At 45.1% G+C, this 266,267-nt stretch overlaps 8 protein-coding genes, 1 long non-coding RNA gene and 1 pseudogene across 19 annotated transcripts; 1 reads left to right on the top strand and 9 right to left on the bottom strand.

The window, feature by feature from the left end:
- Positions 1–430: 430 nt before the first annotated feature.
- Positions 431–23,900, bottom strand: tbc1d16 (TBC1 domain family, member 16). Of its 3 annotated transcripts, none has more exons than XM_023792018.2 (12): positions 23,759–23,900; positions 20,183–20,389; positions 17,876–18,308; positions 10,810–11,001; positions 9,107–9,254; positions 8,127–8,291; positions 7,430–7,578; positions 5,731–5,865; positions 5,092–5,278; positions 3,874–4,053; positions 3,475–3,621; positions 431–2,430 (listed from the first exon to the last, which is right to left on the bottom strand). In XM_023792018.2, the coding sequence occupies exons 2-12, from the start codon at positions 20,355–20,357 to the stop codon at positions 2,164–2,166; spliced, it is 2,178 nt and encodes a 725-aa protein (XP_023647786.1). In that variant the 5' UTR covers positions 20,358–20,389; positions 23,759–23,900; the 3' UTR covers positions 431–2,163. The 3 variants fall into 3 exon arrangements, with proteins under 3 accessions (XP_023647786.1, XP_023647785.1, XP_023647784.1); XM_023792017.2 differs by having other exon boundaries at positions 23,707–23,884; XM_023792016.2 differs by lacking the exon at positions 23,759–23,900 and adding an exon at positions 23,554–23,751.
- A 677-nt stretch (positions 23,901–24,577) lies between these two features.
- Positions 24,578–42,615, bottom strand: card14 (caspase recruitment domain family, member 14). Of its 2 annotated transcripts, none has more exons than XM_023791753.2 (21): positions 42,500–42,615; positions 39,979–40,225; positions 39,581–39,718; positions 37,669–37,994; positions 37,435–37,590; positions 36,466–36,585; positions 36,127–36,252; positions 35,492–35,644; positions 35,268–35,390; positions 34,982–35,085; positions 34,495–34,562; positions 33,617–33,671; positions 33,247–33,460; positions 31,818–31,944; positions 31,328–31,562; positions 30,729–30,792; positions 30,490–30,613; positions 29,510–29,674; positions 28,336–28,454; positions 27,622–27,737; positions 24,578–25,840 (listed from the first exon to the last, which is right to left on the bottom strand). In XM_023791753.2, the coding sequence occupies exons 2-21, from the start codon at positions 40,187–40,189 to the stop codon at positions 25,642–25,644; spliced, it is 2,943 nt and encodes a 980-aa protein (XP_023647521.2). In that variant the 5' UTR covers positions 40,190–40,225; positions 42,500–42,615; the 3' UTR covers positions 24,578–25,641. The 2 variants fall into 2 exon arrangements, with proteins under 2 accessions (XP_023647521.2, XP_023647520.2); XM_023791752.2 differs by having other exon boundaries at positions 42,318–42,563.
- A 3,187-nt stretch (positions 42,616–45,802) lies between these two features.
- Positions 45,803–82,492, bottom strand: ccdc40 (coiled-coil domain 40 molecular ruler complex subunit). 5 transcript variants are annotated; one of them, XM_072712158.1, is made up of 21 exons: positions 82,074–82,463; positions 67,638–67,719; positions 57,028–57,203; positions 56,447–56,584; positions 56,187–56,301; positions 55,565–55,701; positions 55,372–55,455; positions 54,223–54,442; positions 52,823–52,980; positions 52,586–52,708; positions 52,340–52,461; positions 51,978–52,221; positions 51,562–51,744; positions 51,113–51,358; positions 50,367–50,580; positions 50,015–50,184; positions 49,845–49,936; positions 48,898–49,018; positions 47,790–47,978; positions 46,942–47,100; positions 45,803–46,777 (listed from the first exon to the last, which is right to left on the bottom strand). In XM_072712158.1, exons 3-21 carry the CDS (start codon positions 57,046–57,048, stop codon positions 46,526–46,528), a joined length of 2,988 nt encoding a protein of 995 aa, XP_072568259.1. In that variant the 5' UTR covers positions 57,049–57,203; positions 67,638–67,719; positions 82,074–82,463; the 3' UTR covers positions 45,803–46,525. The 5 variants fall into 5 exon arrangements, with proteins under 5 accessions (XP_072568259.1, XP_072568257.1, XP_072568256.1 ...); XM_072712156.1 differs by lacking the exons at positions 45,803–46,777; positions 46,942–47,100; positions 47,790–47,978; ... (14 more) ...; positions 56,447–56,584; positions 57,028–57,203 and adding exons at positions 61,158–67,091; positions 77,297–77,380; positions 82,473–82,487 and having other exon boundaries at positions 82,074–82,142; XM_072712155.1 differs by lacking the exons at positions 45,803–46,777; positions 46,942–47,100; positions 47,790–47,978; ... (14 more) ...; positions 56,447–56,584; positions 57,028–57,203 and adding exons at positions 61,158–67,091; positions 77,297–77,380; positions 77,477–77,515.
- A 7,207-nt stretch (positions 82,493–89,699) lies between these two features.
- Positions 89,700–97,459, top strand: LOC140590854 (uncharacterized). The gene is made up of 2 exons (XR_011991711.1): positions 89,700–89,804; positions 90,094–97,459. It is a non-coding gene; the product is annotated as an uncharacterized lncRNA (long non-coding RNA).
- An 81-nt stretch (positions 97,460–97,540) lies between these two features.
- Positions 97,541–107,680, bottom strand: LOC111844914 (sterile alpha motif domain-containing protein 9-like). Its single transcript, XM_072712159.1, has 3 exons — positions 107,142–107,680; positions 103,269–103,350; positions 97,541–102,717 (listed from the first exon to the last, which is right to left on the bottom strand). The coding sequence occupies exons 2-3, from the start codon at positions 103,270–103,272 to the stop codon at positions 98,162–98,164; spliced, it is 4,560 nt and encodes a 1,519-aa protein (XP_072568260.1). The 5' UTR covers positions 103,273–103,350; positions 107,142–107,680; the 3' UTR covers positions 97,541–98,161.
- A 9,048-nt stretch (positions 107,681–116,728) lies between these two features.
- On the bottom strand, positions 116,729–121,183 carry LOC111848384 (sterile alpha motif domain-containing protein 9-like; annotated as a pseudogene).
- Positions 121,184–122,163: 980 nt separating this feature from the next.
- On the bottom strand, positions 122,164–125,655 carry LOC111848379 (sterile alpha motif domain-containing protein 9-like). Its single transcript, XM_023820310.2, has one exon. The coding sequence runs from the start codon at positions 125,188–125,190 to the stop codon at positions 122,164–122,166; it is 3,027 nt and encodes a 1,008-aa protein (XP_023676078.2). The 5' UTR covers positions 125,191–125,655.
- A 17,710-nt stretch (positions 125,656–143,365) lies between these two features.
- ern1 (endoplasmic reticulum to nucleus signaling 1) lies at positions 143,366–164,886 on the bottom strand. 2 transcript variants are annotated; one of them, XM_023820068.2, is made up of 22 exons: positions 164,606–164,886; positions 160,131–160,251; positions 157,619–157,652; positions 157,310–157,382; positions 156,940–157,012; positions 154,679–154,801; positions 154,269–154,370; positions 153,903–154,164; positions 152,391–152,469; positions 151,761–151,926; positions 151,526–151,641; positions 148,940–149,125; positions 148,497–148,755; positions 148,148–148,238; positions 147,726–147,915; positions 147,366–147,465; positions 146,776–146,975; positions 146,525–146,672; positions 146,115–146,242; positions 145,879–146,002; positions 145,629–145,696; positions 143,366–145,416 (listed from the first exon to the last, which is right to left on the bottom strand). In XM_023820068.2, the coding sequence occupies exons 1-22, from the start codon at positions 164,672–164,674 to the stop codon at positions 145,183–145,185; spliced, it is 2,946 nt and encodes a 981-aa protein (XP_023675836.1). In that variant the 5' UTR covers positions 164,675–164,886; the 3' UTR covers positions 143,366–145,182. The 2 variants fall into 2 exon arrangements, with proteins under 2 accessions (XP_023675836.1, XP_023675828.1); XM_023820060.2 differs by having other exon boundaries at positions 153,903–154,167.
- Positions 164,887–168,066: 3,180 nt separating this feature from the next.
- On the bottom strand, positions 168,067–209,949 carry LOC111848080 (testis-expressed protein 2). Of its 3 annotated transcripts, none has more exons than XM_023819837.2 (14): positions 209,599–209,949; positions 209,291–209,441; positions 207,617–207,704; positions 192,448–194,065; positions 185,592–185,792; positions 184,558–184,912; positions 182,285–182,499; positions 181,766–181,909; positions 181,087–181,186; positions 175,657–175,783; positions 173,511–173,627; positions 173,034–173,243; positions 171,943–172,063; positions 168,067–170,853 (listed from the first exon to the last, which is right to left on the bottom strand). In XM_023819837.2, exons 4-14 carry the CDS (start codon positions 194,038–194,040, stop codon positions 170,689–170,691), a joined length of 3,348 nt encoding a protein of 1,115 aa, XP_023675605.2. In that variant the 5' UTR covers positions 194,041–194,065; positions 207,617–207,704; positions 209,291–209,441; positions 209,599–209,949; the 3' UTR covers positions 168,067–170,688. The 3 variants fall into 3 exon arrangements, with proteins under 3 accessions (XP_023675605.2, XP_023675587.2, XP_023675596.2); XM_023819819.2 differs by having other exon boundaries at positions 173,511–173,633; positions 209,599–209,947; XM_023819828.2 differs by lacking the exon at positions 209,599–209,949 and having other exon boundaries at positions 173,511–173,633; positions 209,291–209,541.
- A 1,406-nt stretch (positions 209,950–211,355) lies between these two features.
- LOC111847905 (myeloid-associated differentiation marker-like) lies at positions 211,356–214,865 on the bottom strand. The gene has a single exon (XM_023819511.2). The coding sequence runs from the start codon at positions 214,496–214,498 to the stop codon at positions 213,632–213,634; it is 867 nt and encodes a 288-aa protein (XP_023675279.1). The 5' UTR covers positions 214,499–214,865; the 3' UTR covers positions 211,356–213,631.
- Positions 214,866–266,267: the final 51,402 nt, after the last annotated feature.

Raw genomic sequence — 266,267 nt, forward strand, 5'->3', positions numbered from 1 at the left:
GCTCTGATCAGAGAGGGAGATGCTCTCTGTTCATTATATCATGCATGCTTTCATCAACCAGAAGACAATTCAGATAGCATTCCGAGCCAAACTGCACACCCTAGCTTAGTATGCCATCTCCTACCAGCAAAAAAAACATGATCAGGCCTGAAGATGTCGCCTGGTATCAAAACCTGTCAAAACCATTTTTGAAGTGGAGGGTGGGACGGGACAGCGAGACGACCCCAGCGAAAGACTTCCGTGTGGACCTCAGGTATAAATGGCAGGAGCCATGGATCTCTCTCACTCACACTCACATTCACACACTCACTCACACACACACACATCAGTATTAATCCCGATTTTAGGTCAGAGCTGACCTTCATGTCCAGACCCCAATTTCACACAACCTAAGGATTTTTATCCTTCTCAATGGGCTTCACTACCCCCCCCCCCCCCCCCCCAACTCTGTCTGCCAGCCTCCCGTGTGTTTCAGGTAATCTTCCTGAGCAGGCGTCTCGCTAATGGGTAAAGATGGTCTTTTCAGTAATAGATGTCATTTGGGGAGATGGCACATTAAGGGAAAGGGGCTTCCAGTTACTATTGTTACATCTTAACAGCAATTTGTAGCTATACACCCCTGGAGTGGCACTCAAATGCACCCCAGAGACTCTGGTTTGTAAGCCCTGGCTTCTAACCTGCCCCCACCACCAACCACGAGGCACCCCACCTCGCCACGCCGGCTACGCTCACGGAAACCCAACTCCACCACTCTTTTTTTTTTTTTTTTATTGCTGAAGACGGATTAGATGGGAACTCGGACTGACATTTCCATATAGATTTTCACTCATCCGTTCGCTGGCAATAACAGAGCTGCTGTTTATGGGATGCGCTGGAAACGTTAATTCACAGACAAAAAAAAATAATAATATACCAAGCTAATGGGGAGTAAATACAACCAAATGAAACGAAACAAGGCAGTAAATTAAACTGCTCACAGCTGTTGACCTGATAACATGCCAGTGCACTGGCAGCTGGGGTGGTGACTCTTTCCCAGTGTGCCTCTCATTACAGTGGGAGTGGGGGGGGGGGGGTAAACCAGTTTTCGTTTCCCAGTCTCCCTCACGTGAAGTGACTACGGCATATTCAATAATACTGAACATCATTGAGGTTACCTGACACGTTCCTCAGCCCGCCTGTTAAGATCCACGAAGCTCCGATTTCATATTTAAAGATCCAACTGCTTAAAGAGAAGATGGGACTTTAAATTTGTGGATCTTAATTGTTGGGGTGAGGAATGTGTCGGTACCTAAATGATGTATACGAGTGATCTAAAGATATTTCCTATCCAGTCAACATTAAGGAACAATAACTGCCATCACAGGACCAAGGTGGGAGGAAAAAAAAGCCCCCCCCCCATCAGTGTAGATAAGAGAGCCCTTTATGAGATGAAATTTGATAAGGAGGAAGAAGGAACAACTCTGGTGTTGCACCGTTAGCTCAGAGGGTTTCAGGCTTTTGCTGTTGAACAAGTTGGCTTTCCTTCAGAATTTTTTATTGGAAGAGAACAAAAATCAAACCAAAACTGTCATTTCCCATGCAGATTTTAAAAAAAAACAAATCACACAAAAAAGGTCAGTGAAAGGTGAGAATACTGCCACTCCGATCGCCGTGACCTTTGGGGGAAATGGGGGACCACATGTGTGAGGAGTCCGGCATGGTTATGTAATGCACTTTTTTGAAATGCACACTAACCGGCTAAGAGCTTAGGGCCGGCGTGTGGACCTCTCCTCTCAGCATCTCAGCAACACCATCAGAGCTGCTCTGCTGGATCGGGGGGGGGGGGGCAGTGAAGATTGTCGAAGGCTTTCTCACAACAACATCCTGCAGCAGCCAGCCTCCTCCACAGCTGGACTGGGGCACCGAGTCAGACTGCCGGCCGATGTTCCCAAAACAGTGGATTTTAATAAAGTAGCACCTTGTATCCTAACAAGGTCAAAAAATAATAAAAAAAAAATGATCATGCTGAATGTATGGGGAAGGAGGGGGGTAAAGGGGTGGGGTTAAGCAGGAGGAGAAAATGCCAATGTCCCCCTCCCCCTGTCCCCCCCCCCGTAGCAGAAGCACCGAGGCCTTGTTTTGCTGTCCCCTGGTCTGGTCCCAAGCACTTCCCGCTAACCACACTCAGGGCTGTTTGCGGAAGCTGAAGATCTCCCTTGTCTTGGAGCCCCTCTTGCCCTCAGGGGTTGGCGGGGGCTGCGGCGAGGGCGGGGGCTGCGGCGTGGCCGTGCCTCCGTACGGGCAGCTCTGCGAGTCGGGGTGCTCGCCGGAACACTCCACTGCTGGGATGTAGCGACTGTCCCACATGCCCGGGCCGCACAGCCTGCACAGGTCATGCAGGCTGCAAGGGATTCTGGGAAGGAGGCGGAATTGGTAAAGCAGGCTCCGAGCCTAAGAAACAGGGCGAAATAGGCATAAACACAAAGAGCTCATTAAGAAAAGAAAAAAACATAATAATGTTATTAGTCCATGAAAATCCCCAAACAAACTTAAACTTAAATATATAAGACAGAACTCGCTCTGCTGAGGCCAAATGTTAGCTGACCCCATTATAATAAATCTTTTGGAAAGAGTGGAGCAGAGAAAGAGCAAAGTCCCATTACCATCAATCACAAAGATAATTAACACTTTAAAACTGAAGGGTCTAGAGAAAAAAAAGAGGCAGACAACTGAACAAATGTGCCCGTTTATAACGAGCCTTGTTACCACTTACAATGGAGTGCTTTTGTGTTTTAATACAGAGCAGCTATCCATCTACCTGCTCTTAATTTGGAAATCAAGCCAGGATCCTTATGACTGAGGGATGTTCTAAAAATAACCCCAGGAGACAATGTCACATTTCTGGGGTGGTTCTGACCCCGGATTCTAGAGTGAAACTGTGCCAGTCCTCTGCATCTGCTCTGGGATCTTTTTTGCTTTTTTGTTTTTTAAATAAATAAAAATATTACATTAACGTGGCAATTCCAAATAAAAATTAAAAATAGGACTGAAGCTGTGTATAAATGGGAGTGAAAGAAGAAAAACTGAGAAAACCATTTAAAAAAGACACACACACACACACACACACACCCGTACTCATGTCTGTGGGGACCGTCCATTCCTTTCTATGGCCATAACCTTATAATAATCCCAACAATGACAACCAACCCAGCCCTAACCTTAACCATAAGTAACCAAACAAAATCGTTGGCATTTTTAGTTTTTTCATTGCAGTCACAGATTTTTATGAAACTGAGTTTCCCCTTGTGGGGACTGAAAAAAAAATGGTCCCCACAACGTCAGTATAACAGGTTTTTAATCACATTGTGTACACAGTGTAATGCATCTCAAAGTGCTACAAAATAAAAACGCCATAATAAAATGACATAAAACCCCTATTAAGCAATGCACAGATTAAAAGCCATAAGCTCTGCTAAAACTTCCCTGACCCCTGACCTTCCGCAGCACAAGTTCCCCATTCATGTGCATGGAGAGGTTACTGAAGTGCAGGAGCATCTGGTCCGTGGCCAGCTGCTGCTCGACGACGTCATCGCCGTAGAGCACGATGATGGCAACGCACAGGAACAGGTGGAAATAGTCTGTCTGCGAGAGACGGGAAGGAGGAGGGCAAAAAACAAACAAAAATAAAAACCATCGTCTGATTCACACTTAACCATTGGTAAGGAAATATGCAAACAGGACCCTGACCTGCCGGTCCCCCGAGGACTTAAAAAACAAAAACAAAATACAAATATGTACTTCGGCACTGAACACAGACACCTCCTACACATGTACGCAGAGATGCAGTTCCGTGCAGACCTACGCAGTTACACCCATGAAGATGGGGGCCCCCACCTGGTAGTGTGCCCAGCAGGCCTCCCACATGCGCAGCGCCTCGACGTCGGGGAACTCCCGCTTGAAACACAGCAGCATCCAACGGTGGCAGAAAAGCAGCTGCAGGCCGTCCTCACCCAGCTGCATCAAGTGCTGGTGGAAGCGCGGCAGCATCAGTCGCAGCAGCTCGCGCAGGTACATCTGCGGGTAGCGGGCGCATTGTCAGCGCTACACGCCGTCAACGCGACGTGCCCTTAACATTACACACTGCCAACACTACGGGCCGTCAGTGCCACGAGCCATCAACGCTACAAGCCGTGAATCGGGGCTGCGGAATATCACATCAGGATTATATGCTGCACACACGAGGCATCAGCAAGGCTTTAGATGACGGGAGTAAACGTTTGCCCGGATGCCGGCTTTTTTGGTATTACTGTATATGGATGCAATCAGATTAGTAGTGCACCTGAGATATTAACGAGAGGCGTATTGTGACACCCAAAAGTTAGCACTCGGTATAAATTCAGTACATCTTTATGCTTACTGAATTCGGTTTTGCAAATTATGGAAGCCATTTATAAGCAGTGAAGGGGTGGTGAAGAAAGCGACAGCTCAGCAGCCAACATCTTTAAAAGGGGGAGATATTGTGGATAAACAAGATTAAGACTTTGGCGGTGAGGCAGTACTTTGACAACTTAAAGTCCGACACGTTGATGTTATATAACGATTATATTGCGATGCGATATCATGCAGTCCTACCGTCAATGCAACGGACGGTACAAGTCATCAACGCTATACAGGCCATCAACGCTACAAACTGGCAGTGCAAGAAGCCACTTATGCTACAAGCCGCTAATGCTACAGGCCGTCGGTTCTACAGTCAGTTCTACAGGCCCTCAAAGCAACAGACCGTCAATGGTACAGAGTGTCAACGCTACAATCCGACAATGCAACAGACTATTAGCTCTACACGCCATTAATATAAGGCACCCTGAATGTTACAGATCATCAACACTATGTAGACCATCTACAGACCATCAATGCTAAAAGCCATCGATGTAACAGACTGTCAACACAAAAGACTATCAACACTACACGCCATGAACTCTACATACTGTCTTTTCTTTTTTATGACCCTCTTTTCGGCACCCTCTACACCAGCTGCCCGCCCTCCTGTCCTCGCTAGCGATGCCCAAATGAAGCTCCATTTGGCTGCCACTAGTCCCCACTGGGCCTCACCAGCTGCCGCTCCATGTCCTCGTCACGGGGTGAGCTGATGAAGATGGTGTTCTCCATGAGGCCCACGAAGCACCAGAAGGTGTCGCTCTCGTCCTGCACCTCCGTTAGCAATGGGGCCACCAGATCCGACATGCCCTGGCAGTAACCCATCTCTGGGTTGAACACGGCGTAGTTGAGCAGGATGCGTCTGCGGGAGGCCATCAGAAACAAAGGACTGAGAACAACACAGAAGAACAACATGGAATATATGCAAAGAAACAGCCCAGCTAATGAGCTGATGATTGGAAGGTCTGTCGGGCCTCCAAACCCAGTGATCCAGGAGTGTGTTTATCAACAGCAGCAAGGCACTGAGACCGCCCATTCTACATCGTAACGGCCGCCCATTCTACATCGTAACGACCGCCCATTCTACATCGTAACGACCGCCCATTCTACATCGTAACGGCCGCCCATTCTACATCGTAACGGCCGCCCATTCTACATCGTAACGGCCGCCCGACCGCCCATTCTACATCGTAACGACTGGCCATTCTACATCGTAACGACCGCCCATTCTACATCGTAACGACTGGCCATTCTACATCGTAACGATGCTAATTCACATTACAACGTTTGGGTGAAAGACGCCCGGTTGCCGACCTCATGCTCTCCACATTGGGGTTGTTCTCGCCCCTGAAGAAAAGGTTGCTGCGGTCGGTCCGCACCACATCCTTGTCCACAGTGAACTGGACCTTCCGCCAGAACTCGCTGTGCTCCTCTGGGCTCATGGACAACCTGCGATTTGTGGTGGAGGAAGTTGTCGTGGAGGCAGGGAGATGGAGGATTTAGGTGGCGGGTGGTGTTAGAGGTGGAGGGATGAGGAGGATGGGGGGGGGATACGAGGGGGAGGAAAGGAGATGAAATGGGGGAAATAAAAGGGAGGGAGGGGGGGTGTTGAGAAGATAAGACGAAGCAAGCACATGAGAAAATCTTCCGGATGGTCTGAACCGCGCTGGAATGATGCAGATCAAAGGCTCCGGCTGCCGGCTGACAGGACAGAAAGCGAGCGGAGACGCCAATCCGGCAAGCACAACTTAATTACCAGCACCGATCCAACCTCCCACTCTGGCACCCAGAGCGCCAGACTGATGCAACCCCACGCAACCACTCCCTGGGATCGAGAGCCTGCACGTGTGTCCTCCACCACCCAGTCATGCACTCCTGGGAGGAGCTGGCTTTTTGAGGTCCCTACTGGCAATTTAAAGGACGCCAACAGGGGGCCTACAGAGATGGTTAAGGGACTCGCCCTCTACAGTCCACACAGGGTACAGCCCTGAATATCGCTTGCTGATTATCAGCTGACCACACTGATCTTTCTCCAGGGGGGGTGAGGAATGACAATCTGCCAGTCAACCTCCCGCCGTTAATGGCACGGTGCCAGGTCATTTACGGACCGGGTCAGCGCACGTCAGCGCAGTGACGCTCGGGCTCGGCTTAGGTGACTTTCCCCTCTGACGTCAGGGGGAGATAAGACGCTTGTGACAGAAGCAGTCAGACAGCATGCCAGCTGCGTTTGACGGTGACAGTGTTTGGTCAGACAGCCAAGACATTTACTGCCACTTCACTGCAGCTTATTAAACCAGCACAGTCACTATCTGCTGCCTCACTGAGTCACCTAACCCGAATAACAGTGTTTCAATTTGCGTGGGCAGTGCTTCGTGCCGACAACAAGTCAGTAAATACAAACTGAATGTCAGATCTGATACAAAACCTTCAAAAACCTTGTAAGCTAACATTAAATTAAAGCACCCAGTGTCACCTAATCAGTATGACCTCAAGAAGGATATTACAGATGTATAGACTGGTTTATTTGTAACTTCTATCTACTATTCCCCCCCCCCTTAAGGTGATCACATGCTGCTACACGGTGCAAAAACTCATACCACAGCATTTTCGCTCATTCCAAAAAACATTTTCATGTCTCATGCGGAATCAGGCAGCGTAAATAGGCAAGGGCGACAATTTATGCAGGTGAAGAAATTAGAACGGCCTTTTTTGGGGTGTGGAATGAGAACGTGAACAGAACTGAGTGAGTGATTCAGTGAAATGCAAGTAAAGAACATTTAAAAGCAACTGAAAAACAAGGAAGCCAGCAAAAATAACATCTCGGCCATCATAAGGTCAAAACAAACCAGCCGCCTCCTCAGGGAACAGCTGCAGGGTAGGGTAGGCGGGAGAGAAACCCCCACCCACGCGTGTGAAGGTTTGATGAATGGTGGAGGTAATGAGCCGGGCCATAAGCGACCCACCACGAGGGCCTGGTGGGCTGGGGTGAGGGGGGGGCACGAGCAGAACTCACCTCCTCTGCTGGATCTCCTGGTACTCCCTGCGTTTCTGCAGCCTCCAGGCCTCGCGCTCCTCCGAGGAGGAGTCACAGGTATAGTAGCGGAGCAGGAAGGGCCACACCTCCCCACGGATGGCTGGGTCGATCCCCCCGAAGAAGATGGCCTGTCGGGGCGAGTCGGCAGGGTCGTTTTTGGAAGGACACACAGAGGTCCCCTTTGGTATGTGATCGATAGTGTGCCGCGGCGGATTTTATTAGTCCAAGAAAAAACTAAAAACGGTGCAAAGCTAATTTTTTATCCCCACCTATCCAAAACATAATCATACTCAACCCAGAACCCAGTTTAGGAATCACAGGACTGACAGGGGGGTACTCTGGACGGGAAATCAGTTCATTGCGGGATGTACGCTCACACACAGACACCCACACACACTAGGGGTAATTCAGAGACACTTCACCTATCCATACATGGAGGGGGAAAGCACGAGTTCCCTTTTTAGGGAGGACACCCACACAAACATGGAGAGAACATGCAAATTCTGACTGGCGCAGGATTCAAGCACGTAAGCGTGGAGGTGCAAGGCCACAGTGTGCCCCACTGTAAAAATACATCTGAGGGCCATACGTTCTCATTGACGTCGGGTGAATTAAGGATGAGAGGCATATGAAGCACAGACATGCGCCCCCTGGTGGTCCCCCGTTGCCAGCTCACCTTGCGCAGCTTGTACTCCTCCTCCACCTGCCCGCTGTGGTTCAGGTGCCGCAGCCAGGTGGCGACGTCGAGCCGGCGGTACAGACGCTCCTCGGGGTGCGTCTCGGAGGAGGGCAGCGTGGGCCGCCGGATGGAGAACTGCATGCAGGACTTCTCGTCCGACACCTGGGCGGCGAGGAAGCGGGTCAGTACCGGCACGCCATTATCGGCACTGCAGCTGCCTCCGGGAGGAGCGGCTCGTTAATAAAGGGCTGCCTGGCAAAGTGCTGATTGAAAGTATAATTTCCTGAGACGGATTCCCCGACATATTAAATCCTGGGTGTGGGAGGGATATCAGAGAGGCTGCAGACAGGCAGGATACAGAATCAGGGCTCTCTCTCTCTCTCTCTCTCTCTCTCTCTCTCTTTCTCTGTCTCTCTCTATCACACACACACACACACACACACACACACACACACAAACACACACACGCAATATAATCTAATTCTCTCTCCACTGCATTTATTTGTTTTCAGGCTTTAATATTGCAGCTCTGCCCCCTGTCCCCCAAACCACAAACAAATACAAACAGCCAGCTTAATAAATATTCATAATGCCGTGCTTTCGAAGCCGGCGCCCAGAACGTGGCCCCGCGGGTGAAAACACCAGCAAGCGTGAATGTCGATGGCACTCAGTTCCCAGGTAGCACAGACCGGTAAATAACGAGCGAATGGCGTGACCCTGAGCAGCCCACCCAACTCGGAAGACTGCTTTTAATGATGACATCATCTGCAGCCAATCAAGCAGCACAGGGTGATAATACACTCCAACCCCAGACAGGTAGAGGGTTCTGGTAGGAGGGTTTACAGCCATTCACCTTACATTAAGTGGTAGGGTGGGCGTGGCCACAGAAAGGGGGCGGGGTCACCAGCAGCATTAACGTGATTGGGGCTCGGGTGTAAGAAGACCGAATCGTGAGCATAAGAACCTGGCCACCTCACCTGCTCCTTGGCCTGAGTCTCACGGCAGCATTTCCACTGCTGGAAGACCTCGGCCAGCTTGTCCAGGCCCGCGTGGTGAAAATGAAGGATCTTGTATTGGCTCTCCCGGCTGGCGATGACCAGCTGGCCACTGGTGCAAGCCTCGTCGCTGCAATGACACCGTAAAGGTCGAAGGTCTTCCCAGGACAGCATTAATCCCCCATCATTAGATCATACTACCACGTATTCAATTGTGCACCCTGCTGATGTCACAGAGTGACATTTCTGCTACCCATTTGTACAGCAGGTTAACGGAGATGAAGTCTACGTGATGTGAATATCTGTCAATCAATCTGTACAATCAGTACATTCAGAGACATCAAATGTTTAAAAAGAATTATTTCACTTGAATAATGGAATGAATCAGATTAATGTGGCAAAAAAAAACATCTTTCCTTTTACATTTTTCACATTCTAATATATAGGTCAAGTCGAGGTTGGGCTGCGACTGGAACAGAGCGAGGGGGAATCCAGGCCCCCATGATAATCAGCTCTGAACATTCATGATGGGGCAAGAGACTGGGAGTTGTATGGGGGGGGGGGGGGCACGAGTCATTCTACCTTAAAGGTTTAAGATATGCAGAATCTTAAGCACATGTGAGGATGGAGCTTTTTGTTTAAGCTAAACGTTAGCACTGTACGGTAAAACCTTTGACATGCAGTTTTTAATCACTTCCTACTGCAGAACACTGAAAACCGAAAATGGATAGATGAGTTTGCGTGGAATCCGAAGGGGGTTATTTTTTTTTTTTTATGTGGACAAGCATAAACGCGGCCAGAGCCCCAGGATGAGGGCAGGATGGGAAGATTCAAAAACGCAGCTGGAACTGTGCGGCAACGGATCAACGAAAACCCAGAGCTGTTCCAAAGCGAGAGATTACTTATATATAAACACACCACGCAAAATAAAATGAATCACCCTTTTTCTCCCGTTAATTCTCCAGGCTCATACTGTACTGAGTCGCTACAACTGAGAGTCAGGGGAAATCAGTATGGCGGAGTGTTGATGGTACTCCTGACGATACTCCCAGTGTGTCACAGTGCTACACAGCAACACCATGCGCAGAGTCAGCTGGGACGGGGAGTGCGCTCATTTTTATGTTAATGGTCTGCATTTTAATGGTTAGGTGATTTCAGTACAGAACCAGAGAAAGCCAGAAAACAGATCTGGACCCCCCTCCCCCCAAAAAAGATCACTTTGACTTCTGCATGTGTCTGTAGGACTACCTCGTAACAAAGGCATGTCTGGCGGACTGGGTCGCAGAGTAATTATTTTCAGTCGTGCACTAGTGAGGACGCCCTATTTGAAAATTAAATGGACTAAATGAAGATAGACAAGGAAAAAATGAATAATTTGGTCACAGAGTCCAAGTCGGGTGCGTTTCTGACAATGGAACAATTACAGGCGATTCAGCTGCAATCAAAACTAGCCTACATGTAATTAACGGTTAAAGGCAGGCACTGAGGACTGCCAAAGAGAGATTTGCATATATTATGAACCCATCACATATGCATGGAATTCCAAAATGATATGCTGTATATAGGCAGACTATGAATTAAAGTGTTTTCATTCAGAGGCTGAATGTGGCAGAGGAGCAAAACATGTAAGCAGTCAAGAGAAACTGCAGGATGTGCATTTAAAGAGCACGGCGTTTGGGTCCAACCTGAAGAAGAGCCGCAGTGACCTCATGTGACCCAGGTCAACTCGGAACACCCCACACAGCTGCTCCAGAGCAAGCACCTTCTGCTGCTCCTCCCACCGAACCCCCTGTGATTGGCTGGTCTCAGAGGGGGCGTGGCTGTCAAGACTGGAGGCGGAGCTAGCTGAATGGGTCATGGATTCATCACACATCTCCCTGGAATAAAAGGTGGGGGGGGGGGAGTAAAAACATCACTTCCTGTCAATCTGCTACATTTCAGCTCAGAAAACCCTTCAGTCTTAAGTTGACTTTTAGAGCTTTGATATTAATAAATCTCCATTTTACAGGGATACCAACTGCTGAAAGACAGCTATGATCCTTCATTATACTTTCGGTTCACAATCAGCAAAGCTAGATAAAGCACTACATGCCTTCTTCACTCACCGGTATCTGCCTACTATCTACAGAAAGTGGTGGGTTATGGGACAGTTAAGGGATGGGTGGGACTACAAAATGACGCATCCAAATGGGTCAAAGTGTGGCATGCTATGTTAGGAAGGCTATGAACGAAAGCAGAATCTCCAGAAGTTAATGAAACTACCTCTGAACTGAACTTCCAAGGTCATTTGCTGTATATGTAAAGTATTACATAGTATGCATATTTGCTCTGCTACATTGCACAGAACCTTGGCATGATGGCTGAGAGGGCAGCACTGTTGGGTTGGAATCTGGCCCCCAGTGCTGTGTGAGGAGCGTGCACGTGCCCCCCAGTGCTGTGTGAGGAGCGTGCACGTGCCCCCAGTGCTGTGTGAGGAGCGTGCACGTGCCCCCAGTGCTGTGTGAGGAGCGTGCACGTGCCCCCAGTGCTGTGTGAGGAGCGTGCACGTGCCCCCAGTGCTGTGTGAGGAGCGTGCACGTGCCCCCAGTGCTGTGTGAGGAGCGTGCACGTGCCCCCCAGTGCTGTGTGAGGAGCGTGCACGTGCCCCCAGTGCTGTGTGAGGAGCGTGCACGTGCCCCCAGTGCTGTGTGAGGAGCGTGCACGTGCCCCCAGTGCTGTGTGAGGAGCGTGCACGTGCCCCCCAGTGCTGTGTGAGGAGCGTGCACGTGCCCCCAGTGCTGTGTGAGGAGCGTGCACGTGCCCCCAGTGCTGCATGTTCTCCTTGTCTTATGTGTCTTACCTCCTGCAGTCCATATTCATGGAGTTAGCCTAACTGTTCCCTGTATATGTTCCCTGTAACGGACTGAAAGCCCATCCAAGGTGTCCCTCCGCTGCCTTGGCTAAGGCTCCAGGTATCCCTTAACAGGATAAGTGGTTAGAAGATGGGTTTTCTTTTTTTCTTTTTTTTTGAGTTGGGGGGGGGGGCTGACTTCTGAAATTTTTCCTCTAAATGAACAATACAGAGAGTGCACTGTTCATTGACCTCTGTCAATGTTCAGACCTGCACCTATGATTTATGATATGATTTATTTAGATTTAGAAATACGGGTCCTTCCCTATCCAGTCCCAACATCTAATCTTGATCATTTCCATTCAAGCAGAGCCTTCGCCTATCAGACACATCCTGATTAAGATGCCACCATATCTCAGGTGTGATTTGGACTGATAAGCAGATGGAGCATTTTGATGAGCCTTTACGGTAACTCCTCACGCCTATCGGCTGGCAGATCTCCAGCTGCCCGCTTCTTCCTACTCCTGTGATGGAAGTCTGGCAGACTCTAATCAAATTGTCTGACGTTTAATTCCTCCTGACATCCGATTTGGCTCGGCTGGTCTCTCGCCGTCTCCCGGTGTTGCCGTGACGCTGTGGGCGGGTAACCCGAGCAGAGCCGTCTTTAGTGTTTCGTGGCCTCCAGAACAGATGTAGGAAGCGGGAGTCTGGCCTCTACTTGCTGCACAGCCTTGGTGGGTTTCCAGACAAATAGCAATCTCCAGTTACACCTTCTGGCATCAAAGGACACTCCGCTCTCTGCGCTACCAAATACTAAGCAGTGCTTTAGGTATTTCCAGCTCTCACTGGCACAAAAGGAACTGGCCTCCAGTACAAAACTGAGCACGAAAATGAGTCACAAAGTCATCGTGAGAGCCTCTATTTCTTCGGGCTCTGCCACTGCGGTCGAGGTAAACGGAAGCATCCGGTGAAAGGGCAGGAGTGAACGGTAGAAGGGAGCTGGGCAGGTGAAGCGAACGTGGTCACATAAAACGTCACACACTCTCGGGTCTCTGAGCCCCTTGGCGCCAGTGGCTGAGATTTGCGCTGACGCCGCAGTCAGAGGGAACCTGCGACGGCCGCCCAGGGACCGGATTTGAAGCCCCAGCAACAACGTGACATGGAGCAGCAACATAACATGGGGCTACGTCAGCTTAATTTCATGGGGGGGGGGAGGGGTGCTGTGGCGCAAGCCTCTCTGTGTTGCCAGTAGGCAGACTCCGATTTCCCATCACCACCTGCAGCTCAGTCACTTGATTGCCTGACAAACACACTGCTCTGTGAGGGGTCCCCCCCCCCCCCCGGCCGCTCCTCGCTTTCCATAGTTCCCCTCTTGCCACACCCCACCACCAATGTGACCCCAACTACACTTTCCCCACGCCGTCACCTTTGCACGACCTTCAGCACGAACGCCTCTCGTGTGAACCAGCACAGCTCACTGTGGCTTTTTGCTAGGAGGCATGGAATCGCATTAAGAAGAAAGCCAAAGTCCGTGACATTATAAACATCCGAACGACACTAAAAAGCTCTTACATCGGCTGCCTGAGAAGCAGACTGAGTCTGATTACCCACCATAAAATACACCTCCAGACATTCCTGCCCCAATGGTTCAGAACAGGATTCCCATTATTTTAATATGCAATTATGAAGATTATTTTCCTGAGTTTATCAAAAAAAAAAAAAAATGTCACAGGGTAAAAGACCTAGTATCAGCAACCCTGAGCGACCCAGAAGGTTCCGGTTTAAACAAGCAAAGACATCGTGTTTCTCAGCTGGAGCTTCCTGTTCTGCTTGTTAAAACTCCAGAGGGTCACCTGAGTCAGGCACTCAAGATGCGAGCGGCTCCAAAGACTGACAGACAGGCCTCATTTGTGTGGGGGCCTGGCTGGGGAATCCAGGCAGCCTCGGTCGTCTACAAAAAAAGCCTGACTCAAAAATGAGTGGCCACCTTTTTCTATTTTTATATATAATTTTCAAAATAAATGGTTGCCTCATAACAAAGCAGCAATGAATTTATAGACTGAGGTCTTTTGTATTTATGTATTTTGAACAGACATCATTAAAATGTACTTTTTCATTTGTACTTGTATGTATGACCTTTAATGTTTGAGCTTTTTTCTTAATCTTTTTTTTGTGCCACTTTGGGTTTGTATTGTATTTCTCCCGTCTTCAGCCAGAGAGGGAGTTAGGAAGGTGAATTATAGGGTTACTTTTGTTTTATTTGGGTTAGTTCATGTCTCCAGACAGTCACCAGCTTTTTGTTTGTTATTTTGGCAACTACATCAGCCGTAGACATACAAGGGTCATAACTGGAGATACGTGCAAGAGTAACAGACTGTAATATCTTATAAAAAAAAAAAAACACAGAGATTTGTGGTAAAAAAAGGCAGTGGTCATATCCACTGGGCTACCGTGACCCCCCCCCCCCCCCCCGATCTGCTGGCAGAAGTTAATTCTTATTGAAAACAAAATGTAAAAACAAAATCTTGACAAAACTGAGTGTTCGCGTTTGGACTTTCTACAGCGATGTTACGGTTATCAGAAGACAGTTACCATTAGCAGCTAACCAGTAACTGCTAACAAATTAGCGTTACTTTGGGCAGTTGTTTGTTCCATGCTTCTCCAGCACCCCCTAAGTAGAACGAGGCAGACAGCTTGGAGTGACAGGGAGATTGTGTGTGTGTGTGTGTGTGTGTGTGTGTGTGTGAGTGAGAGAGAGAGAGAGAGAGAGAGAGAGAGACAGACAGAGATTCACACGTCACATGCTTCTGGCATGAAAAAGAGCCATTTTATTTTTCCTAATCCTTGAACTGAGCTCTGATTTGGTGAAAAATTCAGTTTGAGGGAAAAAAAGAAAAACAAAACAAGACTGATAAAAATACCAGGTGGAGTGGTGGGGAGAGAGAGAGAGAGAGAGAGAGAGAGAGAGAGAGATACCCTCATAGACTGAGATAGAGACAGAGGCGGAGACTGTCTCTTGTGGCCAAAGTGCTCATTCCATCCCACCCCCTCCGCTCCCCCCCATAAGCCGCCTGCTCCTCAAAAGCTGGAGCTTGGCTGCACTTGAAGCCCAGGAGTGACACAGTTTTTAATGGAGTCTGAGAAAGCACAAATCACCCAAGTTGTTTCCCGGCAACTAGTGGGGATCCTGTGGGCGAGCTCAGCCAAAACGGCACCTCTGAGAGACGCGATTCGCTGACAGTCATCAGAAACAGGCCAGTCAATAAGCACAATGAGACGGGCAGGGGAGGATATCGATTGTGCCTTCTCGTTCTGCACAGACACCAGAAACGCTTGTGACCTCCCCCAAGCTGCCACACACACCTTTGTCCATCCTGTGCGAATTTCCAGCTGAACCCTTTCCAAAAATAAGAAAAGCAAAACCCTTGTTTCCAGCACCATTTTTTTTTTTTTTTTTTACACGGGCTTGTTCTTTCTCCATCCCTTCCACCATGTTGTTTCTGAACCACTCCCACTCGTTGTTATCTTGTTCTCTTTGTCTCCCTCCAGTGGCCATATGTACTCACTGCACATGCACAGGAAAAATCGCTGATCTACGAGCACACAGCTGTGGCTTCAAGTCACCTACAGCTTGTCATTCCTTATCGACAGCAAAATTCCTCATACTATAATTTTTTCATCTGTTCAACGATGACAATACAGGACTGAATCAAACTGACTTCAAAAAACCAAACTCAAATTCACTAACCCAGTCCTTCGAGAGCAGTGCTTCCAGTCCATGTTTTTGCCCCCTCCCAGCTCCTGGTGTGGACTGTCTGGCTGGGGGCTGGGAGGAAGCAAAAACATGGATCATCTGTGGATCCCCAAGGACTGGATTGAGAAACGCTGCTCTAGACACAAACACTGGCATTTGTACCCGACTTGAATAATTCAAGTCTTCCGCGTGCACTGTTGTGAAACACGTCAGACGCCAGACAAAGGTCTTATTAATGTTTTTCATGCATCAATATATGCAGAGTGCAAATAGTCCCATTTGTGACCATTCAGCTTCCTTAAACGAACAGCCATGTGCTGGAGAGCAGCTTCTCAAAGCTGTAAATTTTAATTCCTGTGATTAAACTGTACGAAACTGGGAAGAGTGATGTAAGATTTCACCCTGAGACACGCTTCCCTGCATACCTGGAGGTGGGGCTCAAATTACATTTCGGTTCTACATCACCAACAAAAATGGAAACCGATGCCTCAAGATTTTAAATATACAGGAGCCACTGACTGTCTTTGTTCCCCTTAACAGTTGTTGCATGTTAACTCCTTAAGTGATACCAGGACAATCACCTGGGTAAAAAAAAGGGGGGGGGGTGGAAAAGCCATTACGATTTTGCTTTGGCTGATAGCCAAATTAATTCCTGGCAGAGCTGCTGGGGACACCAGATACGGGTCTGATGAGGCATTTACCATCGACAGGTACGTAGAAGAACCCGACCTGGGGCCCACTTCCAAAAAGCACAGTTGCTAGCAATGTTAACAACGTTAGCATCTTACATAGTTGGAACAACGCTACTGAATAGATCCAACTATGTAAGTTGCTAATGGAAGGTTTTGGGAAACGTAGCCCAGGGCAAGCAAAATGCAGCAAAAAGAGCCGCTTAACTCGCTGCCGAGATGCCGGTAGCCATGCTTGGCTGAACGCCATGACTGGAATTTAGAAGACACATATGAAAGCTTTTTCATCTTCTGTCGATTTACAGGGTCTTGAGTTCCTGGCTGTCTATTCCTCAAACACTCTCTCACGGCTTGGGTCACCCTCTCCGCAAAAACACCAAAACGCCTGAACGAGAATCCACTGTGCATTGCTTCTATTTCACCTCAGGCAGAAGAGCAAAGCTGAATGATCGGATGCCTTAACAGGATTAATCATAACATGATTGCTCAGAAACCTTTGTGAAGGATTTAAGCGACACTCCCATCTCAGAGATTAAGGTTTTACCTTCGCTCGGCCCAAACTACAGCCAGCTGTTTTCCCAACAAGAGCGAGAATAAACACATTAAAAGGACACAAAGCCTTTCACATCACAATAATTATCTCTGGTCTAAATGACCTATTAGCTCCGTTTCCAATGAAGCAACATCAGCTCATTAACAGCAATTAGAAGCATGACAATTACTTTATGGCTTCATTAGCATTTGGGAACGCGGCTTTGTTTGACAGATCGTCGTAAAGGACGATCCATCGCATGCATCCCTGTACTTCCTGAATACAGGCGTTCTGTGTGGTGCTTACTCTGTAATATGACACTTTCCGTTAATGTCTTTCGCTCAGAGCGGTGAAACTGTGTTTGACTGAAGCTGTTTCAATACACACCGTCTCTGTGAATGAGCGCACAGTTAGTGCACCCAGCACACAATGATTTTAAACTCAAACCAGTATTAAAAGAATATGGAGCAGTGACGAAAAATTGTTGTTTTTAATTCACACAAAAAAAAAACCCTAAAAACTAAAGATAAACAAATTCCAAAAGTGCTGTGTATTTTCCATCAAATGCTGCTAAACTCAACCCCGGTTAATTCGATCCAAGTTGGTCTAGGGGTCACCCTATACTAGTCCTAATCAAGCTATGGGCCCAGAAACACATAATTCAAGTTTCTCAGGACAAAAGCTTCTGCCAGATAAATAAGTAAACACAGAGCTATTGAATTACAAAAGCATGCTGGCCATGTCTAATGCTCCCCCTGGTGGCCATCTGCAAGAGCAGCATCTGCCAGCATCAGCTTCAAGTCATGCCAACCACATACTGGTATACAGTAGCATAAAATATCATTCCCCCAGAGCACAATGCAACACACAAAATGGCAAGAGGTTTCCACGGTATAAAAGTGTCCCGGCCCCATCCGGCCCCATCCGGAGTCATGCTCCTTCCTACCGGTTCTCGTTGTCCAGGAATACAGAGCTGCTGCTCTCGCCGAGGGCCTCGCTGATGGGCGACAGGCAGAAGGGTGAGGAGAAGGTGTCGGAGTCGGATCCCAGGGTGCTGTCGCGGCTGACCTCGTCCGCGGACAGGTCGCAGGAGCCCTCGTCGCCCTCCTCCAGCAGCTGCGGCGGCTCGGCGCCCTGCCCCTCCAGGGTCTGCCCGTCCTCTGCACCATCCTCATCCTCGTCCTCCCCGGAAGTGGGTGGGGGCCGGGAGCGTGCACGGCGAGGCCGGCGCCGGGGGTTCCGCCGCACGGGCGAGCTCTCGGGGGTGATGTAGCGCAGCGCCTCCTCGTCCTGCCGCTGGATGCGGGAGTTGGGCACCCAGGTGAGGATCAGGGTGGTGCCCAGCTCTTCATCCTTCTCCATGTGCACACAAAGGTAACCTGGGGGAAAGGGAGGGTGAAATGAAGCAGAGCAAGGCTACTAGTGTCAGACTGGGGAGGGGGATGCTGGGTAGGCATGGGGCAAACAACTGCCCGAAGTATCACTAATCCATTAGCGACCACAGGTTAGCTGCTAACGCTAACTGTCCTTCAGTAACCTTAACGTTGCTGTGGAGGGTCAGTGTTCGTCTTACAATGACCGTCCCACTGCAGACACTTCGCTTTGTCAAGATTTTGTTTTCAATAAGAATTAAGTTCCGGCAGTAGATCTGTGGGCAGCACAGCGGCCCAGTGGATGTCAGCACTGCCTCACACCAGAGTTGGGGGCCTGAATGGTGTCTCCTCTCTGCACGTGTGGAGTTTGCATGTCCTCCAGTGTCACACAGGACACCCACTACAGTCCATAAACATGTAGTCAGGTGAACTGACATTGAGTATAAGTGTGGGCCCTGTGATGGACTGGCATCCCATCCAGGATATTTCTCTGCATTGGGCCCGATGCTGCCTGGGACAAACTCCAGCACGCCTCCCCCTAGTCTGTACAGCTAGAAAGGGAACAGGTCTTTTTTTTTAAAGAGGCATTTTTCTTAGCTATTTTGACAGGCAGCCTTCAGCTGTAGTTTTTGATTCAGGAGTTCCTTTTTAGTCCGATTACAATCATTCGATATTCTTTGTTTAACTCTGAATGCTACATTACCGAGCAGGATATTATGATTCAGCTACTATCTTAAAAGGTGAGCAGTGTAAAAAGGAGAGTTTTACATGAACCACATCATGAAGTTACTGGTTAAGAACTGAAAATTAAAGCCCATTCATCCATTTTCTATACCCGTTTGTCCTATGCGGGGTTGTGGGGGTCCTATCCTGAATGCTATGGGCACAAGGCAGGGACCAACCCATCACAGGGCACACTCACCATTCAGTCACACACCATACAGTCACTCACCATTCAGTCACACACCATACAGTCACACACCATTCAATCACACACCATACAGTCACTCACCATACAGTCACTCACCATACAGTCACTCACCATTCAGTCACACCTCAATCAGTCACACACCATTCAGTCACACACCATACAGTCACACACCATTCAGTCACACACCATACAGTCACTCACCAATCAGTCACACACCATACAGTCACTCACCATACAGTCACACACCATACAGTCACACACCATACAGTCACACACCATACAGTCACACACCATACAGTCAAACACCATACAGTCACTCACCATACAGTCACTCACCATACAGTCACTCACCATACAGTCACACACCATTCAGTCACACACCATTCAGTCACACACCATACAGTCACACACCATACAGTCACTCACCATACAGTCACTCACCATACAGTCACTCACCATACAGTCACTCACCATACAGTCACACACCATACAGTCACACACCATTCAGTCACACACCATTCAATCCTATTAGCCTCAGCATGTCTTTGGACTGTGGGGGCAAACCGGAGTACCCGGAGGAAACCCCACGATGACACGGGGAGAACATGCAAACTCCACACATGCAGAGCAGGACTCGAGACTCGAAGCCTGGACTCCAAAGGCCATGGGTGTAAATTATGGGGGGGTTGGAGGGTCGCAATCCCCCCAATAATCAGAACAAGCCAATACAATCCCGAGGATCCCCATGGGTGGAGACCTCGACGCTCCGAATGCTCATCCCAAAGTTACGCCCTTGTGCGAGGCAGTAGTGCCACCAATGGAGCCACCGTGCTGCTCGAAAATCAGGACAGACCGCCGTTATACGGGACGCAGTATTTGACAACCACCTAAATGTTTCCGAGCTCAAGACAGCGTGTTTAACCCATGTGGCCCAAAACCTCTCCCCTACCTGGATGGTGCTCAGGCAAGCCCGGCAGCGGCTCGCTGGGGTGCACGCACACGTTGTTCTTGGAGAAGATGATCTCCCCATCGAGCAGCCCCCTGGAGCCTCCTGTGCCGGAGCTGAAGGTCAGGAGGTCGGAGGCCTTTGAGGAGGCGCGTCGCAGCAGCCGGCCCAGAGACATCTCCCCCAGCGCCCGGACGCTGTGCCCATTCTCTGGGGGGGGGGAGACACACGATCAGCTTCTCCCATCCCAGCTGCAAGGGCTCTTACAGGACATCCACAGAGCATGTGCTGATTTTACGCTATTCCCCAGCGCACTGTTCCGTTACCCTGACGCACTGGAGCATCCTGCCTTTTTATTAACTATATATAGAGTGTGACATCTGTGCTGGCTTTTGTAAAACAGAAAAAAGCACACAGACACTGTCCAGAAGAGGTTTCACAGCCTGGAGGAGTAGGATGCAATATGCCCCATGGAATGGGCTAGATTGTCTTTATTTATGCTGCATTTTGTAGTCGGGGGGGACGGGGCCCAGTTGGCTGGGAAAGGCAGAGCCTGAGGTATTTATGAGGAGTGTCACTATACGCTCCAACCGAGTGGCACCAAGACCAGGAGCCGCTCCACCCTCAGCAAACAGCACACGGGGAAGCAGCCGCACGGATCCGTCCTCACTACCGGCTCCTGTGTCGACATCCAACTTTCCCTGTCGTCAGACCTCAGCAGCAAGTGTCTAACTTTCACTACCACCCACCACCCCCTCAGCAAATCCCAAAAACTCTGCATTCCTTAACTTCATCATAAAGAAGCTCTTCCCTGCTTCTTGAACAGAGAAAGCTCCACCACTTCCTTCCTTTGGAATTTGACTGGAAGCCCCGTTTCGAAGACGGACACGAGGAGCCCCAAGGTGCTTCAGCACGGGGGGTTTCCCCACATCACACCAGCACTTATGCACTAAGGACTGCATTCTTGTAATTACATAACTGAAGAGGCGCACATGGTTTTCATGTCGCTGAACTGGGCCAGATCAGGTTGCAAATAAGCCATTCTGTGTCATGGACGGAGGATGTGGCCATGACTGAAGTACGGAGAGTTTGTAGGAAACAGTCCTTTGGGGGGCTAACTCGGGACCATGACCAGTAATCCCAGTGCAGTAAAGCTGGCAGGAAGGATCTCCCAAAAACCAAAAAGCAAGTTCTACTGGAAACCACGCCAGCGCAAACAGACGGTTCCACACAGATCCTCAGCAGAAAGATCCTGAACATGGGAAGATCCTGTTTTGACTAAAGAAAATGCTACTAAAAATATAACTCAATTGAAATTCTTTTGCACAGGACTGTCAACAAAGGACAAATGGACACAAAGGGGAGATTTGGGGGGTAGGATTGTGACTTAAAAAAAAAAACCTCAAACTGCTGACAGCAACTCAGGGTGCCCTATACAGCAGCTCTCATGCCCCCCAATCATCTTGAAACAAGTCAGATGAATGGAAGCACAAAGACAAATCACATTTAATATATCGTTAAATCAGCTCTGCCTTAGAGCTATTACTGCAATTATTTGAGGGAAAAAAGCTGTTGTATGCTCATGTATACCTTCATAATCACATGCTGACATTATTTAGCAGTTTACTAAATGTCTGTTAGTCGTTTTCTCTGCTCCCAGTCACACCGAGACCGTGTGATATGCTGACATGTACGGCTGAAACACAGCTGGCTATTTTCGCCGCCCCAAACTTCTTTCGTTTGCTGAAATCGCAAGACGAAGACGGGCGCATTACAGGAAATGCCAGGGCGTCGGAGGCCAACAGACCAAATCCCAGGAAGTCTGACACAACCCTGATCATTGCTTAAGTCAGGGCTCTGCATTCTCACATTTCCACATTAAATAATATTCATTAATATAACAACAACAACAAACCATTATCCCCATAAAGGAATCTGAAATGTTTCAATATGGAACTCAGAGGTAATTTTACAGTTGCTTAGGAAATTAGCTACATAAACAAGAACAACAATAGCGTTGATAAATAAGCAAATATAAAGCAAACCTATGGAACTGAACAAAGGACAAACGAACAAAGTCAAATGATCTGTAATGACAGCTGAAATTAATAAACATACATAAGCCGCTATCAAATGCCATGATGTACCCTAGAGATTACCCAGGAAAATGACTGTCCAAGGTGAAACAACTTTACACCAGGAAATGTGTGCTTTAGATGATAGACATTTTTGTTTGCAGGGCTACTGAATGATTGGCCTAAATACTACTCACTGACCAGGACAAAAAAAAAAATGACCGATTGCATGATCACGCAGTTGTCTCGTTTTAAGCGTTCAACCAAAGTGACTTGCAGTTTTACCAGGTTTTACATAAAGCAAGTCAGGCTGGATTCGATTCTCAAGGATACAACAGTGGCTTCCTGCGGGAGGCTGTAAATTCTAGGTCACAAACGAGTGTCCTTCACCTTCTAACTATCTACTGCCCTAGGAGTCTAACTGTCTGTACCAGTACTGCAGCTACAGCCAACAAGATATAAAATTACAGTGTTGAATTAAGTTTTTTTCCTGGTTAGTCTATTCTTCTTGTCGCCTCGCAATGGCTGTTTGGATGTGTTACCCGAATGCACATCATTCTTCAAATTAATGCATGCAGCACATCATATCACCAGTTTATATAGCTCCACTTATGTAAGCAACAACACGTTCCTACAGGACAAAAAAATGTACTATAGCGAATACTCAAATAATGATAAAACAATATGTGCTTAGAGCCCTAGGAATTCCGCGACAGATATTGAATATGATATTCCACCAATCCACAAAAAACATTCCTCCGTTTCATTAACTGCACTCACCCAAGGTCTAACGGGTTGACTACGAAAATTAGAAAGACTACAGCACAGATCCCGGCCCGTTACCCCAGACAAGGAGCAGATTAAGTTTCTCATGCAGTGATGTTTCAGTAGGTGGCTAATCGGGGTATCAGTAACGCGCTGCCGTGACAGGGGAAGAGGAAACCGCCGATCATCCCAGCAGGCAACTACTGGCGATCAAGCCGATCTGCAAAGGACACAACCATCCGTTTGATGTTAAAACACCCAAAGATACACTATAGCCTTTACCTATTTATCCCGCTAAGCCGCGCTCATTCAAACTGTCATTTTCCCCTTCGTTTCCACGTCCATATTAACTTCTATAAACATAATTTAAATAATGATTCACTAGCAGTACGCAGACTTTTTAAATGCTATTATAGGTTCACGAATCCCTGTCCGCATAAACATGTTTTTTTTTCTATACACCTGTGCAAGAATGAACAGCAGGCAACCGCCTAAGCACATATACAAATAAAAGGCATACGAATTTAATCTCACCCTCTATGCTGCCCGCGACTATGGTCAGAGGCACTCATCCATCTTTAGCGGGAATCAGAGACCTGAATGTCAAAGTGGCTCGTAGTGTTTCTTTGTTAATAGTAATAATAATAATAATTACTATTATTAAACCGTAGCCGTACGTGTGTTTACCCGAGAGTCCCGCTACAACACGTTGCGGCGTCTCGCCTTTAGCCCCACCCACCAGGCCGCTGCTTCCGGGATGAAGGTCCGCTTCTCCGGCCGCCGGACGAGCGCCGGATCGACGCGGAACGAGCGGAAAGCAGGGGCCGCAGGCGTCCCGCCCGGCAGCGATCTGCGGTCTCTGGCGAGGGCGTGATTCGGGCACCGCTTCTGCGCTTAGCGTGGAGACAGATCAAGGACCAGTCTTTGTGATCTAGATTCTTTTTTTTTGTCACTTGGCTGATCCTTTCACACAGTTGAGTTGGGCGTTGTTATTTTAATAATTATTTTACTAATCAATAAAATTAAGCTTAAATGTTGAAGCTGCTTGCCAATTTAAGTCATCAAAAGAGTAATTCTTCCGAACATCTCCAGATTCCGCAATTTAATGTATTTGCAACCTATATAGTTTTACACAAAGTTAATAACATTTTAAATAGGTGCGCAATCTGTTACATTTCAGATTTCAGCCATTAAATTTAAGCCGGGAGCAATAAACTCGCATTTAGAAACGCTATATGGAATTGGATTACTTCATTAAATTGTGTTCAAAGAGTGTCTATTTGGTAATTCAAGTAGTTGTGACCACAAACCAAATAGCGTTTAAGTATAATTTAAATGATTTTCGCTTTATATCATAATAGTTGCTGCATACATTTAATAAATTATTCAGGGTCATATATTTAATAATGTTTGGCAGCTCGTGGAAACATAATAATACATAAATACATACATACATACAATAAAAAGAATATTTGTTGGGTAATACAAAAATAACAATATTCCTAGTCAGTACAGGGCATAGTGAGTATGACAGTAGATACACATTTATTTACAAGAGTTCTTACATTTTTAAGTACGATTTATTGTTTGAAAGTGCAAACAACTGCAGATACCACAGCACTTACATATGTGGTTTGAAAAGAGCTATACTGCTGTCTGTTGCTTCCCTGTTTATGTAAAATCTCAAAAATATTGTTCATCCTGTTTCTATGTTCAACTGCACATTAATATATAGGCACAAAGCAATAGGATTTCTAATTAATTTTAAATAGAACATTAATTTGATTCATGATATAAACCCTTGAACTTTAATAGCTGATGTGCTTTAGATTGTTCCGGCGATTTGGGAGGAGTCCAAAACAGGATCAAGGCAAAATGGCGACCGGGACAGTCCGGGTGCTGGCGTACACTCATTCCAAAAATAGCACAAGGCTTATTACACCTGAACTTGGTATTAAAACACGTTCCGTTTTTGTGTGCCCCCAAATACCTTAGAATTTAAAGCTTTATGAAAGCTTTTGTTAAACATTGTTCTTTTAAACTATAACCTGACTGTGTCCATCAAACCTGCTTAACCTAAGAACCTTACAGGTTTACGTTTAGCTGGGAAAAACCCAGCAAAGGAAACTTAAGAAGTAAAAAAAAAAAAAGAGTCCAAGACACACACACACACAAACACACACACGCACACAACACACACACACAAGTATAAATAGTACAACACAATACTGAAATGTTTACTGATAAATGTGCTCAGTAAACAGTCATATAAAAGGGGTTCCTTCATACCAGTTCCTGATTAACCTGATTAAAGTTGTCACCAGCAGTTGTAATGTAAAGATATGCTGGTGTGTTCTATTAATCTGTTCTTTTTTGTTCGTTTTTTTACTCTGGCGTGCATTTCTCCAGCCCCAGGCAGGGGTGACCCCAGATACCTGCACCCGACATCGAGGCGGTACAAAGAAGACTTTCCAGCATTAAATAGAGAGCTAAGGTTCTGGGAGAGGGAGGTCTGGGTGTCTCTCCTGAAGCTGCTACTCCCGCGACCCGAATCCCGGAAATGCGGCAGATGGATGGATGGATGGGTCTGGGCAGGCTTCCCTCTGCCACCCTGATCTCCCTTCACAGTAGGTCCTGCTCGACCCACACGATCTTGTGCTGCTCCTCCTGGATGACGGCGCGCAGAGCGGTCAGCAGGTTGGAGGTGCCACTCCAGCTGTCTGGGGCCACGGTGCGGTACAGGCAGGGCAGCTTGTCCAGGAGGGTCTCCTCGCTGCGGCAGCATTCCAGCAGCTGCTCCTCAGTCATGCCCAGCTTGCTCCTGCACACACACAGGAGAATCCGGTTGAGCGTCGCCAGGCGGGCCTCACCTGACTGTACATCTGGCACCGTTTCGCTTCCCTTTGACTCCGTTTGGGGGTTTTTGCCAGAAGATGGCTCAAAATTGTTATGAAATTTGAAATGAATTATGGCGCTCTGCCCTTGGGAGTTTCCCATTGGCTTGCTCTCGAGATATACTTCAAAGCTACTGATAAACAATGTTAGGCCACAGTTTACATACAGGTTACAATATTATAGCTGCTTTTAAAAGATAAGTTCAGCTCAGTGACAAAATACACTAAGCTATCAGAATATTTATAACGTACTGAATGCTCTACGTTGTTTCATTGCATAGCGTAATGTTATTTTGGGGCAACACTGTAGCTCGTGGAGTTGCATCGCAGCTTCTCACTGTCAGGGATGCGAGTTTGATTGCCGTCCCTGGCTTTGTGTGCATAGTGCATCCTCTGCCGCATGCCCTGCGATAACCTTCAGGCTCATCCTAACACTGCCTTTGCATTAGCAGTTAAGGAAAACGGAAGCATGAATTTGAACTAGCTAGGATGGCTATCATCTGGATAAATAGTATGACTGGTGAGTGTCTTTGTACCATATGATCGTAAGGTCACCGGTTCGAGTCCTGGCCTCGGCAGAACACTCACATATCCGTGGGCCCTTGAGCAAGGTCCTTAACCCCCAGCTCCAGGGGAGGTACACGCTGGCTGACCCTGCGCTGTGACCCCCAAGCTATGGAGAGCATGATGGGGTAGACCAGTGCTCGTCACTGAGTTTTAGACGAGGGCCACGCTTACCAGTATGGGGAGCGGTTCAAGGCCACCATGCACTTTTTTAAAAGTTATCTTGATATTACTTCACTTGGTTATTAGTGAACTAGTACATGACTGGGAACGTTGTATTGCGTCTAGATTAAAATAAATAAATGAATAATATATAAAATTATATATATATATATAATATACAATGAAGCCCACTGGGGTAAGACAAAGAAAAGAATTCCAGTGTACTTGTACTCATGCGAATGGCAAATAAAGGATTTATCGTTTAATATTAATTGCCGGATCTCAGTGGATATCAGTGGTCCTTAACTATAATGGGGAAAGTCTACTAAGCAACTGTAAGCAGTACATGACAATGAGCCCCTTTTATCATTTTTCATTTTAGCTGAGATGGCGAGTGGCAGCAAAGGTGCCTCATTCAGACTCCTAAAGTTCACACAAAGACAAATGGTACAAATCACAGCAGAGACATGGGTTGTTTGTCAACACGCATACTTGGCCGCACTTGTGTTCTCATGCACCCGTTTGACGTCACCTTCCATTGCTGAAGACCAGTTCCAATACTCAAGAACAGAAGTACAGAGGATGGTAAAAATTCCCAGATGTCATTCTCGCCCAGCCCCAAATTCCTACGATGCATCGGTTGCATCCTCGCCGAACTAGACCAATCCCATGATTCACTGTGCCCCAAGTTCGGTCTTGGGAATCAAGTTAACAAGACTGGTCTTGCGAAGTGCACAAGTACGGTCAGAGTTGGGTAATTCAGGTCCAGAGAGTAAAAGTCCAGACCAAGATTTTGTTTCAACCAACCAGTTGAGCATAAAGAGTCACAGTCATAGAGTATTCAACTGTTTGGTTGAAACAAAATCCCGGTCTGGACTTTTACTCTCTGGACCTGAATTACCCAACTCTGAGTACAATCTTCGCGTATTGAGAAACACCCACGGTCTCCTTGAAGTCCCATACCGACAACCTCAGGCAGTACCTGAGTTTTCGGATGCTGCGCCCAGACAGGGCGATGAAGATGATGATGGGGAAGATCTCAGATCTGTGCAGGCGCCTGACACAGTCGAGTCCCAGGGGCAGCACGCAGTGGAGGCCCTGTGAGGACGGCACACACATGGGGCTCTGGTTAGTGCAGCTGGGGTCTAGGTCACGGGGACTGGGTGTGGGAGGGTGTCAGCAGAACAGCAGGCACCTCAAACCGGCAATGGAGGAAATGAGACTCTGAATCACATGAGGATGGCATTATTGTGCACTGCCAGTAAGTGTGCGGTTTGACCCAGTTCCCATTAGTTACTAGTCAGTTAAACAGAGCAGGGACTGACCACTCACAGTAACATCAATAAGAGCAACGAGGAACAATGAGCAGCCGGGAACAGGAGCTGATTAGAGCACTCTATATCAGCCAGACCTCAAATCATGACTAATAAAGCAGACATACCCCCAAGTGAAAAAAAAACTACAGAAAGGAAAAATATCACTACAAGGTTCTCTTTGAAGTTCCCCACAGGCAAGAAAGTCTCGCTTCCTTCTTTTCTCAGCATTTCCTATAGTCAGTGTCTTTTCCTTTTACGTTGACAACTCACGCACACGTGCACTGGAGCTCTGAAAAGCAGAAACAGGTTTGTATCCTGTGGCTCCCAGAAGCCAGGCATCCTCAATCGAGCGCCGCGTAACGCCTTCCAGGCCCACGCACCTGCTTGATCACTTTCTCGACACTCTGCAGGGTGTAGCAGTCGGAGGCCCCCCGCTCACAGTCTTCCAGGATCTCCGACTTCTGCATCCGTGTGGCGCATTCGCTGGCGCTCAGACGTTCTGCAGGCGAGGGGAGATTGTTGAGAGTCGGCGACCGGGAGGAGAGATGGAGGACGCTGATCAAAAACTTCCATACTGTACAATACTGACACATCGGTAGTGGTCAAATACGGAGGATGTAGCTTAAAGTTAAACAATTTAAAACAATTCAAGGGAAACTCATTAAACATATTAGCTTGTAACAGATCGTCAAACACCTTTCAGCTCCAAAAACTAGGTAATGCATATTCTTACTAGGTAATGCATATTCTTAGTTCCAGTACAGAGTGGTGCACATTGTCAGCATCAATACAAGGGAACCGCTGCATTTGAAAACAAGTGAAAGTACAGTCTAATGTTTCATTACAGCCTGCATGACAAGTGAGGACAGGGCCAAGAATTCTTCAGTGCACACCGCTCCATGTAAATGATTGCAGAATTATTTATTGCCTTAAAGTTGCCCACCAGGGGGCTCTCTTACATGTGACACTGATTACAGTACAATGACACCTGCCCAGATGATTGGAACTTTAATGCGTGCTCTGCAGTTGTGATCTGAACTAGTAAACAGAACGACATCAAAGCAATAAGAGAAATTCATTTCTTATCTGGATACTTTTGACGGCTGTTCTATGACATTCTTTCTCTTATTTAATTATTATAAAATACTTGACAGAAACATTGTTTTCTGGTACATCCTTATATTCTGCCCTTAATGAACACTGGTGCTGTTATCTCAGAATGAATAATATCAACATCAAACTGCTGCTGACAGATATTAAAGAGTATATTTCAATTGTCTACAAACTGAAACATAGCCTATGATAGTTTCTCCCCCAGATCACACTGATCTGTTCCTCTATCAGATTTCAAATGAAATTTGAAAAACCGCTGGAAGGACAATTAAACCCCATCCCTATTTTGTAATTCGACCGATCAGACGTATGTGGAGAGATCATTTACACAAATGACGTCACTGTATGAAAATGCTCAGCTTCGTGCTATTTCGCTGATGCTCTGATACACGTGAATGCCTGCTAGCTTCAGGCAGCAGTACGTGACACCATCCTCCTTACCTGGTTTGCATAACTGGAAGCCCCGGAGCTCCCCCAGTTTGTTGTTCAGGAGGACGCCAAACACCGAGGGGAGGAGGAGGACAGGCCGAGAGGCCGGTGGGTGGTGAGGAGTGACGAGAGTGTAGGGCATGAGCGCAATGCAGCCCCGGGAAGTCACGCCGTCCCCTGTAGGGTCACACATGAGAACCGGCTGTTAACGCTTCACGTCTACGGCGCACTTAATAAGGGTTCCCCAGTTCCGGTTCTAGAAGGCCCAAATCCAACACAGTCCACAGATTTCTTCTGCTCAAACACACGTACTAAGCCTGGTAAGTAGCCGATTATGATGGGTTTGGGCAGGGAAACCTGCAAACTGTGTTTTATTGTGTCCCTCTAGGATCAGAATTGGGGAACCTGGACTAAATGCTCAGCTGCTATACAAAGCTTCAGGCTTCTGTTTTCAAGTCAAATAAACACGGCCGGTACCAGCATGTGCCCTGTAGCATTTTATGAAATAATTAAGCAAAAGTAGGAAGTAATTAATTTAAAACATGTAGTTATCTTATTCAAATAAATCAATACCAATGACTTCTGAAAGGTTAGGGTGGAAATTACAGTTGCTTTATTTACCAGAGCCTTTTATCTACATACAGTTGAGACCTTGGAGCATTTGGGGGTTAAGGGTCTTGCTCAAAGGGCCCAATGGTGAAATTATGGGATTTGAACCAGTGACCTTCCGATCACAGGCAGTGTCCAAATATGCTGAGTCACACCCCCCCCCACATGTACTATATCCAAAATGTATCCAGCTGCTGTATTTTTCTTTCTTCTCCTGGTTTTACGCGGTTTTAATTCCTGCAGGATTCATTCCTACTGGACTGTGTTGACATCATGGTGCTGGCTTGTTCTGCTTTAGTTACGCACTCCTTTATGCACGTTAATAGACAGTCATCATCAACATTTCTTAGATCACCGTGACGACCGGTATCGGTAACACCCACCTGTCCCCTCAGCCCCCTCCGAGTTATCCTCCTCTACAGACACCCATAGTGGGTTTCGCCCCAGCCGGCCCGTGCTGACGATCCGTACCGACTTCTGATTCGCCTGACCATTGCAGGGGTCCACCTAGCAGGGGGGGGGGGGGCACAGGGGAGCGGGGAATAATTAGAGAGCACATCTCCATGGCATCAGTGAATGTTGTGTTTCGGTAATAACTCGCATTAGTGTCATCGCTTCTTACCCTCCGCAGTGACGTCTGCTGCAAGGTCATGTCCTCGATCGCCCTTATCAGCAGGCGCTGAGCTCTAGAGTTAACGACAGATTTAATTCACTGTCTATATTTACACCTCACAATCCCCAACTGCTACATACAACAGGGTAAAACTGAGCCAGAGTTACTCGTTAACTTCAAACATTGGCATACTGGGGTATTCTTCACTAAACTATGGTCAACAAGAGTGCATAATGCCATAAAATGCAAGGCAAACCTGGAGCAGACAGAATGAGCTCTCAGTGTACATCCATAATAACATGCATAGTGGTCACCAACACGTTGAGTGTGAGCTAACAATAGCCCGCAGGCAACCAAGCAATAGCCCGCAGGCAACCAAGCAATAGCCCGCAGGCAACCAAGCAATAGCCCGCAGGCAACCAAGCAGTAGCCCGCATAACACTTACAAAAATCAAATAAATTTTACAGTTGTCAACCCTCCCTCCAGGTTGATAACTTTGATCACTGCTATATACTGGTATAGCGACTAAGGGTGCCCCTTCTGGAGACTTTGTGAACTGCAGACGATCCAGTGTGGAGAGACGCTGGGACGTTGGCAGCAGCCTCACCGGTAGTAGTTGGGCAGGGTGCCGCTCTCCAGGTCCTTCAGGTTGCATGGCTGCACGTGACTGGCCTTCCAGGACCCATCCGCGCTGTGGGTGTCGGTCACGTGCAGGATGTCGTTGCAGCGGATGGCCAGCGTGTACCCGGCTCCGCGCAGCAGGCCCATGTTGATGCGCACGTAAAAGGAGTCTCCTGAGGTCACCTCGCCACTCTGAAGCTGGACCAGCAGCTTCTCATAAGCTGGAAGCATGCAGTGTCAGAGCACACAGAGTTAAACTTCTACCCTCACTGCGTAAATGCAGCTTCTCAGGTATGCGGCCTGACTTGAATGAATGGTTAACTATGAATTCCTATCGTATCCCGTAACATAACAGCAAAATTAAAATAATTAACTGTTGGCAGCAATACATCATTGTACTAGTGACAGCATCACCAAACCATCACTCCCTACTACCCAACCCCCAAGCAAAATAACACAAGAGGTTTGTGACTCACTGTCCTGATTGTACCGAATTGAGAGGTGGAAGAAGCCACGGACTTGACCCAGTGCCCACAGCGCTTCCTCCAGAGTAGAATCCTCCAAAACCATGCGTAATGAGTGTCGCCCCTGATCGTACTGCATCTGCAGAGGAGCGAGATGAAGGTTTCACTTTTTTCCCCGTTTAGCACACCGATTGTCATCATCTTCAAAATTCAATAGACCAATGTCAACAGTCCACCCATCTCCTAGATGCCAGCAACTAATCCCAATCCTACGGGACTTTTGTAAGCGGATGAAGAATACAGTACTTAGTCCTCAGTCCTAAATGTCATTTATAGAAACATGATTTCTCTTGCGAGTCTCTGATACAACTTCCTATTGCTACCTTTGACTGCGACTGTAACTGGCTGATGCATTTCTCAAAATACGCTGCAATATCCAAGACAGCAGGTATTGCAATGCTTTCTGCCACAAATGCCTGAGTACTCTGCTGGCTTTCAGCCTGCTGCTGGTCCCTGATCTGCTGCTGGATCCAGGTTCACAGTGTAGCTCCCTGCTATTATAAGCACAACATATTCTACGTACGGAGGGACCGGTGGAGCAACCGGGACTGCCAATCATAGTCTACAAGACACGTTGCTAAGCAGCCCTTTGTTTATGTCATACAGTGGTTTTCAAAACATGCTGCCAAGCAGCTTTTTGTTTATTAAATTAAACAATGTATACAACATACATGAAATACCAAGCAGCTTTTTGTTTAGAAATTGGAGTAGTCTAGAAAACACAGTGCCAAGCAGCTGTTTGTTTAGTGAATGAAACAGTCTACAAAACACGGTGCCAAGCAGCTTTTTATTTAGCAAATGAAACAGTCTAGAAAACACAGTGCCAAGCAGCTGTTTGTTTAGTGAATGAAACAGTCTACAAAATGCAGTGCCAAGCAGCTTTTTATTCAGTAAATGAAACAGTCTAGAAAACAAAGTGTCAAGCAGCTGTTTGTTTAGTGAATGAAGCAGTCTACAAAACACGGTGCCAAGGCTCTTTTTGTTCAGTAAATGAGTCTACGAAACAGTGCCAAGCAGCTGTTTGTTTAATGAATGAAACAGTCTACAAAACAGTAAATGAGTCTATGACACACAGTGCCAGTTTTGTTAAGAACATAAGAAAATAAAAAATTTACAAACGAGAGGAGGCCATTAGGCCCATAAAGCTCGTTTGGGGAGAACTTAACTAATAGCTCAGAGTTGTTAAAATCTTATCTAGCTCCGACATAAAGGGACCCAGGTTTTTAGCTTGCACTGCATGAACATGTTCAGAAAATGAGTCTACTGGAGGAGAAGGACTGCCTGGCCCCAAGCAACTTTGTTTATTACGCAAATGGTGTAGTCTACAAAACACAGTTTTATCTGTTTTGTTTGTGATGGTTCTAAACAGCATTATCCTTACTTCCATGATCTGGGCCCCAGGCCTGAGACCCACATTCTGGGCTGGGGATCCCTCTTTGACCTCATGTATGAACACCCCTGTCTTGTTTCCACCAACCACCCGCAACTGACTGAGCAGATCCTCCCCCTGGAAGGAGATGGTCAGGCCATAGCCGGGGGTGCCGAGGCGCAGTGCCTTAGGCCGGGAACGAACCAGGAACGGTGGGGCTGGTTGCCTGTACCCAAAAAAAATGCACATAAGGAACAGGAAAAATATATTCATAAATGGGCTTTATACTGAGCAGTTGGCTTTTGGGGAGGGGGGTGAGGGAATGAGGCTTTCAAATACACAGAGAAAAGCATAGCAAAGCTGAGATGGAGGAAGGTCTCACCGGGTGGTGTTACTCTGGAGAGAAGACAAAGATGGAGGTGCTGCCTCTTCATCCACTGTAACATACAAGATAGATAGAGGTGGACTTAAAGGGGCCCTATTATGCTTTTCCGGCCTTTTCCTTTCCTTTAGTGTGTTATATAGTTGTATGTGCATGTCAATGGTCTGCAAAGGCCCAAAGTACATGCAAAGGGAATAACTATCACCACAAAAACCACTCTTCTCTAATCTGCCTGAAATGACTCGTCGGAATTCCAGGCCTTACTTCTGGGACGTGGTGAGGTCACCTCGTAACACAATCCTTATTGGCCAACCTACTTGCAAGGATCTGTCTGCAGACTGCAAGACAGGGGCAGAACGCAGGAATGTTTCTAACGCAGAACGTTTCTAACTATTGAAAAAAATCAGGGGCTAGTTTATCTGAGGCTTGACGTTTTTTCTTTTTGAAGGAAGGAAGGAAGGCATCATAAAATATTCGGGGCTATAGCCCTTAGCAACCGGACCTAATGACGCTCCTGGCATAACGTGTAGGAAAAACTCACCAATTGGGAAACTGACCAATCAGAGCACACTGGGCTCATCAGGGGTGGGGCTTAAAGCTCTAACAGAGCACTTCATAGTTATAAACAGAGTGAATAGAGATGTACAGTATGAGAAAAATAATATGTTTTTGGAAAACTGAAACATGTAAATCTATTTTAGAAGACACCAAAAAATAAAATGATGAACAGTGAAAATTAGCATAATAGGGCCCCTTTAAAAACCATACTGATGTTCATGGTCAGCACACACAAAAACACACAAAGACGAATGCGCCTTTGTGAGCAGGATGATTGCAGTCGGGGATCAAATGCAAAAAATGCTAGCAGAGCCCATTACCTTTATGGATGATCTCAAAGTCGTTATCTGGCTCTGAGACAGATGGGCGCGAGTCCCACATCCTGAAACTGTGACAGACAGACACAGAAACGGATAGTGGGCTCTTTAACACAGCAAGGCACAGCACGGCACTGTTCTCATTTCAGGCTCGCTCTCAGTCCAGTTCTCCCCTTTCTCGCATTTCTAGCCAGCAGCTCTGAAAGAACCGGAAAAGCTGGCTCCGGCGCCACTCGAGCACGACGCAGAAGGGCTACTCCTGTCTACTGCAGCTCTGCCTACCTCCTAAAGAGGAACCTCTGCCAGGCGTAGGAAGGAGAAAGGGAATTCAACCACATGATCTCCACCATAAGTGCTACACACTGGGAAGTCTTACTGAAGTCCTTGGCCCCGCCCCTACTACATGAATTTGGCTCCAATTACCGTAGCTTATCTCCAGCTTGATTTTGTGACAAACCACCACCACCCCCCCCCCCACCCACCCACTCACCTGTTGCTACAGCGGTTCTCGTCAAGTTGCCGCCTGCGCAGCGACTCCAGGCTGGGCGGCTCGGCGGACTCAGAGCGAAAGCTGCAGAAGCTCTTGATGCTCTCCTGTTGGTACGAGAGAAACAGCGTCGCTGACCAAGGGGCGAGGGGCTATCAGATCTGAGAGCCGCGACCCCGAAATCGAGGACGGCGTCCGATGCCGACGTTGAGGTTGCTCAGGGAAATGAAGGCCGGTGGCCACTTTAGTAAACAAAGACCGCAGACAAGAGAAGAGCGCTAAAACTGACCGTGCTTCTCATGCTTTGAGGACAAATGGCGTTCATCCTGCACAGGGCGGGCCGTGGACGAGGACTGAGCAAAGTCTCCTCAATGCTGCAGGAAAAGCTGGAATCCCAGCTGAACTTTCGGGGCTGCGCACACACACACACACGCACACACACACACACTTTAATTAAACACCATCTCTATCCAGCGAATGCAGGACGGCTGCTCTAAGAGGCCAATGCCTCACCCTCTGCTTCTTCTGCTCCTCCTCTCTCTGGCAGCTCTGGGCGCGCAGGGTGAAGAGCTTCTCCTGGAGCTCCACCAGCTGCCCCCGAAGGGTGTCCTTCTCTGCCAGGTTGCGGGCAATTTGGGCCTGAGCCTCGTCCCTCAACAGGTACGCCTGGGTTGGGGGTAATACAGCGAATATGAAGACCTTCCTTAAACATACTGAAATATATTATCCCACCCCCCCCAACGCCATTCAGTATATTTCTTTGTGAACAGTAAGCTAACCCTACTGCATGCTTTGAGACAGTAATCAATAAATTAGGGAGTGGGAGTGTCTATTATGAAGGTTAGAGGGTCACATGTGGGTCATGACCCTGTGCATGTATTCAGAAGGTCGCTGGTTCAAATCCCATAATCAGCCAAGTGATTTCAGCACTGGGCACCACATACTGCCCCAGGGACTGTCTGATCCTGCTTTCTTAACCCTGAGTTGTTTTGAATAAATGTGAAAGATGTACTGAAGTCCATGTCAAAATCTCTTGACTTAGTGACCATTAATTGAGCCAGATGTTTAAGTTTATGCCTGAGCACCTTCCTCAAAGGTACAAGAGCGGATTCCCTGCTGAAACCTTCCCGCTCCTCGGCCTGACAGACCTGGTCTCTCTCCTCCTGCAGCTCATCCAGCTGGCTCTGTATCACCGTGCTCTTCTGCTGGTACATCTCGCAGTCCAGAGACAGCTTTTTCACCTGCAAGGCCAGGCAGTCCTTCTCCTCCATGAGCTGCAAGTACACAGTGCGTGAGCACATGTGGCGTTTTAATCGGGCAAATCAGGAACACTGGTGAAACAAGCTCAAACTGGAAATGTTTTCCCACATTTTCATAGCATTTTATTAGGAGTATTATTTAGTGGCCGCATATGTAATGAGTCACAGACACTAATTGAGGGGACGTGTCCAAATATGCTGGCGACACGGGCGTGACAGTGCTGTCACCTGGTCCCTCTCCTGGACCAGCCTCTCGTGCTCCTCCTTCTCATGGTGCAGGAGCTCCACCAGCTTGGTGCGCCCGTCTCGCTCCTCCTCCAGGTCTTGTGCCAAGATGTCTTCCCGCGCCTGCATCCGAAGACAGACAGAAGTCTAATCGTGGGCCCAAACAGAGCATGCGTTGGTGTAGCTTCCGCCTTACGCACGCACGCACACACACACACACACGCAAAATGAACATCAAAATAAATTGTTCCGCATCAAGTATTTTTATTACACTGTCTAATATCCTGGTTTCCATTCACGTGAGACACTATCATTTCTTCTCAGAATCAGTATTTATGGTCCGAAATTCAATGGCGTAGGCAAACATGACTGAAAGAGATAACTGCAGCCTTGTCTTGGTTTAATGTTGATTCGTTTCCTGGCAGTTATGGGCAATAATTTCGAATATGAGTCAGTCAGAACTACACACTAAAGTACAAATATTTTACATACAAAATATGCGACTGAGTGAATTTAAAACGATAGGTTGCTTTTTGTGAGGTCAATTGATTTGAATACTTTTAAAATCAGGTATTTTTAGTTTTACTTCACCATTATTTTACTGGATGACATTTACTTTTACTTCAGTGACATTTCTGTGTTGTATCTATACTTAAATAAAAAAAATTAAGTACTTTTTTCACCACTGCTCCGCATGCACACTGGGGGCAGGAACTGAACCCGAGGAACACTGGCCTGAGCTGAAAGCTGATTGGCCCACAGAATGCCCCTCCCCTGTCACTTACTAATTCGAAACACATCGTTGGCTAATGCTAAGGTTGGCCCCTCTGTATGAATTATGGGCCCTCTTATGCCCCCACCCCACCTTAAAGAATCCTAGAATCACATCTGAGCCCACAATCCCGAAAGCCTAAACCGAGCCTCTGCACCAGCCAGACAGCAAACTCCCGACGGAGGTGACAGCAGGCTCACCGGATTGAACTTCTCGGCCTCCAGCAGCCGCTGCCGTAGGAAGCCATTCTCCTCCCGCAGCTGCAGCATCTCGTTGGCATTGTTTCTCTTCAGGGATTTCTGGTGGAAGTCCGTCTCAGTTTGGGCTTTGAGCAGCTGAAACTGCAGCTCGTACATCTAACGGAGTGGAGGGGGTGAGTTATTCGCACTGCATCATGACACTGCCACACTGCCTGCGGATGAATCTCGTCTGACCTGCAGCTGGAGGTCCCGGCAGTGGATGTTGACGGTGGAGTTCTCCTGGATGGCGACGGTGTAGCGCGCATACAGGTCGCACTTCTCGTCCTTAAGCTTGAGCAGGTCCAGCTGCAGGCTGGCCATGTGGCTGCGCAGGCGTGCGTGTTCCTCCTGCAGCTGCTGCTGCTCCTCGGCCCGCCGCTGCGCCTGGGCAAGCTCGGCCCGTAGCTCGGCGCCGCGCTTTGCCAGCGAGTTGACCTCGGCACGCGCCTCCTGCAGTTCACGCTGCATGCTAGTCACTGCGCGCACCAGGTACTCTGTCAGCTCCGAGTTCTTTATCAGGCCTATGGGGGGGCGGATAGGTGTTCACTCAGTGTATCAGTGCATGCGTGTGAGTTTTATGTGCTTTGTCTACACTGACTGCTCATCATTGCACAATGTATAGCTCCCATTTGCACTTGTATCATTGCATCTTGTCATATTTCCTAGCACAATCATTCTGTGTACTTCCTGTCTGCACCTTACTGTACTTCCTGTCTACACCTTACTGTACTTCCTGTCTACACCTTACTGTACTTCCTGTCTGCACCTTACTGTACTTCCTGTCTGGACCTTATTCTACGGCGCACCTCATGTATACAGTGGTACCTCAGTTCTCGAACTCATTAGAACTCGAATTTCTTAAAAGTCGAACCAACCAGTTTGAAAAAAAAAATACCTAGAGCTCAATCTGAATCTCAGAAGTCAAACCGTGAACGCTGACCGAAGATAACTTTTATGCACGGGGAAATGAGTAACGCGGCACGTCTCTCAGCGGAAACAAAGGGTAACGCTTCAGTCTCAGCCTCACATTAGCTGTGATAGCATCCTGCATGTTTACACAAGCTGAATACATATATTTAGACAGTAAAAATACATTTAGACAATGATAGACAGTAACAGTAATTATTATTATGTAATAAAATACATTTAAAAATAAAGATTTCATTATTTCAATATTAATAATAAACCATTAATACGTTTAATTATAATAATATTGTTGTGCCGAGCGGGGACGAAACGGAAACAAAGGCGCAGACGTAAGGGTATTGGGGAGTACGGGGTTTAATTACAGGTAAGGCAGGCAAAACGCAGATGGACAATACAATGACCGGACTGGGGAAACAAACTGAAACGCGGACTAAATACAGAGGACTAATGACAACAACTAGAAACAGCTGATCACACTGGGATTCCACACGAGGTTAACTAGGGGGCGTGGCACTCGGAAGGAGCGGACAATCACACACATTGTTTGGATATATTTATTTTCTTACTTTACAAATTACTGTTTTGATAAATGTTCTTAGATGTGTTTAGTACAGTATATGCTCTTTCTTGATTTATCCGGTTCATTTTGTGCTTAAATGCTATAAAAAACATATTTAGGTGTAATTTTTGGGGGCCGGGAACCAATTAATTGCTTTTCCATTATTTCTTATGGGGAAAATTCGATCACAACTCGAACTGTTTAGGATTCGATCCGGAGTTCTGAACGGATTAAATTTGAGTTCTGAGGTACCACTGTATTTTGAATAGGACCATAATTTAGATTTAAATTCATAATTTATCTAAACATATTTTTTGTATTTTTTATATAAGTGCACCGTGGCATCGGAAGGAGTTTGACCGGCGGTGGGGATGGAAGAGGATGCGATTGCAATGGACGACCATGCAATAGTCACATCATGAAAGGATGCAATTTAAAAATAAGACTAAGACTGCCCCCCCCCCATTTCTGACACTCCTGATTGTATATATTTTATTTGCATTTGGTTAGATACTAACTGCATTTGACGGGCTCTACTCTTGTACTCAACATAATGACAAAGTTGAATCTTATCTGAAACATTCTCTTCCTGGGTATCAGAATGTAGGGGGAGGCCCTTACTGCTGAAGCCCGAAGGCTCGATGGCGGGCTTGCGGCCGGTGATCTGCGTGTACAGCTTGGGGAAGTGGATCATCAGGCTCTCCAGCAGGGCCATGGCGCCATTGCGTCCTTGCATGCTCAGGATGTCGAGCATGTGGCCTGGCAGGGAAGGAGGGACGTGAGTCAGGAGGGACGGGTGTCCAAAGGAGGCCCAACCCCCTGCTCCTCTGCTTTTGCTTATAGGACAAGCAACAGACACAGAATTTCCTTGCTAACCAACACACAGCCATAACTCTGTCACTGTCATCATCTAATAAATCACTCGTACAGTATATATGTCAGTCAAGGCTATATCGGTAATCTTGCTGTAACTCCACACTGCCCCTCCCTGGTTACTTCCTAGCCCCTGCGCCTCTCACTTGTCCTCAGGCTCCAGTTGGGGAACTTCACAAAGTTGAGGATCTCATCTTCGTCCAGCTCGTTAAGGACGCGGGCCTGCCGCAGGTACGGGATCAGAGTGCAGGGCTTCACGTTCTGCGAGATGCGGTACCGGTGGTCGTTGATCATGTCCCACAGCTCCTCCTCCTGCATCTCCTTAAGGTCCCGCTCATCCGGCATGCCCTCCTCCATCTCCGCCAGCTCGGTGGGCTCCTTGGCCCGCACGCCCTGCCACGAAGAAAATGAAAGTCAAGTGTGGGGAGGCACCAGTCATCACTCTCACCCACCCCTGCCCATGATTGAGCTCTGAAGGCAGCTCTTGCATCATGTTGGTTCTGTCCGGCATCCATGGATCCGGGGGGCCCAGCAGGGCCAAAGCTCAGGTAATTTGTATCTTGAAAAGAACCATTATCAGGATTTTTTGGATTAACCGCTACCAGCAGAGAATTGTATTATTTCATTGTTTAATAAGTCAATATACAGTCTCCTTAACCTTAAACAGTAATTTCGAGGTGATATTACTACTGTAACATACACTGATGCTTGGAAGAACTATCATTTCCACCGCCAGAGACAGCGATAAGCACACCGCGATATAAAGAAAGAACTTAAGTCAACAGGGAAAGGAACGATATACCAGTCGATACTAGACGAGCAGTAATTTCTAATTATGGGCCGTGGAAAGGGGGCAGCCAGGCCCAGCTACTTCTGCACTTATTCATTCTGATACTTTTATCTAAAGCAACATCAAGTGAAGGGTTCAAATTCGCGCGTGCTGCCAGGGATTTGTACATAGACGGGATGTTATCACAGTGCTTCATCTTTTTTCTCTCCCTGAGAGTTGCGGTTTTAAAACTATTAATTAACTGCATTTTTAGCCTGTACGTTTAATGTTACGTCATTGGCGGCATTAACCAAAATAGAAAAACAGCTTCCTCCTTCCGGGCAGTTCGGAATCAAAGGGGGGCTGTCCCCACATCAATGGTCCGCGATCAGGCAAATATCCTCCCTCTCATCCCGCGGTGTGCTGCCTCGTCCTTCGGCTCACCTCTGCACTGCTTTGTTTTTTTGCACTATCCGTACCATGCCTCTCGTCAGCTCTCATTTACAGCAGCACCTTTGTGTGAAACGCTGACTACTCTTTATACATTGAAAAATTCAACAACAGTATAGTAGATACATCTTTGGCACTTGCTCTGGATTGACTACAGTGTACAACTTTAAGAAAAAAGAAAACTATAAAAATGATTGTAAAGAATGCAAACAAGCAGCATGACACTCGATTGAAATTATGCTTTTGTTGAGTAATGAAATGGTGCGTAATGTTTTCAAAAATATTTTTTAACTGATATAAGGTTAATTCATGCAGCATTCACAATGAGATCAGTCATCAAAACCAGGGGTGCAGCAATGCTGGTATGTGTCTGAGAAGCTCTCCAAATGATTACATCGTTTGAAAAACATCACTCTGTATGATCACTGATTTCACAGCGTCCCTAAAGACTGACCTGTCCGTACAAGACCCAGACATTAAATTATTTCGCACGTACCATAATATTTACAATTTGACAGCATGACAGCTGTCCACAGTTAGTAATAAACTCTTGTTGGTCCCTCTTGCGCAGAACAGGTTTATGGAGTGAAATTCAACACTGGTCATATGCAAGACGGTATGACGCACTAAAAAACAATAAACACACTTGGCTTATTCTCCGGCAAAAGTTAAATTAAAAACTTCCTTCCGGGAGTTAATTTTCCGATTACTAAATTAAATACTTATAAGGTTGCCTAAGAAGGGACGTGTAGACATTTCCGCAAGCTCATAAAGTATAAACCATAATGAAAAATTAATGGTTACTGGGTAACCAACTTTACTCCACATGGTAAGGTTAAAGTATAACCAAAGAACAACCAAAGGCGCAATAGTGTGGACAACACAAGCACTTACTTTTATTTTCTTGGCAAAACCAAGTGTTACTCACAAACACTGACACAAAATCAATAAACATGCACTTCACTGACAGGAAAGACAGGTGACGGCAAGGACTTGACAAAAATCAGTAAAAGAGCCTATAGTTCAAGTACAATCCCCAAAGCTTTCTCACCAAAACCAAGTTTCTCATTTGGTTTATTGACACAAATTACACGCTTATTCCTAAAGCAACGTAGAAGTTAAACTTTACAAGTCTCTCAGTAATACTGTTCATAGGTAAACGGATGAGACTTCCACAGTTTAAACATTAAAATTATGTTTCATCTTCGTTAATTTCTTCCGACATTCGAAATAATGCAATCAATATCATGGCAGAAACAATCTTACCTCTTAGTCTTACTTAACGAAAATATCTATCAGGTAAAGAGACGCAAAACCGTCACACTGCCGCGTTTCCCAAAATCTTGCACCTGAGCAATCGGCGTTTGTCAGAGAGAAACACTTGACTCGCCACTTAAGCACTCCGGCAGTTCTGCTTTTTTAAAACGCTGTAAATCCTAAGCACCGACCTCTCTGCAGCAGTGACACAAGGACTTCAGCCTGTCCAGATCATCCCCAGTGCTGCCTAAGAAGATGGTAGGAGTGGTTTAGCAAATACCTGCATAAACTGAGCGCGCGAGGGAATGTCTGGTTGTTGGGTATATGTATACACACACACACACAGATATAGCCCTGCGATGAGTTGGCGCCCAATCCTGGGGGCCTACTTTGAAGAATGAAATCATGGATGGACAATTCAGAGCCCTTTTATATTTTACTATTTCTTTGACTACAGAAATAAACGACATGTTCTATTAACACCGACAATATGATTTCTTAACGCCGTTCTCACGCGGCTTTTTCACCGTTTGTTACACCCGTCAGCAGAGGGAACGCCCCTCGTACCTTTATAAATTACTCGCAGTGTTTTGACAGGTTACCGAGAAGTTTTTGCGTCTTCGGAGATTCCAGTATGTTGCGCAAACGGCATATACTTACCGAATGTGGGTACGGTTTTGTTTACCTATAAAACAGGAAGGTTTTTTTGAGCGTTTCACTCTAAGAACAGCAACATTAATAATCCATCCATCGATTTTCTGAAGCAGGTGAATCCCTACTGGGGTCGTGGGGTGGGGGTTTGATCGGAGCCTATCCCGGGAACAATGGGCGCAGGCAGGAACCAACCCTGGGCAGTCGCCAACACACCAACAACAATAATAATAATAATAACAATAATAAAAATTATATTTTCTTAAGTGAATGCGGGACGTGCAGAAGTGTAGGCCTACTCTGAAATATACTGTAGCGCCTGGCAGGCCGAGGCATCATAGCGGATAAACAAGGCGGGACGGCGTTACACAGAGCTATTCTTTAATATAGCAATAACTACATTCTGACATTACATGGTGCCGGAAGGCAGGGAGGTCGGACGCTGAACAGTGAGTGACACACAAGGCGGGTAATTCACATGGCTAAAGACGTGCGAGAATCTCATGCAACAGGACAAGGGCACATATAACAATCGGGAACACAAGTATTCACAATAAAAATTACATACAGGGGCTATTTAAACGGTTTCCGGCGGTATAATACTAATATCGTAAGACGATTTGTCTTTTACTATGAGATACCCTCTGGCCAAAATGCTGCAAAGCTACCAACGTTGGATGAAGACCCACATGTGGTACCGCCAACTCGGGGGCAACAAAGGCCGAACGGATTTATTGGGGCCCAACCCTTCCCCCTTCAGGTATACCCACCAACCAACATTCTTGACGACTTTGCCCAGCAGGGGGCAGTGTACCAAACCTGGCAGTCAAGTAGGGTATATAACTAAGTTTGTAGTGTCACACTTCCATGATTTTTTTCCCGCCATGGATAATTATTAGAGTGATTAAACTGCATCAAGCTCCTCAGTGGACTTGTGTGCCTGTATTGCTACACAGTCTAGTCATATTACCACATACAACGTGCAACTGAAAAATTCACTGAGGCGTATCCATCCACAGAGTTCATCACCCAACGCCCATCTCCCTGGGGGGGGGGAAATAATCGCAGCTGATGTGCGTAACTTTGTCATCTATGCTGTGACAAGAATTTGTCTCCATAATACGCACTGTTGTGTGTTGTCATTTACGGGCAATTATAACACTTACGAAAACTATCCCAACGATTTCCTTTTTTTGTTTTAGCTTGAACATCACACCATAAAATGTAGTACAGTAACTCACGTTTGTTTATGGCCAAGGTATGTTACTGTAGGTAAATTCTTGTTCAAGGTCACTGTCAGGAAATATCTTGGTCATCTTTCCACCTTCCGCAAAGGACAGTGAATGTGGGATCGTGCCATGGCAGAAAGGTGCAATGTGCGGTAATGACGTGGTGACTCTGCAGGTTATGTCACCAAAACCGGAATACCATTCCAAGATGCCCTACAGTCTAGGTCCCGGGGCTGCTGTAACTCAATCAGCTTCTTTATATTTCAAATGAAATTGCCAGTTTTCTATGATTGCACGGCCGTGTATCAGATAATGGCAGAAATCAGGGATACCGGCAGCTTAAAATAGCCAAAGGCAAAAGAAATCAGGGCACCAAAAATACAAAAAGTCCGGCATTGGGGAATGAGTATAAGATTCGGATGCATTTTAAAATGCTGTATTCATCAGAAAGTCTTACGATAATATTTTCGGGACAAAACGAATAAAAAGAGAAAATATTCCAGTTGGTGGGCAGAGGTACCGTCGTGAGTAACAGTGTTACCATACATCTCCATGATTCTGAGCCTCATTCCCAGTTCTCTCTGTGTGGATTATGTTTATATTACCAAGTGTTCCACACAATGTGATAAAACCCTGTTACTTTGACTTTGTGGGGACCATTTTTCAGGTCCCCACCAAGATATGTGAATACAATCAAAACACGAAAAATGCCAAAAGTCTTGTAATTTTTTTTGATTACTTATGGTTAGGGTTAGGGCTAGGTAGGGGTTAAGGTTGCCATTGCTGGGATTAGAGTGTTGCCCACAGAAATACTTGGAGAGTCCCCACAAAGACATAATTAAAAACCAGTGTGTGTGTGTGCACGCGTGTGTGCAGCTTCCACATTCTCCCTGTGTTGCAGCGGTTTCCTTCAGGTACTCTGGTTTCTTCCTGTAGCCCAAAGCATGCATCTAAGTGAATAGGTCTCTTTAAATTGCCCATAGTGTGTGCTTCACCAGTTCACTAGCATCCTCTTCAGAGTGCCCCATGCCTCATATCATATGCTTCATGCAATAGGCTCCAAGCTGACCATATTGGGCAGGCAGCTGATCAAAATGAATGAATGGATGAATGGCTAGGGACTGAGGGTGATCACTGTGGATAGTTAATATTATAAGCAGGCTGACTGCTATCTCCCAGCTCCCAGTAGGGAGCAGAAATGTGGACCGTCTGGCAGGGAGCTGGGAGGGAGCAAAAACGTGGACTGTTTGGAAGCCCCTGAGGACCGGGTTGGGAAACGCTGTTCTAGAAGCCTGAGATAAGTTAGGGATTTCCGATAGGGATGTTGATAATGGTGGATGCCTGGTAACCTGGGACACTGGGACACTGGGAATGCGCTGTGAGCTTGTCAAGGATCATTTTAATGCTGTGACAAGCAAGTGGCAAACTGGTGTCATCTAATGGGTCATGCAATATTCAGGGTTTGTATTCAATCCCGATTCTTAATTATAAGAGATTGTAAGTGGATTTTAAATAATCTCATTCAGTGGTTCCAGAGTAAATGACGATTAATGGAAGATGGCTTTTAGAGCATCTGCAGTAATACCACTGGCCTTTATAGCACTGCAGAATAACACATTTTAATAATTAATAGAGAAAGACAGGGTAACATAGAACTCAGCAATGCAAAACAGTTCAACAAGTATTATTATCAATAGAGTAAGGTACAAGTACTCTTATCATATGGAGCATAAACTCCTTCAAATATGGTCCCATCCAACCATTTACATGAGTATAAAAATTAAACGAAGAGTTCAGCTGCACGAAAAAAAAACCAAAGGAAACCAAAAATCCAAATCAATGCAAAATCAATGCCTTTAAATGAATTTTTGCTGTCCAGAGTTTTTCCATTAAACAAGACGGAAAGCAATATAACAGCGATAAAAAAAGCGAGAGAGTTTGCACAAGAGAAACGTGTTCGTATATCAGCTGTCAGTGCATCGGGTAAAAGCAGCACTGTACACAAACAACCACAGAGATACGTATCTGATTACTCTCAGAGCTGCAGATGACGTCACACCTCAAAAATGAAAGTCTACTCGTTGCTAAAAATAGTCCTGGTGACTGCAAAAGTCACATGGAAAGACGGAGTCACGTTATAGCTTTCTGGGTATTGGATAAAGAGCTCCATGAGTCTGATGACTTTGTCAGTGTCCCTGGGGACGTTTTTTAAATTCTAAAATGAAATCAAAGTCCCTGATAGTCACAGTGATGCTGTTACTACCCCGCTGTTACTATAATGAACAGCAGTTTGCAGAACAGTGTGCAGGCAGTTGATAGTCATCCCTGGCGGGGTCCTCACGCAGACTCCTGCGCTCCCTGTAGCTGGAAGCTCAAGACCAGGGAGAGGCGGTGCAGCGTCCCCTGGTGCTGGGGGAGCTCCTGGCGGACGCGGTGCAGGATGGTGCTGATGGTGTGGAGTCGCTCCTCCTGCCGCTGTATGGCTGGCTCTAGTGCCTCCTCGCTGGCAGACAGGCGGGTGTAGCGACCCTCCTGCACCGCCCGCAGCTGCTTGGCGCGGCCCTGCAGTGTCACCAGCCTCGCCAGGTTCTGCAGCACATAATTTGTTTTGAGTGAGGCCGAGGCGCAAGGTTCAGATGACATGAATGTGGTCAGTAGATATTGGACCAGACATTGGATGCCGAGTGGGACACGCATCTGAGATCGCAGCGCACAGCAGCAGCCGGGGGTGACTGCTGGCACGGCCTGCCCACCTGCTCCTTGGTGTCCTGCAGCCTGCGCAGGTCTGCAGCCAGGGCGGCGCCGGTGTCCTGCAGCTGGCTTAGGTGCTGCTGCTTCTCCCTGAAACTGGCTCCCAGGTTCGCCTGGGTTTCCTGTAGACTGTTAATGATGCCGTCGCTCTCTGCCGTTTGCTGGGAACACACAGGGGCACATGCTGTAGGTAACACCCTCACTTACCTAAATCAGATATCCGCTGGTAGGTCTGTGTAAGATGTACTAATGCAGGGGTGTCAAACTGCAGTCCTGGGGGGCCGGAGGTCTGCGTAGTTTTTGGTTTATCCTTGTTTAACACACCTGATTCAACTCCTTATGTTAATTACAACACAGCTCTTGAGCAGAATCATTCGTGGTGGAACAGGGAAAGAACTAAGCTACACAGGGTTCGCCCCCCCCCCCCCCCAGGACTACTGTTTGACACCCCTGTACTAATGTATAGCTATTAAAACAAGTATCTGGCTTTTAAAATCAGAGCAAAGTTAATATTTAATTTTCCCTTGAAGGTCAACAAAGTCTGTCTGTCTGTCTATCCATCTATCTACCTTCCTACCTGCCTGTCTAATAATTTTTATGAGCTGGAGAATCTAGACTTGGCCTGGACTCAGACTGAAAATCGGTCCTGGACTTTTGCACATAAATGCCCACCACACATACATACTTACAATAAAATTTGTCGATTGGGGGCCCCCCCACAATAAATTTTTCCTGGGTGGGAGATGGTCACCAGCAATGAACTATGCTGGCCCATAGCCCTATCGGCCCACTGGGAAGATGCCAGATGACCAGTCTGTGGTCTGCACAAGATGACCGCAGCCTCCCAAACCTTCTGTGTGTCCTGGATCTTCCTGCGCAGGCCTTGCAGGAAGCCCTGGAACTCCGTCTGGGTGGGCTGCCCGGCGCGCGCCTTGGCCCGCGCTGCGGCTCGCCCCGCCACCGCCTCCCGCTGGGCCACCGCCGCCTCCATGTCGCGCAGGAGCCGCTCCTGCTGCTTCATCAGATGGGCGCAGCGCACCTGCACGCGCACACACATGTGTTAGTATTCATACCCGTCCATTCATTTCTAGGGACATGTCCCCACCCCCAACATGACGACCTTTACCCCTATCCGGCCCTAACTTTATTCATAAGTAACCAAACATTTTTCATTTTTTGATTGCAGTCACAGATCTTTACATAATTGAATTTTCCCTTGTGGAGGCCGGAAAAATAGTCCCCACAATGCAAAATAACAGGTTATTATCACATTGTGGGGACATGTGGTCCCCACAATCTAATATATATAAGACCCACTCACACACACACATATACACACACACACACACAATCACTGACGTGGTAAGAAAGCAAAGAAAGTTTTACAAAGAGAGGAGGCCGTTGGTCATTCGGCTTGTGGTTCATGCCTATAAACACAATACCAAGAGTGATTCATGTTAACAAAGCTGTTCCGCTGCCACACTAAGAGCCTGACCTTGTTTTATACACCCCCCCCTTACCATGTCTCACTGCTCCACAGCTACCACTGTTTATAAATTAAATTGGCCGATTAAGTGAAATCGCTCGACATGTACTTCCAAAAGCTACTTCATTAAATGTGCAAAACATGCACTCCCACACATCTGCAGCAGCATATCTTTAATGCCATGTAAGCTATATAAGTGAATGTAATGGGCTCTGATGTACTTCAGCCATCTATCCTCCATCCTCTTATGCATTATAGGGTTGGAGCATATCTTTGGCAGCAGATGGCACAAGGCAGGGGAAACCCTGGATGGAATGCCAGTCTATCACAGAACACACACATAAACAAACAGTGAAACTCAGCGTCTCGCACTATCGCACACTACTGGCAGTTCAAAATGTGTAGATCGACGTGGGCTTGCAGGCGTATGATGAATGAGGCAGGCCATCACAGCGACATCCCAAAGGCTTACCTCCATGCGGTGGATCTCAGCCTTCATCTGCCGGATCTCCCCCTGGCCGACCTCGGAGTCCACGGCTAATCGGGTCTCCTTGGCCAGCTGTATCTTCTTCTCCCACAACATGACGTGCCGCCTGAAACCAACACAGCGAGTTTAGGTTTTGGGTACATCTTCACCGGGGATATTCAGTTATGGTCCTGAAGGGCTGAATCCGGTACGTTCCATGACTCCCATTACAGCCTTAAGAGCTCAGAACGGTGGATGAATGGATTTAGTTGAATCAGGTGGATCAGTGCCCAACTGGAACAAAAACTTGTGGGCTAACCCCTCGAGGATGGTAACAGGATCACCCTGACTGGCAGAAATAAAAGCTATAACAAGCACATCACTTCAGCCAGCTGTGTCAGTTGTCAGTGTGATCTCGGGGCAGCAGCCCTCGGGGTGTACTATCTGCATGAAATTCTAGGCGTCTCACTCTCACACTAATTTGGCACCTGCTCTCAGAGGTGAAGCTGATAGGGATGTAAAGACACCATGAACTGTGGCCCAAAAGGCCCACCGGAGGATGCTGTGCTAAATCCCAGTGTCTCACTCCATGTTGGACTCCCAGTGTCTCACTCTGTGTTGGGCTCTCAGTGTCTCACTCTGTGTTGGGCTCTCAGTGTCTCACTCCGTGTTGGACTCTCAGTGTCTCACTATGTGTTGGGCTCTCAGTGACCCTGTGTTATGCTCTGAGGGTCTCACTCTTTGTTGGATTTTCAATATCTCACTCTACAATTGGCTCTCAATATCTCACTCAACGATACAGTCTCAGTGTCTCTGTGTTCAGAGGGTGTCACTGTGTTAGGATCTCACTCATCGATAGGGTCTCAATGTCTCACTCCACGATAGGGTCTCAGTGTCTTGTTCTATGATAAGCTCCCGTTGACCTTCTCTGAGTCAGGGTCTCATTGACCTACTCTGCCTCTACCAGTCTGCTGATCAACCTCTCCTTGTTCTCCTGGACCTCCTCCAGCTTCATTTGCATCCGGACAGATTCCCTCTCAGCCTCCTGCAGATGAGCACAGGGCACACGTCACCTGGGAGCCGTTCGGCCACCCTGCCCGGAAAGGCGTCGGCGGAGGCGGACCTTGAGCTTCTGCAGGAAGCCGCTCTCCATCAGCGCGTTGCCCTGCTCCAGCGCCTGCCGCAGCTGGCTGTTCCTGCTCAGCAGAGTGTTGAGCTTCACGGTGTCGGCCAACAGCCCCTTTATGTGGCGCTCCAGCTCTGCCTGCTCCCGCTGCTCCTGCTGGATCTCCCCTGTGAGGAGCCCAGAAAGATACCCGGAATTAGAAGCTGCAACAGAAACAGCAGCATCAGCTGTTTAACGCTTCCACCGCTTCACCTGCGGTCCCCCTGTGTTCCCAGAGTGAAGGTGAACATTTGGGCTCTGAGCAGAACAAACTCTGCTAGACAGATGCGAGTGTTTCCATGACACGTACCCTCCGTGCGCACTTTCCTCTGCTGCAGGATGGTGAGCCGAGTCTGTTGGGCCAGCAGGGCGGCGCTTTGTGCCTGCTTCTCCTGAGTGAGCCTCACTAGCTCCCCCTGGTGCCGAAGCCAGAACTGCTGCTGCTCCACGATCTCGGCTGCTGCTTCCTCCAGCTGCTTCGTCAGAGTGCTGACGCGGATCTCCAGAGGCCCCAGGTCAGCATGCTGCTTGCACACACAGAGACGCACCAAATGGGACAGGCGGCTGCACGAGCACACACACACAGACACACACACACACAGAGTATATAGCCAGAAAAGGCAGCAGTGGCCTTAATAAATATTCCATCTGTCCATCCATCTTCCAACAGCTAATCTAGTGCAGAGTCACAGGGGGCCTGGAGCTCATCCCAGGCAGGATGGGGAACAAAACAGAGAAACCCAGGAAAGGAGGCCGGTTCATCACAGGCCACAGGGATATCATGGGTGTTGCTGCAGCATTACATTAACTAATCTGTTTGATAATTTTATCCAAAACTACTTACAGTACAGGGAAGGGATACAATTCACTCATGCTCCCTGGGATTTGAACACATAACCTTTGTGCTGTTACTTGATAAGCTACAAATCACGCAAATGCTAGACATACAGAACAAGCCCCTAACACTGGATGCGTGTGGCAACAATGCTACCCAATGTGCCGCCATCCAGCATTCTTTACAGCCCAGTTCTTCATTAGCGACCCTGTGATACTGACCCCAGTGCTGAAGACCATCTGCTCGATTTTCTTATTGTATACATTGATGGCTGATTGCTTGCGGGCGATCACAGCAGCGCATCTGTGGAATTCGGCCTCGCCGCGGGACAGCAGCTCGTGCCGACGGGCGTTCTCCTGCCGCAGCTCGCCGAGGTGGCGTCCCAGCGACTCCAAGCGCAGCGCCGTCTCGCCGCCCTCCAGCCCCGCCTGCGCCGCCTCGTTCTCCAGCTGCGCCAGCTGTGCCTCCTTCGGATGCACAGGTGCACACATGCGCATGCACGGTTGCGAAAAGGATCACATATACGTGCTAAAAGCCCCACGCTGTAAAAGTCATCCCCCAAATGAAGCCCTTCCTCCGATCACATATCACGTGGATGTGTTCCATCTTCCAACTTCTCCTTGAAGACACGTGCCGGGACACCTTGAAGACCTCCTCCCTAAACACCCACCTTCTCCCTCCGGTGGGCGGCCATTTTCTCAATCAGCCCGTGGGAGAACTTGGCAGCGTTTCCATGTAACTGCTGCTCCTGCATCTTGGCCATGATCTTCTCCTCCAGCTCCTGCCGAATTGCTGACTCCTTCTCGACCTCCTTTCGGAGGGAGGCGGCATCAGTTTGACGCGCGGCACATTCCTGTAGAAATGGGGACGGGGCGCGTTCAAGACAAGTTGGCATCGGGGGACATGTCCGGGGGTGGGGGGGGGGGGGGGCTCCCAGGGTTAAGTAACATGTTTTATATTAATTAGGAAACAGAGCTCAAGGAAGTTGAGTTTCTTCACAGAGAAGCAGAAGATGCAAAAACCAGGTTGACCATAATCTACATGTACAATACTCTGGTTGTAAAAGGTTAACAGGGGGAACTTCACCGCTGCGTGGCGAGACAGAGTCTGCTCAGTCTCCTGCAGTGTGCGTGCATAGGTGCTATACTGGGCCTGCAGCGCCTCCTGCTGGGCCTGGCTGTTGCCGATGAGTCGGCGGGTGGTGGTCTGGCCCATCTGCGTGCGGCTCAGCAGCGCCGTCAGCAGCTCGTTGCGCTCTTCCTCCTGCGTGATGGATTTCTTGAAGCCCTCGATCTCTGTGTCCAGTGACTGCATGTGGTGACGAGTCATCCTGGGGCGGGACGGACAGCGACGCATGACGCGCACTGACCCTGAAACCTGCTGTCTCAGGGAGTTCTGGGTAATCTGCAGTCATCACACGCTTTGCAGATGCCGGGATCCACCCTCACCGCAGCTCCCCCTGCTTGGCGGCGAAGGCCTCGTCTCGCCGCTGCATCCCCAACAGGCTGCTGTTCCACTGCTGCAGGAGCTGCTTTCGCTCCACCTCTAGGGAGTCGATCTCCATCTGGGCCTGGGTGACACAGGGCATGTGAGGTCCTGGCACAAGGCCTTGGGGTGTTCATGGGCTTCAAAGGCTAATCTGTGGTTCCGGAGAAGAGCGGCGACCTCCAACAGGCAGAGGTAAGCAAACGGACCTCCACAAGGACCTGCTTGGCGGCCTGGGTCTCCTTGGACTGGGTGCTGATCTGGAATTCATACAGCGCAATCTGCTCGGTCAGCTTCTCCACCTGCTTGGTCAGCCGCTCCACATACAGGTCCTGAGGAAACAGAAGCAAACCGGAAAGATTTCAGTCACCCAAATCCTGTCAGAAAGAAACAAGGGCCAAGGCCAACCAAGCCGTCATGGGAACGGCGGTGAGTGCCGGCCCTACCTGCTTCTGCTTCTCCTCCTCCGCTTGCAGCTTCTCAGACTGGGCCTTGCGGGAGGCGTTCTTCATGGTGGTGAGGTCAGATCGCACGCCCTCGCTGACTTCCTGCATGTAGAACAGGCGCAGGGCCAGGTTCTCTACCTCGGTCTGCAGCTGAGACACTGTGGACAAAGGTTGCCCAGGATGAATTTTTTCATGGTTTCTGAAGTGTTGTTTGCGCTGTAACAGTGAAGCTGAACTTCACTTTCTCTTTAACATGTGACAAGGCTGCTGTCGCATTGTGGCCTCCCTCCCTCCCAATGTTTTGGCCCCCTCTTGTGTTTTGGCCCTTCCTGTGGCCATCTTCCTCATCTCTGCACCATTGAGGCTACCTAACAGTGCTGCCTCTCAACGACGTCCAGCGTCTCAAAGCCAATCCATACTTTACTTTTCCGCATGCGTTCATGGTGCGCGCACAGGCTGAGTAATGTAAATTTCACCATCAGGGGTGTCAACTGCACATATGCAAGAAAAATGACTAGGTGTTTCGAATAGGTGGCTGCACTGCCTTTGACAGAGCAGAGCTCAATGAAAAAAATTAGAATACAATAGAATTTAATTAATAGTTTTTTTGGTAACAGTTTACTTGAGGGGGCACAAGTAACTTAGTGACTCAGTTACTACTCAAGAACAAATCATGAACAAATATAGTTACTGCATGAAATACATGATTGATTAATGATGACAGAACATGGGATCAGTATGTAACCAACGCTTAGTTTCTGGTTAATTAATACATTAAGTAAGAGTGTACTACACTATTTGTGCCCTTTCAGGTAAAGAGTTACCATTTTTATTTATTGTCATTATACTGGTGTATACAATGAAGACGAATAGCTGTTGTTGTAGTTATGCTGAGCACTACATGAGGAGGTGTGGAGGTACCTGCATATCTATCCTTTCACACTGTCCAGACATTTTCACTGTGGTATGCGGGTATTTTCAAAGGCAACTCTATTCCAGCATTTTGAAAACTTGGCAATAAAATTTGCTGTGCACTTTAGTAGAACTTGCTTGTACAGTCAGGTTACAGTAATCAAACTGATCCACTAATTAATTACGGGTTGACTGATGAAAATAAATAATTATGTACTGGGCTTCTACACTCGTGGGTTTGCTGTATTTTATGGAAGCCTACTTCTGCCGTATGAAGTAATAAAAAGATTCTGACTTATTAAATTGGGTCTCTGACTTATTACCTTAGAATTCTGACTTATTAAGTCACAGTTCTGACTAAGTATCTCAGAATTTTGATTTCAGAATTCAGAGAAGTGTTTTTTTCTCTCCTCTAGGTGGCGGACACGGGCTTCCATGCTATTTCGCTGTTTTAACAGCCTTACGTCACTCCCTCTGTGCCGCCTCACCCTGCACCCTCTGCTGGCCAGTCTTGTTAACAGCAGCATGGTACTGGCTGCGGACTCCCTCAAGCTGCTCCTGCGCGCGCAGACGCTGCTTGGCCGCCTGCGCGTTGGCCTCGTGACGACCCTCCAGGGCGGCCTGCAGCTGGGCCAGCTGCAGCTGCACAGAGTACAGTTCCACACCCAGCTCCTCCCGGCGGGTGCACTCCGCGTGCTCCATGGCCAGCTGGGAAAGACACAGCCAGAGGCTGACTTCTGGGAGAAAGGGCACGCAGCAACGAATGTGCGGTAACAGGGCCACAGGGGTTTTCAACAGGACAATGAGACACATTCGTCATGTAATTTTTACATATACAGTTGCTCCTCCAGATTTGTAAATTTAACATTCGCAGTTTTGATTATTTGCGAGTTGGCCATGAACAATTAAATGGGAATATTTTTGGACTGCGTGCAAGTCAAAAATATATAAACAATACTGAAACTAATTTGGATCACAAAAAATGATATACTGTAAATGTGATAAGTATCAGTGTTATTTAATATTTGTTAGTGTACGTGCATACGAGATCTTTAATATCAAAACTTAATTTTGGTAATAACAAAAAAAGAACCTACACATCTTGGCTTGGCCAAGCATCTTTGTCTCGACGACACGTCTCACTCACATATGTGCCTCTGTGACAGTGGAATCTCACGTTTCTCACAGTAACTTCTAAAGTTTTCAGTGTCATTAATTTTACATTTTTAATAATGGGCCCAAGTATTATTCGCAAATTTTCCTCATTCGTTGGGATCTTCCACCTGTAACCCTCACCAATGTGAAGGGGTGACTGTATAGCCATCCATCCATCTTCTCTACCCACTTGTCCTATATATGAACATAAACTCCTTAGTGCAGCTCAGTGGGGAGCACTGTGACCTCACACCTCCACGGTTTTGGATTCTGACTGTGGTTGTGTGGGAGGTATTTGCATGCCTTCCTGGGTATTTACACGTTCCTTTCCATATCCCAAAATGTAGCTACTTCAGCTAGCTGTGAGTGGTGAGGGCCATGTCAGCTGTTTATCTAGCATCGATCTCACTTTGAGGGGCATCGCTGCTGCCCTTGGTCTCGTAACAGATAAAGAGCAAACAAAAAGAAGGGGACGATCTAACCTGTTCACGGATCTCCATGTTCAGCCTGTCTAGTTGCTTTTTTAGGTGGTTCTTCAGAGCTGACTGGAATCTCCTCATTAGAGGCTGCAAACAGACACATATGAGGCAATCAGGTGGTCACACTGCTTTCTGGTTTAACTTCTCCTTCGGGGTGAATCAAAAAATAAATCAGAGTGGAAGAGCGGTTACTGACATGCTCAGGGTCCAGAACAACCAGCTCCTCGTGCTCCTCTTCCTCACCCCCATTAGGCTCCTCCCGCTCACTGGCAGAGACGGGGATGGTCAGGTGCAAAGAGGCCTCAGGTGCGACTGGGACGTCTGTCGTGCCTCCTGAGAGATGCATCAGTCATGTACCAATGGACTATAATCAGTCAATCAGCAACAGTTTAAATTACAGACGGGATACGACGGTCCGTGTTACGATATTTCGACTTTACGTTGGATATTCCAATTCAGTTCTGTTTATCACTTTCAGGACATTATTCAATAAATTACATGAGATATTTAGTACTTTATTATAAAATAGGCTTGGCTAGGCTATGATGTGTGTTAGCTTCGGTGTGCTGTATTAAACAAGCATTTTCGCCTTATGATAGGTTTATCTGAACATAGCCTCATTGTAACCTGCGGTGAGGCTGTATTTCCCTCAACAGGCTTGTGGGACCACTTTCCTGCAGTCAGTATATCACCTAGTGTTAGACTTACTTTTTAAACGTATTATATGCCTAAGCATCCATGCGCAATTAAGGTAACAGGCAATAGCTGGTAACCCAGTGCTTGTATATAACACAGAGGGAGGGTTAACCAGTGCTGACCTGAGTAACTGGGTGTGATTAGTATGGCCCCTGTGCCATTGGTGTCACAATGGGGGGAGAGGTTTGTACTGTTGATTCCTGTCCCTTCCATCTCCGATTCTTCCTCTGGTCCATCCTGTCAAGTACAACACAGTACATCTCACAACCTGTAAGGCTACAGCATGTAAACATCGTAAAATAATAGCACCTTGCAATTCAATAATGTAAACTGATTGAAACAAACAGTGAATCCTCTTCCCCGATCCCCCCTTCCTCCTTACCTCATGCAGGAGGGGCACTGATACCCCAGAGCCGTCTGCTGTCTCCCCCCGATCACAAGCCAGTTCACTGTCCTTGTCATTCTGGGATGAAATCGCCTCCATCTCTCTTTCTTTTTCTCCATCTACTTCCATTGTCGGCTGGAACCCAGATCATTTATTTGTTGTCAAATCCAATATACTGCAGCCAATATGACAGCATAATTTAACACCTCCTACCCCAGACCAGGTGCCTAATCTGACCAAGGTGACACAAAAAGGTTATTTTAATATATAGGTTTGGTTTGATCTAATTTAAAAAGCAAGATAATGATAATAAAAAGCAAACCACTATAAAGCTATTTTTTACCGAGTAAAACTGCAGAACTTGAATCAATACAAAGCAATACAAAAAAGTAATCAATTATTTCAGTGCGGAGTTTGTCTTCTATTTTTGGTGCAGTTCTATCACTCCGCGGCATAATCGTTGAGTATAAGATGATTTATCCATTAACGTAGCTAGCCACTCACACATTTGATTTTAATGACTGATTAGCTAAAATTACTTTATAAATAGCCATGAAACCAAAAAGCTTGGATATTACCTTCGTTTGCCAGGCGTCCATGTGTTGCTAAGAAACGCCGTAAACTTCCGGGATGATGGCCGATATGTTGCAAATAGGCGGAAGCTTTAGTGCGATTACAGTTTTTCTGTATTTTGCTAATACAATAAACCCAAGGCTCGAGTTGTCATAGGAATCACGTGGATACCATCCGTCCTCTGGGAAAAAAATAATAACAACCACCCCTGTAAACTGCTCTGTGTATTTATCACTGCCGACTATGGGCACGTTTCCCAAATATACCGTTAGCAACATACACCGCTAGAGCTGTTTAGTTGCATGGTTCCAATTATGTAAGATGCTGAGGTTATTATCGAATATGCTTTTGGGAAACGCACTCTGTATCAGGAGTACTCAGCTTGCAGACTCCAAACGAAACACAATTTAATCCGGTCCGCATAATCGCCCCAACAAACTGGGGATAAATATTCTCGCCGCACCTCCGCTATCCTATTGAAATATTTTTACAGCTCGGCCACTGACTAAAATACATTCTCGGAACTTTAAACAATGTTCCCTAGTCGGACACAATTTTCTGATACATCGTTTTAGCGAAGCCAGCTTTAAACACATTCTCTTTCAGAAACACATTTGGTATTAGGGTTGCCACCTCAGTACTATACAATTCTGAATATCCACCAAAAATATTGCACATAGCGACACCATTCCAAAGATTTGTTTAGAAACTATAATCTTACATGGTAGTGTAATGTCTAATATTTTGAATATATTGATAACTGATCATTTACTCTATAATTTAATAGCTTATTCTATTAGTTGTAACATGTCTTCCTTGTCTGTTTCACCACCCATTTAATGTAACTGCAGTTGTTTTTACTGACCTAACCTTTGAACATGGCGGCAATGTGCGATACTGCGGTCATCAACAACTATGCAGCATGTATGTAAAATTGTTTGATTGGCTAAAGACACAGTATACATTCTTTGAGTGTATTTCATTGGCTAAAAAGACACAGTATTGCCTCTTACTATTAATCTGCTATAACTCTGACTGTGTTTCAGAGTGTTAATGCACATAAGGCTCAGATTCTGAGGCATTCTGTCACGGAACCACATTTGTTTATGTAGGACAGACAACCAAAATCCGTGGTGGTCCAGAAAAACCCTGGACAGATGGCAACCCTATTTGGCACCGTGGTGAACGTTGATGCAAAATGGCAAACAGGCTGCAAAGGTCAAACACAACTACCACGGTTTTGTCACCATTAACTCACAATGGCTTAAAATTGTTCACATATGATGTCACATAACATATGATAGTAATATCACAGTCATTATTTAATTTCAGATACAGTCTGCTGGGGTGCATGTATCTGCAGAGTATAGGGTTGAGCAATGTCATTTTCTAGTCTTTTCTGTCCACACATCACCTGCTTTATCAAACTATGTATGTACAGAGAATCTGTAAATTGGAGTCCATGGAAAGGCCTGATTAATACATCTTCATGCATGAAGCTGGGTTCAGTCTGGTGAAAATAAGGAAAGATTGTAATGTAATTGGTCAATGTGCCATTTTGGAAGTTCCTGGCCAGCTAAAAGCAGTTGGTTGGATTCTTTGAGTTTGGAACAATCCAACTAATGAGCTGCAATAACAAAATAACTCTGCATTGACTTTTTCCTTTTCTTTTCAGTGTTTTAGTCCCTGAATTCCAGATCCTTTTCACTGTTTCATTTTCTTGTCAATCTTGACAATTCATTGATTGAAAATGATGCATTATTCTGATGTTTAATGGGCTCTGTGACTGTCTCGTAAACTGTTATTTCAACAGTGTAAATAACTGTGATGTCAGAGCACACACATTCGCTCTTTTGCACCCCCTAACCAAATGGTGCCCAGGTGATAGGCTACAAGGTGGGCTGGCCATGGGGCCATACAGCATTGAACATCTACTCACATTTCTGGATGGTCTACACAATGTTTTTATCGAGACCCATGAGTAGGCAGTGCATTCTGTGTATGTTGTCATTTAGGACAATGTAAGCTTCCACCATAATGCACGTATATGTAAGTGGCCCACAGCAATGATAACCAGCATTTTATACATGTTTGCCTTCCACCATACTCGCCCCTTTCTAAACCCCACAGAAGATTTTTCCCCAGCATGCAGTGCAAAGTCTATGACCGAAAGCTCTATACTCAGGAATGGATTTGGCCGGTGGTGATGTAGGTGTGAAATCCTGTCAAGGCTGGATTTGGCCCACCACAGGATTGTGATCCTAGGAAGAGAGAACATGAAATCCTGTAGCCAGACCCTGTCCAGAGTCGTGTTGCTCAGGCAGAATGAATGACTTTACAGTTGCACAGCTCTGTCAGTACAGTAATGTGCTTTTCCTTTAGATTTTCGGTTTGTCCTTGGGCTTTTATTACTGGATATTTTGCCATAACTACTGCAGACAGACGCACATGTACCCTACCGCAGGCTACTGTATTGTATACAGTATGTAAACTGTGTTACTATATTTTGAGTAGACATTGCTTAAATATGATGTAGTTTTTTTTTCTTTTGGCTGCTGGTTTCCAATTCTTTAAATACATACATTTCCTATATACTGTATGTAAAAATGCAAAGGACTTTTTGAAATGAAAATGCACACCAGTATTTTTCATTTTAGGTGTAGTGTTTATTGTTCAGTTCAGTAGTGTTCATGTTTTTAGTGGCTTTATTTGTGAACTGAAAGCAGTATTTAGTATTGAGCAAAGAAAATAGTTAATTGATTTTGTAAGATAAGTCAATGTTTTTGTGGATGTAGTTTGAAAATTGAATTTTGTGTTTGTTTTCAGAAAAGGATAAAAGGTTTCAGGAAATGTGCTTCAGCAATTCAGAAAATACTGTGATCGTATTCACGTTCACATTGTTTCCCTGGACTCATTTCAGGGTGCTCCTGCAATCAAAATACCCATAAACAACAAACATATATCTGAAACAATGAAACATTTACATAAACACAAAGGCTGGCACCTCTCGCTGTGGTTTTATGCACGTGGCCTAAATTTGTGATGCATTGCCAAAGGCAGAGCAGTACAGCTACCAGGCAAATAATGTTGTTCATTCTCCATTATTCATTTATGGTTTTTTACATTTTTTGCGCAGGTTGTAGGCAATACATGTTTGAGCTGTTGAACATCATTTAGAACAATTTTTTCTTATATCCTACAGACAGTATTTCCAATGCATTAGCATGAGGTCTGCTGTCAGACACAGGATGTGGAATGTGGTCTGTGATAAGTCGTTATATAAAGTTTGCAGGGCAACCAAACTCACTGTCTGTAGAACATGCATCATAAGTCTGCAAGTAAAATATCCAGAACCCATCTGGTGATAATAGCATTTCACCAAGCTGTGAGCAATACTGGTGATCTTTCACCAAATTTTAATTTATTTTTCATACATGGTGTTCATGTCAGGCACGGGAATTCTCAGCTAATGTAAACAACCAATCTGTGTTGACCTACAGTACATCTCCTTGCAGTAGAATTGCCTCTAGGCCTCCTAACACACCCATTATCCTTTCCAGAGTAGGTACAGAGCATTACACAAAGGCTGTTTGTTAGCCATCTTTAAATGATTAACCAATTTTACTGGTTCCTTCAGAGAAAACCAATGCATGGGTTGGAAAATGGTGTGTATCCAGTCCCACATAAATTTGGACTGAACGTAACTCTTTCTCTACACAGATATAATGGAGTTCAGCTACTGTACCTGACAGTGAATAACTCCATAGCCTAGGAGAAAGCATTTCACTCTGGTTATGCCTACTGAGCATTCCTTGGGTGAATTTAAATTTCTTGACTGCTAACCTATGTCAGCTCTCTACTTTCATACCTTTTGTAGTTGTTCTTATACTTCTAAGGTCTCACACTGGACATCCAGAGGTCATCTGATCTAGTGAGCATAAAGCAACTCTAACAGGGAGAAGAAATCTGAAACTGACACACCTCTCTCTAATAAGAAAAGGCTGTCTGTCTCTTCCTGTCTGTGCATCCGTCTCTTCCTGTCTGTGCATCCGTCTCTTCCTGTCTGTGCATCCGTCTCTTCCTGTCTGTGCATCCGTCTCTTCCTGTCTGTGCATCCGTCTCTTCCTGTCTGTGCATCCGTCTCTTCCTGTCTGTGCATCTGTCTCTGATATAAACTGCTATAGCCAGCTGTTTTGCATGTTATTCACATGTGTAAGTGCGGCAAGACGTGGTTAATATTCTGAATGTGCACAAGATTCAATACAATTGTGAGTTCTGTCTCTGAGAGTATCCATGAGTATCATGAATGAGAAAAGTTAAAGTTCTTCCTACACCAGTGCCGATCAACCCATTAGGTGATGCCTTCTACCCTGGGGTGGGATTAGCAAATACTGCTTTACTTTCTTCTGGTTAACTAAGTTTTGTAATTTATATAAATAAATTAAAAGTCATGAATATTTATTTTTTCAGGTAATGAGTGCTTACATCAAATCCACATATTAGACTTTATTTGACTCATTTCTAATAAGTTGCTTATACAATCATTTGTGAATATTCTAGGGTCTTTTTGTTCAATTTCATTTATGTGTGGATTATAAGTTTAAAAATACGGCTGAATCTTGGAACTTTCATATGAAGTTTCAACATTGTGATTGTTTTATTTTTAATTTGAAGCACACAGACAGCAGAAAGAACAAGGTTTCAAATATCAGACAGATTGCATCGACATTTACTTATTTACGAAAGCTTTTGTACAAAGTGACATACAAGTTAGACAAATAGCACATTACAAACAAGCTTCTGTCAAGCAGTTGATTAGGCATAAGTGCAGCTTGGCTGAGCTTCCAGTGGATGCCCATTTACAAATGTAATTAATGTTGAGCACACATATACAGACATCTTCCAAAAACAGAGAAGAACCTATTAAGATGAGCAGTCAAAAGGCAACACTAAGAGCATTCAGGGAACACAGATTGGTGTAGGCTACTAGAGGGTCTGAATGGGTCAGAGTACCACCAAAGCTAGTGCAATACAATGTCTAATACATTATTTCTTACATTTTATCAGAAGTCATGTCAGATCAATTTAATTTATAGAGCATATTTAAAACAAGAGCAGTTGACCAACTGGAGTATGTGTGTGTGTAGATTAGGCTCATATTACATTGTAGGGACGGTTTTTCAGTTTTCTACAAAGATCTGTCAATGCAATCAAAAAGTAAAAATGCCACAAGTCTCGTATTTTGTTTGTTTACTTAAGGTTAAGGTTAGGGCTGGTTAGGGGTAAGGTTGCCATGTTATGATTAGAGTTTTCCCCATAGAAATGAATGTGGAGTCCCCACAAATATATAATTACAAACCTGTGGGTGGTTGTATGTGCAAAACAATATTTACATATTTACAGCTATTCAATGAAGAGTCATACAAACATTATGTAACTATTACAAATGTAAACGTTTGTGGGTGGTACATTTCACGGATGAAACACAACATTAATATAATTTTCCTACACTATGATTTCTAACCTGGTCCCTGTGTCTCTTTGTCATCACAGACAGTGATACCACAAGCAACAGGTCCTTGAAATGTAAATCCCACGTAAAATTCAACATTCTCATTACCATCAGGTACTGAATCAGAGTTCAGGGCAAGTATCTTGATCTCCTTCCCTTTACAGCCTTTGATATAGACATTTCCATGTGCCGTCCAGCCTTGAACACGTTTCAGCATGAGCACAATCTCTGGCATTTTCCAGATATATCCATCAAACCACTTAATTCTTTTTTGTGACACTGTGAATGTTTTAAAGGCCCGCATCATACTTTTATGCACAATCTTACTCAGGCCCTTTCCTTTGCCAAGGTAGAAATGAGTGAAAACTCTCAGCTCTTTGTGAGGCACATTTTTCCTTCTGTTGTTGTAGCTTTGTTTCAGAACATCCACAGCAGACATAAGGATTTCATATTTGTTATCCCTCTCCTGATTGGTGTCGTCATCCTCTGGCCAGAAAAGCAATGTGAGTAAGAAGAGGGCATTGGGGTGACATCTGTCTCTGTCCAGAGGGAACTGCTGGCTGCGCGCTTGAAGCTCCTTGAGTTTAGAAGGAGTGGATGCACTTGAAACACTCCCTAAGGCTATCTGAGATGCTATGTAATTGGCCAGTTCCATTTGATCAAGCTTCTTCAGCCCACCGTATATGGTAATGATGGATTCTAGTTGGTCCTGTTTCTTTTCAGACAAAAGAGAAAAGATGCTAGTAATATTATCACCTCCAAGAGAACAAATTTTCATGCGTGTTGATAATTGATTTTGATCTTTGGAGGGCAACTCTACGTCTCTGAAAAATTTTCCATACCAGGTAGTTTTTGTCGCAAGCCATTTTATTGGATTCCTTATTCTCAGGTCAGAGTTGTATTTTTCATCACCATCTGAACTGATATCAGTCTGAAAGTAGCTCAAATCTTCTGAAATTCTCATGAGGGCATCATGCATATTCTTGTGAATGAATTTCAGTTTACTGTGAAAACACTCCCATGGCTTTTTCACCCTTTCTGGAATGTGATCTGTCACTAAATACTGCATACATTCATAGTGGCCCTTTTCTCCATGTGGAAACACTTTCAAAATGAGATCCAAAAGATCACATTCTACTTCAATTTCTGAGAAGTAGCCTGAATCATTCAAGGAGTCCTGCTCCAAATCGGCTGCAACCTCACAAGTTCTGAAGCATTCAATTGCGTCTAACGCTGTTGAAATTGCATCTGCTGTGTTTTCTGGAGTCAAGTTACTGTTAAGATTTTTACGTTTGTCATTAAACCATCTTTTGAACACTTGGCCCTTTGTATCTAAGATATAGGAGTGGCCTGGCATCTTTTTCTCTGCTACATTTGCCCATTTGTTGGCTTCCAGAAACTCTTTGTATGTGTAACACAACCGTGCAAGGTGCTGAGCAAAGAAGGGATCTTCATTAAACCGTGTGTAGGCTGCTTTCAGGATCTCAAAGGCCTTTTCCAGGTTTTCCTTCTTCAAAATGTGTTCAATGAGAGGAGAAAATGAAGTGTCAGACTTGTCTCCTTTACTGATCTTGTTGCGCCTCATGCAGAGGTCACGCAGGAATCTATAGTAATGCTCTTTTCCAAAATTGTTCTGAAAAAGCACATCATCTTTGAGCAGTTTCATGGCTATGTCACTCTGCTGTTGGTCATTGCCCAAAAGTTGCCGAAGAACTTCTTCAGCAATTAAGGGATGAAGGATGCGTATGCTTTGAATATGAGTCTTCTCATCTCTCAGATGGATGAAAAGAACTTTGGCCTGCTCGCTTAATGATGATTCAAACAAATGCCTTCGGAATCTGTCTGTGTGTTTTTGTCCTGTACTTGTCTGCATATTTGTCTGCATGGTTAGTAGTAGTAGAGCTTCACAGTGGGACTGAGAGAGATAGGAGTTTTGCACATATGTATTGAGTAATGCTACATAATGAATGAGATGAGTGACAACATCTTCATGGTTAATGCCATCAAGTAAATCTTTCACAAATTTGATGATGTATTGTTTGTTAAATTCCTCACTCATCAAAACAAAGGTTATGATGTAATCAGCTGAATATTGCTTTTCAACTTCAGTCTTTTTTCGTGCAAACTCTTTCTTCTCTTCCGCTGACAGTTTATGAGTCACAGAAAAATTCTGTGAGGGTGACTCCTTGCACATTTTTTCTGGTTCACGTGATTGTCTGCAGCTTAGTAAAATAAAACACAGTGTCCCTGGCTTGATCTTCTGAGTTCTTACGGCCAATTCAAGCTCTCTCCTTAGATCTTCAAGGTATTCTGTGTCAAAATCTTCAACCAGCAAAAGAACTGGAAGACATTTCTGTGCATCAGCTTCCTCATACTCTCGCAACTTCACAGCGTGTTCAGCCACTTTTGAAGCAGAGAATGAGTGTCTTGCCACTGCACATCTGAAGTTTTTCCTGTTATTCCAGAGCACTTGCCGTGCAACAGTGCTTCCACCACTACCTGGTTGGTGGTATATTCTAAGATCATAAACAGCTGGTTGTTCGAAACTCCACTTGGGAAGGTCACTGATACGTTTGGAAATTTCTTTATATGTATCTCTCTGAATGAAGTCCCCAACATGTTTCTTCTCTGACAACCAAAAATTCATCCAACTCACTTTACCCCCTCGATAAAAATTCTCTTCAATGTTTTTGATTTCAGCCTCAGAATCAATTTTGGTATCATCACACTGCTCAACGCTCAGAATTTCTATTGCAGACATTCTTTCTTCTTCAACCTTTTCAAGTTGACAAACACCTTTACTGAAGACAGAAAGATGCTTGACGACCCTTGTTCTGGAGGGCTGAAGCTGCTGAATTGTAGCATTGATATGGCTCATTTTCATCCCTGAAACACTCTTAGACTGCACAGTCTCAGCAGTGCAAGATGACTGAGCAAAACCTTCCCATTTGCTGTAATTTTCCTCAGACTCTGAAATGCAAATGATATCATCATGACCTTGCATTTCAGCAAAGAACTCATGGAAAGTGTGAACGATCGGTAGCTCCACTGGAGAGGTAAGAAAGAAAATCACAGAGAAAGTGCCGTTTGGTAAGATTTGTTTACAGATCAGACGCACTGCCTCCTTTAGAAATGACTTTCTAGTTTTAATCCATGTCATTTCATCACAGGGAGTCTCGTTTCCACGGAAATCATTTCGTCCATTGCAAAAAATCCAGCTGACCTGTTCAAACAAATGCAATTCACCTTCAAAGTCTTTAATGCTCATTTCATCTGGCATTTTGTAGTTTTGTAAGAAATGCAAATTTGCTGCATGGTGCTCAAGGTATTTCTTGCATAATCCAGATGCTTTAGAGTTGGGGTCGAAGTCAAACACACATAAAATTTTCAGATCCAGTAAAAAGTCAATGCATTTCAAATGTTCTTCCTGAAATCTGTTTGTAACAACAATGTGCCACTTTTCCTTTTCAATTTTCCCTTTTCCATCAGTGATCAACATTGCCAGTTTCCTTCCAAGGTCAACACTCACATCTGGAACAGTATGGTCATTTTCCGCTTCTTTTCTAAGCTCATCTCTGTGTCTTAGGCTGGAGTAGAACTCTTCCTGATTGCTGATTGGTTCTGTTTTGGAACCATTTCTACAGTACATTGTTTTCTTTTCATATTCCACCTTGTTTGAATTTTCCTTGAAATTCGGCAGACAGACAGAGAACAGTTTGTTGCACACGATACTTATTTTTGGTACAATGTCAATTTCTACCACATAATATTTTTCTGTGCTGTCAGTGTCTGAAACTTCAATAAACTCTGGTGGGCGAATACATTCTGCTGCGAGGTCACTGTCAGATTTAAAGCACTTATTCATGTAGTCTAATGCATCAACATAAACATCTTTATCTTTAATAGGAATACCTATTATCTCACCATGAACATAACCAGAGTCGTTCACACTGTCCATGACACCGAAGTGTATTGTGCCATTTGTTCGCATGTTCATACATCCACAGGCGAATTTGAAAGTTTCTTTGGCAAGTTTGGCTTGTAACCTCTGATTGTCCAAATCAGCAGCAATTTCAAATGACTTGTATTCATGACAAGGAGAAATCATATCAACAACACCTGATTCAGGCTTTAACACGTTGTGCTTTGCATATGTGAAGTTAACCCCATCTTTGCCAAAAGGCCGAGGTTTGCAGTCTCTTTTCGCAGATAACCCACTCAGAGAAGCTTTTTTCTTGGTTCCTTTCTCACTTAAATCACACTGCTCTTGCTGGTTTGACTGATTTTCACTTTTCTCTGCAGCGACGTCTTGAGGCTTAGCAGCTGGAGAAGAATTGGTGAGCTCATCTCTTTTGGTCATCAGAAGATGGATTGGTCCAGATTTCATTCCAATCTTGTTTTTCAGATATTTTTCAGTTGCTTGTAAGAGGACATCCCCATTGACTTCTTCCTCTTGGAATTTCTGAATATATTTCTCGTTTATTTTTATGGACCTTAACCAGGTGCTCACATCGGATTCTGTCCAACTTTCAATTGGTCGTTTTTCACTTTCCTCAGCTTTACCAAGAAAAAAAAATTAAAAAAAATATATTATATCACATGAAAATAGGTATATAATTACATCTCCATCAATCTTCCATACCTATGTGTAGGTACAGGGTCATGGTATATGCACATATATATGTAATTTTGAGGGATCAAACCAATCAATATATTGCAGACATATTGTCATATTAAAATTCGTATATTTATATTAAAATATCAAAATATACATGAGATCATCCATCCATCCATTTTTTGAAGCTGCTTATCCTAGAGATCAATGCAAGGTATAATAAACAGCAGTAGTATAAATCTACTAAATTAGAAGGAAATTAGCTAATTTAACATGAATTTCAACATCATCCATAGAGCCATTTTCTATACCCGTCTATCCTATGCAGGGTAGCAGGGATCTGAAGCCCATCCCAGAAGCTATCAGTATAAGGCAGGGAATAACCCAGGATGGGGCGGCAACCCATTGCAGAATTTGAACACCATAATTTTACAATTTAAAATGATGTTCAAAAAGGCAACTCTCTCTACAAAACTAGGGAAACTTACCCATTATGGACTTTTTTGTCTGAAGACCAGGGACCCGCAGACCGACACAGGATAGAGTGTGCTACTTAATGCAGAGATTTACCTGCAAAATAAGTAGAGATGCATAAAATATCAGTTAACATATCAGTATCGGCCGATATCTGTTAAAAAAATAAAGATATCTACATTGGTCCAATATGTCAATATTGACCGATATTTAAACTTTATCAATATTCAAAGTTAGCAGCACCAGAGCTAAAGACATAACTACTAAAATGATGGAGCTCATTGCATTGGACGATTAGCCAATTTCTGCAGTGGAGGATGAATTATTTCATAGGCTTGTTCACCGCATTCAAAGTACTGCCCTGTGAGAAGGCTTTATAGGACCAGTGACTCGTTCATAATGTAGTACTATATCCATCCATCCATCCATCCATCCATCCATTTTCCTGCTTATCCTTCTGGGTTGTGGGGGGTCCGGAGCCTATCCTGGAAGGTACGGGTACGAGGCAGGAAACAACCCAGGATGGGGGGGCAGCCCATCGCAGGTAGTGCTATATCTGGTCCGTAAATTGCTTGTTTCTGTTCAACGATGTAATGTCTTTCTGCTAATCTGCGCATCTGCTCCGACATGCTCGGCAAGCCCCCCTGGCAGGTTTCTCTGCTAGCACCCCCCCCCCACCCCCCCACTCATTAAGTGGCTCAGACTTTAGCTGGGTATATCAGTACCTGTAATAATATATAAAAATATATTGGTTAACTGCACCCATCAAAATTTCCTCCTTGGTGAATTTCCTCCGTTCCTGACTACTTTGCTCCTTTTACTTCACTTGCTCTAAGTCAGACATATTACAGTTTTTTTCTATTGCTGTATTAGGACAAATTTCCGGACAACTACGGTGCCTAGAATTAATCATTGTCCTGTTATTGTCATACATAAGAGGTGATTGAGGTGTGGATTGATTCTGATCATGTATAGACTGACCATCCTGAGATTCAGATACATCGTCCATGATTTACCTATAATATTATTGTATTAAGGTTAGACTGCAAAAACATGTTTTTTTCCCTCTCTGATCACTTATATAACTTGTTTTTCACAAATGACTTGTTTCTCATGAAACAAAGTATCCTTGTTCTTGTTCCTGGGTTTCGGAGGGGGTCACCCAGTATGTTTTGCACACCACTGGTCGGCATATGAGACACCTGCCTTGTCCTCTCTTTTGAAGAGTCTTCAGAAGAGAAGAGAAAGCTCTGCTCATTCCTATTGTGATTGAAGCTGTGCCTAGTGGCAGGAAGAGGGGAAAGCATTGCCCAAGGATACTTGCCTAACTATCTTTGATTGAAACCGCACCTAGTGGTCAGTGTGTGTAGGACGCTCACCCCATCCTCAGGAAGAGGGCAAAGCATTGCCCAAGGATACTTGTCTAGCTATCTTTGATTGAAACTGCACCTAGTGGTCAGTGTGTGTAGGACACTCACCCCATCCTCAGGAAGAGGGGAAAGCATTGCCCAAGGATACTTGCCTAACTATCTTTGATTGAAACCGCACCTAGTGGTCAGTGTGTGTAGGACGCTCACCCCATCCTCAGGAGGAGGGGAAAGCATTGCCCAAGGATACTTGCCTAACTATCTTTGATTGAAACCGCACCTAGTGGTCAGTGTGTGTAGGACGCTCACCCCATCCTCAGGAAGAGGGGAAAGCATTGCCCAAGGATACTTGTCTAACTATCTTTGATTGAAACCGCACCTAGTGGTCAGTGTGTGTAGGACGCTCACCCCATCCTCAGGAAGAGGGGAAAGCATTGCCCAAGGATACTTGTCTAACTATCTTTGATTGAAACCGCACTTAGTGGTCAGTGTGTGTAGGACGCTCACCCCATCCTCAGGAAGAGGGGAAAGCATTGCCCAAGGATACCTGTCTAACTATCTTTGTTTGAAACCGCTCCTAGTGGTCAGTGTGTGTAGGACGCTCACCCCATCCTCAGGAAGAGGGGAAAGCATTGCCCAAGGATACTTGCCTAACTATCTTTGATTGAAACCGCACCTAGTGGTCAGTGTGTGTAGGACGCTCACCCCATCCTCAGGAAGAGGGGAAAGCATTGCCCAAGGATACTTGCCTAACTATCTTTGATTGAAACCGCACCTAGTGGTCAGTGTGTGTAGGATGCTCACCCCATCCTCAGGAAGAGGGGAAAGCATTGCCCAAGGATACCTGTCTAACTATCTTTGATTGAAACCGCACCTAGTGGTCAGTGTGTGTAGGACGCTCACCCCATCCTCAGGAAGAGGGGAAAGCATTGCCCAAGGATACCTGTCTAACTATCTTTGATTGAAACTGCACCTAGTGGTCAGTGTGTGTAGGACGCTCACCCCATCCTCAGGAAGAGGGGAAAGCATTGCCCAAGGATACCTGTCTAACTATCTTTGTTTGAAACCGCACCTAGTGGTCAGTGTGTGTAGGATGCTCACCCCATCCTCAGGAAGAGGGGAAAGCATTGCCCAAGGATACCTGTCTAACTATCTTTGATTGAAACCGCACCTAGTGGTCAGTGTGTGTAGGACGCTCACCCCATCCTCAGGAAGAGGGGAAAGCATTGCCCAAGGATACCTGTCTAACTATCTTAGATTGAAACCGCACCTAGTGGTCAGTGTGTGTAGGACGCTCACCCCATCCTCAGGAAGAGGGGAAAGCATTGCCCAAGGATACCTGTCTAACTATCTTTGATTGAAACCGCACCTAGTGGTCAGTGTGTGTAGGACGCTCACCCCATCCTCAGGAAGAGGGGAAAGCATTGCCCAAGGATACCTGTCTAACTATCTTTGATTGAAACTGCACCTAGTGGTCAGTGTGTGTAGGACGCTCACCCCATCCTCAGGAAGAGGGGAAAGCATTGCCCAAGGATACTTGTCTAACTATCTTTGATTGAAACCGCACCTAGTGGTCAGTGTGTGTAGGACGCTCACCCCATCCTCAGGAAGAGGGGAAAGCATTGCCCAAGGATACCTGTCTAACTATCTTTGATTGAAACCGCACCTAGTGGTCAGTGTGTGTAGGACGCTCACCCCATCCTCAGGAGGAGGGGAAAGCATTGCCCAAGGATACTTGCCTAACTATCTTTGTTTGAAACCGCACCTAGTGGTCAGTGTGTGTAGGACGCTCACCCCATCCTCAGGAAGAGGGGAAAGCATTGCCCAAGGATACCTGTCTAACTATCTTTGTTTGAAACTGCACCTAGTGGTCAGTGTGTGTAGGATGCTCACCCCATCCTCAGGAAGAGGGGAAAGCATTGCCCAAGGATACTTGCCTAACTATCTTTGATTGAAACCGCACCTAGTGGTCAGTGTGTGTAGGGCGCTCACCCCATCCTCAGGAAGAGGGGAAAGCATTGCCCAAGGATACTTGCCTAACTATCTTTGATTGAAACCGCACCTAGTGGTCAGTGTGTGTAGGACGCTCACCCCATCCTCAGGAGGAGGGGAAAGCATTGCCCAATGATACTTGCCTAACTATCTTTGATTGAAAACGCACCTAGTGGTCAGTGTGTGTAGGGCGCTCACCCCATCCTCAGGAAGAGGGGAAAGCATTGCCCAAGGATACCTGTCTAACTATCTTTGATTGAAACCGCACCTAGTGGTCAGTGTGTGTAGGACGCTCACCCCATCCTCAGGAGGAGGGGAAAGCATTGCCAAGGATACTTGTCTAACTATCTTTGATTGAAACCGCACCTAGTGGTCAGTGTGTGTAGGACGCTCACCCCATCCTCAGGAAGAGGGGAAAGCATTGCCCAAGGATACCTGTCTAACTATCTTTGATTGAAACCGCACCTAGTGGTCAGTGTGTGTAGGACGCTCACCCCATCCTCAGGAAGAGGGGAAAGCATTGCCCAAGGATACTTGTCTAACTATCTTTGATTGAAACCGCACCTAGTGGTCAGTGTGTGTAGGACGCTCACCCCATCCTCAGGAAGAGGGGAAAACATTGCCCAAGGATACTTGTCTATCTATCTTTGATTGAAACCGCACCTAGTGGTCAGTGTGTGTAGGGCGCTCACCCCATCCTCAGGAGGAGGGGACAGCATTGCCCAAGGATACTTCCCTAACTATCTTTGATTGAAACCGCACCTAGTGGTCAGTGTGTGTAGGACGCTCACCCCATCCTCAGGAAGAGGGGAAAGCATTGCCCAAGGATACCTGTCTAACTATCTTTGATTGAAACCGCACCTAGTGGTCAGTGTGTGTAGGACGCTCACCCCATCCTCAGGAGGAGGGGAAAGCATTGCCCAAGGATACTTGTCTAACTATCTTTGATTGAAACCGCACCTAGTGGTCAGTGTGTGTAGGACGCTCACCCCATCCTCTGGAGGAGGGGAAAGCATTGCCCAAGGATACTTGTCTAACTATCTTTGATTGAAACCGCACCTAGTGGTCAGTGTGTGTAGGACGCTCACCCCATCCTCAGGAAGAGGGGAAAGCATTGCCCAAGGATACTTGTCTAACTATCTTTGATTGAAACCGCACCTAGTGGTCAGTGTGTGTAGGACGCTCACCCCATCCTCAGGAAGAGGGGAAAGCATTGCCCAACGATACTTGTCTAACTATCTTTGATTGAAACCGCACCTAGTGGTCAGTGTGTGTAGGACGCTCACCCCATCCTCAGGAAGAGGGGAAAACATTGCCCAAGGATACTTGTCTATCTATCTTTGATTGAAACCGCACCTAGTGGTCAGTGTGTGTAGGGCGCTCACCCCATCCTCAGAAGGAGGGGAAAGCATTGCCCAAGGATACTTCCCTAACTATCTTTGATTGAAACCGCACCTAGTGGTCAGTGTGTGTAGGACGCTCACCCCATCCTCAGGAAGAGGGGAAAGCATTGCCCAAGGATACTTGTCTAACTATCTTTGATTGAAACCGCACCTAGTGGTCAGTGTGTGTAGGACGCTCACCCCATCCTCAGGAAGAGGGGAAAGCATTGCCCAAGGATACCTGTCTAACTATCTTTGATTGAAACCACACCTAGTGGTCAGTGTGTGTAGGACGCTCACCCCATCCTCAGGAGGAGGGGAAAGCATTGCCCAAGGATACTTGCCTAACTATCTTTGTTTGAAACCGCACCTAGTGGTCAGTGTGTGTAGGACGCTCACCCCATCCTCAGGAAGAGGGGAAAGCATTGCCCAAGGATACCTGTCTAACTATCTTTGTTTGAAACTGCACCTAGTGGTCAGTGTGTGTAGGATGCTCACCCCATCCTCAGGAAGAGGGGAAAGCATTGCCCAAGGATACTTGCCTAACTATCTTTGATTGAAATCACACCTAGTGGTCAGTGTGTGTAGGGCGCTCACCCCATCCTCAGGAAGAGGGGAAAGCATTGCCCAAGGATACTTGCCTAACTATCTTTGATTGAAACCGCACCTAGTGGGCAGTGTGTGTAGGACGCTCACCCCATCCTCAGGAGGAGGGGAAAGCATTGCCCAATGATACTTGCCTAACTATCTTTGATTGAAACCACACCTAGTGGTCAGTGTGTGTAGGGCGCTCACCCCATCCTCAGGAAGAGGGGAAAGCATTGCCCAAGGATACCTGTCTAACTATCTTTGATTGAAACCGCACCTAGTGGTCAGTGTGTGTAGGACGCTCACCCCATCCTCAGGAGGAGGGGAAAGCATTGCCAAGGATACTTGTCTAACTATCTTTGATTGAAACCGCACCTAGTGGTCAGTGTGTGCAGGACGCTCACCCCATCCTCAGGAAGAGGGGAAAGCATTGCCCAAGGATACCTGTCTAACTATCTTTGATTGAAACCGCACCTAGTGGTCAGTGTGTGTAGGACGCTCACCCCATCCTCAGGAAGAGGGGAAAGCATTGCCCAAGGATACCTGTCTAACTATCTTTGATTGAAACTGCACCTAGTGGTCAGTGTGTGTAGGACGCTCACCCCATCCTCAGGAAGAGGGGAAAGCATTGCCCAAGGATACTTGTCTAACTATCTTTGATTGAAACCGCACCTAGTGGTCAGTGTGTGTAGGACGCTCACCCCATCCTCAGGAAGAGGGGAAAGCATTGCCCAAGGATACCTGTCTAACTATCTTTGATTGAAACCGCACCTAGTGGTCAGTGTGTGTAGGACGCTCACCCCATCCTCAGGAGGAGGGGAAAGCATTGCCCAAGGATACTTGCCTAACTATCTTTGATTGAAACCGCACCTAGTGGTCAGTGTGTGTAGGACGCTCACCCCATCCTCAGGAGGAGGGGAAAGCATTGCCCAGTGATACTTGCCTAACTATCTTTGATTGAAACCGCACCTAGTGGTCAGTGTGTGTAGGGCGCTCACCCCATCCTCAGGAAGAGGGGAAAGCATTGCCCAAGGATACCTGTCTAACTATCTTTGATTGAAACCGCACCTAGTGGTCAGTGTGTGTAGGACGCTCACCCCATCCTCAGGAGGAGGGGAAAGCATTGCCAAGGATACTTGTCTAACTATCTTTGATTGAAACCGCACCTAGTGGTCAGTGTGTGTAGGACGCTCACCCCATCCTCAGGAAGAGGGGAAAGCATTGCCCAAGGATACCTGTCTAACTATCTTTGATTGAAACCGCACCTAGTGGTCAGTGTGTGTAGGACGCTCACCCTATCCTCAGGAGGAGGGGAAAGCATTGCCCAAGGATACTTGTCTAACTATCTTTGATTGAAACCGCACCTAGTGGTCAGTGTGTGTAGGACGCTCACCCCATCCTCTGGAGGAGGGGAAAGCATTGCCCAAGGATACTTGTCTAACTATCTTTGATTGAAACCGCACCTAGTGGTCAGTGTGTGTAGGACGCTCACCCCATCCTCAGGAAGAGGGGAAAGCATTGCCCAAGGATACTTGTCTAACTATCTTTGATTGAAACCGCACCTAGTGGTCAGTGTGTGTAGGACGCTCACCCCATCCTCAGGAAGAGGGGAAAGCATTGCCCAAGGATACTTGTCTAACTATCTTTGATTGAAACCGCACCTAGTGGTCAGTGTGTGTAGGACGCTCACCCCATCCTCAGGAAGAGGGGAAAACATTGCCCAAGGATACTTGTCTATCTATCTTTGATTGAAACCGCACCTAGTGGTCAGTGTGTGTAGGGCGCTCACCCCATCCTCAGGAGGAGGGGAAAGCATTGCCCAAGGATACTTCCCTAACTATCTTTGATTGAAACCGCACCTAGTGGTCAGTGTGTGTAGGACGCTCACCCCATCCTCAGGAAGAGGGGAAAGCATTGCCCAAGGATACCTGTCTAACTATCTTTGATTGAAACCGCACCTAGTGGTCAGTGTGTGTAGGACGCTCACCCCATCCTCAGGAAGAGGGGAAAGCATTGCCCAAGGATACCTGTCTAACTATCTTTGATTGAAACCGCACCTAGTGGTCAGTGTGTGTAGGACGCTCACCCCATCCTCAGGAGGAGGGGAAAGCATTGCCCAAGGATACCTGTCTAACTATCTTTGATTGAAACCGCACCTAGTGGTCAGTGTGTGTAGGACGCTCACCCCATCCTCAGGAAGAGGGGAAAGCATTGCCCAAGGATACCTGTCTAACTATCTTTGATTGAAACCGCACCTAGTGGTCAGTGTGTGTAGGACGCTCACCCCATCCTCAGGAGGAGGGGAAAGCATTGCCCAAGGATACTTGTCTAACTATCTTTGATTGAAACCGCACCTAGTGGTCAGTGTGTGTAGGACGCTCACCCCATCCTCTGGAGGAGGGGAAAGCATTGCCCAAGGATACTTGTCTAACTATCTTTGATTGAAACCGCACCTAGTGGTCAGTGTGTGTAGGACGCTCACCCCATCCTCAGGAAGAGGGGAAAGCATTGCCCAAGGATACTTGTCTAACTATCTTTGATTGAAACCGCACCTAGTGGTCAGTGTGTGTAGGACGCTCACCCCATCCTCAGGAAGAGGGGAAAGCATTGCCCAAGGATACTTGTCTAACTATCTTTGATTGAAACCGCACCTAGTGGTCAGTGTGTGTAGGACGCTCACCCCATCCTCAGGAAGAGGGGAAAACATTGCCCAAGGATACTTGTCTATCTATCTTTGATTGAAACCGCACCTAGTGGTCAGTGTGTGTAGGGCGCTCACCCCATCCTCAGAAGGAGGGGAAAGCATTGCCCAAGGATACTTCCCTAACTATCTTTGATTGAAACCGCACCTAGTGGTCAGTGTGTGTAGGACGCTCACCCCATCCTCAGGAAGAGGGGAAAGCATTGCCCAAGGATACTTGTCTAACTATCTTTGATTGAAACCGCACCTAGTGGTCAGTGTGTGTAGGACGCTCACCCCATCCTCAGGAAGAGGGGAAAGCATTGCCCAAGGATACCTGTCTAACTATCTTTGATTGAAACCACACCTAGTGGTCAGTGTGTGTAGGACGCTCACCCCATCCTCAGGAGGAGGGGAAAGCATTGCCCAAGGATACTTGCCTAACTATCTTTGTTTGAAACCGCACCTAGTGGTCAGTGTGTGTAGGACGCTCACCCCATCCTCAGGAAGAGGGGAAAGCATTGCCCAAGGATACCTGTCTAACTATCTTTGTTTGAAACTGCACCTAGTGGTCAGTGTGTGTAGGATGCTCACCCCATCCTCAGGAAGAGGGGAAAGCATTGCCCAAGGATACTTGCCTAACTATCTTTGATTGAAATCGCACCTAGTGGTCAGTGTGTGTAGGGCGCTCACCCCATCCTCAGGAAGAGGGGAAAGCATTGCCCAAGGATACTTGCCTAACTATCTTTGATTGAAACCGCACCTAGTGGTCAGTGTGTGTAGGACGCTCACCCCATCCTCAGGAGGAGGGGAAAGCATTGCCCAATGATACTTGCCTAACTATCTTTGATTGAAACCGCACCTAGTGGTCAGTGTGTGTAGGGCGCTCACCCCATCCTCAGGAAGAGGGGAAAGCATTGCCCAAGGATACCTGTCTAACTATCTTTGATTGAAACCGCACCTAGTGGTCAGTGTGTGTAGGACGCTCACCCCATCCTCAGGAGGAGGGGAAAGCATTGCCAAGGATACTTGTCTAACTATCTTTGATTGAAACCGCACCTAGTGGTCAGTGTGTGTAGGACGCTCACCCCATCCTCAGGAAGAGGGGAAAGCATTGCCCAAGGATACCTGTCTAACTATCTTTGATTGAAACCGCACCTAGTGGTCAGTGTGTGTAGGACGCTCACCCCATCCTCAGGAGGAGGGGAAAGCATTGCCCAAGGTTACTTGTCTAACTATCTTTGATTGAAACCGCACCTAGTGGTCAGTGTGTGTAGGACGCTCACCCCATCCTCTGGAGGAGGGGAAAGCATTGCCCAAGGATACTTGTCTAACTATCTTTGATTGAAACCGCACCTAGTGGTCAGTGTGTGTAGGACGCTCACCCCATCCTCAGGAAGAGGGGAAAGCATTGCCCAAGGATACTTGTCTAACTATCTTTGATTGAAACCGCACCTAGTGGTCAGTGTGTGTAGGACGCTCACCCCATCCTCAGGAAGAGGGGAAAGCATTGCCCAACGATACTTGTCTAACTATCTTTGATTGAAACCGCACCTAGTGGTCAGTGTGTGTAGGGCGCTCACCCCATCCTCAGGAGGAGGGGGGGGCACATTGATTATAGAAACTTGTCGTATCACTTCTGATTGAAACTGCAAGCTGCTTACCTGGACAAAATTGGAAATTAGACAACACATTGCCTGAGGGGAGGGGTGAGCCTGGCCAGCTTGTCTCCTGCTCGCACGCGGTGCCTAAATTTAGTATAAAAGAAGGGGGAGATCTCAGTGTTGGTTGGAGCTCAGCCATGGGATAGAGCGCGCATCGCCCGGCACTTTCTCGGGACTCACGTGTTGGTCTCCTGCCAGGACTGAAACGGGCTCCCAAGTCTAAGAGTGAAGGTAGGTGATGATGGCACGTCAGAGTGTGAATAGCTTTGCAGTTTCAATGTGTTGATTCAATCAATTATCGCAATAACCATAATATCAATTTGCACTTTCTATGTATGCATGTTTTTGATGTCACTTTTTTATATATGCCTATAATCTCTTGTATTGGTAGTTTTATTACAGTTTTTTCCAATCATTTTAACGCGTGTCTCAATACCATGTCCACTTTTTCAAAACACTTAACACATGCACCATACCATTGGACCATGTGAGCTAAACTATGCTTTGCTATTGCATTGCTTTGACACAATATGCATTCAATCACCACTTCCCCCAAATTTCATGAATACTTCTCTCAGTCAGTGTTCGCCACCAGCAAAACTTTGTACAACTACTGCCGATTTTTCAGACGTTTAGATAATCTGTTCAAAACAGTTAACTTTCAGGTCAAAACCTAATGAAATTTAGAGCACTGTCAATTGAAACATGCTGCATTTTGACAGACAAAGGACACTATGCACTTGCACTAGCACAAATAATTGTGCTTTTAGCAGAAATTTCCTAATTTTGTTTTTGTTTGCTGCTTCGTTACCATCTACACCATCTATACAAATGAGGCCATGGAGTGTCTCTTTCCTTTTTGCAAGGCAACACAATGTAATCTGTGCAAAAACAGTGGGTATGGCAACACATATATTACAGTTGTTACGTGCCGTAAGGGATATGTGCCGTAAGTTTCGGGTACGTGCCGTAAGTGTTACGTGCCGTAAGTTTAGGAGGATGCCTGCAGGTCCTTTGGACGTCCTGCCCACTCGCCGATTGGTCAACCGCCCCCTCGACTCCGCCCTCTGAACCTGACCCCGCCTCCCTTGCCCTCGGAGCCGTTTCCGGTTCATCGGCTGAAGAGTTTGCCGCTTCGTCCTTTCAACTGCCCGCTACTTGCTTCTCGCCTGCTAGCTCGCTCTCCGTTCGCTTTACTTTGTTTGATTGATTGTGTATGACTGTTTTGCCCTTGACTTTCGATTTTCGCCTCGCCCTTATTTGTACTTTCGCCTTGGTTTTTGACTGCTTCGCTTGGTTTTGGACTTTCGCCTGTACTTCGCCTCTCTGATCTCCCCTCTGGGTACCTTTGCTTTGGCTGTGTGTTTCGTGTTCCACTAGGTGTGTGTAAGGAGTGTCTGCCTTTTTGTTTCTTTGTCAACGTGGGGATTACTGTTTGTTTGGGTAGGGAGATAGGTTTAGGCATTGTTGTTTCGTTTCACCCCTTTTGTGTTCACTTAGGTAGCTTAGCTTGTGGTTATACTCGGTAGATGTGTTTTTGTTTGTTTCTTTGGACTTTGTCACTCCTGACGTTCGTTACACCTAGTGTTTGTACTGTGTTTGTGAAAAACTATAAAAAAAAACTATAAAAAAAGACTCCCTTTGTGTCCCGTGTTCCCTTCTCCTAGCCCTAGTTGTCCTGTCCTCCCCAATCCCTCCTTCCCTTTCACTTTGTTGCGCTCCAACCCTAGACTGGACCGTAACACAGCACAACATTTACATGTATTCATTTAGTAGGTACTTTTATCCACAGCGATTTACAGTGAAGTACTATATCTACAGAGACAGTCCCCCTGGAGCAAGTTGGGGTCAAGGGCCTTGCTCAGGGGCGCAATGATGGCACCTCATGGGAGTGAACTCACAATTTTCTGGGGTTCCTAATGGGAGCCCAGCCAGATCCCTAACTACTAGACCACCACCATCCCCCTAGATCAGAGATCTCCAAGTCCGGTCCTGGAGAGCTACTGTCCAGTAGGTTTTCTATCCTACCTGGCTTCTGATGAGCCACACCTGTTCCTGGTATTTACTTGAGTAAAAGTGTGACTCATCAGAAGCCAGGTAGGATAGAAAAACCTACTGGACAGTAGCTCTCCAGGACTGGAGTTGGAGACCCCTGCCCTAGATCACCCCAAGCATTTTACAATGGTTGAAGCTGGAAAGCTGAATGAAACTGCCTGTAATTTCAGCTAAGAACCTATCTAGGAATTTGTTTGGTTAGTGCCAATTTGCCATACAGTATGTACAAAAGGGGCCATCTTTGGATTGGCATTTTCTGCTAGGAATGAAATATTTACATACTGCAAAAAAGAAACAGCAACACTTACATGATTTCTAATGAAATATATTGCAGCACTTCAGAATTGGTTGGCATTACAATTTTCACATGCAAAAGTAGTTCTTGTTTATTTTATTTTCACAGTGCAACATGACAGTAATTTGTGCCAAACTGGAGGATACAGCCACACTTTATATATGTAATTTGCAATGCTGAAAGTTGTTAGTGTTTTTTAGCCCAATGAACATTGAGTGCCCCAGTAGTGTTGTTGGCTGACAGCATTTGTCATGGTTATGGCAGCATGAGTCACTTTTGGGTGAATTGTGAAACGTTTTGGTGGTTGTAGGGCATTTTGCACCAAAGGTTAAGTGGTGTGCTCAGTTGTGTATTGGTACAGCCCACTGTGTTAAGTGTTTTGAAAAAGTGGACATGGTATTGAGACATGTGTGAAAATGATTGGAAAAAACTGTATTGTTAATGATATATAATATTATTGGATATCACTTGTGATATGGGATTATTTTGCATTGCCTTTGATCCAATATTTTGCTATTGATTTTAATGCAAGGTTATTTTGTATTACTTGTAATAAAGCGTTTTTAGAAGCGAACCTAAGTGTGCCTGTTTGCTCCTTCGAAAGCCCTATATCCCCCTCATATCATCTTAAAACAATTGCTATGATACATTCTGCAATACTGAAGTCACTTTCTCAAAACTCTTCACACAGTTGCCATAACATTGGTTCATGTGCAATATTTTATTGAAACATTTCAACAGCAATATTTTATTGAAACATATTTTAAATCTAAAAATGCAGTTTAACCAGCCACAGCTGATTCTCATTGTAGATGAACATCTACACAGGTGTTACTCTTTCAATTTCATTACAAAAGGAGACAACTGCTGAATAGGTTTGTATTGTGATGTAAACATGGACCCAGCCAGAAATAGAGAAGTGGCTGGGAAAGAGGAATTCTTTTCCTCATGGCGGTGGAAGGTTTATGACCATCATCCACATGATCAAATGTCCCTCTTGGATGCAATGAATGCTGGATGCCTGGACATATCAGCAGAAGATTGCCAGGGATGGATCAGGCATGCCAGAAGATTCTTTCCTAGGTGTATTGCCCTAGATGACATAAGATGTGATGTGGATGAGAACCTGTGGCCAAATGGAAAAGACTGAGTAGATTAGCATTACTATTGTATCTGTATCAGTGGATGGTGTGCATACACATTCTTGTATTTTGGAATTACTAGTGTAAAAAAATAAAAATAAATAAACAAATATTGACGAATTCTGCATCATGTCTGATTCATTCCAGTAACATATATTGCAATTATAAACAGAGATGTGTCCTTGTTTTACACAAGAAAACACTGTGTAATGCTACATGTCGTTAGTGTTTTTTAAGTCATTGTTTTGTGGGTGACAAAGTGTGTTTGTCGGCTGTCAACCTTTGCTAGTGTTCTGGAAGAATGAGTTTATTTGAGACCTGATTAAAGTGTTTTGGTAGTTGTAGTGCATTTTGAATGTGAAATGAACTGCTTTGCCAAGCTGAACGTCGGTTAGGAGAATTGTGTGAAGAGTTTTGCAAAAGTGACCTAAGTATTGAGAAATGTGTCCTAGCGTCTGTATAGAAAACTGTAAAATTACATTTTTCAGGTTCCCAGAAAGATCTGTGACAATGATTGATTCCATGCTACGTGGGCGACGTAATCGTCCGCAAGTTCGTCCTAATACAACGTGTTACTCTGGCATGTGTGACAGACTATGGGGCAACTGAATGCACAAATAAGAACATACATCTGCACAGCTACGCAATATCAAAGGTTGTCTTCCACCGCTGACAGAATTCAGTTCCAGTATGCAAAATTTATGAGTAAAATGTATGAGTAAACATGTTTTAACTTTTTTACTGAAGGATTCTACCTTCTGTTACCAACAAGCAATACCGATTACACCATGGGATACTAATCATTCCACTGGCAGTACTGTTTTTTCGCTTTTGAAATTTGAAAAATCTTTCCATTTTAGTAGAACATTAACCGACCCTTTGTTCCGCGTAATGCAGTGAAACGCTACAACGCGTATACACCAGCACACCATTAATATACTGTTTTATACCGTTTTTGCCATCATTATCAAAAGACACTGCAGTATCTATAGTTTTGACGTACTGAATGTTACAGCGTATTAAACAGGTCATTTTTTATTATAGCTTACTAATCTCCACTTTTCCACATAATATTGCACATTATGTTGCCTAATGTACGTGTAACTTTATGTTAGTAAAACGTCTTACATAGGTTTTACCTAGTCTAATAGTCTGGATTATTTTACTTCGCAGAACTAATTAATGTTGAAACTGAAAATGTCGAAGGGTGCGCGCCACATAGTAAAACATTTTTCATATAATTAAAAATAAAGAAAAATATATGCAGTTTTCATAGTGCACTTACCGTCAAATTGAAAGTTTGCATTCGTTTTCTTTTTTCACTCGTTTCTTCATTTCAGAATCTACATACTACCTTAAGAACATAAATGGTATGTGAAGTAGGTAAGATATTTAGGCTTAACTAGTTCCATCAGAAACGTAATTGCCTAGAAACGTTCCCATGATTAGATATGAATGCCACAGCGGATGATTGCAAAGCAGTGTAGGATTACCACACCAGGCGGAAACGATCTTTTAGGTTTCGATTACTCCACAGTACGTACATCATTAAAATGCAGAACATAATGATCAATAAATTATGCGAGTAACTTTTTGTAAAGCAAACCCTGTAAGATGTCGCTGTAGATTTGTCAGCATATTAATGTAAAATGCTACAGTACAATACCACATCACAATAAAGTACCTTAGTTTGCATTGCCTTCTGAGTAATTTTGGTTTAACTCGTAACTCGGAGTTCCTATTCGGAAATTCAAAAGTCAGAGGAATCTACACAACCCCGCCTCAGAACTCAAGATGGCTGCGCCCATTATTAACAGAAGTTAAAGAAACAGTTTTATACCGTTTATTAGCAGTTACGTCTTATTTGTGCACCCGCATTTACATGTAAATGCGGGTGCCTCGTGCACGTGAATGTAAGAGTTTTATTAGGCTACCTGGTAAATAGTCTGTAGGGTTTGAGAACTACCTCAACGCCTTTGATATGGCTAATTTTAGGTTTATAATGGGATAACAGATTTGCTGTAAGATTTGTTGCGTGAGTGTCACGCCAGATGTGTGACAGTTGGCAACCTTGCTGTCCAGCCGCTAGACGTGTTGCTGCGGTGTTTTTATGAGCAAAATACTGTTATCAACTGTTATTGCTATCATTTAACTGGCCTAGAACTGGGGTCTGTTTCAGAAAGCAGGATTTCTTGCTTAGTCAAATAACCTGTAGAATTTAAGGTAATCTGGATAAATGTAAGTGAACGAAGATAAAGGCCATTAAAACAATTGTTTGTAACTCAAAGAAAGATTGAAAGATTTGTATGTTCCTCCATCTACAGTGCATAATATCATTAACCGATTAAAGGAATCTGGAGGAATTTCAGTGCGTAAAGGGCATGGGTGCAAGCCTAAGCTGATCTCCAACCTCTCAGACGGCACTGCATCAAAAACTGTCATTCATCAATAGCTGATATAACCACATGGGCAAGGGATTACTTTGGCAAACCTTTGTCAAGCTCTACAATACAGAGTTACAATCACGAATGGCAAAAAATAAGCCTTATGATCATGGGCGTAAATCCCGGGGGGGACGGAGGGGACATGTCCCCCCCTATCCGAGGGTTGTCCCCCCCAAAAAAATTATATATAAAAAAAATTTTTTTTTTATTGTGAAAAATATATGTATGTATACCTAAAATAATTCGATCTGTAAGTAGAAAAAAAAACAAACGCAAAAAATGCATTTAGAAACAGTTGAGTTCCCCCTCCCCTTCCTCGCAGTGGTTTGGCCAACTGCCTGCTTTCCCAGTTCATCTCACCTACTCTACACACACGAGTCAGGTGTGTGGCTGCGGCTCAAATGATGTTGAACTCCATGCAGTAAGCAGTGGTGGAGGAAGTACTGAAGCTTAGTACTTAAGTAAAAGTACAAGTATCCCGCAAAATATGTACTCAAGTAAAAGTAGAAGTGCTACATCAACAATCTTACTTAAGTGAAAGTACTAAGTACTTACTTTTAAATTTACTTTAAAGTATTTTTTTAAGTAAAAGTACTCACACAATGGTTTGTCTCAACGTCTGGGGTGTGCCATTTTGTAAAAGAATAGTAGATATACTGACTTACGCCCCTACCAATGTCATTGCTCGTAATAATGACAAGCAACTATACAGTACTGTATATGTGTATTGGAAAGTTTGGTGTGCTTATTGTGCGTGTACTCTGCAATACTGTGTGTACCCTAACTTAGAATTATGTGGATGACAAGTTATCTACTAGGTATTACCCACTAATATACCATTAAGATAAACCAATCAGGACATGATATATCTTTAAATCATTTATGTACTTGCAAAACTATTCAACACATCTGTTAAGAGCAGTAAAAGGGAAACACAACAGTAACCAAACACTAGTGGTGGGGTGGCGCCATGTTGAATGTCTCGTCTTCTTGAAATCAAGCCAGTCTACCAGCTCGTGCTGCTAATTGACGCGCGCTCTGCCATCATTGGAACTAATTAAGTCACCTGATTGGTAGGAAATGGCAAACAACGCCAGAACGCAATAGGCTATTTTTTCATGCAAGATTTTGACGAAATTGTGTTCATAAAATGTAACGACTAACGGCATAAATTGTAGAAATGTAGTGGAGTAGAAAGTACAGATAATTGCCGCAAAATGTAATGGAGTAAAATAAAAAGTATGCATTATTATTTTTACTTAAGTAAAGTACAGATACGTAAAAATGTACTTAAGTACAGTAACGAAGTACAAATACTTTATTACATTCCACCACTGCCAGTAAGTAGGGTATTTTATTCACTCTAAATAAAGCGATTCTCTTTAATGTAGTTGATGCAGACTCATTCATAAATTAGTTGCGGCAAAAATGCTGATTACCGATGTAATTTTCCATGAATCTGCTATATTAGCGATTAAAATATTACTTATCTAGTTAACGTTAGCTTGTTTACAATAGCTTGTTGCATAGTGCACTGCAACTAACACGCCAAAGCCGTTTCCCATGCATTGTTTTATTTGTGATGACTTGGCATAATGTTAACTTAACATTAACGGCCACAATTAGCATATTGTTTAGCTGTGCATTTACTAAATGAGCACTGTGCTACGTCCGAACTGACCCCACTGTATTTTTTGTATAATCAATTTCTATTATGTATTTAAACAGTCGTTTAAATTTTATTGTATGTTGATGGCTTGACTGTAAACAACATAACAAACAATGCAATAAATAGTTTTGAAGAAAAATCTGCTTTGTCATTGAACCTGAGAAAAACTTTGAAAATAACCATAATGACGCAGTCTCCATGCTACAATATTAATAATGATAGAAGCAAAGTTTTTCATTGTGGGGTCATAACTTTATAAGTACAATTTGATTGTATTATTTGTGTCCCCTTCAAAAATTGCTCATGAGAAATTTTATATTTATTGTCCCCCCCTACTGTTAAATGAAATTTCCGCCCATGCTTATGATAACCATGTCCAGAAGCAACATCGACTTCTCTGGGCTCTGAGACATCTGGGATGGACAATGAAACAGTGGAAACATTCCAAATCAGCATTCCAGATCTTTTTTGGAAGTTGAATGCTTTCAGCACCTTGTTGAACCACGTAGAATTATATAAATGCCACGTAGAATTAAGGCAGTTCTGAAGGCGAAAGGGGGTCAAACACTGTATTAGTATGGTGTTCCTAATAATCCTTTAGGTGAGTGTGTATATATATATATATATATATATATATATATATATATATATATATTGGGCTGTCAAAATTAACGGGTTAACGCGGATTAATCCATCATCATGATTAATCTGATTAAAATTTTTAATGCAATTAACTCATCTGCAGCGCAGAATGACTCAAAATCCCTGAAATGGTTTGAATGTCTCTGTCAACCCATTTTGGGCAGTTTTGGTGCGTTCCATTTGCCCTCGGAACTCGTATTCCGAGTCGGATTCCGGAGTTTTGAAGCCGGAAGTGACGACATGCGTGCTCCCGTTTCTTGGAGATCCGAGAAATATCTCGGAGCAGCACAGAGGATCCCGAGTTCAGAATCCGAGATGGCTGCGCCCTTTATCAACAGAAGGGAAAGTTGTAGTTCTATACTGTTTAAGCACTACTGGCTCATTAAATCGGTCACACACACTATACCGTCCAACTTATCTGTGGACGTGTTGCTACGGAGTTTTATACGTAAAGCACCGCGCGTAATGTGTTATCAACTGATATTGCCAACAATGGCAATTAACCGGGCTAGAATTGGATTTCATGATTAGTCAGATTATTTGTCAGATTTACGGTAGTTCGGGCTAATTGTAAGTGAACGAAGATAAAGACCATTTAAACTGAGGTACCTTAAATACGACAAGTTGTCCGGCTAAGCAAAGAATCTTGCTTTTTGATATGGGTCCATGGTATTGTGCTTCTGTGGCAGATGGAATGCATCTGACTCATGTTCAAGATGTTAAGTACACATATATTGCCTTTTTTCTTGAGTCTGTTTGCTCATGAAAAATGAAATGTGATTAAAATAGATTAAAAATTAATGATATTTAATCATGATTAATCGAAATTAATCCAGAGAAACCCTGTGATTAATCTGATTAAAAATTTTAATCGTTTGACAGCACTAATATATATATATATATTTATATATATATATATATATATATAACAATAATGGCAGTGAAATTGCAACCTGATGTGTATTAATGTTGACTGAGGTAAGTCATGCTTAATATGTTAGCTTAGCAGAGAGTAACTGCACCTTCCAGTCCACACCCACACACACAACACGGGCCACCGCTTTCAGTTCAGGATGTGGGTTCATGTTTATAAAATTAAACAAACTGCAGTGCGGAGGACTATATTTGTTGTGTGATATCGATTATCAGATAAGACTCTTTGTGTTTCAGTTCAAGACTTTAAAGGACTTGGCCTACTATGACTCAAACTGAAATACCCTATCCTGTCTCAGGTAAATGCAATTTCCACTCCCCTGTACATCTCTCCCCTGTATCTTTCCCACATCTGGAAAAACGTTAACATTTCAATCTCTCTGTGTGCCCTAACTGGCACTCTTCCTGCCTCAAACATCTCTGAAGTCTTATAGGTGACCGAAACAGTTGTGGCGTATCTGTCAATTAGTGCTAAATACTTCAGCTTGGTAAACACAAATTACCCAAAGGGAAACAACATGTAAAAGATTCCTGTCTTTCATTTAATCTTGAGCAGGAACAATTTCACTGTATTATCCTCACAGCAGATATCTACTTCCGCATAATAGGTCTGTGCAATATTTTTATGTGCAAAAAAAATACATTTTTCAGATTTACCTTGCATGCTGGAGATATTAACCAGAATGAAAGGAGATATTTGCATGTATCTTTTATGTACAAAGAGTTAAGACAGAAACTGCAGCTTTTGCATATGAAAGGGAGCTGATTTGGCTCCATGAACCATAGAATGTGATTGTGTTTGAATACAGTGGGTGAACAAAATAAAATACACACCATATGTAAAAGAACTTTTTCTCAAAGATATTATGAGGCAACTAACAGGGTTTCAAAGAGGCTAAATAGTCAGTAACTAAATTGCAGGTGGTTTGGGCTAAAAAGTATTTAATGTATCAAAGAGAACAGTCTCAAAAATCATAACAGCACGTGCCAGACAGATGAACCTTATCAGCAATGAGGAACAGTGATCACATATCGAAGCTCACAGGCAGGGTTAGAGAGACAATTAATTCATTGAATAGTTGCTAAACACCACAGGAGTAGAACCTTAAAAAATGACGACAGAACTGAATCAGTACCTTTGTGATCCAGCCTCAGCAAACACTGTATGTTGTGAGTCACAAGTTGGAGTTTGAGGAGAGCACTTGTATCAGTGCACAAAGAAGCATGTCTTAGTGTAAATACCACCAAACCTGGAAAGAATAACATGGTCGAAAGAATCATCCTTCAAGTTTACATTTGGAGGAAGCCAAAAAAAAAGCCAATGTGTTTTGGTAGGGGGGTCATCTTGTGAAAGTAATTTGGTCCAATGATTCCTCTTCATGGTCATGCAATGGCCAAGGGATATGAGGCCATTTTACAGGACCAGTTATACTTTATGGTGCAAACACTGTAAAGCCTAGTTCATACTTCATTATTTCCGGGTATTTTCGGGCCTTGGACAGTCAGGTGCGTGGAATCTTGTGTTCATACTACATGTGTCTGTGGACACCGATGGTCGCAGTCAGTGCTGGTACACAGCAGTGATGTTCCACCAGGCCAGGAGAGGGCAGAAATATTGCAACAAACCAAAATACAAGCAGTGTAGTGAAACGGGTAAACTTTTATGAACAGTGTTAAAGTTGCTAGATTTCTTTGGAACATTTTATGAAACATACTAACATTCTCAAGACTATAAGAGCATTTCTCAAACTAGTTCATGCATACAGCACAGCATGATGGTTTAGATGCAAAAGCCTGTAACTTACCCAAAACAATTAAAGCAAATAATTCCACCAATGAATTAGTCAATACCACCAAAATGTCTTAAGAATTTTAAAGAGAAACAATTTTTAATTGTTTCAAAGCAATCAAGAAAATCTGTAACTGTTTTGGGTGAGATATGGCCTTTTGCAGCTAAACTATAGTGTTTTGCTATATGCATAAACTGTTTTGAAAAATGCTCTTGGTCAGGAGCATGTTAAGTATGTTTCATGAAATGTGCTGAAGCGATCGAGAAAAAACTGTATTCATGCCAAAGACACCAGTTTCAACATTGCATTACAGTGACAACAGGACCATGAGACACATTTGTCTGAAACGTAATTTTTACATATACAGTTGCTCCTCCAGATTTGTAAATTTAACATTCGCAGTTTTGGTTATTTGCGACTTGGCCATGAACAATTAAATGGGAATATTTTTGTACTATATGCAAGTCAAAAATGTATAAACAATACTGAAAATAATTTGGATCACAAAACATGATATACTGTATAAGTATCAGTGTTATTTAATATTTGTTAGTGTACGTGCATACTAGATCTTTAATATCAAAACTTATTTTTGGTAACAAAAAAAAAAGAACCTACACATCTTGGCTTTGCCATGGCGACACGTCTCACTCACATATGTGTCTGTGACAGTGGAATCTCACGTTTCTCACAGTAACTTCTAAAGTTTTCAGTGTCATTAATTTTGTATTTTTAATAATAGGTCCAAGTATTATTTGCAAATTTTCTACATTAGTTGGGATCTTCCACCTGTAACCCTCACCAGTGTGAAGGGGTGACTGTATATCCATCCATCCATTTTCTCTACCCACTTGTCCTATATATAAATATAAAACATAAAATCCTTAGTGCAGCTCAGTGGGGAGCACTGTGACCTCACACCTTCATGGTGATTGTTTTATTATTTATTCTGGAGCAGACAGAAAGCAGAAAGAACAAGGTGTCAAGGTCAGCACCTGTCTGCCCCAAACTTTTGTGTCTCTTCCCCTTTTGGCCAGCAGGTGTCACTGGCCATCATGTCCTCCCTGTGTCCTTCAAGCCCTTAGTGAGTTTCCCCAGCTCCCCAGATTGCCACACAGCTCAATGGACTGAGTGTGTGGCACAGTGGCTGTACCCTTCAGTCTTGGCTCACCTGTCTTGTTTGTTTATTGTTTTTTCTGTTTTTCCTAGTGTATTAGTTTTTCTGTATTAGTTTCTTTCTCCTAGGTTTTCCCTGCTTGTGTTCTGTTTTGTTCTTTTCTGGTTTTGTTGAATTATTCTTGTGTTCTATCATGGTCTATGAGGGCATGCTTTATTTGTAGCGCTTTTCCTTCCGTTACTGGCGTTTCAGAGTAATTCGGTACTTTTTGGCTGAAACCACCTATTGTTCGGATAGGCTGATTTAGTCGCATGACATTGATGGGTTATAGTTCAGAGAGTGTAATGAGGAAATGTTTTTTGCCTTAACATGCCATGCGTATCTTTCTTTTCACTGTTTGTGCCTTGGAAAAGGATCGCCTGTGAGTTGAATTCATATACAGTATAAAATCGATTCTACTATTATGCAGCTGTTCATAAAACGAGCTTGATGTGTTATATTAAAATAGTTTATTTACACAGAAATGCTGCTGAGGTTAAATTAACAGTGAACGACAGCTGTATACATTAGCTACGAGTTATATACAGCTATTTATACAACCTTTGAGTATAATATTTGTACGCTTATAATTTCATAGCTATTATTTACATTATCATATATGTTTTCTAAATAGCAATCAGTGATTAGTCCTATGTTTTTCTGTATTTCAGTTTTACAAATTGTTCTTGAGAATGAAGACAAGAGTAAAGATCATTCAGTTTTACTTTAGCTTCTGACTTTCTCTGAAGCTTGTTCGCTATCTGTCGATTTGTGTACGGACACACACATTGAGGACAGAATAATAGAAAAGTGTTTTCACAGCGGGCACTTCAGCATCAAGGAAAACAGGATATTGTGCGAGCATACCCCCGTGCTTGCAAAAGCCTCCATGTCCAGATCTTCTCATAAATCTTTGGAGGAGTTTGTTATGATGTGTTCTAATCTAGTGACGCTAGATTAGAACAGTCATCTGACATGGATCATGGTCTTGCAGAAAAGGGCACGGGACAGAAAGCAAAATGACAATGTTCCACCTCAACTAAATCTTCCTCCGCTAGCAGGGCAACAGTAAGAGCCCGTGCTAAAGTAGAAGCTGCACGTGCTCGTGCTGCTTTCGTTCAGTGAGAAGCTGAATTAAAAATAGCAGAGGCAATTCTAGCTGCTGAGTTGAAAGTGGAAGAGGCTCGTTGTCCTGCAGATGTGAAAGTCAAAGAGGCACACATAATAGCTGAGTTGTCAGCTTTGGAATATGAGAAAGAGGTTGCAGTAACTTTGTCAGAAGCTGAAGTCCTCGAGGCAGCAGTTGTACTCAAAGGTAGAGAGGGCAGTAGAAGTCAACATGATACAGATCACGTTGCTATGCAGCACACCCGTGATTATGTTGAACGCCACTCCAAGCTACATTTTAGTGAAACAGAACCTCCAGAACTCAAACCATATACACCATCCTTGTTGCCACTCATCAAACCTGAAAGCCAAATGAGTAAATGGATGAATACCACTTGGCTCGGCAGTGGTGCTTCTCTGATCTTATCGAAGAGTGATGTTCCTGCAACACAACAGCCTGAGAGGGTAACGTCAGTAGTTCACCAATGCACCATCAGGGGCGATAAAAACCACAAAGCACAGGAACTCAAAAGGCGAAAGCCAGCAGTTAGTTACCGGCTAACTGCTAACTTCTCCCTCGCTCAACTGGCCACCCCCTCTTTCAACAGGATGCCTTTAAAGCCGCATATTGATGACAGGACTGGTATGAGTGACATCACAAGGTACTTAATGCGACCATGAGCTTGTGAGCTCTGGCATCATCAAGTTCAACGACCGCCCAGAAAGCTATTGGGCATGGAAGTCCTCGTTTTGCCATGCCATTGAGGGCTTAACTTAAGTGCCAACGAAGAGCTTGACCTCTTAACAAAGTGGTTGGGAAATCAGTCCTCAGAACACGTCATAAGGATCCGTTATGTTCACGTCGCTAACCCTGCCATAGGCTTGAGGATGGCCTGGAACCGCTTAGAGGAGTACTATGGCTCCCCCGAAGTAATCAAGAGAGCACTCTTTGAGAGAATAGAGAACTTTCCTAAAATCAGCCCCACGGATCCCTTAAAGCTCAGGGAGCTGGGAGACCTGTTAAGGGAGTTAGAGTCCACTAAATATGAAAACTACTTACCTGGGCTGTCATACCTGGACACCGCTAGAGGAGTCAACCCTATTGTAGAAAAGTTGCCACATGGTCTGCAAGAGAGGTGGTTAGCTCATGGTTCTCAATACAAGGAGCAGTATAATGTCTCTTTTCCTTCATTTGCATTCTTCACAGACTTCATATGTAATGAAGCACACCGAAGAAATTACCCTAGCTTCACTCTCTTAATGGTTCCTGCAGTCTCTTCAAACAATTTTGAGATTTTCTACAGGTCCACCAAAACCTGAACGAGTGGAAAGGAGACTGAGATACATCAAAGGTCATGTGTCCGCTCATAAGACTGAAGTTGCAATGTGGTAGAAAAATTATAAATCAAGCACTTAGAATAAAAGTCTGGACCTCTTAGTTTGGTGAGTAAAGAAAATCTCTTTTATTCCAGCAAGTTCAGCAAAGCGCTCCCATCACACTCTGGCACTCGGTACCAAGTCACCCCCGGCACACAGAGCAACCAGTAGATAAACCATAACTCCCAGGACTTCTAAGTCCTGATTGGTCATGAAGCATCAACAAACTAAGCTGAAACGTATAACAAACACAATTCTCCCGCTCCATTGGTTCACCTTGGTAGCAAGGTAAAGTCCACCCATTGTACGGAACTTACTGGAGACAGCCTCGGCTTCTAGACTCTACATGAGATATGTATATAGATATTAATTATATGACACTAATGTTTGGGTGTTCCATTGATTAATGATTAACACATTGACGTATTGTCTCTGAATCACTGAAAATACATGGTTAACATATGATTAGTATGATTAACATAAGTATGATTAACATGATGCAATCAATTGTGTAACATATTATATTGACTACTAAAACTACTTTAATAAGCTATAACTCTTCGTGCACCAGTTGAGGCGGCTTCAAGTCTCTTCCTGCAAGTGGTTTCTCTCCCCCCCTTTGCTCCACTGTCTGCCTCTGCAAGGTCTGAGCTTCTGCGGAGCCAACTGCAGGCAGCTATCACAAAGCGAGGTCACATAGTATTCAAACAATCTCTTCTGGCCTAAGGCCTAAGACATAACAGACCCAATATGCCTCCCCTCCCGGGCCTACTAATGTCCAATTTTACTTCCACAGCAACACAGTGCTCAGCGTCCCAGTTAGACAATTCAAGTAACAAACTGAGCGATGTTGACAAGCAATGCCCCATCCATAAAAAACCCATCCTTTAAAAAAGTACAGAGGTTTTCAGAGCAAGTCACTGGAAGAGCACAAGGCCTTCCTTAAAGTGAATGGTATTTGCTTTAGGTGTTGCTCTACTACGGCTCATCTTGCGAAGAATTGTGAAGCAGCCCTGAAGTGCAAAGAATGTGAGAGTGACGGACACATTGCAGCACTTCACCCTGGACCTGCTCCATGGGACGTTAGAGACCCCCCCTCTGTGCATGGTGGGGAGGGTGCAGTAGAGGCACCTCAGTTAGCAGTCACCTCCAAGTGTACGGAAGTTTGGGCATTTTTCCACCGCACCAGGTACCGTACTTTCGGTACTTCCAAAAAAAAAATCAGCCCAAAATTAAAACTAATAGTTTAGGCTGTAAAATGCGCTTTATGGTTATGTCATGTTATGTCAGCTTCTATCACAGTATAAGACTCAGTAATATCCAAATTGCATGAATGCTGCCATCATTTACGTTTACGTAGGTACACTTACTTTGGCTAAGCCGATCAAGGCAGTAAGAATTAGCTTACTGCTAATTCAGTCTTTTGAAAGCAAACAAATTATTTAATTATGTTTTTTGATTTTCAAGCAGCATTGTTCGGTGTTTCGCGTATGCCCCGTTTCTTCCAAGTGGCTTGGTATTACGGTGTTCCAGGCAATTCAGTTTCATTATTACATGTGAATACAGTATTGTTATTAGTACCGAGGCCCAGAGTTGCTGTATACCTGTTTTAACAGGGGGGAACCAAATATCATGGATGTCAGGGAATAATGTTTATCCTAATATTTAGGCAAAGATGTATGTGAGATGTCTGAAAATCACTCAGGTACATTATTACATGTGAATACAGTTGATCGTCATGCATAATATAGTCTTATAAGCAATACTATAACATTTTCATCAAGAAATATCTTTATCCAGCGAATTAAATAATTTAATTTATTATCTGTAAAAACAAAAAACATCGAAAAGGCATGTGATGTTTTGAAATATATGGCTTGTTTACCTCAAGAGCTTCATAAAAAGACATCAAAACAACAGCGAAACCGTGTACAAATCATAGCGCGACAGGGGAAACATAGGGAAACTGAATTTCCCGGAACAGCAAAAACTTTTTTATTTCGAGTCGTGCCATCCAAATCCCGCTGGATCTGTTCATCCGACCATATGGCGATTAAAGCCTGTGTTTCCTCGTTTGTCCATCCTTCCATTTAACTTTTTTATATTTTTGTTTCTACTGCTTTTTATTTTGTTTCTCGCTGTTTGCTGTGTGTTTCAAAAGATGGCGGTTGTATTTTGTGTCTCAGCAGCAGGCTATTTGTATAACCAATCGACAGCAAATACTTTTGCAAGTCCCACCCCAAAGTACCGAAGTACCAAAGAAGTACCCCAGCTGGTTTGGCACTTTCGGTACTGGAACTTTCGGTACTGGTACTCGACCGGAAGTCAATGGAAAAGTGAAAGTACCGTACCGAAAGTACCGTACTTTGTGCAGTGGAAAAACGCCCTTTGTGACAGAGGTAGGGAACCTAGGTCCTGTTCTAAGATCTGCCTGGTGAGAGTCTATTGCAAGGCACGTCCCGATAAGGCCTTTAAGGTGTATGCTATTCTGGAAGATCAAAGTAACAGGCCGTTAAGTCAAAATTCTTCAACCTCTTTCAGGTTAAAGGGTCAGAGTCACCATATACTCTTCACACATGTGCAGGAGTCACTGAATAGTCTGGGAGAAGAGCAACAGGATTCATAGTGGAGTTATTGGATGCTGAACCAATGCAACGGGGGCGTCTGCCTCTGACTTCCGCGGAGAGACGACGCCGATATCAGCAATGCCTCTGTCTGTATTGTGGGGAGCCACAGTCCCATCCGGCCACCGCTACCAAAGGACTCTGCACAGGTGGGCATATCTGTTTTCCTTGATATAACCCAGAAACTGATGACTGTCCCTTTTGTGTTACGGTGGGGCCTTCGGAACGGAGGCTGCATATGCCTTTCTGGATTCCGGTGCAGCAGGGAACTTCATCGACCAGGCCTTCTCTCATCGGTTGCACCTGCGAACCGAGCGACTGACCACCCCAATAACGCTGTTGGGAGTGCACGGACAGCCTCTCCATGCCAAGCAGGTTACTCACCGCACTTGCCCAGTGGAGCTGCAGGTGGGGTTGTTGCATCGCAAAACCATTTCTCTTTTAGTCCTTCCATACTCTCGTGATCCCCTGATCCTCGGCCTCCCCTGGCTCCACTTGCACAATCCCGTGGTGGATTGGCGGACCGGGGAATTGTCCGCATGGTCAGACAGATGTTTCACCCAATGTTTGGCTCTGCCCTATAACGCAACCTCTGTATAGTCCATAACCCGAAAACCTGTCCATAGTGCCGTCGGAATACGGGGACCTGCTAGACGTATTTAGCCGTGCCAGGTCTTTCTGATTACCACCTCACAGAAGCTGTGATTGTGCTATCGATTTCCTTGAGGGGGCACCCTTGCCCAAGTCCCGACAGTTCGCTTTGGCCCGAACGGAGGAAGACGCTATGGACACGTATGTTCGAGAGGGATTACAAAGGGGGATTATTCGACCCTCCACATCACCCGTAACTTCCGGGTTTTTTTTTTATCAAAAAGAAGGACGGAGGGCTTCGGCCATGTGTAGATTATCGAGCAATAAATGCCATAACAGTGAAGCGTCGAGAACCCCTACCTCTGATTCCTGCTGCCCTTCAACAGCTCCGATCCGCGTCAATATTCACAAAACTGGACCTCCGGAGTGCATACAACCTTATCCGTATTCGGAAAGGGGTATTCATGGTATTAATGGAAGACGTCCTTTGTAACCAGCTCTGGTCAATACGAGTACAGGTTATGTCTTATGGTTTGGCAAACAGCCCGTTTATTTTTCAATCATTTATGTATGAGGTGTTCAGAGATATGTTACATCGTTATGTAATAGTGTACATTGATGATATCCTCATTTATTTTAATTTCTATGAGCAGCATGTTGAACATGTACGGAAGGTACTTCATAGATTAAGAAAAAACGATTTGTATGTCAAAGGAGAAAAATGTGTTTACTGTATGTATTGGTGTCAATATCATTAATGTAAATTAGGAACAATAATGGTCCTAAAATTGAACCCTGCGGTACCCCACTATGAACGCAGGCCCACTGCGACATTGTGTCTCTAATAACTACCCGCTGCTTCCTGTCTGTTAATCAGTTTTCAATCCAAGCTGCTACAGTTCCTAAAACCCCTGCAGCTTTGAGCTTAAGCAAGAGCCATTTGTGGGGGACAACATCAAAGGCCTTCCGGAAATCTAAGTAGATTATGTCGTAGGCCTTTTTGTGATCAATTTCTCTTGTAGCTTCCTCAAAGAACTCAAGTAGATTAGTTAAACAGGACCTACCTCTCCTTCATGTTGGCTGTCCCTCAGAATGTTATTTGAATCCAGGAAATCTACCATTTTCACTTGGATTATAGCTTCCATTACCTTTCCAGTTGTGCAAGTTAAACTGATTGGCCTATAGTTTGCTGGATTACTTCTATCCCCTTTTTTGAATATGGGTGTTATATTAGCATGCTTCCAATCAGAAGGTACCACACCAGTAGATAAGGATTTCTGAAATAGTAATGTTAAAGGTTGGCTAATAATATCCCTCATCTCTTTTAAAACTATAGGTAAGATGCCATCAGGGTCCAGCGATTTATTTATTTTGAGCTTAGCTAGGCTTTGTACCACATCAACATCAGTTATACATATATTGGTCATAGACGACGCTGTATTTGTACTAAATGGTGGCAGGTTACTTGTGTTCTCTATTGTGAACAGCCGTGTAAAATAATCATTAAACTCATTTACTGTATTAATTTCATTTTCCATTCTAAGACCCTTACTATCCTGCAGATTAGTGATTTCAGCTTTTAGAGCTCTTTTGGAGTTAAAATATTGGAAGAAACTTTTAATGTCATCCTTAGCCTCCAATGCAATCTTCCTTTCTACATTCCTCTTAGCAAGTCTAATGTTATTTTTTAACTCAACCTGTAGACTGCTTTATTTTGAAATTGTTAGTTAATTTCCATTTGTGGAAGAGAGCCCTTTTCCTCCTCACTTTATTCTTAATTTCCGTAGTAAACCACCTTGGCTGCAGTTTCCTAGATTTAGTTTTGCTGGAAACAGGTATGAAGTTTTCTTGCACTTGCAACAGCATGCTTTTAAAAAAATCCTATGCCTCTTCAACAGTTTTACTGTTTAACTCCATCCAGTTTACAGTTTCTAGTTTCAGTCTCATTCCATTAAACGTAGCCTTCCTCATATTGTATATTTTTGTTTTGGACTTTGCTCTTCAGACACTAAAATTAACCTCAAATTTAATCATGTTGTGATCACTACCGTCCAGTGGTTCTAAAACCTCTAATTTTCCAATCCTATCCTGGTTGTTAGACAAAACAAGATCAAGAAGGTCATCTCCCCTGGTAGGGGTATTAACAAACTGTGTAAAAAAACAATCCTGTACTAATTCCACCATCTCAAGTTCATTTACAGAAGAGCCAGAGACTATGTCTTCTGTTCTGTTAGTTATATCATTCCCCTGTTTAGTTTTGACCCCTTGTGGTCTGTTTTGTTTGTAGTGTTCCCAGTGTTTTCAGTTCCTGTAATAAACACCCTGTTGTCTTGTGGAACCGCAAGTGGATCATCACCTTCCTTTCCTGCCTCTACCATGCCCCTAGTCTGTGAAATGAGGTTTCAAATATCAGTCAGAGTGTATTCACATATACTTTATTTACGCTTTTGTACGAAGTCACAAGTTAGACAAATCGCATGTTACAAACATATGTCTGTCAAGGAATTCACTAGGCATAAGTGCAGGTAGACTGAGCTTCCAATGAATGCCCAGTACAAATGCAAGTAATATGGTAGTAACATGTAAGTAATATTGTAGCAAGAGCTATACAACTATCTTCGAAACAAAACAAGAACGTAATAAGGCTATTAAAATCAGCAGGCAAAGGGGAACACTAAGAGCATTTAGGGAACATAGATTGGTGTAGGCTAGTAGAGCTGTTCCTGGAACAGACGGGTGTTGATGGGTCAGAGCACCAAAGACAGCGCAATACAATGTCTAATACATTATTTCTTCATGTCATGTCATGTCAAGTCAATTTTATTTATATATCAAATTTAAAAGAACAGCAGTTGACCAACTGGAGTGTGTGTGTGTATGCAAAAAAGTATTTACATATTTACAGCTATTTATAGTCATACCAATATTACATAACTATTACAAACTTAATTGATTTGTAGGTGATACATTTCACTGACGAAACACGACATTAATACAACTGGACTATGGACTCAAATCTATTGACCCTTTCCCTTGTTCCTTATTGCTCTTTCTCATCACAGACAGTGATGCCACAAGCAACAGGTCCTTGAAATGTAAATCCCACGTAAAATTCAACATTCTCATTACCATCAGGTACTGAATCAGAGTTCAGGGCAAGCATCTTTATCTCCTTCCCTTTATAGCCGTTGATATAGACATTTCCATGTGCCGTCCAGCCTTGAACACGTTTCAGCATGTGCACAATCTCTGGCGTTTTCCAGATATATCCATCGAACCACTTAATTCTTTTTTGTGATACTGGGAATGTTTTAAAGGCCTGTATCATACTTTTGTGGACAATCTTACTCAGGCCACTTCCTTTGCCAAGGTAGAAATGAGTGAAAACTCTCAGCTCTTTGTGAGGCACATTTTTCTGTTTAATTTTGAAGCTTCTTTTCAGAACATCCACAGCAGACATAAGGATTTCATATTTGTTATCCCTCTCCTGATTGGTGTCGTCATCCTCTGGCCAGAAAAGCAATGTGAGTAAGAAGAGGGCATTGGGGTGACATCTGTCTCTGTCCTGAGGGAACTGCTGGCTGCGCGCTTGAAGCTCCTTGAGTTTAGAAGGAGTGGATGCACTTGAAACACACCCTAAGGCTATCTGAGATGCTATGTAGTTGGCCAGTTCTATTTGATCAAGCTTCTTCAGCCCACCGTATACGGTAATTATGGATTCTAGTTGTACCTGTTTCTTTTCAGACAAAAGAGAAAAGATGCTGGTAATATTATCACCTCCAAGAGAACAAATTTTCATGCGTGTTGATAATTGACTTTCATCTTTAGAGGGCAACTCTACGTCTCTGAAAAATTTTCCATACCAGGTAGTTTTTGTCGCAAGCCATTTTATTGGATTCCTTATTCTCAGGTCAGAGTTGTATTTTTCATCACCATCTGAACTGATGTCAGTCTGAAAGTAGCTCAGATCTTCTGAAATTCTCATGAGGGCATCATGCATATTCTTGTGAATGAATTTCAGTTTACTGTGAAAACAGTTCCATGGCTCTTTCACCCCTTCTGGAATGTGATCTTTTACTAAATACTGCATGCATTCAGAGCGGCCCTTTTCTCCATGTGGAAATACTTTCAAAATTAGATTCAAAAGATCACATTCTACTTCAATTTCTGAGAAGTAGCCTGAATCATTCAAGGAGTCCTGCTCCAAATTGGCTGCTTCCTCGCAAGATCTGAAGCATTCAATTGCCTTTAACGCTGTTGCAATTGCATCTGCTGTGGATTCTGGGCTCAAGTCACCTTTAAGATTTTTGCATTTGTTATTGAACCATCTTTTGAACACTTGGCCCTTTGTATCCAAGATATAGGAGTTGTACGGCATTTTTTGCTGGGATACATTTGCCCATTTTTCGGCTGCCTGAAACTTCTCGTATGTGTAACACAACCGTGCAAGCTGCTGAGCAAAGAAGGGATCTTCATTAAACCGTGTGTAGGCTGCTTTCAGGACCTCAAAGGCCTTTTCCAGGTTTTCCTTCTTCAAAATGTGTTCAATGAGAGGAGAAAATGAAGTGTCAGATTTGTCTCCTTTACTGATCTTGTTGCGCCTCATGCAGAGGTCACGCAGGAATCTGTGGTAATAATCTTTTCCAAAATTGTTCTGAAAAAGCACATCTTCTTTGAGTAGTTTCATGGCTATGTCACTCTGCTGTTGGTCATTTCCCAAAAGTTGCCGAAGAACTTCTTCAGCAATTAAGGGATGAAGGATGCGTATGCTTTGAATATGAGTCTTCTCATCTCTCAGATGGATGAAGAGAACTTTGGCCTGCTCGCTTAATGATAATTCAAACAAATGCCTTCGGAATCTGTCTGTGTGTTCTTGTCCTGTATTTGTCTGCATATTTGTCTGCATTGTTAGTAGTAGTAGAGCTTCACAGTGGGACTGAGAGAGATAGGAGTTTTGCACATAAGTATTGAGTAATGCCACATAATGAATGAGGCGAGTGACAACATCTGCATGGTTAATGTCATCAAGTAAATCTTTCACAAATTTGATGATGTATTGTTTGTTAAATTCCTCACTCATCAAAACAAAGGTTATGATGTAATCGGCTGAATATTGCTTTTCAACTTCAGTCTTTTTTCGTGCAAACTCTTTCTTCTCTTCCACTGACAGTTTATGAGTCACAGAAAAATTCTGTGGCGACTCCTTGCACATTTTTTCTGGTTCACGTGATTGTCTGCAGCTTAGTAAAATAAAACACAGTGTCCCTTGTTTGATTTTCCTAGTTTTTATGGCCAATTCCAGCTCTCTCCTTAGATCTTCAAGGTATTCTGTGTCAAAATCTTCAACCAGCAAAAGAACTGGAAGACATTTCTGTGCATCAGCTTCCTCATACTCTCGCAACTTCACAGCGTGTTCAGCCACTTTTGAAGCAGAGAATGAGTGTCTTGCCACTGCACATCTGAAGTTTTTCCTGTTATTCCAGAGCACTTGCCGTGCAACAGTGCTTCCACCACTACCTGGTTGGTGGTATATTCTAAGATCATAAACAGCTGGTTGTTCGAAACTCCACTTGGGAAGGTCACTGATACGTTTGGAAATTTCTTTATATGTATCTCTCTGAATGAAGTCCCCAACATGTTTCTTCTCTGACAACCAAAAATTCATCCAACTCACTTTACCCCCTCGATAAAAATTCTCTTCAATGATTTTGATTTCAACCTCAGAATCAATTTTGGTATCATCACACTGGTCAACACTCAGTATTTCTATAGAAGACATTCTTTCTTCTTCAACCTTTTCAAGTTGACAAACACCTTTACTGAAGACAGAAAGATGCTTGAAGACCCTTGTTTTGGAGGGCTGAAGCTGCTGAATTGTAGCATTGATATGGCTCATTTTCATCCCTGAAATACTCTTAGACTGCACAGTCTCAGCAGTGCAAGATGACTGAGCAAAACCTTCCCATTTGCTGTAATTTTCCTCAGACTCTGAAATGCAAATGATATCATCATGACCTTGCATTTCAGCAAAGAACTCATGGAAAGTGTGAACGATCGGTAGCTCCACTGGAGAGGTAAGAAAGAAAATCACAGAGAAAGTGCCGTTTGGTAAGATTTGTTTACAGATCAGACGCACTGCCTCCTTTAGAAATGACTTTCTAGTTTTAATCCATGTCATTTCATCACAGGGAGTCTCGTTTCCACGGAAATCATTCCGTCCATTGCAAAAAATCCAGCTGACCTGTTCAAACAAATGCAATTCACCTTCAAAGTCTTTAATGCTCATTTCATCTGGCATTTTGTAGTTTTGTAAGAAATGCAAATTTGCTGCATGGTGCTCAAGGTATTTCTTGCATAATCCAGATGCTTTAGAGTTGGGGTCGAAGTCAAACACACATAAAATTTTCAGATCCAGTAAAAAGTCAATGCATTTCAAATGTTCTTCCTGAAATCTGTTTGTAACAACAATGTGCCACTTTTCCTTTTCAATTTTCCCTTTTCCATCAGTGATCAACATTGCCAGTTTCCTTCCAAGGTCAACACTCACATCTGGAACAGTATGGTCATTTTCAGCTTCTTTTCTAAGCTCATCTCTGTGTCTTAGGCTGGAGTAAAACTCTTCCTGATTGCTGATTGGTTCTGTTTTGGAACCATTTCTACGGTACATTGTTTTCTTTTCATATTCCACCTTATTTGAATCTTCCCTGAAATTCGGCAGACAGACAGAGAACAGTTTGTTGCACACGATACTTATTTTTGGTACAATGTCAATTTCTACCACATAATATTTTTCTGTGCTATCAGTGTCTGAAACTTCAATAAACTCTGGTGGGCGAATACACTCTGCTGCGAGCTCACTGTCAGATTTAAAGCACTTATTCATGTAGTCTAATGCATCAACATACACATCTTTGTCTGTAATAGGAATACCTATTATCTCACCATGAACATAACCAGAGTCGTTTACACTATCCATCACACCGAAGTGTATTGTGCCATTTGTTCGCATGTTCATACATCCACAGGCGAATTTGAAAGTTTCTTTGGCAAGTTTGGCTTGTAACCTCTGATTGTCCAAATCAGCAGCAATTTCAAATGACTTGTATTCATGACAAGGAGAAATCATATCAACAACTCCTGATTCAGGCTTCAACACGTTGTGCTTTGCATATGTGAAGTTAACCCCATCTTTGCCAAAAGGCCGAGGCCTGCAGTCTCTTTTCGCAGATAACCCACTCAGAGAAGCTTTTTTTTTTTTGGTTTTTGATTTTACTTTGATTCCTTTCTCACTTAAATCACACTGCTCTTGCTGGTTTGACTGATTTTCACTTTTCTCTGCAGCGACGTCTTGAGGCTTAGCAGCTGGAGAAGAATTGGTGAGCTCATCTCTTTTGGTCAACAGAAGATGGATTGGTCCAGATTTCATTCCAATCTTGTTTTTCAGATATTTTTCAGTTGCTTGTAAGAGGACATCCCCATTGACTTCTTCCTCTTGGAATTTCTGAATATATTTCTCGTTTATTTTTATGGACCTTAACCAGGTGCTCACATCGGATTCTGTCCAACTTTCAATTGGTCGTTTTTCACTTTCCTCAGCTTTACCAGGAAAAAAATATATAAAACATTATATTATACCACATGAAAATAGGTATATAATTACATCTCCATCAATCTTCCATACCTACATGTAGGTACAGAGTCATGGTATATACACATACATATGCTATTTTGAGGGATCAAACCAATCAATATATTGCACACTTATTGTCATATTACAATTCAAATATTTAGATTAAAATATCAAAAAATACATGAGATTCCATTTTCTGAAACCACTTATATTACAAGAGATCAATACAAGGTGTAATAAACAGCAGTAGAATAAATCTAATATATTAGAAGGAAATTAACTAATTCAACATGAATTTCAACATCATCCATCCATCCATCCATCCATCCATTTTCTATACCCGTCTGTCCTATGCAGGGTAGCAGGGGTCTGGAGCCCATCCCAGTAGCTATCAGTATAAGGCAGGGAATAACCCAGGATGGGGCGGCAACCCCTTGCAGAATTTTAACACCATAATTTTACAATTTAAAATGATGTTCAAAAAGGCAACTCTCTCTACAAAACTAGGGAAACTTACCCATTATGGACTTTTTTGTCTGAAGACCAGGGACCCGCAGACCGACACAGGATAGAGTGTGCTACTTAATGCAGAGATTTACCTGCAAAATAAGTAGAGATGCATAAAATATCAGTTAACATATCAGTATCGGCCGATATCTGTTAAAAAAATCAAGATATCTACATTGGTCCAATATGTCAATATTGACCGATATTTAAACTTTATCAATATTCAAAGTTAGCAGCACCAGAGCTAAAGACATAACTACTAAAATGATGGAGCTCATTGCATTGGACGATTAGCCAGTTTCTGCAGTGGACGATTAATTATTTCATAGGTTCGTTCACCACTTAGAATAGGTTTCAAAGTACTGCCCTGTGAGAAGGCTTTATAGGGCCAGTGACTCATTTATAATACAGTACTATATCTGGCCCATAAATTGTTTGTTTCCGTTCAAGGATGTAATGTCATTCTGCGAATCTGTGCATCTGTTCCGACCCCCCCCCCCCCGCCCACTCAGCAAGTGGCTCAGAGTTTAGCTGGATATATCAGTACCTGTGATAATATATAAAAATATACTGGTTATTAACCGCACCCATCAAAATTTCCTTCTAAGTGCACCAATAAAATTAAGATAAGACTAAGATTGACATTAATTCTGGATCTTTTTTTTTTTTTCAAAAGCATATAACGTCATTATGCACACAGTTATATTTTATTAATTACAGTAGTTACATGTAGTCATCCTTCAACAACAGTGGTTCACCTGCTTAAACTACAAGACAACAAGAAGACATGGAAAACACAAGTTGGCTGAAGCATACAAAGTAATATGTAAGCAGGCAGGGCTGGACTGGCCATCTGCCGTACCGGGCAATGCCCGGTGGCCCGACGCACATTTTTGGGCTGGCCCGGGGCAATTTTTTGGTCGCAGTCTAGCCCTGTAGTGTAAGTAGGTAAAATACTGCTTATGAGATATTCCTTATGCTTACGCTAATCGGTAATCTGTCATTATTAGTAGTATTGCACAGTTGTTGTTGCTCATTGGATAATGTTTGTCATTTATCACTGCCCTTTGCAGTACCCACTGGAGCAGTGAGTGAGTCCAGCTTAGCCGGCTCTGCTACAGTACGTGCCTCAGAGCCGCCCAAACCCAGTCAGCGCTGAGTGCTCAGAGGCACGTCAGCTGAAGAGGAAACGTCCAACAGGCAGAAAACCTCAGTGCGTGCAGTTGGAGTTGTACCATGTGATCAGCATTTAATTTCCTTAGCTCTACATGACAACTGTTTTCATTTATTATTGACATCTTTTATTTTACTGATTCACCTTGTGCCAGTTTCATTTTGGGGTGTTTTTAGACAATATGACATTTATGAGGGAAGTACCTACAGTACCAGGCAACTATGCTAACAGCAGACATAGTTCCTCAGACTATTGTTCAGTATAACAGGAACTTGGCCAATCACTGCTGTCCACAATAAGCTGCCTTACCACATGCTCCAGTAATCGTCGTCACAGAATCCTACCCTGCCCTCATGTAAAAAGACTGGTTCAAACCAGTTCTGCTTTGTTTCTTTTAGTTTATACAAATCCTGCATCAGCGATCGCTCCGCCATCCTGTCCGCGACGCTCTTTAACGTAGATAGAGTGAGCGGGGACATGGCTGTTCATACTGCTAGGTCTCGCTAACTTATTAAAGCTACCCGAAAAGCAAACAAAACTTGTAGCTTATCTTTACACTGACTGTCGATAGGATATAATTTGTCAAAGCATATGTAATTATGTTAAGACAAACACTACTGCTATAAATTGCATTCTATGGCGCCAAAATAGTATGCGATTTCCTGTTTTTTTCCCACAAAAATATTATGCACTTCACCAACTCATCTGGATCATCAATAATTTAAACATTTTGGTCTAGATTTTTGTCCCTGTAACAAACGCGCTTTAATGATATCGGTGACACGTTCATTAAAAAAGTTCATTAACGTAAAATGAAAGCGTGTCAGTATGAATGTGCGTTCAATAACCTAGGTAATGGATGTTAATGGAAGCTTACAATAACAGTGTTGTTTATACTGGACTGTGCGGGTCTTAAACTCCGTTCCTGACTACTTTGCTCCTTTTACTTCACTTGCTCTAAGTCAGACATATTATAGTTTTTTTCAATTGCTATGATACATTCTGCAATACTGAAGTCACTTTCTCAAAACTCTTCACACAGTTGCCATAACATTGGTTTATGTGGGCTAAACCGTGAATAATTTCTCATTAAATAAAATGAAAATGAGACCAAACACAGCTGGCATCCATCCCAAGAGATCCCCTAACCAGGTGTATTTCCAAGAGGTGCTACCCCAGAAAAGGACATACAGTACCCTCGCTAGAGAGGACATCAGATGTGATGTAGATGAGAACTTGTGGTCAGATCCAGAGGAGTGGATGGATTAGCAGTACTACAGTACTACTATAGATGTGGACCAACTGCAAGTATGTGTTTATGTGTGTGTGTGTGTGTGTGTGTGGATTATGTTTATATTACATTATGGGGACCAAATGTCCCCCACAATGTAATAAAAACCTGTTTTATTACGTTGTGGGAGCCATTTTTCAGGTCCCCACAAAGACCTGTGAATGCAATAAAAAAAACTAAAAATGCCAAAAGTCTCATATTCTGTTTGGTTACTTATGATTATAAGGTTAGGGCTGGGTAGGGGTTAAGATCGTATTGTTGGGATTAGAGTTTTTTTCCATAGAAATTAATGGAGAGTCCCTACAAAGATATACTTACAAACCCGTGTGTGTGTATGCACAGTGTATTTTATTTCTGTAGTAGGCTACTTCCTGAAATACTGCATTTGTGTGTGTGTGTGTGTGTGTGTGTGTGTGTTTTTTTTAATTAGTCAGTTGAGATAGTATTTTTTTTTATCCTTACTTAGGAATTTCTCTTTCTTTCTTTCTTTCTTTCTTTCTTTCTTTCTTTCTTTCTCACTTCCCCCTGTTTCTCTATTATTCTGTCTTAATGATGTCATAATGTACCACAACACCCCCGTGTACAACGCCTTGGGGCAACTGTTGTGAAAGACGTTATAAAAATGAATTGAACTGATATATTTACTTATCACTGTAGTCATATTGGTCTTGCTTTTTCCATCCATACAACGACAGGAAACATGTATTAACGTGTTTATTACTCTTGCATGTGTGACAGGCTATGGGGCAACTGAATACAAAAATAAGGGCATAAATCTGCACAACTATGCAAGATCAAAGGTTGTCTTCCACCGCTGACAGCGTTCAGTTCAAGTATGCAAAAATATGAGTAAAATGTATAAATTCAAACATATTTTAACTTTTTACTGAAGGGTTCTACCTTCTGTTACCAACAAGCAGTACCGATTACACCATGGGATACAAATCATTCCACTGGCAGTACTGTTTTTTGCTTTTAAAATTTGAAAAATCTTTCTATTTTAATAGAACTTAAAACACCAGCAATAAGTCAATATACTAGCTATAGTGTTTTACCGTTTTTGCCATTATCAACAAAAGACACTTTAGCATCTACAGTATAGTCTTGACGTATTGAATGCTACAGTGTATCAAACAAGTCGCTTTTATTATTAACTTATACTAACCTCCATTTTCCCCATTTTATTGCTGATTATGTAGCCTAATATTTAACTTTAAACTTTATGTTTGTAAAACGTATACGTTTTACTTAACTTTTATCTAGTCTAATATGCTGGTTTATTTTACTTCGCAGAACTAATTCATGCTGCAACTGAAAATGACGAAGGGTGCGCGCAACATCGTAAAACATTTTTGATAGAATTACAAATAAATAAATAAAAATACAAGGAATCTCTGCAGTTTTCATAGTGCACTTACCGCCACATTGAAAGTTTTCAGTCGTTTTCTTTTTTCATCGTTTCTTCATACCAGAATCTCCATTATAACCAAAAGAAAATCCTTCAAAAACATCATTGCCTAGAAACGTCTCCATTAGATGTGAATGCCACAGCGGATGATTGCAAAGCAGTGGGGGATAACCACACCCGGCGGAAACGCTCTTTTAGGTTTCGATTACTGCTTAGTAGCCTACAGTATCATTACAATGCAGAACATAATGATGAATAAGTTATGTGAATAAGCAGTAGTCGAGTTGTAAAAACAAATCAGGGGGGATGGTGAATTGTATCGTTTATCAGACATATTTTGTGCTGATGACAGTGTACATGGTGGGAGACCAACTGTGTACCCTTTTTATTGTTGTGTAAGCAAAAACACAATTAATATATTCTACTATCCTAAAACAACATGCATGGTGCGGATGTTACGTGTCAGATACTCGGAGTATGTTTTCAAAGTAGGAAATGCCAATCCGATTAAACGACGAATACTTGCTTGGAAAATCCCTGCTTGAAATGAAATCAGAGGTAATTGGGACGCGGCGCCCTTAAGCAGGACGCGCGCGCCTATAGTTTCTTTTTGACCTCAACTAGGCGGAGCATCAGCTTTTGCCTTTTTAAATCCGAAGTCCCTCGGATCGAACTGTCCATGCCGTTTGGCCATGATGTTAAAATCACATCAGTACCGTCACCTGCTATGCCGCTTACTGAGGTAATTTTTTCTTAAAAAAAGTTGGCAGGCGCATTATTCGCGCGTGCCCTCTCGCTCACGGTATTTTACTCAATAGACCTATGCATTCATTGATAAAATAGCACAAGGGATGGAATTTCTTTTTCAATTCAATTCAATTTTATTTATATAGCGCATTATCACAACATTACATTGTCTCAATGCGCTTTACATTTCTGCCTCGTAAGGACCCCCCATTGGGTAAGTCAAAGGCAACGGTGGCAAGGAAAAACTCCCTAAGAGGAAGAAACCTTGGGAGGAACCAGACCCAAGGGGGGAGCCCATCCTCCAGGGGCCGGCAGATGAGTCAAACAAACAAGATGAAATGACTAAGCTAATACAGACAGGATGGAACCGGGTTATGTTAGTTTTACAAGGGGGATGATTTTGACTGTTTTTATTTCAGGGGGGATGACATCCCTCCTCACCCCCCCTCAACTTGAGTACTGCGAATAAGTATAATTCTTTTTGCAATGCAAACCTTGTAAGATGTCGCTGTAGATTTGTCAGCACATTAATGTAAAATCCTACAGTACAGTAGCACATCACAATAAAGTACCTTAGTTTTCATTGCATTCTGGGTAATCTTGGTTAAGCGGGAATTTGCTATGTTCCATTTGATCTCGGCAATCCCGAGATCCTAGTTGGAAATTTCAGCTGAAGTCAGAGGAACCTGCACACCCCCGCATCAGAATTCAAGATGGCTTTTATTGATAGATGTTAAAGTTATAGTTTTATACCGTTTATTAGCAGTTACGTCTTATTTGTGGCTCATTAAATAGGTGGTACACACAATGCTGTCCAGTAGAGCTGCTAGTTTTGGTCAGCTGACTGGCGTGAGGCTAAGATTGAATGAATCTACACCCGCATTTACATTAATGTAAGAGTTTTATTACCTGATACATAGTCTGTAGAGTTCGCAAAGTACCTCAATGCTTGATGTAGCTCATTTTAGTTTTATAATAGATTTGCTGTAAGATTTCTTGCGTGAGCGTCAAAAAGCGTATCACGCCAGATGTGTGACAGTTGGCAACCCTACTGTCCAGCTGCTAGCCGTGGATGTGTTTTTATGAGCAAAATGCTGTCTTGAAGTAATATTGCTAACAATTAACCAGAATTGAACTGGGGTATGTTTCAAAAAGCAGGATTTCTTGCTTAGTCAGATAAGCTGTAGAATTTAAGGTAGTCTGAACTAAATGTAAGTGAACGAAGATAAAGGCCATTTAAACTGAGGTACCTTAAATCTGACCAGTTATCCAGCTAAGCAAGACATCTTGCTTATTGAAACAGGTCCTGAATGGGTTTCTGACTTGCCGTCTGGTCAGCTTAATTTCATTTGGTAATATACAGCCATTCCTGCATTTCAGACATTCCAAAAAAAGTTGCTTCGGGGGCAGTTTAGGGCTAGTAATGAGGTTAAAAATAATGATGTCATTTCAAACAGGTGATGTCAACAGGTGATTGTTATCGTGATTTGGTACAAAAGCAGTATCCACGAAAGGCTGAGTGTTTGAGGAGCAAAGATGGGCAGAGGATCTCCAGTTTGTCAACGAATGCATGAGAACATCATTGAAAATTATTCTTTGTTCCTCAAAGAAAGATTGGAAGAGATTTGCATGTTTCTCCCTTGACAGTGCATAATATCATTAACCGATTCAAGGAATATGGAGGAATTTCAGGGCGCAAGCCTAAGCTGAACACCTGTGATCTCCAACCTCTGAGACGGCACTGCATCAAGAACCGTCATTCATCAATAGCTGATATAACCACATGGGCAAGGGATTTCTTTGGCAAACCTTTGTCAAGCTCTACAATATAGAGCTACAGTCACAACTTACAACTTTACTGTGCAAAAAAGAAGCCTTATGTTAACCATGTCCAGAAGCGGCATTGACTGCTCTGGGCTCTGAGGCATCTGGGATGGACCTTCACACAGCAGAAACGTGTATTGTGGTCAGAGGAATCAGTATTGCAGATCTTTTTTGGAAGAAACGGACATTGTGTGTTCTGGACCAAAGATGAAAAAGACCATTTGGTCTGTTATCAGCAAAAAATCCAAAAGCCGGGGTTTGGGGTTGTGTCAGTGCCCTTGGCAAAGGTCATTTACATTTCTGTGATGGCACCATTAATGCAGAAAAGTACACTGAGATTTTAAAGCAACATACATGTCAAGACATCTTTTCCTGGGATAAGCATGCATTTTTCAACAAGACAATGCAAAACCACATTCTGCAGGCATTACACAGGCACGGCAGCAGAAAAAGAGGGTGCGGATGCTGGACTGGCCTGCCTGCAGTCCTGACGACACGAAAAATGTGGCAACGACGACCCCATATTGTTACACACCTTCAGACATGTTTGCAGGAAGAATGGGACAAAATAACGCCTGAATTACTTCATCGATTGGTATCTGTCACACCGAGCGGGGAAAAGAAGCACGGATCCAGAAATGCGAGGTAGCCGAGCTTTATTGAAACAGGAGTGAGCTCCAGAAGGAGAGCGCAGCCCTCTGGGAGACCGGAGCGGCTGTACCCGGTAAGTCAGCCTCTCTGTAGGTAGTCCTCAGGCAGACGGGTTTGAAATCGGCAAGCAGGGATCGTTGTCGTCGTACGGGTGCGTGGGTCGTAATCCGGAAGGTCAGTCCAACGAAGAAGCACGGGACTGGACGACAAGAGGGAAGGAGGACAGGAGGCGCCGGGCTCAACAAGGTAGAAGGATCAGGAACGGGAACGGGACTGAGGAGGGAAGACACAGGAGGCAAGGGTTCAACAAAAGATGAATTGGAAAGGTATGTGACGGAGACGGGGGACAGAAAACTGCTTGGTCTGGCGTCTTTTCATCAGCTCAATACTTCGCGATTAGCTGGAGTTAGAGCTTCTCTTTTAAGTGTTGTGAGAAGAAATGGCAACATTACAGAGTGGTAAATGCTTTACCTTCCCAACTTTTTTTGGCCTGAAATGCAGGAATGCATGTATATTAAGAAATGAAATTAAGTTGACCAGACAAAACATGAAATATCTTGGGTTCATACTGTCTGTAATGAAATGAAAGTCAAAGTAAATTTAAGAATCACTGTTTTTTTTTTCTTTGCATTTTCCATACCAACTTTTTCTGATTTGGGGTTGTAAATAAAGAAAATGTCCACTGTTCAAATAATCATTAGCCAATATTAAGAAAAGTAAATAATGCAAGCAAATTCAAAAAATCCATTCCGTTCTGTAACCTGACTGAAATGAGATTTAACAGGTTTTAAATATACATATGCTTGCAGTCCAGCATAAACTATTAAATATTTAAATTGGCTAAGATAAATGAGATTCTTATGCCAATGATAGGATGGTAACATGATAAATTGGTTAATAAACTAACCAGAATCCAATAATTTAATCAACATTTAAACATATCACCCAAACTTCTCAATCAAATAAACAGCAGACACTTTTGAGTGAGAGAAGTTTCCTGTTTATTAGGTCTGTTTGAACAGTGGTTCCGCGTACGCAAAGGAGAAAAGCCCCCCCACTTACAAATCAATATACATTTTATACCTCTTTTGTGAGTGATTTCCCTACATGAAGTTTGAACTCGCCAGATGCTTCTCATTAGCTCATCTCTCTGTTCCCTGTTAGCCCGACTCTTATCAATCTTGCTTCCTTTTCATGGTTCCTGTTACAAGGACCTCTCAGTTCCGTCTGTAAAGCTCCTAAAATTTCCTACAAGGCCCTCACCTGCTCACAGCTCCACACACTACTTGTATCACTGCACAGAAGATACGAGCACGAGCACCCCGGGAATACCTTGTGTACTGATGTGATGGGTGTGTGGTGTTCGGTAGAAGAAAACCGTTTGCACACTAAACTGCTCACTACAAAGTCTGTGGATTGTTTTCAGTCATGATTTCTGGTAAGAGACATTGCTGTTGATTTTTTCAAATGCATTTTTCTGGTGCTTTACGGAAGCCCGACATTTCTACGGCCCATATATTCAAAACTAGGCAACTCCCAGTAGAACAACCTAAATGGATAGATAGCATTAAAGCCCCTCTAAAACATATCTTTTGGTGTGAACTGCCCCTTTAAACTAATTAGCATTTTGCTTTAGGCACTGTCTGTAGTAATGAATGTTAACTAGCTACACTTGATGATGATGATGATGAAAACCCTTTATTGCTGTTGCAATATACCATGTCACTAATCACAAGTACCAGCAAAAAAACTGGCCATCAACCTGACCATACATATACAAACATCACATTATAGGGGGTAGACAGGTCAGGCATGACTTTCTTTCTGTTGACCAGTGAAATTTCTTTTACTACTATCTGGGTAGCGACCTCTCGCATCATTAAAAATGGCCGAGGCTGCTCATTGGTGGGAACACTGGCCGGGGCTGCCCATTGGTGGGAACACTGGCCGAGGCTGCCCATTGGTGGGAACACTGACCGGGTTTCCAGTGGGCAACGCTGGCCTTCTTGCAACTTGCAATGAGTTCTCCTTCGATATATTTGCGGGAGTTGGAAAAAGAATGAAATTAAGTACTGCTCAAATATGTTTTTTGTTACTTTATCAAGCTATTATTTATGCTTGTGAGTGAATAGAAAGTTACATAAAATTTTTCACCAAATAAAAGAAAAATAGGTTATTATTTGGAGCCCGCCACTGGCAGATCCCAATGCAGGGCCATCGCCATCTTCAGATTCAGCTGGGGTGAGCAAGCAACTGGCAGGAGTTCTGGCTCACCCCCATACAGGACAACTGCATCGTGGGTGTGGATCTCCTAATCAGTCAGCGAGCCATCCCCGACCTGTGGTGGAACACCCTGGCCCTGTGAGTTAACAGTCACTGTAATTACCAAGAAGATTGCTGTTGAGCAGAAGGTGTGGGAGATGCTGGCTTCTGGAGTCACTGAGTTGTCCTCTAGTCCGTGGGTCGGCACTGCCATTCTTGTCAAGAAGAATGACAGCACCTGGTGGTTCTGCGTGAACTACTGTAGGCTTAACGCGGTCACCAAGGTCCTATCATCTGCCATGTATTGAAAGAGTCTTGGACACCTTAGCCAGCTTGTGGGGGTTCAGTTCACTGGAGCTCCGCAGCAGCTGCTTGCAGGTGGACCTGACTCCCGAGGCCTGGGAGAAGACGGGCTTCACTCTGGGGTGCGGCCTGTGGCAGTTCTGGGTTGTCCCCTTTGGGTTGTGCTATGCCCCCCTGACTTTCGAGAGGTTGATGGAAGGGCTGCTTGAAGGCATCCTGAAAAGCTGCTGTGTCTACTTAGGCGATCTACTTGTCCACACCCACACTTTCGATGATACAGCAGCCAACCTGCACCTGTTGTTCTTGACCATCCAGTGGGTGGATCTCCAGCTGAACCTGGTGAAGTGCAGCATCCTACAGAGGGCGGTCAAGTTCCTGGGTCATACGGTCAGTGAGAAAAGCATTGAGACGGACCCAGAGAAGGTGAATTTATTATTATTATTCTGTGGTTTATTTACCATTTTTGTCATTTTTCCCAATTTTGCCACTGTCATTGTGAGAATTTGCACACAAGTTTTTCACTTACCTGATGTCTACAAAGTGTCAAGTGATATGACAAATAAATGATTTGATTTGACACAGTATTATTGGAAATCAAAGCAACTTTATTGAGCAGTAGTGGTGCTTAGAGGATACATGTTAAAGGGGGACATTTGCAAGGGGCACATGGAGAAATTTGGCTAATTACCTGCCCACCGGTTGTGGTATGGAAAAGCTTGACAGGTTCAGGCCACATACTGCCTTTCAGGTCAATATAGCACTTTGGGACAGACCCAGTCCCCTCACCCCAACCTCCAACCCCCCCCCCAGTATTTTAAAGCTTTCACCTAATAATATGATGAGGAAGGTAAAGTACAATGCACTTTTGTTCCATGTAATGAAAGGTAACCTGTTGGACTGGATTGACAAGCAAATAATCAGGCTTTGATACATGAGAGATTGTTTGCACAGACCACTTACTAGCAGTAGCCTCATACTCACATCTGCCGCCCCCCCACCCCCAGCCATAACACGACAGGGTAAACGTCGAGTACGACCTGATTTATACTTACACATACACTACCCATTAATTTTTTTATTTCTATTTATTTCCTTAATATTCTATTTTCAGGATATTCTGTTTGTGTACTGTGTACTTTTTGCAATTTATTTACTTGTACTATCTATGCTTTTTGTCTTTGATTTACACGATTGCTTATGTGCACCTTATATACCTTGCTGTGGTATGTGATGAATCCCCCCCAGTACCTTATCTTATTGGCCTGCTCCTGGGATTCAGGGAAATGGTGTGCTGTGGTGGTTCAGTGTGTAGCACTGTTGTATCTGGCCGTCTGAAGCCCAGCTACACCTTTGAGTCTGAGGAGTTGCATTTTATTCTCAGGTTGCATGGGTTTCCTCCCGCAGTTTAAAGCCGGTATCTCAAAATGCACAAAAAATGTGATTGTGTTTCAATACAGTGGGTGAACAAAATAAAATAGACACCATATGTAAAAGAACCTTTTCTCAAAGATATTATGAGGCAACTAACAGGGTTTCAAAGAGGCTAAATAGTCAGTAACTAAATTGCAGGTGGTTTGGGCTAAAAAGTATTTAATGTATCAAGGAGAACAGTCAAAAATCATAACAGCACGTGCCAGACAGACAAAATTAATCAGCAATGAGGAACAATGATCACATATCGAAGCTCACAGGCAGGGTTAGACAATTAATTAATAGAATAGTTGCTAAACACCACAGGAGTAGAACCTTAAAAAATGACAGAACTAAATCAGTACCTTTGTGATCCAGCCTCAGCAAACACTTTATGTTGTGAGTCTCAAGTTGGAGTTTGTATCAGTGCACAAAGAAGCATGTTGTAGTGTAAGGACCACCAAACCTGGAAAGAATAACATGGTCTAAAGAATCATCCTTCAAGTTTACATTTAGAGGAAGCCAAAAAAAAAGCCAATGTGTTTTGGTAGGGGGGTCATCTTGTGAAAGTAATTTGGTCCAATGATTCCTCTTCATGGTCATGTAATGACCAAGGGATATGAGGCCATTTTACAGGACCAGTTATACTTTATGGTGCAAACACTGTAAAGCCTAGTTCATACTTCATTATTTCCGGGTATTTTCGGGCCTTGGACAGTCAGGTGCGTGGAATCTTGTGTTCATACTACATGTGTCTGTGGACACCGATGGTCGCAGTCAGTGCTGGTATACAGCAGTGATGTTCCACCAGGCCAGGAAAGGGCAGAAATATTGCAACAAACCAAAATACAAGCAGTGTAGTGAAATGGGTAAACTTTTTATGAACAGTGTTAAAATTGCTAGTTTTCTGCTTGATTTCTTTGGAACATTTTATGAAACATACTAACATTCTCAAGACTATAAGAGCATTTCTCATACCAGTTCATGCATACAGCACAGCACGATGGTTTAGCTGCAAAAACCTGTAACTTACCAAAAACAATTAACTTGTCTCAAAAGCAAATAATTCCACCACTGAATTAGTCGATGCCACCAAAATGTCTTAAGAATGTCAAGTATGTGTCATTAATTGTGCCAAAGCAAACAAGAAAAACTGTAACTGTTTTGGGTGCGATATGGCCTTTTGCAGCTAAACTATAATGCTGTGCTATATGCATAAACTGTTTTGAAAAATGCTCTTGGTTGGGAGCATGTTCAGTATGTTTCATGAAATGTGCTGAAGTAAAAACTGTATTCATGCCAATGACACCAGTTTCAACATTGTATTACAGTGACAACAGGACCATGAGACACATTTGTCTGAAACGTAATTTTTACATATACAGTTGCTCCTCCAGATTTGTAAATTTAACATTTGCAGTTTCGGTTATTTGCAAGTTGGCCACAAACAATTACATGGGAATATTTTTGGATTACGGGTAAGTCAAAAATATATAAACAAAACTGAAACTAATTTGGATCACAAAAAATCAGTCTGTTATTTAAGTGTATCAAGTGTTATTTAAAATTTGTTAGTGTATGTGCATACTAGATCTTTAATATCAAAAATTATTTTTGGTAGCAAAAAAAAGAGCCTACACATCTTGGCTTGGGTTTGCCATGCATCTTTTTCTCAGCATGTCTTTGGGGGGAAACCGTAGCACCCAGAGGAAACCCCATGATGACATCATTAAAAAAAATTTTTTCTTTTAGCGATTAGTTGTCATTGTTTACACACCACAGCACACAGTGCACAACAACAAAATGTGTCCTCTGCATTTAACCCATATGTGACATAGCAGGGGGCATCTAATTCAGCACCTGGGGAGCAGGGCTTGGGGGCAGTACCTTGCCCAGTGTACCTCAGTGGTGCAAACTTTCAATTACAAATGGCGCTTCCCTAACCATTAAGCCACCACTGCCCACATGGGAAGAACATACAAACTCCACACACATGTAACCCATGTAGGAAGTATTAGCTCAGGTAAATTTTAATATCTCCACCAATATGTTTTGAAATTAATTAAATTTTAATTAATTATTATTTAATGCTGATTATTAACCGATTGTTATGCCGAGTGGTCGGCTCCTCCAAACTCAATTGCGGTATCCCGGTGAGTCTGTTAATGTGAGACTTAAATGGGATTCACTAATTGCCAGTATCGCTTAGTAACCTGGGTTAGAAGGCTCGTCCAGTGAGCTGCATCACCAGGTAATGTACACGATTGGTAGCAAAGCTCCCCTCACGGCCGATGAGAGAGAGTCTCGCGATATTTCAGGTGAGTTTGAGGTTTCAGAGCATGTAGCAAGATCGCACAGAGGTAGGGACTATTGTGAGCACTCAATGAACGGAGGCTGAAGTTGTGTAAAAGACATGCATTTATTCCTAACTAACACTACAAGTAACACAAGACAGACATTACACTTAACAAAAACAACAAACACGAAATAACGGAATAGAAACAAACAATGTAATTATGGAAATGCAATGACCGAATTTGAATGAGTAATCTTAAAAGGGAAAATACTGTTCTGCAAAGCAAGTACAGTTTGTGGAAACACGACCCTAAAGTCTTATAGCAGGTTAACAGAACATCTTAGGTTGTTAGAATTAAAGGAAGCTGGTTTACTTGGTTGCAGATTGGGGGGGGGGGGGAGCACAGCAGAGCACAGCATTGAACATCTACGCACATTTCTGGTGGTCTACACAATGTTTTGATTGAACATGAATAGGAGACACATTAGTAGGCAGTGCATTCTGTGTATGTTGTCATTTAGGACAATGTAAGCTTCCACCATAATGCACGTATATGTAAGTGGTCTACAGCAATGATAACCAGCATTTTATACATGTTTGCCTTCCACCATACTCCCCCTTTCTAAACCCCACAGGAGATTTTTTCCCAGCATGCAGTGGAAAATCTATGACTGAAACCTCTATACTCAGGAAGATTCAGTCAATGGATTTGGCCGGTGGTGATGTAGGTGTGAAATCCTGTCAAGGCTGGATTTGGCCCACCACAGGATTCTGATCCTAGGAAGGTAGAACATTGCCCGTGACATAGATGAAATCCTGTAGCCAGACCCTGTCCAGAGTCGTGTTGCTCAGGCAGAATGAATAACTTCACAGTTGCACAGCTCTGTTAGTACAGTAATATGCTTTTCCTTTAGATCACTAATCATCAACTGGCGGCCCACGGGCCGAATCCGGCCCGCTGAGCCGTTCAATCCGGCCCGCTGAGCCGTTCAATCCAGCCCGCGACTGGATTCCAAAATTGTGAGGATCAAAAAGAAAATAGTGGTCCACACTATTAAAGCAACTAAAAATAACAACAACTGAGTCTCTTGTCAGAATAACCACCATTTATGACTATATTTAGGCTATGAAATGGAAAAAGTATAAACATTAAACATAATGTTAAGCCAAAATTAGATTTTTATTGGATTTTCTTCTTGGGGGTCCGGCCCCCAAGGAGACTGTCTGGTAAAACTCTGGCCCTCTGACAAATATAGTTGATGACCCCTGCTTTAGATTTTCAGTTTGTCTTTGCGCTTTTATTACTGGACGCTTTGCCATAACTACTGCAGACAGACATACATGCACCATAAAGCAGGCTACTGTATTGCATACAGTATGTAAACAGCTTTTTTGCATGTTATTCAACTGTTAATCACAGGTCTAAGTTTGCTAAGGTGTGGTTAATATACTGAATGTGCACAAGAGTCAATACAAATGTGAGTTCTGCCTCTGTCTTACTCCTCAAATCATGGATACTCATCAGAGTATCCATGAGTATCATGAATGAGAAAAGTTAAAGTTCTTTCTATACCAGTGCCAGTCAACCCATTAGGTGACGCAGGTTACCCTGGGGTGGGATTTGCTAATATTGCTTTAGTTTCTTCTGGTTAACTAAATTTTGTAATTTATACAAAATTATACCATTTTGTCATTTTAATTTTTATAAATGAAAAGTCATGAATATTTAGTTTTTCAGTTCATGAGTACTTACATCAAATCCACGTATTAGACTTTATTTGACTCACTTCTAATAAGTTGCTTTTACAATCATTTATGAATATTCTATGGTTTCTTTGTTAAATTACATTTATGTGTGGATTATAACTTTAATGATACGGCTAAATCTTGGAACTTTCATATGAAGTTTCAGCATTGTGATTGTTTTATTTTTAATTTGGAGCACACAGACAGCAGAAAGAACAAGGTTTCAAATATTAGTCAGAGTGCATTGACATTTACTTATTTACGCGTTTGTACAAAGTGACAAGATAGACAAATAGTGTGGTAGAAAAATTACCTCCCTAATAACTCTAGTTAAGCCACTTAGAATAAAATTCCTCTCATTTGGTGAGCAAAGTAATCTCTTTTATTCAAGCAATCCAGCAAAAAGCTCCAGTCACATTCTGGCACCAGGTACCAAGTACCCCCAGCATCAAGAGCAACCAGTTGATCAACCATAACTCTCAATTCCAGATAAGGACTTCTACAGTAAGTCCTGATTGGTCACAAAACACCAACAAACCAAGCTCAAACGTATAACAAACACAATTCTCCTGCTCTATTGGTTCACCTTGGTAGCAAGGTAAAATCCACCCATTTTGCTCAATTTACCAAAACATGTCCCAACTGCTAGGCTCCTACTTGAGATATAGATATTGAATATATTGACATTGCATCACTGTAAATATATGGTTAACATATGATTAATATGATTAACGTGACAACTACTTATACATTTGTACTACCACATAACATATTGTGTATGGCCTACTGCGACTACTTCATAACTACAACTGTTTGTGCACCAGTTGGGGCAGCTTCGAATCCCTTCCTGCCCTTCTCCGCTGTCTGTCCTTCCAAGGTCTGATCTCTCTTCAGCGTCTGCAGAACCGCAGGCAGCTATCATGAGGCGAGGACACACAGTATTCAAAACAATCTCTTCTTGCCTAAGACATAACAGACCCAATATGCCGGGCCTACCAATTTCAAATTTTCTTTCCACAATAGCACATTACAGACATATGTCTGTCAAGGAGTTGACTAGGCATAAGTGCAGCTAGGCTGGGGTTCCAATGAATGGCCAATACAAATGCAAGTAATATGGTATTAATATGTAATTTATATTGGAGCAAGAGCTATACAACTATCTTTCAAACAAAACAAGAACCTAATAAGACTATTAAAATCAGCAGGCAAAGTATAACGCTAAGAGCATTTAGGGAACATAGATTGGTGTAGGTTAGTAGAGGTGTTCCTGGAACGGACAGGTGTCGATGGGTCAGAGTTCCACCAAAGACAGCGCAATACAATGTCTAATACATTATTTCTTCATGTTATGTCATGTCAAGTCAATTTTATTTATAGATCATATTTAAAAGAACAGCAGTTGACCAACTGGAGTATGTGTGTGTGCATGCAAAACAGTATTTACATATTTAGTTATTTATAGAAATGTCATACCAATACTATGCAACTATTACAAACTTAATTCATTTGTAGGTTGTACATTTCACTGACGAAACACAACATTAATACAACGGGACTATGGACCCAAATCAATTGACCCTTTTCCTTTTTCCTAATTTCTGTTTGGCATCACAGACAGTGATCCTTGAAATGTAAATCCCACATAAAATTCAATATTCTCATTACCAGCAGATACTGAATTCAGGGCACGTATCTTGATCTCTTTTGCTTATCTTCTGGTTATACAGATATTCCCATCAAGCCACTTAATTCTTTTTTGTGTATTTGTGTGTTTTTTCAAGGTCGGTATCATACTTTTATGGATGAACTTTCCATTGCCAAGGTAGAAATGAGTGAAAACTCTCAGCCGTTTGTGAGGCACATTTTTCCTTCTGTTGTTGTAGCTTCTTTTCAGAACATCCACAGCAGACATAAGGATTTCATATTTGTTATCCCTCTCCTGATTGGTGTCATCATCCTCTGGCCAGAAAAGCAATGTGAGTAAGAACAGGGCACTGGGGTAACATCTGTCTCTGTCCTGAGGGAACTGCTGGCTGTGTGCTTGAAGTTCCTTAAGTTTAGAGGGAGTGGATGCATTTGAAACACACCCTAGAGCTATCTGAGATGGTATGTAGTTGGCCTGTTCCATTTCATCAGGTATCTTCAGCTTACTGTATATGGAAATGATGGATTCTAATTGAGCCTGATTTTTTTCAGACAAAAGAAAGATGCTGGTAATATTATCACCTCCAAGAGAACAAATTTCCATGCGTGTTGATAATTGATTTTGGTCTTCAGAGGGCAACTCTACATCTTTGAAAAATTTCCCATATCAGGCAGTTTTTGTAGCAAGCCATTTTATTGGATTCCATATTCTCAGGTCACAGATGTATTTTTCATCACCATCTGAACTGATATCAGTCTGAAAGTAGTTCAGATCTTCTGAAATTCTCGTGAGGGCATCATGCATATTCTTCTGAATGGATTTAAGTTTACTGTGAAAACAGTCCCACGGCTTTTTCACCCTTTCTGGAATGTGCTCTGTCACTAAATACTGCACACTTTTCTCCATGTGGAAACACTTTCAAAATTAGATTCAAAAGATCGCATTCTTCAATTTCTGAGAAGTAGCCTGAATCATTCAAGGAGTCCTGCTCTGAATTGGCTGCTTCCTCGCACTCTCTGCAGCGTTCAATTGCCTTTAATGCTGTTGCAATTGCATCTGCTGTGGATTCTGGGCTCAAGTCACCTTTAAGATTTTTATATTTGTTAATGAACCAGCTTTTGAACACTTGGCCCTTTGTATCCAAGATATAGGAGTTGTACGGCATTTTTTGCAAGGATACATTTGCCCATTGTTAGAGTTGGATGTTTCGAGACCACTTTTACGTGGTCTTGGTCTTATCACAGTCTCAACGGTCTTTGGTCTTGGTGTTGTCTTGGTCTCGCTGTCTCAGATCGACATAGTGGTCAGGAGATTTGGAGCGAAAAGTATCCATGACACACAACGTAACGTTCAATAATGCAACATTATTATTATTTCGCCTTTCGCGCCCTTCAAATGCAACCAATCAATGACATACATGCATTTTGTTGTGATTCAAACATTGGCGCTCATCCAATCAAAATATGCGTTATATGCGCAAAATAACTGTAGCGCTAATTAAACGTTAGTTACATGTTACATGCCACTGTAGACATCAAGATGTCAGAATCTTTTAAGTACTTGTCCTTATTCTTATTAATGCAGAATTTGATGTGCAGTTTGGATTGGTATATAGTATTTCTACTTTGCATTTGATTCATGTGACGTGTGCACGTCTTTATATTGTTTTATATTGTGTTTGACTAAATAAATGTGACCATTAACTTTTAAATAACATCTGCATATCACGTTGTGTTGACTTAACAGGCCTAATCCATTTCAGGGAAGTTGATATCATACAGTGTCATTTGGCTAGTACTACTACAATGGGACATGATGCAATTTTAAGTTTATAATTGTGTATCTTCAATTTGATGTTACAATTTCATCTACAGATTAAGTATAATTGAAATCAGTTACATATTTCCCATTCTTTAGACAGTTGTTGGAGGTGTTAGCTGTTTTGTCAGATGACTTTGGGACCAGTCAGTACCCGTCATGTCAGCTCTCAACAGCACACAAAAGTTAAGGGAGTCTTTCTTTCGGTCTCGGTCTCGTCTCGACTTTGTCTTGGTCTTGACTCGGTCTGTCTTGGTCTTAGTCTTGTCTTGGTCTCGATACCCTCTGGTCTTGGTAGCGTCTTGGTCTTGGTTTAGGCGGTCTTGACTACAAGTCTACCCATTGTTCGGCTGCCTGCAACTTCTCCATTGTACGCCACAAACGTACAAGCTGCTGAACAATGAAGGGATATTCATTAAACCGTGTGCAGGCTGCTTTCAGGACCTCAAAGACCTTTTCCTGGTTTTCCTTGTTCAAAATGTGTTCAATGAGGGGAGAAAATGAAGTGTCAGATTTGTCTCCTTTACTGATCTTGTTGCGCCTCATGCAGAGGTCCTGCAGGAATCTGTAGTAATCCTGATTTCCAAAATTGTTTTGAAAAAGCACATCTTCTTTGAGTAGTTTCATGGCTATGTCACTCTGCTGCTGGTCATTGCCCAAAAGTTGGTGAAGAACTTCTTTGGCAATCAAGGGATGAAGGATGCGTATGTTTTGAATATGAGTCTTCTCATCTCTCAGATGGATGAAAAGGACTTTGGCCTGCTCGCTTAATGATGATTCAAACAAGTGCCTTCGGAATCTCTCTGCTGGTCTTTGTCCTGTATTTGTCTGCATGGTTCGTAGTAGAGCTTCACAGTGGGACTGAGAGAGATAGGAGTTTTGCACATAAGTATTGAGTAATGCCACATAAAGAATGAGGCGAGTGACAATATCTGCATGGTTAATGCCATCAAGTAAATCTTTCACAAATTTGATGATGTATTGTTTATTAAATTCCTCATGCATCAAAACAAAGGTTATGATGTAATCGGCCGAATATTGCTTTTCAACTTCAGTCTTTTTTCGTTCAAACTCTTTCTTCTCTTCCACTGACAGTTTATGAGTCACAGAAAAATTCTGTGAGGGTGACTCCTTGCACATTTTTTCTGGTTCACGTGATTGTCTGCAGCTTAGTAAAATAAAACACAGTGTCCCTTGTTTGATCTTCCGAGTTCTTATGGCCGATTCAAGCTCTCTCCTTAGATCTTCGAGGTATTCTGTGTCAATATCTTCAACCAGCAAAAGAACTGGAAGACATTTCTGTACATCATCTTCCTCATACTCTCGCAGCCTCACAGCGTGCTCAGCCACTTTTGAAGCAGAGAATGAGGTTCTTGCCACTGCACATCTGAAGTTTTTCCTGTTATTCCAAAGCACTTGCCGTGCAACAGTGCTTCCACCACTACCTGGTTTGTGGTATATTCTAAGATCATGAACGTCTGGCTGTTTGATACTCCACTTGGGAAGGTCACTGATGCTTTTGTAAATTTCTTTATATGTATCTCTCTGAATGAATTCCCCAACATGTTTCTTCTCTGACAACCAAAAATTCATCCAACTCACTTTACCCCCTCGATAAAAATTCTCTTCAATGATTTTGATTTCAACCTCAGAATCAATTTTGATATCATCACAGTGGTCAACACTCAGAATTTCTATTGAAGACATTCTTTCTTCTTCAACCTTTTCAAGTCGGCAAACACCTTTACTGAAGACTGGAAGATGCTTGAAGACCCTTGTTCTGGAGGGTTGAAGCTGCTGAATTGTAGCATTGACATGGCTCATTTTCATCCCTGAAATACTCTTAGACTGCACAGTCTGAGCAGTGCAAGATGACTGAGCAAAACCTTCCCATTTGCTGTAATTTTCCTCAGACTCTGAAATGCAAATGATATCATCATGACCTTGCATTTCAGCAAAGAACTCATGGAAAGTGTGAACGATCGGTAGCTCCACTGGAGAGGTAAGAAAGAAAATCACAGAGAAAGTGCCGTTTGGTAAGATTTGTTTACAGATCAGACGCACTGCCTCCTTTAGAAATGACTTTCTAGTTTTAATCCATGTCATTTCATCACAGGGAGTCTCGTTTCCACGGAAATCATTTCGTCCATTGCAAAAAATCCAGCTGACCTGTTCAAACAAATGCAATTCACCTTCAAAGTCTTTAATGCTCATTTGATCTGGCATTTTGTAGTTTTGTAAGAAATGCAAATTTGTTGCATGGTGCTCAAGGTATTTTTTACATAATCCAGATGCTTTAGAGTCGGGGTCGAAGTCAAACACACATAAAATTTTCAGATCCAGTAAAAAGTCAATGAATTTCAAATGTTCTTCCTGAAATCTGTTTGTAACAACAATGTGCCACTTTTCCTTTTCAATTTTCCCTTTTCCATCAGTGATCAACACTGCCAGTTTTCTTCCAAGGTCAACACTCACATCTGGAACAGCATGGTCATTTTCGGCTTCTTTTCTAAGCTCATCTTTGTGTCTTAGACTGGAGTAAAACTCTTCCTGATTGCTGATTGGTTCTGTTTTGGAACCATTTCTATAGTACACCGTTTTCTTTTCAAATTCCACCTTATTTGAATCTTCCCTGAAATTCGGCAGACAGACAGAGAACAGTTTGTTGCACACGGTACTTATTTTTGGTACAATGTCAATTTCTACCACATAATATTTTTCTGTGCTGTCAATGTCTGAAACTTCAATAAACTCTGGTGGGCGAATACACTCTGCTGCAAGGTCACTGTCAGATTTAAAGCACTTATTCATGTAGTCTAATGCATCAACATACACATCTTTGTCTGTAATAGGAATACCTATTATCTCACCATGAACATAACCAGAGTCGTTCACACTGTCCATCACACCGAAGTGTATTGTGCCATTTGTTCGCATGTTCATACATCCACAGGCGAATTTGAAAGTTTCTTTGGCAAGTTTGGCTTGTAACCTTTGATTGTCCAATTTGGCAGCAATTGCAAATGACTTGTATTCATGACAAGGAGAAATCATATCAACAACTCCCGATTCAGGCTTCAACATGTTGTGCTTTGCGTATGTGAAGTTAACCCCCTCTTTGCCAAAAGGCCGAGGTTTGCAGTCTCTTTTCGCAGACAACGCACTAAGAGAAGCTTTTTTCTTTGTTTTTGACTTTATTTTGGTTCCATTCTCACTTAAATCACACTGCTCTTGCTGGTTTGACTGATTTTCACTTTTCCCTGCAGCGACATCTTGAGGCTTAGAAGCTGGAGAAGAATTGGTGAGCTCATCAGAAGATGGATTGGTCCAGATTTCATTCCAATATATAAACATTTTATTATACTATATGAAAATAGGTATATAATTACATCTCCATCAATCTTCCATGCCTACAGTATGTGTAGGTACACAGTCATAGTATATACACATATATATGTAATTTTGAGGGTTCAAACCAATCAACATATTGCAGACTTATTATCATATTAAAATTCACATGAGATCATCCATCCATCCATTTTCTGAAACCACTTCTATTACATGAGATCAATACAAGGTATAATAAACAGCAGTAGAATAAATCTAATATATTAGGAGGAAATTAACTAGTTCAACATGAATTTCAACATCATCCATCCATCCATTTTCTCTACCCGCCTGTCCTATGTAGGGTCAGGGGTCTGGAGCCCATCCCAGAAGCTATCAGTATAAGGCAGGGAATAACCCAGGATGGGGCAGCAACCCATTGCAGAATTTTAACACTGGCTACCGGTCAAGTTTAGGATTGACAACAAATTATTGCTATTGACCTACAAAACTCTGAATGGCCTTGCACCACAATATCTCAATGATCTTCTGGTCCCTTACAACCCTTCTCGCCTGCTTCGTTCACAAGGAGCAGGATATCTATTAGTTCCTAAAGTAGACAGGGCTACGGCAGGCTGCAGAGCATTCTCTTACAGAGCTCCGCAGCTGTGGAATGGTCTCCCGGCAGATGTGCGGGATTCAGGCACACTCTCGCTTTTCAAGTCTAGATTAAAAAAGCACTTGTATAGCTTAGCGTATAGGAAACCTAGTTCTGGTTCCAGCTAGTCGCTCACTCCCAGTCAGACTAACAGTATGACGTGATGAGCTGGGTGGGGATCGGTGTCATTGGCTTTGGATAAACTGATGCGTCAGTGCTGTCACTCTAGCTTTACACTAGAGTGCTGATGTTCAGGGAGTCCCCATGCCTGTGTTCCTGCCTGTCTCTCCCTCTTTCTCATGCTGCTATACCCAGATCTGCCGGAGCCTAGACGAATATTGCACTCGATCATTTTGCTTGCACTGCCTCTGGTTTCCTCAACTCTGGCTAATACACAATTTTTCTTACTTCCTCCCTCACCCCTTCTGGGGTGTGCTGCCTGGAGCACAATGTCATTGAAGAATTTATGCCTCTGCTGCCTGCAAGACAACTACCTCCACCTCCGGCAACTACCCTCCAACCTGCCTGCCCTTGGCTCAACGCGATACCTCGCCATCCTTCGATGCGGCTGTGCCTCTATTAATCCTGCCATCGTGCATCAAGCACCCCGTGCCTGCACCGGTCGGCCGCTGCATTGAGACATATATTTCAACCCCTGTATTAGCTTAGTCATATCATCTTGTTTGTTTGACTCATCTGCCGGCCCCTGGAGGATGGGCTCCCCCTTTGGGTCTGGTTCCTCCCAAGGTTTCTTCCTCTTAGGGAGTTTTTCCTTGCCACCGTTGCCTTTGGCTTACTCAATGGGAGGTCCTTACGAGGCAGAAATGTAAAGCGCATTGAGACAATGTAATGTTGTGATAATGCGCTATATAAATAAAATTGAATTGAATTGAATTGAAATTAAAAAAAAGACAATTCTTACCCATTATGGACTTTTTTTGTCTGAAGACCAGGGACCTGCAGACTGACACAGGATAGAGTGGGCTACTTAATGCAGAGATTTACCTGCAAAATAAGTAGAGATGCATAAAATGTCAGTTAACATATCAGAATCGGCTGATATCTGTTAAAAAAATCAAGACGTCTACATTGGTCCAATATGTCAATATTGACCGATATTTAAACTTTATCAATATTCAAAGTTAGCAGCACCAGAGCTAAATACATAACTACTAAAATGATGGAGCTCATTGCATTGGACGATTCATTATTTCATAGGTTCGTTCACCACTTAGAATAGGTTTCAAAGTACTGCCCTGTGAGAAGGCTTTATAGGGCCAGTGACTCTTTATAATACAGTACTATATCTGGCCCATAAATTGTTTGTTTCCGTTCAAGGATGTAATGTCATTCTGCGAATCTGTGCATCTGTTCCGACCCCGCCCACTCAGCAAGTGGCTCAGAGTTTAGCTGGATATATCAGTACCTGTGATAATATATAAAAATATACTGGTTATTAACCGCACCCATCAAAATTTCCTTCTAACGTCATTATGCACACAATTATATTTTATTAATTACAGTAGTTGCATGTAGTCGTCCTTCAACAACAGTGGTTCACCTGCTTAAACTACAAGACAACAAGAAGACATGGAAAACACAAGTTGGCTGAAGCATACAAAGTAATATGTAAGCAGGCAGGGCTGGACTGGCCATCTGGCGTACCGGGCAATGCCCGGTGGCCCGACGCACATTTTTGGGCCGGCCCGGGGCAATTTTTTGGTCGCAGTCTACGCTAATCGGTAATCTGTCATTATTAGTAGTATTGCACAGTTGTTGTTACCCATTGGATCATGTTTGTCATTTATCACTGCCCTTTGCAGTACCCACTGGAGCAGTGAGTGAGTCCAGCTTAGCCGGCTCTGCTACGTGCCTCAGAGCCGCCCAAACCCAGTCAGCGCTGAGTGCTCAGAGGCACGCCAGCTGAAGAGGAAACGTCCAACAGGCAGAAAACCTCAGTGCGTGCAGTTGGAGTTGTACCATGTGATCAGCATTTAATTTCCTTAGCTCTACATGACAACGGTTTTCATTTATCATTTTATTATTGACACATACGTACAGTACCAGGCAACTATGCTAACAGCAGACATAGTTCCTCAGACTATTGTTCAGTATAACAGGAACTTGGCCAATCACTGCTGTCCACAATAAGCTGCCTTACCACATGCTCCAGTAATCGTCGTCACAGAATCCTACCCTGCCCTCAAGTAAAAAGACTGGTTCAAACCAGTTCTGCTTTGTTTCTTTTAGTTTATACAAATCCTACAAATCCTGCATCAGCGATCGCTCCGCCATCCTGTCCGCGACGCTCTCTAACGTAGATAGAGTGAGCGGGGACATGGCTGTTCATACTGCTAGGACTCGCTAACTTATTAAAGCTACCCTGAAAAGCAAACAAAACTTGTAGCTTATCTTTACACTGACTGTCGATAGGATATAATTTGTCAAAGCATATGTAATTATGTTAAGACAAACACTACTACTATAAATTGCATTCTATGGCGCCAAAATAGTATGCGATTTCCTGTTTTTTTCCCACAAAAATATTATGCACTTCACCAACTCATCTGGATCATCAATAATTTAAACATTTTGGTCTAGATTTTTGTCCCTGTAACAAACGCGCTTTAATGATATCGGTGACACGTTCATTAAAAAAGTTCATTAACGTAAAATGAAAGCGTGTCAGTATGAATGTGCGTTCAATAACCTAGGTAATGGATGTTAATGGAAGCTTACAATAACAGTGTTGTTTATACTGGACTGTGCGGGTCTTAAACTCCGTTCCTGACTACTTTGCTCCTTTTACTTCACTTGCTCTAAGTCAGACATATTATAGTTTTTTTCAATTGCTATGATACATTCTGCAATACTGAAGTCACTTTCTCAAAACTCTTCACACAGTTGCCATAACATTGGTTTATGTGGGCTAAACCGTGAATAATTTCTCATTAAATAAAATGAAAATGAGACCAAACACAGCTGGCATCCATCCCAAGAGATCCCCTAACCAGGTGTATTTCCAAGAGGTGCTACCCCAGAAAAGGACATACAGTACCCTCGCTAGAGAGGACATCAGATGTGATGTAGATGAGAACTTGTGGTCAGATCCAGAGGAGTGGATGGATTAGCAGTACTACAGTACTACTATAGATGTGGACCAACTGCAAGTATGTGTTTATGTGTGTGTGTGTGTGTGTGTGTGTGTGTGTGTGTGTGTGTGGATTATGTTTATATTACATTATGGGGACCAAATGTCCCCCACAATGTAATAAAAACCTGTTTTATTACGTTGTGGGAGCCATTTTTCAGGTCCCCACAAAGACCTGTGAATGCAATAAAAAAAACTAAAAATGCCAAAAGTCTCATATTCTGTTTGGTTACTTATGGTTATAAGGTTAGGGCTGGGTAGGGGTTAAGATCGTATTGTTGGGATTAGAGTTTTTTTCCATAGAAATTAATGGAGAGTCCCTACAAAGATATACTTACAAACCCGTGTGTGTGTATGCACAGTGTATTTTATTTCTGTAGTACTTCCTGAAATACTGCATTTTTGTGTGTGTGTGTTTTAATTAGTCAGTTGAGATAATATTTTTTTTTTATCCTTACTTAGGAATTTCTCTTTCTTTCTTTCTTTCTTTCTTTCTTTCTCACTTCCCCCTGTTTCTCTATTATTCTGTCTTAATGATGTCATAATGTACCACAACACCCCCGTGTACAACGCCTTGGGGCAACTGTTGTGAAAGACGTTATAAAAATGAATTGAACTGATATATTTACTTATCACTGTAGTCATATTGGTCTTGCTTTTTCCATCCATACAACGACAGGAAACATGTTTAACATGTTAATTACTCTTGCATGTGTGACAGGCTATGGGGCAACTGAATACAAAAATAAGGGCATAAATCTGCACAACTATGCAAGATCAAAGGTTGTCTTCCACCGCTGACAGCGTTCAGTTCAAGTATGCAAAAATATGAGTAAAATGTATAAATTCAAACATATTTTAACTTTTTACTGAAGGGTTCTACCTTCTGTTACCAACAAGCAGTACCGATTACACCATGGGATACAAATCATTCCACTGGCAGTACTGTTTTTTGCTTTTAAAATTTGAAAAATCTTTCTATTTTAATAGAACTTAAAACACCAGCAATAAGTCAATATACTAGCTATAGTGTTTTACCGTTTTTGCCATTATCAACAAAAGACACTTTAGCATCTATAGTCTTGACGTATTGAATGCTACAGTGTATCAAACAAGTCGCTTTTATTATTAACTTATACTAACCTCCATTTTCCCCATTTTATTGCTGATTATGTAGCCTAATATTTAACTTTAAACTTTATGTTTGTAAAACGTATACGTTTTACTTAACTTTTATCTAGTCTAATATGCTGGTTTATTTTACTTCGCAGAACTAATTCATGCTGCAACTGAAAATGACGAAGGGTGCGCGCAACATCGTAAAACATTTTTGATAGAATTACAAATAAACAAATAAAAATACAAGGAATCTCTGCAGTTTTCATACTGCACTTACCGTCACATTGAAAGTTTGCAGTCGTTTTCTTTTTTCATCGTTTCTTCATACCAGAATCTCCATTATAACCAAAAGAAAATCCTTCAAAAACATCATTGCCTAGAAACGTCTCCATTAGATGTTAATGCCACAGCGGATGATTGCAAAAGCAGTGGGGGATAACCACACCCGGCGGAAACGCTCTTTTAGGTTTCGATTACTGCTTAGTACAGTATCATTACAATGCAGAACATAATGATGAATAAGTTATGTGAATAAGCAGTAGTCGAGTTGTAAAAACAAATCAGGGGGGATGGTGAATTTTATCGTTTATCAGACATATTTTGTGCTGATGACAGTGCACATGGTGGGAGACCAACTGTGTACCCTTTTTATTGTTGTGTAAGCAAAAACATAATTAATATATTCTACTATCCTAAAACAACATGCATGGTGCGGATGTTACGTGTCAGATACTCGGAGTATGTTTTCAAAGTAGGAAATGCCAATCCGATTAAACGACGAATACTTGCTTGGAAAATCCCTGCTTGAAATGAAATCAGAGGTAATTGGGACGCGGCGCCCTTAAGCAGGACGCGCGCGCCTATAGTTTCTTTTTGACCTCAACTAGGCGGAGCATCAGCTTTTTGCCTTTTTAAATCCGAAGTCCCTCGGATCGAGCTGTCCATGCCGTTTGGCCATGATGTTAAAATCACATCAATACCGTCACCTGCTATGCCGCTTACTGAGGTAAATTTTTCTTAAAAAAAGTTGGCAGGCGCATTATTCGCGCGTGCCCTCTCGCTCACGGTATTTTACTCAATAGACCTATGCATTCATTGATAAAATAGCACAAGGGATGGAATTTTTTTTTCAATTCAATTCAATTTTATTTATATAGCGCATTATCACAACATTACATTGTCTCAATGCGCTTTACATTTCTGCCTCGTAAGGACCCCCCATTGGGTAAGCCAAAGGCAACGGTGGCAAGGAAAAACTCCCTAAGAGGAAGAAACCTTGGGAGGAACCAGACCCAAGGGGGGAGCCCATCCTCCAGGGGCCGGCAGATGAGTCAAACAAACAAGATGAAATGACTAAGCTAATACAGACAGGATGGAACCGGGTTATATTAGTTTTACAAGGGGGATGATTTTGACTGTTTTTATTTCAGGGGGGATGACATCCCTCCTCATCCCCCCTCAACTTGAGTACTGCGAATAAGTATAATTCTTTTTGCAATGCAAACCTTGTAAGATGTCGCTGTAGATTTGTCAGCACATTAATGTAAAATCCTACAGTACAGTAGCACATCACAATAAAGTACCTTAGTTTTCATTGCATTCTGGGTAATCTTGGTTAAGCGGGAATTTGCTATGTTCCATTTGATCTCGGCAATCCCGAGTTCCTAGTTGGAAATTTCAGCTGAAGTCAGAGGAACCTGCACACCCCACGCATCAGAATTCAAGATGGCTTTTATTGATAGATGTTAAAGTTATAGTTTTATACCGTTTATTAGCAGTTACGTCTTATTTGTGGCTCATTAAATAGGTGGTACACACAATGCTGTCCAGTAGAGCTGCTAGTTTTGGTCAGCTGACTGGCGTGAGGCTAAGATTGAATGAATCTACTCCCGCATTTACATTAATGTAAGAGTTTTATTACCTGATAAATAGTCTGTAGAGTTCGCAAAGTACCTCAATGCTTGATGTAGCTCATTTTAGGTTTATAATAGATTTGCTGTAAGATTTCTTGCGTGAGCGTCAAAAAGCGTATCACGCCAGATGTTTGACAGTTGGCAACCCTACTGTCCAGCTGCTAGCTGTGGATGTGTTTTTATGAGCAAAATGCTGTCTTGAAGTAATATTGCTAACAATTAACCAGAATTGAACTGGGGTATGTTTCAAAAAGCAGGATTTCTTGCTTAGTCAGATAAGCTGTAGAATTTAAGGTAGTCTGAACTAAATGTAAGTGAACGAAGATAAAAGCCATTTAAACTGGGGTACCTTAAATCTGACCAGTTATCCAGCTAAGCAAGACATCTTGCTTATTGAAACAGGTCCTGAATGGGTTTCTGACTTGCTGTCTGGTCAGCTTAATTTCATTTGGTAATATACAGCCATTCCTGCATTTCAGACATTCCAAAAAAAGTTGCTTCGGGGGCAGTTTAGGGCTAGTAATGAGGTTAAAAATAATGATGTCATTTCAAACAGGTGATTGTTATCGTGATTTGGTACAAAAGCAGTATCCACGAAAGGCTGAGTGTTTGAGGAGCAAAGATGGCCAGAGGATCTCCAGTTTGTCAACGAATGCATGAGAACATCATTGAAAATTATTCTTTGTTCCTCAAAGAAAGATTGGAAGAGATTTGCATGTTTCTCCCTTGACAGTGCATAATATCATTAACCGATTCAAGGAATATGGAGGAATTTCAGGGCGCAAGCCTAAGCTGAACACCTGTGATCTCCAACCTCTCAGACGGCACTGCATCAAGAACCGTCATTCATCAATAGCTGATATAACCACATGGGCAAGGGATTTCTTTGGCAAACCTTTGTCAAGCTCTACAATATAGAGCTACAGTCACAACTTACAACTTTACTGTGCAAAAAAGAAGCCTTATGTTAACCATGTCCAGAAGCGGCATTGACTTCTCTGGGCTCTGAGGCATCTGGGATGGACCTTCACACAGCAGAAACGTGTATTGTGGTCAGAGGAATCAGTATTGCAGATCTTTTTTGGAAGAAAGGGACATTGTGTGTTCTGGACCAAAGATGGAAAAGACCATCTGGTCTGTTATCAGCAAAAAATCCAAAAGCTGGGGTTTGGGGTTGTGTCAGTGCCCTTGGCAAAGGTCATTTACATTTCTGTGATGGCACCATTAATGCAGAAAAGTACTCAGATTTTAAAGCAACATACATGTCAAGACATCTTTTCCTGGGATAAGCATGCATTTTTCAACAAGACAATGCAAAACCACATTCTGCAGGCATTACACAGGCACGGCAGCAGAAAAAGAGGGTGCGGATGCTGGACTGGCCTGCCTGCAGTCCTGACGACACGAAAAATGTGGCAACGACGACCCCATATTGTTACACACCTTCAGACATGTTTGCAGGAAGAATGGGACAAAATAACGCCTGAATTACTTCATCGATTGGTATCTGTCACACCGAGCGGGGAAAAGAGGTACGGATCCAGAAATGCGAGGTAGCTGAGCTTTATTGAAACAGGAGTGAGCTCCAGAAGGAGAGCGCAGCCCTCTGGGAGACCGGAGCGGCTGTACCCGGTAAGTCAGCTTCTCTATAGGTAGTCCTCAGGCAGACGGGTTTGAAATCGGCAAGCAGGGATCGTTGTCGTCGTACGGGTGCGTGGGTCGTAATCCGGAAGGTCAGTCCAACGAAGAAGCACGGGACTGGACGACAAGAGGGAAGGAGGACAGGAGGCGCCGGGCTCAACGAGGTAGAAGGATCAGGAACGGGAACGGGACTGAGGAGGGAAGACACAGGAGGCAAGGGTTCAACAAAAGATGAATTGGAAAGGTATGTGACGGAGACGGAGGACAGAAAACTGCTTGGTCTGGCGTCTTTTCATCAGCTCAATACTTCGCGATTAGCTGGAGTTAGAGCTTCTCTTTTAAAGAAGAGCTAATCGTCAGGTGCAGGGTGGCATCTGCTCGACCCCGCCCCGTGGGCGTGACAGTATCCTCAGTGCCAAAATATCTTTTAAGTGTTGTGAGAAGAAATGGCAACATTACAGAGTGGTAAATGCTTTACCTTCCCAACTTTTTTTGGCCTGAAATGCAGGAATGCATGTATATTAAGAAATGAAATTTAGTTGACCAGACAAAACATGAAATATCTTGGGTTCATACTGTCTGTAATGAAATGAAAGTCAAAGTAAATTTAAGAATCACTGTGTTTTTCTTTTCTTTGCATTTTCCATACCAACTTTTTCTGATTTGGGGTTGTAAATAAAGAAAATGTCCACTGTTAAAATAATCATTAGCCAATATTAAGAAAAGTAAATAATGCAAGCAAATTTAAAAAATCCATTCCATTCTGTAACCTGACTGAAATGACATTTAACAGGTTTTAAATATACATATGCTTGCAGTCCAGCATAAACTATTAAATATTTAAATTGGCTAAGATAAATGAGATTCTTATGCTAATGATAGGATGTTAACATGATAAATTGGTTAATAAACTAACCAGAATCCAATAATTTAATCAACATTTTAACATATCACCCAAACTTCTCAATCAAATAAACAGCAGACACTTTTGAGTGAGAGAAGTTTCCTGTTTATTAGGTCTGTTTGAACAGTGGTTCCGCGTACGCAAAGGAGAAAAGCCCCCCACTTACAAATCAATATACATTTTATACCTTTTTTGTGAGTGATTTCCCTACATGAAGTTTGAACTCGCCAGATGCTGCTTATTAGCTCATCTCTCTGTTCCCTGTTATCCCGACTCTTATCAATCTTGCTTCCTTTTCATGGTTCCTGTTACTAGGGCCTCTCAGTTCCGTCTGTAAAGCTCCTAAAATTTCCTACAAGGCCCTCACCTGCTCACAGCTCCACACACCACTTGTATCACTGCACAGAAGATACGAGCACAAGTACCCCGGGAATACCTTCTGTACTGATGTGATGGGTGTGTGGTGTTCGGTAGAAGAAAACCGTTTGCACACTAAACTGCTCACTACAAAGTCTGTGGATTGTTTTCAGTCATGATTTCTGGTAAGAGACATTGCTGTTGATTTGTTCAAATGCATTTTTCTGGTGCTTTACGGAAGCCCGACATTTCTACGACCCATATATTCAGAACTAGGCAACTCCCAGTAGAACAACCTAAATGGATAGATAGCATTAAAGCCCCTCTAAAACATATCTTTTGGTGTGAACTGCCCCTTTAAACTAATTAGCATTTTGCTTTAGGCACTGTCTGTAGTAATGAATGTTAACTAGCTACACTTGATGATGATGATGAAAACCCTTTATTGCTGTTGCAATATACCATATCACTAATCACAAGTACCAGCAAAAAAACTGGCCATCAACCTGACCATACATATACAAACATCACATTATAGGGGGTAGACAGGTCAGGCATGACTTTCTTTCTGTTGACCAGTGAAATTTCTTTTACTACTTTCTGGGTGGCGACCTCTCGCATCATTAAAAATGGCCGAGGCTGCCCATTGGTGGGAACACTGGCCGGGTTGCCAGTGGGCAACGCTGGCCTTCTTGCAACTTGCAATGAGTTCTCCTTCGATATATTTGCGGGAGTTGGAAAAAGAATTAAATTAAGTACTGCTCAAATATGTTTTTTGTTACTTTATCAAGCTATTATTTATGCTTGTGAGTGAATAGAAAGTTACATAAAATTTTTCACCAAATAAAAGAAAAATAGGTTATTATTTGGAGCCCGCCACCGGCAGATCCCAATGCAGGGCCATCGCCATCTTCAGATTCAGCTAGGGTGAGCAAGCAACTGGCAGGAGTTCTGGCTTACCCCCATCCAGGACAACTGCATCGTGGGCGTGGATCTCCTATTCAGTCAGCGAGCCATCCCTGACCTGTGGTGGAACACCCTGGCCCTGTGCGTTAACAGTCACTGTAATTACCAAGATGCTCCCCTGCCCACGACGACCCGTCACGACATCGACATGGGTGGTGCTTGCCCCAACTGCCTCCGCGCCCGGTGACTACTGCTGGCAAAGAAGATTGCTGTTGAGCAGAAGGTGTGGGAGATGCTGGCTTCTGGAGTCACTGAGTTGTCCTCTAGTCCGTGGGTCGCCACTGCCATTCTAGTCAAGAAGAATGATAGCACCTGGTGGTTCTGCGTGAACTACTGTAGGCTTAACGCGGTCACCAAGGTCCTATCATCTGCCATGTATTGAAAGAGTCTTGGACACCTTAGCCAGCTTGTGGGGGTTCAGTTCACTGGAGCTCCGCAGCAGCTGCTTGCAGGTGGACCTGACTCCCGAGGCCTGGGAGAAGACGGGCTTCACTCTGGGGTGCGGCCTGTGGCAGTTCTGGGTTGTCCCCTTTGGGTTGTGCTATGCCCCCCTGACTTTCGAGAGGTTGATGGAAGGGCTGCTTGAAGGCATCCTGAAAAGCTGCTATATCTACTTAGGCAATCTACTTGTCCACACCCACACTTTCAATGATACAGCAGCCAACCTGCACCTGTTGTTCTTGGCCATCCAGTGGGTGAATCTCCAGCTGAACCTGGTGAAGTGCAGCATCCTACAGAGGGCGGTCAAGTTCCTGGGTCATGTGGTCAGTGAGAAAAGCATTGAGACGGACCCAGAGAAGGTGAATTTATTATTATTATTCTGTGGTTTATTTACCATTTTTGTCATTTTTCCCAATTTTGCCACTGTCATTGTGAGAATTTGCACACAAGTTTTTCACTTACCTGATGTCTACAAAGTGTCAAGTGATATGACAAATAAATGATTTGATTTGACACAGTATTATTGGAAATCAAAGCAACTTTATTGAGCAGTAGTGGTGCTTAGAGGATACATGTTAAAGGGGGACATTTGCAAGGGGCACATGGAGAAATTTGGCTAATTACCTGCCCACTGGTTGTGGTATGGAAAAGCTTGACAGGTTCAGGCCACATACTGCCTTTCAGGTCAATATAGCACTTTGGGACAGACCCAGTCCCCTCACCCCAACCTCCAACCCCCCCCTCAGTATTTCAAAGCTTTCACCTAATAATACGATGAGGAAGGTAAAGTACAATGCACTTTTGTTCCATGTAATGAAAGGTAACCTGTTGGACTGGATTGACAAGCAAATAATCAGGCTTTGATACATGAGAGATTGTTTGCACAGACCACTTACTGGCAGTAGCCTCATACTCACGTCTACCACCCCCCCACCCCCAGTCATAACACGACAGGGTAAACGTCGAGTACGACCTGATTTATACTTACACATACACTACCCATTAATTTTTTTATTTCTATTTATTTCCTTAATATTATATTTTCAGGATATTCTGTTTGTGTACTGTGTACTTTACTTTTTTTTGCAATTTATTTACTTGTACTATCCATGCTTTTTGTCTTTGATTTACACGATTGCTTATGTGCACCTTATATACCTTGCTGTGGTATGTGATGAATCCCCCCCAGTACCTTATCTTATTGGCCTGTTCCTGGGATTCAGGGAAATGGTGTGCTGTGGTGGTTCAGTGTGTAGCACTGTTCTATCTGGCCGTCTGAAGCCCAGCTACACCTTTGAGTCTGAGCTCCCGTTCCACCACATCCCAAAGATGCTCTATTGGGTTGAGATCTGGTGACTGTGGGGGCCATTGTAGTACAGTGAACTCATTGTCATGTTCAAGAAACCAGTAATGAATGATTCAAGCTTTGTGACATGGTGCATTATCCTGCTGGAAGTAGCCATCAGAGGATGGGTACATGGTGGTCATAAAGGGATGGACATGGTCAGAAACAATGCTCAGGTAGGCCGTGGCATTTAAACGATGCCCTATTGGCACTAAGGGGCCTAAAGTGTGCCAAGAAAACATCCCCCACACCATTACACCACCACCACCAGCTTGCACAGTGGTAACAAGGCATGATGGATCCATGTTCTCATTCTGTTTACGCCAAATTCTGACTCTACCATTTGAATGTCTCAACAGAAATCGAGACTCATCAGACCAGGCAACATTTTTCCAGTCTTCAACTGTCCAATTTTGGTGAGCTCGTGCAAATTGTAGCCTCTTTTTTTCCTATTTGTAGTGGAGATGAGTGGTACCAAGTGGAGTCTTCTGCTGTTGTAGCCCATCCGCCTCAAGGTTGTGTGTGTTGTGGCTTCACAAATGCTTTGCTGCATACCTTGGTTGTAACGAGTGGTTATTTCAGTCAAAGTTGCTCTTCTATCAGCTTGAATCAGTCGGCCCATTCTCCTCTGACCTCTAGCATCAACAAGGCATTTTCGCCCACAGGACTGCCGCATACTGGATGTTTTTCCCTTTGCACACCATTCTTTGTAAACCCTAGAAATGGTTGTGCGTGAAAATCCCAGTAACTGAGCAGATTGTGAAATACTCAGACCGGCCCGTCTGGAACCAACAACCATGCCACGCTCAAAATTGCTTAAATCACCTTTCTTTCCCATTCTGACATTTAGTTTGGAGTTCAGGAGATTGTCTTGACCAGGACCACACCCCTAAATGCATTGAAGCAACTGCCCTGTGATTGGTTGATTAGATAATTGCATTAATGAGAAATTGAACAGGTGTTCCTAATAATCCTTTCGGTGAGTGTATATAGTTTACACAGATGCACACCCATAAATTGAGAAATGACTGAAACAGAAAATGTGCTGTGGGCTCTTATTTTTATCCGCGGCTGTATGTGCATAAACTGTTTTGAAAAATGTTCTTGGTCGGGAGCATGTTAAGTATATTACGTATATTACATGAAGTGTGCTGAAGCTTTCGAGAAAAAATATTTATGTCAAAGACACGAGTTTCAACGTCGTATTACAGTGATGCAGTGATACAGTGATAGGTGAAAAGACCTCAAGGGGATCAATACAGTATCATTTTGCTACTCATATCTGTATATATCATATGTTTGTGTGGTTACTTCACAACAGCGCAATATGTACAAAGCTTGTTTATTAAAATATTTCTCTATGAATATCCTAGATCTATCTATCCTGATTGTGTTGTGTTTTATAATGATCATTTTTATATTAGATGTGTATTTTTATATTTTTTCGTGTGCAGCACATTGGGTACTCTGGCTTGAAAAGTGCTCTATAAATAAAGTTTATAATAATAATAATTGTTGTTGTTGTTATTATTATCATTATTAGAGGGGGTAATGGACTTATGGTATATATTTTGGAACTTAAGCCGGGTGGATGTGCATTGACAAGTTATTGTGAATAAAATGAAGGTAGATTTTGGACTATATTTTTTCTACATACTTTTCCCTTGCTGAACCTTCATAATGTTTTTATATGCAGTGATTAACAACTGGTACGCAAGTATATGCATTTGCCCCGAAAAGCGATACGCACGGCCATTTCTTGTCCTAGTAGCACAAATACTATATTCTTCGCGCATTGCCGCCCATTACGCGGCCGTAGCGCCCTCGTGCGTCCAGCACACGGCCTTGCTCGGCTTCCGTATTCCCGCAGGAGCGGAAGTGACGAAATAGAGTAATATAAACCCAAAAAGATAAATACCGTTTCCAGTCTACAGATTAGTAACAATGTCGGACTGTAAGATAAACGACGGAGACATGTCCACTTTGCAACTATTTCAGCAGGTTTGTACTTTCATTATATATTCTTTTAATGCCGATATTTCTTGCAAAGCGAGTTAGCTGATTTCCGGTGTTCGTTAGCCAGCAGCTAGCCTTGTTTATAAGTAATTTGTTTTCTCTCGCGAGGTTGAAATTGTCAGGACATAAATCGGCATATACAGACAATATCGCCTTCATTAGGAGCGTCAGGTCATTAATCTTATTTTTAAAGATGGATTAGTAAATTTGACAACATGTAGGCCTACTTGTGACCCGAGCTGTATAAAACTAGTATTGGACTGTAGTCTATGTATGTACAATCACTGACGGTCTCTATAACTTCAGACTGCGTTGGCTTTATAGCAACGCGCTATTTTGAACGCGCTAATATCATGCTTTAGCATTTTCTGTCATATGGAAGTGTTAAACTTCAACTTGGAATGTACCTTTCCTTGTATATACGCAAGTTATTATATTAATATCATAAATGAACGATTATTCGACTAATCGCTAAAATGCAGGAGTGTTAGTCGACTAGGAATATCTTTAGCCGGGGGCAGCCCTAGTATAAAGTAATTGTCATTAAAATAGCTGTTAATCATGAATTTGCCATATATTAGGGTGACCAGATAATCCATGTCAGGGAGGACACTCTGAGCTAGGACAGGAATTGTAAATTACCATTTCAATTAAACGGACCTGGATTTCACTTGAGCACTGAGTTCTTGCTGTGTGCTGATTGGTCAGTCTCCTATAATCATGCATGTGTCACTAATGTTAATGTGAAACAGCTGGATGAGTCTTTCAGTCAAGGAAATAAACCAGTCAAAGCACAAGAAGAGCTGAACTGAACAGGAGCCTTTCAATTTGAAAGTAGTTTATAAAACCTGAAGTAGCTCAAAGTGTCCTCCCTGACATGGATTATCTGGTCACCCTACCATATATCTATGAAGGAAACATCTGGTTTTGCTAGGTGTTTTCAACACCACACATTCTTTTGTCTAGCTCAGATACCGAAATGACTTTAAGATCTACTTCCTTTGTTTCTTTATAACACAGATATTATAACTGTAGAATTTGTTTATATGAAGGCCAACCAATGGTGCCTATGCCTGATAGAGTAGAAAACAGTCCAGGGCCTAGAATTACCCCTTCTTATCCTACTGTGTTGTATTTGGCTCACACCATTTACCGTTTCCCGTATTGCTGCATTTTGTATGTGACAGGTGGCCTTGCTGGGCTGGCTTCGGTCAGACAGTGAGGAGAGCAAAGATCTGCTCACTACGCTCACTGGAGCTCGGGTGATGCATGCAGTCCACAACCGGCTCACAAGACGGAGTCAACTGGACGCCTACAAGGTTAGGTCTCAGTCTCACAAAAAAAAAGACCAAATCAATGGTGTATTGCCCCAAGATGTTGGTTTAGGGTTTTGACCCCAAACACTATATGAAGAGTAACCTTAATTCCTCCAAGTAAATATCCATTTTACATATTTTATCTATTATCCATCTAGTATCCATCTAGTATACATTTTTGAGAGAACAGGGAACAGTTGGCCGTAATCATGGGACCAGCAGTGAAATCACTAAGCTGACCACATGATTTGAAGTGGTGCCCTTTCAATCACAGACACGGCATCCAGTCCTGCTGAACTACACACTACCCACATCTATCCATAATCTGAAACCACTTGTCCTATTCAGGGTTGCAGGGGGTCTGGACCCTATGGGTGCAAGGCAGGGAACAACCCAGGATGGGGCACCAACCCATCACAGGGCACAAGGCAGGGAACAACCCAGGATGGGGCACCAACCCATCGCAGGGCTCAGTCACACACCATCCACACCTGTGGGCAATTTGGCAACTCCAGTCAACCTCAGTGTGTTTTTGGACTGTGGGGGGAGACCAGAGTACCTGGAGGAAACCCGACAATGACATGGGGAGAACATGCAAACTCCACACACGGTACCTTGACAGAGACTTGAACCCAAGTCCCAGAGGTGTGAGGCAACACTGTCACCCACATCCAACACTATAAATTGATTTAGATGACATTTAAGTTGCTTCATGTACTGCAGAACCTGAAGAGTGCACACTTACCCTGTTCTTTTATTAGCTTCTCTCCTGTGATACTTGTGCTCACAGTTCCTATGACAGCTGGATATCTATGGGTGCTTTTCTATTGCACCAGGTACCATACTTTTGGTACTTGGAGTTTTACCTCTGCTGCTTTTGCATAAGCGCTGCATGCGTTCTCAGAAACAATTGTAATCATTTCCATCCTTGCCGTTTAAAACATTCGAAGATGCGCTTGTGAGAAATTTATGAACTATTGTGTTTTATAAGTACTCCAATATTTATCACAACAAAATCACATTGCTAAGACAGCATGCTACATGCATATATTCAACAAAATACTTTTTAATTTGTCATACCATCTGGATCTTTTTGTTGTATATGTTCTTCTGGCCAAATCACATTTATTTACTTTATCATTATTTTCACAACTGTTTAAGGCGTTTGTATGGTTTCAGATACAGGCTATTCGCATAACCAACTGACAAGAAAGGAAAGCGTTTCAAGTCCCACCCAAAAGTACCAAATTACCAAAGTAGTACCTCAGCTGCTTTGGCACTTTCGGTACTGGTACTTGACCGGAAGTCAATGGAAAAGCAAAAGTACCATACCAAAAGTACCCCATGATTTAGCTTGTCAACCTTGGTGTATCCAGTAGGTTTACCAGTTTCACAAAGGCATGATGGGATTTTCCTCTCTTAATACATGGATTTTCCTTGTTTTCCACGCACAGAGGGAGTGTATTCTGAGCGTGGCAGACTATGTGAGACGACACCCTCGTGCCTCTCAGCAAGAGCTAAGTGCTGAAGTTGAAAAACACATCAAGCTATTTGCTGCACGTGTACAGATGCTGGACTCATCCCCGCTCCTCTGACCTTCTACCTGCATTCAAGCCAGATGCTCATTCCTGTGTGTTTTTATTGTAATTTATACTGTATATATAATGGGTAAAAAAAATCACATCATACACAAGATATTTTGAAAATTAATTTGTATGTTAACCTTTTCTGGTAGATGTGTGAAGTATGCTCATAATTTAATACAACTGCAGTTGGTAATGTTGGACAGCACAACATGAAAAACAGGCATTTTGCCATCGTTTTGTAGGTGAATCCTGGCCAGCTACAGCAAGTTTAGAAATAATAATAAAAAAAACCTTTGATGGGGAATTCTGTACTCTTTAGTACTAACCTCATCAAAACATGAAAAAACTTTCCACTCTTAGGTAATGATAATTCCAATGAATATTATAGTCATATTTCAGGTGGGTATGGCCAAAACAGCCTACAAGAGGCATTAATCCTGTGTCTCCGTCACATCACACATGCACACACTAGGGACAGTAAGATTCACTGATGCACATTGGTGCACCGGTATAGAAGTTCACCATGCAATTGCCCCGATTAAAAGTTTGCACTGGATACAATTTATGCTGAACCTGGGCTGCCGTTTCTAACATCTTTAATTTTGAATATACAATTATTAGTAGAGGCCCTTTGCCATTATTTAGAAATGCTACCAATAATTTTATATTTAATTCCACCATTCAACTGTTTCTGTATGTGTACCATATTAAAATTGCATATTTTGCATTGAATCATGTTGAATCGCACTGCATCGCAATAAGGAATGAATCATATCGTATCACGAGTCATTACTTAATATATATCTTTAATGCATTGAATCGTTGGGAATGCATTGAGATGTGTCACATCGGCCTCAGTGATGGAGACGCACATCCCTAATACACACAGCCCATATTATAAATCATCCAAAGATATGTTTATTTGGTATCTTATTTAAGCAGCACTACTTCCTGACGCATTTGCCGTCTAACCAAAACTGTACAAAACCAAAAATGGGAGCCAATACACATTAACTGAGCATCTTAAATAAAGCTCATCTTTTGAGATTTAAAAAAAAAAAAAAAAATACAAAAATTCAATAAAAATGATCTCATTAACAAAGGCTATGCCTTAATTTAATGCTAATTTCCCACTTAAACATTTTCATTGCATTACAGCATAATTAACCCTTAGCTGGCACACTCCCAAAGACAGACCATAAAATGAATCTAGTTATTCCTGAAGTCCCAAGTTCAAGTATAGCCACGTGTTTGTGGATGGCAGTGTGATTTAAAAGTTCATTTTTCTCCATGATATGAAAAGCTGAAATGTTAAATTTTAGACATTTCGTATGCAGACAATAATACTGGGTAATTAAATGGGAAGCCATCCAGTTATTAATAAAACAGGAAAGCAGCCCATTTGCTGCCCGTTCATAAAAAAATATATACAAACCGAATATAGAGAAACAGAACAGCCGGCGTGTTTTCAGCTGACAAACATGAATAAACGTGGGGGGTGGGGGTGGGGGGGGGATCTTGCAAGAACAAATTAATGCAAAACATTTTCCGTGTATGCTGGCCGCTTGTGGCAACACGAAAATCCATCTCTGACTAAGCACCTACAGGCTACCTTCCTCCACAAGCACAGCTCGCAGATAAAATTAAGTATACCTTCATTTATTATATCATAGCTCTTTTAAAAACTTGTACCCATTCATTGTACAGTATACATTTGGTACTTTGTTTCAGTTCATATCTGCATATTCGCTATATTGCCACCAAGTCAGCCAACCCTTTCCATAAGCAAGAATGCTGCAGCAGCCGAGGAACCGGACGACGTTCAACGGAATCTATCGATACCAAATACTACGTCCCGTATGAAGCTTGGCATAGATATAAAACACCTGGTAAAATTCTCATGGAAAGAATATGGTTTCACTTAAACCACCTGCAGTCTTACTAAGATAATCCTGCAATAAAGAGAATGACCTACAGACTGTAACCCACATCACCGCTACCCTGATGTCTCCCCAACTCCAAAGCAGGTTTAAAGTACATCACCGTGTGGAAAACAAACCACTCTGGGGACATTCACACGTGCCGAAAGAAGCAAGTTGTGACAGGAAGATAAGGTGCTCTGGGAATATTTCATACACTGAAGACAGTTTAAAAAAATAAGTTAATTCACCCACTAGAGGGGGGAAAAGAGCTGAGTAACTCCATAATTGCACAGTACATATTTCCCAAAGTCCCCAAACAGTTGCTGATGTATTGGTCAAACCACTGTGCTCTGCAGGTGGTGAAGTGACAGTTCATTATTTTCAATGCATCTAACACTAATAATACCCACATCATTCGTATTTCCAGAGGCCTCTGTGAGGCACTGCCTGGATTATGCTCCGCTCTGACTCCTCATAGAGGAGTGCTGACTCTGTAGCTCCACCTGCAGGCCATCCGTCACATCACAGGCACTTGAAAAACAGGAGATGCTCCCTCTGGTGTCGAGTCACAGGCACTGCAGGCCCGCTCCTCCACAGCACAGGGGAAAAAGGCAGCCAGTCCTGGAATGCATATCGGTAAGGCAAGAAATCCAAAACCCAGTGCCCTGTTTCCCTTGCACCATCTCACATGGGCGCCTCGTTCGTCTCCGTGGGCTCTGGACCGGCCCGTATTTGTGCAGGATTCGCCGAGCTGTGGTAATAGGCCAGGAAGGGTCGCTCCGACGCGCATGTGCGCATGGCCTGGTAGGTGTGCTGCAGCAGTTGCGGAAAGCGGGAGGTGAAGTAGGAAACAAAGTCATCGGGAATGGAGCCCAGAGTCTCCTGTACGTCCTCAGGCAGCTCCCTGTAGTGATGCTTCTGTTTTTTCGGGAGGGGAGGGGAGGGGAGGGGGGTGATTGGTTATGTTTTGCTTTTGCATGTTACCTATCAACACACATTTCAGACACCGCAGTTTTATTTTAATGAAATGGTCACCGAAATAAACACCACAGTCTCCGTCTCTGGTGGCTTTCTCTGCACACTTGTTGCGCTGAGGAAAAAAAAAAAGCACTCAAGAAAGACCAACTTGCCTTATTCCTCATGGCACGGAGAAGATCCCTGGCGGATCCCCCCTTATATGACCGGAACTTCCTCAGATCTGCCAGGAGACGAGTGTTGGAATTTGAAGTGGGGAGGGACAGTTACACATCAACATCGATATTCATGTCCTGCACGTGCACACACACACACACGCAGGTACACGCACACACGCGCGCGCACGCAGGTACACGCACGCACGCACACACGCACGCACGCACACACGCACGCACGCACACACACCTGTCTGCAGAGGCACAGTAATGTGTTCCCTCCAGTCTCCCTTCACCACCGCCCTGCCCCCCCTCTCCAGCTGCCGCACGATTGGCCCATCTAGCGGTTCTTTCTCTATCCTGTCGCTGACATCCTGCGGTGGAGAAAAGCAGAGTGCAGACATTGAGGCTTGAGCACGTGTGACGTGTGTGTGTGTGTGTGTCTGTAGGCACCTGAGCCAGCCTGTGGGGGGAGGGGCGGCTGACCTGGAAAAACTGCAGCTGCTTTTCCAGGCTCCAGAAGAACGGGTGCTTGAGCACGCTGTCCGCCAACGGCCTTCGCTGAGGCTCCATGCTCAGCATCTGCAGGATCAGGTCTGCAGCGACTATGTCATCTGTACAGGACACGCAACAGCCTACAGCTCAGTCTACAGCCCCTCTGTTCACCATATTTCTACCCACCATAAATAAATAACTCCATAACATACAAACACATTAACCATCCATCCATTTTTCTATAACCTGTTTGTCCTAAGCTGGGTCGCAGGGGTCCAGACCCCATCCCAGAAGCTAGGGTGGGGTGCCAACCCTCATTAACTATAATACCAAATTCACTCTTAAATCCAGTTAACTTCTTGAAAGCACTTTGCAAAGAAACTCTCCCCCAGGTCACTGACCGTGTCTGTCCGGCTGGAGGCTGTCCAGGCTGCAGGCCCCCGCCAGGATGTTGGCTTGCCGCTGCAGTGACTTGCCGAAGGGGTGACTGCCTTCCGACACGGCGTAGTAAAACACGCAGCCCGCCGAGAAGATGTCAACCGCACACGTCTGTGGGGGGGGGGGGAACAGCGGCGGCCTGACTGTGAGCACGCCTGGCGACGTGCCGGACCAAGCGGACAGCAATCCAGCACGCGCCGCCATTGGTACTCACGGGATTGGCCGTGCTGTCCTCGCTGAGGACCTCCGGGGCGATCCAGCCCTCGGTACCGGGCACCCCCGACCTCCTGCTGAAGCTGTGTCTGCCCACAGCCAGCTTCTTACACAGGCCGAAGTCGGAAATCATGGCCCTGACCCGGCCGTGTGCGTTGGGCATGGACACCAGGATGTTGTGGGGTTTCAGGTCCCTGTGCACTGGAAGGGGGCGGGGTCAAGACACCAGTGAGACTGGGGGTGCAGTTTCACACAGACCATGTGCTCATGTACCTGACCAAATTGCTTTCAGGAACAGCTGCAAGCATGGAACACTTCAGCGCAGAGATGGCCAGTCTTATCCAGAAAAGGCCACTGTGTATGAAGGTTTTCACTGCAAATTAGATTACTAATTAAAGGACTGATTGGCCGAACAGTCCTCACACCTGGGTTTGAACAGCTGGCCTAAAGGTTGCCCCAGAAACCTGCATACACGCTGGGCCTTTGCGGATAAGACTGTTGGGAGTTATGGAAGTCAGCGGAGAGCAAGGTGATCAAACAGGAACATGAGGGCCAAACGTGCTACAAACTAGCCGCCCGTCCAGCACTTACCGATGCTCAGCGAGTGGAGATGCGCCAGGCCGGACATGGTCTGCTGCAGCAGTGACACCGGCTCCAGGCCGTGCCGGTCGAAGTCCTTCTGCTCGACGTACTGAAGGGGGGCAAACAGGAGAGAGCATGCGGTGATCTATGATCTGATCACGGTCAGCTTTGCTGGTGATGGGGAGATGTTCACTTCAGACATATCCTGGGGCGTTTAAGACCGAGGACGGGGGCTGAGATTTATGGCCAGACCAGGAGGCCGAGGCGACCCGTCTGGTACCAGGGGAAAGGCAACTGGAACCGGTAAGTCAGAGAACAGGGAGTCTCAGTGGGTCTCCCAGAGGGCGGGTGGGCGGACGGTCCGCACACCTCCTGCAGCGTGGCGGCGCACAGCTCGATGGCGATGTAGTGGAACTGCCGCTCCTTCTCGGTGCAGAAGTAGCGGATGACGTTGGGGTGCTCGTCCGACTCGCGCAGAAGCTGAACCTCGCGGTCGGCGAAGCTGAAGCATTCCGGAAGGATCCTCTTCACTGCCACCGGCCGGTCATCAAACTTACCCCTGTGCAGCGGGGAACGTGATAAACGCCATTTAGCCGGTATTCTCTACTCAAACTTTGCACGAGATTTCAGACCTGGCTAACCTGGCCCGGTTAAACAACTATGCCAGCAGAACAACACTAGTTAAAGTTCCACCAACAAACTACTGATGATGCATCTCCCGTCAGACACTTCTGTGTTCATCTGAGCCTGATCAAACATGCAGAGAAAAGTTCATCATTGCTCTGACTTACTTGTACACAATAGTTCCCTCAGCTCCATGTCCCAGCACATTTTTAGGGTTGAAGGTAATGTTTCCGACCCGGATGCAGTTTGAATCTTCATCTGAAGAGATGAAACAAAAATAGTTTATCCTAAGGACAATTCTGTCCAGAGCGACTTATTAACTAAAAAAGCTTGGGGTCTGTTAGCATCCCTGCTGTAGCCAGGACTATGGGCCTTGCATAACAGCCAAATGGGATTCAATCCCATGACCTTCTGGATACAGACACAGACCCCTAACCTGCTGACGTACACACCATCCCGATAAACCGGGGCCTGGTACCGCCCTAGGCAATGAAGATGAACTGATAATCATGGTACCTCCTTCCTCATGCTCGTTGGCCGAGCCACTGATCTCTGACACCGACAGGTTGGAGTGGTTGGAGGCCCGGGGGGTGAGGCTCGGACTGCTTTGGTTGGAGCCCTCGGCCCGTGCTCTCGCCGCGTCCAGGAAGTCCCCGTCCAGGGGCATGTCGGAGGGCGGCTGAAAAACCAACTGCTGCTTCTGGATGAGTTCCAACTTCTCCTCCATCTGCCTCTGGAACTGCTGATGTTGCAGCTGCTGCTGTTTATGTACGGTCTGGGGGGGGGGAGGGGAGGAAGCGCCGCAAAAGCAGCTCAGGTCAGGGTTTTATTCATTTCCCCAGTTCATATATATTTTAATCTACAGAGAGAAACTGGAGTGATATACTGCCACCTGGTGGTCTGTTCACGTAACAGCAGCAAAGACTGCTTGGTACCCAAGTTAAGGTTACAGCCCGTACCTTTGGGTACGTGATGACGAAGGCCAGCCAGCCAGCCAAGAGGAAGGTGCTGAAGATGATGGTGGCCATGTCCTTGAGCATGCTGTCCACGGGGGCCTCCACCCGCACCTGCTTGGAGGGCTTCTCCTGGATGGAGGTGGCCGATGATTGAGCCGCATCGTCGCCCATATTGCTTTCGTTCACCTTCTGCCAAGAGGGGGCCATGCAGATGTATTAGAGACTTGGCTATTTCATACATGTATCTCTTTTCTCATAGACGGAGTGAGTCTGTATACTCATGTTACACGTGTCTGTGTACTGGTCATGTGACTTGAGTTTAAAGTGTTATTCTGAGACACGGACATGGAAAAATAACTAACAAGGAATCGCTGACAGCTTCAGATATTAAAACACCAATTTATAACTTAAAGGTACTCGTCTAAATAAAGTTATCAACGTACAGCTCTGGAAAAAATTAAGAGACCACTGTATTTAAGAATCAGCATTTCTAAATCCTGGTTTAATCCTGGTTCTGCTGGCAGAAGCCTACACTGAACTGAACCTAACATGCTGCTTCCAGGCTTGAAGACAGCAGCACACAAGGACAAAGTGAGGCAGGAGACACTGGCAATGACCAAAAACCAGCCAGGTGGAGGGCAGCAGCGACCTTCTAATGCCATAGATGAACGTCAACTCATCCAATAGTGCATCATGAATCAGAGGATGACCTCAAGTGAGAATGTGTAACATTAAGCGGTTTGATGTGCATTGCCAGGACAATTCATAGCAGGCTCCTAGAAGCAGGACTGAAGACCCATAAAGCAAGAAGCCATAAAGCAAACTCTTCATCAATGAGAAGCCGGGAAGAACCAGGCTGGAGTTTGCAAATAAAATGTATATTTTACACATACCCATAAATTGAGCAATGAGAGAGACTAAAAAATTTACTGTGGTCTCTTAATTTTTCCCAGAGCTGTATAAAAGAACAGGGCTAGAAACAACCCAAACAATTTTTGTTTTTAGTTATTTTTATTAGTAGTATTTTTGCCTTTCCAGTTAATCAAAATGCAGGAATAAAATTCATCAATTGTAAGCATAAAAAAAAAGATTTAATCTCCCATAAATAAGGCCACACCCAGTCCTGCTCACTCTATCTATTACCCCCTCCTTACAAAAAGCCGAGTGACGCACGAGGCCCTGCAGACCGCCAGGTGGTCTGTGGTACGGAGGCCACAGACACCCAGCCCTTGAATATCAAAGACGCCCATTCATCTCTGGTACTGGTAATGACGCCAGCGCCCTCCCCGCAGGGGGCCGGGCAGCTGTCCCCCCCCCATTTCACGTTTCAGCCCTACCTCCCCCCCCTCCCGGGCGTGGGCGGTCCACAATGTCAGGCCCTGACTGATCTCTGACAGCAGCTTTAAGACCTACAGCAGACCCTCCTCCGATCTCCAACCTTGCTGCGGCCACCTTACCAAACATGCCGGACTTTGTATTCATCTGCTTGTGTTGTACTGCAAGCTGCCTCAACCCGGCCTTATCTACCTATGAGTGCCTTGTACCTTCTCTTTACCTCCATCACGGTATGAACGGGCCTTTTGATGGCCACCGTTTTCCCCGACAAATACGGTACCACCATCTAATAGGACTAGACCACAAAGCCACTATAATATAAAAGGACTTTGATGATATATATATATATATATATATATACACACACTCAGCAAAAAAAGAAACGTCCCTTTTTCAGGACTGTGTATTTCAACAATAATGTTGTAAAAATCCAAATAACTTTACAGATCTTCATTGTAAAGGGTTTAAACAATGTTTTCCATGCATGTTCAATTAACCATAATCAATTAATTAACATGCACATCCGAATATCACACCTACGTGACAGGTACAGGATGGCCACAACAACTGCCTGAGTCACACCAGGAACACACAAGCCCTCAGTCCAGCCTCTCTCAGCCTATTGCGGACAGTCTGAGCACTGATGGAGGGATTGTGTGTTCCTGGTGTGACTCGGGCAGTTGTTGTGGCCATCCTGTACCTGTCACGCAGGTGTGATATTCGGATGTACCGATCCTGTGCAGGTGTTGTTACACGTGGTCTTCCACTGCGAGGATGATCAGCTGTCCTTCCTGTCTCCCTGTAGCGCTGTCTTAGGCGTCTCACAGTGCGGACATGGCAATTTATTGCCCTAGCCACATCAGCAGTCCTCATGCCTCCCTGCAGCATGCCTAATGCACGTTCACGCAGATGAGCAGGGACCCTGGGCATCTTTCTTTGGGTGTTTTTCACAGTCGGTAGACAAGTCTCTTTAGTGTCCTGCGTTTTTAGAACTGTGACCTTAAATGCCTACTTTCTGTAAGCTGTTAAGGTCTTAACGACCATTCCACAGGTGCATGTTAATTATGGTTATGATTATGGTTAATTGAACATGCATGGAAAACATTGTTTAAACCCTTTACAATGAAGATCTGTAAAGTTATTTGGATTTTTACAACATTATTGTTGAAATACACAGTCCTGAAAAAGGGACGTTTCTTTTTTTTCTGAGTATATATGTAAAAAAAAAATGATTTTATGCTGCATGCTAATCACCTCCTCGATCGGCTCCTCCGTGCTTGGAGGGATGACGTTGCCTGGCTGCCGTGGGAAGCTCCCAGGGAACCTTTCCAGAATCTTCTTGTGAGCGTTCGGGGGGGTCTCGTGGTGACCTAAGAAAACAATACAGGGGAGAACGCGGTCCAGCATACTGTAGTCCCTCAAACACCCCACTAAATCATTAGCACGTCTTGTGGTCTCCCACCAGCAGGAGGAGGAAGAGCACACATACCGATAAGAAGCAGGTAGTTGCTCATGAAATTGAAGCGACTGCGCTGCTTCAGGCCGTCGGTGAGCTTGACGTCAATGCTGGGGGTGATGACACACTCTTTGTCATCCTGGATGGTGAATTCTGACTGGCTGGGGCCCTCGAGCAGAGGAAAGGTGCTACCACGAGGCTAACAATGCAGAAAACTTGCGGTTACTGTTCTTTTTTTGGTTTTTGGGCAGGCTTAGCGGAGGTCCCCTCCCCGTCTTGACTTCGGTTTGAAGTAGACGTGGAATATAGCAAAAACTGTACTAAACCATCAATCCCCTCCACCCACCTGTGTGGCCCAACACATCCACAAATGTTTTAGCTGCTGCATCAACAAAGGTTACAGAACTAGTGAATAAGGTTTTCTATTCAAGATGACTGTAGATCCTTCACATCATCCTCATGGTCCATAAACCCTCCTTAACGCAATGGCAAGGAAAGAGCAAGTGAAGTAAGGCTAGTGAAATCACTTCACCTCTTGCAGACTAACCTAAAAGTTGTATGGTGTGCCAAACAGTTATTTTATGCAAGGCCAGACAAAACACAAAAGTCACTTGTTTTTTTTAATACCTTGGATTATGGGTGTGCTTTTAGTGTGTCACTTACCACAACAGTGACACCATCGTGCACCAAGGATGGGGACGCGTATAAGCTGGTGGAGTACTTTCCCACGTAAAGCGTGGACCTGGAGGAGGGATAAAAACAAACAAACAAATAATGTGTAAATGCAACTGCTTAGAGACAGAGTTTTCCTTTAAAAAACAGCCCAGAAAACACAATTCAGGGGCTGGTTGCACGAAACACCTTCAAGTCAAGATTTTCCTTAAAGTCCAAGTTTAGATTTCATTAGAATTAAGTCGGTTGCACAAAATACCCTTAAGTCTTCCTTAAAATGTTCACTTATGTATTTAAGTTTTTCCCCTTATCTTTGTGTTATACTTAAGAAATCCCATAAAGGTCCCTTAACGGCTGCACAAAAGACCTTAACAACCAAAGTAAGGGTGGGGTGGGGGGGGGGGGGGGTGACATAAGGTACCTCTGACTGTATCTTAACCGCGAGATGGACGAGTTTATGGCGATAAATGAAGAAAATGACCGCATCCTGAGAGGAGAGTCCTGCGACTGGGAGTACCCAATGAATACAAGTATTGACGAGCAATCAACTTTCCCTGACCGACATTCAATTCATAGTTTTATTTATTTGGCCCGTGACGTTTATTATTCATTATCAAATCTGGCTAGCAGATCGATCTTTCAATTTCACAGAATAGAAAACGATGTAACGTTACCCCACTAATAAGTGCTGGCAAGTTTCACTCTGGGCATCGGCAATATTAGACAGAAGTACATCGGTTACGGAATGAATTTTCCCATACAGAAATATGGAGACACGAGCAAAAATGCATTTAATGTAACTGAGATACAACAATAATTTTATCTGCTCATCACTAATGCTCTTTCCCCAGTACTTCCCTGTATCTTCCAAGTTTGGTTGCCGATAAGCACCAGCACTTTCAGCAAAGTTTAATGTTATATGCTCCACTCAGTTGTTCTTAGTCAAGTGAAAAGTTCCTACTTGCAGCGAACACAATACAGCAAGGGGAACAGCCTACATTTTCAGCAGATAAGGATGCAGTGGGGGCAAAATCCGGCTTTTTAATTTTTATTTGTGTTCGTCAGACAAATAATACATTTATTTTGTCGGTCCCTCGCTTAGCTAAGGAGAAATTAACCCTTAAATATCATACTTAAGGGGAAAACTTAACGTGTTTTGTGCAACCGGCCCCAGATCTCCAGGGAAATCCCGGAGGAATAATAGCAGTGAGCCAAGGAACTGACTTCACTAACAAAAAAAACGAGAGCCGTTATGAAAAACAAGTAACTCTGCTGTGTTCAAGTGACGCAATAATAAATAATAATAATAATAATAATAAGGCTGCAAACTTAAACTATCATTGATATTGCAGCAACTCATCTGAACTTGACTGGAAAGTATCTTTGACCGTCATTATACACAAGCTTCCCTTTAAGTCACGCGCTCCCGCTAATGCTAACGGGCTGTAAACGGCGCGTCGAGCTGACGGTAACGGAGACGGAGACGGAGGCGGAGGCACGTACATCAGCTTGTTCTTGGGCTTCTTCTCCTCGGGGAAAGGGTACTTCCACTGGGTGATGCGGCCCACCTCCCCGGACATGAAGGTGAGGTACCGCAGCGTCTCCACGGCGAAGTTGGTATGCGGCACCTTGCGCAGGCCCTCCCGCTGCCAGATGTACATGGCCACCACGGGCGAGTTGTAGTTCTGCACCCAGTGCACGTCGCCCGACTCGCTGTCCACGGTCACCACCAGGCCGTCGCCGTTGGATACAAAGTGGGCCAGCTCTGCTGGGCGGGTGGGAGAGAGCGGGGCCGTGTTACAGACCTCACCCAGAATTCCCTGTCCCCACCCCTCTGTGGGCAGAGCCAGCCCTATGCCAGGCCCTTACTGTATTTGTTGTCGTCGTCGGGCAGCGTGGAGGCGTAATCGGAGTAGGTGGCGTTCCAGCGCAGCTCCCGGCTCTTGGTGTCGTACATCGTGATGGTGTATTCTGGGGGGGAGGAGGGACAACAATGCCATGGAAACAGACACTAAACATCTGAACAGGTCATCCCATTCTCTCCGCATCCGTCCCCACTCGTAACACTGTACGAGTCCATGTCAAATTTCAGCCCTGATCTAATCGATATGGTGTGGTGAATATGCAGCCCTGCAGACAGCTTTGCTCAGGTACTTTTGCGACATGACCCTTAGAAAGCGGGAAATGAAAGCGTGGAAACACAAAATGAACCAAAGACGGTTGGGGTGTCACGGGGTCAGAAATGGAGCGACAGGGAATGGTCCCCAGGGGGCGGGTACCTGTACGACCCAGGTAGAGCAACGAGGAAGAGGGGCAGAGCATCTCAGCAAAGGAGGATGTCAGTGTCTGCTGCTTCTCCCCAGTCAGCGGGTCCACCACGTACCACAGGTCCTGCTTCTTACCTGGAGAGAGACCAACACGGTACATTCTCACAGACTCTCCCATTGTGCCTCCCAGTCATGCAGATCGATCACATTTAACAGATTTGCTTTGCATTCATGCTACTTCGCACGTGTTACTCCTGTCACGTGGCATTCATGGAATTCACACACCTGAAAGCACAGGCCACGCGCTGAGGAAACCCCGAAAAGGATTCCGGTAATATAAAGATTGCATGTTATGCAGGAGCAATTATCACATCGCAAGGACTGCAATACACAGCTGGGTCGAGATTAGGCTTGGATGGCATCTAATTTTTCATAATGTTCAAACACTAAATAGTAAGCAGTGTTATTTTGCAATACAGATCCAGTGTTTGTAAATCCTGGTGATAAGATTCACGGTGGGGGGAGGGGGGGTCCTAATGACAGATCATCAGTAAGTTTGGCTAAAACATTTTTACTCTGTCAGAGAGAACAAAACTTAATTTTAAATGGCTGTTCCTTTCCAGGATTATCTAGCATGTTAAAAGAAAAAAAAAGAAAAAAATCAGTGTAAAAATTACCACTGCTCCTTTTGCACAAGCTCTGCATGGGCTCTTTGAGCCAATCATATTTATTTTCATTACTCTGGTGTGTTGGAGAGAAATTTAACAAAATTGACTCAGGAGAAGAAATGTAAACAAAAAATGGTCCCTAAAAGATTAGCCTTCCACTGTATGGAAATACTTCTGGTCCATCGCACACCCTACCTATGAGTTTTGTTTGCTGAGGGCATTACATGCCCCAGAAGTTTGCTCTGGCAAGTTGATTAACACAACACACAGTTCACCACACTACACAATGCTCTATCCAATGTGGATACACCAGTATTGCACAAGGTACACTAATGAGAGGCCATCTGCATGGCATTATGGGGAGAGAAGCCAGGCAAAGCTGGAGGTGGGATCTGCTAACCTTAAACAAACAGCCGGGCTGCGGGAGGGCAAGGCAGGAGCCCCAAACATACTGCTCAACTGCTGTACTTCAGACCAGTTACAACTGGCACTGCCCAGGGATGAACATCCCAAGCGCTAACCACAGGCTCCCTGGCAAGCTGTCGCTCGCTCACATCAGGCCCCAGTGCATACACAGCGTTCCTAAGCGTGTGGCCATCCACCAAGGGTGTGTTTCAGCATCAAGAACGCAACGATTGTACTTGTGCTCTTGGCAAGAACATTCTTGCCAAATTGCCGCCTAAGAATGAACTCGGGACACAATGAATCATGGCATTGTTCTCGATAGCAAGGATGCAACTGATGCATCCTTGATATTTGGGGCAGGGCAAGACAGACATCTGGGGATTTTTACTGCCCTCTCTACTTCTGTTTGTGAGTATTGGGACAGTACAATGGACGACAACATCGAATGGGTATACAGGAACACAAGAATGGTCAAGTATGCATACTGATGATGGCAAGTCACAGAAAAGCACAGAAGCAAGGGCCCACAGTAGGAAAATGTGACCTTGATTAGGACTGATATCTGGCCTGAAGGTTGTCCAGGACCAAAAAATTATAACAGCATGTTTGCGTAGTCATGACAACAATAAAGCCAATTAAGCAATGCTACATTATACAAAATTTGCATTACATATGCAAGAAATACCATTAAGTACACAAATCCAGCCATGCTCCCCTCTCCCACCACAAAAAGGTGGGGCTACTCATCTTTAATTTCCAGACACATGCCTTTGAAAATCTATGCCTACCAGGTATGAAAGCAATCCAGTACTTAAATATTTTTTATTTTTTTTTTAATTACACATAGATCAAGGTGAATCACAATCGCTAAGCATAAAAGAACCTATGAGCAGCAAATGTCACAGACAATCCCTTTCAGAGACACTTGAATTATTAAATAAATCATCAAAACAAAAAGCAGGCAAGTAAAGATTTGGGTTCTTTTTCATTCTCAGCAAACTGGGGGTTTTGGTCCATCGTACATTTGAAGCTCAGAGTAGTAGAACAAGGTCAGAACCATGACTGAAGAGTCCAGAAATTGTACATAAGCCACTGCCACGGAGCCTTCAGCAGCTTCATCTCTGCTTGGTCCTCCTGTGCTTATGTCATCATTACCATCATGCACTGGGACAGCATCAGACTGCTCGCGCTTGGCCTTACCCATGTAGAGGACCCCGTCAGAGCTGCGACAGGGTGACGCCTGAACAAGCTCGGGGATTGTGAAGGGCAGTTTCTGTAAGGAGTAGGAGGCAGGGTGACAAATTAGTTCCAGGAAATTCTGGGTACTGACCTTGACTGTGCAGACGTCAGTAAGCCATCTGTTACAGTACAGTTCATTTGGAAAATTAATGAGCATTTACAATCTATTTTGTAACCATACAGCAGTATTTCAACAACTGTGAACCAGATTAATTTCCTTTACTATATGCTATGCAAAACAGGATGAGGTTTGGCACAGGACACAGGCTGCTGGTATCCATAATGACCAGTGGCGGCCAGTGTCAGGATAAGCTGGCTGGTGTCCTCTCACCGTCAGTCCCTCGCTGTTTTTCCCCCCCAGGGAGTATAGGCTGCCATCATTCGGATCGGGCAGAAACGCGGGCCTGTACCGAAAAGAGAGGCGACATGCCGCTCGTCAGCTACCCGCCCTTTTATTTTCGTTTCAGCACAATGCTCGATGTCGACGTTTACGTAAAAGTATATCGCAAGCATACATCGGGCCTTTGGCACAGGATACTGACACAGACGACACGGATTGTGTGAAAAGGGAAATGGCCAAAAAAAAAGCAAAAAACTGAGCCACGTGAGAAAGAGCGAGTAGAGCAAGGAGGCCACTTACTCTGTGACGTGTGTGGGCACCTGAAGCACAGGATCTGAAAGGGGTGGGAGACAAACATTAGCTTTTCACTTTCGGCTCTGGCATGGAAGGCATACAGAATGCAAAAGACTGCAGCATTGAGTTTTGTTTTTTTTTTTATCATCTACCACTTCCCTTGACTACCCTGCCAGTCCTCTACTTTATCATCATCCCCTGCCAATACCACGTCTCATCTCAACTCAGGGTGTCTCCCTGCAGTCTGAGACCGACACGTATCACTTGGCTTAAAAACCCATTTCCGAACAATGGACCATCACCCCATATCTCCTTTCTCTTCTTCCAATGCCTGGGGGTAAACAGAACAATGGTGGGACCTATTATTTTTTTAAGGATAATTCCCTGGACTCCTATCAGCTTGGCTTTAGAACTTGACATTCCATTGAAATCAACCCAGCCTCAGTTGCACAAGCCCTGCCTCTCTGCCAGGACAATGTCTGCCCGTCACTTTGGTGCAAACCCTGGCCCACCGGCAGATGCCCCTTATCTTCTATTTCACTGGCAGTGGCATAAACTGGGCTTCCTCCCCTCTTACTGAAGGGAGATGATCCCCTGGATCAGAGGGAGACTCCTCACAGGGAGACTCCTCACAGGGAGACTCCTCACAGGGAGACTCCTCACAGGGAGACTCCTCACAGGGAGACTCCTCACAGGGAGACTCCTCACAGGGAGACTCCTCACAGGGAGACTCCTCACAGGGAGACTCCCAAGATCCCACTGATGCTCCCAATGACACTACAGTTGCTTCAGTGTATGATTTTTTTTGATCACTTTAACACTAGATAACCTACCTAAACAAGTAACAATACATACAATTTGTCATTTCATTGTCATTCAACTTTAATAAAAATTAAGAAAAACCAACAACAGTACAATGATCACAGCACTTTTTAATATATATTATTTTTAATATAGCAACTCTCACCCAAATAACAGGTTGTGCAACAGATCGATTGGTAACGATCAGACACATTTGAGTAACTGCCAGGCTGGACACACCAAATGACGATGGCGTGCGCTACTTGTATGGAGAACCTGTTTGAGGTGGTACAATGGGTGAAAGGAAAACATGTGCTTTGTGTACAGAACGAGCCTGGCTGGTGGGGCGGGTTCAGCTCACCAGCGGCATCCTGTCTGGTACATGAATGGTACAGGAGAACAGAGATGCCATAAGGGTTAATATTGAAGTCTCATTTCTGGCACGACTGACTGCAAACAGTGGGATCTGTTTTAGGGCTGGGCCTGGTATCTCGCTCGTGTTTTTTTCATGCCAGTAATGTCAGAGCCCCAACCTGCAGCTGGCTTCCCAGAAAACTGTAGAATCTAGCTAAGGACTGAAGATCACTAGGAAAGCTCACAAAACCTAAATTAAAAGGTAAGACGACAAAACACGAGGCCCATAAAACACAGCAGTTGACTCCTTATGCCTTATTGTTAATGATCTATGGGGGCTACAGCAGTGATAAAGAAGTCTGCAGTTACAGGCCTCATTTGCAAGCAGTCATCAGGGAAGAATGTTCTGGAAACCGTACGATTCTGACTGAAGCACTGCGGTAGGAGGCGATGACACAGTCAGTAATTGCATGGCTTGTGAACGTGAGGGATGCGATGGTTTCCCAGAGCTAAATGGCGGCTTTCCGTCAGAGTGCTCAGCTACAGTGGGGGGTGGCATCAGCTTGCTGGTTCTGAGCTGAGAGCACGTTAAAGGCAGTTTGAACTAACACCCCAGATCCCAGCTTCAGGTCTGCTTCCCTATACAGTATCTACAGCTGAGACATATCCAATTTACAAGTGGACCAAGGTCTATACCTTGAGGGACCACACCTCTACAAAAGGGATCCAGAGGCTATGATGAATCACTACAAACTGAGACAACTGAACTACAGCTGCATTTTAAAACAGGACCTCATAACTCAACTGCAAAACAGCGAAAGAGCCACAGTCAAAATAACTAATGCTAAAGATTACTTCACAAGGTCATTCTGTTAGCAAATGCTATTGGCCTGATCGGGATATCTTAATGAAAGTGAATGTTATCACTGCCCCTTCATATCAAACAATAAGGACTAATTTGCACTACTACTTTCATTTGCCGTCTTTGTACTGCTCTCTTGGTTCATTATGAATCTTGGATGGTAGCTCTCCATGAGCAGGTTTGGGCAGCCCTGCCTTAAGCTGTTCTCCAACTGGCTGTCATTAACATCCAATGACAAGTTGGTAGATCAGTATTTTCCTATGGAGATGCATTAGTGACCTCAGTTTCAGAATACAGCACAATTTGTGCAAATATATTTCATACACACCCAGAAACAGCCGTTGAATATAGGCATAAGCAGCTAATGTAAATAAAACAGATTTTAGACCAGGTAACATTGGGCAGACAGGGTAGCGGGAGACTACAGATGTTCCATAAGGACCCTCTGGAGTAGCCCAAGGAGCCAGGTCATCCAGGATCCAATAGCGATGCCCCCTGTACCTTCTTTTAGGGTCCATTTGATGGAGCCTGAGCTCTTGCTGACAGCATGTAGGTTCCCTTCCAGCGTGGATACAAACAGGAGGTTTTCAGACAGGGACACAGTATTTGCCCAGCATGGAACCTGCGAGGCAAACACACATCTTAAAATGCAGATTCATGTCAGGAAGCCGTCTGATTGCTGCTGATAGACACGGAAAAACAGTACTGTTGCCACGGTGACAAGAACACTAATGGCACATTAGCTCATGTAACTGCGCGCATTGTAACATCATGAGCTAACTATAGTGCTTATTCGTGCATGGTTTTCAAATAGCTAAAATAAATCAATTAACAGGACACACAAAATTCAGTCACCCAAAATAACGTTAAAAAGTGAATCATGTAGAAAAATCCCTCTAAGTTATGTTTTTAGTTTGATACTCTAAAAACAATTCTCTTGGGGTGAGGCGTCTTCTGTGAATTTCACATTCGGAAAGCATGCAGAACACCACTGCTGACCCTAGGAGCTCATCCAGGTGACACTCAGTAACCCAACAGGATGCTTTTTGGGGGAGAACCACGAGGCACTCTCACAAGTGCACGCACGCACAAACGCGCACACTGCACCGAATAACATCCCGATTCTGCGGGGAGTTCATGAAAGTAGTGCAGGCATGTAAGCATGCGGCCCCAGTGTGACCTCATACACACCGAGAGCGCCATGAGGGTCCGCCGTGCTGCTGGTGAGCGAGATGCTAAGACCAGCAGCTACTTCAGGCCACATCACACAGCTTGGGAGCAAAAAAAAATACAAAATCAAAATAAAAAAATAAATCAAACAGGATCACCAGCTTCATATGCAATACTGGTAGACAGAAAAGAAGCACGTGATTTAGAGCACCTTCTCCATGTGCTTCTCCATGAGCTACGGAAATTCACACGGATCTCCAAGCCCGGACTCCATCAGCTAAACCTGTCTGCTTTACTGCATTTCTCATGGATGACACAGTACCTTCCTTAAGAGGAATGTGACAGAAACACAAACCATTAAGAACTGAGAACATTCAAGAACATGGACATGCTCCAGTAGTATCTGGATGACAACAATTTTCTGTTTATAATTAAGCAGTGCACAGCAGTTTTAATGACGTATTTGACATAGTGGTTTTAATGAGGTATTTGACATAGTGCATAAACCTGTTCAGGAAATACTGTAGGCAAAGGTATAAGACGCCAGGTGGGAAAAGATAAAGGCCAACAAAAGACCTGTTTATTAGGTCACAAGTCCTAATAGCTACAAATACAGTAAATGGCTCCTTCCGTTCTTTTGCACTAAATGTTAAGCAGCGGAACTCAAAGTCTCCTCCTAAACACAGCCCCCCCCCTTCATCCAGGGTGTACGCTGTACCAACACATCCCTGTTTTTTGCAAGGCCCCACCCCTGATGTCCAAGCAAACAGCAAGCAGAAATGTTACTCTTGTTTGCACTCCAGTAATCTTATGCACACATACACCTGGCGGGAGGGTGGGGGGTCCATGTCATTAGCCTGCACCTGCAATCGTTCCCATCATACTGCAGGTGTGTGTGGAGGGCAGGATATGGACATGGGGGGGGGGGGGGGGTGGCCTGGTGAAACACCCATCCGCTGGCGCGAAGACACACGAACCAACTTTCCCAACTTCCGACTGGATCCACGCTCACGGCTGCGATGTTGTAATGTGCTTTCCAGACACAGCCAAAGCCATCGCATAACTGTTACACAATGAACAGGAACACGCCGAAAAAACGAATGCGGTCACCTGTGGGTCACATTTGGGGCAGGACAGCTAGATCCAAGCTGGGACATGACTAGGGAGCATGTGGCAATGTGTTTACAAGCACTTTGCAGAATTACAGCGTGTTAAAATGTTTGTATACTGTTTTGGAAGAAGTGATCACTGACCCCATTGGTCAATGGCCAACCGATGAATAGAAAATTCACTAGTTCCAAAATCACGTTCACAGAATTACACTTTCAGTTCCACAAAAAAAAAAAAAAAACAACCCAGAAACTCAGAACTAGACAAATTATAAAAAGATTTAGAGAACAAATGCAGTATGTTCCCTTTTCAAGTGAACTTAAAAATTTAAGTTATAAGCGAGACCCAAGGCATGACAAAATTAACCGAAAACAGCAGTGGTTGAGTTTCTAGAGAACCACATGGAGATTCATCAACAAATGGTGTTTCTCTGGTACTGGGGACTGTTCTCTTATATTACCGAAACTCAGCTGCAGAAACAACCTGGCCAACAGAAAACCTAAGCGAAACAAGACAAGGCCATATTACATTCAGCCAGCCCAGTATCAGGCTTCTAAATGGGACACTTACCTTCTCCCATACTCCCATCATCACCACCATTAAGGTTATTGTTCCGAAAGAATCTTAAAATATTGCATTTATATTCTGAAAGAAAATGCAATATTAACTGTAATGAACAATTTGATCTTCAACGGATAGTACTGTTAGTAATTAATATTACTATGCTTTACTACTCAAATATTTTACTTTGGTATCCAAATCTAACACCTGTGTGTGCACGGAACAAAGAGTTTAAGCTTGCACAGCATTTGTTAAGAAATTTCATCTTAAAAACAGGATGCAACCACTACCTTCCTTTAGATACCACAGATTAAAAAAAGCAGGATGTTTATTAAGATGCACTTTATAGTCGACAAGTTCCCAAGAAAGCCTGCCTCACACCTTTCAGAGAAACGCTGCGTAATCCAGAGGTACCTGTAATTGATTCAGGCTCACGCCGCTTTTTCGGAAGGCAAAACTAGACCCCCGTCACATCGGAAACATCCCAGGTAATGAAATGCAAAAGGACAAACCGGGCAGCTGAAGCCTGTGCTTTAATCGTGATCGGAAAATGCACCAGTGTATGCCTTAAGCACAGCAGGGTTTGGTCTGCACAAGGGCTGAAAGTGAGCCGATGCTACACAGCCAACAGCTAGGTCTTTCTATTGGGGTTGAGCTGGAATTAGGACGCTGACCTCCGCTGGTACTGGGCTCACACTGCACCGCTGCTCCCTCTGCACCTGAAGATAGCTCATACTGTTACGCCTGCAGCCCTTATCCCTCGCATGTCTATTGCGACTGTGGTTCGGTCCTCGGCCACAAAATTTATCAACTAAAGAATTGACACAGAAGGCTTCCAGAAGTGAACAAATTTAGAATTTTTTTCTGGTGAACCAAACCTATGAGAGACAGCACAAGGTACAAGTCAGGGGTACACTGCAATCAGGATACCCCGTGGAAAGCCAAACACACTATGGGCTATTTATACACATAAAAACACGGCATAGCTTTGGACTGTGGGAGGAAACCTACAGAACATGCAGGGGGGATTCAAACCCTCACGCTGGAAGGTGTAAGGCACACTCAGGCATAGAAACATAAATGATTAATGTAGAAATACACACAATGCAATAGTTACTTTGGCTGCTCAAGGGTTGCGAATTGGGTGCAGAAGCCTGCATGGTCCTCAACACCGAAAACGTTAATTTTGACCTTCCTGCCCCATTACAAAAAGCTGCAACACAAAATGAGAATAACTGATCAATGCCTTTGTTTTCCCTGATCAATTATTACAGCCATTTCACTGTCACGTTGTCGTGTAGGCATGCAGCATGACTAAAAGTTGAAGGACGAACACCGTCTTCACACCCATATGTGTTTGTTTTTCCTCTCCACGGTCAGGGCGTCCTTACACCGCTGATACTCTGGTGCGCGGCACTTTGCCCCCATCGCCGATAATTACAGATTCCGCATTTTCTGGGTCAGCATAACACACGTGCAGGAGCGTAGGGTTGTGACTGATGCTGCTGCTGCATGGATTCATACATTGTAATAACACATACGAATGGACACACATGGCCTCCTCTGAGCCAGCCCCAGCCACATATGCGATCTATCCGCGACTGCAGACAGCTGGCTCACTAACACTGAGTCCCCATCGCCTAGACGCATCTTGGTTTCTCAATAATGAAACGAGATACGGATTTAGCTACAAATAGCAATGACTTTTTTTTGCAAGTACGGGATGTGTACACACATTTACCCACATGTCAAACGTTACTCTCATGACTTATTTGAAAAGACAGCATGCCAAGGCGAAATAGTCTCAACGCTGCCTTCACGCTAGTAAATAAGACGAAGCCATTAAAAATGTCCGGGCATAACCATAACACGACTGACACCTCGGCTTGCAGGCGCGTGGCTGCCTGACAGGGGGATTCTTCTAATCGCCGGCTGAGGTTAAATCGGGCAACACATGGAATTACTACTACGCAGGACCTCCCCAGCTACGGTTTACTCGGTTTTTATTATTAAAGCCCGTACACTGGTTACTCCACATACAGCATTCGTGAAGTTAATCGTGCCAGTTACTGTAACTGGCGACCATAAATGTTTTTTCACGGAAAAACGGCAGAGCAGATCAGCGCAGTCCTTACCATCTGGAGCGGGTTCAGCAACGTGAGAAGACACCAGGCGAGGGCCCAGCTGGGGAGCCTCCCGGCCATCTCCGGCGACCTAACAGCGCGGACAGCGCGGCGGCTCAGCTTCCCATAGACCGAAACGTAAAATGACGAAAAAGAGAAACGTTCAAAGAGTCCTCGAAGGCTGCGATATCATGGGCAGAAACATTGGTAATGGCACACCGGGCACCGCCAACTCCTCCATTAATCTCCGTGAGGCTCCTTCCTGTGTGTTCAAGACGCATGCGCACGGCTGCTAGGAGAGTCGCCGACAAAAAAAAAAACAATTAAAGGCAAACTGTTGGCTGGAATGCAATATTTGGTTATATCCGTTTGCTCGTTTATTTTTCATATACTTACGTCATTGCGACGTATATTTATTAGAGACAAGTAGCGGGAGAGTAATGTTTCATGTGAATTTTCAGTGTTTTCCCAACCAGATTACCCATATTTTTCGGAATTATCGTTGATAATAACCCCTTAGGAGTTTCTAAACTTATTCGACTGAAATTGAACTCGGCACAATATTTTTAAATCACTGCCTCCATTAAGAAAGAAGCGAGGCAAAGTGCCAGCACAAGAACAACATTGCTATAATAACATCCAATGGCTCATACAATGATGAACATTTTTGTTGCATTATCGTGGTTGTTGTTTTAGTTGTTATTGTTGTTCGAAAACCCACGGAACACATGACTGACAGTAAAACAAGGTCCAATGAAAAGGGGTGGAACCAGAAAAAGCTGTTAGAACCGGCCTGGACAATTATTTTCCTTGTAGGGCCAAAATTGAGTCGGCTGGGACCATTTTTAATGATTTTTTTCATACCCCCATGAACTGCAATAATAGACTCGGTAGATTGAACAGTACATTTATTATTAATTCAAAGAAAGACTTATGGATAAAAATCACTTCATCTTCATTTACTTGAACACAAAACCCATTTATTCCATTTTAATGATTGTGTAGGCCAGTAAAAATAGCTCTGTGGGCCAGATATTACCCACGGGCCAGCTGTTGCCCAGGTCTGGGTTGGAAGATGGATAAAATGGCATGTCACATGACCACTTTGAATGTTTCACAGTTATAACCCAGGTGTCCAAACATCGGACATCTGACCATTTTGAACAGATGGGGTCTTTAATAGGAGCTAAAGTTACTGTGTTGATTCATAAAAGACTGTTTTTCTTCTTAATGGGATCAGTGTAAAAACAGCCCACCCTTCAAAGTAAACAAGATAAGCAGTCAATTAGCCACTCAAAGTTTCAGACAAAGCTTCCTATTTAATCTATTTACTTTACAGTTTTTTTTTGTTACTAGGACAGCTTCTTAGTCCTCTTGTCCATTTACAGGTAATTATTTATTCTTTACCCACCCAAACGTTCCTATCTTTAGTGTGAACAGGAGAAGAACCAGCAACCAGAGGAAGACGAAATCAAACAGTCCCTTGGGAGGACAAGCGTTAGAAGTGGACACAAGTTTCTGTGAGGGAAACGGTGAATGACGCTGGTGTGGAATGGAAGAGGTTGCGGTACCACGAAGGTGGGCTGCATGTCTGGTGACGTCCAGAAGCTCGTCAGGTAGCGCTCTGTCCCCGAAGTGGTGGTGCCGTGATTAGCGCAGTTGCCTCACACTTCTGGAGACCAGTGTTTTAATCCCTGCCCTGGCTCCTTGCGCGCTTGGGGTTTGCATCGTGCTCCCTAGGCCGCAGTCCAAAAACGTGATTTTAAGGTGTGAATATCGTATGTGCCCTGTGATGGATTGGCGCCCTGTCCTGGGTTACTCCCCGCCTTGTGGCCATTATCTCTGGGATAGGCTGCAGACCCCCACAAACCTGTATAGGGCAAGCAGTGTAGAAGATGAATGTGTGGAAAACTTAAATGCTGCCAGGTATGTTTTACTGCATGATTCCACTTTATTGCATCATCTGACATTAGTGATCAAATTGGAAAAATCTATTTGAAATGAAAGTGATTAATAATTGCCACTGTTGACACACCACAATGAAATGTATCCTCTGCATTTAACCCCAATGTGACATAGCAGTAGGCAGCTATTATTTAGCACCCAGAGAGCAGTACCTTGCTGGTTGGGGGTTTGAACCAGCAACATTTCAATCACAAGCATGCTTTCCTAACCATTAGCCCACCACTGCCCCAAAATGTGTTTTTTGTATTTAACCCATATGTGATTTAGCAATGTGCAGCTAATTCAGCAGCCAGGGAGCATTACCTTACTCAGTGGTCAGGGATTCAAACCAACAACCTTCCAATCACAAATGCACTTCCGTAGCCCTTAGGCCACCACTGGCCCTATGCTACAAGACGCCATGGCTTGGACTGCGGCCTGCAGCTTGCCCTGTGTATATGCGTGCACTGCCTCATGCCTCATGCTTGCTGTGACCCTGTATTGCATAAGTGATTTCGATTGGTTATCGTGGTGTCACCCAGTCACATGTTGTTCAGCCTTGATGCAGTTGCCTGAGCAAGGCGGAGGGTGGGGGGGGAGGTGATGTGGAGTGACCTGAAAATTCTGAGCGCCTTCTTACATCACGGAATATGCATTCATGAACATCCTGCAGATGCACTTGGGCCATCAATTTCTCTCAAATTGTATTGGCAATTATATCTAGGTCTTCCAAACCTGCAACTGTCACAATTGCTTTCTTCTCCAAGCATCGATCATCCAGTTCAATTCCAACCAAGCAACCATGTTCATTTAACCAGAACACTACCCAAGCAGCTCCATTTTCCCCTCAATATAAGTGGCTGATGCAACACTTCTATGATCACTTTTCTATTTTTTATTTTGCTTTATCTGGAGCAGTGTATAGCATGCTAGTGAAAGCAGGACGGTGTGAAAGGAAGCTCTCTGTGGCTTACCCAAAGGCACTCTTTAAAATTACTCCCACTTCTACATAGTCAACCAGCAAAGGCTACTTTTTGCATATGCAAATTTCTACTGGATTTTATGTGTAGCTTTTTATATCCTGCTGGTTCTATAGAAGCTAAAGAACTGGACTAAGGAAAGAGTCCTCAAGGAGAGTCCTTGCTCTTTTGCAGTGAAGTGGGTGGGATCCTTTGCTATAATTTACTACAGTCCCACAGTCGGCAGTGATTTCACCATTGGGTCCTTGAGCAAAGCTCTTATTAACCTTGCTTTCAGAATTGTATGTTCCTCTGGTTAAAAGAATCTGCTATTTAAATGTAATTGCCCGAGTAAAATATATAATCATAAATGCGGGTGATACTGAATTCTCAGTGATGTAATAATTTCCATTTAAACATTCAACAGGTTTTAGGGCCGAATAGATATTCTTCAACGGTATTTTAGGGGTCTATTCTTGTCATTTACTTGTATTTAATTTGAATGCATTCATATTAGGATATGATAAAGTAATGGCTAGAAAGTCAACAAATACACAAGATAAGCATGCAGAAGGGATGAAGGAGAAACTTTATTTAAAACGACAAGCCTAAATCCTAGTGATAACTCTGAACCGTGATAGGACGCAACTCTCGGCACATTAGACAACACATTGGTGAATCTCATCCTGGCTGAAAGGAGAAAATAAATATTATTGCACACCCGAAAATGGCATTCTTTAAACTGACATGCAGCCTTCATAAAACATTGACTATTGGTTCACGAAAATACGTGAATAGGAATGTTCCTTCACTGTATCACAAATAAATTAATGGCATAATGAAAAGCAATTTTCTGTTAACACCATAACCTGACGGCAATAATCAAAGTTTTTTTGTTTTTTTTTGGGGGGAGGGGGGGCAAAATGGCAAGGGCAATAGGGTTCTCATATTCAAAAGAAGCACCATTCAACAAATAACACTTGTAACACTACTTCAGGAAAAAGGCATATTTTCAACATAATGAAAACATAAATGAGGAGGCAAATGAACGGTCTTGACACACACACACGGCACTCAACTAGACCTTTCATTAGTCCAATTCTTCAGCACTTAACCTGTCTCAGGTCTTGCTTAAAAGTAGCGATTTCCTGACACACACCCAAGAACCCAGCTCTAAAAAACACCCTACAATTCAATGGAGAAAATTAATACCAAGTTTCAATTTGGAAATAAGCTTTAATTGTCCAGATGCAATCCAAAAATCATTATCATATCAAAAGATGTCTGATTAAATAATTGTAAATAAATAAAAAGTAATTTGATACAAAAAAAAAAAACAATCAAACTTAGCTCTGCCATATAAAACAACCCTAGGAATGCGTTTGGCCTTATAAACTATGCTGACATCAGGAAATCAAGAGGTGTCAAAATCACAAGCATGGGCATTTTAAAGGGCAAGAAATATTAAGTATCTGCCCCTCTGTAGGATCCCCCAAAACCCTCCACCACAAACATACACAGTGCATTTGGGCCAATACATACAGCGACTCGCATCTCGCTTGCCCACGATCTGCCGAAAAGGAAAGGTGTGAAAATTATGTACCGAGTTTGGCAAAAACGATCACTCAAATAAGCCACTACTGTATAAAAATAAATACACTTTAAAGTATAACCATTTCAGAAAAGTGTGCAGGACAATGACACGTTAGTGTTAACAAGATTATTTACTATCTAAATCAGCTTGCGCTCTCACAGTGCTGAGAGATACAGGGTGGCTTGTGTTGGGCAGGGCACAATGATTGTATTTAATCTCTTTTTGAAAGATATGCTATTACCTGAATGGTTCTGCTAATGATAATCAAATAAAATGACCACCAGGAGTTAATTATGGCTATTTTAAAGTCACTAGGTGATGGCATTTAAGTCCTTCATCAGGATACGTTCAGAGAAATGAGGTCGCGCTTGGCATGTCTAGTTCACCTTTGTGCATCTATACAAAGTAGCGAGCATAGAAAACATGGAGGGTAAAAAAAAAAGAAAAAAGCAAAATATAGTAATTGAGGAGGTTGTTGCGTGAAGATCTTGTTTGCTAGCTTTAGTAACTTACACTGTTAATGCAGAACTGCATTTGGACGCAGAACAATGTCAATTGCTCACGAGTCGTCATACATTCATTAAAAAGTGTTAGGCCACTACATTCATCTTTTAGATACATGTAGCTCTACGATCGCTAAGGTGTCAGTTGTCTTTGCGCACCACCCCACTCCCCCCACCCCCACCCTAGAAACCAAACTGCCGACGACACTCACAAATCAAAGACACATCAGTCTACGCGCCGCCCTCGCCCATAAGGTCGACTGTAAGAGTCCCGGTAAGGGGGAGTCCGATGGCAGGGCCGGTTGGTTGGCTGCCATGGATCATGGACACCGGTACCCCTGGATTCTTTCACCGACCGAGGGGGACGTCTCGGGGGCAGGTGGGAGACGGGTGCAAGGGCGTGGCCAAAGACACCCATCTACACCAGCGACTCCAAGCAGCTCGCTTTCCTTAAAACGTTAAGTGCTGAAAGGCCCAGCAGGACACGCTGCCTGATTCGCTCCACACTGGTGGTCCTACCTGGAGGGTCCAGTGCGCTGCTACACCCACGTCAGGTAAACACCAAGACATCATTGCGTCCAACATGACAGGAAAGGCGCTCCGCTCAAAGCCAATGATCAAGCCATCACGGTTCCCTGTTCTAATCTTCTCTCTTCCCCTTCCTTACAGAATAAACACTGATCGCCGCTTTGTGTCCCACACCTTACTTCAGGACATAAGGAGATGGGTGAATGCATTACTGAGGTGCTCCAAAGGACTATATCCCATTTCTTCTAATCAACCCCCTCTAGAAACTAGCCAGGTCACAGTTATAAATATGTCAAAGTCTTTTCTTCATGTGTCCAGGTGAACAGCAAGCAGCAAGTTTGTTACACTTCACGGTTGGGCCGGTTTGACATGGCTCCTTCGAAAGAAGGGCAGCAGGGGGCCGAGAGGTCGAAGCTTAGCGGCCTCCCGTTCTGACAGAGTTGGGCCCCCACCTCCTGCAATGTGGCACAGGTGGCTCTGGGCGTGACGCTCCGGGGGTGGGGGCGGAGGCCACCATTGTTCTCCTATCTTGCCTCTCCATGGCCTTATACTGTAAACAGCCACACTTCACATGTCACCGATGGGCAGCGGCTCTGTCGCCATGGAGTCCGTGTCCTTGGCTGATTCCGTTTCCTCGGCGACGGGGCCGGGGCCGGAGCCGGAGCGGGGGTCCATGGCGGAGTGCATGATGTGGAGCCACACGTCGTCCATATTTGGCATGACAAAGATTTTCTGGACAAGGAAGGGAAAACAAAAATATTTTAAACCATTTGCTTAGTTGATGCATTGCAGAGCCATTTAACACAGTAAAGGTGCAGGGTGACAAAAGGCAAAGAAATGAGGTTCTGTTTGGCCAGGAGAGCTAAACTTAGGTCCTTAGGGACCCCCACACGGTCCACATTTTTAATAATAGCAATAATAATATATACTTTGTTGATCCCTGTGGGAAAAAATTCTTTATCCCTCCCCTAACTTGGCAGCCACCCATGGCAGCACCCAGGGAGCTGGGGGGTTTAAGGCCTCGCTCAAGGACCCCCCCAGACGTGCTGAGGCTGGGGCTCAAACCGACAACCTTCCGATCACAGGCACAGAGGCTTAGCCCCCAGAGCCACACTCTGCCCCTCATAACTGTTACTCCCTCCCAGCTCCCAAGCAAGAGCATGGACTGTCGGGGGGGGGGGGGTCAGGCTGAGAAACACTGGCTTAGGATGGTAAAGGCTATTGGGAGAAAATGGTGCATTGTTCTGGATGGAAGCTGGTAATTACAGAGTAGAACGGAAAGTCACAGACATGCAAGGTCATTCTGAAGCTCTGGGCCGATATGCAGCCATAAATGAACCGGTGTGCCTGTTGATCGAAATGAGGGTGAAGCACTGCTCAGTCCGCAGCGTGAGCATCAGTGACACAAGCCTACCGTCCTGACACAGGAATCATTTCTATTCAACATTTGGTTACAGCCAGCCCATTAGTATATCTCAGACTCACAATAGTGTCTGGGTCGTGAGGTGGCTGTGTACAACAGAACGGATTTATAATCTGATGGTACACTAGTATCATATTCCTATAATGGTTCCAACACACTGACAGCAATAGAAGTATGGAAAGTTGAATAGAAGTATGGAAAGTTGAATAGAAGTATGCAAAATTAAGGATACTTGTCTTGGGCAAGGAAATGAAGCATTCTGACATCCAAAGTAAAAAGGACCCCTGTTATATGGTTACAGGAAAGGGTTTCTTTCCTTTCTGCATCTGGAGGTTTAAATTCAGCAACAGTGCTTCATAAACTCACTAGAATCGGGGGGGGGGGGGCTTGTCTCGTACCTGGAACTCCTGGTCCAGTTTCCTTTCAATCCAATCCGTTACGTGTGCGAGGGTGACCTCCCTTTCTCCCAGTTTTGGTCGGGCTTTCAGCTCCAGGTGAGGTGGGGTCCTGAAGCCGTACCTGCCAAACAGAGCGAGGTTGCAGACTGAGCCGAGACATCCTGCTGTGACGGGAAGACAGCACACAGTCCCATTCCTTCACGCCGTGCGGTGTCATTACTACTTGTAACCAACAGATGGCACAAGTGAAACGCAAAAAGTGTTTCATACAGTATTACTAAAACGTTAACAGGGATACACCTTTTCAACATCTCTCATAACACTAATCTCAATTAATGAAATATGACTTCATATATATTTAATGATGACTGAAATTATTTTAAATGTATTTAACGGCATTGGCTGTGTTAAAATTCAGTTATCACTGATGGCAGAATTAACGTTTTGTTACTGTAATTTTATTGATTCTATACAGCATCAGTCCCTCATCATTTCCAGCAGAGTTCATTTGCAGGCTCTCTATAGCCCACAGGGGTTCAATCTGTGCCTTTGAAAGTCACCCTAATTGCAGTTTCATACATAATTAGTATTTTTTTATAATATTTTCATATTTTAATATATGCCCCCTGTATTATTGTGGAGTGTTGCATTGCATGCATATACAGCATTAAATGCCTGAATCAGCAAACGGTGCATTCATGCCCACTAAAAATAAACTGTAAGGGTGTTAATGTGGAAAAATCAACACGTGTAGCTGATAAAGCTCATTAGGGGGAGAGGAACTTTCTATACGGCACATATTCACATACTAGAAATAAAGGAACACTTAATAATAATAAAAAGAAAAGTTTGAATCTTCATGAAAGTTGGATCTTCTAGGCATACTTTGTTAAATGTTAGGCAATGTTCCAGTATGTAATCCAGTGTAACGCTCACTGGCCTAGGGTAGCTAAGCACACAGCCACGACGTCTCGTTAAACGCCTGAGCACACGCAAGGTTAGTGCCCCAAGTTAGGGTGACGAGTGCCTCGTTTGCTGAGGCTTATCGCTGTTGTCTTGACTAAGAGAAGGCGGCTAGCAGTGGAACATACCATATCCTGTCTGTGGGGGGTGGGGGAATGTTGACAGCTAGCGTCCCCCGGCACTCTTGCACCTCAACGGTCAACAGAAGTGGTGTGTTAGACACCTCCTCCATCTTCTTCTTGATGAACTCTGTCTCTGTGGCCTTCTGGAAGTATTTAGACTTTGTAATCTTGTCCACAAAGCGCATGATCTTGCTGGGTTTGTGTCCCCCGACGTATCTGTGGGCAGGGCGGTCAGAGCTTATCACATTGGTCAGGATCCCTGCAGCCCTTCCTTATACTAGCGTGAAATTTACATTACTACTGATATGCAATTTGTTAGGTCAACTTCGTGGACAGTTATTCCCTGTGTAACTTCCAAAAAATGTTTTCCTTCAGTCTGGTGGGTCAGAGGCTTGGGATCTGTGCCAGCAACTGGAAGGTTGCTAGTTCAAATCCTGTGATGTGAGGTGTTACACCGTGCAGGCCAAGCTGCCAGTCTCTCACCCTTCTGCCCCCGGCAGCGGGTTCTTGTCCGGGGGAATTTCGGGGGGGTCCTCCTCATCAGATGACCCGGCGCTGGACGATTCCTCGTCGCTGTCAGCTAGACAGTATGTCCGCGGCCTGTGCCTGAGACCACAGACACAGACAGACGCATGGGAATTGACAGGCTGTTCTTGTAGTTCTGTGTCTCCCAGTCCAGTCCACATGGACCCATAGGCAGTCCATGTTACGGACTATCTGGCAGGGAGCTCGGAGGGAGCGAAAACATGGACCGTCTGTGGGTCCCTGAGGACTGGACTGGGCAACACTGCTGTACTTCATGAATAAAGCAGACGTCGTTTTGCTTCAAAAAAAGCTTGAGAACAGGCTTGGATTTAGAGATAAAAATATTTATCAGCTGGCCTAGTTAAAGGGAACGTCCCGTCACACTTCATGCTACAGACAAACACCATCACAGCAAGGCAGGACGTGGGGAGTTTAATACTCTACAACTACACAGCACCCAGCCACTCAAACATGCACCTTCACCTTTCAGTCAGGCATCAGAGGACGCCTCCTCCCCTTTTTTGGGGTCCTGAAAGAGCCGACAGTGCTAGTGTTGGCTAATGGGCTGACGTTCTGCCCCAGCCAGTGCTTACTCAGACGCCCCCATGCTGCTGTATAGGTTAGATCCCTAGATCTCTCAGCATTCCGCCATTGGTGCACATGCTTGTCCAGAAAATACCAGAAATAAAAGGAAACTGTATAAAAGACATGAGCCGCGTCTTTGCACAAAGGGAAACGCACCAATCAGAATTAACATCAAATTCCTCCTTCATATATAGAATAATTCCCTTCTCCTCACCAGCTACCGTGTTTCCCCGGAAATAAGACAGGGTCTTATATTCATTTTTGCTCCAAAAGACGCGTTAGGGCTTATTTGCAGGTGATGTCTTATGTTCCCGACAAACTACAGTACATTTACCGGCATTCCTGAACAAAAATCCACATTTATTCACATACAGACACCATGTCATATTCTAACCATACCTTTTCATGTAAACAATCTAACGATACATTTATTCATGAACAAAAATCTACTGTATATACATTTATTTGAATATTAAATAAGTAAATATTATTTCCTGTTTACATATAATCGCATCTCATTCTAGTTACCGTACAATCCATGGGATAGTAACTAGGGCTTATTTTTGGAGTAGGGGTTATATTCCGAGCATCCTGAAAAATCATGCTAGGGCTTATTTTCGGGGAAATACAGTATACCTCAGTGACGGAGCCGCTGACTTTACCGACGATGTTGAAAGTGTTTCCCACCGGAGGGTAACGAGCTGGCATGGACTTTGGACGCGCCCGTCTACTCAGATGCACATCTATGCCCGAGACCCTTGTGACATCACCTCCTCCTTTAAACCCCTGAAATTCCCTCTCGTCTGAGGTGTGATCCACTTTAATTTCAGCAGGGCGAAGCACTACAGTGAAGTCCAGCTTGATGTCCCAGTAAACAAAAGCCCTACTGAGCTCACAAAACCCTGTGAGCAGTTCAACCTCCCCCACCCACCCACCCTATCCAGAGATGTAATAAGGGCCAGGAGTCAAACTGTTTCTTGTCAGGCAGCATCGTAGGGTTTATTTAAAAAAAAAAAAAAAAGTAATTAGGTTTCATAAACAGGCCTCCAGACACTCCCAACTCACCAGGTGTAGAAAATATCCACAGACGAGTGCGTCCAGAGACAAGATTTAATGCAGTGGGGGGGAGGGACAAATGTACAGAGACAAGTTAACGCGTAAAAGCAAATTGGTGACCCAATCACAGCAATCAATCCGCATCGTTTAGCATGCACCCGGCAGTTTTTGTCCTGTGACATTCTGAAAATGTCACTAGGGATAAAATGAAGAAACAAAAAAAGTCCCCTTGGATCACATAGTGCAGTTTAATATTTTTGGTGGCAAAAAAAAAAAACAATGGCAAAATCAACAAAAAAGGTACTTCTCCCTGCAGAAAATTAGACAGTCAAAACAAGACTGGAAACAGGAAAGTGGGAAATAACAGCAGCTAAAAATGAAACGTGTACCGTAATGCGAAGAACGGTCATGCTAATTGGGGTAAAAGCCAGCGGTTTAGTGACTCATTTATTACGGTCCTTACCCGTCCTTGCCCGGCTCGCCGGGGCGTACAGCGTCCCCCTCCTTCCCCAGGCGCACCAAGTTCATCTTGGTCTCCAGCGTCATCAGGAAAGAGCCGTTGTAGGAGATCTCCAGGTCAAACCACAGGCCTGTGGGTGGGGACACAGAGTGGCATCAGGACACGGATATTCAAAAAGCCTCCGCTTCCCGTCGCCCCCCGCCGCCCCCGCCGCCCCCCGCCGCCCTGCCCAGGGCACCTCACTTTGCTCCAAGAACAGCTCTCATTTGGTGGATAAATAGGGGGCGAATAAATGAATATTAACATCAACCACGACAAGCCCCCAGCTCCATTTTTAACTGCTCTCGTTTTTCGGAGGGGGAATCTTACACGGGAAGTTCTGTAGACGCTGCCTGAAGGTTTTAGGCCCGGTATCGGCGGCCCCCCTCTTCCCCATGACCCCATGCATCACACCCCCAGTTCTCCCAACCTTCCCCCAATCCACGCCCCCCCCCCCCCAAACTCTTCCTCTCTCTCTGCCTGATCTGGGCCCTTGCCTGCATCCCACAGCGGGCCTTCCAGAGCCCTTTTCTTCTCATCTGAGATGAGACAGAAGGGGTAGGAGTGCCAGGGGGTGTCCTCCATAGTGCATTTAGCAAAAAGAGAGAAATAGCGGCTCCCAGAATGGCCTTTTCCCACTTATAATGGGAGGACACTATTCAACATTCCTGACATTCTAATGCTCACACTATCTGGGTCACTTTCCGCAAACATGTCCGCCGGGGTCTTCCTCTGCTCAAAATGCTAGTTTTGCTAACACAGTCACATCCTCTGGGACATTTTTTTTGCATCCAAGACATCTTTCCTTTGAAACTGAATCTTTATCCCCTCTACACAGGACTATATCTACAATATACTTTCAAAGTGTATTGGGGGGAGAGCCCAAATATCTGCAGGAGAACAACTGTGAACATGGGATACTGACCTTTATGTGAGCAAAGAAGCATGAGAAAGTAAAAATTTGCTTCCTGAAACAACATTAAAATCCATATTCTTAGACTTAGTGTTTACAATCTCTGGACAAGCCTACTGAAAAGAGCTCCTTTTATGACCACTTCATTTTCTGAATGGAGTAATACCATCCATCAGCCACTAGGGGGCACTATAGATTTTTGTGTTTCTTTCCCAGCACACAAACATCTCCTGACAGAAAAAGCTCCCACCTTGACCCACGTAACGCAGCTGTAAAAGACGAGGGCTGTCTCACTCTTTTATAATGCTCTGCGATCCACTCGCCTCTGACGCCATCTTAATTAGCCCTTTTCCCGGCATAGGAAGGAGAAGCCAAGAGATATGGTGCCTGCTTGACATGGCCGGCAGGTGTGTGGAGATCAGCTTGAGTAACGTGTGAATATCGGGCTATAAGATAACTAGGCAATATGCTGACTGGATAGAGGCCCACTGTTGAGTAGATGTAATACGTAGGTATCACATGACAAACAAGGCTGGAAGAGTGAGGAGGGAACAAACTTTATATCTCAGATTGGGGGCTGGGGGCAGGCTGATGACCCCCTCAATCATCTTCCCAGGGCCAAGACTGGCAGGAGAAAACCTAGGGGCCACTCCAAACACCGGGACGGCAGCAGACTCTCTCCCTAATTGGAGCGAGCTTGCCAGCTGCGCAGTCAGAAGGCGGCAGGTCTGCGCAGCTGGTGGGCAGGCGCTCGCCTGGCATTAAGCCATGACTCAGATTTCGGTCAATGGCCCCAGGGCTTATTGATCTTCAGAACTCGGCAGGAGGAAGAGAGCAGCCTTGCATTCAGCCTAAATGGAGAAGCTCTTACATTAGTAATTATTTTTGGCAGGTAACGGTTCGGTGCTTAAAATTACATACATGGGAAAAGTTGACCTTTTTCACGTTTTTCACATTAGGTCATGTATGATTCCCCATTTCATGATTCGGCTGCTTTTAGAGGTTTTGAAAAATCAGCTTCATAGAGTTACTCCACTGATGATTATGCTATCCATCGCTGACAACAACATTTGAGTAACATAAAAAAAAAAAAAAATGTAACAATCATCTCTTCCACTGAAGGCCAAATTTCCAGTAAGTTACCATCTTAGCCTAAAGGCCGCGAGTTGCTTAGTTGTTAGAGAACTAGAGCTAAGATTAATCTAGGAATGCACAACTCCAGGAACGGTGACCGCTGCTAATTGCCTTACTGAGACCATTATCTGGAAAGTAAACCAATTTACCCAGTACTGCAGGATTTAATGGGGTGCTAATTAAAATGTACTGTGAAACCTGCAGGAGCCTCTCCATCCTGGACCTGGGTTGTGGGCTCCATCTTCAATCCTCCCGTCATTAATTATTTATGGGGACATTTACGGATGTAAGACAAACCCAAAGGGGACCCTGCAGGACCTGGGATGAAGATCCCAATCCTATATTAAGAAATAATCCTCTTCAGAAGGGAACATCCCTGGAGCTATCCACGGAGGTATCGTTTCACTTACTGGCCGCCATATCGGCAAGACTGACCAAATCAGCTTCCGTCGATTACACATTAAGTGATACTCGCAGTGCATGACTCGTACCATGCTGTGCTGCCTATGAGCTAGGAGAGTGTGCTCATATCTCCCCTGATGATTGGTGGGAAACGTGGGACGACACAGAGGAACCAGCTGCTGGGGCGTGACCCAGTAGCTGTGCCGGTGCCAATTAGCCTTAAAGGCAGTCACTGCAGTGCCATCTGCTGCCCGTTCGCCCCCTTTCCCAGCATCCTTGGCTTGGTATCAAGAACATTTTTGGAATGTTTGTCAAATTGGCGAGTTTGGCATACAGTACTCAACACGTCACAGAGGACAAATACATCGGGTTGTAGGGAGTGGGTTTGGAGGCAATATTTTGACATGCACAACCCCTCCCTCAATTATCATTGCAGTGGGAAGAGCCTCACATGGGCTGGGCAGGACAGCAAGGGCCGTCTGACTTGCTTGTTGATTCTCAACAAGGATCTTGGCCTGCCTGCTTCTCGCCAGGAAAAGCCAGAAAGCGAAAATCGCAGCCGGATGCCTTCAGCGAAACACGCAATACCTCCATCTCTCCCTCTCTCTGCTGCCTGTTTGTTTCTGTTGTCTTTTGAAAGAAAGACGTTGCTCTTTTTCTGTGCTGCCTGTGTGTAGAATGGAGTCCCTGTACGTCAGAGAGGACGTGGGGCCGTCTGCCTCCAGGCTAAGTGTTCAGCCTGTAGCAAGGCGTCTGAACGGGGCTCTTCAGCAGGGTTCCATTTGCCCCGGGCTACGAGATGCACCCCGAGAGCGCCCGCCTCCCTCGGCCGGGTGGAACCGACATGCTTGGTTTCTTCGACAGCGAGATCAGCGGCGGGTGTCCTGCAGCCCTTAGGGCGACCCCGAGACGTTAAGCTATGTGGTGGCATCGCACAGCTCCCCAGAGCTGCACTCAGCATCCACGTGCCTGCATGCGTACCTGCATGCGTGCCTGCATGCGTGCCTACACCCTGTCAACAGAATGCGATGAGGTTCCGCTCACTGCACAATGAAGAGCGTCACGGTAACACGATCACTCCCATCACTGTCCTCTTAGCGAACTCTAAACAGTGCAGAGATGCACAGATCCGATATTCGGGTCGATATCAGTGCTGATCCAGACCTATTAGATGGATTGGGTATGGCCATACATGACTGACCCACGCCCGATACTTACTAATTTAATATTAATCAGTCACTAAAAGATAGATTTAACATGAAATAGGAGCTGTTTGTACAATCAATCGCACGACAGCTCTTTCCCATTTTAGATGTGTTTCTTGTGGCATTCAGGCTGAACGCTAACGCTGCCACTCAGCTGTTTGTTTGCCACTCAGTGGGTGTGAGCGTGGTGACTTCTGCCTGCTGTGACGTCATGCGCATACCCTTTGCGGTACGAGGAGCCTAAGAACATCAGATAAGAGGCTGACTATCTGGACGTATTTTATGCTTTTAACAGTAACTAGTAGCACAGCGATTTGCAATCTCAAACAAAGTTTTGAGAGGTGGAAGTAGCGTTTAGTGGAAAATCCCCCTAAACAAAGTGCATACGATTATGCCAGACAATGCGAGGAGTCGCTAGCTTGGGCTACTTGCACACTCACTACAGCTTGTGATAAACGAGGGGCTGCTGTCGCAATGAGGGGTAAGTGACGCTGATGCCAGTGGGGGACAAATTGTGGGGCATTTTAAGCATTCGCCACTTGTGTATCTTCTTGGAAGATATTCACATTGAACTGCGAATGCCTCAAAATCAAGACGTAACAAACGAGGTGGAATGGTACATTATGTGTGTTTTACCAGTAGCCTAATTAAAGATTTTTTGGCATACAGTTTTTCATCTGCCTTTACTATATTTTTTATATATATATATATATATATATATATATATATATATATATATATATATATATATATATATATATATATATATATATATAAATGAAAAGAGCTGCTGCATTGGAACCTGTTTTGGTATTGACAGTTGTGTATTGGAATCGGATCTGACAGTGCAAGAGCTGTCCCTTGTCAGGAGATCTGAGGCGTGTCAGCACCGAGGCGGACTGGACTGGATCGGGCTGAGCCAGGAGGCGGGGTGCGTGTGCCCAGTAATCGCAGTGTGCCTGACGTTGCCATGGTTCCGTTTACGGATAATGACTCGTGACGCCCCCCCCCCCCCCTGCCCCATGGGTGACTAATCAGATGGGAATACTGGGGGGCTTTGTGTCTCCCGGCTGATTCTGTATTGCTGAGAACCACAACAGCCAACTGACCACAAAAACAGCAGCAACAAGTGGTCTTTATGTGCAAATCATTTTCCAAAACAGAATATTGTTTACCTATTAATGGAAATGTCACTAATGACATTTAGATTAACTACTTCACTGCAGAGTACAACAGAATCTTTTAGTATTGCACCAAAAACTAAACCAATGGTAGACCTTGGTACCACCTGACTGGAAGTCCGGAGCCATTCGAACCCATCTGCTATGGCCGATAGGCTGAAGTGAGAGACCGAGCACCAACAGCAGCATCCTAGTCCATCTTTAATGTAGAAAGTCATAAGCTGAGTTTGTCAAAAGTCCAGTTTAGCCCAGTTTTCCCCCTCAAGACTTACATGCCTGTTGATAGCAAATACCAGGAAATGTTTGCGTAAACCTTGTTTTAGATCAAACCTAAACCTGACCAGAACATCTAATGGTAGTAGTTTGTTTTGAAATACGTAGCTTAGTCTTATTTTATCTTAAGTTCTTTTCAGAAGGGCACAAGTTGGACAACTCCGCCATAACTAAATTAACCATTAATGGGATGCAAAGCACAAAAAAAAAAAACACTTACTGCCCCAGACTGTCCCCACATAATACCAGCATATGTGAAGCTGAGCCCCGGCTTGCCGGGAGTTACCTTGATGATCCACAGAGGGCTCAGATGCATGCAGGATCTTGGGGACGGCCACACCCATATCCAGCTCGGTCAAGGTCAGCTCATTCATGAAGTACGGCAGCTACAAGACAGAACCCCGAAACCCGTACACTTCAAAAGACAGTGGGGGCTCAAAATGGCTGAGGTCTAGCAGAGATCACAGCATCACAGCTTTCGAACAGTAAGAGAGCAACAAGCATGAGCCACTGAGGGACATCGGATTATTGAAATTGCAGCTTATCGGAGGGTCAAAGCAAGAATCAAACTACTCATATCGTTTCCTGGGGCACACTGTGAAACTATGAAGGAAGACAACCACAGTAGCATGGTTCCAAATGACTAATGCAGGACAGACACGGTGACATTTAAAAGCCCCTGTCTGACATTTAAACTCCACCTACTCTAATCAGATTCAGCTGTCTGCCAGGTTCTAGTCCCGCCCTGGATTGTGGTCTAGCCCCCCAAAGCTCCTCTTGAGCTTCCCTTGAGTGAACCATTATGCTGGTCCTTCTCAAGCGCAACATGAAACCTGACATCCCTCACTCTATGATACGAAAGATGTCACTTCCGGCTCAGACTACAGGGGGGAGCGGTGGAGCTGAAGAAAAGGGGCGACTGTTCAAATACACACAACTGACCGAACGGGCTTCAGGCAACTCACCCTGATCTTGCTAAGCTTCATCTGGATCTTCTTGGACACCATGTCAGCCCAGTACTTCTCACCCAGGAAGTCCCAGAAGATTCGGCCAACCAAAGCATTCACCCAAGCCACGGGTTCCTCCTCCGGCCCAGGGCGACTGGGCAGCTGGGGAAGCAACACAGGCAGCAAATGTGAGCTTACGTTACAATGAAAAGAAGTGTTTTCCCCATAACTGTTTCTTCATAGTCAGCCATGTTGACAAAAATGAATGACCGCTGAAAAAGTGGGGTGAAACACTTAATTCTATTCCACAGGGGCACAGTCTTCCCAAATGTAACTCGATTTTCCACTAAAATGGATGGATTCCTTGTCTTTATAGCTGATGTGCTCATTTGAAGCCATGAATCAGCCTTAACCTGATGTGACACCAAACAAAAGGCTTAAAATCAGCTGGAAATACACAAGCTCATTCTGCTCTGGGCTGTTCCCACTCAACGTCCACACCCAGCCCGCCCCAAGCTTTCAAGCTGCCCTCGGTACCTTCTTGCCCGCTCCAGGGCTGCTCTCGGCGCTGTGGATGGGGCTGCCAGCCGGGCTGCCTGGCTGCGGGGGCATGTACTTGGCCATGAAGACCTCGTAGTCCAGCAGCATCTTCTGCCGCCCGCCGCCCGCGAGATCCTTCTGCCGCGGCTGGCCGGCCAGCAGCTCGTCCAGGCTGCCCCTGCTGCTGCTGCGGCTGTGAGTGGTCAGCATGGCTGCAGGGCAGGACGAAACGTGCCGCTGTGAACATTCTCACGTCTCACGAGGCCTCTGCTCCCTACTCAAGGTACGAACATGCTCAGCGTGAGCCAGCAACAGGCACGGCGGCAGGCAGGCGGCGGGCTGCATAGCCCGAGTCTCAAAGGCAACCGAGGCCCAGGCTTGGGCTGCTGAGCGACTGACTATAATCAGGCCACCATCTTGGCTGAGCTCAGCCTGGACAGAGAGCTGGGAGGGTGAGGTCTGCCTCCTTTAAGGTGCGGCATACATCAGAGATATGGGGGAGAAAAAACAAAGACATTTTCAATGGTAAACCCTGCTGTCCTGAGCCTATGTATCACCATTGTACAAGACCTCTAGTCTAGAACTTCTACCCATTTTGAAAACACCTACATAAGTCTTCCCGGCTGCATTAACATCCATTTTTCTTGTAAACCGACAACTGAAACCCCTGGACAAAGCCTAGTGGTGATTTGGGGAAGGTGGTTTCATGCATATTGTACCTACGGCCAATAGTGGGCTACAGTCATGTTGAAGGATTAATCATTTGTGGTGCACCCCATGCCCCCCCTGGCTGGCTGGCCATTGTTCCCTGTGTACCCTTAGCTAGATTTCCAGACCTTTCCACCACTACACCCTACAGGTATCTGTAAGAAAGCTAAAATTATTTGCCCTCCTATTCCTAAACAGAGGAAAGGAACACAACTGAGCCACAATTGAGTCCCTCGTGTAGGGGGTAAGGATCACAGAGGCTTGTGCCCCTGTCCAAATCCATGCAGGCGGCCAAAGCACATAGTAATCATTGAGGGTTTATGTCACATGACCCTCAATGCCCAACATGCTTAATGTAACAGCTGCAGCCCAAGTGACTGAGAAATGTAAGAGGGACCGTCTACCTCAACGTATGAGCACCCTGCTTCCACTTGGACAGCCTAATTCAGTGTAGTGCCGCTATACACCTCGTTCATTTCCTCAGAACACGAACGTGACCTTCAGAGGCCAAAAACACCCGGCTTCCTCATTTGTTTGACATTTGTCCCTAGCCTATGCTAATGCTAATTTTTGGGTCAAGCTACAGTCACCTGGCCATTAGCTAAATTTACCGCAACACAATGTGTGCACTGAGATAAATAAGCTCAAGATGCATGAAAAATATGCAGCCAGCTACTGACTCATAAAATATGTTGTTTTTCTTTTTTTGTTTCACAGAGATACTGAGTGCCTCTGGGCCGGTGCCAACAGCGAACAAGGCTGCACAAGGACAGCTCAGTGACTTTAAACAAGACTCCATTGTTAGCATGCGTTTCGCAGTGGACGTAGAGGGAAATGGCATGAAATGTGTCACGCGGAAAGTTGGCGGGGAGGGTGTGCAAGGCGCAAGCCGTCGGATATAAACCAACCTGGTACGGAGGTCAAAGTATGTGGCGAGTAGACCCACATAAAAGAGGTGAAAGCAACAGAGCAACAGCAGAAGCTGGTCTGCAGCCCCCAGGCTCTGCCATCTAGCCTAAAATATCTATCGCTTAAACCATGTCACTAGTTGCACTCATTTCTAATGTGTAACATCCAGCACAACAGGCTATGGTTATACAACCAATGCAATAAAATGTGATCGTCACAGTTCCCCCCCTTATGATGTCTTAGCTGACTAACATCGACTCAAGGCGAGCACCTGTCCCTGCCTAGTCTGACGCACGGCTCTCAGAGCTCAGGAGTATTTGCGTTTCAACATCTGCTTGGCCCCACACACACACACACACACACACACACACACACACACACACACAGAGCTTCTTTCCTCAAAGTTCTCCCACTGCTCCCTGTAATGCAGACTGGATCAGCTGGAAAAAACGCAACCTTTCATCATTCCTTAAGAAGCCTTGCTGGTCCAGTTAAACAGGTTTTTCCACTTAAAAAGAAAAAAAGAAAAAAGTCCAACAGAGGACCGGATCTGTGTAGGACTTTGAACTCTCCTCCCCCTCTACAAGACCCAAGGTCTAAACGCCAGGTCTGAGCAGCTGAAGGCCAGCATAAGGGGCGGCCTGCATACTTACCACTCTTGCTTGCAGGAAGACTGGTAGGCTTCTTGGCATCTGATTTCAGCTTGGATGCCACCAGCATTCGTCTGAACCATTCCTCCTTCTCTCTACCTGTCCTCCCGAAGAGGTAGAGGGTCTGCTCCTTGTGGACCGACGCCCGCGCCCCATCCTGTGTCGCGGGGGCCCTCTTGGCATCCTCCCCCGTCCCACATGCCTCCTTCTCTGCGGGAGTGGCTCTCTCTTCCCCGGCGTCCCCCTTGTCCGCTTCCGCCTTGGACATGAAGTCGTCCTGCTTGCCCAGCTCAATGCAGATCGGGTACTTTTTGTTCCACACCCTCTTCCGCGCCAGACTTGGGGGCACCAGATATATCTGATTGAGAAATTGCTTGTTTCACAATGAGGCTCTCGGAGGTAAGGGGAAAGCTTTCAGCTCCCCGCGTTACTAGGAGACCAATAATGACATTTTCAACAGGTTATACTCTAGAAAGAAGGGCATGTGAAGGGCGTTTCTTACGGCACAATCGTGTGTTAAAATCTAGCCATTGAAAGTTTATGTATAAGGGATTCTGTGCCGTCAGAGAGAGAAGAGGAGCAAATTGCCATAACCCATATTACGCTCGTGTGCAAACGTGTCATATGATCAGCTGGCCAGATGCAATCAGCCAATGGGGTTTGTTTAGCGTTATGAGAGATCCCCATCAGCGCCCATTCGCGATCATGTCATCGGGTCTGGGGTCCTGAGTGCACATGCCCGTATTTCAGTATTCAGCCAAACTGATCACTAATGTAATTAACAGTCACAACTGGCATTGGCACAGACAGGCTGAAGCGTAGGCGACTATCGGGTTCTGATGAACTAACAGCTTAATAAACATAACCTATCCCTAACAAACCCAGGGGAAATCATACACAATGCATGCTTCTGTTGCTCTAGACAAAAGCGATGAAACAGACGAGCTAAGGGTCACTAGGAAGACTAGCAGTTAAGATGACATCATGTTGACTCCACCGGCACAAACCCAAGCTGACAAAATAAAGAGCAGGGCCACCTTGCTGTCTGTCAGGTCATAGATCTTCTGGCTGATGTAGGTGATGTCCGGCTTGGGCTCGCTGACGGTGGCCCGGCGGGCGATGTTGCGGTTGGGCTTGGAGAGGCGGAGGGTGGAGCCTTCCAGGCGTACGAACACCGAGTGGGTCAGAGTGGCGTGGTACGTCTCCGGGTCGTAGTTGTGGATCTCATTCATCCAGCCCTGGTTACACGGGGGAGGAAGTGCGGACTGAGAGCGTGAGACACGACACGGCACGGCATTTTCACGCTTTCAGAACTGTCAACACCAGAATAGATGGAAATGCTTTTAAAAGAAAAACTAAAATGCCTCACTAAGAAATGTCACCAGGAAGACCAAGGGACAGGTCTGTATTCTATCTTGAAAGGGCTTAGAGGGTAAAACTTGAGACAAACCAAGGAGGGCATCGAATCAATAGTTTTTTTAGTTGTTGTTTTTTCGGGGGGGGGCAAACACATTACTGTTGGTACCTAGTGAAAACAAACCTGCCTTTTTCAGTTAAATATAAGCCATGGCGTTGCCGATCCTGGGCGCCGTCGCTGAGATGCACTTTCGGGGCCCCTGTTGCCTTAATTTCGGCCCCTAGGAGTCCGTTTAGCGAGCTGCCAGTGCCAGCCCCATTTATGGCCCCGGGGCACCGCGTTCCAGGAGAATCCGTACCGCACGGTGCACTTTACCACAATAGGCACCGGACACATCCACACGCTGCTCCGTAAAATTGCCCTCACCCACAAATAACCTCAGTGTTTGCGTTCAAAGCCTTTCACAGGAAATGAAGCTCTGCACAAACAACCAAAGGTAACACATTCGACACCCTACGGTACTGAATGTGAGGCTGATCGGGGTGTATCGAGGTGTGAGGCTATTTTATTGCCATGTAGTACAGTGAAAATTCTTATTGCATATTTCCTGCAGACCGTAGTACAAGGACATAAAATAACAAAAGAGAAATACAAAAAAAAAATACATTGCACTGGAGTTAGAAACTGGACAAGTGACAGTTGCAGAAGGAGCTGCTGTAGCTATTGAAGGTCATAACTGCCTGCAAAAAAACTGTCCCAGAATCTTAGTGTATTTAAGGTCCAAATAGTATAGCACCTTAAGTACTACCTTCAGCTGCATGCCTAGAATACCATAAGTGCCAGGAAGTGGTGAACACAATACCATATGGCGACAAAGCAGGTCATCCTGAACATCTGCAATGTTTAGTATACAGGAATCTCTCAGGCCTGTCAGCTGACACCATGAACAATACCCTACATTCCCATGCTCGCTTACTGTAATAAGATCCACCATTGTGACACTTCTGCGTAGGAACTTTGCAGACCTGTTTATCCAAATTCCATAGATGTCCTTCACACCCATTGGAACGCCGTGTATTCCCATGCGAGACAAAAATCCCACTATTCCAGTCAATCTCTTAAGCAACGGCTACTTTTCATTTTCCATAAACAATCAACGTAAACAGAATAACATACTGTTGGGCACCATATGCTGAGATTGAAATGTGTGTTAATGTTTATGTTATTATACTATACTGACACTTATTGAGTGAAACTGATATGGTAATCAGAGCAAGGTTATGCTCAGAGTACTAAGTATACTAATATGGTGGTGGAGGACTTTGTTTCATTACCCATTCGAGTCCCAGAAGGAGTGCTGCTGCTCAGCGACTCGGAGGAATAAGGCAGCAAGTCCAGAAGGCTCCTCATAGCTCAAAGCTTTGCAACAATGACACAAATGGTCAAACGATACCATGCATGGGACGGTAGAAGCTACTATCTTCATTCTTAGAAACATAGTAGGAGGACCAAATAGACCTGGAGTACAAGCCATGCAGGGAACATCTGTGATAGATCTCTTCGAGGTTCAGACTTTGCATATTTAATAAACAATGTATTAAAAGAATATCTCATATAATATATACCTCCAGCCACTTGCCTCTAAAATTAAGATATCAAAAGGTAATGGGTCTCGAGTTAAAGGTAATATGATTGAGAGAGGAACCCTAATGATCACAATCTGAAGATGCACGACAGAAGACAAACAGAGCATGCAGGTTCCTGACACGCTGCTTAGAGTGTGAGCGAGACACTCCCCGTTCAGGAGACCGTGCAGCACCGGCCGTTTAGGGCCGGTAAATGTTTAGTGTTGAAGGACACGAAGGATGGGATTTGTTGGGCGGGATCACATCTGGTGGCTTTTTCTGCTCTAAGGGGTCGATCGACCGTAACAGCAAGGGTGACATTTGGGGCAGCAGGTTCCACAGTGGCCAAGAAACTGCAACCAAAAAGCTGACTGTGTCCCAAAACAGGCTCTACGGCTGCACCCATAAGCAGGGCGGTTCACCTGAATCTCTTCAGCAAAAAGACCCCATTGTACAAAATGCACAAAATGAATGAATTTCCTCTTTGCTCAGTAACTATCACTACAAATATGACCTGAGACAGAAAGGGTAGTTATGATATGAACTCAAAGGGAAACTGAGCTAAATGGTCCCATGAAAAGAGAAACAGAGTCTGGACATTAACCTAGTGGCCTTCTTCAAGGGCGAGGCTGTGAAAATCGATCAGCTCGCTGACCCGTCGGTGGACACAGAGGCGAAGCGAACACCCATTAGTCACCGTGGCTGACTTTTTTGGGGTGTGGGGGGGGGGGGGGGGGGGGGCTAGGAAAGACTCCTGCTTGAGAGTGATAATCTATCGCTGGGCACACTTGTCTGAGGAATACAGCAGTTTCCTAGGCATTGAGACTAAACCTGCAACTGGAAGGGCTTGATTTTTCACATAATTGGATACACAGCATCATATCGAATCATGCGGGATTCTGCAACAAGGCTGGCTCACAGGAGCGCTAGGGTGGGCAAGGGCGGATGAGGCCGTGAGCAGTCTTCAGCTGTGAATCACCCCCCCCCCCCCCGCCGTCAAAGGACTGCAGTCAGCGAGAGGTTTAGAACGTGACTCTGCCCACAAACAGGAAGGGACTCAGTACTCCACCATCACCTGGACAGGTGTGGGTGACGCATCGTGTGTGTTTGAAAAGGACAGATCTGGAGGAGCCCTTTTGAAAGCTGTCATGTGAGAAGATCTGCTGTGGTATGACTCGCCTTCTGAACTGGCTGCTTGCACAAACCCCCCCACCACCACCCCAGCACATGTTGTCATGCGTGTCTGAATCACGGAAGTAGCGCTGGCCAAAGGGGAACTCTGGAGTGTGACCCTGACAGTGACGTTATGGAGGATGACAGCTTCAGATCCATAGCATGAGCCTTCAAAAAGAGGATTCAGTCACTAAAAATGGAAAAGCAAACCTTTGGAAGTTCAATCTCTTCTAGAGTTAAAGACATGGAGTGTTATTGTTTTATATTTAAAAACAAACAAAAAAAACGATTTACTGTGGCAAAATTGCTTCCTCTCTGCACATAGTAAATCAAGCCCTCCAGTGCTGGCAGTCCACCTGGGCTCTAACGAAGTGCTCGGTTGTATCACTCTTCCACGCCTCCTGTGCCCAGATCACGGCGCAGGTCTCCAGTTGTGTCATCAGGCTCTGAGAAAAATGTACCCGCCAATCAGCTATAAAGCAGGAGCGCCAAGAGAAATCTCAAGCCTCTAAAGGGTCGGATTCGATTTCGCTTTAGGCAGATTCCACAACAGAAATGAGGGGACAGTAAATCCACGGGAGTTGAGTGTGCATCTAGCAACCACAGCGAGCCTCTCCTCACAAGGACGGGGCAGGCGCAGTAGGCAAGAGGGCTGTAAATCAGGCAAAGAAAACGAGGCCTGGAGGGGGACATCGATGCCAATAAACCCATTTATGATATCAGCCCCCTCCCACGTAGCAGCAGGAGTAAGGAGGAAGCATGGAGTTTTTTCTAGGACCTAATGGTGAGAAGCAATTCTATCACAAGCATCATACAGGGCTGAACTGCAGCCTTCCGGAAGGTCCTTGGCTCCTCAGACTGGGAAGACCATGGTCAGGAAGAGCCGGGGGGGTGGGGGGTGGCGGTCATGCTTCTGAGATTTTGTCTGCCTGTGGTTTTGATCCACCTCTGTTTCCACGCACTTATATAAGATGCCTATTTATAAATCCGTAAAGACAAAATCGTGTCACGGAAGCTTCCCCCCTTCCCTTTCTCATTAAATCCCTAAAAATATCGTGCTGCTTGGCACTCCGACTGGAGTCTGGCGGGCCCCACGTCGTTTCCTTATTTTTTCTTCTTCAGTCGAGAGAAGCCTTTGTCACACAGAACGGTCTAGAAAAGCCACCCCAGCAAATGAACAGGAAGCCAGAGCAAGCGAATCAGACGACTGTCAGCCTGTAATAAACCTGAAAGAGTGGAGCAGCTCAAGATACCTTCGAGAGGCTTCCATAATTCACATGATTAGCTGTGCGACCAGACGGCAGGTTCAGATGGAACGTTACCCCTGGATTCATCCCTCCTTTGGGGTGGGGGGCCCAACTCTCACCTCACCCCCTTTCGGACCCAGTCTGACTACAATAAATAGGCAGTGAAAAATGTAGCGAAGGCCTCACACTAGAGAATACTGCAGCAATCAGTTATTGACAGGTTTCCATGTTTAGCTGCAGCATTCGGAGAAAATCAATGCACACATAATAAAAGGTAAATCTGTATACATATCAATGATGTAAAATGCAGTAAAACAGACAATTAGACTTAATCGTTGCACTGAGCAAAAGCCTTTCCAGGAGAGCTGGCTTTCTACCAAGAATTACCATAAACCATCAACAATACCCCAGTCATTAATGTTAAAGGCAAGCAAAGATGTTCATTTCTTGGATAAAGATGTTTCAGCACCTGCTCCACACCTGATAGGATGGAGTCATAAGATGGTAATGCTGTTAACCAATTAAATTTAATTTATTCTAAAAAGTTTATATAGTGAGGTTATAAACACATTAATACTTTTATTACTTTGAGGTAACACTTTTAAGTAATGTCATCCAGGCATCTGTGCCATCTAACTGAGTAATCACCTGTGGTTTGCAGTTAGGGTTCAATGTTAGCTCCTAATTAATAGCATAGGAAAACCAGGTGTTGAAGAGTAAATCAGCTTCTGTGGTTTCAAACAGCAGCTCTCTCACAGGCTGTCCAGTCCAATTAAAAATAGGGCTGGGCGATATAACATTGATATTATATCACGAAAGCTCAATAATCACCAGGGCTTCAGGTGACTGACGTTTATTTACACCCACAATTTGGTAAGCAGAGTAGTAACAATTTGGTTAGCAGAGCATGCCACATAATACTGTTTTGGTATACTACAGTTTGGTATACTTCAGTATAATAATGCACTGTAGCGGGGCACACCACATAATACTGTTTTGGTATACTATGGTTTGGTATACTTCAGTACAATATGCACTGTAGCGGGGCACACCACATATTACTGTTTTGGTATACTATGGTTTGGTATACTTCAGTACAATATGCACTGTAGCGGGGCACACCACATATTACTGTTTTGGTATACTATGGTTTGGTATACTTCAGTACAATATGCACTGTAGCCGGGCACACCACATAATACTGTTTTGGTATACTATGGTTTGGTATACTTCAGTACAATATGCACTGTAGCGGGGCACACCACATATTACTGTTTTGGTATACTATGGTTTGGGATACTTCAGTACAATATGCACTGTAGCGGGGCACACCACATAATACTGTTTTGGTATACTATGGTTTGGTATACTTCAGTACAATATGCACTGTAGCGGGGCACACCACATATTACTGTTTTGGTATACTATGGTTTGGGATACTTCAGTACAATATGCACTGTAGCGGGGCACACCACATAATACTGTTTTGGTATACTATGGTTTGGGATACTTCAGTGCGATATGCAATGAAGAGGCAGTGAAGAAAGGAACAGCTCAGCAGTCACGACACCTTTTAAAAGAGAAGATATTGTGGATAAGCAAGGTAAAAAGGCGTCAGTGGTACTTTCTGCAGTATAAAATCGGACATGTTTACTAAAACATAAGTATATGCGGAATTTATACTGATTACTAACTTTTGGGCGTCATAAAATGGCTCATTAATATTTTAGCCGTGCTACTAAACTGCTTAGCATAAATAAACGTCCGTATAGTACCGAAAAGCTGCCGTCCAGACGTTTCGCCCTTCACCTGAAGCCCTGGTCATTATTGAGCATGCGTGGTATAATATCGATGTGATATCGCCCAGCCCTAATTAAAAAGCTCCGGTTCACTAAGGGTTAGGGTTACAGCTGCGATAGCCTTTTTATCAACAAGGGAAAATAATAGTTTTAAAAGTAACACTTACCAAACAAGGTCTGATGACTAGCTTTGATGAGGTAATAATGTGGGCGCATGGTGACTCATTGGGTAGCAATGTCATCCCAAACCTCCTCATTTGGGGGTTGACGTCCCATCCTACGTATGTGAAGCTTTTTCTCTGGGTCCTCCAGTTTCTATCTGACTGTGTGAATGTGCCCTGCGATGCCATCTGGGATGAACCCCTGGCTTACGCTCAATGCCCCCTGGGATAGCCCACCCCTCCCCCCAAACCACATTCTCCTACAGAGACCAATATAAATAGCAGCAGCTAAATGGTTACAAGTCATAAACCAGCTCCTCCACTGATGCATATGGAGATACTAATGTGAACGCCATCACAGACAGAAACCTGCTCTCTCTCATCAGACTAACACACCAGAACAGGAAATTCCTGTACAGCCTAATTCCTAGACAGACCCGCAGAAGGGTCATATGACATCACATCTGGCAGATTTACCCTCCCGCCCCGGCCGCCTTGGTTTACGATGGAGGCGGCCTGGTCTTCACCCACCTTGAACATGCTGGGCTCCTTTATGTCCAAGCGTGCCACATTCCACTGCTCGGCCGTCAGCTTCCTGTGCCGGGGCCTGGATCCCGACCGGCCAGGGGCCGCCAGCCACACGACGCCGATGGCCAACATGAAGCCGAGGGCCACGCCCAGCAGCATCCCACCGACGTAGGTGGGCAGGGGTAACACGAAGTAGCCATAGATGGCGATGGTGAGGGCAAGCAGGGTGGCCTGGGGGATGGCAGGCGGCGGCTCCTCCTCCTCGACTTCGTCGCTGCCACGGGCGCCCGCGCCCATGCTCGCGGTGGCGCTGACCCGGCGGGCAGAGGGAGAGGCGGGCACCACTTCCTCCTGCCCATCCCCATCAGTCTCTGTGTCGGTGTTCACCTCGAAGTCCTCGCTATACAGCTCGCAGAACTCCTCGTCCTCCTGCCGGGCCAGAGCCGACATGGAGCACTTCTCCAGGGCAAACGTGGTCGTCCGAGGGCCCGGGGCCCCGGCTGTGGGGGCCTCCTCGCCTGCCAGGCACTCTCCTTCCGAGTCGCACTCCTCCTCCTTGATGCTGTAGTTGTTGTTACTCTCTAGGTGCCCGTTAATGCTGGCCAGGTTGCAGAGCTCAGAGGCGCTGGAGGACAGTGCCTTGTGCCTGGGGCCGCTTGAGGCCCCGCTTTCGTCGCCCATGATTTTGCTGAGCAGCTGCAGGGGCTCGTACATGACCTCGGAGAGGCGCCGCTTGGTGTCCTCGATGCGTGCCTCCACCTCCGACACCTTGAAGAAGGAGCGACTGTCCGGCGACGTGAGAGGCGAGGATGGTGCCGTCTTGGAGTCGCCCGCCACGGTGACCCGCGGCTGAGCGAACGGCTTGAACAGGTGCAGGTTGAGGCGCGAGTCCGGCTGGCGGTAATGCACGACGTCCGGCTCCTGCCGGGAGGTGTCTGTGGACAGTGACTTCACCAGCGTCTTCATCAGATGCCGGTGGCGCACGGTGGGGGGTGTGGCCAAGCCCTCCCGAGGCTCTGCTTCCGTGGACAGGGACTTTACCAGGCTCATTAAGGGCTTGTCGATGGAAGGCAAGGCCGATTTGTAGGGGGAGGAGCCCGAGGAGGCACAGGAGGGGGTGGGAGGCGGGGCTGGCGTCTTCTGTCCCGAGGGCCAAGAGGAGCTGACCGTGGTAGAACTGCAGGGGGTGTCAAAAGAGCTGGCCAAAATGGAGAGGGCGGGGCTCTGGGAGTGGGGAGCCGACTGCTGGGGCCCGGAGACAGGGGGGAGCGTGGTGGAGGAAACTGGCAGCACTGCCGCTTCGCTCAAGGGGACTGAGGAGTCCGAGCCGCTCCCCTCAAACTGGAGGTCCTCGCAGGCCTCCAGAGCCGTAACTACGCCGTGGGATTCATAATCCAGGCCCTCGGCAGCGGAAGTGGACGTGCCGACCCCATAGAGCTCATCCTCTTCCTCCTCTTCCTCCTTGCCGAGGGCGGAGAAGTGGATGGTGATGGTCTCCCGCGACAACGAGCGCTGGACCTGCAGCTTGGGCGCGGCGGCCGGCCGTGTGGACACGGGACCCAGTCTGCCGGCATGGCTGCTGCTCCGGGCAGTCATTGCAGTGCCGCGAACCCCCGGCAACCTGGGAGGGAACAGGGAGGAAGGGCGGGGCTTAGAACAGGCCTCTCACACTGCAGCCACCATGATGCACATGGTCTGCCTTTCGTCACTCAACTGCACATCGCGACAGTATCACTGCAGCCATCGTTTGGCTGCCACCTGGTGCATCTACTCATTAGCGAAATCGATCTCCAACCACAGCAGAAGATGTGCAAGACAAGCTTCATAAAAACTGTCACTAACTGGAAAATGATTAGTTTTGTTCTCACACTATTTCCTGTAAGCTTTCAAAGCCTTTCATTATCTCTTTTCAGAACAACAGAAGCAAGCAATTCACTTGACTCCTACATTTTTAGTCAGAGGTTTCAGAAAAAAATAGAAGCAATAATAGGCTAATGTTACAATGTTATACATACACCAGGCAAATGACAACCGATCTGGATGTGCTAATGATAAACAGAGATGATTCATCGAGCCATTAACCTATTTTTCCTAACTGCTTATTCAGTGCAGAGCCGAGGACAAGCCAGTCATGTCAGGACACACACACACACAATGGGGAATTTCACCAACTCATAGCACACTGGGAGAATGCAGCCAGATACAACATTTCAAGCCTGGTTTCCTAAACAAATACAGTAAATGCAGTTTACAACAAAAATTTCGCAACAGTTTCACCTGCATGCCACAATAATCCATAAATCAGGAAATAAAGAAGAAATGTCAGTGTGCGCATGACGTGGGGAGCCTGAACAATGTTTCTGAAACTGGTCCCCACAAGGTAGCTAAACCTATCCACAACACACACACACCATTCATTTCTATGGGCAAAACCCTAATCCAAACAATGACAACCTTAACCGCTACCCAGCCCTAACTTTAACCATAAGTAACCAAACAAAACATAAGACTTTTGGCATTTTTAGTTTTTTTGATTGCCGTTACATTTTTAGAAAACAGAGTTTCTCCTTGTGGGCACCAAAAAGGTGGTCCCCACAATGTCAAAATAACAGGTTTTTAATAACATTATGGGGACATTTGGCCCCCACAAAGTAATATATACATGATCCACACACACATACACACACAACCTAATAAATATTGAGAATAACCATCCATCCATTCATCAAACTGCTTCTCTTGGTCATAGCATGAGGGAATTTTACATTTTCAAAGTTTAGAAAATAGCAGGTTTCTGAAAAGGTTTGTGTACAGGAGCTGAAATGGGGTAAATATTGACAAAAAAATTATCTCCATTCGTCCAAGACTGCCGACACGCACTTTGGACCCCTGATTAGTGATGTGGGGTCATGTGATTCCAGCTCCTGGTCACCCATAGCGAATGCGGCAAAGAGACGGCAAGCAGAGTCGGGCGTGAAGAGCCTCACCCAATTAGCCACATCATCACGATAACATCATAGGCCGGCACAGCACAGCCCTGAAAGAACAGAGCTGTGGATAGGAGGACAAAACGGAGAGGAGAACAAAGCGAGGAGCTTCCTCTGTGGGATATTGCGGGAGGCGACATCATCTGCACCGTCCATTTCGAAGTAGAGGGACGTGAAACAATGACTTAAGTCTCGGGTCATTTTTGGTGGCGACGCTGGAACTACTGTCAGATTCTCATGACAAATACGCCCATCTGGCCGGAACACAGTCAGCTCAGGAACCGCGGTGCCCAAGCCGCCCCTCTGCTGTTTGCTCAGCCGCTGATTAACAGCTCCTGCTTTGAGGCGTCGTTAATAATTTACAGCCGCTCGACGCAATCAACGGCTGCCAGCATGAAGCAATCATGAAAAGGTGATCTCCCGCAGGGCGCCTGCCGGGGCAGCTTTGGGGCAGGAAATGACGGAAATGGTCCCTCAAACATTTAACTGAAGAAACAGCCGACGTGTTCTGTAACGCATGAAATGCATTGTGACACGCTGAATGTGCGCGCTGAACCTAAATCCCATATTGCCAATATCACAAAATTAAATAAAACAATTAAATAAAACAAATTAAACAATTTTACTGCACACATCAGTGCATGATCTTGCCACCTACAAAAAGATCTTCCAAAGACGTTTTCTTGATAAGTTCTATTGTGCAACGACATACTTTGCTTGTTCTGTACATCAGCTTCAGTGATGATTTAACACTATATATTACAGTTTCTGCTGCAGGCCAATAGGCTATGTGACACGTGTCAATTTGGGCCCATTTACCCAAGGTGCCTTTTGGGTGATGCAGTATCAGGAAGGATGATGACACAGGTGGGCAGGAAGTGGTTACTGATTAACAGCCTCGATAAACAGCAGCTGGATAAGGACAGAAGACTGTCCAAAGGAGGATTGTAGATGTTATATCCGTAATGATGCTTCTACACTCACTTTAAAATTTTTTAATTACTAAAATTCAATAAACAATTCTTAAAAAAAGAGGCAGGAATTAGGGGTAATCATGCCAAATTTTAATGAATGTGTCTGGATTCTGCTTTTCCTGGCACTGCAGATTTTGGTGGGCACTGCAGGGTTTGCAGCACAGATTAGAAGGGAACATCTCATCTAAAAGGGCCTAACTACACAGCTGTGTGCATGTCCAGCCTGAGAGATGCATACCAAGGCGCTTGTGTGCGTCAATTACCAGACAGACATTCACCATGGATCCTAATAGACGGACTTAACTTGGCAGCTATTGGCTGGGCTGCAATTAGCCCAGATGCATTTCGTTCACAATACCGAGCTCAGTCCTGGATTTGTGAGCTTAAGTCTTTATTAGGATGGGTGGTATGATGGTATTACGGCATACCCAGATATTTAGAAATCCCAAAGGTATTATTTTTAATAGACGCTCCTCTTTCTATGAAGCTGATATGCACAGTGTTAACTATGATTGGAGGCTCACAAGTTATATTTTTTTAAAAAAGTCAAAGAATTATGCGCATGCACATGTTAAGGCCACAAAAACAAAGCATGCAGCATGCACAGTACATGTCAATCTTAGTGCGCATGCGACCACAGATTGGGCAGTGACAGGTAGTTTTTGAAGAGTTGTCTCCTTGTTTCCGTAGTGCTCAGCTTCTATACTGATGATCCTGTTTTTTTTGGAGTTTACGGTTGCCTACATGATTTTATTTATTTATTTATTTTTAAATGCTGTCATATGCCATATACCAGGGTGAAATGTTTAGGCTAACCCTCTCCCTCACAATCACGTGTAAGATAATTCTACAGTAATTCCAGAGCTCGACAGTAAGGTGATGGAGCAAAACTGTTTGGGTACAGATCCATTAACTCAACAGTGATGAGGCCTTACTGCTTTAAGTCTGTTTTACCTGCAGCCTTGGGTTTTCTGTTATGTTTCAGAAGGCAGACAGATTACAGACAAAACAGAACAGACTGAAAAATATTTGTAAACTCATTTACATAATAAATTAAATATTCGCATGAAATTATCTGTCTTTATGTCTGCAAATCAGAGATTCTTTGGCCGTCTGGCACCAAGCTTACATTCCACAAGCTGCTTCTAATTCACTGTAATGGGAACAAGAGCCACACTTATCGATAACTGCAAAACACTAATTAAGGGCAGACAGCAGTTTTGGCTGTGCAGGATTGAAGGGAAGTAGCTCTGATCTCACAAGGCAGACAGACCAGACCAGCCCATCTGGATCAGGCTGCTGAAACAGATCCGGTCACGTGTGGACCCCGGCCGTGTTCGGTACTCTGAGGTGGGACAGAGGAGGAGATAACTGGTCATCGGCCACCAAACAGTCCCTACTGCTCCATCTAGATTTATTTGGCAGAAACTGGGGGTTAAGGGCCCTTGCTCAAGAGCCCAACGGTGACATCACTCTCCTGACCCCTGGGATTTGAACCAGTGACCTTCCAATCACAGGCACAGAGTCCTAACCCGCTAAGCCACACACACACACCACTCCCAGACGTGTGTGTCCAGGTGGCCACAGCAGGAAGAGTCATGACCATTCCCCACTAACACCAACCTCCAGGGCGGACTCAACCAGGGACACGTATGGAAAACGGTCCAGAGCAGCAGGTTCAGAAGCTACTCATAACTCTGGACCTCAGATGGTCCCCGTGTACCCTGTCACAAATACCCAGCACACATCTGCTGTACGGGAACTCAAGGACGACCAGTGGATCAAACACAACACTCCCCTCCCCTCCCCCCCAAGGAGACCAAACGCAAAAAGAAAATGACTGATTTGGGCAGGGGTGATGAAAGAGTAGGAAAGGAGAACAAAAAAGCCAACATGGGCTCTTTGATCAGAAGATTGTTGTAAAAATCCCCAGAAGAGGAGCGTGAGGGAAGCGTGAAAGGCAACAGACTGTCCTCGTGTCTGGGCCGCCGAGGGGGTGTCCATCTGTGCGGCTCGACACCCTGCACCCTCCTGATGGGAGACTGAGTCACACACAGCAGAAGGGCCAACCAAACAAGCTCCCTGGGCCTGAGGTCGCCTCCACCCCCCCACCTGAGGCAGACGTCATGGGGGCTTTTTCCGATGCCACCGACTCGCAGTTAATATTTTAAAAAAAAAAAAGCTCATCCCTATTCATGCCAAAGTAGCTGCATTTATTTGGACCTGGGACACATCAGGAGTAACTAAGCACTGCGCTAATCCAAAGATGTCACAACGGGGGCTCGACAGAAGATGGTCCACCTCTAAATCGCGTTATCTGGAAGCAGTTAATTAAGAGAACTGATGACAATAAGTTCAACCAAGTTTTACTTGGGTCTTAGGGGATAATGCTTTAATAACCATCTGAGATGTCTCAGGGCGAGACAGAACAAACACGTGACAGACGGGTAGGAACAGAGGGAGGATACAGACAAAAATCGGCAGAATGAACACAGATTACCGTTTAGGCGTCAACACAAACGGCAATAAATGGATAGAGTCCTTTTTGGCTTCGTTTTGCCCAGTGATGATGAAAATACAGCAGGACTTTATACAGCTGTAAATGAGGAACAGGTGAAATGATCAAATCTCCTCATGTCGTCACCAAATCCCTTTCAAGCAAAACTCCCAGGAAGGGCTCTATTTCCTGCCGGATATCAGGCGGCATTTCGTGACCCAGATACACGCATCAAAGCGAGACAGGAGAAGTTCCTTTGATGGTACGCTGTGACAATGGGGAGCGAGACCATCTTTACACCAGTAAGGAGGCATTATACCCGCCGGCCAACATCACCAATAACACCCACAATGGCCAGAACAGTCTTTCAGTTCTGCAGGGACTGTCTTCAGAATCAGGTACCTGTTCTCGCTGACAGCAGAAAAGATGTCGCACTCAGACAGAGACAGACAGACAGACAGAGACAGACAGACAGATACAGACAGACAGACAGACAGACGGACACCTTCCTTCAAAGGGATGCTAACATCACCATATGAGATGTTATTGAATCTGATCTGGGATCTGATCTGCTCGACTCCTTGGTTCCCGCTAATGATCTCTATTCACTGAGTTACTGAAGGATGACCAATCACCTCCAGAGTCTGTCATTCTCTAAATCTGCTGTCCACAGAAATACAGCAATTTTGAAGGCAGAATGAGCAGGTGATGTAAATAGGACTGGACCGGGACCCTTATTTACTACCCAACACGAAAGCAGTGCAGGGCTGCAGGTGGCAGGGGAGAGAGACCACGCTGCAGAGTACGACGCCTCCTTGACGTAGCGTGTGAGTGCGGGGGGGCAGCGATGAGACAGCCGGGGCTCCTGGGGAGGTCAGAGGCAGCTTGCTCTCCAGGACACAGCGTGGCATGGCCACCATGATCTGGCTGCCCTTTCGCCAACACGCTCACTGCACCACCTCGGAGCGCTAAGGCGCTGTGTAAATAAAGGTCAAGCATGCGCCGGGTGGGCAGTCAAGCCATAGGGCGGCACGTCCCTGCGGTTTTCGGGACAGGGGGGCTCTGACGCGGAAGCCATCATGCCGCAGTCTTCACCAGCGGGTAAACGAAAAGGCCACTTGAAAGCATGCGCGTGCGAAACCGTCTAAGGATGATGTCATAGTGAATCGCTATGCTGCCATTGGACGTTGGGGGGAGGGATATAGTATTCCACACCTAGTAAGAGAAAGGAGTCTGCTGGGCATGAATGCATCCATACAGTAATGCACGGTCACACACAAGAGGTAGGGGAAAACTGTACTGAACGCACACGCGGACGCATAAAGGATGTGACTTCACAGTGAATCACTCAACAGCTTTGTAGAAAAGAGAAGGGAAGGAGCTGAGAGGGAGAGTGGTAAGAGGAAGACAAAGGGTGACGGCTACAGCCCCGGGGGCTGGGGGCTGCCTCTGCAGACGTGTTTAGGGACGTTCACTGCCGACTCGTGATGCTGCTCCAGGTTCGAGTCTGAGAGGCAGCGGCAGACAAAGTGAAATCAAACATAGAAACATAGAAAAACAAGATGGGAGCACAAGGCTGCAGGAGAGTTTTGTAAGAGGGCATCAGAGTGGGGACGTCAGACCTTTTTGGTGCCCACTGCCTGCCTGGTGAGGGTGACCCCAAACAAGGACAATGCTTCTAGGTACATCCAGCCAAAAAATACTACTTTAAATCAGGACAGGAGAAAAAGTCGATTCGCTATTCAGCAGCAGCCTAAATGAAAGTATATCTGACCGCAGAGATCTTTCAGCCAACTGATCAAACTTTATGTGCAAAGACAAACGGGGCTTGTTTAACATTCCCCTCCATTAAGTTAATGCTAGCGTGTTTTTTTTTTTTTTTGACAAAATCTCATTTTAATTCTATTTCCAGTGAATGTCAGAGGTCCTCTCTGTTGGAGAATCATGAACGGAATTGAGAAACCCTGGAAAAAAAAATAAAAAAATCGAAACATGAAAGTCTGTACCACCACTGTCACCACAAGGCCTGCATCGCATCACTTCCTGTCCCGCCTCTGAGCGAAACACGGCAGGCCGGCCCCATGGATGTGGCGGCTGGCCTCCATCTAGCAGCCGCAGCCCACAGGTGGCAACCTTTCACAGCAGCCATGGTAAATGTACTCCGACTTGGTAAAAGTGCTAAATAAGTATAATAAAGAATAAACGTCTGGCGCTCTCCCAGTTTGGGCACAAGATAGCAGACACTTTTACCATGTGCTAAGAAAAAAAAAGAAAAGAAAAGAAAGAAAGAAAAAAAACTCACCCCCCTGAACACTAAATTTCACTTCTAAGATCCAGGAGTCACCTTCGACGAAACTGTGAGCAAAAGGTCACCTGCAGGATGAGGTGTTTTCAGAAGAAAACGATTTGCGAGGCAAGAGTGGGAGTCGGGCGACTCTGCGACCTACACCTCCAAGAACGGGAGGAAGTCCCTCCATCAGAGATCACAGCTAGATATAAAAAAGCGGCTCAAAACATTTGGTTCTTGGGATAGAGGTAAGTGGATGAATGCGGATTAAGGGCTAAAAGACAGCGTGGAATTGGAGTCAAAGGGCATCTGGCAGAGGGGATTTCACCAGGATGTGTCAGAGGTGAAGGGAAGGAGGACTGGGCAGATAGACTGAATGGTCCAAAAGGCTCACCCAGTGGGCACTGCGTTGGCCGTATCTCCAGGCTCTTCAGCAGATGCCGGAACATTGCAGGGGTAGTCACACGGTATTTTAACAAAGCCCCACCCCTAAAAACAATTCCATACTCCCCCTACAGACACCTAGGGCAAGACTTACAACTTCCTGCCCATCTCAAGGGTTTACATGAGGACACCACATTAGCGGTCGCAGTTTAATGACTGTGACACGATCCTAATGGGTCGGCTGACTGGGAAGCGGTTTCTGAAGAGGAAGAAGTCAGGAGAGTGCTGACGTTCAATCTGCCATAATGGATTGGCAATTTTTCACCCAGTAAAAGGGCCGGACAGTGCAGCTGTCGGATACAGACAGAGGGGTGAGGAGCAACAACGGCCCCTTTAGAGATGAGGTCTCAAAGTGCCTCGGTAAGGGCGAGGGAGGGAGAGTCAGTGCTCATCCTAACCCCCCCCCATCCACCGTGTCCCCATCACACTCCAGGTTTCAGCCACAGTGGTCACAGTATCTCAGCAAAAACAGACTGAATGAAACGTAGTAGTAATGCAATAATGATATATGGGCTGGGGGGGGGGGGTGACTGTCAAAATTATTAGGAGTCTGAAACCATCCATGCCATTTTTATGTGCTAGATGGTTCAGACTCACCATAGAGGGGGGAGAAAGTCAGGACAAATCCAAGGGCTCCTGAGTGACAGGGGCCCTAAACAATCTGGAACATAACTGAACTGGTCTGGGGGCCCAAAATCTGTAGCGGGGCCCCTGCTCTGGACACCGGAATCTCTGGCTGACAGATCCGCGCTGCTGTCTGCCTGGCCTTGGACGAGAGCCCCGGCCGTCATGTTCACCTCGATTAACGGGCACGGCGGCTGCCGCCTCGCCAAAGTGGCCTCATTATGCTTGAATGAGGTACACGGGCTGGCCGGCGTCCCGACAAGCCGCGGGTGCTTCCGCGCCCGGCTCAGGTTTCCTCCCTCCTGATCCCGTTCTCGCCTTGCTGCTCCCCAGCAGCGGCCACAGGAAATGCGTCACGGTGAGCCCCCGGGCCGGAGAAGCCTCCCACACCCATTTCTTTTTAAAGACTATGTTGGCGGAGGGGGGGGCAGATATTTATAGGCACATTGACTCCTGTAACCAAAAAAGGAACGAAAAAATAATCAATTCCCATTATTTGACCCTTTGGCTAAGCTTGCATGACTCAGAGTTATTCACTCGGTGCCCGGCCCCCCCAGCAGCAGACACGCCCGAGGTACGCTAGTGGACGCCTGGGCGCGACAACACAGGAGAATCACAGATGCAGCAAACCGGCTGGTCTGGGTGCCCTAATAGCCCAAGGTGCCTGTGACCTAGACTGGAGCCTCTCACTACCTGCTGTTGTTGTTTTGGAGCTTGTTACGCAGGCCGGCACCGGATAAAAGGGCCTTATTCAGCCCTGCATGAATCAAACGGGTGTGACTATCAGAGACACCCATGATCCTTTTAAATACACCCACCCCCTCCCCCACGTCCCCAGATCATTAGGGAGGACACCTGCGCACTGCGGGATCATGGGAATTCTGCCACTCCTCTTCAAGGGGTCTGTACTTGTGAGGGTCACAATGCCCTGACTGAGACTATGTGATACTGATCAGACAAAGTGGAAAGGTTCCTCACGCCCCCCTGTCCCCCCCTCCCCTCCCCTATGCTGTTTATCTAAAGGATAGAAGATCGTGCCGCAGCGTCCCTGTTCATCCTGCCCGGTGGACAGTGAGCGGCTTCTCCCGGCTCTCGTGGCTCGACTCGTTGGGCCTGTTTCTCCTGCCCTCCTGCTTGTGGCATGCGCCGCCTGCTGAGGTTTCCCCGTGCGCTGCATTCTTGGGGTGTTTTGCTATTGCTCTGCTGAGAAAGTCTGAGCCTCCCAGAGGCCTTCAGAGAGGGAAATTTACATCCACCTGAAAGGGGACAAGACCTTCAACTGAGAGATCAGCCACTAGATGCTTCTTTATTTGATCCCTTCCTTCCTCGAGGACACTGGTACTGCCAGAAGAACTTCTCAGTGGGGGAACCGAGTGGAGTAAGAACAAGGAGCCTAAGATTCCTCTAGTCCTGTATTTCCCAATCTAGTCCTCAGGGGACTCCCAAACAAGAAAGTGTTCTAGTCTAACTAATCATACACTGATTCTGAAAATCTCCATTGTTCCACTATTTCAACAGCAGAGTTAAATAAAGGGCCCGTATTACATAATAAGCAAAAGAACTAAATGTCTGCTGGTTAGATACTGTAGCACCTCAACTGAAATCAAAACCAGATTTTAGGTTCAGCAGAGGGGTTATACTGAAGAAACGTGTAACTTTTGAAGATGGGATTGTCTCATTGCTGATAAAATAAGAGTATGCTCCAGTGCATTACAGATTTTATTACATATGACCTTTGAACATTTATATAAATCCACAGCTGCTGTGATCATGTGGCAATCAGCTGCTTAGCGTTCAGCTGATTCACCTGGGTTTTATTGTGATATAAACTTAAAGGCTACATTTCTATGAACTGCAAGATAACTTGCAACAATATAATAATCAAAAAACACTGTCCGCTTTAAAACACCTCGGTTTACAATGAGAAACATTTCTTTTAAAATTAACTAGAGAGAGATGCCAGGTTTTCTACAAAAGAAAACTGCCGACGGTCAGAAGCCAAAACATCAGTGTCATTACAGAGAATCGCATTAAACCATAAAAATGCGCCACAGGCTGCTGGCAAAGACGACTGCATCCTCCACCGAAGACCACGAGCTACATATCATCTATGGATACACCCTTACTCTTGGATGCTGGAGACATGAGATGGAGGTGACATGGGGCAAAACGTCACACGGAAGGTTCGCTTAAACATCGCTTCCGAAAAAGAATCAATGCACAATCACTTAATGCGACACACCCTGAAAGACATGCATGGAATGAACAGAAATCAGGAAAAAGCCAAAAATGCAGCCGCTGTGGCCACACTGCCGGGAAACCCAACACCATAAGGTGACATTGTGACGGTATGAATTCGACCCTCTTCGTGGCATTACCGTGGAAACAGGTTACCCACGTAATACTGACAATGAATCGGTAGAAATGGGAGGAGAGGAGTGACCGGCAAAGTTGCATTGGGAAATATTAGTGCTTACTTAGCATGGTGCTAATAACAGCACCAGTGAACAAAGTATCAGAGCACCTCCATGCTAAATCTCTAAGGAAAAGCCACATCGCACTAACAAATGCTCCCAGTCACATGACCCCTGCCTAAGTGGAATTAAAACCAGGAAAAATGTGCACAACAAAATTAGAGCCTTAACTGATTAAGGCATTAGACATGTAGCCTTAAAAATAGCTCAAGCTGGCAGATGGTACCAGTTTACAGCCCGCACAGCTTCACTGACTGTAATGCAGTTATTCCACTGGATAGTTGTGAAGTCCAGCCTAATGTTATGATTCGCTTATGTAGCTAAACACAACACATAGCACTTCGACGCAAGCGTGTTGACAAGCAGGAATAAAGCGAGCCCACCTAAATTCACTTGAAAAATACAGTTGATGATATAGTGGGGGGGGGAGGGGGGGGATAACTTCCACAACAGAAACATTGACAAGCTGTTGATTGGGGGACTGCACCTGCTGGGCTGTGTTCAGCCAGTCACATGGAATAACTGGGCACGCTTTGTGTGCCGATTTCCCTGGCAGCTCTCCAGCCGCAGGAGAACAGGTGAATTATCAACCAGGCATGCCCACCCACATTGGAGGCAAACCATGCTAAGAAAACAACAAAAAAAAAAAAAGAATAGATAAACCTGATGAGGAATAACAGCAGCACTAGATCAAGTTACTTACAAAACATTTAGCATCAAAGCTCAAATGAAGAGTGGGCCTTTTATAGCATTTTTAATTTTTTTTTACTTGCCTGAAGGTGTCTTCTGATGCATCCGAGGAACAAAAACACACACATATGTTTGTATACCAGCAACAAAATAACCTTTAAGGCTATAATTTGACAGCAGATTACATTAAATGTTAGCGGTTAGCGCTCCGTGCCAGGTAGACACTCTCAGGCTTGAGTTTGATAGCACACTGTTACGCCACCTACTGTGGCAGTTAGGGGCCTTGGAGACAGGCAAAGAAAACAGGAACCTCATGCCACACATTTTGCCATCTCAGATAGCGTGACCTCATAACCGATTCCCCTCTTCTGACACACACACAAACATGTGTTGCACAAACGCAGTGCGTCCGGCAAGATTGTGACCTTCCACGTGTCATGCTGTGTTCCCCTCCTCTGCGGAGACCACCAATGGCCTTCACAGAGCTCAGCTAGTCATCATTACTGTCCTTCCTACACAAGTGATTCATGAGGTTTAGAAAAGGAAAAGGGTGAAATCTCACTAAATTCTAGAGTGACGAAACTGTGCAGGCGGGAGGGGCCTGTAAACGCCAGCGTCCCAGGTCAGATTCACACCATGGCGCCGGAATTTCACCACAGACAAATACAGCCAAAGAAAACCCAAAAAAAAGAAAAACAAAAAGTGAGTGACTGGTGCGATCACGGGGTCTCGCAAGCAGAGGTCAGGGAATCCTCCTGGAGAGACGGGCATTGCAGCTCTCAGCTTTGGTCCAGAAGCTGAGACATAGGGCTCACAGACTATATGATTACACAACAACACGGAGAGAAAGATAACATACAAAGCTCAAGGTGGACCTTCAAATTCAGATTCGTTTGGTCTGATGGGACAAACTGCGGTCGAATTCAAAGGATGAAGAGAGAAATGCTCTTAAAATCAAAATTACACCACGATCTAGAATGAACTGGAAATCTGAGCCGTGATTATGCTCCCAAAAACTAAAGATATGCACCTACTTTCCAGACAGCCAAGGCATAAGCAAACGCTGACAGAAACAGAAGTCAGCAGGTAAACTCAAAGAGCACCTCCCTGTGACTGGGCAGGTTCAACACGAAAAGGCACAAACAGCGGGGCAGATTGTGGACAGGGCAAATAAGACTGGACTGGACCAAATAAATATATAAAAACAGACATTCTGGAGGGATGGATTGATTGTAATGTCTGACCGCCGAAAAGAAAGAAAAAAAAGGCCATCACATAGATAACAAGGGCTGATAAGAATATTCAAAGTACCTGACACACAACTTGGACAAACACAGGTGGATCGAGACCTTCTGACCTAGTGTGTTAGGACTTCATATAGATGCCCTGCCCTAATAATCAGGATTATGGTCTAAAAAATTAATAATAATAAAAGAAATGAATATCAAACAAGATAAAGTCAGTATTAACCCCCCACACACACTATGACAGATTTGGAAGTATGATATCAATCTGTATGCATAGGCACCTAGGCTGCAAATGGTTAACCATGAGAAGAGCTAGCAATCATCCCAGAGGTAGAGGGACCTGGAATACACAGGGCACTGACGGGGCCATCTGCCGCCCAGCCGAACAACTTCACGCCAGCAACTCCTGAAGAGCCCGTATTTAGGAAGAGGAAGAAGAAAAAAAAACACTTTAAAAAAAAAAAAAAAAAAAAAAAGCCTGTGTGGGGTGGGGACTAAGGGCCTTTATACACGGCTTTATCCAAAACTGACTGGCCAGCACTGGCAGAACTTTCTGGAAATAGCACAAGAGTGTGACCCCGACTGCCCTCGAGCCTCACTAGCAGCACCTCAGACACAGAACCACCGGGAACCATGCCGCAATCACTATGTTGACAGCCCCCCCCCAAAACACATTAGTCCACTTCTGCGTTATTACTGGCAGAATCCATTCAGAAGCTGTGGACTGACAGCCATTTCTGTGCAGCCGAGACTCCGCCAAAGTCTCTCTTCACGGAAGGAGCCAGAAGACGCACCATGTGATCTTTAGCAGCTGTATCTTGTCCCGCAAAATGGGGGGGGGGGGGGGGTGAGGCGAGGTCGGATTGGGCCTTTCTCCCTGCCTAAGGTCAGCCGGTTCGACGGCCCGGGGATCGATAATGGGTCCGATTCGCTCGTGAAAGAGCTTACCTCGAATCTTCAGTGCCATTCAATCTTCCTCTGTCTCACTGCCTGCACTGGGTCACACCAAGTCTCGGGTATCATAATCCTTAGCTGCCTGATGAGGACAGGAGAGAGACATCAGCTACGGAGACACAGCAGGGAGCCACTAACATGGAGATCATATAAAATGAGACAGAGAAGCAAACCACCCAGAAACGTGATCACCACGGAAATACATTCCTGACATCTGTCGTGTAATGGAAAAATTGCAAAAATGAGGTGTGAGCGAATAAATGGCCTTCGGTTTGTTAAAGACCTTATGATTTAGGAAACGGGGAAAAAAATAAGGAGCCAACCTTTATTTCCAGTATCAACCAAGGACCAGTAATCATTTAACAGTTATGAGGGATTGTAGGGAACTATACGTTTCTGATCCATTTCCAAATGTGCCCAGACATATTACCTGTCCCGCAAGAAACTAATGTAATTCAAAATATAGAATCATTAAATTCAATTGTATTTGTATAGTGCATTTCCACAACATTACATTCGGTTTTCAGCGATCAAAGGGAAAAAAAAATATTTGTTGAGACATTTTACCAATACATCCATTCCTCTTAGAAAGGTGAAGGAAAATTAAATCAACTAAACTCTTTTGGATTTTACAATGAATTCAGATGGTAGATGTTCATTTTTTCCCCTAATCCAAAGTCATCATCCAAACGTTAAAAACAGAACATTTAATACCATAAAAGAAATACATCCATAACAAAAGAGATATCCAAGAAAGTTTCAACAACCCATTTTATCTCACTTAAGCCAAAACAGATTAAACAAGCTTATTGCCACCACTAATTACTTATTACTGTGTTATCTAGCAAGACTGTACAGCAGGTTCCCATTAGTTAAAAAAAAGGATTTGGAGCAATAAAGAATGTAATTATCTTTGCACTCTGACTTATCTCTTAGATCATAATTTTCTGCTGTATTCATTGTATCGAAATAACCCGTTTATCAGCCAGTCCACTACTGTGTGATCTTTTCAAACGTATTTCCAGCGGCTCATTACCTGTCCCGGCCTGACCAAAACCGTATTATCAGTTAATTACAGTACGTGCTATTCAGTTGTTAGTGCCACCGATCTACGACCCAAAATAAATCCCAGTAAATCAAACGTTACTGACAATCAGGGTTACGTTACATGTATATTATTAAATCTGAAATCAGTGGGGGGGGGGGGGGGGGGGGGTAACAGTACTGTGTCGTACGAGGGGGACAACATCAGGGGCGGGGGGACAGCGTGAAAACGTAAATAAAACGAGGAAAAGGTGAGTAAGGGGGACGCGATGGAGCTGTATTTCAGCGACGGCCTGGGCTGTGCGCTGCAGTCAACCTGTGCTGATTTAAGTGCACTTCAGCGCAGAGACCTGCCTATCGATTGATAAAGGGCTGGGGGGATTAAACCGCAACACCTCAGCTGGACACCGAAACTGAGATTCTAACCAGCCTCCAGCACTTCCCAGCGACAGCCCGCTAATGTTTGCCCCACTCGCGGTTAAATGTCACTCACATCTCAATTAGCCTCGGAGCTAAGCGACTGGGGAGCCGCTTTACGACGCGGCTGCTAAAGACACCCAGCTGAAGCTAACCGGCTGCCCCGAAAATACAGCGCACCACCTGGCTAGCCCGGGCGTTCGTTACCGTGTCTCCGGCTAACTGGCGTCCGGCTGCGGCCGGGTCACGGCTCGTCTCGGCTGGGCTCGGCTGCCCGCTGTAGAGACGCGTCTACACCAGCCTCCGCTCTCCTGCTCAGCCTGTTGACAGACTGCTGCCAGCGCTAGGCGAGCAGTTCCTGAATGAGGAAGAAAAAAAAACACAACATTGGATTCATTCCTTCAAGGCATAAGCAATCGAAGTAGGACGGTGATAACGGATGGAAGCCCATCAGCTCGGAGATTGATTAAAATGTTACGGACCGACGAACGTTATTTAAAGCTCGAGTGACTCACCTGCACCGTTCGGCTGTTGCGCCGCTCGTTTTAAAATGGACATGCAAAAAACCTTATAAGTCGGCGTCGACTAATGGAAGGAGGCTTTTAGAGTATTCCGGTATTACAGGATATTTTATGATCTGTGTGTTTGACATGGATTTGTAGAAAATATTATATTATTAGTAGCCCATGTTCAGACGCCCGTTGTTAATGTCCCCACGCCTCTCAATTTAATTGCCTGTTATGGATTCAAACGCATGAAAGATGATGTGGCGTATCACCATATCAGACTTAACGGTTTGTAATAACTGGCCCACATGGCACTTTATTTGAACATGATTCCAACAATAAGCACAACTGATGTAAAGGTTTCATGAAAAGACTTTTATTGTGAAAGCGAGAATCTCTCCGCGAATCTCCTTTCTAACCGGAACAAGAATCGAGCGCCCCCTCCGGTGTTTGGGCCGCGGTGCAGTTTGAATCTTGGAAAGGTGCACACGGAGAACCCAGGTTGCTGAAACAGTTCACCACCAAGATTGTGAAATTAGATATCTAGATGTAAGATGAGTTAGGGTTTATTTGGTGAGTAGGAGATCGTGAAATTATATATCTAGGTGTAAGATTAGTTAGGGTTTATTAGCTAAGTGGAAGCCATTCTAAACTGGCGATGCTGTGTAAGATTCTGCATCAAATAACACAATGCACATCACGTACGTGTGTACACTCACCTAAAGGATTATTAGGAACACCATACTAATACGGTGTTTGACCCACTTTTGCCTTCAGAACTGCCTTAATTCTACGTGGCATTGATTCAACAAGGTGCTGAAAGCATTCTCTAGAAATGTTGGCCCATATTGATAGGATAGCATCTTGCAGTTGATGGAGATTTGTGGGATGCACATCCAGGGCACGAAGCTCCCGTTCCACCACATGCCAAAGATGCTATATTGGGTTGAGATCTGGTGACTGTGGGGGCCATTTTAGTACAGTGAACTCATTGTCATGTTCAAGAAACCAATTTGAAATGATTCGAGCTTTGTGACATGGTGCATTATCCTGCTGGAAGTAGCCATCAGAGGATGGGTACATGGTGGTCATAAAGGGATGGACATGGTCAGAAACAATGCTCAGGTAGGCCGTGGCATTTAAACGATGCCCTATTGGCACTAAGGGGCCTAAAGTGTGCCAAGAAAACATCCCCCACACCATTACACCACCACCACCAGCCTGCACAGTGGTAACAAGGCATGATGGATCCATGTTCTCATTCTGTTTACGCCAAATTCTGACTCTACCATTTGAATGTCTCAACAGAAATCGAGACTCATCAGACCAGGCAACATTTTTCCAGTCTTCAACTGTCCAATTTTGGTGAGCTCGTGCAAATTGTAGCCTCTTTTTCCTATTTGTAGTGGAGATGAGTGGTATCCCAGTAACTGAGCAGATTGTGAAATACTCAGACCGGCCCGTCTGGCACCAACAACCATGCCACGCTCAAAATTGCTTAAATCACCTTTCTTTCCCATTCTGACATTCAGTTTGGAGTTCAGGAGATTGTATTGACCAGGACCACACCCCTAAATGCATTGAAGCAACTGCCATGTGATTGGTTGATTAGATAATTGCATTAATGAGAAATTGAACAGGTGTTGCTAATAATCCTTTCGGTGAGTGTATGTCGACCACCAAATACTGAATACCGTGTCTCCAGCTAACTGCCATCCGGACATTCTTAAGAATTGCACAGAAATTCTTGTGTTTTTATAGTGGTGTCGCTTTAAAAGCCAGCATATTTTTATTTTATTGATGGGGACATACCCACTGGTGGGTATCATCTTGTCTACATTTGAGGTAATAATCGATGCTAGACAAACATTTTACTATTTTTACCCAGTGTCAGATTTATTTTCTTCGAAGTTGTATTGAACAAATTGGACAATTCATAGTATTATTAGCTTCAAAAATGAAATATAGTCACAAAAATAAAATAAAACAATCACCACCCAACATATTATTGTGTACCCTTTTTGTTTGTACCTGGAAATTCTCTGTAAATTGTTGTGACAAACACCTGTATTTGTCTGTCATGCCTCAGTTACTTTGAAAACTATCAGCCATTTTTAGCCATGTGTTGAATGGGTAATTGTGTGTCAAAAGGCGCACTCAGTTAAATCTACCATCTCACGAAGGGGCCAGTTCTCGGTAAATTGTTGCGAATTGTTGTGATTGTTTGTTATCAAAAGGGACACTCCGTAAAATCTGCCGGTAGTGGAGTCCCTCGGTAAATTTTGCTGGTGGCCCCTGGTGCTCACCCCCGGTTCCTTCACTACTAACTGGAAACATTACTATTTATAAATGACACTTGGGCCAGTCAAGTGGCTCTTTGGTTGCTGGTGGGATGGAAGATGGAAGCTTTTTGCTGGGTATTGGTGCTGAAGTTCAGTCAGAAAGACCACACCCAGGAGGTCTTCGTTGTTTATCCATATCTCCATCAGCTTTAAGTAATTAGATAGGTGGATATGTGAAAATTTTAGAGTGAAGAATCTTTAGATTAAACATTGGGATTTAACTTCAACAAGTTACAGAACATCCCAGCTGTTTCACACCAGATGGCCATTGACTTGAATCCTGACATTGTATATCTACCATTATTTGGCTTCATTAGTTAAGCTGCTCATTAAAACACAAGGTGTAAATTACTTTAGCTTCCAATACAATGGAGATTTTCCATTGTTATGGTAATAGAAGAAACTGAGAGGTGATGAACTGGGCAGGATGGGATCATTCTGGGCAGGATGGGATCACACCTAAGAAATGAGTAGAGCTGCCATCTAAGAACAGGCTTCGTTTTATTATTTAAAAGAGATTTTCGCGCTGCTCAGAGACACAAACAAAATTACCTCCCTCTAGTGGAGGCTAGCGGTAATAGTCTCCAGTAAACATGACAATCGTATTCAACAATCCTAATAATGAATACTTGGCTTTTAGTTAACACTCTTAGTGGGGTTCCATTGGGTTTCAATATAATTGCATCAAACATGCATCATTGCTCAGGTCTAATCGTTTTATTATTGCAATATGCAAATTAATAGAAAAAGTTTTTGCTCAAGCCGCCCTCACAGGAAACTGTACGCGGCACATATGCACATGTGGGAGACTGCAGAGAGCACGGTGTGAAATGACTCGGCTAGCAGCTCTGACATTCACTGAGGCGTGTCTGACAAATGGGAGTTTTTCCGCAGAGTGAACAGAAACTTTTGTGTGATGCTGGCCGATTAACAAGCTTTGTTACAAAAACGCGTTGTTACCAAAAAACAAACAAACAAACAAAAAAAAAGAACGCAATCAAGTTAAACTAATCTCATTGTCTGTCAGCCAACATATTCAGGGGCATAGGAACCAGTGTGTCCCCCAATATCAAACTCTCTCCTATGGCCTTGACCATAAGAAGCATATCCTGAAATTTAAATACAAAATACCTATTAGAAGTCTTTTAACAAAATCTATTTCATAAAGTACAATACCATCATTATTTTGTCACACTGAAAATACTTTCAGTGCTAGACAAACAGAATATAGCAGAACAAAACATCAAGTGGCTAGAAGATTAAGCAAAGCTCAGTGAATTCCGGAACTCGAACTAAAAAGAAAGGTACATTTTAATAGATGAAATATGTAAATAAATCTAAAAGTACATCTCTTAATGTATTAAAACAGGTTTTGTTTACACTGTAGCCTATCAATGTTTCACTGTAGACAAAAAAAATGGTAGTATGCCAACTAAACGCTAAAACATCTTTTCTTTCCAGTTATCATTTACGTGTCCTTCTTTCATTTGTGTTTTAACTAAAAGCTCACAACGCATTTCCCCTCTGCATGTAGTTAGGCTGGGGGCATACCTGGAAAATTTGGGCTCCCTGATAAAATGTCTCCTTGCCCCCCCCCCCCCGCCAAATGTCACGCATATTTTTATGTATTCAAGAACCCTTGTCAAGTTCTGTGCCCCCTGAGTATGTCTGGGTATCCATGCCCCTCCAATGCCCCTGAGTTAGGCACGGTCACACAAAAGTTTTACGGAGAACGCCAGATCCACCGTGTAAGCCAAGAGGGTGAGACAGGCAGTAATCGTCTCGATGAAGGGCAGGGCTCTAGTTGGGTCAGTGAGCTCGACTGATTCTGCCGGCATTACCAGGATCTTAGTGATGCACTCCACGGCGACGATGATGTACAGCAGCACGGCTAGGCTGCAGAAGCTCACCAGCAAGCGGTCAAAGGGCAGGGGGCAGTGGCTGACGCAGTCTCCCAGCACGACCAGCATGGTGCCCAGGGACATGAGGAAGCAGAGCAGTTTATTTGCAGCTGAGAACCAAAACAGCCAGCTGGTCTCCTTCGCGAAGTCCGGCATTTGACATTGGCTGCTGAACAGGAAGATCATGGCACAGCCGCTGAACACCTGGAAGACTTTGAGCAGCCCTGGCATGCTGGCCATGTAGCCCTTCTGCTCACTGCTCTGGAGCCGGATGAGGTGGACCTCTGAGACGTACGCCATGAAGGCCAGGCAGGAGCACACCGTGGCCCCAATGGCCTTTGGCTCCATCCTGTCCTCCTGCATGAACAAGGGGAACCCCGCAGACGAGCCGATGCACATGAGCGCCCCCAGGGATGCCACGGTGATGGGAAGGTTCTTCCATGATAGAGGGATGATGCTCTGGAACTGAACGAAGTCCACCAGGAGGATGAGGAAGGTGAGCGTGAAGAAGAAGCACCAGCTGAACATGCAGAAGTTCTTGAATGACGACCGGGGCTCTAAGGAAGCAGCCAAGCTGAAGGCGAGGCAGTCGAAGAGCAGCTCGAGGATACGCACGCCAGACAGGGGCTTGGTGAGCACCCTGACTTCCCCCAGGATCACAGGCATGCCGAGACACCAGCCTTGCAGGCCCCTTAACTGGCTGCTCGCAGACGTAGCCGAAACAGAATCACATGAACGCAGCCGCCATGCGCCGCTCAGTGCTAGAGAATCCCTCGCACCAGATGGTCATACTTCGGCAGCAGAGTGAACAGGACCTTTCCAGACGTGATCCAGTCGTGGTCCTCAGGCACTTGTCTTCCTTATTTTTTTGTTCATCTGTCTTTAGATCTTGCGAACACCTAGCTGAACCCTCACCCTGCTCTTGTGCTACAGTATAAGGCATCTCAAGTGCCACATCCCATTTCCTGTTTAGTTAAAGAAGCGTGCCTCGAATCAACGTGAGGGGAGCTGTCGGCAACCACAACAAAAGACCTTCAAGTGTGCCGTTGTCATTTGTCTGACGCAAAGCCTCATCATATTTTCCCTCCGTTGTGTGAGGAGTGAAGCGACAGAGCGTGCCCACCTTTTCCCCAACCGGTGGTGCTATTTTAAGTCCTCCTGGCACCTGTGGTCTGTGTAGAGCCTTATTTGTGTCTGACGATCTTCCTTTTCACTGAGTAGAGACAGTTCAAGAATAGTTTCATTTCAACTTTTTTTTCTTTCTTTTATGCTGCAAAACAATCGCAACCTTTCGCTAACCCAGGAGGGCCCCAAAGTTAGTGTCATTTGGTTTAAGACAGCCTTGGTCCACTGTGGACCTTCAGGGTGTATCAGAATAAATGGACCTTCTGGTAAAGAATAGAGGGTGACATTTGTGCATCTCCAAGAGTTGTTGCGTGACAGAAATGGTATCCAGCATACACAAACGAGCATTACCTTTCAGTGTGCTTAACACTGGCTAGAGCTTCTGCTTGTCAAATTTATGTGTGACTTCACATCAGGTCCATTGCTACAGGTCTTATAACATTTTGTATTTATGTAAATGTGATGTTGTCACAGCCTTACATAAGCTGAGGAAACCATGGTCAGAACTAATCAACACCCATGCGGTACGAGGTGATGTATTATATCCGTTAGCTACTCTGAGCAGTGTTTCTCAACGGGTGGGTCATGAGACCATTGTAAGTAGGTCGTGGTGTGTGGTAGACAAATTTTAGCATCGACAACTTTTGGGTTGTGACTTAATGACCAGGGAAAAAATGTTGATCCTGAAGTAAGTCGAGAACCAGTGACATACATACGCAGTATTTATGAATCTGTAATACTTTACTCCCTTAATTAAAAGGCTTCTGGATCACATTGCAGTATTCCCCCCCTCCCCCCCCCAAAAAAAAATGGGGAAAAAAAAAAAATGAGAGAAGTTCAGTTTGTTCCTTTTATTAACCTGGCACCTTTCCACACAATCAGCCCCCAAAGCAACTGTGATTGATCTTCCGTGAGGATTTATTTCTTCTACAAAAAAAAAAAAAACTATGCCAGGGGATTTGCAAAATGTGAAGTAGGAGCACCGGGGTTTTCATTATCAATCCCAGCGCGTGCCTCCCACTTAGAATAAATGCAGTCTTAGGGGAGATTTTATGCCCGTCAGCTCACTCCCAAGAGACTCGTCTTTTAGCACGAGGGAAACAGCGCCACTGTGTGGCTGACATTAGAATTACATCAAACTCGGTGTGTCGCCGTTCCTCTCGGGGACGCCTGGGAATCTGATCTTCAAAGGGACAGAAGATAAAGCATATTAATGCATCGGTAGCTATATGACCTAGTGGTGTTTCCTCCATAATCATAGACTGTTTACCTGCCCTGGATGCAAATAATATTTTGAAAATGGTGGATCAAAAACGAAAGCATGACAGTCACTGTCAGGCTTAGGGAGCGAGACAGTGACTGGTACATAATGAAAATGTCATTATGTCTGGTTTTCGCTTGGCTATTGTACTTGGGCTCCATTAGTGGGAGAGAGCAGACACTTAGGGGCTCAGTTGGAGGTGAGGCTCCTCCGCATTTGACCTTGAGGAGACTCCTGCCAGTGACTTGCAGGCCATGCGACTGAGTGGATAAAAAGGACACCGTGGACAATGCTGGGGGGGGGAGCGGCTCGGAGGCTGAAGGAGAAATCAAAAGAGAGATGAATAATGCTTTAATTTATGAAAGCGAAAGAGTGAAGGAAAGGAAGGCAGAGGAAAGTTAATAATTGATGTGTCTCTGGTCTCTGGTCCCAGCGCTGGTTTCAGCAGCTCCCACTATCTCGCAAAGACATTTAGCAGTGATTCGGATCAAAGCGGCAGAAACTCCCGCTGCTAAGCTGAAAGACGAAGCTGCCGATTTCCTTTCCCTGCTCTAATAATATCGTCTTTATGTAGTTAATAAACCGCACACTTCAGTCAAACTATATTATTACAGATGACTTAGAGAGCTAATAATTTAAAAGTGGGGAATCGCCTCTGTTCTTGGCTTTGAACTGAACAGCGTTCTGTCAAACGGGGGTGTGTGGGGGAATACATCAAAGCTTTGTCACAGCACAGGGAAATTATAAGGCCTGCAAACAGCATGTCGACTTCCGTTAATGGCGAAAAAGAAGGAAGAAAACTCCATTAGAGTCACTGGCAGGACGCGGCATTGGGGCGGGGCTTCACTTATTCCCTCATCCCACGTGCCTGTCAGGTGTTTCCTCTGCTGGGGAGTTTGAACGCCGGTGGACCGATTATTCAGAGCCAGTTTTGTGTTCACATCATATTCCTTTTTATCTCTGCGGGATGTTCTCTGTGTATGTCAGTGGAATGGGGGGCTGATGCTGGTTTTAATTCCCCCCCCCCCCCCACACTTTCCCGGGGTTGTATAATATGCCAGTGCAGATCGGCACGCGCCATTTGCATCTCACGGCCCACAAGCCTCTCCTCACCTCCCCTGATCAGCCGCCTTGCTAAAGACCTTCATTTAGGCAAGCACCTACGACTACAAAAAGACATGCTGCGCATGTGACGTCACCGTGGACCGTGGAGGAGTGGGATCGCCAAGCTAGCTGAAGAATTTCACCCGGCGCCCCAGCACAGGCCCGGCGGTACACAGACATCCTGTTTCTTTCATTATCCCACAGCCAGTAGGATGCTAGAGGCTGTATGTATCTGTCCTGTCTTTATGGAAATCATTTCTCGTTTCACATCCATCTGCAGGACCCAGAAAACTCGCAGTATAAGATCTCTATTGGTTTCCTATAAAATGGTCTGATTCTATGGTAGGAATCTGTCCTATTCTGTTTTTTTTTTATTTCATTAAAAACCATGATGTACTGGCCTGATCGGCCACTGGATCCAGCTGAGATATAAATGGCACAGTAGTAGCACAGTGACAAGTTAAAGGAACTATCATGTTGGAAATTGCTGCAGTCCTTCCACAGTGTGTCCCTGGTTAATATCAAAATCCTCATAACTGAGATATGTCATTTAGTAGTCTAACTCAAGAAGAAAGACTCATCTCTTGCGATTTGAACCAGCAACTTTCTTTTTTCTCAGGTGTGGCTTCAAATTTGAATAAACATAAATAATTATCTGCTTTCATCTGTCTTTGTGTACAAAATAAAACACCTAAAACTGTGTCCTGCTGCCCGCTCTGCTATCATGCTACCTGCTGCTCTCTTTTTAAATGAACAATGAGAATTATACCTTTTGTGATGTGACTGATAGCCATTCTAAGTGGGTGGAACTACTGAAACTGCAGGCGAGCTGGAAACAGTCCGCATTAAACCCGAAACAGCACACATTATCTGTTTTGAATCTGTTTCGACTCCACAAGGTTTAACTCTGACCCCTGGTGGTGCTGAGGAGACTTGCGCCTTTTCACGGGGCACCCAGAAACACGCTGTAATTCCCATCATCAGGTGAGCTGGAAGTGATTAAATGGGACTTTCCTAGTCGCTCTCAGGAATGATTAAAACCAAGAGCCATTTGCTCAATTGTAAGTATGTCTCCTCCAGTTCTATAGAATATGTTAATTCGAGGCATATAAACGTTCTTGTCATTTGAGAAGAACAGACTGCTTTCTATTGTAGTGTCTAGAAAAAAATGGGTCTAACCAAAATGTCTGTTTTAAAATTAATTGTCCATGTTTTCCTGTATGATAAGGAACATTTATTTTATTTTAACCTTAGGGTACTGCTTCTTATGGAAACCCTGGCAAGGGTATATATAAAAACTAGAAATTTAAATTAGCAAATGTGCATACATGGTGGAATTCCTCCACAAAGTGGAAGATATGCGTGTAACTCATTATATAACATGTTATATAAGTGTTCCAAAAACAGGAGCCGATGCTAAGAAGTCAGATCAGAGGTCTGTCCCGGGGTCTGTATGTCTCCAGTCAGGGGCCGCGATGATGCCTCACTCATATCGCAGCAATCCAAATGTCTGGGTGGGGTTGGAGAGGGGCCCGGCCTCGATGCCTCCTAACCGGGCAGATGAGGCTTGGCGAGGTCCAGGCATCAAAGGCGGCCTTATGAAGCCGTCTGACACCGTGGCGAATCTGCTCCCCCATGCATCTGAAGCAGAAGGAGCTGACGGGAGCCGGAGCCCATTCAAAGTGCACGACGTGCCCCCAGTCCTGGTACCAGAATCCCGGCAGAGAGAAACAGAGATACACAGGGTGCAGAGAAGCAGGAGAGGGGGCCGAGGGGGCAGGGCCCGGGACACCATCCTACCATCCTTTGGTTTCTGGGATGGTGAGTCACGTGTGCTGGAGGAGTGTGGGTGAGGGGGCCGTCAGGCTGACTCAGACAGTCCCATCTGGAACGGGGAAAGCAACCTAAGTCTAAGGACATGCAGGCTAGGCCAGAAGAGAGTGAGGCAGCCATCTTCTGAAAAGCACAGACGCCATGCGCCACTGGATACACGCATACTGTGCCACTCGCCGACGAAAAACCGCCTGCTGATTAGCTGCCAGCGAGCCCCTTTGACGTCGGGCAGACAGGCCGGAATTCTCACCCTTCCGAGATTTCGGCCTTTTGTCGGCGGGAGATGGACGTCAGCACTGTGCATCACCCCCCCCATCCACCCTCCCCCCTGCGATATCCCTGGCTTGCTCACACACACACGCCTAATCTTGACATTACATCATCCGCATATAGTCTACCTGCTTTAGCTTGTCAAACTGTCCCCAGCGCATTTTTGTTCACTTGTACCAAGAACATGTAAATGATCCAACGCGTCATATCTTTTGCAGCCTTTGCAAAACAGAAATGTTGCTGTACATGCAATATTATATAGGGATGTCAGTGAGGCAATGCTATTAAACTTATTGTAGAAATAGTTTTTTGGCATTGCATCATTTTACAGACCAACTACTTCTTGACTATAGATCTATTTAAGATGATGAGTAAAGTTGCAAACTAAGCTGTATGTGGGTGGGATACTTATGAGCAAATAAGTTAGCTGAGGGTAAGACAATTCTGAGGTGTTAAGTTAATTAAGGGTGTTACTGCTCTGTTCAAAGGTGGGGCAGTTCGAAAGCTCTAAGCTTCCAAACGGTTGAATAGTCTGTGTCCTATAAATTAAGACTTGATGTTATTTAGTCAGGAACATGGTAGAGGAGCATCAGTGCTATATTCAGAGCCTGTAATCTGTGTTTTAAAACCATGGGGTCTCCTTCTACATGCCGTCATGCTGTAGCCCATCAAAGACACGTCATGGCGTCTATGTTCCGGCTGAATATTACAGAAGTTGCATGAAAATCGTGCATGCAAAAATCTACTTCAGATTTATAGCTTGCAACCTGATATTTTCTGTACGTTCTCTCTCCTGCTTCTGCACTTAATAGTCAGATCAGTTAACAAGGAGTAAGTGAGTGTCTCTGTCACCCAGGGTTGTTCCGGATTTGATTTTCCAACCTTTCAATGCAAACGGAGTCCCCGCACCTAAGGGACACCAGAACCTCTTTGCTTGCTGGCACGGTCGTGTTTACATGTGCCCAGTTCCCACTGAACGGCGCCCAATGGCCCAGGACGACCACCTCATTGTACTGTCGGCTGTGGCCCTGGTTCTGGCCTCTAATAAAATCAACCGGTGGGCTTTTGCTTGGACCAAAATTTGCATGTGAAGTGCACAGTATCAGTCGGGCGTTGGGTTTGGCCCGTCTGCCTGTCACTCGGGCTGTCTCCATACACCATCTCCGTTCCCATGGCTTATTGTCGATGCCCTCACAGAGAATTGGGAACCCTTTCCCAGGTTAAACAGTGGAGCTGAGGGGGGTAGGCCCCGCTCCCCCAGATAGCCCTTGGCTGAGCCTGTAAAGCCCGTGGGCCAGCGTCCACCGCGTCACCGTTTCAAAGAGTTACCAGCTTGCCAGCTCCATTATCCCGTCGGCTTTACACAACAGGTCGGCTAGTCGGGGCCTGACAGACCCCCGCTGCCTCGGCTTATTCACTGGCTATTTCTTTCTCTTTCGCTCCTATTTTCTAAATGAAGCCGACTGAGATAGGGGATTTACATCCTGGTAGGTTCTCTCTTTATATTCTGCATGTGAGGGGGAAGGAGAAAGACAGGGCCGGTCCGGGTGTAGCCGAGGCAAGCCAGGACCCACTTGAGAAACAGCGGGTCTTAAAGCTAACGGATTTGTTTAGAGAAGCCGTCCCCAGCCAAAGCGGGATTACACCATACCAGTTCCCATGAAACACACCCACTGGAGGGCCTTCTGGGTTAGTGCCCCCCCCCCCCTCACCAGCACCCCTACCTTCCCTGGCTATGGAGATTGGAGGACTTCATTTGGGCTCTTTTCTCCCCCAAGTTCAATCCGCAGAAAGAGCTGTTCACAGCATGGCTGCTCTACATTAGAGGGCCAGAAGCGCTAGTCACCCCTCAGCCCCCCCAGCACCCCCCTCTTGGAGAGGGCCAGTTTCGGAGTTCTGCTGCGCTCCCTAATCCCACTTAAATGTCTGAATGCAGAAGCGGGATCTGATGTGTGACCATAATTATTTCGGTATAGTGACGGGGGGGGGGGCTTGGGGGGGGCATGAGTGGAATGTTTGCCGCTGCTATTTCAGACGGCCGTCATTGTCCCGTGAGAATCCAGGCGTGCTTAAACCTGGCCGGCTCCCCCTTTGTTGCGTGACACAAAGTGTGTAACTCAGTCATCTAATACCTGGAGCTCTTGAACGTTTCAACCCTGGCCTGCGAGCTCTCACAAGCCCGCTCTGTATTTGCCTACTTACTTATCTGATACCGGGGGCAAGGGGACTTCACACACGACCGTTCCCCCCTGCGCCCCCCAACTTCCCCCTGTCTCCTGGCCTGCCCCTCTAGCCCCCACGTGAGATCTCCGTGGGAACAGCTGCAGGGAGGATTCCCCCTCAAACCCACCCCCCCCCTTCCCCGCGCCTTGGCCAAGCAGCCCCCGCATGCCGCTCTCATCTCCCCAACAGCCACTTCATTCCCGCCCGAGTGACAGCGGCGTGTCACCATTGCAGTGACGGCTCCTTTCAAGGCGGCCATGCTGGCCCTCTCCAGGGGTCGCCCGCACTGGCGGCCTGATGCCAGCCGCTTTTTTATGCTGTCCTGGAATTTTCGCAGGGTAGCGCTGACACTTTCAACGTGACAATTATGAAATGATGGCCGTAGAAGCGATGCGGGCGATGCCAGCTAGCTGGCAGGGGACCTTTCCCCCATCCGTTTCGGTAAGCCCTCTGGCTCCTCACGCCAACTCACTTTGGGGCTCTCTTCTGATCTGATGCCAACCTCAGCACCCTGCTCCATCACGTGGTGGCTTCAGACAGGGGGGGCCCTACTGGTTCTTTTTTAGCCTAAGGATTGCAATGGCCCAGGGCTGGCTTTTGCACCCAAGACATCCCCATAGGTGCCTCCTGCAGGAAGCTTTTGTTGCCCAGGTAATTACCAGCCCGACCCAGCATACAGCTTCCTGTTTGCCTGAAAAAGGGGAGCATCTCCATCATAATATATCTTGGGTCCTTCTTACCTACCCCCCCTCCCCCTAGGTGTCTCGTGGTTCTGTCCTCGAACCCCATCCAGCTCCAACTTGCTGTGGAGACGGCTGAACAAACAAAATGTCGATCGATTCGCCGAACCGGAAGACTCATCCAGTCAGGCTAAGTGGTTGAAAGGGTTCTCCCCCCGCTGTGGAATGACACAGGTGTTGAAGCTTCTCAGCTGCATTCAAGCTTGTGTCCACAGGGGGCGCCGCAGTCGGGAGATGGACCGTTATAGCAAAAGTCACATGCTCTGGGTGGTTATTGCAAGGGGACTGGAATGCTAACAGTTGGAAATTTTACCCCTCTTAATTTATCACTTAAACGCCCCAGGGGACAAGTAATAATGACCTTCTATCTTGACCGGTGCGACACTCAAACTCTTCGCTTCACGACGGCAAAGGCTGGGGCCCTGGTGAGGACTGGGGCTGCCTGACTTCAGCAAACACAATGTATGTGGGCTGCCTTGCTGCAGATAAGCAGGAACCGCCGGACGAGCGCCTAATGAGACCCGGCTCAAGAGATCCGCTCCAGCCCCCCCTCCCAGCACCCTCCCTCGTGAGACACCGTGGCAGTTGACATCACACTGTGATGGATACCCCGTGCAAAGAGGGAGTGCAAGTTCTCACTCTTGACATTTGTGTTGTTGCGGCTTCCTGACGTTTTGATCAGCTGCTTGGGAGATGACTAAGATGTTATTTCCATCTCTGCCCCCAGGGGATGTGCAGGGAAATGTACAGACACCATGCACTTTGTGGAGTAACAGCATTTCTTCAACACATCCTCACAAAAGGGCAAATAAATATGTATTATGGGCCTCTGTCACATTCTCTGGATTCAGTGTCCTGCACAGACAGATATGCCTTGGTGTACACACACACACACACACACACACACACACACAAGCATATAGGTTTGTAATTATATCTTTATAGGGACTCTCAATGTATTTCTATGGGGAAAACCCTAATCCCAACGTAACACCCTAAACCCCTACCAATTGGTCCCCACAATGTAATATAAACATAATCTACACACACACAATCACAAGCACATACGCACACACACACACACACACACAGACAGACACACACACACACACCTGGTCCGGATAAGACCTGTCCCTACGGGGACTTTGTTCCACACCCTTTTATATGGATCCATTCCCAAAATTCATCTACCCATCTTTTTCCCATTAATGTGCTCAACCTTGCTCCCTCTTTCTCTGTCTTCAGCATGCACCCCCCAGCCCCGGAGACAGTTATCACCACGGAAACAGCGAGATGTCCCCTTTTTCCCTGTCCTGCCCTCAGGTCACGTGGGGAGGAGCTGCAGTCTCCCCAACCACCACCCCCCCCCCTCACCCCCGCTGCTCCAATACCATGGGTCCAGGTCGCAGATGTGGACACACACGTAAACCAAAAAAGCCTCGAACAGGGTGGGCAGTGACGCCGTCTGCCGGGAGATTGGAGCGTGCCTTTGTGTGGGGAAGCACGTCCATTTACATTTCAGACCGAAGCACGCCGCCCCGTCATGAATACTAATTAACGACGGTCCGCCTTTGGCCCTAATGACTCCGTCAGCACATCAGCGATGAGCCTTCACTCATTTGCGACGGCGAGCCGGTGCTATTGTGCTCTGCTCTTCCTATCAGGCTGCGCCGCTAATGAGGAGCAGCTCGGCCTTCAGCACGCCATCCAATCAGGATCATTCCAGGGATATTTTTTAGCACCGAGGTCAGCCTGCTGTGATGCTCACACGCTGCCGTCTGCAAAGCAAAATATTTACACAATATTTCCACTGCTAGAAAGGACTTGAAGGGAAAAGGTTATAAATCCAACGTATATTAACTTCCCAGACTGTAACTACACACAGCTGGTGTTCTGGTGTGTGTGTGGAGAGGGAGAGAGAGAGAGAGAGAGAGAGGAGTTAAGGTAAGAGGGTAAATAGTGGGAAAGAGAAGGAAGGAGGGGGTAAAGGTGAAAGGGAGAGGGAGAAGGAGGAGAAAAGGAAAGGGGAGAGAGGGAAAGATCAGGGAGTGTGAGGCGGAGAGAGGGAAGGAGAGGGTAAAAGTAAGAGGTAAAAGTAGGCGAGGGAGCGGTAAGGAGAGAGGGGGTAAAGATGAGAGAGGGAGAGAGGGGGATCAGATCTCCTCTCAGCACAGCTGTGACACAGGCAGCAGTGGAGGAAGCTTTGTTGTTTGCATGTGTCTGCCTTCGTTGGGAGACACGGCCATTTGTGCTCCACAGATGAAAGGTAACATCCACTGTATCCAGGGCCAATTTGCATGGGCGGGAAGGCAGGGGGCGCCGGGGGGCAGGGGTGCGAAACAAATTAAACAATCCACGTCGATTCTAATTGCAGCGATGGAGCGGTGCTGTGAAAGCACAAACTCATAACTCTTAGATAAGTTTCCCCATTCCCATTCCCTTCCCCTCGCTCTCTCTCTCTCTCTCTTTCTTCCTCCCTCTTCCTCTCCCTCTCTTCTTCCCGCTCGTCGCTTTAATCCAGCGGCGGAATTTCACTCGACGAGTGATCAAAGAGCAGCGGTGGGACACCAGGTGCTGCAGAGGCTTTATTGATGACAATAACGGAGACCAGCTTTAGACAACAAAACAAAACTTAAAAAAAAAGAAAAAAAAACAGAGCCGAAAAAAAACAAAAAAAAAAAGCTTGAGGAAGTGCTGTTTATGTTTGTCTCAGGAAAAGAGGGTCTTCTTATTATCTCTGAGGCATGTTCTGAAGGACAGATCTGCTGAGAAGCAGAGCTTCACTACCATGGCATGTTCCTGTCCCATTTCCAAAACAGACACATCGTGAAGACTTTCTGACGGCAAATTAAGGCTCACTCTAGACAGTCAAACAGCGGGAGTGGGGAACAGAGGCAGGACACACTGCAGGGATTAATATTTACAGAGACACAGATAGATAGGCAAAAAAAACCAAAAACAACAGAAAAAAACTACAGAGCCGCATTGTGTGATTACGCACTGTCAAGCCGCACTGCACTCCCCTCCACGCTGACACGCTGAATGTTTCTCATCATGACCCACTTCCTCGTTGTGGCAGTCTCCGTTGCTCTTCCGATGAAAAGTGATGGCACACAGGAAAAAAGAAAAAAAAAAATCGCAAAAGGACATTGTCAGATGTTGCAGGTTTTAGCACTTGAAGTCTTAATTTAGTGCTGATTACATCAGGTGTTCGATTTCACGGCTGGTCATTGTTAGCTGGATTGGACCAGTGAGCTGCTCAACCCCACGGGTCACATGATTTTCTCTTGCGTGTCGGGTTAGACGTTAGCCAGTGAATGCGATGGAATTATCTGTTAAACAATAGCCCAGTCAAACACGTTGACATGTAACAGGGGTTGATAAGGAAAATGTTCACTTCACCGCGTGCACTCCTCTGAAGAACACGGATAAATAAATATCCTCTCCCTTTCACAGGTGCTATATTCAAAACATATTTCAATGCGGTGATATTTTAAGAGAAGACACACAGAACTGACAGTGCTTTCTATGGTCGTCATAAGTGAAGGTGGCGTTCGTCAGGGAAATGTTGACTCTTCTGCCCCCTGGTGCATCGGTGCAGAATTAGGTTGCTTGAAGCTTCTGTGAAGAATTGAGACTCCAGACTTTGAAATATCAAAAAAAAAAAAAGTTCCTGCAGCAGGTATCTTGGTGGTTTATGTGCAGAGGTCTGAAACCCAAAGGCTGCATGTTTAAATCCAGGTGGAGGCTCTGACGTAGCATCCCTCAGCACCTTATTTAACGTTATAAGCTCGATTAAATTGTGCCAACTGTGTAAATGGGCAAAACTGTAAGGTGATTTGTATAAAGGCATCTTCGAGGAGGAAAACGCAAATATAGATAAGACTTGAAAGCACTAGTGTTTTAATGCCACTGAAGTATGTGATAATAATCCAGGACTATAATCTAATTACAGTAAGATTACAGACAGACAGGGGAGCCATCCTGCATTTATCAGTGACGCACGCCTCAGTCTGGGGCCGCCGGAGATGTGAAAACCTGAAAAATGGGGACCTTTGGTTTCCCTTTGACCCCCTGTCTCCCGGAGCTGTGCCATGCGAGGGCCCCGGATAGCTGATCTCAGATCTGCAAACATGACCAAACCAAATGTGTGGGTCGCTGGCTGACAGATGTTGGCGGCAATGAATTAGCGTGAGGCTGGGAGATTGCCGAGGATGTCTGGATATCGTCCCTCTTGACATGGGGATCGCTTCTGAAACCGAAGCCTGTCTTTAACCTCATCTTCGAGGAAGGTTTCTGGCTCTGCAAAGCAGCACTTAAATCCTTATTAAGGTGATGTTTTATATCCACCTAAATCTCTTTTTCGGGCTTTTCTGTTTGAGCCATAGCAAGAGTTCGGGGGGGGGGGGGGGGGGGGGGGGGGTGGTGGAGGGTTGTACTCCCCGTGGTGCCCACTCTTGCAGCACACACATGTTTTTCTGGAATTCTCTGTACCGACTGCGTCTCCATAGGGTGAACAAAACAACACCACGCTAAATTATTAATAAAACGCGGATGAAGTAAACACAGATGTGATGTCCAAAGACCTTGCATTAGCAGGTGATGACAGGGTGACAGGCAGCTTGTGCATTACGAACATGGTCTTAATTCATCCGAACTGCCAAGAGAGAATGGCCCATTGTGTGCTTTGACCCAAGTCACCTTGGAAAAGCCAATAATGGACTGCATGAGGTAGACCTGTTTGGTATATTTTACACGTGCTGTGATTGATAATAAGTTCCCCTGTAAATAATAAATGCATCAATAAATACTAAGCTGACCACCCTGTGGCCAAATTGGTGCTTGTTTTATGTCAATGTTTTCCTGGGTATCCAGTTAGATTCATGTTCACCACTGCAATCAGTTTTGAAAGTGGCTAATTTGCTAGGTCAAAGTGCTGCTTTTTTTCTCGAAGATCAAAGAAGCCATATTTTGTTGCTTATCTGATGCTTTCATCCATAGCGACTTCCGTCTTCTGACCTGTTTGTACAGCTGGAGGTTTTATTGAAGCCAGTCATGTGAGGTGGGGACCAGCGATCTGCAGTAGCTTCCTTCTTGGGGCGTAAAAGGTGGGAGTTTTGTGGTTCTCTGGTGCCCTAAACTCTTCAGACTGCTGGATGCAAACTGCTTTATAATAAAAGTTACATTCATGTTGAACATCCGTCTGCACCTCTGGGTCAGCACAGGCTCGCTAATATTCCCACGCTATTTTACTAGCCATGGATACACAAAATGATTAATTCAGTTAACTTTGTTATATATGAAAGAATTTAATTTCTAACTGCCCGGTCCTTTGAATGACATGAAGGTTAGTCCATCCAATGGCGTGCGAAGCCCCACCCACCCTGCGTTACCATTGGCTCAATACTCACTGTGGGTCCCACACATCTCTACTACACTACGAGAGTTTTTAAGGAGGGACTCCTAATCGAATTGGATGTTGCCATCTTTGTTGTCATGCCAGTTGAGAGACAAAATGGGTGTGGCCTGCATCAGCACAGCAGCCAATCAGGAACCAATCAGGACACGCCTACTGGAAATGGGACTACATCCTGTTTCGTTATATTATTCTTAGTGCGTCATTCTATCATTCTGAGCTTTAGTCTTAATACCTGAGTGCTGTGTGTGTAGCACAAGAGTGTCGGAAGAAGCCGCTGAATGTCTGAATTTACCCTCTTTGTCCACAGGGTGGGGCACTGCTGAGGACCCCCCCGTTGGCATCACTGTGGCGGGGCTATTCATGGTAGGGGTGTGGTTGGGGAGAGGGTTCCGACAGGTGGCCACCAGGTCTTTCGACGAGTGAACCAGGGTCGGTCTCCAGCTGTCGGCCGCCCCCCCCCCCCCCCGCCCCAGTCTGCCTGTTCACCCCCAACTAGCCTTGTCCCCTCCAGCCGGCGCTCTTTGACTCCTGTGGGTTTGCATAAATACATAAATCTGGAGATAAATAAACAGTCCCCCCCCCCCCCCAGGCGAGGTAGGGTTTTTCATCTGTGTGGGGGTCACAGGACCAAGGGGCCCCCGGTCAGATGTGTCACGCTGCAGGAGCCCGCACAGTCCACTCCTCAGGCGTCTTCACGACTGTAAGTGTGACTCACCGGGCCGCCTTCACACACGGCCACCCGCTCCGGCACACCGAGACTGCTGCAAAAAATACCTGCAAAAATACCTGCGCTGGACTCCGTGCCTCACAGCGATTCTTGCCATTTACGGAGGGGCAGCGGAGAGAATCGCCATTCTTGTATCTTATTCAGCACACATTTGTTTGAACAATCGTTACTTGTGGGGAAAATATTGGAAAGGGCAAGAAAAAGGGGAAGCAACAAGGGAGACGAAGAGAAAAGAGAAAAGGGAACGCATCTCCCGGCCGTTAAATTGGATGTGAATATGACAGATTTCAAAGGCTGTCAAAAGAAGGGAAAGAGAAGAAGTGAATTTACATCATAAATGTACATGTTCCTTTTAAAAGAGCCCTTCAGAACTGTGCTGGGCTTCTAATAGTGAGCAAGTTCAAAGTGGCACAAGACTCCCGCTGCTTTGGAGGGCCGGGCCGCGCCTCCGCAGCTGCTGCCCCCGCTCGGCGAGCGCCTGCCGCGGCACGACACGGACAAACGAGACATGGACAATGCTGTTTTTAAGGCTTGGGGTGGGGGCTCGTGGGGGGCGGGTGGGAGCCATTGTGGTTGCTGGTGTAGGATCCTGGGGACAAAAATGAGTAGGGAGACCCCCACCAACCACCCCCCCTCCACCCATACACCAACCCCCCCCCCCCCCCCCCACAATCCCAAGTGCAGCCTGGCCCCCAGAAATCAACCAGGATGAAAGCCACGCTCAGCCCTGAAGTCCTCAGCGTTTAACTGATATCAGCTCATTAATGGGTCTTCAAAGCCATTCGCCGATTCAAAAGCGCTAATCTAAATTTTTAATCGCACTTATTGGTGCCGCATTACCCATCTTAATACCATTAAATATCGCGCCGCTTTCTCTGGCTGCTTCTAATGCCTGGGTGAAGTGACAGCGACATTCCCGTCTCCATGGCTGCGTTTCCCTATCAGTAAAGAAAAAATGGAGCTAAAATGCTAAAATTGATGAAACCGGCATCACCTGTCAATATGGCAAAATTTATTTTGGGACACCAGCTAATAGCCGTAATGTCCACGTTCATAAATAGGCCGATATGGTTATGCTAGTTTTCCGATTAAATTCCTGCTATCAGGCAGTTCTTTGCACACACTAAATTAAGACGTGCATCAGCTAGCGGTGACAGCTGCAGGTTAGTACTGATCTTACGATGGGAAAATTCAAACAAAACATCACTGGACATGCAGAGAGCCATGGCACATATATAGTGGCTATGTCTATATATGGCTACACACACACACACACATATATATATAATACTTTGGGACCTGTTGTGTGCATAAAGCTTTAACTGAAATGAGCTACTGAGTGAGACTTTGTCACTCAAGCAATAACAGAGAAAAATCCCTCAGATCTTTCTGCAAGAAGTACACCTTTGAATCTGAATTTCCTTGCAGAAAAAAAATGGCTTTGAAATCTAATGCATAAACATTATCTTCAATTTTTCTCCACCTAAAGCGCGGGCTTCAGAGCGACTTTGGAGAACTTCCCTTTTTAGAACCCCTCGGTAACTTAAATAAGAAGAGGTTTGGGATTTGGATATTGTTATGTCTCATCAAAGAAGAAGATCTTTAGCTATCCTCCCCTGTCTGTTCGCTGGGTGTCTGTCAAGGAGGCGGCTTTGAGAATCGTCTCTCTGCGATTTATGTAATTTGTTAAAAAAAAAAATCAGAATTTTGAATTCTGTCCTTTTTTTGTGAGAGATACCTGTTTTCCTCACAGTGAGGGGAGAGAAAAAAGGTGGGCTCAGTTATTTTCCCTTTGCTGAGGGAGAATATTTTTGGAGGCAATAATTTACTCTGACTTCAATCCCACAGCTTGGCCTTGTGTTCTGTGCCTCTTCTCTTTTTGTCGCGATAAGGTTGAGGAAAAGGTGCTAATGACTCGCATTTTTGTAGCTCCTTTCATCCGGCGGGTTTCAAAGTCCTCCTCAGTGAAGGAGAAACTCACCTCATCCGACGGTGCGGTGTCTGTCGGGGTGAAGCGTGGACACGCTTTAATAGCCTGAATCGATTGGGCTGGGGTGGGGGGGGGGGGGGTGGTATTTGAGAAGTTGACTGCAGTTAATGTTAATGCCTGGCCTCTTGGTAAAAAATAAAAAAAGGAACAGGCACATTTAAGGGCTCCTATAAATCAGGACCTAGCATCATCGATCTGTCCATACATGGACAAAAGTGTCTGTGGCAAAAAATTTTGATTGAGAAAAAAAGTTATGCATGCAACATTTAAAAATATTATATCCATGATAAAAAAAATGCATTTAGATCAAACTAATCCATATGAATTGGTCAGGACCCTTTGTATGAACTCATGGGTATAAAAAGGCAGGGTCCTAATTGCTGAACCTAGGCTTCCGTGTGGACGACAAAGGCAGAGAAAAGCAACATATTTCAGTGGCAGGGAGTGTACCATGTGTATCGTGAGCACTGATTGGCTGTAGAGATGTTGATTAGCCCTGATTGGCTATACAGATAGCTACATGGTGTCACGGTTGCTTGAAGCTGCCATAGTCTCAGAAACCGGCTACAAGTAGCACCTTATCACACAAATCATCAGGCAGAGAGTCGCCGTGGGAGGGGAGAGATGGCAACACGGGGAGCGGAGGCACCTTCCTTTTATTTATGCGGCTGTGCAGAAAAGGTGAATTCTCATGATTTCTATGGGTGCGTGAGCTCTGGACAGCCACTGGCAGGATGACGTGCGACGTACAGGGCCTGCTCTGAAGCTATCACCCCCGCGAGACCTGCCGGTCATCGTCGCCGTCACTATCAGCATCTCTGTCACTCGGGTCACTGTGCCAGCCGTCCCGCTGTGGCCCCCGTCGGCTCCATGATCTTCTGTGGGCATGTGGGAGCGAGACCGGTGCAGTCACGCAGCGAACGGGGGCGTTTCTGCAGCCGCGGTGATGCTCTCGCTGCTATGCCTCCCCAGCACTAAATGCCAAGTGGTAGCTGAGCGGCACAGAAAGTTCCAGAACTGACACTACGTCAACTGATGCTTTGGTCAACAAAAAAATATGTGTCATTGTTTAAGAGATTATGCGTGAGACAGAAAAACAAGAGCGGTTGCTCCTCCTGCACCTGACCCTAACCCTAACCCTGACCTTTCCTTTCCTAGTCTCTGCCCGTCCACCTTCAGCTCGGGCGAAACACGATCTCCGGCAAACATGAAAAAACCTGCACCGGGACCCGATTCTGCGTGCCGCAGTTATTTTTGTGGCATCCCCGCCTGCCACTCATGTTACTGGGACGAAGCTGCAACCTCCAGCAGAGCGTCCCCGAGAGGCTGTCCTGCGCTACTTCATATTTATTATTGCCCCCCCCCTCCCCACCCACCACAAAGTTACCAGAACAGCACCGGCATCCTCTTGCCCCCCCCCCCCCACTGCGAACAGCTTGGTCCCGAGGCCCCCACGTGCACCGTGCCCCACGGTATCCGTGCATGTGCTGTTGTCAGACCCGGGAACGATCCAGGCTTCCCTGTCAGTCGTCTGTGGGCGGGGGATGAGGGTGGCGGCGAATCGTGTGCACAGAGGCCTGTCGCGTGCGTTGGGGGGGGGTGACGGGGGGGGGTGGTGAGCCTTGCGCCCGTCCGTCGGACTTTCTGCAGTTTCGGGATGATGCTGATATCCGCTTCGAGCCCGGATATGTGGTGCGGTGGTTTGAGAAGGAGGAGAAAAAAGGTATTGAGGATCCGGCGCAGTGCTAAAGGCAGGAGGTTCCTGTTTCAGAGCCCTAAATACTTCATGCTGAAAAGTCGTTAAGATCAAGGACGGCCGTGCGGCTTTGATAAGGGAGCCCCTAGTAAATCAGATAGGGTTTATTTATAGCAGTGGCCTGTCTGTCTGGCCCTGTGGTGCTCATGACATGTTTGCATTGTCCTTTAACTCGATGTTTCCCAACCCAGTCCTTGCCTTTGGACTGTCTGGGGGTCCCCAAGGACTGGACCGGGAAACACTGCTTTTGGTTGCTGGTTCTGGGTGCTGGTGCCCAATATCATTGGGCCCATTGACTTCTGGTTAATCTCTGCTTGACAGCTTTTCTTAAGCTGTGGATGGAGTCGTAGACCTTTGATGTCTGCATTACAGCAGTCCCACGCCACAACTAAACAAATCCTTCTATAGAAATCTTCAGTAATGCTATTATTACTAAAAGTACTGCTACTACTGTTATTACTGTTCATAGGAAATATCTCTCTCTCTATATATATATATATACACACACACAGTGTGCGAAATACCCGTCAATAATTGGGGGGGTCCCCATCTCCCTATTGTTGCACAATACTGATCTTGAGACCCCCTTAAAATTTTGCTTTTGAGGCTTTCAGGGGGTCTCATGGGTTGCTCGGGGGGTGTTGGACCCCCCCGGACCCCCCTGTATTTCGCACACTGTATATACACACAACCTGATGTGTATTAATGTTGACTGAGGTAAGTCATGCTTAATATGTTAGCTTAGCAGAGAGTAACTGCACCTTCCAGTCCACACCCACACACACAACACGGGCCACCGCTTTCAGTTCAGGATGTGGGTTCATGTTTATAAAATTAAACAAACTGCAGTGCGGAGGACTATATTTGTTGTGTGATATCGATTATCAGATAAGACTCTTTGTGTTTCAGTTCATGACTTCAAAGGACTTGGCCTACCATGACTCAAACTGAAATACTCTCTCCTCTCCTCTCCTCTCCTCTCAGGTAAATGCAATTTCCACTCCCCTGTACATCTCTCCCCTGTATCTTTCCCACATCTGGAAAAACGTTAACATTTCAATCTCTCTGTGTGCCCTAACTGGCACTCTTCCTGCCTCAAACATATCTGAAGTCTTATAGGTGACCGAAACAGTTGTGGCGTATCTGTCAATTAGTGCTAAATACTTCAGCTTGGTAAACATAAATTACCCAAAGGGAAACAACATGTAAAAGATTCCTGTCTTTCATTTAATCTTGAGCAGGAACAATTTCACTGTATTATCCTCACAGCAGGTATCTACTTCCGCATAATAGGTCTGTGCAATATTTTTATGTGCAAAAAAAAAATACATTTTTCAGATTTACCTTGCATGCTGGAGATATTAACCAGAATGAAAGGAGATATTTGCATGTATCTTTTATGTACAAAGAGTTAAGACAGAAACTGCAGCTTTTGCATATGAAAGGGAGCTGATTTGGCTCCATGAACCATAGAAAGATCAAGGAGAGAGAAAAAAAAGGAAAGATTAAAAAATAAAAAAGAGATGGGGTTGGTATTTGTTTCGCTTTGCCTGATGCAATTTTCTGAATGCGGTATTGTCACCAGACCGTCTCATCATCTCAGGCCATGTCCCAAAGTGCACGCCAGTGCATAGAGTCAAAGAAGACTGATTCCTTTTTTCATCAGATTTATAAACATTGTTATAATGAATTTATGATTTTTTTTTTTCAGAATACAAGCACTGCCCTGGAACCACTGTGACACCAAGATAAGATATATGGAAATCATATACAGGGAAATGAAGGCCTTGGGCAGCCAAAGTAAATGTTTACGGCTGTTTATATGGGTAGTAAATGTATAATTGCTCAGAAAAATAATACAATTGAACCCATATGCAAATTAACTAACAATAAAAAATAAACAAAAATTTCTTCTGTTTGCCAAAAAGTTACTGGTAACTAGTTGGATGGGTAGATGAGCACTGCTTCAGTCCCCTAACCTCCCCTCAGAGGCACAGCACGCATTTCTCGCATGTATTGGCTAAATGTCACCGCCACCTCAATACATTTATTAACTTAATTAAGTAGATAACTTAATGAGGTATTGATTAGCTAAATGAGGTGGAGTGGTGGTGGAGTCAAAAAAGTACATGCGTGTCTTGGACGGTTGTTGTAAATGCTGCTGTGATTTTATGAGAGGTTTTGAAATGGCTACGCTGACACACTTTGACAGACAGAATATCAGTTTAACACCAACATGAAGATCATTTAAACATCATTTTCTTTGACACCCTAAGCCTTTTGCACAGTACTGTATTTGGACATAAATGGGCAGAGATTATCAGCAGGTATTCCACAAGCTGCTTGTGTAAGAGTGCATTCCCCCCCCCACCCCCCCTGAATTTTGCAGTGTGCCCCAGAGCCCAGCTTCATTTCTCAGGCCCTTTTTTCAGCCCATTGATATGGCTGAATACCTGCCTGCTCAGCCATGGACAGTGAGAGGCGCTGAGCCCTTTGAAAGCACTATGCTGACGCTCCCTGGTAAAGGCTATGTGGAAGCTTGGCATTTATGGGCTCGGGGGTATTGTGTGGGGAGGAGAAAGACACCCACTCCCATTCACGCTTCATAATGCCTCTGCGGAGAGCCCGCGGTTCCTCCACATCCCTGCCGTGCTGGGGGTCTCTCCCTGCTCTCACTCAGGCTTAATCTTTTTTTCCCGATAAATGAACAAGAAAAGGGCTGAAATATTAAGATACGTACGGTCTGGATGAAATCTGAGATTTCAAAGTTGCTCTAGCCTCACACCTCCGGGTTTGTGGTTTCAGTCAGAATTAGTGTCGGCTGCCTCCAGTGGTTGAGTTTTAACAGTGTTTTTATGGCGGGGAGGTAGATAGAGGCTTTGGATGGTAAAAGTTGCCAACCAGGAGGTGGGGGTGGGTTGCTGGATTGCTGAGGAGAAAAGTTGATGGTTGCCGATGGTAAATTTCTCGGAAAACCTAGGGGGCGTTAGGATCATGTGGTTCAGATTTAATTGTGTTTTGGTGCAGAAACAGACTGGAGTCTGCCAGTTGAGTACCCCTAAGAGTCTGTAGATGTACCTGGCGTGAGTGATATTATACCAAATTTAGGGGGATGGTGGTATGTTTTCAAAGGGGATGGTTTTTGTCATTTTTTCCCACAGGGGGTGGCATCCAGGTGGATACCATGACAGCTCGAGCCCTGGGTGTGCATAGAGTTTGCGTGGGCTTCCTCTCTGTGCCCCGGGTTCCCGCTGCAGTCCAAAGAGATGCTCCTCAATCTGTGTCTGCAGCTCGCCCTCAGGTTGCCAGTGCGTGCTCTGTGATGGACAGACCCCTGGACAGGGTGCCCCCCCATCTCACACCGCCATAAACCCCAAGCCCATCACAGCACGCCATTGGATAAACGCTCATCGATAATAGTTGGTTATTCCTCTTTCTTTCCGTAGTGCGGCATCATGCAGGAATTTGATGGTAAATTCACGTGATTCTTTTTCTATAGGCCTTCCGTAAGGCTAAAGTTATGTTATTTGTAAACGTCATTCATGAGCTGATTGCAATCATCTCCCGCATGTTTCCACGGCCGATGTGCAGCCATGGCTGGAGCCTGGACGATCCGTCAGGATGCTATAAATTGCCCCGTCCCTCCTCTTGGCCATGCTTGTGTTGCCGGCATCCTCCTTCATCTCCCTTGCAGACACGAAGCGGCTAAGGCAAGACTGTCGCCTCCCTGTGGGGACTTCACAAGCCAGTCGGTCGGAGGGAGCGGTTGTGTGGGATGGTCACTTTCGAGAACGGGGCCGCACTTTTTTTTTTTTCCCCAGACGTTGTTTGTGGATTCGGTGCCTTAAATGATGCCATGCTCTGGGGCAGCTTTGAAGACATATGGAGGCAATTCTGCTTGTGATGTCATCACCATGTGACCTTGTCCTGAAATGCTTCCTTTTGATGGTCCTCCTACATGGGAGATTATCAGTCATTTTCTCTTCTTTGATGGTGTTAATTTTAACCAACTTTGCTAATGACCTAAGGAGGGATTTTCTTGAACACATCATTCCTATGGACCGTCACGTTATATCCGTGTCGAGGGAGATTTCGTCTTGTCTTATGTGGCTGATGCCCCTTGATGTACAGTCTACTAATGTTTTCCTGCCACAACAGGAATTTCTTGCCAGCCGTTAAAGGATGTGAACTCAGTGTGCCCAAGGGGCCCGGCGATACCAGAACAGCTACATACCAGAACAGCTACATACCAGAACCTCTAAGTGCAGACAAATAGTGCCCTTTGTTTGCTTTTTCTGTCCTTGCAGGGGTGTAGCAAGGAATTCTGGGCCCCAAACAAAATGTCACCTTGTGGCCACAGCCAAATAAAATTCATAATTTTCCATACTCAAGAGCCCTGTAAGGTGCTGGGCCCCCTGACTCGGCCAGGGTACCATGCCCTGATGTAAAATACCTGATTTCCTGTCCATCAGTAATCAAATACGACACTAGCTTGTACAGGCAGCAACCCGGGACTTTTATTTACATACATTTTTTTTTACTCACCCCCACCCACTTTTATTTTTTTTCTCAATGAAGATAAAAGGGTGATTTGAAGGTTTCCCTGTTTAGTGTGAGTTACCAGTGTATTATCAAGGTCCCAGTTGGGAATAAGGGCCCCTTTGTTAAGTGCAGGTGTGTACTTGTGCCAGTTGCCCTCAGTACGGGATACAGGAACAATGAGTTCCTGTAAGGAGACACCTGAGTCAGCACATGGAGGTGAGAGAGACTGGTGCGGATGAGATTACACAAGTTAAGGCCTCTGTGAAACAAGCTGGGGGGGCGGGGGGGCGGGGGGGGGGGGCAGGTATGAAGGAATGAAGGAATGGGAAGCGGGGAAATGGCCGGCTAGGCATTCAGACCTTCTCCCGTTGGGTAAAGTTTCACATTTTTGTCCCTCCCTTATAAGTGTGTGCCTGCGTAATTGCAAGCGTGTGTGTGCACACACATGTATGTGTGTTTGCATGTGTGTGTGTGCACGCACACATGTGTATACATATGTGCACATGTGTGTGTATGTGCACACATGTGTGTATGTGTGTGTTTGCATGTCTGTGTGTATCTGCACACATGTATGTGTGTGTAAGTGCACATATGTTGCACATATGTGTGTGTGCGCACGTGTATGTGTGTGTATGTGCACATATGTGTGTCTGTGTGAGTGATCACTCTTGTTTCCTGGCAGCATAAGATGCATCACACGGAGCACAGAATGTCCCCAGACTGTCACCTTTCCTTGTCACCCCTCTGATCTGTTCTTTTTACCTCAGAGGTCGCAACTTGAATTAAACACGAGTTAAATGCATTCCAGCACAAGTCAGAAAGCCATTTATCAAAAAACCAGGGACCTGTTTCCAAGCAAGATTTCTTGCTTAGCTGGATAACTTGTTGGATTTAAGGTACCACAGTCTAAATGGCCTTTATCTTCGTTCACTTACATTTAGTCTGGGCTACCTTAAATCCGACAAATTAACAAGAAATCCACTTCTAGCCCAGTCAGTTGTTAGCCATTATTAGCAATATCAGTTGATAAAAACACATTACGTGGTGTTTTGCTCATAAAACTCCATAGAAACATGTCCACAGATAGCGGTTGAACAGTACTGCGTGTACGACCGATTTAATGAGCCACAAATAAGACGCGACTGCTAATGAACAGTGTAAAACTACACTTCTGTTGATGAAGGGTGCAGCCATCTTGGATTCTGAACTCGTGGTTGTGTCGATGCCTCCTAGTTCACGAGTCGGAATTCCGACTTCAGGGGGCGTTCCAGGTGAAATCCGTGACTAGAAACTCGGAATTTACGAGTTCAAATGGAACTCAGCATAATCCCGCAAATTTTCCAGAGGACCACACCCCCATCCCACCACATGTGGAGGTAATGCAAATGAAGCCATCCGAATGTGGGTGGTGTGTGTTCTGGGCCGTCACTGAAACCCAGTAAAGCTGCCCTCACAGGGGCGGGGTTGGGGAACGTCGGCGAGCTGTGGCTGACATGGCCGTCACCCGGATAAACAGGCCTGCAGACGGCAGCGTGTAATTAAAGCACCGGGTGTCAGCGAGAGCGCCTCTCCCTGGCTTCGCCGCACTGTTTACACTGCGCGCTCTGCCACGCTGTGACAAACACGCCGCGCTCGTCGCGTGACTGACTGGGCTGTGCTGAGCTTCGCTGCCATCGTGGAGGTGGCCTCGAGGGGGCTTGGTGGTGGTGGTGGTGGTGGGGGGGGGGGGGTTCACTTCTCATTGTGAAGCAAAGTGTGTGCAATATGCTGAGAGTTATGTGGACGTTTTTTTTTCCTGGTGCGATGTTTGTGACGTGCTGGAGGTGCCAACGTGTCCATGGCAAAGGGTACTGAAGGCGGTGGGTGGGGGCCACAGCTCTCTCTAATCACGGACACCTGGCGGAAACCACCCCCCCAGGGCACAGCGTTTGGAGGCTGGGGATGCTCATGTGCAGAGGAAGCAGCGCAAAGGAGATGGCGTGCCAGCAGGGCCACGTGAATGTCGGCTAGGTGACACCGCAGGGGCCCCCGGCCCCTGACCTGGAAGCATCTGATTGCAGTGTCAAGTTTGGAGTCTTTTCTGGGAGTGGGTTAGCCTGGGCGTGTCCGTCAATTAAATCCTGTCGCTTTTAATCACCGTGGAGTTAATTCGCTTTATAAGGCTACAGGGTGCATTTTTTCTGCGCCGCAAAATGTTTTCAGTCTGTAATTTTGTTTCTTTTAATCTCGAAGATAAACAAAAATGTCAAGATGAATGGGACTGGCTGGCGAGTTGTGTTTCACAGTTGCGCTCTGAGCGCTGTGTTGTTTTGTTCCTGTTTTCGCAGAAAAGCCCTAATGTGCCAAACAAATAATAATGGTTCTGCGAAACAGCCATTTGGGGATTAGCTGGGCTTTGTGAGTGCAACGTCAGCCCACTTCAGAGGGTCTCGGCGTACCTTAAAAACAAATTCCCATCAATGTCGTGGCGAGAGAGGCAGGAATGTCAGCACGGAGTGAAGTGACGCTGACAGGCCGTTCACTGGTTTGTTTTGATGGGTACGCACGGCTGATGGTGCAGGCAAAACAGACAAGCGAGGCAATAACTGAAAGCCTGTTTTCATCATTCTCCAATTTTATGTTTGCAGTTTTTTTTTTTGGATAATTTTAAAACATTTTTGCCCATCAGCTGCATTAAAAAGGAAAGTCTAGTTATGTCATATCAGCATGTCTAAAAATCTCTGTCTCTCTGTCATTTCTGAGTATATGTGTCAGTATATTTGATTCTCTATATCTGTATATCTTTGTGTTCCTGTTTTTGCCTCAGTCAGTATATTTGTATCTGTATATCTATGTGTTCCCTGTATCTTTGTCAGTATATCTGTATCTATATATCTGTGTGTTCCTGTATATCTGTCAGTATAATTGTATCTGTATATCTATGTGTTCCCTGTATCTTTGTCAGTATATCTGTATCTGTATATCTGTGTGTTCCTGTATATCTCTGTCAGTATAATTATGTATATCTGTATATCTGTGCGTTCCTGTATCTCTGTCAGTATATGTGTATCTGTATATCTGTGTGTTCCTGTATCTCTGTCAGTATATGTGTATCTGTATATCTGTGTGTTCCCTGTATCTCTGTCAGTATATGTGTATCTGTATATCTGTGTGTTCCTGTATCTCTGTCAGTATATGTGTATCTGTATATCTGTGTGTTCCTGTATCTCTGTCAGTATATGTGTATCTGTATATCTGTGTGTTCCCTGTATCTCTGTCAGTATATGTGTATCTGTATATCTTTGTGTTCCCTGTATCTCTGTCAGTATATGTGTATCTCTATATCTGTGTGTTTCCTGTATCTCTGTCAGTATATGTGTATCTGTATATCTGTGTGTTCCCTGTATCTCTGTCAGTATATGTGTATCTGTATATCTGTGTGTTCCCTGTATCTCTGTCAGTATATGTGTATCTGTATATCTTTGTGTTCCCTGTATCTCTGTCAGTATATGTGTATCTGTATATCTGTGTGTTCCCTGTATCTCTGTCAGTATATGTGTATCTGTATATCTTTGTGTTCCCTGTATCTCTGTCAGTATATGTGTATCTGTATATCTTTGTGTTCCCTGTATCTCTGTCAGTATATGTGTATCTGTATATCTGTGTGTTCCTGTATCTCTGTCAGTATATGTGTATCTGTATATCTTTGTGTTTCCTGTATCTCTGTCAGTATATGTGTATCTGTATATCTGTGTGTTTCCTGTATCTCTGTCAGTATATGTGTATCTGTATATCTTTGTGTTCCCTGTATCTCTGTCAGTATATGTGTATCTGTATATCTGTGCGTTCCCTGTATCTCTGTCAGTATATGTGTATCTGTATATCTGTGTGTTTCCTGTATCTCTGTCAGTATATGTGTATCTGTATATCTGTGTGTTCCTGTATCTCTGTCAGTATATGTGTATCTGTATATCTTTGTGTTTCCTGTATCTCTGTCAGTATATGTGTATCTGTATATCTGTGTGTTTCCTGTATCTCTGTCAGTATATGTGTATCTGTATATCTTTGTGTTCCCTGTATCTCTGTCAGTATATGTGTATCTGTATATCTTTGTGTTTCCTGTATCTCTGTCAGTATATGTGTATCTGTATATCTGTGTGTTTCCTGTATCTCTGTCAGTATATGTGTATCTGTATATCTGTGTGTTCCTGTATCTCTGTCAGTATATGTGTATCTGTATATCTTTGTGTTTCCTGTATCTCTGTCAGTATATGTGTATCTGTATATCTGTGTGTTTCCTGTATCTCTGTCAGTATATGTGTATCTGTATATCTTTGTGTTCCCTGTATCTCTGTCAGTATATGTGTATCTGTATATCTGTGTGTTCCCTGTATCTCTGTCAGTATATGTGTATCTGTATATCTGTGTGTTCCTGTATCTCTGTCAGTATATGTGTATCTGTATATCTTTGTGTTCCCTGTATCTCTGTCAGTATATGTGTATCTGTATATCTGTGCGTTCCCTGTATCTCTGTCAGTATATGTGTATCTGTATATCTGTGTGTTCCTGTATCTCTGTCAGTATATGTCTATCTGTGTATCTGTGTGTTCCCTGTATCTCTGTCAGTATATGTGTATCTGTATATCTTTGTGTTCCCTGTATCTCTGTCAGTATATGTGTATCTGTATATCTGTGTGTTTCCTGTATCTCTGTCAGTATATGTGTATCTGTATATCTGTGTGTTTCCTGTATCTCTGTCAGTATATGTGTATCTGTATATCTGTGTGTTTCCTGTATCTCTGTCAGTATATGTGTATCTGTATATCTTTGTGTTCCCTGTATCTCTGTCAGTATATGTGTATCTGTATATCTGTGTGTTTCCTGTATCTCTGTCAGTATATGTGTATCTGTATATCTTTGTATTCCTGTATCTCTGTCAGTATATGTGTATCTCTATATCTGTATGTCTGTCTGATGATGGTAATGATGATATAATAATAATAATAATAACAATAATAATAACTAATAATAATAATATATGTTTTTAAGTGAAGTCAACAGTTAAAGTAGCATGATTAGACAGGAGTACTAACAGGATGACATCTGTCTATAATCTGTATATACATCTGCATATACATGTCCCTCTGTATATCTCTGCATATATGTATCTTTACCATTACCTGTCAATGTATTTCTGTGTGTGTGTGTGTCTGCGCGTGTGTATTTATGTGTGTGTGTGTGTGTGTGTCTGCGCGTGTGTATTTATGTGTGTGTGTGTCTGCGCGTGTGTATTTATGTGTGTGTGTGTGTCTGCGCGTGTGTGTGTGTGTGTGTGTGTGTGTGTCTGCGCGTGTGTATTTATGTGTGTGCATCACACGTATATTGCAGTGCATCCCCATGTGTGTCCTTGTCCCCATTGCTGCCCAGCCCAGTCCAGCTCTCTCCCTCCCCTTGCCATTGTACCCCAGTGCCATTAGTGTGCCTGGCTAATGTTGGGACAGGCCAATTAAAGTTGCGGACACCCACCGGGGGGCCCCACAAACCCTCGGTGCACCCCAGCATGATTGATCTGCACTGTCACAGCGTTCAGCTGGGCGTCACCGTGCGGTAGCAGATAAAGGACTACGCCGTCTCGCGGTAACCTTCCCACCATTGTTTGGCAGGCATCAAAGCACTGCTAATTAGCATATTTAATTAGCAGTCTGGCCACGTGTGGGCATGGGGGTTGCCGCATTTCCTTCATCTGCACAGACCCCTGACAAGTAAGCACCCCACCCCAACTCTGCCACCTTTTCATGGCACCTACTAGTAAAAATATATCTATATACTCATCCATCCATCCATCCATCTGTCACTTGGTTTCAGTGGGAAGCGGGCTTGGAGTTTATCCCAAGCAGTTTAGTGCCAGTGTACACCCTGAAGGGGTTTCCAATCCACAGCAGGGCGCACGATGTATGGACAACTTAGAAAGACCAAGTCGCTTGACCTGTTTGATATTGACTGAACATACGAACTTCACACACACTGGGATGGGATCTGAATCCCCGAGGTGTGAGATATGACGCACTATAACATTCACTTCAATTTGTTTTTATATAGCGCCTTTCACAGCAGAGTCACTCCAAGGCACTTGACAGGAGTGTGTGGCAACCCATTACTATGTCATACAAAATGGTGCATAAATCACGGAAAAGGGAAGCTGCAAAGAAAGAACGCCAGAAGACAAAGGAAGAGAGCCACTATATTTATATATGTTTAGCTACTGCTATAGCCTGATGTTTATAAATATATAAATCAATCTGAGGTTGCAAAGTGACTCTGTGGTGGAAATGAAGCAGCCCCCCACTCGACAGGTATATGCATTTTACCCCTCTGCTCCTCCCTTAGCTGCTGAGCGACAGGGAGGGGAGGAGGCCGCTGTGTATCTCAGCCCCGCACCTCCTCCTCCAGACAGCCAAATAGGAGCCATGTTACTCAAAAGGGGGGGGGCAAACACGTCCTGACGCCGCTCGGGTGACGCCGTCTCACGCTGTGGTGAGAACACGGTCTGGCATCACGCGGCTATACAGCCAGGGTGTGGACACCTAAGGCAGGCCATCATGTGACAGATGTGATGTCATGTGACAGGGGTGACGTCACGTGACAGGGGTGGCTGCTGCACCTCTGGCCCCCCCAGTGCGTGGGGGCCTTGCGGAGGCGCGAAGAGGGGCTAGGAAGTGAAAACAGGGAAGAATCAAGATTCCAAGATTCTTTATTGCCCTCTCACCATGTGAGGATACATTTGTGTACCGTGCCATACCTGCCTCCCGTGAAATGCCGCTTTTCTGGGACCTCCACCAATTTAGGATGAAGTGAAGTTAATATATAAAACCAGAACATTCACGCCTCTGTCAATGAACATATCAACAATTAATATTTAAAAATGAAGCCGGTCTGGAGCTGTGTGACGGACACCCATTGGCTGTGATGGTGGTTCAGACGACATCAGAACTCAGGCTTTGTCTCCCCGCTGGGGGGGCTGAAGCAGTGGATGGTGCCCAGGGGCAGCCAGGTCTCAGAGAGGCTCCAGCCCCTTTGTGCAGCCTCTGGCCAGAGCCACTGCCTCCCTACCTTTGATCTGGCCACGATGGGGGACTTTGGAATGCATGAAGGGGCCCCGCGACAGGTTCGGCGGGTGTGGGTGCAGGTGGCGGCCAGGAGGCGGGCGTCTCTGAAGCCCCCTACCCCTCCCCCCCCTTGCTGCTGTCCGGCTAGCCCCTCTGTGTCCCGCCCAGGCGAGTGCTGCTAGCTGCCTTCTGTGTATCCCTTTCATCCCAGAGGGCCAGAAGCGCGCCCCCCCCCCCCACCCTCGCCATACACACACCTCGTCTCATAGCTCCTAACCCGAGGCTATCATCCCCTGCCGTTTGTCTGTGAAGGGATGGTGTGATGAACATCTCCCGGGGGCGGGCGGGGTAGGAATGGAGGGCAGTTTCTGAATAAGGGGAGGCGTGACCTTGTTTGTGCAGGGAGGGGGGGGGGTTAACAGATAAGTATTAGGAACATGACCTAAATTACACCGTGCCGCCCTGGAAAGACGCCACAGCCTCCACTACTGGCTTCAAGAGGAAGAATTTTTTCTTCACCTAATAGACGGGGTTCTTTTAAGAAGATAAGCAGCCTGAAATGCTGACCTTAAGCATCATACAGGGAACGCGTAAAAAGTGCCGAGTGCAGCCTCATCCGGCATCTGTACATCGAGCCGAGTCAGGGCCGAATTACGAGGAAGTGCTCCACACCCCCCCCACCTCCGCCCCACTCCTTTTTCGGAGGGCATCTCGTTCTGTAGATTATTCAAACTGCAGTCACAGGGAAGCCTGAGCTGCTTCGCCACAAGATTCCTGCTCCAAAAAAGAGCAAAATGACAGATTTCACGATGTCGCCTGTTTTAGACCCCAGCCGGCCTTTGCCCATGGTGTCTCTGGGAGGTGTGTGGGGGGGGGGGGGTTTCTACCCATTGCTCTGGTCACAGTCTCAGGGACCGCATCATAAAGCAAAGGAAGGTTCCTGGAAGATGCCCTGGAGCCGACACAAACACAAGCTGGATATAAAGAGAGTCAGATGTTGACATTTTTAAAGCTGGGATGTTTGATAATTACAGCCATATGGCCGGACTCTTTTCAAAGCATTATAGAATATGCGTTCCTGCTTATAATGATGCCAGCGCTCTCATTTGTTTGCCATAAGATGCCTGCTTATTGCTTTCCTTTGTTGACGAGAGGTTCTATTCTCAACAGCGTCCATGAACTTCTTAAATACATATATTTCAATATGATTTTCTTCCCCATGCTGTAGCCTGAATGGGCCTCGCATTCTTTAAGCACGCTAATGCTTTGACAGGCCATTGTTGCACAGTCCCTGCATCCTCCGCGGCACATTCCAGAGGCAACACTGCTAACCCCCCGTATCCGAGCCGGAATAATGGGAGAGATGGGCTCAAAAATTAGGGCTGGAGTCTGAAAGTAGCTGAAGGTTTGGTTCAAAGCCTGCGAGCTCCTCTCGGAACAAAGACCGCGGGTCTTCTATCTCCTGCCAGTCCTCAGCTGTGTTCCAGAGGCTCCGAATTGAACATTTATCTCCACTAGAATCCATTCAGGCTGCTTCCTGTGCGCGAGGTAATAGGAGAACGATCTTGCCAAAAACAAATGGGGGGAAACGTGATCTATCAGTTGGATAATTACAGATGATCTTCAGAAACAGTTACAAACCTACATCAGACATCAGCTGAGCATTTACTACAATCTTCATTTGTCTTTCGAGTCCCTGTGGGCAAAATCTTGTCTAAGGAGCGGTAACCAATAAGATTGCGGCGTGGAAAACAAAGGAGACTCCGCTGCTGTGTCAGTGGGTTTTCCCTGCACGCGCGTGTGGTTAATCAGCCCCATCATTGGCAAGGCACAAAAACAATCAAATATGGAGGCTAAATAATAGATTAGTATCATGCTGTTACTGACATTGTTTTGATGTGATGAGTATGAGGGGATGTGCCTCACAGCTTAAATACCGTCTGCTATTTGTCTGCAGTAGGGCTGGCATGTGCTCACCCTCCCTAACTCCCCCACCTCGCCACCAGCCCCCCCCACCCCCCTGTGGCTACCTCCGCGATTGCCGGCGTCGGATGGAAAAGCACGAAGCCAGAGAAAAAAAAAAGAAAAACATCTGATAGAAACATGAAACGGTCACACTTACTGCGTTCAAAGGAAAGATGAAGAAGATGTTAATGCAAATGCCCCCCCCCCCCACCACCACTCCCCTCCAAGCAAACATGGCCCCGCCCCTTCTATCTCCAAAGGATGCAGCTCATTAATGACCATGGGCAAAAAAAAAGAAATATATAGAAGAGAAGAAGAAGACGAAGAGGAAGAAGACGAGGAAGACATGGAGAGAAAGAAAACAAACTCTGTTCATTATCGCTAATCTGGTTATCACACTTTCATGTGTCACTTCTTGCGCACAATGTGCTTCTATCATTTATGACTTTCAGCAAAGGCTCGATGGCGACGGATTACGTTCATCAGAGGACGCCTTTGAAAGAGATATGCTAATTTACCAAAGGAGCAAGAACAACATCAAATATGTGCCAGTGAATAGCCAAGGGACTTTCAAGTCTTAATATCCTTCAGAAGTACTTTATCTCTGCACCACAACCTGCATTCACAGCATAAACAGGAAGGGAAACAGTCGCTGCATCAAAGCCCTCGCAGGCCACGGGTGTAATTCCAGATCAGGTTTAATAAAGGTTATCTGCTGCACGCTGATAAAAAAAAAAAAAAAAAGACGTGTGTGTTTGTGCATATCTGTGCGCGTTTTGCGTGTGTGCATCTGTGTTCCCATCCGCCTCTGCTCACATGTTATTCTTCTGCCTTTCCTCAGTCTTCCCTCCCTTCTTTCCATGAGAGTCATTTGATAATGTGCGGTTTTGAGTTTCCCCCATCAAAAGGCCTGGAAACAATGTGCAACTGGCGGGCCCTGACTGCTGCTTGCTCCCCGCTCCCCCTTCCCCAAGCCGGCCTGGACAATCAGAGAGGGGTGGCGGTGGTCTGATAGCATGATAGTCATTTGTTTTGATCTGTCACTTCTTTGTCTTCTGGGCCTGAAACAATGCAAGATTACAATACGAAAAGGGGGGGATGACAACTTGTGTTTTGCATTCAGATCTCGCACACTTGCTCGCCGCCCTTAAAATCTGACAAACCCTTGTTAACCAGATGAGGTCCTTGATCTGGAGGGAAAGTAGCAGATGATTAGATCTCTGGAATGAGAGAAGGCCAGACCGACTGCGCATCCACAAACGCCATGCTCCTATTAAGCAGCTGGCCGCTGCTGTTCTCCAGAAGCCCCAGAGAAGCTCTCAGTTTCAGGAGACCATAGGAGGTAGGTCCATACTGGTGGGCTCCGCTCAGCTCGAAGCACACGGGGTTAGTAAGAAACTAGACCTCTTGGATTATATCATCTCTTTATGGTAAAAGGGAAAGGGGATTCTGTGATGGGAAGAAGAACGTCTGAATCATCCATAAAGATCCAACTGCCGTTGGAATGGCAGTAAGGATGATTCAAAGCCAGCCTGCTCATTGGTCCTGGCCTTCCAGGTCCTGCCCCTTGTCAGGTACTTGTGAGGTACTCACTACTTAAAGGCCCAAAAGGCAGGTTGTCGGTTTGATTCTCAGCCTATCCTTCTCTGTGTATTTTGGTTTACGTATCCTCCTCTTTGCATAGGATTCCTCTGGGTCTGGCTGCAATGCAGAAAAACGCAGTGATTTCTCGAAGCTGTCTGCTGTGAGCGTGTATCCGACGATGGACTCGCATCTCGTGAAAAGTGGCCCTTTGTACCCTTTACTTTGAGGCTCTAAGTTCACCATAACCCTGGAAGATGGATGGATGTATTAACACAATATTGAAAAATTATGCATTAATGCTATTTCTGATTGCCTATGTGGGACGCCAACCCTTTGCAGTACATGCTCCATTCACTCGCACCTATGGGCAATGTGGTAACTCCAATTCAACTAATCATGTTCTAGTACTGTGGGGGGAAACTGGAGAACCAGGAGGAATCCCTGCGACAACATGGAGAGAACATGCAAACTCCACACAAACTCAAACTCTGGCCCCAAAGGACACAGTGTTAACCACTGCACCACCACACCACTTGTTTTGGCATGGCTATATATTTATTCATCTTATTTATTTATTTGATTAATTGATTGTTTAGTTGTGTCCAGTGCTATACACCCGACTGATTTTTGGTTACTATATCACAGTAATTACTGTCCTGCACATATTTTGCAAATCAAACAAACAATCCTTGACTTTCAGAAGAAACATTCTCGATAGCACGTCTGAGAATTTCCATGTGTCATCAGTTTGTCTTTAACTTCCATAGCCAGAGAGTCAGCAAGCTTCACTGTGCCTTATCGGCATAACCGTAAGTCCATTGACTATATGTTACGCTAACAGCTAATTAAGCTTAGGTGTATGTCAGGCTCAACTGTTCCCCAAATACTCTTGCCGTCACTCATAGACAGCTACATCTGTACATTGTAGAACGAGTGGAGCCACACCCATACATTTATAACGCTACGATAAGTCAACCTGCTAATCTTTCAGGTTGAAAGTCCAGCTAGCAATTCCAACCTTTCACAATTATTTATAGCCGCATAGCCAGCGCTCATCTGGAGCACACGTTTCTCATACTCCATCTTGCTTCTCTATCTCTCTGAAATCCGGGGGAAAACCCTTCGATGTCATGGAAACAATGAGAGGAAAGCTCGCCAGGGAGAGAAGATGGGAGACGCGGAAAAGGGGGCCGGTGCCCCGGCCTCTCGCGCCCAAGCGCACACACAGATTACACCGTTAGGGGTACACGTCTCTGCCGACCTACATATCCTACAGCACGGCGCATCACATGTTACCCATTTGCACAGCTGGATAATTGATGTTCTTTTGTTAGAGGTCAGTGGTACAGCACCAGGCAGATCTCTAGGGTAAGTCTGATGTGTTCGTTTCTATAACGAACAGACTTACTGATCAGTGTAGTTACTGGCCATCATGCCTTCTTTTATCTAGATAGATAGATAGATAGATAGATAGATAGATATTTTTAGCTTGTAGTACCTTTAATTAACATTAATTAACATTGATAATCCCATTTTACAGTCTGCCTCTGTTTGCATTTATGTTTCATTAATATATTCATTTGTGTCATGTCATATTCAATTGGGATTATTTCTTAATTTGAAAACAAAACAATAAACCGTGCACATACCGGGAGACAGTTTAGATGATGTGCAGTGTTTTTACATTTTCAGATGGGGTAAAGGACAAGAGGCCAGGAGGCCGGAAAGGGTGGTGAGGGCGTCATGTGACCGTCATAAATGAACGTCATAAAAGAGGCATGTTTCCGACAGGAAGTTACATTTTTCGTGACGTTTCCTGACGTTTTCATCCAAGTTCTGACTCGGAGAGAAATAATCGAACGCACCATAATGGTCTCCGAATGCTGCATCAAAGCCATTAGCAAAAACACTTCACAAATGCTTATTTTTGTGTTATTAGTACGCATTTGTAATTGTGTGTGTGTGGATTATGTTTATATTACATTGTGGGGACCAAATGTCCACCACAATGTAATAAAAACCGTTTATTTTGATGTTGTGGGGACTATTTTCCAGGTCCCCACAAAGATCTGTGAATGCAATCAATAAACTAAAAATGCCAAAAGTCTCATATTTAGTTTGGTTACTTATGGTTAAGGTGAGGGCTGGGTAGGGGTCAAAGGTTGTCATGTGGGAATTAAAGTTCTCCAAATAGAAATGAATGGAGAGTCCCCACAAAGATATAATTACAAACCTCTGTGTGTGTGTGTGTGTGAGAGAGAGAGAGACAGGGAATACACATCAGGGCCAGTCTGATTTCAGCATTATTAACACGTATATGTTTATTCCCATAGGCACCACGCCCCCCATTCCTCTGCACCTTCGCCAGAGCCCCCCCACCCAAATATACCCCCTGTATGAGGGCCGATGTGCCTCATCAGCAGGCCGTCTCAGGCATGTCCGGGCTTTCCGCCCGAGCTGCCCAGGGTGGGGTGCAGACGGGAGGGGGGCGGGGCCTGGGGACCCCGCGGTGTGGTGGGCCCCGGCAGGAAGACTGCGCCCTCTTTATGGCGGCCGAGCTGCCGGAGATAAGGAGCGACACGCCGGGAGGAAGAGAAGCGAAGAAAAGAAAGACAGATATAGAAGAGAGGATGAATGCTGTCATGGTGGGAGGGGCTTATCTCTACATTTTCAATAAGCAGGATGGAATCAGATAAGGCAATGACTCCCCACGTATAAAGAGCAACTGGCTCATTTCAGAGGATTGGGTACCAGCCCCCCCCCCCCCCAACAAACACTAGTGTTTTTTTTTTTTTATCTCTGCGTAAAATAATGAGACAGTAAGCTTGTGACCACGTTTCCCATTTATGTTTTGAACACACAAGCGGCGGATTCCAAATGCTGCCCGGGATCAAAGGAGCCGGCTCTCGCCCCAGCAAAATTGCAGCGCAGATGGAGCAGGGGTGCCGAGCCCAGTTGGCGAGGCTGTACGGCAGGCCGAGCTCTTTAGGCATGGGCCCGTGAGTAAAGCATTAAACAGAAAATGCCTCTGATTCGCACGGATTAGCATAAGAACCTTTCTTGTGAGGGCAGCTAATAATATTTATTTAAAATAAATAAATGGAAAATGAATCGGCTTGGAAAAAAAAGAAGATTGCACATATTTATTTAAGGCTGTTGAAATTAGAGAACATGATCCAGGAGAGTGCTTAGTAGGGCCGTGGACTCCCTGATTCGCCTTTCTTTGAAGTGCTCGAGACTGGAAAATTAAACTCTTAACAAACACTTTGTAGTCCTCAAGTCCGACCTCAGACTTGGTGACCAGACACGGTGCCTCAGTTCATGGAACCCAGGGGACAACGGAGCTGAGGTAAGAGGTGAAGTGGACCACTGGTCATTACTGACCAGCATTTATTACACAAACACATTGAAATGATGTGACTTATCAATGGGATTAGCGTGAATGACACAGTACTGACAGGGCCGGACACACACACACGCACACACACACACGCACACACACACACGCACACACACACACGCACACACACACACGCATACATATATATAGTGTTATTACTATCAGTGAAGTAAGTTTTGTTAATGGCCTCAGTCCCTGAAAGACAAAGGAGAAGCAGAGAGCGTTTACTTAATGACAGCGTTGTTTTGAAGCCTTTTTCCAATCCCCTCTCCCTTTTCCCAGGAGACTGAAGACCACCGGAGCAAAGTGTGGCTGTTGGGCAAAGAGTCCCAACTCAATTACAGTAATGAATATATACATGTATGTTTTTATGAATCAGTCACTGAACTAAATGAAATGACTCGCTTCCAGTCTTTGGAAGGGAAAGAAAAAATGGTGTTAATGGGCTTAGTTCGTTTGGCTCGTGTCAGTCTGTGTCTGCCAGTGTTTTCTTTAACTAAAGGTTTCTGTGGCAGTCAAGGAAGACCCTGACAGCTTTAGATTAAGTGGAGAAACTCCAGCGGTTTCTATAGCTACTGTAGAGTTCAAAGGAGGCCATCTTTCCAGGCATAACAAGAGAAGAAGGCCTCAATCACAGAGGGTGCGGGCAGGGATGACCCCTGGGTCACAAACCAGACCTGCCCCCTTCCCCCCTGCAGCCGTCTGTTGTTGCCCCCTCCGCCCCGGAGGCCTAGCTGGCCCGGCCCGGCTCCCAGGCTCTGGTGACACACAAACGGTGCGGTCTTCATATCCGTGCAGCATTAGTCCACTTTCTGGCAGGGAAATGCTTTGAAGTGACACCAAAGTCAGAGCCTAGTATCTCTCATCTGCGTTTTTTTAAAGCCGCAGTGTCGACATTTCAGGCCTAAGCATTAGGCCTTTGATTTTGTGCAATTTTTTTTTTTTATCTCCAAACGCTCATTTTAATGTCCTAAAGAGAGAGCAAAGCCAGGCTGTTTGGATCCTTTAGTCTTCTGGCTCTTTGTGGACCTTTCGTTTTTGGCCTGCTTAAGACCCTGAGAGATCCAGGAAGAGGGACAGCAGGAAGATGAAGGTAAGGTCATCTCCAACACATCACTGCTACAACCTATTCAACAGAAAGACTGGATTCTACCCACTAATGCATGTATAGATATAATCATAACGCAAACCTGCCACCTTAAACCTTTGCTATAAGACACATAATGGTATGAATAGAGGATGTTGGTTCTAGTCCCACAGAGATTCATTGCAACAGCAAAATGCCCAGCTGTATCAATTGAGTGCTACAAAATGTGTCAGAAAAGCGAGTTAAATGCAGTGGCAAACAAACCAGTTTCTCCAAACACTAACATTCATGAATCCATTCATCCACTTACCTGCAAATTATCTCCGGATTCTGCCCATTTTTAAGATATCGCCTGGTAAAGGGTATGGACGCCCTCTGGATTTTCTGCGCGGAGTGGTGAAGGACACATCATGCTTCCTACAGTCGTCTAAAAAGGCTAAAGGGTAAAAGAAAGTGAAAAAAATGGGAAAAAAAACAGTATGCGATTGCTCCAATCTAAAGCTCCTTCGAACTGTCAGCACAGGTGGATGGATTTGCTCCACGGAAACACTGCAAACATTGTTTTTTGGCACTTACTTTACCATCCTCAAGCCCAAAAAAAAACACCACAGTTCTGTTAAGGGCACATCTCTATAGCACGACCGGCAAAGCAAGTGTCAGCCTCTCCTGCTCTATACCCCATTTTCATCCCCCTTTTCTCTCACCCTCTGCCTTTCCTTCGCTCAATCGAACCGCGCCCCCACCCCCTCGTCCCCCTCCGTTTTTGCCCCTGCTACCAGCTCGTATCGTTGAATCGAACCATCAAACAAAAGTAAGCCTCACATCATATCAGATACAGAAGCATGCCCCGGCACTTCTAACGGCCTGGCAAAGGCACCCGTTTCAAGTCCTCACAAGACGTCTGACTATCATTGAAGTTCAAATGGATAGCTCTTGGGCAGAAGCCTCGGGGGGGGGGCTCTCACCTCCACGCTTCTGTACATCCTGCTGGGTGAGAGTGCGGCTTTTCTGGGGTGAGGCACAGACTCTCTCCCGCTTTCCCCTGAACTTGTCCGGTGTGGAGGGAAAGACAATTGAAACAAAACTTGGCCGTTTTTACAGGAACCGGTACACAGAAATACTTGTATTTCACCTTTGAGACATAGACATATAGAGGTGAATGCAAAACTTGAGGTCATCGCACGGGGAACATTTTTTTGTGGGATTAAGGGCTTCGCTCAAGGGTCCAGCAAGACAACGGAATGCATCTGAAGAAGCGGGGGACCATGGGAGGGGTGCTTTTGAAAAACTCAGATATAACCTTCTGCCTCTTCTCTGCCTTTTTCCAAAATTGACAAAACCTGCTCACCTCATGATACACTTTTGACACCTTACATTTGGCTAATGCTGCCCATTAAAAATACATCCTAAAAATGCAATTGATTGGCAGATTTCAAATGACAACATTAAGTGAATAATCAGTATTGTTTACCTCGCCTAAAAAAAAATAATCATATTATTATTTAGAAAAACACCTATAATTCAGGCTTTAATTAAGAAAGTGTGATCAGTTTGTATTATATTACTTGTAGGTGATTGTTCAGTACATTTGTAACGATGCCCCCCCACAGATTCTGCAGTTTGGCTGATTGTGGGATTCAAACCTGGGACCTTTGAACAGAGGCTTTTGAGCCCTAACCCACAGAGCCCCATACTCCACATATTTGTGGCTTATCAAAAATTAGCAGACTTCAGGTTGCATTCTGAAGAAAAAAAACTACATGTATCAAATGAGAAATGCAGACTATGGTACTGATGTCATTTTTGCCACATAGATCCTTGAATCTTAAGTGCATTTACGTACCTGGTAATCTACCTTACAGCCACCTACACAGCAGTGCATATTTCAGGTTAGTAAAGCTAGAGAAGGGAGTATTATGCAGTATTACAATGAGTATACTTGTAGTTTAAAGAGCAAGTTTATATATCATATTGGTTAACTACCATAGTGGTTGAGTGTGAGTTTGCTTAACAAAACCACAGGGTTCAATGGCAAAGGATTTTTATTTTTTAGGGAGTAAATGAGTGTTTAAAACTTCAGCGGGGATTCCAGTTACTCTGGCATTACCTGCCCATAAAGGGGTACAGGGCAGCCATTAGCAGATGTTAAAATGAAGTTAAATTTGAGCACACAAATCTCGGGATAAATATTACTTTCCTGCCAGCTTTTGTCACTTCTTTGCCCCCCCTCCCCCCCCCCACCCAAGCTTCTACTCCCCCTTCCCTCAGCAAAGCCTAATTTTCCTGTTTTCACTGGGAAGATTTCATGGTTCACAAGATCAAAAGCTTGCATAAGCTCTCGGTTTGTTTACACCAGCCTACACCCCAGCGAAAGCCTCGCTGCTCATTTTCCTCTTTGCATTTTCAGATTTCAACCACCCCCCCCCCCTCTTTTCAGATGACCTGCCACCCTCCCCCTACCTGCTTGTTCTTTTAGGACATTACAGTACCTTGTGCAATAAAAGACCCAAATTACTGTTTTTGGAAAAAAGTTAACTTTGAACTTGATTGGCAGGATGATTGCATTTCAAATCTGAAGCCTGAAGAGTTTTGCAAAATATGAGGCTGCCAAGAACAAATATTTACTGATAATTTTCCAACAAATTCTTGTTTAAACCAAAGCAAAGAAAATTTTACTTTTATGTTGATACTTCTAACGGCACTTACGGCAAACAGTATGATTATTGCATGTGTTTGTACACAGGATTTTAAAAGTTTACAGTAAATTATATACAGTTTACACACTATAGTAAAGATGAATATCTCAGAATGATACATATTATTCATCATTGCCACTGCGATACCAATCTATACTATTGTTTTGATTTTATGTTAAAGTATGATACTAGGACTGCAGAACAAACAGCCAATAACACAATCTGGGGGATGTGTCTTTGTAGCTGATTATAATTTTCAGACTGTAAAAATACACACAAAAAAAATATATACACACTGGCCTATATTCTAAGCTGAACCCAAACTGAAATCCAGTGCTGAAAACCCCCTTCAACTGCATTGTAGGAGAACACAGTCATTAGTGGCATTTCTGTATAATTTCAGTGTGCAAAGCTGCTATAAAAGGGTCATTACAAACGTTGCCATAGTGTCCAATGCAATTATACATTTAACAGGTTTTAAAGAGCCATTAGCCTTTAATGCCTTCTGTACAAAGGAATTCACTAATTGCATTACTACAAATGCATGTTAACAATACCATGTAGATTAGTGCAAAGTAGAAACTATAATATTTTAGCATAACACAGCAATCTCCACAATCACAAGAGATTATTCACAATTTGAGTGAATGCAGATTTTATAGATATTATATTGCAAGTGAAATGGTTTATGAGCAAAAAACAGGGCTTACAATTGGAGCCTAAATCCTATGTCTTGGTAACTACTAGGTGGTCTTAGCAAATAAGAGTTTGATTAGACTATAATCATTATCACCTGCTTGTAGATTAAATGTCCAGCCATCCAAATTCCAACTGCGTATCCAGGACATGGTGGTTGGAGACCTGAAGCCAACACAGGGCACAGGGAAGGAGACACCCTGGATGGGATGCCATTGCCATTTAAGGGCAATTTATATAGGAGAATTAGCCTAACTACATGTCCTTGGAGCACAGGAGGAAACTGGTGTGCCTGGAAGAAACCTGCACACCATGGGAAGAACATGCAAGGAGAACATATAAGGAGAACATGCAATCTGCACAGAGGAGGGGTGGAATTTGAGCCCCCAATCCTAGAGGTGTGAGGCAGCCGCGCTACTTACTGCAATACCCCTGCAGTAAACATTTCAATATAATTATGATAGCAGACTTTGTGAAAAATAAATAATATACACTCACTGGCCACTTTATTAGGTGATTTATTGAACTTCTCGTTGAACCAAATATCTGATCATCCAATTATATGTCAGCAGCAGAATGCATACAATCATGCTGATAGAGGTCAGGAGCTTCAGTTTATGTTCACACCAAACACCAGATTGGGGATGAAAGGTGATTTTAGGGCGTTTTTCCACTGCACCAGATACTGTACTTCTGGTAAGGTACTTCAAGGTGTTGGTTTTCCACTGCCGTAGAAACTGGTACCGGCGCCAAATGACATCACAACGCGAGGTGAGGTATTTTGTACTGAATTAGAAAAATGCCTGTAGTATGGCTTGGCAATATTAATACCAACATCGCAAGTCACGTACATATTGCTAGTCAGCTATATTAAAATAAGGTTTTACTTACTTTCAATTTTGTATGGCCATTATAGCACAGGAGGATAAAATTTCGCTAAAATATTTTTACTCTATTACTGTGTCATACTGTGTCATGACTTCTTGTGAAGTCAGCAGTCGGATTGGAAGAGCATGGGGGGTCATGAGGTCGCTGGACAGGGGTGTGTGCCGTTCTCGATATCTTTGCAAGAGGACGAAGGTCCAAGTCTTTAGAGTCCTGGTGCTCCCTATCTTGCTGAATGGCTGTGAGACATGGACGCTATCCAGTGATCTGAGATGAAGACTGGACTCCTTCTCTTCGGAGAATCCTTGGCTACCGCTAGTTTGACTTTATGTCGGATGAGCGGTTGGTAGAGGAGTCCCGAATGAGGCACATTACCTGCATTGTGAGGGAGCGTCAGTTATGGCACTACATCCCTGAGGGTGATCCGGCTCGCAGGATCCATATTGCTAGGGACCCAAGCGGCTGGACCAGGCCAAGGGAACATTGCTAGGACAGACAGGATAAACGTTGCCTGGTCACTGTACTCATTGTCCAGAACTTAATCCATTAGAGCACCTATGGGATGTGGTGGAACAAGAGATTTGCATCATGGAGGTGCAACCGACAAACCTGCAGCAACTGTGTGATTCTATCATGACAACATGGACGAAAGTCTGTGAGGAATGTTTCAAGCACCTTGTTGAATTTATGCCATGAAGAATTAAGGCAGTTCTGAGGGTAAAAGGGAGCCCAACCCAGTACTAAAAGATGTACCTAATAAAGTGGCCAGTGAGTGTATAATACGGATTTAACAACCTCTCTGCCCTTTGACATTGACATTCCTCCCCTCCTGGAGGACTCTCTACCCGCCAACCTGGGCTGTACTTCCTTGACTTTACGTTAAAGACAAGGGGGCGGCCATTAACATTTTGAGGTTCATTGTCGTCATTTCTACATAGTACAATGCAATTCCGGCTTATGTGCGTATTGCAGACCACAGTATCAAATAAATAGGAAAATAAGTACATCCACAAGGTCATAATTACCCAACACATGTACCCAGCACTTTGGAATACTGGTAAAATTCCAGCTACATCCCTCACTTACCACAACGACCTGGAGTATGAGAGACGTGGGTCATACTGGCCATTTTCTTTGGCAGGTATAGACACTCAATCCAAGTGCCTTATATTATTAAGCTCTTATGTGAGTGCCGGCACCCCAGAGTCTGTTATTAAGTACCTCCCCCCTCCCCCAAAAAGAAAAAGTCACACAGGAAAGATTATTACAGGTCAGAGGCGTGCGCGGGGGAATGGAATGTCCCCCCCCCCCCACGAGGCATTCCTGCTGGCCTATCTCTGTCGGAGGGGGGGCCAGGCTCTCGCGTTCCGTCTGGTGTTGAGTTTCATGTGGGTATATAATTGCGTGCCCCGTGTTAAACACGTCACCACGACGCCCAAGGCGGGCACATTCACCGCACAGCCTCAGCAGCGGGACCGAGCTGGCAGGAGGGTGCCCGGCAGCCTTGCGGCCTGGGATTCTTCTCTCTTTGACTCAATAAACCTTTTTTATTCTAATATATGTTTTTTAAAAACAAACCTGCCCCGGTTCGCTGAGCTCAGTCGTACCTGAAAGGCCTCGGTCCGTAATTGAGAGCTTCGTGCCTCTGTAGTGGGTCTGGAAAAGACTCGTTTAAATGGAGTAAAATGGCCAGTGGGCGGGATGGCGGGAGAGTGATTAGCGAGCCGTCACGAGGATGCTCTGGCGTCCCGTGTAGGCTGGAGCAAACACAATGCAGCAGCCTTGCCTTAACTCCCCCCCCCCCCAAACAAGAACCATATGGCCGCTCCCTCTGCGTCCCCTCCTCTTTTTCCATGGGAAACATGTAAATACAAAGATCCAGAAACATATGTGGCCAGTCATAAAGCTGCAAGCGAGCCCCCCCAGCCCCCCACTCACACGACCCCTCCCTGCAGTCTCTGTTGCCTGCAAAGCCTTCGTCAGAGAAATGCCTGCGAGCAAGAGAGACGCGAAGGTATGAGCAGAGAGCGAAAATCGGGAAAATCGCAGCCTTGGGATACTGCCTTAATTGCCCCCGTGTGGAAAGAAAAAAAGGGGGAAGACTGGCGACACGAAGACAAGAGGGACTGCAGGCTGCAATTCTAGGAAGGTTTCCTCACAATGGCTGCTCTGTGGCACTAACGGGGCGTAGGATGCGACAGATAAACACGGGAGACAATGCCCTTCATTGCCGGGGTACGCATGGCTGCGGTCGCAAATTCTGCACCAGCATTCCTGCTGGGGCCAACCTTCCCTTGCCTGTGGCCTCGCTGTCCTCACGTCCCCCCTGTCACTCCAGGAAGTTGATGGTCACTGTTTGCACCCCAAGCTGGCTTAGTCCAGGGCTCCGTATCGGTGCAGTGCTTTTGACGTTAATTAACTTCTTAAGTGGAAGAGCTCTCAGCCGGCCTGTTACAAGACGTAGTCTCTCTCCTGTATTATATGTGTAGTATGAAGTGTTTTTGTTATTTTTTTTGCGTTGTCTTGGAGTCTCTGTGTAAAAGACCCATGAGAGTGAAAGCCACCATCAACGTGACCAAGCGTATAGCGAGCAAATAACGGAGAAAGTGGAGATGTGTTCATCTATGACCAATGCCATGGTCCGTGAAACTGGGGGGGGGGGCACCATGGTCGTATAACTTTTGGAGCACTTTTGGAGCATCATTAAGGATACAGTGATGACCGTTCATGAAAAAATGACCTACGAATCATTTAATCCAAAATTTCATTAAAAGAAGCCTAAATTATATCTTTTTTTAAAACAAAACGTTATATCTGAGTTTCTCAAAAACAGACAGACAAGCAGACATGACTTCATGCTCCCTCCACCCATTCAGATACATTCCATGCTCCATGAGCTGTACCCTGTCTCGGCTCTTCCCAAAAACCTGTGCCGTTGGCGGCGTAATGCCCCAGTAACTGCCCCAGTAACTGCCCCAGTAACTGCCACTCGGACTGGCTGTTATCTGCCCCCGAACAGTTTATTTCTATTTGCTGCTTTGGTGCCATTGGCTCAGATTCCTGTTAGATCTGCGAGGCGTCGGTGATTCCTAAGGGTAAAACGATTCACTGTAAAACCAGGGCTGACCGTCTTGTATTGGTGACAGAGGCAGAGGGCTCCCGCAAGGCATGCTGGGATAGCAGATGAATCAGTGTCCTCATGAGAGCATTACCCTTCAAGCACATTCTGACCCGCTTAGTACCCTGCTCTTCCCACAATGCTAGAGGAGACAGTGTCTTGTAGCTTCTTTGAGAGGTTCTTTCACCCCAACCTACAGCCCCTGCCTCTTTATACAAAAGAGCCACCGCAAATGTATGAATCGAACAGATTTGAGTAAAGGTTTCGGTTTTGTTTCCCTGAACCTGCAACCATACAGATTCAAAGCCTGAAACGGCCAGGGAGTAGTTTCTTCATCCCACACAGAACCTGCCAGCGGGGCTGGGGGACATTGAGAACTACAGTCCCATAATCCCATAAACTGCCGTGGTTGAAAATGGACAAGAAAGCGGCGCGAAGAGCGAAGGTCGTGTTATGTCTGTGAAGGCAGAGCCTGCATCGGCAACTGAGGGACCCGCCCTTTATTGTGGACTCTTACAGAAAGAACAAGGAGAGCAGGTCATGTGACCGGTCATGTGGCGTCGGTCCATTTATTCCGGCGGCGCCTGGAAGAGTTCCAACCCGGGGTGGCCTGACCGCAGCCCCAAACGCCGCCTGGGGAATCAGCTCTGTGGCACTGAGGTATGCAGGATGCTATATCAGCTTTTTTTTCAGTGGAAATGGTGCGGTCGTCTGTGTCAAGATGCGGGCCCCCAGTTGCTTGTGCCATGGAGGTGGACCTGGGCCCTGATGAGGGGGAGGTGGGAGGGTTGCCTGTCTGCTTGGGTTCCACACGTGGAGTTAGCGTCAGTCGCTAACCCCCTCCGCAAGCCGCTGCCGTACAGAACCATGTGACGCCACCCTGGTACAGAGCCCTGCCCTGTCGCCGCTCCTGCTGCTCACCCGTCAGCCACTAGGGGTCGATATGCAGACTCTCGGAATTTAAAGGACCGGAGTGGGCAGTCAAGCCTCATGCTACTCAGGTGCTCAACAGAACGACTTACAGCTCTCCTTGAAGTATTTAGCGTCACAATTAATAAGTCAATTAACAAATTACCCAACTAATTAATTGAGCTGGTAAAGTTACATGTAGAGAATCTGCAGGCCACAAGTTGAGTTTCCCTGAACTGGAGGCTTAAGTTACTAATCTGGAGAAAAATCCTACCTTGTCCAGGGTGAAAATGGTGCTAATTTCACGTTAAATACACAGCGGCCTGCCCTCACCAGGGCTGACTGATAACATTTAATATAGCATATCCTTTAACCAAACAATGGGAACTTTATTCCTGTTCCTTAAAAGAAAATTCTTCCTCCTTGCTGGTTCGATTTCCGTACAAAAGCTCAGCATTGAAGATCAGGAAAAAATGATCATTTTAAAGATCATTTGTGATATGAAAGTGATTACTTGTCATCGTTGACACACCACAGCACACAAAAATTAAATGTGTCCTCTGCATTTAGTCCACGTCTAACATAGCAGGGGGCAGCCATTATTTAACATCTGGGGGGCAGTACTTTTCTCAGGAGTGCCTTGCTGGTCGGGGATTTGAACCAGCAACCTTCCAATCAACCTTCCCTAACCATTAGGCCACCACTGCCCATTCACTGCGTTATTGAAATCTAACACAATGAATAATGTGTTACAGGAGTGAAGGTTGGAGAGCAAACTTAGAAAGCAGGCAGAATAGAGTGCATGGTGGAGCCCTGGACCTACAGAGGTCATAATGGAGAAGCAAGGAGGCTGTTTCCACAGTGATGTGGGAATGCAGGACGGGACCTCATGCAGTCGACATTCCATGTCTGTTTCTGGAAACCTGGGGTCTTTGCTGCATGTAAGACTTGCCCCCCCCCACCCCCCCACTAAATACAGGCCCGGTGCATGAAATCGTTCACAATGTTTACAGTGGTTAGCTTAAAGGCCCATTTAAAACAACATAAGAAACTGGTGGTGGGGGGTTAATTGCACAGTGCAATAAAGGGGGGGGGGGGGCGACAAGTTATATAAATCAGTGTTTATGAATAAAGACAGGCCTTCTTTGGGGGGTGTGGTATGCCACACAGGTGGGTTGGTGATCCATCCCAATGGGACCTTAGTATGGGGGGGTCCAAACCTCCTCATGGGTTATACATTCTGCCACATTTTTAAATACTGCAGTAACATGCAAACAACGCTTTACAAGGCTACGATCTTTAAAAAGAATGCTTGACTAGCGTGGCGCTATCGCCTCTTCCAGGAGTGAGGGGCGCAAACGCGGCCCCTGCTTAGCGTGTGTGAGGTTCGCGTCCCCTCCCACTCTCCTCCCGCAGTTCCCCCGGCCTTGTTCTCTCTACTTCTGACCCCCTCCCCGGAAATGTGCCTGGAAGATGGATGGATGTTTGGGCATATGACACATGTGTTTCACTTTCCCAGATTTTATTTTTGTTCCCAGGATCTGGAAGGAAATACCTGCAGAGAAGCTGCTCGGGGTGACCACGCAGGACCCTTACAAAGCTTTGCATCTGCATCTGTCCCGTGGATTCAGTTCTGGCTCTCCTCTCCGGCACAGGTAGCCATGCGCTCCTGCATACTTCGAGCGACACGGCGCTAAGCCCCTCTGATCACCCCCCCATGGTCATAGGTTATAACCGAAACGGAAGGTAGGGAAGATTGGCGCGCCGTCCCGCGGTAGATTACAGCGGCTTTGGATGGGGTTCAGAGGTACTCTGCCGTTAAACCCCCCAGCTGGAGACGGTCACATGCCAGAGCTGAGCTCCCACCACAAACAAAATGAAACATAAAACTAGATTTAGAAAATCAGAGGCGCGGACACACTCTAATGCAGCATGCGGCATGCGGCTGTATAGGAGGTTCGTTTACCACACCTGGCCTTTCGGCTCGTTACCCCAAGATTAACATAAACAGCTTTTCATTCAGTCTTTATTTTCGCTTAACTTCACAAGAGCAGCCTCAAGAGATAACAAATTGATTAACGATGGGGACTCAGTTTGCTGAATTCTCACTGGCTGGCTTTTGTTTTTTTGACGCAACCAAATTAATTTCTCCTTTTTTATTAATATATTTTCTATTTTTAGTCTGCTCGAAAAAAGACGACGCTCTTTGTTCCGACCCTTGTCGTTTATCTGTGTTTATTTGCCAGTTGGTAGGTGGAGGTCTCGGCACTGACGGCAGACCGGAGCCCACAGCGGGCGACATCATCACCGGCCTGTTTAGCTCACTTCCCACTGGCTATTCCAACAGTTCCCATTGGGTTAAAACAGGCAGGACTGAAAGCACACAGGAATCCCAGCCACCGTGGATTTCGAAGCCTTATTAGCCTTACCGTATTTACTCAAATAGGAACTAATGCTGTAACAAATTTTATGGACCGTAGAGTTCAGTTGAAGGATAAAGAAAAGGAGCTCCACTTTCTAGCATCAGCCCTGTTTGCCTATATTCCATCTTCATTCCATCTCATGCTGCGTCTGACTGTCGGTAGACAGTCCAGTGTAAAAGGTGTGTGTTAAATTTCATATGTAAATACTTGTAAATTACACTGAAATAGTATTGCATGACTTATATTATACCGTGGACACACCCACCAAGACAAATCTGCTGTATGTTAATATACTTAGCCAATAAAGGTCTTACTGATTGTGATTCCGTAAAGAAAAGTGTGAAAATGCTCTTTAACCGTCACGAATGTGAATACAGACAGGTGGTATATACACTGGGGGGCACGACAAAAAAATCATCAGATTCTGGTGTGGAGCAGGACCGGCTCAGACCCCCTTAGTCATACCATTTACCATAATTAACCAAAAAAAGCACTGGAGGAAAATATCTCGCCCCTAACGAGCTTTTTTGGCAGGATGTGTGCAGTGAAGGTGATGCCCAGACGCATCATCCCAAAGATCCGCTCTCTTTCCCGAATTCCAGAGGAGTTCGTTCAAGAAATCAGGATGCGGCCCCCTTTTCTCTCCAGGTCTCGCCCCCCAGCAGCGTTCCCGGTGACGACTGTTTTCCGTAAACAAAAAGCTTGTGTTAAAGGACGGGGGGCGAGCCGCCAGCAGCCGGGCCCGTGCTAAACCCTAAACTTTGCATGAAAACTCCAAGTTCCCTTTGAACTAATTCTCATTCAGCCCCCCTGCCCCCCCCTCCCCATCGCTCCTTTTCTCTGGCAGAGGATCCCAGTGTTTATGCATTCGCTGCAATCGCTGGCGGGATTCTAAGGGAGGGTTTAATTTTTTCTTTCTCTCTCTCTTTTTTCATGCAATCTCTTGCCTTCAGAAACCATTAATGCCCATTCAACATCAACATCAAGGCACAGCTTTGATGTGTATTCTGGCAACAACCTCTGCTTCCCTTTCCCTCTTTCTTTCTCCTCCTGCTCCCCCTCTTCCCTCCATTCCTTCTCGTTTTTTTTTTTTTTTCTTTTTTGCCTTGCTCTCCGGGCACCACACAATCAAATAATTAAAGGCATTGTCAAAAAATTATTTTACCTGGCAATTAAATACATTTGGGTGGGGGGGGGGCATATGAAAAGGCGATTTAGAAACCCTGCCGTAGGTCTACAAAGGGAGGGCTGGGACAATGAGGCCGGCCTGCCATGTGAGCTAATGGCCTGTCCAGCGCTAACAGTCTCTCGCAGGCGTGTTTACGAGGGCCGGAGCCATGCTAAACGCCAATTACTACAGCACACAGAGAAATGAATGGGACAGTCGGCGTCCTATTTAACGGGGGGGAGCCGACAGCGACGCCATGTCCTCTACTCGGTTCCTTCTCGCAGAGAGGAGCAAAAAAAATGAAAAGAATCTTAACTACACGTAGAAATTGTCTATTGGCTCCTACCCCCCGCCCGAATTGCTGAATGTGGGGTAATCAAAGATTCCAGATCTTACAGGGGAGGCTTGTCTAGGGTGGGACGTGTCTCTCTAGGGTAACGCCAGGGATCTGGTTGTTAACTGTGTAAATGTACAAGATACAAAGTTTTCTTAGTATTTTTTTTTCATTGCTTCATTGAGTTGCGTCAGAATACCTAAAGAGGTTATAGAAACAAACGGGAACGGGAGCTGTTGGGGCGGCGGTCAGCACGGCCCCCGTCTGGACCAAAGGCACCATGGGGCACGTGGGTCGTCCTCGCAAGTCTCCACAACTTCAGAAACGACTTGCATTCGCCGGCGCAGGCTTGCGGGTAAGACGTGCCACCATGCCAAACTGAATCACCCCCCCCGCTCTTCCCGCTCTTCCCACTCCCCCCACCTCCCCCGCTCACTCTCAAACGCAGCAGGGCTCTGGTGGCTAAATTAATGCTGCATTTATTAATTCTCAGCGAAGGAGCAAATTAAAGCCAGATAATTGAAACAAATATTCCTGAGATTTCCCGTCAGGGTCCGGGGGCGCTTCATTATTCACTGGTATTGTCTGAGGAAGGCAGGTTTCCCGTGCGGCCCAATCTGCCAATTAGCCGAGTGGGCCGGGCCTGGGGGCCCAAAACGCCTCCCCCCCCCCCCCCCCCCCGACTCAACCCAAATTCAGCTCAGCTGAGTCACACAGGCAGCACCGTGTCTGTTTGTAAAAAGTCACCAGAGAACAAATGACAGCTGTCACACGCACGCAGATGTGGCATAACCCAACTGCCGGGAGAAATGAAGACCCAAATGAAACCTGGTGGACTTCCACCACCATCCATCCATCCATCCATCCTCTCTACCTGCTTGTCTTATGCAGGGTTGCAGGGGGTCCGGAGCCAATCGCAGAAGCTGCAGGGGAAAGGAAGGAAATAACCAAGGATGCGACACCAACCCAATTAGGAAATAATTTTCCAGATTAAAACATCCAAATAAATGCCAACAAAGCATGTCTTCCATGTACACAAAGACACGCGCCTCTTCCCCCCCCCCCCCAATAAGATCCATGACCAGATGCCCTTATTCAGGATGTCCCGCAAAGACACGGGACTTTAATCGCAATAACAAACGCATAGTGCCAGAATAAAATGAAAAACGCTGAGGCAGAAGCCCAGCTGAGAAAAGCCATGCGGGCCTTTGAAGTGGCTCCTCGCACCTTTACAGAGAACGGGATGACAAAACAGACAGCAGTGATAAGGGATGAGACAGAACCCAGAAATATGAAGACTGAATCAAAAGCAATATTTTTAGATTAAAACAAGTGGGGGGGGGGTGTCAAATTGAACAAAGGAGAACAAAAGGAATGAAGAAGGTCAAGTATAACCAGCTGAACATTCTGGCCGAAAAAAAGAATCCCTGTAAACTGAAATTCAGTCAAATCATTGTTTCCCCTCTTTTCACCTGCTAATTTATGTAAATCCAAGACTGACTCCAGGCCCCACGACCCTGACCGGGAAGAGCCGTCAGAAGATGGATGGATATACAGCCATTGTATGCTATGAAAGGAGAGTCAGGCATCATCAAGTGCTTATGAACCACGAGGATAATGTTCAAGCAGGACAAGGCAGATGGCTGAAGTGAGGACTGAGCAAGACCCAGGCGAGGAGCAGCAGGAGAACACGAGAACATCAGGATGGTGCCGGAAACCTGGGGAAAATCAACTCGGGGGGGCTCCAGCACAGATGAGACGGCTTCCTAAGGGTCTCACCTGTGATTGACAGGTGTGTGTGTGGGGGGGGGGGGGGGGGGTGAAAAGGAGGGGCACTGAAAGCTCTTCTATTTTTAAACAGGATGAAATGGCCCCATTTAAAAGCAGGACCGAACACCAAGCCACAACCCGGCAGATGGACAGAAGCTTGCCATTTGAACCACCATCAAGGTAAACATCCAAAGGACTAGGAGAGCCTTAGCCAGGCCCTCCTCTCCACAAACGACACGGCCGTTCGTCACCTACCAGAACATACTGGCACATCCACACTCTCACTGCTACCTTCTGTCCTGGCAGTTCGGTGAAGCTGGAGGAC

Source organism: Paramormyrops kingsleyae, chromosome 5, assembly GCF_048594095.1.
Source record: "Paramormyrops kingsleyae isolate MSU_618 chromosome 5, PKINGS_0.4, whole genome shotgun sequence".
Lineage (NCBI taxonomy): Eukaryota > Metazoa > Chordata > Actinopteri > Osteoglossiformes > Mormyridae > Paramormyrops > Paramormyrops kingsleyae.

Bases quoted from the DNA above. Each gene is read 5' to 3' on its own strand.
- LOC111847905 (XM_023819511.2), bottom strand. From the start codon at position 214,498: ATGCCTGTGATCCTGGGGGAAGTCAGGGTGCTCACCAAGCCCCTGTCT.
- tbc1d16 (XM_023792018.2), bottom strand. From the start codon at position 20,357: ATGTCTCTGGGCCGGCTGCTGCGACGCGCCTCCTCAAAGGCCTCCGAC. The intron at 9,255-10,809 runs GTTGGACCCAAA...GTGTCATTGCAG, and splicing joins TCACTGCGGCTCTTCTTCAG to CGACGAGGCTTGCACCAGTG. The intron at 7,579-8,126 runs GTGAGCTGGCAA...TCGCCCCGACAG, and splicing joins AGGAGTACAAGCTGCGCAAG to GCCATCTTCTTCGGGGGGAT.
- ern1 (XM_023820060.2), bottom strand. From the start codon at position 164,674: ATGGCCGGGAGGCTCCCCAGCTGGGCCCTCGCCTGGTGTCTTCTCACG. The intron at 148,756-148,939 runs GTACGGGCTGTA...CCCCCCCCCCAG, and splicing joins TCGTCATCACGTACCCAAAG to ACCGTACATAAACAGCAGCA. The intron at 146,673-146,775 runs GTGAGTACCAAT...CCCCCCCCACAG, and splicing joins AGGACAGCACGGCCAATCCC to ACGTGTGCGGTTGACATCTT.
- card14 (XM_023791753.2), bottom strand. From the start codon at position 40,189: ATGGAGGAGGGCATGCCGGATGAGCGGGACCTTAAGGAGATGCAGGAG. The intron at 39,719-39,978 runs GTGAGAGGCGCA...CTTCCCTGCCAG, and splicing joins CAACTGGAGCCTGAGGACAA to GCCACATGCTCGACATCCTG. The intron at 37,591-37,668 runs GTCAGACGAGAT...CCACTCCGTTAG, and splicing joins GCCGGGACCTCCAGCTGCAG to ATGTACGAGCTGCAGTTTCA.
- LOC111848379 (XM_023820310.2), bottom strand. From the start codon at position 125,190: ATGTTTATATATTGGAATGAAATCTGGACCAATCCATCTTCTGATGAG.
- LOC111848080 (XM_023819819.2), bottom strand. From the start codon at position 194,040: ATGACTGCCCGGAGCAGCAGCCATGCCGGCAGACTGGGTCCCGTGTCC. The intron at 184,913-185,591 runs GTGGCCCTGCTC...TTTCTCAATCAG, and splicing joins ATGACCTGACAGACAGCAAG to ATATATCTGGTGCCCCCAAG. The intron at 172,064-173,033 runs GTATGTTCCACT...TCTGTTTGGCAG, and splicing joins CCCCCCACAGACAGGATATG to GTACGGCTTCAGGACCCCAC.